Source organism: Apodemus sylvaticus, chromosome 10 (assembly GCF_947179515.1).
Source record: "Apodemus sylvaticus chromosome 10, mApoSyl1.1, whole genome shotgun sequence".
Taxonomy (NCBI): Eukaryota; Metazoa; Chordata; class Mammalia; order Rodentia; family Muridae; genus Apodemus; species Apodemus sylvaticus.
In genome coordinates this window covers 19,984,589-20,265,203 of record NC_067481.1, presented here as the reverse complement: position 1 = coordinate 20,265,203, position 280,615 = coordinate 19,984,589, and the positions used below count along the sequence as shown (strand labels likewise).

At 49.1% G+C, this 280,615-nt stretch overlaps 9 protein-coding genes, 1 non-coding gene and 1 pseudogene across 16 annotated transcripts; 6 read left to right on the top strand and 5 right to left on the bottom strand.

Annotated features, from left to right (window-relative positions):
- Positions 1-17,247: 17,247 nt before the first annotated feature.
- On the top strand, positions 17,248-20,323 carry LOC127693640 (WW domain-binding protein 2-like; annotated as a pseudogene).
- A 35,744-nt stretch (positions 20,324-56,067) lies between these two features.
- Positions 56,068-72,201, top strand: Adam11 (ADAM metallopeptidase domain 11). 2 transcript variants are annotated; one of them, XM_052196352.1, is made up of 26 exons: positions 56,068-56,131; positions 56,598-56,782; positions 64,100-64,176; positions 64,333-64,399; positions 65,471-65,556; positions 65,660-65,735; positions 66,131-66,197; positions 66,261-66,328; positions 66,691-66,765; positions 66,844-66,915; positions 67,083-67,249; positions 67,651-67,735; positions 67,832-67,922; positions 68,037-68,088; positions 68,516-68,615; positions 68,690-68,761; positions 68,882-68,974; positions 69,299-69,379; positions 69,844-69,894; positions 69,990-70,053; positions 70,216-70,315; positions 70,425-70,544; positions 70,641-70,809; positions 70,895-71,009; positions 71,094-71,184; positions 71,766-72,201. In XM_052196352.1, exons 1-26 carry the CDS (start codon positions 56,068-56,070, stop codon positions 71,812-71,814), a joined length of 2,337 nt encoding a protein of 778 aa, XP_052052312.1. In that variant the 3' UTR covers positions 71,815-72,201. The 2 variants fall into 2 exon arrangements, with proteins under 2 accessions (XP_052052312.1, XP_052052313.1); XM_052196353.1 differs by lacking the exons at positions 56,068-56,131; positions 56,598-56,782; positions 64,100-64,176; ... (1 more) ...; positions 65,471-65,556; positions 65,660-65,735 and having other exon boundaries at positions 66,184-66,197; positions 66,261-66,324.
- An 18,381-nt stretch (positions 72,202-90,582) lies between these two features.
- Gjc1 (gap junction protein gamma 1) lies at positions 90,583-114,369 on the bottom strand. Of its 4 annotated transcripts, none has more exons than XM_052196359.1 (3): positions 114,164-114,369; positions 95,762-95,837; positions 90,583-94,501 (listed from the first exon to the last, which is right to left on the bottom strand). In XM_052196359.1, the coding sequence occupies exon 3, from the start codon at positions 94,479-94,481 to the stop codon at positions 93,291-93,293; it is 1,191 nt and encodes a 396-aa protein (XP_052052319.1). In that variant the 5' UTR covers positions 94,482-94,501; positions 95,762-95,837; positions 114,164-114,369; the 3' UTR covers positions 90,583-93,290. The 4 variants fall into 4 exon arrangements, with proteins under 4 accessions (XP_052052319.1, XP_052052318.1, XP_052052321.1 ...); XM_052196358.1 differs by lacking the exon at positions 114,164-114,369 and adding an exon at positions 113,624-113,895; XM_052196361.1 differs by lacking the exon at positions 114,164-114,369 and adding an exon at positions 112,750-113,015.
- A 10,560-nt stretch (positions 114,370-124,929) lies between these two features.
- Positions 124,930-125,065, top strand: LOC127695686 (small nucleolar RNA SNORA2/SNORA34 family). The gene has a single exon (XR_007980056.1). It is a non-coding gene; the product is annotated as a small nucleolar RNA SNORA2/SNORA34 family (small nucleolar RNA).
- An 8,239-nt stretch (positions 125,066-133,304) lies between these two features.
- Higd1b (HIG1 hypoxia inducible domain family member 1B) lies at positions 133,305-134,859 on the top strand. Its single transcript, XM_052196368.1, has 3 exons — positions 133,305-133,654; positions 134,136-134,270; positions 134,774-134,859. Exons 1-3 carry the CDS (start codon positions 133,555-133,557, stop codon positions 134,833-134,835), a joined length of 297 nt encoding a protein of 98 aa, XP_052052328.1. The 5' UTR covers positions 133,305-133,554; the 3' UTR covers positions 134,836-134,859.
- A 480-nt stretch (positions 134,860-135,339) lies between these two features.
- Positions 135,340-174,365, bottom strand: Eftud2 (elongation factor Tu GTP binding domain containing 2). Its single transcript, XM_052196345.1, has 28 exons — positions 174,263-174,365; positions 172,157-172,265; positions 165,992-166,157; positions 165,148-165,226; positions 163,982-164,057; positions 163,474-163,539; positions 162,724-162,759; positions 160,429-160,519; positions 159,586-159,668; positions 157,999-158,165; positions 155,639-155,763; positions 152,078-152,141; positions 151,627-151,717; positions 148,392-148,527; positions 145,973-146,100; positions 144,529-144,722; positions 142,923-143,034; positions 142,435-142,575; positions 140,607-140,708; positions 139,843-139,925; positions 138,346-138,432; positions 138,065-138,191; positions 137,824-137,911; positions 137,185-137,303; positions 136,941-137,035; positions 136,247-136,400; positions 135,983-136,090; positions 135,340-135,744 (listed from the first exon to the last, which is right to left on the bottom strand). Exons 2-28 carry the CDS (start codon positions 172,259-172,261, stop codon positions 135,649-135,651), a joined length of 2,919 nt encoding a protein of 972 aa, XP_052052305.1. The 5' UTR covers positions 172,262-172,265; positions 174,263-174,365; the 3' UTR covers positions 135,340-135,648.
- Positions 174,366-174,580: 215 nt separating this feature from the next.
- On the top strand, positions 174,581-178,450 carry Ccdc103 (coiled-coil domain containing 103). Of its 2 annotated transcripts, XM_052196364.1 has the most exons (4): positions 174,581-174,639; positions 175,833-175,984; positions 176,360-176,492; positions 177,137-178,450. In XM_052196364.1, exons 2-4 carry the CDS (start codon positions 175,842-175,844, stop codon positions 177,572-177,574), a joined length of 714 nt encoding a protein of 237 aa, XP_052052324.1. In that variant the 5' UTR covers positions 174,581-174,639; positions 175,833-175,841; the 3' UTR covers positions 177,575-178,450. The 2 variants fall into 2 exon arrangements, with proteins under 2 accessions (XP_052052324.1, XP_052052325.1); XM_052196365.1 differs by lacking the exons at positions 174,581-174,639; positions 175,833-175,984 and having other exon boundaries at positions 176,417-176,492; positions 177,088-178,450.
- A 180-nt stretch (positions 178,451-178,630) lies between these two features.
- Positions 178,631-179,890, top strand: Fam187a (family with sequence similarity 187 member A). Its single transcript, XM_052196356.1, has one exon. It carries the CDS (start codon positions 178,631-178,633, stop codon positions 179,888-179,890), a length of 1,260 nt encoding a protein of 419 aa, XP_052052316.1.
- Positions 179,891-180,809: 919 nt separating this feature from the next.
- On the bottom strand, positions 180,810-189,515 carry Gfap (glial fibrillary acidic protein). The gene is made up of 9 exons (XM_052196367.1): positions 189,056-189,515; positions 187,559-187,619; positions 187,276-187,371; positions 185,923-186,084; positions 185,371-185,496; positions 184,941-185,161; positions 184,596-184,639; positions 182,802-182,887; positions 180,810-182,196 (listed from the first exon to the last, which is right to left on the bottom strand). Exons 1-9 carry the CDS (start codon positions 189,508-189,510, stop codon positions 182,155-182,157), a joined length of 1,293 nt encoding a protein of 430 aa, XP_052052327.1. The 5' UTR covers positions 189,511-189,515; the 3' UTR covers positions 180,810-182,154.
- An 8,555-nt stretch (positions 189,516-198,070) lies between these two features.
- Positions 198,071-218,233, bottom strand: Kif18b (kinesin family member 18B). Of its 2 annotated transcripts, none has more exons than XM_052196347.1 (16): positions 218,078-218,233; positions 209,261-209,587; positions 208,507-208,664; positions 208,092-208,196; positions 207,749-207,859; positions 207,473-207,670; positions 207,181-207,357; positions 206,396-206,470; positions 206,169-206,266; positions 205,610-205,769; positions 205,080-205,201; positions 201,408-201,613; positions 200,604-201,159; positions 199,501-199,581; positions 198,990-199,075; positions 198,071-198,768 (listed from the first exon to the last, which is right to left on the bottom strand). In XM_052196347.1, the coding sequence occupies exons 2-16, from the start codon at positions 209,577-209,579 to the stop codon at positions 198,692-198,694; spliced, it is 2,529 nt and encodes an 842-aa protein (XP_052052307.1). In that variant the 5' UTR covers positions 209,580-209,587; positions 218,078-218,233; the 3' UTR covers positions 198,071-198,691. The 2 variants fall into 2 exon arrangements, with proteins under 2 accessions (XP_052052307.1, XP_052052308.1); XM_052196348.1 differs by having other exon boundaries at positions 198,678-198,768; positions 198,954-199,075.
- An 11,568-nt stretch (positions 218,234-229,801) lies between these two features.
- On the bottom strand, positions 229,802-237,333 carry C1ql1 (complement C1q like 1). Its single transcript, XM_052196362.1, has 2 exons — positions 236,464-237,333; positions 229,802-230,427 (listed from the first exon to the last, which is right to left on the bottom strand). The coding sequence occupies exons 1-2, from the start codon at positions 237,058-237,060 to the stop codon at positions 230,248-230,250; spliced, it is 777 nt and encodes a 258-aa protein (XP_052052322.1). The 5' UTR covers positions 237,061-237,333; the 3' UTR covers positions 229,802-230,247.
- Between the last annotated feature and the right edge of the window lie 43,282 nt (positions 237,334-280,615).

Sequence of the window (280,615 nt, the reverse complement as noted above, 5' to 3'; positions counted from 1 at the left end):
AGTAGGTTCTCAGCGGTCAAACAAGCAGCTTCGGAGTCATTGCTTTTACTCATTGCTTCCATGTTTTCTCAAGTGTATACCTTTGAGGAGTGACCAAGAGTTTGTATTGAGATAAGACATCATGGCCGAAAGCAACTAGGGGAGAAAAGGTTTATTTCAGCTTCCACTCTCGGTCACACCCCCATCACTAAGGGGAAGTCACAGGAACTCAAGGTTGGAACCTGGAAGCAGGAGCCGTGGAAGATCGCTGCTTGGTGGCTTGCTTCTCCTGCCATGTTCAGGAGACATCTGCCCAGGGGTGGCACCACCCGCAATACGTTGGGCCCTCCCACATCGATCACTAATCAGAAAAACGTCCCACAAGCCAGTCATGTAGAGGGCCATTTTCTCAGTTCCCCTCTTCCCAAACGACTGTAGCATGTGTCATGTAGACATGTGACAGCCAGCCCGGGGAACACATTCTGTCCTCTGCCAGGGACTGTGTTAAGAGGTTTTCATGAAGTATCTGTTGCCATCTTCCCAACAACCCAGTGAGGAGATGCTTTTATGTTCAATTAAAAGATAAGGAAACTAGAAAGATGGCTCAGCTGGTAAGAGCACTGGCTGCTCTTCTAAGGACCCTGGGTTCAATTTCCTGCCCTCAGGTGGCAGCTCACAGCTGTGTGTCACTTCCAGGGGATCAAGCACCCTCACACAGACATACATGCAGGCAAAACACCAATGACCTTTTTTTTTTAAGGGTAAGGAAACTATACACCGTCAGAGAGAACCCAACGGGGACAGAACTCTACCAGCAGAATCAAATTGCCAACTGCTTTGGTTGCCTATAGAATGCCAGCTCTGGCCTGAGATGGGCTAGACCCAAACTACAGACGAGGAAGCTGTGTAGGAGCCTTTATTCCAACTGCTTCCTTTACTGGATACTTACTGAATTCACCATGACATTGTTACAAGGCTGACAATTCAAAGATGAGTGTCACAAAAAATCTATGTTCCCTAGGGGGCCAGTCAATCCAATGGGAATAGGTATTTATAGAAATAACAACACTTTAGTGACATAATTCTATGTGTATGAGTATTTTGCCTGCATGTATGTTTGTTTAGCATTATGCCTAATGCCCTTAGGGAGTCCAGAAGAGTAGGAAGATCCCTTAAAACACAGATGTTTGTGACCCACCATGTGAATGCTGGAAATCAAACAAGGGTCCTCTGGAAGAGTAGCCAGTGCTCTTAACATCTGAGCCAACTCTCCAGCCCAGAGGTAAATGGGTGATTCTTTGTGTGGAGGTAGTGGTATTAAGACAGGGTCTTGCGGGCTGGAGAGATGGCTCTTCTGAAGGTCCTGAGTTCAAATCCCAGCGACCACATGGTGGCTCACAACCATCCATAATGAGATCTGATGCCTTTTTCTGGGGTGTCTGAAGACAACTACAGTGTACTTACATATAATAAATAAATAAGTCTCAAAAAAGAATGTCTTTTAAAAAAATAGACAGGGTCTTGCTATGTAATCCAGATTTGCCTGGGACCCAGTCTATTTCTTTTCTTTGAACTTGTAAACCTCCTGTCTCTGCCTCCCAAGTATTGGGATTACAGGCTAGCACCACCATATCCAAATTGAGATAAAGTTTTGGTGAAGGTATGACTGGACCCCTAAGCCATTAATTTTTCCTGTTGAAGGGTGTTGGGGGCCAGGAATGGAGAGTTGAGGGATCCGGGGGGGTGGGGGGCTTTAACTTTCTTGGAAAATGAATAAGTTTGCCAGGCATGGCAGCATCTCTAGCCCCAGCATTTGAGAGACTGAGACAAGGCAGCCTGGCAGAAAAACTATGAAAAGGCTTGTTAGGGTAACCTCTAGAGATCCCTGCAGATGAAACAGGAGGCCTTAAATAGGAGATATTCAAGAGAGGTGGAGGAGAGGGGAAGGGGATGGTTAAGGGCCTCCTCAAAGAATTCTGTACTCTTATCAGTGTTGAGATAAAGCAAATGAATGGGCACTAAATGGAATATCACAAATACAAATGTAGAAATACAGAATTTTTAAGTTTTAGTCTCATGGCTTCTGAATGCTAAGTAAGAATATGGCGGTAAATTCTGTAGTGGTGCACAAATTTAATCCCAGCATTTGAAAGGCAGAGAGACAGGAAGATTTCTGTGAGTTTGAGGCCAGTGTAGTCTACATAGTGGGTTCCAGGACAGCTGGGGCTACATAGTGAAACTCTGTTTCAGAAAAAAAGAAAAAGAGAGAGGGAGGAAGGGAGAGAGAGAGAGGGAGGAAGGGAGAGAGGGAAGGAAGGAGAGAGGGAGGGAGAGAGAAAAAAGAGATAGGAAGGAAATAATATGGCATTTGTACTGTCTGGTTTTGTGTGTCAGCTTGACACAGGCTGGAGTTATCACAGAGAAAAGGAGCATCCATTGGGGAAGTGCCTCCATGAGATCCAGCTGTAAGGCATTTTCTCAATTAGTGATCAAGAGGGGAGGGCCCCTTGTAGGTGGTGCCATCTCTGGGCTGGTGTTCTTGGATTCTATAAGAGAGCAGGCTAAGCAAGCCAGGGGAAGCAAGCCAATAAGAAACATCCCTCCATGGCCTCTGCATCAGCTCCTGCTTCCTGACCTGCTTGAGTTCCAGTCCTGACTTCCTTTGGTGATGAACAACAATGTGGAAGTGTAAGCTGAATAAACCCTTTCCTCCCCAACTTGCTTCTTGGTCATGATGTTTGTGCAGGAATAGAAACCCTGACTAAAACAGCATTAGAAGAGTTGGTCCCCAAAGGCTCACCCCATACACCTTTTTCTTGTTCTTTGGGTGCTGAGGTTGAATCTAGGCCCTTACACATGGTAAGCCTTGCTTCTATACCACATACCCTCCTTCTAACTCACGAACTCTCTTATAAGTAGGTGAGTCTGTATCGGTAAATCATCTGAGAGACACCTCAGTTAAGCATTATAGTTTGAGGTCAATGCTGAGCCCTCAAGTCAGGGACGTACCACATACAGACATTTTATTTTCAAAAAACAGAAGCTGGGGATGATAACGATGCCTGCCTACAGTCCCAGCACTTGGCAGACGAAGGTGGAGGGTCGTCAGTTCAAGGCCAGCTTGAACTACCTAAGATTCATCCTTCAAAAAGAAAAGGAAAGAAACCTCACAGATGTAGTTTCAAAGAGCAGACTTTTAAGAAAGATTTTCTTTAGTGTGTGTCACTGTGTGAATATGGGTGTGGGTTCCTGAGGAATCTATCAACATTGGATCCTTGAAGCTGAAATTACCATTGGTTATGAGCCACTTAATGTAAGCGCTGGGAACTGAGCTTCATTGTCTGGAAGAGCAATATACACTCTTTGCTTCCGAGCTAGCTCTCCTGCCCCAAACGCAGAGTCTTGAATGCCTTTGTCCAGTCTACCTAACAGTATTCTCTCCCATAACCACAGTACAGCATCAAAATCAACAAACAAGCTGGATGAGAAGCCAGCTCTAGTCCTAGCCGCTGGGTTGTCTGAGGCAGGAAGTCCATCCCCGGAAATTAGAGGACAGCACAAACACCTTAAATATTAAGAATACCCTGATTGGCTGGCTCATTACAAAAGCATCAGTGGTGTGTGTCAGAAAATAGTCATATAAACAGATAACAAAAGCTTATAGGAGAAAACTTGAGGGCAAAGCTCAGTGGTAGAGTGCTTGCCGAGACCTAGCCTCTTGATGTGATAGATATGATCTCTGGTACTGTAAAAATAAAATAATAAAAGAAAAAATTGTGTGTATGTGTGTGAGTGTCTGTGGAGGCAGAGAGGGAGTTGGATCCCCTGAAGGTGTTACAGATCCTGTGAGCCAGCCAGGACGGACACTGGGAGCTGAGCGCTGAAACAGCAGCCAAGAGTATTTGTTCTGGACTTGCACAGACTGCCTGGGAAGACCCACAAGGAGCGAAAAGGTCACAGACAGATCTACTCTTGTGGAAAGTGTTCTATTTCTTTACTTTGTATCTTTATTAAAAGAAAAAAAAACAACTTCTACCTTCTGCATTGTTACACACACACACACACACACACATACACGTTTTGAAATGGTTCTTCCAATATTTCTGAGTTTGGTACTCATCATCATTCTTAGAGTTTCTGGTTTTTGGTTTTTTTAAGATTTATTTAGTTATTATATGTAAGTACACTGTAGCTGTCTTCAGGCACTCCAGGAGAGGGCACCAGATCTCATTACAGATGGTTGTGAGCCACCATATGGTTGCTGGGATTTGAACTCAGGACCTTTGGAAGAACAGTCAGTGCTCTTAACCGCTGAGCCATCTCTCCAGCCCCAAGTTTTGTTTTTCTTTTTTTTTTTTTAAGTTTGTTACTGTATGCAGAATGCCTGTCTACCTACATATCCATAAACACTGAATCACATTGTTTTACATGTTGTACTTTACCATCTTCAAAGGCATTTTCCATGTAAATTTATTTAAAATAACTATCTATTCATGTTGGTAACATGTCACTCTTCTCCGTTCAGTTACACCCCTATGTCAGTGCCCTCCTGCTTGGAGATATCCTAGTTGGTCCAGTCTGCTGATGGACATTATTTTCTAGTTTTCCAAATAGTACCTCAACTCATTTTTTGTGGGTTTGGGAGTGTGTGTTTGTGTGTGTGTGTACATGAAGGCCAGAAATGAGTCTCAGGTGTTGCTTTTTTTTTTTTTTTTTTTTTAATTTTTTTGAGACAGTCTCTCACTGGACCTGGAGTTCAGCGATTGGCCAGACTGGCAGGCCAGCAAGCCCTGGAATCCTCCTGCATCCACCTCCCTAGCCTCTGGGATTATAGAGGCTACCACACTGCTTTTTTGTTTTTTTTTTTTTATGTGCGTGCTGGGAGTCCAAATTCAGGTCCTCAGGATTGTACAACAAGCACTTTACTGACAGAGCCATCTCCCCAGACCCCCAATTCATTGTTGTGCGTATGTGTGTATGGAAGTAGCATAAATATGTGAATATATGTGGAGGCTGGAGGATAGCCCCAGAGAGCCTCAGGATGCCACCCAGCTCCTTTGAGACAGGGTCTGTCTTTGGTCTAGAGCTTCAGGGTGCTTTATTACAGATGTGTGCTGCACACAGACATGTGTCCCACACACAGGCATTAAAAGGAAGTGCAGGGCCAAGTGAGATGGCTCAGAAATTGTCTGTGACTTCAGTCTAGTGCTCTTCTGACCAACGTGGGCACCAAGCATGCATGTGGCACACAGAAATGTATGCAGGCAAAACACCCATACATAAAATAAGAATAATTAAAAACATTTTAAAATAAGTGTGGCTGGGGCATTGTGGTACACACATGTGACACTAATATTTGGAAGGAGAATTGTGATTTCAGGATGAGCATAGCCAGGGTACTCACAAAACATGAAATGTGTAGTTTGTTGCCGGGCAGGGGTGGCGCACGCCTGTAATCCCAGCACTCTGGGAGGCAGAGGCAGGTGGATTTCTGAGTTCGAGGCCAACCTGGTCTACAGAGTGAGCTCCAGGACAGCCAGGGCCATACAGAGAAACTCTGTCTCCAAAAAAAAAAAAAAAAAAGAAAGAAAAAAGAAAAGAAAAAGAAAGAAATGGGTAATTTATGATGATTGTGGTGGTTTGAATTTGCTTGGCCCAGGGAGTGGTGGGGGTGTGGCCTTGTTGGAAGAAGAGTGTCACTGTGAGGTGGGGGCTTTAAGACCCTCCTCCTAACCACTTGTAAGCCAGTCTTCTAGTTGCCTTCAGATGAAGAGATAGAACTCTCAGCTCCTCCTGCCCCATGCCTGCCTGGGTGCTGCCATGCTCCCCCCTTGATGATAATGGACTGAACCTCTGAACCTGTAAGCCAGCCCTAATTAAATGTCGTCCTTACAAGAGTTTCCTTGGTCATGGTGTCTCTTCACAGCAGTAAAACCCTAAGACAAAAGTTGGTACCAGAAGCAATACCACGATGTTGGCTAAGGCATTCTGTAAGTCCACGGATAGAATCTTTATCTACTTTTTTGTGTTACCAAAACTCAACAAAAAATTTAAAAATCATGGCCACCAAGATGGCAATAAAAATGGAAAAGATCTTGTCTCAGCCAAAGGAAAGCAAAAAGGGTTGGAAGGCCGAGCAAGTCGTGCTGAAAAGACCAGTGTCGATCCTCTGCTGGACGCTGGAGTCACACAGCTCTGGGCCCCCTGGGAATAAACAGGCATCGAGGCTCTGCCGTCATGCGGTTCCTCGGACAGCAGAGAGATGATGAGACAGAAGACATGCACCTGCATCTGTTGTGTTTGTCAAGGTCAATATTGGAGGTCCGACAGTCTGGGAGACTTCTCTGACACTGATGTGGTCAGGGTGAACATGCTGGTAATGTAGTTTCCACAGGCTGTGATTAGTATGGCCTTAAGCTACCGACAAGATTGGGTCATCAACTGAGTCCAGCTGTTCACCATAAAAAAACATTCAAAGGTGTTTATCACACATTCAAAGATGTTTATCACTTCTATTTCTTTTTGGAGGTGTGTTGACAAGTGTGCACATGAGTCTGTTTTTGTTTGTTTGTTTGTTTGTTTTGTGTGTGTGTGAGTGCATAGAGACCCTAAAACACCGATGCTAAGTGTTCTCCTCTCTGGGTTCCCACCTTACTGTGTTTCAGTTTGTTAGGTTTTATTTGGAATTGTACTATGTATCTGTGTGTGGTGTGTGCAAGTGACCACAAGGACATCGGATTCTCTGGCGTTGGAGCTACAGGAAGTGCAAGTCTCTCAGTCTGGGGGCTGAGCAGCAAGTGTGGGCCCTCTGTACATGCTGTTAACCACAGAGCCATTTCCTCAGCTGCCCAGCTTATTTTTGAGACAGGGTCCCTCCCTGAGCTCGGAGCACACCAATTGGCGAGGCTGGCTACCTGTCTGTCTGAGGGTCAGCCTGACTCCGCTGCCTCTCCCCACACTAATGGGCTTTTGTGTGGATGCTAGAGGACCACGTTCACTTTACCCCTTTACTTTATTGCTATTGTTTTTATGAGTATGGGTTTTATCTCCATGCATATGTCTGTGCATTATGTATGCCTGATACCTGTGGAGGCCAGAAGAGGATGCTGGATCCTTGGAACTAGAGTTAAAAATAGTTGGGAGACACTGTATGTGCTCTGGGAATCAGATGCTCGGGAAGATCAGCCAGTGCTCATAACCACTATGCCATCTCTCCAACCACGGCCTTTGTTTTTAGTTTTGATTGTAGTGATAACATTCACCAACCCAACCATCTTTAAGTGTTCAGTTTATTAATGCCAAAGATTCATTATTTTTCAAAAGTGACTTCACATTTTATGTAGCAGTCATTTAATTCTTGGTTTTAAATTCTTTTTCTTTCCTGTGTTTGGGGGACTGTCAGAAGGAATGGTCTTCAGTGGGTGATATGTGCATCGGCTGAATAATGGGCACACAGAGGTTTATTACAATATGTCAGCTTTTATGAGGATTTGTTATCTCCATTTTAAAAATCTATGGCTTTGCACTCAATAAAACTAGTCATTTTTCAGTTCTATATTTGAAGGCTTCTTATTGAAATTGGGTGAATAAGTTCCTATCTTTCCTGATGTTTATCAGGTGTTTCTGTAAAATAATCACAAAGTATTATATTTTATATTTTTGGCAGATTCTAAACACACTGAAAACTTTTTTGGAATATTTTTAATGGCTTTGAAAATTCTGTTTCATCCACTTTTTAAAATGAGATTTATTTATTATATTTTATGTGTGAGTGTCTTACCTGCATGTACATACATGCACTATATCCATGCTTCGTACTGGGGGAGTTCAGAAGAGCACATCAGATTCCTGGAACTGGAGTTACGGATGGTTGTAAACACCGTGGGGGTGCTGGAAATCAAACCCAGGTCACCTGCAAGCATAGCCAGTGGATTTTTAAGTGTGCAGGTAAGGATTTATTTTGTCCATTCTGTGGAGACAAGGCTGGCCCCATGGCTGCCTTGCCGGGTTGGTCTTGAGTTCGCTGTGTAGCTAAGGATAACTTCCAATCCCTGATCCTTCTGCTTCTGTCTCCTAAATGCTAGGATTACAGATGAATATCATCGCATCTGGCAGGAGATTTTGGTTTTAAAGATGTCACATGCACGGTCACTAGAAACAGAGTCACTTAAAGATCAGAACATTTCCAAGCGTCTGTCTTCAAAATGTGCACTTATGGCCATCTAATCCCAGAGTTCCAGAGGCTGATACGGGACACGGGGGTTTGAAGCCAGCCTGTTCTTCAGCCCTAAAGCAAATGAACAATGCTCGTGGGAGTAGCCTCTCCTGAAAAGGTGTCCTCATCCCTCCGCCAATTCCCTCTTCACACTGGGCCGTCAGAGTTTGCACAGAGGATGCCACGCCCCAGGATCATTTGTAATCGTCAGCTTCTTCTGTACAGGCTCTTAAGCCTCTCATCTATTTGGGGAGATTAGGAAAGTTAAATCCCGAGAGCATAACGTAAATCCATTTATTGGAGCAAATATGAAGTCTAGAACACAGAGAAGCAAGCATGCCACAGGTGTCCCAGTTAGTTCTCCATTGCAGTGACAAAAAAAAAAAAAAAAAAAAAAAAAAAAAAAAAAAACAAAACACAACAAGGAGAGGAAGGGGTCTATTCCTGTCAATCACAGAGGGAGTCAGGGCAGGCACCGAAGTAGGACACTGCTGGTCAACTGGGTTTCTTATACCTCCCAGAACCACCTGCCCAAAGGAGAATCTGTCCACAGTGGGCTGGACCCTCGAAAACTAATCAGCAATTCAATGAGCATCCAGTAGTCATGCCTTCTGGCCGATCTGATGGAGTCAGCCCTCTGCGAGGCTCCTTTCTTCCTAGGTTCCTGTCAAGTTGGCAGAAAGTAACCCACACAACAGGATTTTGAACAAGCACATATAATCCTCCCTGTAAGAAGCTCTCAGCCCCCCCCCCCCACCTAGATGTCATGGCGGCCTCCCCTGTTCCCAGGTGTGACCAAAAATTCCAAGGTGTAGACTAGTGTCACTCTACTTAGTAAATGTTATTAAACCTTAACTTGTTTTTCTGTTAGATTAAAAAAAAAAGTAAATTTAAATTATGGTTTTATGGGACTGGGAGATGGCTCAGAGGTTAAGAGCACTGAATGCTCTTCCAGAGGACCTGGGTTCAACTCCCAACACACACATTACAACAGTTTATTACTCCAAGATTTGACACCCTCAGACATACAGGCAGGCAAAACACCAATGCACATATAATAAAAATAAATTCTTTTTAAAAGTGCTATTTACAAATTATGTTTTCTCTTTCAGCATTCCTGGTCATGCCGTGCCTGCTCATGTACGCCTGTCTGTCCACACGCAAGAGCCCTCTGAAGCTATGAGCCAATGAATCTCCCCTCCTTCAAGTTACTTTTCTTAGGCATTTGGTCTCAGGGACATAAAAGCTCTTTATTCTAGAGCCCTCCGTGAACTTGCATGGATCTGGGGTGGTTATACTTTAGATTGTCCTCATCATTTTGGAAGTCCTTGTCACCCTGTTGAGTTAATTATTAAAAATGTAGAACCGGCACATTCCCGCAATTGTGCCTCTGCCCGGTGGCCTGGCTGGCCATACATTGGCAGGCAATGGTCGACCTGTTTTTATCTCGTGGAGATTCTAACTCTGAACTCCACAGTCTCTACGCCCAGCTCGCTAGGTTCCCAGTGGCGGGTCACCACCACACCAACCCCGTGCTTCAAATCCCCCACGGCCTTTGTGGTACACATCTGGCAAACCCACACGTGGCTGCTGTACCTTTCTCTCTTGAACCTGGATTAGCTGCTGCATTGTTTATTTTTATTTATTATTATTATGTGGGCGGGTGCACACATGCCATGACACATGTGGAGGTCAGAAGACAACTTGGAGGAATTGGTTCTCTCCTTCCATCTTTACAGGGGTTCCAGAGATTAAACTCAGGTCAGCAGGCCTGTACAGCAAGCCCTCGATTCACTGACCCATCTTGCCAGGCCCTCCACCTTAACTTTTTGAGACAAGGTCTCTCATTGGACCCAGAGCTTCCAATTTTGATTAAACTGGTTGGCCAACAAGCCCCAGGGATACACCTGTCTCTCCGTCCCCGGTACTGGGACTACAGGGGGAGCCACGCTCAGCTTTTATGCAAGGGTGGTAAGGATCAAACTCACGTCCTTAAGCTTGTGTAGCAAGCATTTTACTGCCTGAGTTATTGCTCCAGCCCAAGGAATGGTTGTGCTGGGGTTCGAACCCAGGCCCTTACAGGTGCTAAGCATGCATTCCACCACTGAGCCCATCCCTAGGCTCTTGGGGTTTTGTTGTTGTTGTTTTGTTTTGTTTTTGTTTTGTGCTGCTGGAGAAAGAACTCGGGGCCTCACACATCATAGGCAAGAATCCTACCACTGAGCTACATCATCAGCCTAGAAACCTTTTTGTAAAAAGATTTATGTGTGCATATGATGCTCTATTTGCATGCATGCATGCACGCCTGCATGCCAGAAAGGGCGTCAGGTCCCATTACAGATGGTGGTGTGTTACATGTGGTTGCCGGAAATTGAGCTCAAGGCCTCTGGAGGAGAAGCCAGTGTTCTTAATCGCTGAGCCATCCCTCCAGCCCCCAGAAACCTGTTTTACAGTTCTAGAGACAGGCATTTTCCCGTTTTTGGTTTATTCTTTTGGGATGTGTGTGCTGCACTGGACATCTAAGCATGTGCTGGAACACTGAGATACACCCACCCCAGCACTAGCTTTACAACACATTCCCTCCCCCACTTCTCTCCCTCCCTCCCTCCCTCCCTCCCCACCACTCTCCCTCCTCCCTCCCCACCACTCTCCCTCCTCCCTCCCCACCACTCTCCCTCCTCCCTCCCCACCACTCTCCCTCCTCCCTCACTCTTCCTTTTCACTGATGAGGATTGAACACTGGATACCACACAAGACAGATGCTCTCTGTCATTAAGCAACACTTTCAACCCTTTTAAAAAAATTTTATTATGAGACATCTTGCTGGGTTGCCTGGAGTAGTCGTGTACTGTAGCGAGGGACTAGTCTCCCTCATTTCCTTGGCAGCTGCAATTAGACGTGTGTGTGTGTGTGTGTGTGTGTGTGTGTGTGTGTGTGTGGCCACCCTTGCCAGTTTCTCCTCATTATTGTTTTTAATGTTTTTCTGCCAGGAGTAAGAGTACATGCCTGCAATCCCAGTACTTGGTAGTGGAGGCAGGGTGATAGAGATGTCTTGGGTTATCCTTGGCTACATAGTGAGGATAAAGCCAGTCTGGGTTGCATGAAACATTGTCTAAAAAAATAAAAGTCCAATTTGAGGACTTGGTAATCTAATACATTCATATTTTGAGGTACTGTCTTATTTGTACACAGCACTGTATGACAAAGTCGTTTAATCTGTTGCATGTTCACGTTTCAGTTGCATTTGGGACAATGTGGGTGTAGATACCTTTACTATGTAAATTCCGTCTTATGCAGCAGTGTTGTCTGCAGGGAACTCCTAAGGACTCGCAGTTGTGACTGTGTGTGCCAGTGCCAAATTGCCTTGGGGAGGAAACTGATACAACCCCTGTGAGTGGCAACTTGGCACTCGCTAGCAAAGTTGATCTTTGTCAGTCTGTTACGAGAAAAAAAATGCCATTTTGGTATAGATTTAATTTGCATTTATCTTTAAGTGAAGTTCAGTACATTTGAATGCTGTTTTTATTCATTTTCTATAAATATTGCCTCATTTATTTTGACTGAATCCTTGGTCTTTTCAGCATCTGTTGGAATAAAATTTGGTATTGGGAAAATCAGGCCTTGTGATGTGAGTTTTAAAAAAAAAACAACAAACCTTAACCCTTTCCCCTTAGGAATTAAGGAAAATGGTAGAGGAAAGTTGGCTTTTGTTGTTGTTGTTGTTGTTGTTGTTTGTTGTTGTTTGTTGTTATTGTCATTCAGCTACTTTATTAAGTTCTCATATCTACCAATCTTCCAACCCTTATTCCACCCTAATTCCTTCCTGTTGAGGCCTTCTCCTTTTAACATAGCTGTAGCCATTTTGTATTCAGTTACCATTTCGCTCATAAGGTAAAATTAAGGTTAGGTTCTCAGACTCCACTTTCCAGATGTAATTATCCATAGCTGACACTGAAGAACGCTACTAATAAGCCAAAAAATTATGTTGAATTACTTATGCTCTATTCTCTCAATGTTCTGAAATTCCCCTGCTCTCCACCCCTCTTAGTTCACTAGGACCAATCAGCTCAAAGGATATCTGATAATACTTAGTCTAATTAGCCAAAAACGTTGTACCACTTCTGTCTTTGAACTTTTGAACCTAATTTTTCCTATGGAAAGTCTGCTCTGAGGACAGACTGGTGCCACATTTAGGCTCCAGGTCCTTTTTGTGGTCCTGATTGATCAGTCTTGGAGTGTGCATTCAATAAATTACTCTTGCTTAATTGAGATCAATGTTTGTATGGTTTGTGTGGTGATTCCTGAAGCCCAACACTCCCAACCCCTCAACATAAGGCAGGATAGAAAGAAGGTTAAAGGCAAATCATAATCACCCGCTCTGAAGCAGACTCTTATCCCACACTGGGATTAAAACAAAAACATTCACATAACATAACTGGGTTTTTTAAAGAAACCAAAAATATGACTACAGGAGAAATTATTGATTGATGATTTGGTTAGTTAAGACAGGTCTTACTGTATAACCCTGGCTGGCCTGGAACTCACTATGATTTGAATTCAGGAATCAGTCTGCTTCTGCCCCCTAAGTGGTAAGATTAAAAAGCATTGTGCCACCATACCCAGAGGGAAAAAAATTTCATTTTCATGCAATATATTTTGATCATGTTTTCCCCTTCCCCTAGATCCCTAAAGAAAAATATTTTTAATTATCTCACAATTTTTTCTCTGCTAGGTAGTAAATGATACTTTTTTCTTTCTTTCTTTCTTTCTTTCTTTCCTTTGTCACTGATTACTCTTCAGTCTGGGGCTGGAGAGATGTCTCCATGGTTAAAAGCACTTATTGCTCTTGCAGGGGACACACAGTTCTCAGCACCTATGTAGTAGCTCCGTAGCGGAAATCCAGTCCCTTCTTCTGACCTCCAAGGGCACCAGGTGCACACGTGGTGCACATACATACACACAGGAAAAACATACATACTCAAACATACATATTCAAACATACAAGCCATTAATTATGAGTTTACAGTCTAAGGATTGGGAACTATAGACAATAAGCCAATAAAATAACATACTTTCTTTTTGACATTTACACACACACACACACACACACACACACAGCACTACCCATGCAGACCATGGCACTTGTGTAGAGGACCTAGCTCTTCCTCTGCTGTACTGGCACTGGGTGGGGGGTGTTAATTCAGGCTTGGTGTCAAACACCTTTCTTTCCTTTCCTTTTCTTTTCTTTCCTTTCCTTTCCTTTCCTTTCCTTTCCTTTCCTTTCCTTTTCTTTCCTTCCTTTCCTTCTTCTGGTTTTTAAGACAGGGTTTCAGCCGGGCAGTGGTGGCGCATGCCTGCAATCCCAGCACTCTGGGAGGCAGAGGCAGGTGGATTTCCGAGTTTGAGGCCAGCCTGCTCTACAGAGTGAGTTCCAGGACAGCCAGGGCTACACAGAGAAACCCTGTCTCGAAAAAACCAAATCCAAAAAACAAAACAACAACAACAAAAAGACAGGGTTTCTTCTGGAACTCACTCTGTATATCAGGCTGGCCTCCAACTCACGGAGATCTGCCTCCCAAGTACTGGGATTAAATATGTACACCACCACCACCTATTTCATCATATTTTTAAAGCTATTTTTTTTAAAAGATTTGTTTATTAATTGTATGTATGTGAGTACACTCTTGCTGTCTTCAGACAAACCAGAAGAGGGCATTGGATCCCATTACAGATGGTTGTGAGCCACCATGTGGTGCTGGGAATTGAACTCAAGACCTCTAGATCTCTCCAGCTCCAGCTATTTTGTTTTTTAAATTGTGTGTATGCATGCCTCTGTGTGTGTATATGTGTGTGTATGTGTGTATATGTATGGTGTATGTATGTGTATATGTATGTGTGTATATGTATGGGTGTATGTATGTGTATATGTATGTGTGTATGTATGTAGTGTGTAGTATGTGGTATATGTATGTGTGTATATATCTGTGTATGTGTATATGTGTGTGATTGTATGTCTGTATTATACATATCTCTCGCTGTTCTTTAACATTATTTTCCTGTTACTATGATGATAAACTACCTTTGAGGAAAGACACCTAAGGGATAAAGGGCTCATTCTGGCTCAGAGCTCAAGAGCATATCATTCCTGTATGGTGCAGAAGGCATGGTCAAAGTTCTGGAAGCATCTGTTTATACTGCAGCTGCAATCAGAAGGCAGAGAACAATGAAAGCTTGCCCAACTCACTTTCTCCGTTTACATCTGGGATCCCAGCCAGGGAAAGGTGTTGCCCACTGTGGGTGGGTCTTCCCATTTCAATTAATATAATCAATACCCACTCCCTTGCCAGAGGCCCATCTCACAGGTGGTTCTCAATTCTGTCGAGTTAATAATATTAGGGACCATAGCTCTGGAACAGATCAATTCCCCTCCACAGAGCCTACTGAAGACCCCTCTGTCACCTAGCATGTTCCTTCCAAACTCTGGGTCCCACCATCCCTGACCACTCACTAACCGTGACTCTGGGTCCCACCATCCCTGACCACTCACTAACCGTGACTCTGGGTCCCACCATCCCTGACGGCTTACTAACCAAGACTCCCATCACAGTTACCCTCAAAGATCCTGATGCTGTTCCCTGAAGGCCTCCATATCCTTTAAAACCTGAAGGAAAAGGTTTTCCTGGCTTCCATCCTGGCTACTAGGCTTCTGCACCATGTAACCCTCCAGGCAACATTGCTGTCTTGGCAATAAGGAGATCAGGAGCATCCTAGAGAACAGCCTAAGATTTGACAACACAGAGTGAGACTGTGACCTAATCCAGCGAGTCCCCAATCCTCACACCTTCTGGGGGTGATATCTTCCCGCACCGCCCGGTTCCTGATGTTAGATGTCAAGGCTTGCTTTCATTCATAATCCTGTCCACCCAGGGTTCCCATTCATAGTTCTGTCCACCCAGGCTGTGTAGGAGACCCTGTCCGCCCTGGCTGCTAACAGTGCACTCGAACTGCTTTACCTCTGGGCTCTCAGGAGTCCCGTCCTAGCCAGAGACCTGTCTCCCCTGGAAACTCCCCCTGGGCATAGCCTTTTTCAGTGTCTAAATTGTTTATTAATCTGCAGTCTAAATGGACACACTTCAGGTCAAAACACTAGCTCTAATCCTCAAAATTTGCCCTCAAATGGACTTAGGTTCTCACTTTCAAAAAGACCCGAATATCCCTATAAAAAAGTCCAGTTCCCAGGACTTACACTATGTAGATACAAGGAGCCTTTGGAGTCACAGCAAAAAAAAAATCTCTTTGACTGCAGAGATTCCACCACAGAAGGCAACAGATGACATTTCTGGCCACAGCAGGATTTTGTGTTCAGCCTGATAAGCTAAATCCCTCCGGGGGAAGGCCGTGAGCGAAAGGTAATAGTACTGCAGTGTCAACCTTTAGGTCCTCCCTGTACCCGGTTCTTTATCTTTTCCTTAGACATGAACTTGGGCTGCCCCCCTTGACTGGAGGCACTGCAACTTTGATGGGGATCCTCTAAACCACCCTGGTACATTGTATGGTGGTTCATACACCTCTCCAGGCCCTTGGACTTCCCAGCTTAAGGGTCTGCTCCTGGGTCTCAGGCAGCAAACACCATCCTCTCCTCTTATTCACTCCATAGCTTATAGTAAAGCTTGACAAAATTTAAATCCTGCTGTCTTACTACCTGATCCTACTGAGATGCCAAATCTTTTAAATTTAGACTCCATTTTAGAGAACCTGGCCAAGTTTGAACTCAGATAAACTAACAGGCTGGTACCTATCATTAGTTTCCAAGTTTTCCCCCAACAAATCCTGAGCCTAGCTCCAGTCTCTAGGCTAATCCCCAATAACACCAGTGTCTCCAGGTTATTCCCCCAACAAACTGCACCCCCAGGCTACAAGCCCACCCTCTGCCTAACAACCACCAATACAGAGGAGAGCAAAATTAAGTTTATGATATGACTCCCAGCACAAGCCTATTATGTTAAAGGCCACAGTAGCTTTCCAATTAGATGGCTGCACATGTACTCCCTGATTGCCGCTTACTATAAAGCCTTGCTCTGATAGACATTTGGGGCTCCCCCACCACCAAAACTGTCCTACATGATGGCAGTGAGTTGGGGGGTGGGGAGAGCAGAGCTAGCTTGAATAAAGACTCTACTATGTGTGAGTTGTGTCAGATTGGCTCCTGTCTGTTTTATTGGGGATCACTAACATTTTCCTGCTACAACACTACGTGAGGATATAGACCATTCCAGAATACAAAGGATTGTCCTTCCTGCAACAGGCTAGAACAGATCTACAAGATTTTTAAACCTACAGCTGGCTACCGACCTGGCTGATGGTTTCTGGCATGTACAACAGGAAGGCTCACAGATATCCTCAACTCTGCACTCTAGGATAATTTCATGTCCCCTCAAAAGGCGTAACTAATTGCCTCCGCTAGGGCTCTGCAGCCGGAAGCAGGCACGGAACCAACATTTGCACAGAGTCAGCCTATATTTTACCTGTGACCCGCGTCCCTACAGCCATCTGGAGACAGAGGGCCTAGTCATTGCCCATTGTATCCCAATTAAACACGTCCCTGAGATCCTGGCCTGCAGAAACTGTCTGGCCTTTACCCAGGCATCTCTCCCGGGAACAGCCAACAGCCAAGCAGATTAGCAGACTAAATGGCGCCTGAACGTCCACTCCCGGGCCTTCAGTTCCTGGATACACTCGCCCACATCCTGAGTACACCCTAGGAAACCTAAAGGGCTGAAATGGGGCTTTGCCTCTCCTGGGAAGTGGGGTACAGAACCCCGAAAACAAGCTGCTCTCCCTGGATCCTTTAACAGTTTTCATAAAGACACATTTGGGATCTGACTCCCACCAAATTCTAAATTCTCTTCACAGGCACACACGTTCCTTAAACTTTGTGATCCACAGAATGTGGGGTCAGACCTAGGAGGTGGAGCTCACACCCTTTCCCTTCCTACAGCCTGACCAAGGTAGTGAGCCTCTGCCAGGGGGCCGCTAGCAAACAGAGTTCACTCATGGCGCCTCCAAGTAAGAGACTCAACTATGTAGTTATTCCCGTAGACACCCTCACCAGGTGGATAGAGAAACTCCCTAGTAAAAGAACAAAGGCCTCATCAGTAACCACTACCCTCGTGGAATATATTATCCATTCTGGGTTTCTCCATCCCTTCAGTCTGGTAACGGCCCAGCATGCATTCTTTCTTTCTTTCTTTCTTTCTTTCTTTCTTTCTTTCTTTCTTTCTTTCTTTCTTTCTCTTTCTCTCTCTCTTTCTTTTCTTTCTTTCTTTCTTTCTTTCTTTCTTTCAGCAGGCCTGGGCATGATGATGACACATTAGACCATTTATTTATTTTATATATATATATATATATATATATATGTGTGTGTGTGTGTGTGTGTGTGTGTGTGTGTGTGTGAGTACACTGAAGTTGTCTTCAGACATACCAGAAAAGAGCATCAGATCACATTGCGGATGGTTGTGAGCCACCACATGGGTGCTGGGAATTGAACTCAGGACTGTTGGAAGAGCAGAGCTTAACCACTGAGCCACATTCATTTCCAATATCGCTCAGATTAAGTGAAGCTCTCAAAATATCTCCATGTTGCTTGGTACCCTAATCTGGAAAGGGTTTTATGGGTTCTTAAAGTTTTTGCTGCTGTGTTTTATTTTATTTTATTTTATTTTATTTTATTTTATTTTATTTTATTTTATTTTATTTTATTTTGAGATAGGGTTTTACTATATAGCCCTGACTATCCTGGAATTTACTCTGTAGACTAATCTGGCCTTGAACTCGCAGAAAGCCTCCTGCCTCTACCTCCTGAGTTCTGGGATTAATGGCTTGCACCACTTTGCCCTGCCTAACTTTGCTTCTTCTTCTTTTGAGACAGGGTCTTATTATGTAGTCTGAGACTGACTGTATAGACCAGGATGGCCTCTAACTCAGAGAGATCCACGTGCCTCTGCCTCCACAGTATTGGGAGTAAAGGCGTGGCCACCACACCCAGCTCGCCTTTTGGGTAATTGTTTGATGTAAAGAAACTATTCAGATGGCACCCTCCTGTGTGGTGAGGCGTTCGGCTGGGTGTGGGGACTGGAATAATTGAACTCAGATCTGCTCGCTATGCTCATTATAAGATATCGATGAAATTAGCTGTGAGACTAGCCCACACCTCAGTCTCTCTCAGGACCTATCAGAGCTGGGTTCATTTTATGTCTTAGTAGTACTACAGAACAGTCATGCTCTCAGCATGCTTACAGTGGCCCAAAGGAGCCTGTCTGTCCCTAGGAGACAAATTCTACGTCTATGTCAATCATTTAGAAGTAGTACAAGAAGCAGCTAAGAGATTAGACAGGCAGATATGTGTCTTATTTAATACGAGCGCCTTGAAGGGCTGGTTTCTATAAAAAGGCACGTAGGCCTTTCCTGGGCCCTGTCACTGGCATAATCCCCTTATGACCTTGTGTCTTTAACTTTTCTGAGATGATTGCTATCTTCCTGGTTACAGGCTGCTAAGCTCCAGATGCTCTTATCTTAGGGATGCAAACCATTATCATTAGTGCCTCCCATCACCCTTTCGACTTCCAAGTGATGCTACCCTGCATCCCTGCCTCCCTGCCTTCAACCTGCAGTTGTCTTCTCTCCGAAATTCCTTTCAAGCTGTCCGTGACTTATGAACCTGCGATGGATGAGGAAGCCCACTAGGTCCTGCCCCCAATCCCTCCCCCCAGCTCTGAAGACACTCCCAAAGACGCTCTTCCTCCCTTGTCCAGGATTTGAACTTGCTGATCTATCAGGAGGATCCGATGTAAACACCCAAAGGCCAGAAATAAGCAGAAATTCCTGCACTTTAATCATCAGACCTTACTTGGCAGCTGACCACAGTGATTTCTTATATCCTAATAAGTAACTTTTTGTTTGGTTTGGTTTGGTTTGGTTTGGTTTTTTTGAGACAGGGTTTCTCTGTGTAGCCCTGGTTATCCTGGAACTCACTCTTTAGACTAGCCTTGAACTCAAAAATCCTCCTGCCTCTGCCTCCCAAGTGCTGGAATTAAAGGTGTGCACCACCATTGCCCGGCTGGAGCCTAATTTCTTAATGAGCCTATCCATAGTGCCTTATCCCAAATGACCAATCTCAAGAAAAACAACTGGTGCTGGTAAAATATATTGCTCAAGAAGATAGTGAGATGCCTGCTTGCCTGTCCAGGTACAACCTCCCACAAATGGTAATTTAAATATAAATGTATGCGGTAGACTAGAGGCGGGCTAAAGACCAGCGCAAGCACAGAGCGTTGCAAGTCTCGGGACCCCAGCGGGAGAGACTATAGTGCTCAACAAGAATCGCTCAGAGGGCGGCGGAGTGATCATCAACAACACTGAGAGCATTTAAATGTCCTATGATCATGTGGAACTTACCTTCAACGACATGAAGAATGTGCCAGAGGCCTTCAAAGGGACCAAGAAAGGCCCGTCTTCCTTACTCCTTACTCTGTACCGGGTTCTGTCTAAGGGGAAGGACGCCATGCAGGCCTTCATGATGAAGGACTGTGAAATCAAGCAGCTGGTGTTTGGTGCGAACTTCATTAAGGGAACAGTGAAGGCTGAGGAGGGAGGTGGCGGGAAGGCTCTGCCTCCTACAAGTCGACCTTCACGGCAGGGGGCGCCATTGAGTTTGGGCAGCGCACGCTCCAGGTGGCATCTCAAGCCTCCATAGATGAAGTCCCCAATGGAGCCTATGAGTCCCCTTACATGCCCGGCGAGGCCTATGTCTTTCCCCGCGCCAGTCGCCAATGGAATGCACCCCTGCCCTCCTGGCTACCCCAACCATCGCCCCTGGAGCTCTATCCAGGACCTCCCATGATGGATGGGGTCATGGGATTAATACAGCCCCGGCCACCACCCTATCCTGGGCCCATTGAGCCTCCGGTCAGCGGCCCCTGTGCTCCCTCTACTCCTGCAGCCGAGGCTAAGGCTGCAGAAGCCGCTGCCAGCACCTATTACAACCCGCACAACCCACACAATGTCTACACGCCCACGAGCCAGCCTCCCACACCACCCTACTACCCGCCCCAAGACAAGAAGGCCCAGTAGGCCATGAGGTATTCTTTTGTGAGAATTTACCTGCTGTGTCTCTGTCTCACTTTGCAATTATTTTCTTTGTTGTTGTTCTTCTAATTTTATTATTATTGCTTGTGTATCTGTGGTGTGTGTGTGTGTGTGTGTGTGTGTGTGTGTGACACACTCATTAGAAGGTGCCCAAATTGAAATGTCTATAGGAATTGAAATGCATAGATCTGGAGGAGAGAGAAGTCAGAGCCTGAGAGAGTTCTGGAGGTGCTAGGATGGAGATGAGTGAAAGCCTCTCCGGAAGATAAGAAGGAGCAGAAGAAAAGCTTTGGTTGAAGGCAGCAGCTGGAGGTGAAGCAAGGTGGACAGAGTCAGGAGGCTGAGGAGCATGGCAGCCACAGGGATGGTAAGGCCGAGATGACGCCGAGAAGGCTAAGACATGGCGCCGGGGAGAGAGAAAGGATGCCTCACGGGGAGATCACATGTCCTGTGTTCTAAAATGCGTGTGGTGAGATAGTAACATGGAACCCAAGGGCGGACTGGGCAGGTACAGATGAACTAGGTGTGAGGCCCTAACTATAAATAGATGGGTCTAAGAAATATTGGATTGGTAATGGCGGCAAACATTCCCAAACTCTGTAGATTAATCTCCATAGAGAGTTCCAGTGATGCATAAATGAGAAACCTTGTCTCAAAACAACAGCAAAAAAGTTAAGGAATAACAGTGAAAGAAAATGAAAGCAGACTTCTTTCGAGAGTTTTCTTAGGGGATAGGTGAGGTAATGATGAAAGGGCAGGGAACAGATGGGATTCATTAGAACGTCTAGGGTTTTATTTATTTTGAGGCAGGGTCTCGGGATGTAGACGAGGCTGGCCTCGAACTCACAGTGATCTACCTGCTTCACTTGCCTCTGAGGTGCCACCACAAGATCTGGGATTCCAGATCATCTCGGATTTGAACGTCTGAACCCCCAGCCTCCACTTCTTCATTGTGGGCAAACATACATCGGAGCTGATGCAGGAAGCTGGGAATCTGAGTCAGCTTCACGCATGCTAGACAAGCACTCTAGCGCGGGCGCCGACTTTGTAAGCGTGTGAGGAGACCCTGACACGCATTGACTTCCAGCAAAGAGCAGCCAATGGACAAGGAATGAGAAGCCAGCTAAAGAAGCCAGAGCAGAATGGGATAAAAAAAGGTGGGCATGGATAAAGGCTTAATAATATTGTCCTTCCAGGGACACCATAGGGTGGAGCCACCGGGAACTTTAAATCAAAGTCTGAGATTAAAGAGTCTGAAAGAGCTCCCAGGACCTGCAAAACCCTCACAGAGGTTTTGAGGAGGGAGTACAGAGGTCAAGAAGGAGTCCACATTGGATGAGCAAGCCAGGAAAAGGTACGGATACCAGGAAGGGATAAAATAGTGAAAAAAGAACAGCAAAAAGGTGCCATGGGTCCTAGAGGCCGGGGAGGGAGGTTTGGGGCGGGGAACTGAGGGAAAGCTGGGGGCGGGCTAGTGTGGTGCCGGTTGGTGTTGAAGCTGCTGAGGTGGGAAGGGACTGAGGAAGAAGCAGTGAAGACTTATCAGTAGGGTCCGTGCAGGTAAAAGTGCTTGCAGCCAAGCCTGACAACCCGAGTTCGATCCCTGAGGACACACACACACACACACACACACACGGTGGAAGGCGAGGAACTGACTCCCCCAAGTTGTCCTCTGACCTCCATAAACACCCACACATACACATAAATTAAAAGAATTTAATAAAAAAAAAAGTCGCAGGAGTTGACGAAGCAGAGACAGAGAGAAGACCAAGGGACTGAGCAATGCAAGCCTGGAAGAAGGCGCGGACTCATGTCAGTGCTCCTCTGAGCCTTGTTTTGCCAGCTGTTTGGGGAGTGGTTTAGGTGGTTGAAGTGGTTGAGGTGGTTTAGGTGGTTGAGTTGGTTGAGGTAGTTGAGGTGGTTGAGTTGGTTGAGTTGGTTGAGGTGGTTGAGTTGGTTGAGTTGGTTGAGGTGGTTGAGTTGGTGGGCTGGCGAGGACGGAAAAGCTGATGAAAGCGCTTGAGCGGCTGGTTTGTACCTCCTTCCTAGGCAACAGTTGGCTGGAGCCGGAGGATGGCTGAGAAGAGGCCTGCTTTGGGCTCAGGTGAGTAGCAAGTCAGAACCAAGGGAGTGTTCGTTTTGTTGTTGGTGGTTAAATTTCTTGTTTGTTTGAGGCAGGGTCTCATGTAGCTCAGTCTAGCCTTGGACTGGATGGCGAGGATGACGATGGGCCTCTGATTCTCCTGCCTGCCCCTCCCCTAAGCACCAGTGCTCCATTCCTGGTTTTCACAAGGGGCTGTGAAGTCAGCTCTGCTCGGGGTCTCTTGGAAGCTGTGAAGAAAACGCCTTACTCGTGTATTCTAGTAGTGTAGGCACTTTGTGTGTACACATGCAGAGGGGTGTCGTAGGTAATTTTGTTATTTATGGTAAAGGTCAAACAAAGAAGATTAGTAAACAGAGTCAGGATACAGCAAAAAAATTAAACCTATATTCATGGTTATTTGATCAAAAAGTTCAAGCACCAATATGTGGGTGAGTGTTAGCACGACGGTTATTCTGTGTCTGCACTCCTCCCCCTTTTGGAGATGATCTCATTATGTAATTTCACATTGGCCTTTAACTCGCAGCATTCCTCCTGCCTCAGCCTTTAGGAGGATTATAGGCACGTGACACTCGACCTGGCTTGCCTTCCAATTTCATTTTGTATTGTGGTAAGATGTCATGCAGCCCTGGCTGGATTTGAACTTCTGCCTCTGCCTCCCTAGTAATGAGATTCCAGCCATGAGCCACAATGCCCAGCTCCACATTATTACCTCTTTTATTTAAATTTTGAGGGGCTGGAGAGATGGCTCCGTGGTTAAGAGCACTGACTGCTCTTCTAGAGATCCTGAGTTCAAATCCCAGCACCCAGATGGTGGCTCACAAACAACCATCTATAATGAATGATATTTGATGCCCTCTTCTGGTGTGTCTGAAGACAGTGATGGTGTACTCATACGTAATAAATAAATAAGTCTTTTAAAAAAGTAAAATGAAATAAAATTTGACTAAATTTGTTACTGTTGTCTATGCGCTTGTGGTGAGAGTGAAGCTACAGACACGCTAGCCAGAGCTCACGCAGGTCTCAGGGACTCTGCTTTGCAGAGTCGTTATCTCCTTCCGCCTCTGTGCCTTCCAGGGTCCCACTCAGGTCACCAGCCTTGCGCAGCTTCATAAGATAGTATTGATGTTCTACTCTGGAGTTTTCTGCTGCCCACTCCTCTGTACTATCCCAGGCTGGCTGTGTAGGACGGTGGTGTGGAGACAGGGTACTATATAGAACAGGCTGGGTTTGAACTCACAGCTATCCACCACATCAGATTGGAATGTCTGCTGGGAGGTTACTGTGCTATATGTGAGGCTTGGTGGTTTCACGTCTGGCCCTGTGGGTTGGGTTGGGTTGGTGCTGTTCTTGGGGAGTTTCCATTACTTAGGTTCCCATCTATGCTGGTTAGTTCTATGTTAACCTGACAGAAGCTATGCTCATCTGAGAGAACCAAGCTGTCCTTGAACTCATGGGGATACACCTACCTCTGCTTCCTGAGTGCTGGGATTAAAGGTTCGAACCAACATACCTGGTCCATACATACATATATACATGCATACATACATACATACATACATACATTCATACATACATACATAATTACATACATACATACATGCTGCCAGGGACAGCAGCTAGGCTAGCTCTGCTCCCACAAGCCTTTCACAATGTTTTAACTTAGCACAGGCCCACAAGTCACCCAGATAGCCAACCACCGGCTGCAGCCTAGGAAGTCATCGGTCCTCCTTTAACCAGTTGTCTCGGGTGTTGATCCCAGCGACAGAACTCTGGCTAACACAATAAGCAAGATGCTCAGAGCAGAAAGGCCCTGACATCAGAGGCACAGTAAGCTGCCGGGACACTGACAGCCAAGCTTATACTTAATACACAAAGAAAGGAATAGAAGATTGCTCTCTAGAGGAAGGAGTGGGCCAAGAAGACAAAAACATGCAAAGCAGTCACATCGGAGAAGCCTCCCTTATAGAACTGCCAGGACTCAGTCGGTTCACCACAATGAAAGCCACCAGCCAGCAACTCCCTGGAAGGTTCGATTAGCATTTCTTGCTTACGCTCCCCCTCACCCCCATGACAGGGTTTCTCTGTGTAGCCCTGGCTGTCCTGGAACTCACTCTGTAGACCAGGCTGGCCTCAAACTCAGAAATCCGCCTGCCTCTGCCTCCCAAGTGCTGGGATTAAAGGCATGTGCCACCACTGCCAGGCTATGGCTTACTCTTTTGTTAGTTTGGATTGTTGTTGCTGTGTGTGACATGTGTGTGCAGATGTTGGCGTGTGCATTTTTTTAATTAACTTACTTATCTTATGTATGAAAATGTCTTCTGGAAGTCTATCCATGCTGAGCTACATGCCTGGCCCCCTCCCCATTGCCTCTCTGTCTCTCTCTGTCTCTCCCCCCCCCTCTCTCTTCCTCCTCCCCCTCCCTCTCCTCTGTGTGTGTGTATGTGTGTATGTGTGTGTGTGTGTGTGTGTGTGTGTGTGTTACTAGGGTAAGCACTTGCACCCTCACTACGTCCCAGCTCCGTACCCATATTTAACAGCTGTCTCCCAGTGGCCTTTTTCCTGGGGTCACACACCAGCAGTCATGGCGTCATGGCTTCTTAGCAAGCAGGCTGTACCATTTGGCTGTCTTAAGGACTCAGTACTTTTAAAGTATCCTCCTGAAGGAATTTAGGGTGTGTGTTTTTTGTACACCAGAGTGATGTTGCCTTCTCATTACCCCATTAATGACAGGAAGCATCCATATGGTGACTCATGATTCTGGAACAAACATCCACTTCTGGCCTTCGAGGATGCCTGACACATACATGGTGCAATACATATATGTAGACAAAACATACATGCAGATAAAGTAAAAATAAATAAAGGTTAAAATACTTAAATCTTTCTTTCTTATCGTGACAACAAGATGACTCAGTGGGTAAAAGTCCCAGCATGGAAGGAGGGAACCGGGTCCTCAGGGTTATTCTCTCCGCAGATGCTCTCATATCATGTATAGACACATTATATATATATAATATATATAATATATATAATATATACATATTATATATACATACATTATACACTATATATGTATATATGTGTGTGTGTGTATATACACACACACACTGTCACTGTCTTCAGACACACCAGAAGAGGACATCGGATCCCATTACAGATGGTTGTGAGCCTCCGTGTGGTTGCTGGGAATTGATCTCAGGACCTTTGGAACAGCAGTCAGTGCTCTTAACCACTGAACCATCTCTCTCAAGCCCATAAACATATATTGATTAGGGCTGGAGAGATGACTCAGTGATTAAGAGCACTGGCTGATCTTCCTAGAGGACCTGGGTTCAATTCCCAACACCCACTTTGCAACTCACAAATGTCTGTAACTCTAGTTCCAGGGATCTGACACCCTCAATTAGAGACACATACAGGCCAAACACCATGCACATAAAATAAAAATAAGTGAAGCTGGGTGTGATGGCACATGCCTTTAATCCCAGCACTCGGGGAGGGGGGGGGAAGAGGCAGGCAGATCTCTGTGAGTTGGGGGCCAGCAGCTTGGTCTACAAAGAGAATCCCAGGCTGTTTCACAGAGGAACCCTGCTCTGGAAAACCATAAACTTGAACATACAAAAATAAATAAATAATAAATAAATAAATAAATTTAAAGCCATTAAAGAAAAATATTTATTTGGTTGGTTGGTTGGTTGGTTTTGAGACAGAGTCTCTCTGTGTAACAGTCCTGGCTGTTCTGGAACTTATTATGTAGACCAGGCTTGTAAAATACACGAATACTGATTCCTAATCTGTTCAGTTTACTGTCCTGCATCTTCTGGTTCACAGTAGACTGTCGTTATCAGAGAGTTCAGTGCACTTACGTATTTGATAATATGTGCATCGGCTGATTTATTGTTTCTTGTCCCATTGGTTCCTCTGCAGGCTGCGGTGTCATTCCTGTTCCTGGGGTCTTCCCATGACTGTCAAGTCGTTCCCAGCAGTCCCAGTGAGAACATCCTTTATAGCTGGGTTTTGGTCTGCGAAAAGTTTCTCTTTCAAGGCCCACGGCCCATGTTTAACCAGTTCATTTAAATTGCATTTCATAAATGTAAACATATGCTTGTCTAAGGAAGTGCGAGCTGGCTGAGATAGCTCCGGTGGACAGAGCTGCAGATGAGCCAGCACATGGACAGGTTTGGGAGATGTGAGGACTCAGATCATCTTGAGCAGCAGGAAGCTCCCCGCACCATATGTCTCCGGCCACACTCCCGTGTTGGTGTCTGGGTCTTGCTTCCAATTAGAGATACAAGCAAGGCATGATATAGGAAATGGTCCGTCAAGTGTAGATCTGAAATCCAAACACGTATCGGCGTGTAAGATTACATAACAGTCTAGTATCAACAGTAAGTCTCAGAGTTGAGACTCCAACACGGTTGTCAACACAGATTTTTTTTTCCCCCGCTGAGCTGCAAGCTCTGGCTGCCTTCCTTGGTGAAAATGACAGCATGGGGGTTTGAGTTCAGGTCAAGTGTGGTCTTGCTTAATGGTGTCTGCTGCAGATTCAGTTTGGTGAGTCACATGCACAGTGCGCCCCAAGATGCTCCTTAATACTGCTGTTCCCTGATGCTGCTGGCGGGCGCTAGGATGCCCCCTCTATCCAATTCCACCTGCCCTAGGAGAAGAAACTTTACAGTGCAAATGCGCCATATCATAGCCCCCCCTCGGCCTGTGAGCACTCCAGTTCCGCCACATTCAAGCTCTGTGGGGATCGAAGCTGGAGCTGCACAGTTGCCTCTGAAGCCCACCATGAAGCCGAAGCCTTCCAGAAGTTACCTTCCTCTCAGGAGCTCTCTCGCCACGGTCCTCTCTGCCCCTTACTTTGTTTTAGCAGCAGCTGCAACTTCCCAGTTGTTTGGGAAGACATCAGAAGAGTTCACCAAGTGGCGGGAGAGATGGAAAAGCCTTGTATTCGAACCTGCCTGCTTGCAAGAATCTGCGGTTTTTAACTCGGGCCATCCACCAACTAGGAGGGCATGTAGCCTGCTATACTCCTGTGATCACACCGGCCTTTGAAAATTGTCAAGCAGGAGCTGAGAGCATTAGACTGTGGTTTCCAAGTATTTCCAATGAGATATAAGGTTATTATTTCCTATTTAAAAAAATTAATTAGTTTATTCTAGGAACTTGAAGAATGCAGAGCTACTCCAAATGACCACTAGGATTTTTCAGGAGTTTTCCTTCCTCCTCCCATCCCCACCTTTCCTCTTGTGATGGCATTATTAAAATATAATTCGCATGCCATAAAATTCTTAAAATGCTGAACACAGTGTTGACATGTGAGCCAGCACGTTTGCTTGCGGGCATCTATTCAGGAGAAAGGAAAACAGATTCACACGAAAACATGCACACAGATGTTCAGAACGGCATTACTCACCGTGAGAAGAAACAATTTAAATAGGAGCGGATAAACAGGATTCGGTATGTACACACAGTAGAATACTGTTTGACAATACAAGAGATAAAGCACTGGTGCGTGCCTAGGCGTCATGCAAAAGACCACAGGTTCTAAGGATGCTAGGATGACATGTCCAGCAGAGACAAATATCTAGACATGGAGAGGCTGCTCAGGGGCAGGGAGCAGGATTGTGGAGTGGCTGCAATGGCGTGAGGCTCTTTTTAGGGTGACTGAAATCATCCAAACTTAGGTTCTAGCGTCAGTTCTACAACTGTCAGTGAACCACAAAGCCACCGACAGCGGCACCTTCACGGTATACTCTCCCGCATGTGTGCCCCTTTCACCTGCGATGCCCTGAGTCATCCTAACAGTGCTACACTTGTCACACATGGCTCTGTGACTTTGAACCAAAACATGAGCCAAAACTGATTTCTATTTTGTGGTTCTGAGGATCAAACCCAGGCCTGTTATAGCCAAGCAAGTGCTCTACCAACTAAGCTATCCCCCCAGAGGCCTTCAAAACTTGGAGAGGGAGAGGGAGGGGGAAGAGGAGAGGGAGAGGGAGAGTACTTAAATGTGGTCAGTAGACTTTGTTATCTTGTTTGGAATAAAAGTCAAAAGGGCTGATTCTGGGAGAGCCTTTAAGGAGAAGCTGATATTAGGAAAGGCTTCAGATTAATTATAATTAGCTAATTATAATTAGCAGCTTGCCTCCACCCCAGCACTCAAGAGACAGAGGCAACGAACCTCTTTGAATCCAAGGTCATCCGCGGTGAGACTCTTGTCAAAAAACAGAAACTTGGCCATTTGTGGTAGCACACGCCTTCAATCCCAGCAGAGGCAAAGACGGGTGGATCTCTTCTGAGTTCTAGGCCAGCCTGGTTTACAAAGTGAGTCTAGGACAGTCAGGTCTTGCTACACAGAAAAACATGTCTCAAAACAACTACAATAACAAAAAAGAATCAGAAAAGGAAAGGAAAAAAGAGAAGGAAAAAGAAACAAACTATATAACAAAGTTATAGTTGTACAACACTCAGGGCCAGCACTCAACAGCTACCCAAACTACTACCATAACAGATGCTTCTTTTTTTTTTAACTTCTTTTTATTATGTTTATGTTATTTGTGTGAGTATGTGTGTGTGTGAGTGTGTGTGTGAGTGTGTGTGTGAGTGTGTGTGTGTGCACATGCACACATCATGTGCTTATCATTATTCACTACATCAGAAGGAAAGAATTGCTGTGTCAGATACTGACCTGTGACTTGTCCTGGTTCCACAGGTAGGACAGAGTAGGTTTGTTTGTTTATTTTAGAGAGAGGGTCTTCACTGTGTATCACTGGCTGACCTAGAACTCGCTAGGTAGACCAGGCTGGCCTCGAACTCTCAGAGATCCACCTGCCTCTGCCTCCTGAGTCCTGGAATGAAAGGCATGCACCACCATTCCCGGCCAAGCTGACTTTCTAATGATATTCTATCTTTGTTCCCATGATTTACAGGGAGGCTGACAGGACCAGAAGGTAAGTAAGTGACTATTGATCAAGAGCCAGCTATGGGTAGGAGAGTAAGCTGTTTTGAATATTAATGGAAATGACTATACATCTGACACTATGTGATTTTCTACCCATTGTGAGAAACGTCTAACATATATGTTACATGTACGTATTGTGCCTACAGTAAGCCAGATCAGCTGATTATATAGTCAAAAGCATCCTTCCCACAAGGGAAGCTGTGAGGCCGAGGCTTTGGAGTAAACATGCATCGTACTTCACCTATGCTGTGCTGATGAGGCTAGGCTAGATTTAAGATTAGCAAATTGAGCCGGGAGGTGGTGGTGCACACCTGTAATCCCAGCACTCTGGGAGGCAGAGGCAGGCGGATTTCTGAGTTTGAGGCCAGCCTGGTCTACAGAGTGAGTTCCAGGACAGCCAGGGTTACACAGAGAAATCCTGTCTCAAAAAAACCAAAACCAAAAAACAAACAAACAAACAAATAAATAAAGATTAGTAAATTGTGGGTTCTGTCTGTTGATGAGGAGCCGCAGCAGGCATGTCACAAAAGGAGTGGGGACACAGATGGAAGGAATGTGTGGCCATCGTACAATCTGCCACATTCGTGTGAGATGATTGTCGCCCCAATCCCCTCCTCCAGCACGTATTTTTGAAGAAGGCAGCTGTGTCCTTTGAGCTATAATTCCAGGGGCTAGGGAGATGGCTCGGTGGTTAAGAGCATGTGCTGTCCTTACAGAAGACCCAGGTTCAATCCCAGCACCTGGTCTGTAGACCAGGCTGGCTCCAGTTCACAGAGATCTGCCAGCCTCTGACTCCTGAGTGCTGGGATTAAGGCCATGTGCTGCCACCGCCTGGCCAAGATTTCTTTTTAGTTGCGTGTTGGTATCTGTGTGTGGGCAGGAGCACAGATGAGAGCAGGTGTCAGACATTTCAGACCCCCTGGCACTGGGACCAACCCAGGTCCACCAGAGGGGCAATGCCTGCTCTTAACTACAGAGGGAGGCGTCTCTGCACCCTATACATCTGTCGGGCTTCTCTACTTTTTGGCTGATGTGCGCAATCCTATAGAGAAAAGCTCATGAAATCCTGTCTTGAGTGCCTGTTTTCTGTTCTCCGGTTTTAAAAAAAAAAAAAAATATGTAGGAGTGGAGCTGTTGGCCCTGTGATAACTCTGTTTGGCTTTTCAAGGAATCTAATAAGCCAAGTGGCGGCTTCCGCCCTGAGCCACACTTTTGGAGCATCCCCATCTTGTGTTTTCAGCGGTGAGCTAGGACTGACTGGGGCTGGCTTGTGAGAGCTGATAGTGTTTCTTTTCCTGATGTCAGTAGCTTCCGATCGGCACAGGGGGTCTCATTCCCCTAGAAAGGAAGGAACAACAACATGTAAAGAATTCCTCATGTTGTTCATCTTTTCTTCCAAGAAAAGTGAGTTAAGTGTCATTGTGTGTCAGATACTAAGCTAGGCAGAGAAGGAGGGGGAGGGGGAAGGGGGAGGGAAGGTCTAGAGCTTAGCTGGCAGCATGTAACTCATTATGTAGACAAGGGATCCAAGCTGGGAATCACAAGATGTGGTTCACCATATCTAGCTCATTGCACAACACAGGAAAACAAGGGCCTGACCAAACCTCTCTTAATGGTTTTTCTACATGGAGTCTTGGACGGCCAAAGGACTCAAGTATAAAGCCTTCTGCCGCTGGGTGGGGGACAGCAGTTCCTGGAGACAAACCTGAGTTGTGTATCTAAACCTTATCCCATTTCACAATGACGTCTTCTTGAAGGCTTTCAGTTCAGAACTGCTTTTAGTCTATTTAAAGACAGATTGATTCTGGAACTCCTGGCAGCCAAGATTTCCTTCCCCAGCTCCTGATATTGACATTTCTACATCTGCTTTTTGGTTTCCAGCCATCTCTGTGATCTGATTGCAGGTAATTGAGGGTTTTCTAAGCAAAAAAAAAAAAAAAAAAAAAGTAAGTTACATTGTGTCCAGCAACGGCAGGAGAGGGTTGGGACATGCTGCAGAGACTGCCCCAGCCCCAGAGAGGCCAGAACTGCCCTGGACAGTCCAAAAGAGGCAGGTCAGGACTTCCCAGAATCCCCAGAGGTGGTAAGATCTTTGTGGGATAAAAAAGCAGCTCAGTAAACAAAGGAAGGAGCACTCCCCGACAGCCTCTGGTTTATTTATCTCATTTGCATACAGTGATTAAGACTATTGTATCACAGTCCCAGAGAGCAGCTCAGCACCATATGGTCCTCCTCTGCTCTGTCCCCCAACCCCTCATTCCCACCTTTTTATCATCTTTTTTGTTGTTGTTGTTGTTGTTGTTTTGTTTGTTTGTTTGTTTTTATTTGGTTTTTTCGAGACAGGGTTTCTCTGTGTAGCCCTGGCTGTTCCTGGAACTCACTCTGTAGACCAGGCTGGCCTCGAACTCAGAAATCCGCCTGCCTCTGCCTCCCAGAGTGCTGGGATTACAGGTGTGCGCCACCACGCCCGGCTGTTTTTTTTTTTGTTGTTTTGTTTTTTTTTTTGTTTTTTGTTTTGTTTTGTTTTGTTTTTTACAAGACAAGGTCTCCATATATAAATCTGCTTAGCTTGGGATTCACTGTGTAGACCAGGAAAGTCTCCAACTCACAGAGATCCATCTCTGCCTATGTGCTGGGAATAAAGGTGTGTATCACCACACCTGGCCACTACGTCGCTTTTTATGGGGATTTTAGAGTTAGAAGTTCAGAAATAGAAAAATCCTTCGCAAAGCCAGTGAGTTTGCTGGATTTGTTCTGAGCCACAGGGCTTCCTTCTCCCTTGATTTTGAAACAGAGGCCAAGAGTTGACACAATACACACGCACCCTTCTTATCCCCTTTCTTTGTTTGTTTGTTTTTGTTTTGTTTTGTTTTTTGAGGCAAGGGTTCTATGTTTTGAACTTGCTATGTGACCAAAGATGACCTTTGAACTTTTATCTTCCTGTTCCCATCTCCCAGGCCTGAGATTACAGACATGTGCTACACCATCCCTGGTTTTATGCCAAATTGGGACTTAAACCCAGGGCATTGTGCCTGACAGGCCATGAATCTACTAACTGAGCTATGTCCCCCAGAAGGGCATCAGAAACAAGGGGATCTGGGCCGAGAGGGCAGAGTGGATGGCTCCAGGGAACGTGTGGTTACCCAGTACTGCAGTACAAACAAGTGGTCTGAATGAGCAAGATGGCACAGTGTACTTGTCCACAACCCATCCCAGAACTTGGCTGAGGCAGGAGCATCTCAAATTCCTGCCTGTCTGCCTTCTTCAATGCAGCAAAACAATCAAAGTCACCAGATGCTGATGGCAGGCTCTGTGGATGTCTTCGGCTCAGAGTGGGGTTTAGCCTTTCTTTCCTGTCCTTCTGAAGGACAAACAAAATTCTGTGTTTTGAGTCGTGTTCTTACTTCCCTCTTGAGGGAGTGGAGGCTCCAAGTTTAGCAGCTAGTCCAGGGCCATCTTGGGATTAGAGGTAAAGCCAACTCTACTGCAGAGCTTAGCAGAGGGGCTCAGAACTGGGTACAGCAGCCCACACCTGTGATCCCAGCACTCAAGAGAGTGGGGCAGGAGGATTGTCTCAGGTTCTAGGCCAGCCTGGGCTACAGAGTGCAACTATCTAAAAAATAATAATAATATATAGAAATCAAAACAAAGAAGAGAGAAGTTTGTAGGCTTGTGCAGGGCACACTACACACAGTCATCTGTAAACCCTCACAGGCAGCTGCTTTCCCCCTTTGTGAGAATCTGTACTGGCTGGTCTTGTGTGTCACCTGACACAGGCTGGAGTTATCACAGAGAAAGGAGCTTCAGTTGGGGAAGTGCCTCCATGAGATCCAGCTGTGAGGCATTTTCTCAAATAGTGATGAAGGTGGGAGGGCCCCTTGTGGGTGGTACCACCCCTGGGCTGGTAGTCCTGGGTTCTATAAGAGAGCAGGCTGAGCAAGGCAGGGGAAGCAAGCCAGTAAGAAACATCCCTCCATGGCTTCAGCATCAGCTCCTGCTTTCTGACCTGCTTGAGCTCCAGTCCTGACTTCCTTTGGTGATGAACAGCAATGTGGAAGTATAAGCTCAATAAACCCTTTCCTCCCCAACTTGCTTCTTGGTCATGATGTTTGTGCAGGAAAATAAACCCTAAGACAGAATCCAAGGCCTTTAAAGTCAAGTGGCAAGAGAAGAATCATTAAAGTACCGCCATGGTGCAGATAACGGGGTACAGTGGCCACAAGCCTGAAGTCCCAGCTACTTAGGAAACTGAGGCAAGAGAACCATTTCAGTCCAGAAGTTCAAGGCCAACCTGAGCATCACAGAGCAGCCCCATATTAAAAAATAATTGCCGGGCGGTGGTGGTGCACGCCTGTAATCCCAGCACTCTGGGAGGCAGAGGCAGGCGGATTTCTGAGTTCAAGGCCAGCCTGGTCTACAGAGTGAGTTCCAGGACAGCCAGGGCTACACAGAGAAACCCTGCCTTGAAAAAATAAATCCAAAAAAAAATAATTACATGTATATAACACTATATATATATATATACACACATGAACATATGTACCTACATGTATATATACACATACACACGTGAACATACATGCGTATACATGCATGTATGTGTGTTCATGTATATATAACATATATACATATATGTATATATATGCACATACAGACACACATACATACATACACATGATTAGGACCCTGTCTGGAATAAGGGAGATGGTGTCGCCAGCATAGCGTCCTGGTGTTCACTGAGTGAGCTTGTGGTGTGCGCACAGCCTTCCTTGCAGAGACCATCCTTAGGGCGCACTCACAGAGTAACCAGACCAAACAGGTGGTCCCATTAACAGGGCATCCGACACCCCATCTTGGCCTGGTTGACCAGTGTGGAGGCTGGGGTGTGCCTTCCTAGAGGTGGAGGTGGAGTCTCCTGGCTCTATGTGCCTCTCCCGGAGTCCTGTGCCTTCCCAGTAGGTGCCTCCTTAGATGACCAAGGGCTCCCCAAGCAATGAGCACCATTCCCCGTCATGCTCTGGCCTCAAGTCTCTGCTATGTCACTTCAAGGAAACAGTATTAGAGAAGGCCAAGGGAGCAGCCTCCAGACCAAAGCCTGCTCCTGGGGAGCGAGGGTCCCTGGATACTGTGGAGGCGACCTTGGTAGCCTTGAGTAGGAATGTCACCTTTTAGAGGAGCAGTGGTCCTGTCGGCTTCTGGTAACCTTAAGACGGAAATGTTCAATTACTCTATTACTCCATAGGATGGGAGGCTGTGGAAGGCATGGTAGCCAACAGCCCAAGTGTGGGCTGTGGGTGAAGCATTAGGCGAGGACTTGGAACACTTTAATTAATATAGAACATCTATTCCCCAGCTAATGTGATGGTTGGTATGGTCCCATCTTAAAAGTAAGGAAGTAATCATGAAACTGGTGGCCACTCTTCAGGGGGTTTGTTCTGTCCTCGGATCCACCTACTTAATCTTCACATAGCTCTGCCCTGCTGGGATGAGAAAGAAGGATGTAAACTTTCCACCGTCTCCAGAGAGACCATCGCAGCCCATATTCCAGCCCAGTTTGGCCTAGCTGTCAATTTTTTGTGTCTTCACATTCTAGAAGAGCTGCTTGCTGTTGGGATAAGTTAACCCTAGAATTCTTGCGTAGAATCAGCTGGCGGCGAGAGATCTTATACCCTGATCCTCTCTGCACTGAGTTTCCCCTGCTCTGGTTTAGGGGTTTGGTCCAGATGGGATGGCCCCTGGGTGTGTCAAGTTCTTCCAGGGATCCAAGAGATTCTAGAAGAATTCCCTGATCTGGCAAGAGGAGTCTTCATTTTACTGTACCTGCTCTCTCTGACTTGACCTGAGCGCCCGCTGGGTCTTCCCCCTGCAGCCACGGGCCCCTCCCACAGGCCCCTCCCACAGGTCCCACCTTGACCGTAGTTTATACTCCTTGGTGAGCCGTGAAGTACCCCGGTCTGAAATGGACTTGTTCTCATCGGTATTCACGAGCGTTAGACCAGCTTTCTGGGCATAGAGACCAAGGTCCTTACCTGTTGTCACTAAATGCAGAGGTGACACTCAGCCACAAGGTGGCAGACAAGGCTGGTATGATGTAGCCGGCCAGGCTAGGTACTGAAAGGTTCCGTCGTGGGTAGATGATGGAAGCCTTCCCGTAGCCCGCGTCTTCTCCGCATCCATGGCGATGCCGGTGTAGCAGCTGTGCTTCAGTTCTTTATGTAAAAAGACAGGAAAACAAAAGCCGCAGGTAGGTCATTCTGCTCCGGAGGGGAGCAGAGGCCAGTCAGTGCAGCCTGTCACAACGTTGGTCATTCTGTCACCCACCCATGCTGGTGTTTCCTGTCCATTCAGTTCTTCAGCTACGTGAATGCTTAGCGTTCATAGCTCAGCACAGCCCCATCTCCCCGCCGTGGCTCATTCACAGCGCTAAAGCATTCACTATGGCCTGGGCCAGGGGCTGCCTGTGGGCTGGCCTGGCCCAGATAGAACATGCAAATGCTCCTGAGTCGATGGCCAGGAACAGCTCTTGGCCTGGGAATGAATCTACAGATTGCAGGGGTGGAGGAGGGGACTGTAGCTTCTCATCGCAGGCATCTCCCAAACGCTTCCTTGACTTTTCCTTCTTTCGGGGGTAGAACCATGTGTACCCCCATAGACAGTCCGGGCTTTGGCAGGGTACGTGACTCAGTGGTAGGCTGCCTAGCAGACCCAAGGGTCCAGATTCAATATTCAGCAGCAGAGAAAAAAAATGAAATGGCTAATTAAATAAAGATAAAAAGAGAGCCCAGGCTCACTTAACGCCGCTATGTCTTTTTATCAAGCCAAACTGTAAGGAAGAACTCAACCTTCAGATCTCTGTGTGGTCCAATCTCAAACCACATCCAGACAGATGGCAGGGCTCACCTGATGCCTCCCTTTCCACAGCTCTGGCCTGGGAGTTTGAATGTGTGGTGGGGTGGGTGGGGGACCTGCTTCTGCTTAATAAACTCAGAATTTGGTATGATTTACAATAAGAGAGTTTCTGCCCCCAAATTCAGTTCCTTGGCTCCTGGGCTCTCCCTGATATAAGCAATATGAGCAAGTCGTCAGGTCTCCTGTGACTTTAAACACAATTTAAAAATAAATGCACGACAAGTCCCTCCTCCCCTTCCTCCCTTCCTCCCCTCCTCCCCTCCTCCCCTCCTCCCCTCCTCCCCTCCTCCCCTCCTCCCCTCCTCCCCTCCTCCCCTCCTCCCCTCCTCCCCTCCTCCCCTCCTCCCCTCCTCCCCTCCTTAGCTAAGGTTTTGGCTCAGAGTGCTTGCCTAACACATACCAACCCTGAGTTTGAACCCCAAAACAATTAAGAAGAAAAGAAACTTTAATGAAAATACATGGTTTTTTTCCTTTGCTTTAATACAATCCTTTTGGAATTTCTGGGGTGCGTTGTTTTGTTATCTGTATGCTGCTCCCCAGCTCTTCTGCTTTTTTCCCATTTATTTTTTTAAGATTTACTTTTCAGGTTTCTCATGTGTCTGTAGGTCTGTGCCCATGTGTCCGTCCAGGTGCTCTGGGAGGTCAGAGGTCACAGGCCCCGGGAGCTAGCGTGACAGGCAGATGTGAGATGTCCCGTCTGGGTTCTGGGAACTGACTCAGCAAGAGCAGTTACACGCTGAACAGCCGAGCCATCTTCACTTCAAGATTGGTTTTGCCTCACAAAATCGGCACTGGGAATCAAACGTTCGGGGTCTTCACCCTGGTCCTAGAAAGCAGTCTGGACTGGCAGCACCAACTGGACCGGAAAGGCTTTCATCGGGCGTGGTATGCATGCCTTTAAGCCCAGCACTCTGGAGACAGACAGGCACATGGATGTCTGTGAGTTCAAGGCCAGCCTGTCTACAAACTGAGTTCCAGAGACACCCTTTCCTGAAAAAAGCTGTCATGCGCACCCACTGGGGGCAGGGCGGGGTGGGGTCTTAACAGTTTTAGTTTCTTTTTTTTTTTTTTTTTTGATTTGTTTTTTTCAAGACAGGGTTTCTCTGTATAGCCCTGGCTGTCCTGGAACTCACTCTGTAGACCAGGCTAGCCTCGGACTCAGAAATCCGCCTGCCTCTGCCTCCCAAGTGCTGGGATTACAGGCGTGCGCCACCACCGCCCGGCTGGCTCAGTTTTAGTTTCTTTGGGCTCACTCTCCTCAGGTAGCACAGCTGGTCTGGGCCTGGGCCTGGGGACCCTCAAAGCGCTCCCTTTGCCCTGCTCTGCTCACCTTCTCCAGAGTGAGCCCCCCCACCATCCACAGAGGGCCCACTTTCATCACAGCCCAGCTCCTGGCCTGAGAGCCCGGCTTCCTGCAGCCCTCCCAGCAGCAGGGGTGAAGGGAGGAGGTCTTGAAGCACCTTGCCCAGTTCCTTGACCCCCCACAGTTTCCGCACATCCTTAACCTATTTTTCCCTTCCCTTTAGGGAACGAGTCCAGGAACAGAGTCAAGAACATGGAAAGGTCAGTGTGGTAGCTTTCCCTCTTCTAATTGCAATCCCTCCCTCTCTAAACACTTCCCCACGGCTCCCTCTGAGACAGCATCTGCTCCCTTCTCAGTGGCAGGAAGCGGGTCCAGCTTCTGTTGGCCCCTTCTAGTTCCAGGGCTCAGGCCTTGGATCTCTGGGGGCGGGGGGGGGGGGGGGGCAGAATTGCATCCGAGTGCAAGTGCGCGGCCTGCCGGGCCTGGGCTGCTTCTGAGCCAGGACCCCGTGTGTGCTGCGTGCGTGCGGCTGTGCCGGGAGCTTGGGTCCTGCATCCTCTGGCTGTTCCCCACTGCGGCTCAGCATCCTCCTTTCCCTTCTGATTCAGTAGCAGTTTGGGGTGGGCAGTTTGACAGCTGCCTACCGTTTTTCTCAGAAATGCCAAACTCTCTGAAAGTGACAAACAGGCAGATTGGTGGACTCTGTCTCCGGGTTCCTCTTGGACAGTGGGAACGGCTCTCCTGGATGTTTCTCCCAAAGCTGCTCTTTCGGTGGCATTTATCTGTGCACAAGCAGGAGCTAAGAAAAGTTGCCTGGCACTTCCTGATACTTGAAATTCAAGGAATTCTATGGGGGACTTGATTTTAATCACTGTCTTGGTTAATTAGAGAGACAAGAAATTATCCCCCAAAAGTAATTAATGGAGCCGTTAACGGAGGAGAAAGAGCTGCATTTTGCGTGGGTACCAGGAGAGCCTGGGTGGAGCTGGGACTGTGGGTCACCAGCAGCTTCGATGGGGATACGTGGCTGTTAGGTCTCCAGCCTGCCTGCTTCCTTCTCAGTGACACCACTGGTCACCGAGTGACAGAACAACGGGCTTACTGCCCTCGGGCTTTTGTAAACTGCCAACACCTAGCTGGTAGGAGTGAATCCCATGACTTATTGATCCCCACTTTGTCTCTTCGGTGCCCCTTCACCTTTGCCCCGCATTATCAGGAACCAGAGGTCACCCATGGTGGTTTCTATCACCCACCCTGCTACTAAGTCACAAGCACCATTTTCTTCTGGGTTTGTGTGTTTTATAGAATCTCGGCGGGTAGGCCTGACTGGCGTCAGGCATGGAGTGGTTCCCCTACCTTGCTACCTAAGTGTGGGGATTTCAGTGGTGACGTCATCGCTCTCTCTCCTCAGCCCTGTCTTCTCCATTCTTTCTTCACTTTAAAAAGCAAAACAAAAACAAAACTTTTTTCATGGAGACTTCTACCTGGACTCTGAGGTGCCAGGATCGAAGGTCTAGGAAGAAAGGACCTGGTACCTTATATGATTTCTACCTGTTTTCATCAGAAATGGCCAGGGTTGGGGGCTGGAGAGGTGGCTCAGTGGTTAAAAGCACTGACTGCTCTTCTGAAAGTCCTGAGTTCAAATCCCAGCAACCACATGGTGGCTTACAACCATCCATAATGAGATCTGACGCATCTACAGTGTACTCACATATAATAAAAACATTAAAAAAAAAGAAAGAAATGACCACGTCCGGGGTCACCCCCACCAGCCAGCTTTCTAATGGAGGTGGCATCCTCTGGGATTGGCAGCCTGGGATCCCTACACAATCTTGTGTCCTCCTGAGGGAGGGGATGTCTAGGACTGCAGGGCAACCCTGTGGCCTGTCCCTCAATAATGTCTGTCTGTCTGTCTGTCTGTCTGTCTCTCTCTCTCTCTCTCTCTCTCTCTGGGCTAAAGGCAGAGAAGATGAGGCAGTGATACCTCTGCCAAATGGAATGGCACGGGCTCTTAAGCTTTGGCAGAGACTTGCCTCTCAGAGCACTTCCTGTGTGGATGGCGCAGCCTGCTCCAGGACAGACGGAGAGCTAATGTGAGCATCCAGGCTGAAGGCACCATTCCTCAAGTCAAAGACGTGAGCCGGTGACTGAGACCTCTCTGCTGTCTGCCCAATCCCAAAGGATCAGGCGAAGAGTGCTCATGGGATCCCAGCTGACACAGAGCCTGCACCTGCACCCGCACCTGCACCCACACCTGCACCCGCACCTGCACCCGCACCTGCACCTGCACCCGCACCCGCACCCGCACCTGCACCTCTGCGTTCCCTGGACAGCACTTTCTCCCACTGTCAGGAGACTCCCGCAGACCAGGGAGGCTCCGAGGATGGCATCTGATACTCCTCCTTGAGATGAGTCGGAGGTTAATGATCCTGTGTGAATTACCTTCACTTAATACTCTGGGTTTTTTGGTCTGTTTGTTTTTTGTTTTTGAGCCTCTGCTACCGGAGTTGGCTTGTTATTGCTGCTGTACTCTGCCAGAGTATTCGCTGACACTTAATGTTGAATTATTACTAGTGTGATCATAACACATAGCGCACTATACCCTCCTGGCTGAAGGTGTGGAAGTGGCACTGGAGGATTCACCTTCTATTCAATGAAGTCGTGAGAGCCCATCCTTATCTAATCCTAGTAGGGAAAACTGGAGTCAGAAGAGCAAGGGACGTGTGTTCTAACTCTCTCCTAGGCAATTGTAATGCAAGGATGGAAGTCGGTCCCACCCCCGCCCAGCCCAGTCCAGCCTGGGTGCCCATCTGCCTTCTCTGCCCTCCATCACGACCCCTTCTTACAGAGAACACAATGGCTGCCCGATTGGTAGATACATCCACCTGATGTGCTCTTAGTAACCATATTTCCTACTGAGTCTTCAGAAAGCACTAGATCAGAAGCCCATGCAAAGCTATATATTTTTTAAATCTACCGAAGGAACGAAGTCCATGTTTATCTGGGACAAGAATTTTTCTGTGCCCTTCAGGCTCAGGGAGGGCAGCTGGGGACACAGCCCCCAGAGCCTGCTTGCATGCTGTCATCCCCACAAAGGGCCTAGGTCCCTTTCTCAGAGACTGAAGACCATATAGAGTGACTTCATTGGCGCAGAGTCTATGTAAAAAGAACACAGGGAGGGTATCCGGACACCCCCTTTCCAATGAGATGGAGCCCACATCCTTCACAAGCAAGCTGGGCACGGAGGACTGGAACTCAGGGCACAGCTGGAAGTGCCATTGCTGAGCTGTCTGCCCCGAGGCTGGCACTGCGGACAGGCAAGGCAAGGCTCGGATGCCCCGGATCATAGGCCAGAGAAGAGACCGGGTGGAGCTAAGTTCTCTTATCTTTTCATGTGTCATTCTGAAACGTGCTTGTCAAACTCCTTAGCGTGACCAATTTCAAGTCTGTAGCCTCCAAAGCAGAGACAAAATGTCACTTAGAAGACAGGGAGGGGTGGAGGGGGTGCCAGAGCTGTGGGTACTCTTTTCCTTAAAGGTCCAAGAAGACTCATTTCTTAATTCCCTCCTGAGGCCACAGACTCTCAGCTTAGCCACAGGAGCCCATGGGACTGCACCCTGCCCCTCCCGAGCACAAGCTGCTATAACCTAATGATGTGCCTGGCAGTGACCTCAGTCCGCAGGGTTTGCCAAACACAAATCACTTCTGACCCTAGAAGTCTCTTGAATGCTTGCAACTTGAGGCAAACTGCCAGAACCTCTCCGTGCAGGCCGAGCTATCCAGAACCTCTCCGTGCAGGCCTAGCTATCCAGAACCTCTCCGTGCAGGCCGAGCTATCCAGAACCTCTCCATGCAGGCCGAGCTATCCAGAACCTCTCCGTGCAGGCCTAGCTATCCAGAACCTCTCCGTGCAGGCCTAGCTATCCAGAACCTCTCCGTGCAGGCCTAGCTATCCAGAACCTCTCCGTGCAGGCCGAGCTATCCAGAACCTCTCCATGCAGGCCGAGCTATCCAGAACCTCTCCGTGCAGGCCTAGCTATCCAGAACCTCTCCGTGCAGGCCTAGCTATCCAGAACCTTCGCCGTGCAGGCCGAGCTATCCAGAACCTCTCCATGCAGGCCTAGCTATCCAGAACCTCTCCGTGCAGGCCTAGCTATCCAGAACCTCTCCGTGCAGGCCTAGCTATCCAGAACCTTCGCCGTGCAGGCCTAACTATCCAGAACCTTCGCCGTGCAGGCCTAGCTATCCAGAACCTCTCCGTGCAGGCCTAGCTATCCAGAACCTTCGCCGTGCAGGCCTAGCTATCCAGAACCTTCGCCGTGCAGGCCTAGCTATCCAGAACCTTCGCCGTGCAGGCCTAGCTATCCAGAACCTCTCCATGCAGGCCGAGCTATCCAGAACCTTCGCCGTGCAGGCTTAGCTATCCAGAACCTTCACCGTGCAGGCCTAGCTATCCAGAACCTCTCCATGCAGGCCTAGCTATCCAGAACCTCTCCGTGCAGGCCGAGCTATCCAGAACCTTCGCCGTGCAGGCCTAGCTATCCAGAACCTTCGCCGTGCTGCTCTGTTCTCCTTTCTACTCAGAGCACCAGCCCTACCTGGGTGTGGTAGCATATATTTATAATCCCTATCCCTGGGAGGTGGAGGCAGGAGGATTAAATATTTCAGACACAGTGAATTCAAAGCCAACCTGGGCTACATAATGAGACCCTGTCTCAAAAAAACAACCAAACACATTTTTTTTTAGAAGCCACTTACTCTTGCTGGGCAGTGGTGGCACACGCCTTTAATCCGTGCACGCAGGAGGCAGAGGCAGGCAGATCTCTGAATTGGAGGCTAGCCTGGTCTACAGAGTGAGTTACAGGACAGCCAGGGCTACGCAGAAAAACCCTGTGTCAAAGGAGGAGGAGGAGGAAGAAGCAGAGAAGAAGAAGACCACCTACTCTTTTTTGTTTGTTTGGTTTTGGGTTTTGGTTTTTTTCTAGACAGGGTTTCTCTATATATCCCTGGCTGTCCTGGAACTCATTCTGTAGACCAGGCTGGCCTTGAACTCAGAAATCCTCCTGCCTCTGCCTCCCAGAGTGCTGGGATTACAGGCATGCGCCACCACCGCCCGGCGACCACCTACTCTTACTTGATACCAAGGACAGGTAGTTTAAATAAATAACTAAAGGGCTTCCCTTCACAGGACAGGAAACCCACTGCTCTGTTAGGTTCTGCCAGACTAGAATCTCCAGAGATCAGTTTAGGGTCAAAGGACAAAGCGGGAAGACTCAAGAGTCTGTAGTCATGGTGATGGGTCCAGCCTTGTTTCCTTCCAAACGGTAAGCTCTTCACCAAGCCCAGAGCCTTCTGGTTCCTTTTAAAGTAGGATGCTCAATAGGATACCCCGCATACATTACCCACACATTTGGATGTGGCCGCATGGAGATGTCGGAAGTCTGGCCGGGAGGATGGAGTTCCTTGCACACGTTTAACGTGAAGAAACAGACACAGGCTGTGGCGCAGCCTTATGAGGACTGGGACTGGTGTTGGCTTCCTTCCTCAGACTTTTCCCCTCCCCACTGCAGTCAAAATGGAAGGTTTCTGTCTCAGGAAGTTTCTTCCTTGCTGCCATCTGTCTAAATCCTTTCCTGAAGTTTCTTTTCTGAAGCCCAGAGGCTTAAGTCCCTTTGAGGCTCCAGCACCGTTAGGCAGCTCACACTGTACCAGGTAAGTCCTTCTGATTCCTGAGGACCGTGGCTGGTTACAGGCCAAAGTCCACCCTCAGGGGCCTGCTGGTCAGAGTTGGCACTGGTCACCAGCTCCCTCCATGGGCAAAGTCTCTTCTGGGAACGCAGCCCAGAGAAGAGATCACTGGAGCCCTATTTACTTAGTGGTCTTTAACTGAAGATTTTGACTTAATGTTCAGAGAGCAAAAGGCTATTCTTCTGTAACTCAGATTGTGTATGTGTATATATATATATATATATATATATATATATATATATATATATATATATATATATATATACAGAGCGTCATGATCCCCTGCAAATTGCAAATGCAGGTCCCAGGGACAGAGGACTTGGATCAGTGGGTAAGAAGAGTTTCTGGGCAAGTGTGAAGTTTTGAGTTTGAATCCCTAGCACCCATAAGAAGAGCCTGGCCTGACTGTGCGTGTAACCCCAGCTCTGTGGGGGCTGAAACGGGGCATTCTGACTATCAGCTTAGCTCCGGGTTCAGTAATAGACCCTGTCTCATGGGAATACGGTGGAGAGTCAAAGAGGCCTCGCAGTCTTTCCCTGGCCTCTCTGTGCTTAAGTGCATACTCCCCCACACACATGCGCACATACACCCATTACATAGGCACAAAGCAAGTCCCCATTCTTTAAAAATAAATGCAGTCCTCTGGACTCCTACCCATGCATGCAGAATCAGGATCCATAATGACAGGAGTCGAGCGAGGTGGTGCACACCTGCAATCTCAGCAAAGACTGAAGAGTCATAAGTTCAAGGCCAACCTGAGCTACACAGTAGGACTTTGTCTCAAAAATTCAAGGGCTGAGGAATGGGCTGTAGCTTTCCTCACTTTCCTGCCCTGTAAAAAAAAAAAGCCTTTTGTTTGATCCCAACCTTGGAACATCATAGTTACTCAGATATATGCAAAGAATCTCTGGTTAGATGCAGTCTTAAAAGCTCACAGGCGATTTGAGTTCCCACCACTTGATGGGTTAAGAAAAGAGGGCTGTCTAAGGGTCTCAGGGGTGGGTCACTTGCTGGATTGGATGGCCATGTGATATACAGGTTTGTCAGGGTTATGGCTCTGCAGATCCTGAGAATTTGAACTTTCACTGACCAAAGTAGGGAAGGAATTCAGCTCAGGTGATGGATTCGATGGCCTTGGACCCTTTCTTTTGTTTTTACTGTCTGTCTCTCTGTGTTTCTGTCTCCCTGCCTGCATCCCTCAATCCCTCCTTCCCCCCCTCCACAGATTCTCTTTGTGTAGCCCATGCTGGCCCTGACCTCACTGCCCTAGTGTCGGGATTACAGGACATGCCTGGCATGTTGTCAGATCCTTCCTAACTTCTGAGTCATGGGGTTTGGTCATGGAGTCAACAGTGGAACGAGGGAGACTCAGCCCAAGAGCCCGCAGAGCCATGAAGAGCCTCTGTCCATCAGCAGATGACACTGCGGACAGGAAACAGCGGGGTGAGAGCATGGAGACAGCCGCCTCCGTGCCCCAGGAGGGCTGCAGGTGGGGAAAGACTCCATGCAGTAGATGAGGGTGCATCTGGGAGTCAAAGCTGAAGTCGCGAATGTCTTCATCCCTCTCCTAGGAGGTACAAGACACACCAGACAGCAGATGCCTTAGGTGTGGTCTAGAATGGTCTTGGGTTTACAGTGCAGTTGAGAATGCAGTAAGGGGTGGGTGGGTAATGAAGCAATGAATTTTGGTGTGGGCTGTGAGGAGCCTAGTAGGGGATTGACCTAAATCAGGGTTCTCTGTGTGTATAAATCCCCCCACAATCCTGTGTATAAGAATTATTGAAAGAAACGGATACTTTCAGATTTTTAAAATAATTAAGCCAGTCGTGGCGCACACTTACAATCCTCGCTCTTCTGAAGTAGGAAGATTAAGGGCTAGTTAGCGGGACTCTCACTCCCCTTCTATAGATAGATATCCATGTATACATATATATGGCACTATAATTATAGCATGCATATATATATAGCATGCATATGCACTCAAAATTCAAGAACTACGAAAGGCTTAAAATGAAAGTGGGTTCCACACCCATCCTCCGGTTTGTGTGCGTGCACACAGCACCTCCGACCGTCTTAACTGCCATCCTGGGGCAAATGCTGTCACCTGTGTGGCTTCTTGCTTCCCCCATTATACCTTAAATAATTTGTAACTGCTACTAAAAAGCATCTTTAAAATGCTCCCCCCCCTTCTTTGGCTACAGAATATGTCATTGCCTGAATCTGCAGTACTTTGTTTAACTTGTTTCTTGCTGATAGACACAGTAACTGTAGTGAATAAGTATTTATAATAAATGTGTAGTGGGTAATAAAGTCCTGAGATAGCGATGCTGGCTCAGAGGACACCTACATTTATAACTTTCTTCAGTGTGGCCAAATGGCGTTTTCCTCACACATAACACACACACTCATATACACACACTCACAAATGTACTCATATATACTCTCTCACACACACATACACACACTCACACACACACTCACACATACACACACACATTCACTCATACACACACACATTCACTCACACCCACCCACACACTCACACATACACACTCACACACATATGCATACACACATACACATATACACACACTGACACACACATACATACCCACACATATACACATACTCACACACACACATACACACAATCACACACACTCACTCTGTTTCTACGGCCCCTTGTTATTCCAGCAATCTGATAAATTGAAGCCTGTATTATATAGTTCTAGTCTTCAGTGTCTCTTACAACGAATGGCATCAGACAGTTCTGCCTGGTCATTTGGGTTTTCCTGGGTTATTGATCACTTCCTTGGTGCTGCGTAAGGTGCTGCTGCCTCCATGCATTAGGGCCTTTTTAAATTAACTTGTAAGTAGTTTTGTGATCAGTGGCTTCTCTCTTAACTGTGCTAATGACCTCTACCCTGTATACATCTGTATACAATCAAATTTATCGGCTTTTCCATGTTTCCTACAGTTTGTGTTATGCTTTTAAAGTCCTTAAACAGGATTGGACTTGCTGAATCTGCTAAGACAGCCAAAGCAACACCCCTTTGGCTCTTTGCAATACAGGGCTGAAATTCCAGAGAGATGTTTGTAGACTATGTCTGTCTGTCTCTCTGTCTTACTTCATTTGAGGGAAGAAGGGTTCTGTGAAAGGCACCAAAAAGCCTTAGCAGAGTTCATGTGGTGACCCCCTTCCCTACCAGGCCACCACTCCCCATGCTGTTCTGAGGAAACCCAGTTTGTCAAGGATGTCCCTTGCCGGCCCAGTCCCCTCTTTGCCCTGTCCAGTGCCCGAAGCACTGGGATCTCGGCTTACTCTTCCTTAGCAGTATCTAATGTCCTGTCCCTCCTCCTGGCAGCATCTTCAGGGTGCCCAGCACGAGGGCTTTGCCCGAGAAAACCATCCACATACCAGAAGTAGATCAGATCGTCACCCAGCTCAGCCACAACTGTAGGGACATGCCCTCCCAGGCCAAGCTCCCCACGCGAGCACAAGCCGGGCCTTTTCTGGGTGGGAAGGAACTCGGAGGTTAACAGCATCAGCATCTTCTTTCTCTACCCTTCTCTACCCTCCCCTTTCCTTCACTCTCTTCTGTCCAGGTTGTATTAGGGGTGGCCATGGGCATGGTGGAGAGGGAGTAGCTCTGGAACTACAGAGCTCCTGGGTCCCTCCAAGATGGGTGACAAGTAAGGTCCTTCTCATTCCCTTGAAGTTTCCTGCCCCAGGAAAGATTGCATAATGAGAATCTCAGGGCCTTTTGCACCCAGCTTTTCCCCCCTGCCCCCCAAGTGCAGACACTCCCAGCTGGAGCTGAGGCTTACCACCGTCACCTCCGGATTCAGCTTAAACAGCGGGCTCTGCAGCTACCAAAGTGCACAGCTACCCAGTGGAACAGCCTCTGCTCCATGGCCAGCTCTAACCATAGATCTTAGAGACAAAAGATGCACACACGGGCTGGAGAGATGGCTCAGTGGTTAAGAGCACTGACTGCTCTTCTGAAGGTCCTGAGTTCAAATCCCAGCAACCACATGGCGACTCACAACCATCCATAACAAGATCTGACACCCTCTTCTGGGGTGTCTGAAGACAGCTACAGTGTACTTATATATAATCAATAAATACATCTTAAAAAAGAAAAACAAAAACAAAATTATTAAAAAAAAATAAAAGACGCACACATAGCCCTGACTGCCCCTATAGTGGCAAACTCACACAAAGCCCTCCACCTTCCACATGCCAAACCCTAGCAGGAGAAACCGGTTCAGCCCAGCTCAGCCGACTCCCTTGTTAGGATCTCTAGAGGTGGGACTTTCGCCTATGGTCTATGTTTCTGTCTCCACAGGCTGTAGTGCTCCCTAGCTTCTGTGACCTACTCTATCTTGAGACTCCACCCTCTAGCCAGCCGGCTCACCTCAGAGCAGCATCTCCTGGGATGGAGGGAAGAGGAAGCCAGACTCCCAGGTACCCCAGGGCAGAATGGGACAGTAGGTAGCAGAACAGCACCAGCTGAACCCCCAGGGGCTGGCGAGGTGCCGAGACCAGGAGCAAACTGTCAGGATCTGGGGGACACCAGTTGATGTGTTTGTGGCCCCCCTCAAAGTGACTTTGGACCAGCTCTGCCCTTAGGGGCCTCTCTGCTCTGACCCAGACAAGGGCGAGATATACTTCCCCAGTGTCAATGCTGAGAAGCAGCCTGGGGCTTTCTGGCCACACACCTCATTTTTGTCCTATGAGCTTCTAGTCTCTGCAGTGCTAAGACAAACGGTGGCAGACATGTCTTCTTTCCTCTTCCGGGCCCTGAGTCAAGAACCCCTAGCCTCTTGCCTGCCCTTGACCCACCCACAGACCTGCCTCTCCCTTCCAGACACCCTTCTCTGGCAGCACTCAGACTGCAGCAGAGTTTTAGGCCATCCAGTCTCCTGGGCCTATGGGAAGATGGCCCTAGAACCTGAGGACTCTGTGTAGCCTCTGACTCTATTCCCCACAGGCTGACCAGCTCCCTAGCTGAGTGTCAGTCTCTGACCAGCTGTCTGCCTACTGCAGGTGGGCCTGCAGACAATACCCCTGCCCCCACTTTCTCTCTTGCTTCCTCCCTCTGCTAGCTGGTCACTATAGGACCCCATTGCTCCCACTGCTTTGGGAACCCCCAAGTTCTCCTTGCCCTGTCTTCCAGGCCCACCTCCTGCTCAGAACGCTGCCCCTAGGCATTCCAGAGTCAGATACGGCCAGATGCAGGCTTAGTTGATGCTGCCCACTGACCAGGGCTGACTGGGACAGCAGGGGGACCAGAGCCTAAGAGCACCCCCAAAGAGCCAGAAGTTCCAGGCCTCTGGGGGTACAGGCAAGCAACTGTAATGCTCAACTCTGGAGTAGCAACACACTTCCAGGTCTTGACTGAAGGATTCTGGACTGGGAGTACCCTCCACCTATGTCCACACACGAGACCAGACAGAACTCTGCAGCAGGCTTGCCCAGCCACAACCAGCTACCCACAGAGATAAGGTTGGCATGGAGGGGTGCATGCACAAAGAAGCTGGAGCAGAAGCCCAGCTTCCTGCCGTGACGACCACCCCACCCCCAACAAGCACTCGCCTCTCTTCAGAGCCAAGGGTTAGTTGGTGCTGCCCACCCCCACGCAGCCTCCTCTCCCAAGCATGTGGTCTCTCCTCCTTTCTGAAATGGCTGTTTATGTCCCCTCCCCCACACACCCCCACGCTCACACAGATCCTCGGGAACATATGAAGCAGAGGAGGGGCTTACGCAGTGGGACTCCCAGCACGCCCTCCCCCATGCACTTAGCTGGAACCCAGCCTCGACCTTTCCCCTGAGTCCAGGATGAGCCTGGGGGCCTCTGGGGAACCCTCTCATCTCTTCCCTGAACCCCAGTCAGTCAGTCGGAGCTTCCCACCCAGAGCTCTGCTGTCCCAGGGTCAGTGTCTCACCTGCCAACTGCCTCCCCCTCTCCCTGCCCTCCCCCAGGACCTCCTCCCATTTCTTACAGCCGCGCCATTAATCCGGAGACAGAAATGGGTTTGCTATCGATTCCTTGGCCACTGTTTCTTATTTCAATTTGTACTGTGGTCCTTCTCACCCTCTCTGCCTGTGTGTTTCTCTCTAAATGCTGAAGCTGCCAGAAGTCTGGTGCTATTCTGTCTCCTTTCAGAGGAAGAAAGGGGGGGCTACCGTGGGTGAGGGCCTACGTTGTCAGTTTGGAAACAGAGCAACTGTGGGCCAAGCTCCTCAGAGGCCCTGTTTGGCTTTTTTTTAATCCCATTTTCTTTAAGTTTTACAGTCTTGATTCAGGACATGTCAAGAGAATTGTTACTGACTTTGACTGGGGAGGGCCAGGCTGGAGCTCACCGTGCTGGTGTGCAGGCCGCCCTTCAGTAACCCTAGACACAGGCCAGGGTCCAGCCAACTGCCGTCCACAGTCACTGCAGAACAGCCCAGGCCCCTGCAAAAGGAGGCTGTGGGAGCACAGTCATCCTGCAGCCTAGCCTGGGACCAGGAGCAGTCACCTGTCCTGCCTTGTCCCCTCGACCCTGTCCTGTCTGGCACTTTAAGCTCTGCTGTTTAGTGAGCAGTCACCTGCAGAAAGAAGCTTGTCACCTGCTGTCGAAAAACTCCCATCCAGTAGGCATTATTGCCCAAGACCTTCTCTCCTTCCCTAGCGCCCAGGCAGTGACTTACTTCTGGGTCCTGCTGGGGACATGCCTTTCTCTTTATAGTCTATGGGAATACCTGTTCCCTGCCACCTTCCTCAGGATGCCACCTTCGGGGGGGGGGGGGGCGGGGGGGAAGATGTCCTTGTGCCTTCCTCAGACCCTGTTCTATACCTACTTCCCGCTTCACAGTAAGAGCCTGTGGCACCAGGTTCTGATACCCTCACCTCTTGTGCCGCCAAGACCCACACCCACCTCACACCTGGTCCATCCCAAGTGTCACCTTGAACACCTGTCAGGCCAAAATCTCAGTTGCTTGTCTGTTCCCATTTCCAGTTGTAGGTTTAGGTCAGTGGCAAGTCCTGAACACCAAGACCTAACGGGGACAGTTAGCGGCTGCCTAACGCATTGAGGCCCCTTCGTGACTCCTTGACCAGAGAGTCAAAGCCACTTTCCATAGACCCTTCCTCACAGCAGATGAACTAGACTTGGAACCAGATGGCCACCATCCACCTTCACCATGTGGCACTTTGAGTCTCCCTTTGAAGAGCAGTGGCCTTCTCCAAGTCCTGCCAGCGCTGTGCCCTCTGGCCTAATACCTCTGTCTGCGCTGTGCCCTCTTGCCTACCTAACACCTCTGTCTGTCCCCTGCTCAAACCTACCACCGTTCCTATGCTGCCACAGTTGAGGCTCTTCCCTCCTGGAAGTGGGTTCAACAGCTTGAACGAGGCAACAGCCCCTGGCCTTTGGTGACTTGGGTCCTCTTACCGTCCCTGTCCTTCTGAGCATCGGTGGCTCTGCCGGCAGCTTTAAACTGCAACTGTCTAGTCCAAGGTCGTCTGAGCTGGATAATGACCTAAGTCAGGTCCCCTTTCTCCTTCAAACCCTGGTCCCAGAAACCCCACCCTCTCCCTGACCGTCGTCCACTGGCTTGTCCAGTCCGTCCAGGCCTTAGGTTCCTCTCCGTCAGCTCCCAGGCCCACTGTTTGACCCTTTTTTCATTGTTGGAAGACTTTAACCAGAGCACTAGGGGCACAGAGACAGGCAGATCTTCAAGTTCAAGGCCAGTCTGGTGTACGCAGTGAATTCTAGGCCAGCCAGGGCTACTTAGTGAGACCCTGTCTCAAAAAAATTAAGAAAGGGGCTGGAGAGATGGCCCAGTGGATAAGAGCACTGACTGCTCTTCCAGAGGTCATGAGTTCAAATCCCAGCAACCACATGGTGGCTCACAACCATCTGTAACGGGATCTGATGCCCTCTTCTGGGGTGTCTGAAGACAGCTACGGTGTGTTTATACACAATAAATAAATAAACTGGCTGGAGCGAGTGGGGGCTAGAGCAAGCACGGGGGCGGGGGTTGCAGAAAGCATTGGAAACAATATAATTATAAAAAAAAATAAGAAAGGAAGGAAGAGAAGGAAAGAAAGAATGACTGGAAGGAAGGAAGGAAGGAAGGAAGGAAAGAAGGATTTGGGTGAGATGGCTTCTGAGTCTCTCCTAGCTAGTGATAATGTACCTTGACCTGATGAAATCTCACGATTGGCCCCGTCCTCCCCCAAATCCATCCTGAATACAAGACCTGGCTCCCTCGGCCTTCTCTTCTTGAGTTGCTCTGTCCTCTCACCTGCAGCCAGGCCCACACCTACCTCGTCAATCTCTGCCGAGCCTACTCCAGCCCCTCTCTGGCCCAGTGAGGTCCTAGTCTCTGCCTCAGAGTCTGTCCAGCCTCTGTGGCTGTCCTTTATTGTCCCCCCTGGAATTGATTCCTTAGGGACTCTTGCACATGCTGGGTGGTTGCTGTACCACTGAGTCGTGTCCCCAGATATGTCTGTGAGCCCTTAATATGAACTTGCAGCCCCCTGGACCTAGGTTCAAGTCCAAGCCTTACTTCCTAACTCCATAAGCTTTAGAAGTGAAGGTCATGGTAGTTCCCATCCCATCGGGAAGTTACAAGCATCAAACTGTGTGTGTGTGTGTGTGTGTGTGTGTGTGTGTGTGACTTGGGTCCTCTTACCGTCCCTGTCCTTCTGAGCATCAGGTGGCTCTGCCTGTGTGAAGTGCTTGGCACATTGTCTCAACAGGCTGGTGTGAACTCCCTGCAGTGTGCTCTCTCTCCCTCCACACACTTAAGACTGGCATTTTCCCTCCATCTTTCTTGTCTCGCAACTTATGCCCTTGTCTATAGTACAGATTGCAGATGAAGAAGCTGAGGACAGTTAAGCACACTGAGGTCCTTATGAGTGTTTGCCTAGCAGGCACAGAGCCATAGGTTCAAGCCCCAGCACTACATAAACCAGGAGTGGTGATTACACCAGTAATCCCAGCCTTCAGAAGTTACATTCTGGGTCGTCCACAGCAACATAGCAAGTTTGAGCTATGATATTTGAGATGAGATTGTCTCAAGATGAAATGTAAGTAAGCCTATAGTTGCAGCTGCTAAGGGGCACTATGATTTGTCCCCAGGCCCTCCTGAGGCTAACTCTCAAGTCTCCGGGAAGATCTTGACATGGAAAAGGAGCAGCATTTGGGCCCTTGAGACCGACTTCTATATCCCACAAGTCCCTCAAAGGCTGCAGTGCTTGGGACCCTGGGACCCAGGCATAGCTGTCTTCTCCCTGGGCAAGGCCAGAGAGCTGCAGGGACTCCTGCAGGGCCACTGGATGAGTGTGCAGGACTGGGAGGCTGGGGAGGCGGTTCCTATAGGAGGAGCAGTCTGCACTGGTCTGCACTGAGCTGAAGCAGGATCACGTCCTACACACGTGCCATAGCACATCCTCGTTCCAACCAACCCCTGAGAATCGCGCCTGCCTAGCCACACGCTGGTACAGAGAGGCCCTGGGGCTTGCAGGCTGACGGGCCTCAGCAAGGTCCAAGGAGCTGCCTCCTCCTCACACCTATAAGGCTGCCTCAGTTGATGGATGTTCTCTGAGCATCAGGCTCTAGAAATGCATGACGTCCAGCCACTGCTCCCCGCTCCCTGCAGCCTGTGAGCCAGGCTCAGAAAAGGGCCAAATACGCAAGAAGTGAAGGAGCCAGGGTCAGGACCCCAATCTAGAGCTCAAGACCTTTCTTTCTTTGTGTTTGGTTTGTTTGTAGAAAGGGTCTATGTAGCATTGGCTCTCCCGGAGCTTGCCAGAGATCCAACTGTCTAAAGTCATTTACCACCACACCCAACTCCGATATGTCTGTTTGTTCGGTGGTTGGTTGGTCTCTTTGTGTGTTTGTTTGAGACAGGTCTCCCTGTGTAGTCCTGACCGAGCTTGAACTCACAGTATTTAAATAAATGTAACTAAACTTCAAGGCCTATTCTTACCCACTGCACTGCTCTGTCACCTGAACATGCCCAGCCTGTGGTATTAGACTGGGAACCAGGACTGAGTGACTCCACCAACAGCAGTCTTGACTGTCACATAACCAAGACAACCCTCACCTTACCTGGAGTTTCCAAAGCAAGATCTGGACCCTTCTGCTTGGTCCCTTAGCAGAAAAACTTGAGAGAATTGGCCAAAGGGCAGAAAGCACTACTGGAAGAAGGGACCTCAGGCCTCCTGGTGGTGGGCTCCTGAGGGAGGGAAGAACTGTCCCTCTAATAAGGGCAAAGGGGAACCCTAAGCATGGCATGAAAACAGAAAGGTACTGGCCAGGGGACACCTTGGCTGGGCAGAGGCCAAAGGGGCAGGCCAAAGACAACTCTCTTAGAGGTCATGGGCAAGCCCCAACTCAAGAAAACAGCAGCTTCTGTCTGGACCCTGTCTAAGGAGGGGACAGTCTCTGTTCCTATGAAGAGCCCAGCAGAAGGGCCACCAACTTGAAGACAGAACTGCTGACCCACCCACAGGAGGGGGAGGTGGGGCAGTGGGGCTGGAAGGACTCAGGGTGGGTGTGGATTCTTCCCCTGGGAAGAGAGATGTGGGCGGGCATAGGACAGCCAGGAAGTCCAGCTGGATCTGCACAGAGCCAGAAACCCAAAAAGATGAGCAAGTGCTATGGGGACATGGAGTCACATAACTAAACCCAAGCTGGCCTGAGGACTCCAGGAAAAACAGTCACTCAGGACAAGGAAAAGTATCCCCAGGAGAAGCAAAGGTCTCAGACACAGAGACTGTAGGAGCTTAGGTTCTGGACCTTGGATTCAGACTAGATATATGGAGAGACCCAGGTTCTAGCCCCAGGGCCGGCACTGTGAAGAGGCCGCACCTAGGCTGTCTGAAGGCATACCTGGTCAGGGCTTGCCAGTGGGTCATGGCACCTAATGCAGAACGGTGGGATGGACAGTCGCCCTGAGATCTGGAATACCAAGCGGTTTAGAAGTTTAGGAATCAGATGTAGCAGTCACCTCTGGCCCTACAAAGAAAGAGGCAGAGGTGGGGACAGGTCTGACCATTGAGCAATGGGGCCTCTCATTTAGCAGCTGGGGGACTTCTGTAAAATGGGGAGCGCAATCTTGCTTTCCTAAGAACCTGAGTCTCAAGAGAATGCCACACAGGGGCCCCTCATACCGGAAGCCCCTTCACACAAGCATCCGGGAGGTTTTTCAAGATGGTTCCAGAGGGAAGAAGAAGTCACTCGGTTTGGCTGAGCATCTGGGGCTGGCTGGAGTGGCAGGTGGTTGGGGATGGGGGAAGTCACCTCATTCCCAACATTGATGTCAGCGCCTACTGGGAAATCGCCTTCTCACCTCTCCGGGGCCTAAAATAGAGCTGGGGGTTGGGGTGCTGTCACAAGCTAGAGGCAGCTCCCCAGTCCCCTGCAGAGGCCCTGAGGGAGCAGAGGACCCAGGAAGGGGTTCCCTGCATCCAATCAGTGACCTGTGGTTCCAAAGTATTGGTATAAAAAACCACTGTGGTCTTGGGAGGGCAGGATGGGGCCTAGCTGTTGTCACAGGATCATACATACTCAGTCCCCAGAGCAGGCATCACTCACCAGGGACAGGGACCTGTGTCATGCCCCACATGCTCAGGGAATCTCAGTTAGGTATTGGGGTCTTAGGACCTCTCAGAGAGGTCAAAAATCCCAGCCCCTCACACTGGGTCTACCATGCCCAAGAAGGCCAGGAACTGGGTTGAAGGGTCAACTGGGGCAACTAGGCTTGGGGCACACGTATTTCTGACCATGGATATATATTGTGGGCTCCATGGAACTTCTGTCCCTTAAGACTGGAACATGGGAGAGAAATGGAGCAAGCTGGCCTTACATAAACGACCCAGGTAGTTTGTGTTTGGTCAGGAAGAAGGGCTGAGATGCCCCATGAGGAACTCAGGGGCCCTGAAAAGGAGGCAGGGACCTCTTTGTCAAGAGAAAGCAGCCTAGGAAACAGGCTTTAGATTCCCTGTGCAGGAGGGATCTAAGGATCCTGGAGGCACTGAGGAAGTGTGTGTGTGTGTGTGATGGTGTTCAACAGGACCTCTGCCCTCCTCCAGCACTGTGCCCTACCTTTGCAAGTGCCCAACCTTCCCCCAGGCCAACAGAGGCCTGGGGTTGGGGTACTCCATTCAAGAGTACTAAGTCCTGGAGGCTAGAGTCATCAGCCACGCCCCGCACCCAATTCCCTAGACAGGACATCTCTGAGTCAGACCTCAGGGACCCTCTTCACCCTGTCACCCTCGACCTGCCAGTCTCAGGGTTGCAGCTCCTTATGCAAAGGGGTAGCTGCGGAGAGGTCGCAGGATGGGTGCACCTGCCAAGCAAGTGTCCAGAAGAGGGGGGTCTTCAGGCGGTGCCCCTTTTGTCCTACCGCAGCGGAGGCCCGAGCCCCGGCTAGGGGGCGGGGGGCGGGCCTAAAGCTCACGTGCTTGCTGCTCGCCTCTTAACCCAGCCCCGCCGCCCCGCCGGGATGGCCGCGGCCAGAGCGCACTGAGCCCCGCGCCGCCCGCTCGCTCACTCGCTCGCGACCCCCGCCCGCCCCGCGCGCCCGCCCCGCTCGCCGCCGGCGTCGCCCGCCCCCGCCCTCCTCCCTCCCTTTTTCCCTCCCTCCCCGCGCCGCTCGCTCGCAGCCGCAGCCCCCGGACCGGGAGGATTATGAGCGAACCATGAGGCGGCTGCGGCGCTGGGCAATCGCGGCTCTGCTGCTGTTGCCGCTGCTCCCCCCGCCCGGTGAGTGACCCAGGCCGCCTGGCCCCTGCCCCCGGCGCCCCTGGCCGGTCCGCGCCCCGGGCTTTTGCAGCGGTTTCTGCTGCAGCTACATTTTCCTGCAGTGCTCCGGGTGACAGCTGGTCCCCAGCTCGGGAGGGTAGGGGAGTGGGACAGCAGGGAAGGTGCTTCCACCCACCTGTCCGGATCCGGCTGGCCCCACCGCGGCCATCCCCTGCAGCTGGCCGGCGGACTCTGCAGGTCTCTGCAGGCTTGGGGGGGGGGGGCAGTCGTGACTGTTGGGCAGAAGGAAGCTCTCGGCCCCCTCCCCGTGGGGTTCTTCCCTCAGCAAGGAAGCCAGATCCTCCCACCCATTTGCCCACTGGGCTCCAAGGGCCGCGATCGAGTGGGGGCTGGAGCATGCCCCCCCATCCCAAGTCTCCTGCCCCATGGAGGGCATCTGCCTACAGCTATGGCCTTGTCTTCTCAGGTCTTGGGGCCCTGGGTCCCAGTGGAGCTCTGCACTGGAGGAGCTCAGCCCATGTGGGGAACCCAGAGAGTCCAGAGGGCCCTGAGGTCACAGAGCCCAGCCGGCTGGTAAGGGAGAGCTCCGGAGGAGAGGTCCGAAAGCCACAGTTGGACACCAGGGTCCGCCAGGATCCACCCAGGGGGACGGTGAGTGGGGCTGGGTGGTGAGACCAGGGGGCTGGAGCAGGCCTCATAGCCCACAACAGTCCACCAAGTGGCCAGGGTTCAGTGCCACCCGCTGAGGCTGCAGCTACTGCAGTTTCTCTTTCCGTGCAATGGGCCATCAGGTGGGGCCCCGGAGCCCACAGTGGGGACACCGGGACTCTCCAGCTCCGGGCTTCACCTCTCACTGTGAACCCCCTGCCCTGCACATCAGTAGACACTGGTATACTCAGGTTTCAGTTTGTTTGCGGTCATCCTTCAACCAGCCCCCCCTGACCACCAGAAACAGTGGTTCTGCCTAAAACAGGTCTTGGGGGCAGGGCAGCATCATGCAGTCAGGGAATTCATGCGCTGATGTCCCACCAAAGGCACCCTCGGTGGACTTTCTTGGAATCACGTGAGGTTGACTCCTGCCTCAGTTTCCCCGCTGTGCACACACAGGCGTATTCTTCTTGTCCTAGCTGAAGCTGGACCCTTGCAGAGTGATCTGAGAGGCCCAGGGGTCATCTGCAAATTGCTGGCTCTACCTGTCTGTGCCCTGTCCCTTTCAAGCAGCTGGGCCCCTGCCTCCCAGAGGAAGGTTAGGGATGAAGGAGATTAAGTGTAATTAATAATTAATTAATATCATCTGAATAATAACCATCCATCCAGATGGAATAGTCATTCTGCATGCCTCCAGTTCTCCAGGGGCTTGGAGCCCAAAGTTAGCCAGGCCAACAGGGGTGGCCGAGGGCTGGACAGCGGAAGCCTGGCAGAAATGGGAGGTGTAGAGAGATTCAAAGGAGGGGCAAGGCCAAGTCTGAGAAGTTTGGGGCAGCTGGGAGTGGTGGGAGGTAGATTGGGAGGGGTAGAGGGAGGAGGGAAAGGGAGGAGACTGGCGTCTGGCCCTGCCTAATGTACTTGGTTAAAAGCCCTTAAGGGGGAGGGGGAGGAGAGGTAGCTGGGTGGTGCAGGGTTGGAGTGGAGCAGGAAGAAGCGTGCATAATGGATGGACCATCACTCAGGGCTGGGGGGAGGGGAGGAGAGGGGAGGGGAGGGGACTAATGGTCCTGAGTTGGCAGCTGCTGCAGGGGTAGGGGTGGGGGTAGAGGCCAACCCCAGCGCCCACTCGCCCACTCGCCCACTCTGGCACCCAGGGAGGCAGCCGAATGAGCCTTGAGGATGTCCCAGGCCCAGGGGTGGAGTATCTGGGTTGCGCTACGGTTCCTAGCCTAGCTTTCTATGAACTGAGATTCCGCAGCGCACTTGACCCTGCCTGACCACTGGGACTCTGGCTCTAGCTTCACAGGATGTACCTACTACAGGGTCAAGGTATAGTGGAGAAACCGAGGGATGAGAAGGGGGCCTCCAGCTGGGTGGGCTGTGACTTCCGCTAGCTCGTCCTGCAGGACAGCAGGCCTGGGCTGTGGGCAGAGAAGGTGAAACACAGAAGGCATGAGCTGGGCTCTTTTCATGTGGTCCTTCTGGGCGAATGTGTTGGCACATGTGTGAAGCCGGGTATAAGCAAGTGACTGAATCCAGCGTGTAAGAAGTGGCCAGGGCATGGCATGGAGTTGTGTGGATCTGGGGTAGTTGTTGTTTCCGGTTGTTTCTCTGGGCCTGAGACGGCCTTAGGGACCTCATGCGTCTTCCCCAGGAGAATCACTTGGCACCCTGGTATGTCCATCCCTCAAGTGCCAAAGGCAGGAGACCTGTTCAGGTGGTAAAGGGGAAGGCTGCGAAGGCCACAGGGCTGCTTTGGCCCAGGCACACTGGGTAGCTTTTTCATCCCTTTATTTCCACAAGGCCGTAGGCAGATACTTCCGTCTGCCCCTTTGCACATCGGCCAGCTCAGACCCAGAGAGCCTAAGCCACTTGCCCAAAGCTAATAGACCCTAAGCGGTGATAGGAATAGTGTCCCCCCAAGCCTGGGACACTTTCCACTGGACTCTCCTGCCTCTAGAGATTTTGAAATTTAGGCCCAGGGACAATATCTCCGACTCTCCCCAAGTCAGAAGGATGGGAGAAGGAGAGGACCAATGCACGTCCCAGAATTCCCCTGACTGAACCCGGCCCTGACACCCCACCACCCCACCCCTGCCCCCAGCACACACACTGTTTCCCAGGGTCAGAAGTTGAGGACTGGTGGAGCCAGTGCAGGTGGAAACAGGACTCAACAGGAAGTGTTCAGCAGGGGCCCAGAGCCTGTCCCAGGGGTCACTGCACTGCAGGCTTGGGCCTCAGTGACTAGCATCCCTGGTGACACAGAAGGATAAGGCCTGTGCTAGCCACAGGGAACCTGCCCTGCCTGGAGGCTGGTCATGTCCCCATCTGAGCCTCATTTGAGGCTGATTCTTAAACTAGAGGGATGGTAACTTAAGTCTCAGCCCTCTCTAGGTGACAGCGGTAGGAAACGCCTTCATGTGCTGGGGTCCCTTTGGGGACGGCAGGGCTGAGACAGGAACTAGACCCCAGATGTCACCGATCCCCCCTTGCTGGAGTAGACCTCCTCAGCTGTTGAATGTCTGCGCTGACTAGTGTTCACCGGCACTCCAGAGGCCGAAGCTTCTGCGTCCATGTCTCTCAGATGTGGCTCTCTCTACCAGGGCTCTCGTTTCTCTTCTTTGGAAGAAGATCAGGCCTGTGGCCTGGAGATGCAGGAGAGCCCAGAAAGCCAAGGTCTCAGAGAGCCTGCAACTGAGGAAGACACGATGCCGTGGTGGTGCACAGTTAGGGTGCCACCCGCTGCAGAAGCACGGCCAGGCAGAGTCAGCCAGCTGACTGAGGCCCTGGGTGCACGAAGGTCGTGTGGACCTTGCCTGGTCCGTAGAGACCCAGATGCTTTGGAGAATCAGAGGGAAATGAGGCTGTGGACAGCCTGCAAAGTCTGGACGCAGGGTCCAAGACCTCCCCACAGCTCACCTGAGCCAGGCTATCCCTGGGAGAGCCCATTCCAAAGCTGCCAGAGTGACAACCGCAGTGCTTCTGCACAGGGGGTAGGGGGCAAATGAGTAAAGTCCCAACCCACTTGAGAGGAACAGCAAGGTCAGGGACCCTGCCCCTCCACCCCCCCACCCCGCCCAGAGACAAGGCCATGTTGTGATTTGCTGCTAAGGCGGAACAGCAACACAGCTCTGTGTGGGTCTTGGGGAGGAGGGGCTCTATGGAGGGGATTAGCGGCTGGGGGCCAAGGACAGGGCATTTGGGGGTTGCCTGCCCAGCTCCAGGTGGGAATTTAAGAGGAGCATCATGACATCTGCAGTCCTCCCACAAGACTCTGGCCTGTGGGCCTGCCCTTACCCAGCACCCTCCTGGCTGCCTCGGGGAGCCCAGCTGTCCAGAGTCTGTCCCCAGAGGGACTGATGACCCTGTAAGGAGGTGACTCTGTCCTCAAAAATTTAGGTCAAATCCAATCATCGGAAGTCATGCACCTGTTCTCCTTGTCTGTAGCCGTTGCCCTGTGGGTGAATGGAACCCGTTCACCTTGCTGGTGTCTGCTGGGGGGGGGGGTTGCTACTGGATGAGGGGGCTCCAGGGCAAGACCCCCGCCTCTTTGGCTTCTTCCCATTTGCTGTCACCCCAAGAGTGTCTGCAAGCACAGGGAGTGGGGGGAGACCCTCACGGGTAAATAAGTCACTCCTCCCAGATCTGGCACACCAGACCCCCATTCATGTCCCCATCCACAGGAGTGAAAGCGAGGAAGTATTTCACCCTCACAGCCCTGTTCATCTTCAGCCTGCGGTGTCCCTCATGTTGTGATCACTGACGTCACACCATTCTCATGACACCCATTTTAAAGGTAGAAAAACTGAGGGCAGGGTGAACAGCTCCTCGGGTCTTATATTGCCCATCCATCCCAAAGACTGTTGAGTACTTGGATGGAGAGCAAGGCGGCGCTAGCCCTTGCTCCAAATGATTAAAGGTCATTGAAAGGTGAATTAGTGATTGCATGTGTGTGGGTGTATATATGCATGTCTGTATGTAGTGTGTGTTTATGTGTGTCTGAGCATGTTTGCATGTGTATGTCTGTGTATATGTTTGAGTGTATGTGTGCATATATCTATATGGGGTCTGACTGTGTGTGTACATGTCTGTATGTGCATGTCTATGTGTGTGTGTGTGTGTGTGTGTGTGTGTATGTGTGCATATATCTATGTGGGGGTCTGTGATTATGTGTGTGAGCATGTTTGTATGTGTATGTTTGTAAGTGTGTGTGTATGTGTGTGTGTGTGTGTGTGAAAACTGGACACTTAGAGGCTGAGAGTGGCTGAACCTTCTGGGGACTGGCAGGTGTTGACTAGACCGGGTGGGGTTCAGAGTCCTTGTGGGGCAGTGCCTGGAGGTTGTGGGGAGCAGGAATCTGCAGCTCCAGTTTTCTGGGGCAACCTGGAACTCTGGTGATCTTTAGCAGCCTTTCTTACCTCTGGGGTTCCAGTTGGGGGCTCCCATTTTTCTTTAGGGCCTATGATCTCTGGTTGGGCCCAACCCAGGGCACAGAGAAAGTGAGAGAGAAAATAAGGTGTGGGCTGCCAGAAGCAGGTGCCTGGGAGGCAGGGACGACTGCCACAGGAGAGAGTCGGGTGGAGGGAGGGGCAGTCACCTGCCAGGCACCACAGCTGACATGCAGAAGCATCCTCCAGCCCAGGAGAGGTACTTGGCCTGGCACCTCCCCAGCATGACCCTGGGCCTGTCACCACCCGGTGTCGCTCCCTAAGGACCTGCCAGCCTGGGGCAGGTTGAGATCAAATGAACAGGGCATCTAAGAGCCAAGGTGGCCAAGAAGGAAGAGGCAAGCGCAGGCTGTGGGGTCATGACAAGCAGTCCTGAGGCGTGCTGAGTGGGGCATTAGCTGAGGTGGCCTGTCACTGTGACCTCGTGTCTGGAGAGCCCTAGGGACTGAGGGTAACGGGAGGAGACAGGGCTGGGGCTGGGGCAGGGTCAGTGAGCCAGGCCTGGCAAGGAGAGCTATGGACTCTGGTAGAACACGAGGCAAAAGCTTGACAGGGACCTGCGGGTCATAGAGCCAGCAGCCCGTGCCTGGGACAGAGCTGGGTGGCCTTGCTTGATCTGGTGCTCCCCTCAGAGTGTGGACAGTAGGGCCGGGCCAACGTGCCTAAGTGCCCGAATCCTCAACTGTCTCTTGCTACCTGTACAGAGTCCCATAAGTCTGCCCCGCCCCACCCCGTCCCCTCCCCCCCAGCTCCACCCCCTCAGGCCTGGCCAGTCTTCTCAGGCCCTATGTTCCTTGAAGGGTGGCGAGTCCCACAGCTGAGCGTCTCTGGCTGCAGGGAACTGGAGAAAGAGAGCCCTACCATGTCTCTCACTGCCGTCCATCTGTCCCTGCTGTCCCAACTTACATTCGTCAGAAGGAAAATCCGGGGCTCTCAGAGGTTTCTGGGTCACCCCTAAGGTGGCACAACTTAGATGTATATCAAAGGAAAGGGGCTAGAAAGCTACTTCCCCAAGCAGCAGCCAGAATAGGGACAGACGAACAAGCGGTGGGCAGTCCTGAGGTGGGACAGGCAGAGGTGAAGGAGAGAGGATCAGAGCCAGGCATGAGGGGGGACAGCAGACTTGGCCAGGCTGAGGGCGGGGTGTGGGAGGCAGGGACTCGATGCCCTTGGTGTTCTATTCTGAGCCCAGTCGATGCTCTGGGGGCTTAGGGTGGAGCTTGGAACCTCAGACAGCCTGGGACGGCTTCAGTCTGTCCTTGGGGTTCACAGGTCTGCCTTCACAGGCCCTGGCCTTCCGGTCCACATTGTCTGCACTCCCTGAGGCTCCCGTGGCCCTGGGCTGACTTCCATTCTTGTCAACTTTCCAGAAGAAAAGGCTTGGAAGTATATCCCCTGGGATTGAATATCAGCCTCTCTCTATTTTTTCTTTTTCTCTTTTCTGTTTGGGGTACAAGGTCTCGGCAGCCAAGACAGTATAGAACTCTGGAGCCAAGGCTAGCCTCGAACTCATGATCTTCCTGTCTCGTCCTCCTGGGATTGCAGATTGCACAAGGCATTAACCTCTTACCTGTGTGGCCTTGTGCATACTAGTTTGTGTCTCTGTGCTTTGCTTGTGTCTGTCAGGAAGGGCAGGAACAGCTGGCCCACTGGGTGACTGGAGAGATCAAACAGGGCAGTGCTCTGAAAGAGTTCAGACTACCACGGGGGCCCTAAGCAGTGCTCAGAAAGATTTAGCTATGGTAAGGTAGGAAAGGACTCAACTAGGCATGGACTCTGAGATCTGTTGACCTGAGTGTCGGGGAAGGTCTCTCCCTGCAAGGTGCCCTCTAACACCAGAGAGTCAGCCAGCTAGTCCTAACAGGATGGCAAGATCTTCCTCCAGAGGCATCTGGAGATCCGTCCTCCTAAATAGATGGGATAGGAACAGGACTCCAACCCCTGAATTAAGCCCCAGACATTTCCTGTGCTTGCAAATGATTTGGAAGACCAAAGACTCAATTGCCAGCATTTGAATGGGGGTCGGGCTCCAGGTGTAAAGTGGTTGTAACTCAGGCTAGTCCCCCTTCCCCTTAGCCCAAGCTCTGCTGTCCTTCTCTGGGGGGGGCGGGTGATACTTTCCCTTCAGCCTTTGATGTCTCCCTTCCCCCAGCCCCACCTGCCAGGCAGCTGGGCATCCAGGCAGAGAGGGCAGCCATCTTGCTCAGGCCTAGTCCATTGCCATAGCAACTTGGAGCCTCCCAGCCCCACTGCATATGCCCCTTTGAAAAATTTATCAGGAAAACTTCCGTGTTTAAAAATTAACCGTTGGATTGAAATATTAAAGATGAGCTGCTTTGGCAGAGGGCAAGGGATGGGGGGGTAGGAACCCTACCCTCCTGTTGAGGTAGCACCGGCCCTCACTCAGCATGAGGGCCCCAGTGGTCCATCCCCATGTGTCTGGAAGCCCAAGTCCTCCTGTGTAGATTGGGGTTGGGGTAGCAAGGGGCCTGCTCTCCTTCCCCTGTCCAGTCATGAGCTGAGACCTTCTACTTTTCCATGGTATGTCTGGGGGCTTCTGTTTGTTCCACTGAAGCTGGGCCGCCCTGTCAACAGTTCTGGGAGCTTGATGTGAGGCCATGGGCAAGGCTAAGCCAACCCCTCGTGCCCCTGATTCTCAAGGAGACTAACCCAGAAAGCAGCCTGGGGACCTAGGACCTGGGTGAGGGGGAGTTGTCTGTGGCCAAGGTTGACCAGCTGTCCCCGGGAAAGGAGTCTCAGAGGACAAGGACCCAAGAAAGGGGTCTCCTCAGCCTCTGGGGCTTGGCTACCCCTCCCCAGAGTTCCCAACTCTCACTTCAGGCTGACTCCTCTCTGCTCTTCCCCGTGCCAGCCTGTGCACCTGGCCCAGGTGAGTTTCGTCATCCCGGCCTTCGACTCAAACTTCACTCTCGACCTGGAGCTGAACCAGTGAGTGTGGCCTGGAGCCAGAGGGCGGGCACCCGGCAGTGGGGTGTGGCTGGCTGGCTGGTCCTGGGGGTCGTGGATCCTTAGCTGGGGTGGGACCTAAGCAGGACTTGGCTTCACCGAGTGACACCCCCCCTTCCTGCTACTTCACGGTTTCAGTCACCTCCTGTCCTCGCAGTATGTGGAGCGCCACTTCAGCCGGGAGGGGACAAGACAACACAACACTGTGAGTGTCTTTGGAAGGATCGGGAGGGAAAAGAGGGGCTGTTCAGTGGTCACAGAGGCAAGGGTGGGATTGTAGGTGTGATGCAGCGGTAGAGAGGCCAGGAGTGTGTGAGAAGAACATCGAGGACAGAGACACGGATGAGAGGGGTGTCAAAGGACAAACTCAGCATGGCCATGTGTCTGGAACCCCCTCCCCCAACCTCCCCCCCCTGGATCTGCAGTTAGGAAGGATAGACGGAGTGACGTGGGGCTGAGCCCCAACCCCCCAGCTTCAGACTGAGGTCTGAACCCCCCCTTACATGACGGTATAACAGGGTCTTTATTATGTCACCTTAGCTTTAGAAGGGATAGCAACCTCTTGGGGAGAGCTGGGGACCACACTTGGGGTTCATATATCTTAGGCGAGAGCTCCACCCCTGGACACCACCTCCAGACCAAAATGCTTCCTCTTGCTCTGGGAGTCCCAGATGCCTGCCACACTAGGGTCCCAGTCCTGGAGGCCTGAACAAAGATGAATGAGTGTCTATAAATAGCTTGCTCCCCACCCCACCCCACCCCCAAGTCTGTTCTGTAACTGGAGCACAAGTAATTCTGCAGGAAGCAAAGTTGGGAGAGGCGGGGGACGCTGGTCCCCTCTGACCCAGGAGCAGGTCAGGAGACGCCATGCTGTCCGTCACAGCTGCTGACGGCATGTGCCTGTGAGCTTGTGCGTGAGGGCTGAGGGCTGAGGGGTGCACCTGCAGTAGGTTCTTGTTCAATGACTCACTGTATGTGAGGCTCAGCACAGGGCCTGGGGTATGGCGGTAAGAGCCAGCTCTTGGTCTCAAAGGAGTCTGGGATCTTTCACCAACGAAACAGCCTGGAGCTGCTGCTGTGGCCTAGTGTCCTCATTTTATGGGGTAGATGAAACTGGCCCAGAAAGTGTGAGGCGCTTGCTCAGGGGTGACACAGGGCATTAGAAGTGTCACCAGCTTAGAACCTCAGGCGTTCCTGAGACCGCAGTCCCCTCTGTACTGTCCCCCTGCCTCATGCTGGAGCAGGGTGTCCTAGTCACAGCTTTTCTGCTCCACAGGGGGCTGGAGACCACTGCTACTACCACGGGAAACTCCGGGGCAACCCACGCTCCTTTGCTGCACTCTCTACCTGCCAGGGGCTGCAGTGAGTGGAGGGGCGGGGGGTGGGCAGCGAGTGGGGGGCACTCGGCAGCGGTGGGGGCCTGTGCCTGGCCCAGGATGGTGGCGAACCGCACCTCTCTCTGCAGTGGAGTCTTCTCCGATGGCAACCTGACTTACATCGTAGAGCCTAAGGAGATGGCTGGGCCTTGGGGACCCCCACAGGTAAAGGGCCTGCAGGGCCTGCCCTACTTCTGATGGCCATGCTGTGACTGCCCCCGACAGCTGTGGTGCCTTCTCCTCCCCTCCAGTCACCTCAGCCCCACTGCCCTGGATGACCCCAGCTCTGGTGCCTACCTTCTGTGTCCCCATCTCCAATGTCCCCTCTGTCCCCCAAGTGACCTCTCACTGGGCTCCAGTGTCCTTTGCCCCTGTCTCTCAGGGCGCCCCCAGGTCTTGACCCTGGAATCTGAGCATCTGGGAGATCAGATCCGACATGGGAGCTCTGGCCAGTTCTGGGTCACCCTGGGGTGGGGTGGGGGAAGGGCGGGAGCTGCCCCCAGTCTGGGCTCAAAGCAGATCTGGTTGGCTCCCCCAAGAACTAAATCCCCTCGTTGCAGGGACCCCTTCCCCACCTCATTTACCGGACCCCTCTCCTCCCAGCCCCCCTTGGATGCAGGGAACCAGGTAAGAGAGGGGAAGGGGGTGGGGCTGGACAGCTAGGCCCCTCTTACCGGTTGCTCCCCACAGGCTGCCTGTTTGCTGTCCCTGCCCAGTCTGCTCTTCCCAACTGGCCCAAGCTAAGAAGGAAAAGGCAGGTACGGGGCCCGCACAGCCTCGGGCTGCAAGACCTTAGAGAATGGTCCTCGGTAGGCCATCCCCGCCTATGGCTGGGCAAAGGAGAGCTCACAGCGGTGGCCAGGGAACTGTCTCCAGACAGGGTCCCCTCAAGTCCTCCCTGCTGCTGGTGTCTACACAGGTCCCCATCTCGGGGCCCTCAGACACTGCGTGTCCTCTGCTCTCCTTTCCAGGCTGGGAGGGATGGCTTTCTCTGCCAGCTGGGAGCTGGCACCATCCCTGACCGGAGACCAGAATGCCCCCTCCCCACAAGTCTGCCCATGGTTTGCCCATGAGTCCAGACATGGAGGGGACTGATCCCAAGTGCCCACCCGCCCTCCAGGTCCGCAGGGGCCACCCCACAGTGCACAGCGAGACCAAATATGTGGAATTGATTGTGATCAACGACCACCAGCTGGTAAGGTCTCGGGCTAAGGGGGGGCCTGGGAGGAGGGCCCAGGGGAGCCTTGCCTTCTTACCCCACCTCTCTCGGCAGTTTGAGCAGATGCGGCAGTCGGTGGTCCTCACCAGCAACTTTGCTAAATCTGTTGTGAACCTGGCAGATGTGGTAAGAAGCAGTGTCCCTGCTCCCCCCCCCCGCTCCAGGTCTCCCCACATCCCAGGCATCCAGGGGTCATTGTCAGTCACTGACCCCCCCCCACACACACACACTTCTTGAAAGTATAGATGGCAGCCTCCTTCCAGCCCCCTCCCCCATCTTCTCTCTGGGCCCAGATATACAAGGAACAGCTCAACACAAGAATTGTGCTGGTTGCCATGGAAACATGGGCCGACGGGGACAAGATCCAGGTGCAGGATGACCTACTGGAGACCCTGGCCCGACTTATGGTCTACCGGCGGGAGGGTCTGCCTGAGCCCAGTGATGCCACCCACCTCTTCTCGTGAGTCCCCGCACTGTACCCTGCCAGCTTCTGCTGGCTGCTAGTTCTTCCCGCCTCTGCCAGGCACTCTTCTCGGGGCCTGCAGGTGGCGCTCACCCTGCACCTGCCTCCGCTTCCAGCCACATGCACCAGCTGGGCACCCTCTGCACCTTGGCCTGTGCAGGGGATGTGCTTTTTGCCTTTCTTTGCCAGACTGCCCATCACCCATCCTCCGTGGTGAAGTATGCTAGCGATGGACAAACCCAATTAAAGCCCCCCCCTCCCAAAGCCTCCGTTTGGCTTATGGGTGAATGAACCCACGTAGGGGAGGGGCTGGCCTGAGGCCACCAGCCTGAGAATCCTTGGAAGGATTGGAATCCAAGACTCCTTCGACATCATCCTGACCACTCCCTCCCTTCTAGGGGTAGAACCTTCCAGAGCACCAGCAGCGGGGCGGCCTATGTAGGTGGCATCTGTTCCCTGTCCAGGGGTGGAGGTGTGAATGAGGTGAGCACACGGTCCCAGCCAAGACGGAGGCTTGCTAAGACACAGTGGCTATTGGGAGCATGTAGACACCCTGTGCTCCATCTTCCCCATCCCTAGTATGGCAACATGGGTGCCATGGCGGTGACCCTGGCCCAGACGCTAGGGCAGAACTTGGGCATGATGTGGAATAAACACCGGAGCTCAGCAGGTACTGACCCTGAAACCCACGACCCTCCCAGACCCACACAGCACCTCAAGAAATGAAGGCGGGTCCAGTGGGGGTGCTTCTCCACCCTACCTCATGTGTTCTTAAATCTCTTAGGGGACTGCAAGTGTCCAGACATCTGGCTGGGCTGCATCATGGAGGACACGGGGTGAGTTCTGGAGACAGACTTTGGGAAGGGTTTGGGGTAAGAAGAGCCTTTCTGGGAGCACTGGCAGTCTAGATGGGTGGCTTCGAGAGGTCCAGCTCACGATAATCGAGAATATAGGTTATCTGTAAATAGCTCAGGGAAGCAAGGATACTAAAAACTGCCAGACTGCAGCGCGCACTCTGGCCATTGAGAGGCGCTCGAGCCTCGTGCGAGGCGCCGTCCCTCTCCTGCGTTCCAACACTGGGCTCTTTGTCCCGAGGTTCAGGAGAGTGAATACAAGCGACGTCCTCCACCCAATCCTAGATGGGAGTGTGGGATTGATTTATCGTGCAACCACAGGGCAGTCCTTTGGTCTCCTTGTAGTAGTAACCAAGTCTCCCAAGGGAGAGCTGCCCCCAGCAACACAATTTCCCTCACGCCTATCCAGGTTCTATTTGCCCCGCAAGTTCTCCCGCTGCAGCATCGACGAATACAACCAGTTTCTGCAGGAGGGAGGCGGGAGCTGCTTGTTCAACAAGCCCCTCAAGGTACCAGCGTGGAGAACCGGGAAATGGGGGTGGGCAAGTCCCAGCCAGGCTCCCGACATCCCCTCTCCCTCCAGCTCCTGGACCCTCCCGAGTGCGGGAACGGCTTCGTGGAGGCTGGGGAGGAGTGTGACTGCGGGTCGGTGCAGGTGAGCGGTCCGAGTGGACTCCTGTGGGGGCCCGGGACATGCGCGCGGGCTCCGGGATGGGAGAGTACAGAGTGGGAAGGGGCTAGCCTACGCCTCTCCACTTCTCCCCGCGACCTTCAGGAGTGCAGCCGAGCAGGGGGCAACTGCTGCAAGAAGTGCACCCTGACGCACGACGCCATGTGCAGCGATGGGCTCTGTTGTCGCCGTTGCAAGGTGAGAACCAAGCGAGCCCGTGGGGAGGGGGAGAAATGGGGGGAAGAAGCAAAGAAACGATTGGATGCTCTCAATAAGAGGCGGGAATGAGGAGGAGCTGAGTCTGTGTGGGCGGGCCTTGTCCCAAAGAAAGCGCCAATGGGGGGATGAGTTAGGAGCTGGGGGGCGGAGGTATTGGGGGGGGGAAATCATCCTTACTGCTGAGGATGGAGAGAGACAGGAAATGAGAAACAGGCCTTGGGACCCACGTTCCAGGACAGTAACCCTGGAAGGGCAGTGGGGAGATGTTTATCCTTCCCAGAAACACATGCATGCTTTTCCTAGTATGAGCCACGAGGTGTCTCCTGCCGAGAAGCGGTGAATGAGTGTGACATCGCAGAGACTTGCACCGGCGACTCAAGCCAGGTTTGCCAAACTAGCTGTCCTGTGGAAGCTTAAAGCAAGACAGTCCCCTCCCTTATAAGAGTTCTGTCTTATATGGCCCGCCGCTAACCAGCCTGAGATTTTTCTCTGAGAAAGGGGTCCTGCGAGCCACCTACCTCTGTTCCTTCAAACCATAAATAAGCATTTGTAGTGAGGCTCGTACTCCCACCGCCTGGCACCTGTGTCTAGTGTATTCTAGGGATCAGGTGGGTCGTGGCATCGGTTAACTAGATCTTAGGCTTATAGGGTAATGGATGCAAGAAACTGGGGGCGCCTGGAACAGCCTAGGAGACTTACCAGTCAGATCCACAGAGCCAAACCAGCCTGTCTTTCATGTGAAAGAGCCATGGACCATGAGGCCTCTTTGAGCAGCTTTTGGTACCCTGTATTCTTCCCCGGTACCTCAGCTCTGGGCTAACCTGCTCAGCCAGCCTCTCTCTCCACAGTGCCCCCCTAACCTTCACAAGCTGGACGGGTACTACTGTGATCATGAACAGGTATGAGGGGTGGGGATGGATCCCAAATACAGTGCAGCGTTGTCTCCACGCTGAGCCCTCAGCGTCTTCATGCTTCCTCTCCTGTGGGGTCATAGGGTCGATGCTATGGAGGCCGCTGTAAAACCCGGGACCGGCAGTGCCAAGCCCTGTGGGGTCACGGTGAGTCCGCTGGGTATAGGGAACGAACATGTGGCTCCTGAAGATCGTGGGCGTCAGGCCCAAGGGTTAGGCCCAAGTTTTAGAGGTGCAGGTCTGAGTTCCTAGAGGGGTCCAGGGGTCTGTGGGATGATGCCTCCTCCCTCCCTCCCCCTCTCTCTCTAGTGGCTGCGGATCGGTTCTGCTATGAGAAGCTGAATGTAGAGGGGACAGAGCGTGGAAACTGTGGGCGCAAGGGATCTGGTTGGATCCAGTGCAATAAACAGTGAGTCGCCCCCACCTCCAGGGCCGGGAATCTCCCGAGGGGAAGGAAAGGGCACAGTACTTGGGTCACCAGTGAAATCTGGCTTCACCGACCCTATATGTCCCAACAGGGATGTGCTCTGTGGCTTTCTTCTGTGCGTCAACATCTCTGGAGCACCTCGGCTTGGGGACCTGGGAGGTGATATCAGCAGTGTCACCTTTTACCACCAGGGCAAAGAGTTGGACTGCAGGTGTTGTCTGGGACGGTGGCTGGGGAGAATGAAGGGACAACTGTAATGGGGACCGGAGGACAGGGATTGAGGCTGGCTGTACCGTCGTCTCTCCAGGGGCGGCCACGTGCAGCTAGCTGATGGCTCAGACCTGAGCTATGTGGAGGATGGCACGGCCTGTGGTCCCAACATGCTGTGCCTTGATCACCGCTGCCTGCCAGCCTCTGCCTTCAACTTCAGCACCTGCCCTGGCAGCGGAGAGCGACGGATCTGCTCCCATCATGGGGTGGGTGTCTGGGGGAGGCCAGGGGGGAGCAGGCTGGAGGAGGCTCGCGGCCTCGCTTACACGTGCTGGCCTCGCCTGCCTGTAGGTTTGCAGCAACGAGGGGAAGTGTATCTGCCAGCCAGACTGGACAGGCAAAGACTGCAGCATTCACAACCCACTCCCCACATCCCCTCCCACCGGGGAGACTGAGAGATACAAAGGTAAAACCCAAGCGGCCCAGCACCGTCTGTGTTGCCCGTTTTCCATGCTCGTCCCTGCCAACCAAGCCCTGCCCTCCTCCCCAGGTCCCAGCGGTACCAACATCATCATTGGCTCCATCGCCGGGGCTGTCCTGGTCGCAGCCATCGTTCTGGGCGGCACGGGCTGGGGATTTAAGTAAGAGACACATGTTCCCTAGATCCCCCTCCAGGTGCTTGGGGGCTCCGCACCCCAGGCTGTTGGAGCCTAATGGCTTCCCTGACAGGTTAACGCACCCTGAACTCACACGTCACTCGTTCAAGCCAGCCCACAGGTCTTGTTTGAAAGTTTTAAGAAACTACCTGCTCATATCTAAACACCAGAACAACCTTGACTCAGCCTCCTGAGGACTGCTCAGCACACTGCAGCACGGCCAGGGGAGAGGGGGCTAGGGCTTGTCTGAGATGTCCACCCTACCCCCTACCCCACGCCCCCCCCCCCACTCCGTCCCTATCCACATTCAGCCCAGGAACTCCAGGACATTACAGTTAGGGTCTGGTCTAGGCCCCACACTGGGCACTTGAAGAGCACTGAGGCCCAAGGTCACAAGGTGACTTAGTGGCTAGGATTTGAACCCTCTACCAAGCTGGGGTAGATCCACCACAGCCCATTTATGGGGCAGGTCTTCCTGGGATGAAAGGCCTTTCCTTTGGAGAACAGGAGGTTCACACAATTTCTTTTCCTATCTCTCTTACCTGTCCTCTCCTTGGCTTCTGAAGAAACATCCGTCGAGGAAGGTATGACCCGACCCAGCAGGGGGCAGTGTGATGCCGGCCACGTCATCCCTCCCGCTGTCCCTGTCTCCATTTCATCCGTCCCTTTGCATTCTTGTTGACCGTTGACCGGGAGCTGGGAGCGCTCCGATTCCCTCCCGAAGCCCTGCAGGCAGCCTGGGAAGCGAGTCCTGTCTGCTCAGGCCCTTCCTCCTGCCCACCCGCCTGCTGGGCCCTGGTCCACCTTCATCTGTCCTTTCTGCCGCCGGGTCCCATGGCTGGGTGGGCGCTGGAACTGTGCCCTGCAAACCCTACCCCTAGGAGGGGGCCTCCCCCTGCGTCCTGCCCATCTGTTTTGTCTACCATGCCACCACTGTCTGACCTCTGCCAGAACCCCCACCTGGCCAGCCTGTGACTTGATGCCTCCAGGACCTCTGGGGGTGGGGGGGGAGTGGGGCAGCTGGAGGGCTCACCCTCAGAGCCCAGCCTCATGGCCTCTCCTGATGCCCTCTCTCCATTTCAGGTCCGGAGGGGCCTAAGTGCCACCCTGCTCCCTCCGAGCCTGGCACCCACCGTCTTGGCCCTGAACCACGAGGCTGCCTCCACCCTGCTACAGAGGGAGGCGCCATGCAAATGTCTTCCAGGTCCAAACCCATCAACTCCTGGCTACACAGGGGTTGGGGGTTGGGACTATGGCCTGCCTTTCAGACCACCTGGGTAGAGGGGCCTGGAGGAGGGCACTTCCTGCCCAGCTCCCCCATCCCGCCTCCTGCGGCTTTGGCCTTGCACACGTCTCCCCCTGTGAATGTAGCCTCCTTCATCACAGACTGCCACAGCTCACATTGGGACCTGGACTGGGGCCTGGTGGGGGCAGCTGGGTGGCCCCCAGGGTGTAGCTCCCCTGGACCTCCTGGGAAGGGGCTGATCTACATTTTACCTTTTTTTTTTTTTTTAACTTAACTGATGAATGTAACCTTTGGGTTGCTGGGGCCAGGAGGCAGTTGTAGGGGTGTTTTACACTTACACAAGGGCCTCCAGGGCCTGAGGCCTTGAGACCTCCCACATCCCTCCCTGGGAGGCCCAAACTGGAATCCTGTCAGGGAACCCAGCTGGGGTAGGGCAGCCCAGCTTGCCCCGCTCCGCCCAGCTTAGCAGAAGTCAGAGTGCTGATTCAAACCAAAGCTGCCTGTCCCGTGCCCACTGCCTAGCTCATGGGACTCTGTCCCAGACTGTCTTTGATTCCAAACTGACCATCCTGCCCCTGCCAGGGTGCATGCATTTGGGGGTATAGAAAAATATAGTCCCTAAAATAAAACGGCACCTTTCCCCCTTTCAAGAAGGGTGATTCTGGGGCTGTCTCAGGGTTCAGGTGCCCCCTGATGTGTCCTGACTGCTCCGGAGCGGGCTGTCTTAGCAGGGAGGTCTCTCAGTAGGGAGAACCAGGGATGGCCCTGTGCCCCAGGGTTAGTGCCTGCGGTGTGTATGAGGAGATCAGGAAAGGGCAGGCCTCATGGATGGTTATAGGCTACTAGGAAAATCCTCAACCCACCACCCCGGCAAAAGTTTTATTCATCACCTGTAGTCTAGGGCTGAGTAGTTAAGTTTACAGATGATCCTGTCTGCCCTCCTCTGGTCCTTGCTGCCGCCCAGCCTGAGAGCTGGACCGAGGCTGGCAGAGCCGCTCAGCCCTCCCACAGTCCAGCAGGGCCTGCCTTCACAACCCTGTGACAGACGAGCTCTGGCTCCGAGCCGGAAGAGCCAGCTGGCGGGGCAAGATGGAGCAGGCTCCCTTATGGATGAAAGCCACAATGAAAGGAAGCCCCTTCTTGGGGACACCCCACTCAGGCCCCAGGGCCAGAGAGTTGCCCGTTTATGTTCTTCCTATTTCTGAGGACTCTTCAAGGAAGGCTAATGGAGAAAATGGTTTCATTTATCTAAACCAACCCAGCGGTCAGCACCTTGGAGCCTACCACCCATTGGCAGCTTTGGGGATGGCCAGATGGTGTTGGCCACAGTGGGGTCCTCAGCACTGAGCCCTAGCTGCTACTGTCCTAGTGACAACAGGACAGACTCAGGCCACCAGTCCCAGTAGCTGAGCACGGGAGAGAGGCTGGATTTTGCATTGTTGCTGGGATACCTTGAGACCTCCATCAGGTGGCACGTGCGCACACAGGTGGCAGTGCCCCTGGGCGCAGACATGTGAATCCACACCTCTGCACCACTGTGAAGGCCTCTGCATACAAGGGCATGACCATACGTGTCCTCGTGTCCTTGGTGAAGAACACAAGACTTCCTGTGACCAGTCCACTGGCGCCCCCAACTTCCTGCATCCCCCTGCCCCACCCTAGCAGTGCCTGGCCTGGGAGCACCTAGGAAAGGACGAGAGGAGGGGGGCTGCATTCACCTGGCCTGGACTTGGGTCCCTCTGCATCCTGTAAATACGTCATCTGGGCTGGGGTGGGGAGGCAGAGACCGGGGCCCACATTAAAGATTAAAGATCACATTCTGGGCTTCACAGAGCTCACACCAACCCGTGTCTCTCCTCTGAGTGATCGTTCTTAGTCAGTCCTCTCTGCTCAGATTCCGGAGTTGTGACAACTTGGCGGCAAAGGACATGACAAGAGCACCTAGGACAGTTGGGGAAGCAGACGGAAGGGGTGTGGTTTCCCTTGGTAAGTGAGGAAACAGGCAGTGGGTGGAGGCGAGGTCCTCCCTTCCTCACAGTTCACAATGACACTGCCTGGTTTCCAACCAGCAACATTAGAGATGGGGGGAGCAGGCAGGAGGGGGCTAGGCACTTGGGGGAAGCCTTGGGACTTGTCTGACACTTACCTTCATTCCATTGAGCCTGGCAGGGTGACAGTGGGCTGACACAGAACCACCACTCGTCAAAAGGCCCAAGTATGAACCTGGAACCTCCTGCTGTATTCCTACTTGGGAAGCAGTTAGTTTGGGGAGATGGAGAGGCACGGGAGGTGCTAATCTGCTGAGGGGACTGGGGTGGAGGGGAAAGGAAAGGGGAAGACAGGAGAGACCACACCAGGCATGGGGGTGCAGGTACTGGCAACTAGTAGCTACCTGGGTTCATAAGCAGAAATAGGGCGCAGGGTCATATCCAACCCCATCTGCCCGTCCTCTGCTCTCTGGCCATCTCAGACCCCCAGGATAAAGGATGTCTCAGTGATACATCTCTGGAGGCCCACGGCAATTCTTCCCATTCAGTGCACAGAAGAAAGGCACAAGTCATCCTCAAACCCGTCAGTCACCCCCAGCAGCCGAGGTTCACCCTGATTCCTTGCTCTGGGCTGGTTCATCCTATTTTTAACTTTCTCCATGGTTCCTATCTTTCAGATCATCCATCTCCCTGCTTAACCCCTTCTCGGTTCCCAGCTTTTGTTTGGTGTCACCATCACTGGCTCCAAAGGTAGTGAGGAGCATGGCAGCCAGCAGACAGGTGGCCAGGGCAGGCAGAGGGCACGGGCACTCTGATTCTGGAAGGCAGGCAGGGTCACCACCTGCTTTATACAGTAAGTTCCAGGTCAGTCAGGGCTATGTAGTAAAATCCTATCTCCAAGAACTGAAAGAAAATACAGATTAAAAAGTCCTGTTTGGATCACCTCCCATACTGTGTCTCCATCTCCCTCCCCCCTTCAACTATCTGGTACTCCCCAGGCAGGATGGCTGGGTGTGGCGTCCAGCTACACCTCCCAGTTACATCTCTGGCTCACAGTGTCCCCACCGTCCTCTTACCTGTTGCAGATGGCCAGGAAGGATCCAGCCTGGGGTCAGGTAGCCCCTCTATACCTCACAGACACTGAATCCACTGTGGAGCTGAAGGAACTACGTTCATTATAGCTTGTTCCAGTGTCTATATCAAGACCGCCTGTCCCATCCAGATGGATACGATTTGGGCCACACAGACATGCTACATACATATTTTAAAACTTCTTAACAGCCTATTTTAAAAGAAGCAGGAAAAGAATGACTATTTCATTCAATGCAGTCTACCCAAATTATTCTCATTTCAATACAGAATCATCTCAACATTAAACAATCCAGGGTGTGTAGGCAGGTGTTCTCCCAAAGCCACATCCAAGAGCCAAGATATCACATTCCTTTTCTTGAGCCTCTTTTCTTTCTTTCTTTTCTTTCTTTGTTTTGAGACAGGGTTTCTCTGTGTAGCCCTGGCTGTCCTGGAACTCACTCTGTAGACCAGGCTGGCCTCGAACTCAGAAATCCGCCTACCTCTGCCTCCCAGAGTGCTGGGATTACAGGCGTGTGCCACCACTGCCCAGCCCTAGTTAGGACTTCTAATGCTATGGTTTGGGGGGGAAAAAGACCAAAAAGCAAGGTGGGGGAGAAAAGGGTTTATTTCAAGCAGGGCAGGAACCTGGAGGGAGCTGATGCAGAGGCTGTGGAGGGTGCTGCTTAATGGCTGGCTACTCATGCCTTGCTCAACCTACTGTCTTATAGAACCCAGGATCACCAGCCCAGGGATGGCCCCACCCACAGTGGACCCACAATGGGCTGGGCACTCCTCCATCAATCACAAATTAAGAAAATGACCTACAGGCTCGCCTACAGCTCAGTCTTATGGAGACTTTCTCCCCCACCCCTTCTCTGGCTTCTCACGGCATGACTTCTCTGTGTGGCCCCAGCTGTGAAGTCCTGGCTAATTGGGAACTTGCTCCGTAGACCAGACTAACCTGGAACTTAAGATATCTATCTGCCTCTGCCTCCTGAGTGCTGAGATTAAAGGCATCGCCTTCTTCATCCTCTCAGATAACTTTAGTTTGTGTCAAATTGAGCACAGACAGCCTTTAAATCAGAGAATCTTCTAATGTGAAGGAGGTCTAAGTCTGGACTAACCACATGTGTCAAATGCCCAGCGGTCTTTGTGTGGCTGTAACTGACCACCATAAAGGAGTAATATAGAAACCCAGAAATTGGGCGGTGGTGGCGCACACCTTTAGTCCCTTTAATTGGGAGGCAGAGGCAGGCAGATTTCTGAGTTCGAGGCCAGGCTGGTCTACAGAGTGAGTTCCAGGACAGCCAGGGCTACACAGAGAAACCATGTCTCCAAAAAAAAGGAAAAGAAACCCAGAAATCTTGGAATCATATGACAGACCTGGGTCAGCCAGAGGTCAAAGGGGCCTCTGTGTGCCACCGTTGCTAGAAGGCAAGAGAAGAACTAAGGCTGGAGACTAAGGCGGGAAGATAGCAAATTCAAGGACAGACTGGGACACATCATGAAACCTTCTTGAAAGAGCAGACCCAGGAGCTCACAGGCAGGGTAAAACCTAGATCTACCCTGTCCCGGAAGTGCAGTTAAGATTGGCTGACCTTTCTGATCAGCGGAAGACAGCAGCCTAGCTGAGGCCTGGTGCAGAGGGGACTCCTGATGCCCTCTAGCCAAACCCAGGAAGTTCTAACAGGCCTGAGCTCCTTAGGCATTCCAGTGTTCAAAGAGAATTATGAGGGAAATAAACACTTGACGGTGCTGGGTTCTGAGCTACGGCTGTCTTGTCCTTACCCAAAGGCCATCTCCAGTGACATGGCCTGAATTGGGCCCTTGTGATCCTTGCCATCAGGAGGTGCATTTGTCTGTTCCCCTCAAACCCCACCTTCAGTGAGGTGGTGTCTTCCGTGCTGAACCCAGGGCTCACACGCCGCAGTCCCAGCCAGTGCTCAGGGTGAACTGCCACCCGGTTACCTGGAATGCTGGCTGAACACTTTCGAGAGGAGCTTTAGCTTCAAGGGGCCTCTGACAGATCCTGGCTGTCCTCCACTCCTGCACCAAATTATGTGCACGTTCTATCTGGCTGCAGACAAAGTGGTACCCCTTGGGGAGGGAACCCAGACAGTCCTCATAGCCTGGGTCTGTGTTATCTTGGGAGGCCTCTGGCTTTCAGGTCCCAGCTCTTTGGACATCACTGGGCCAGCCAGCATGTGAGCTGGGCTCCAGGGCGTCGCTCTGCCTCTCACAGCACATCTGATCCCTCTAGCAGGGCCCTGTCTACTGGGCAGCCTCCAGACTTCCGGACAAGTGTCTGAGAGGCTGCCAATCTCAATTCTCCCCAAGAGTTGACTGCCTGTTTGCAGCTCCAGTGCCCACTTGGGTTTAAAATAAACTCACTATCTCTCTTTCCTTCAGCTGATCCCGGCTGCTCTCCCGCCCAGCCTGATCCGAGTGGGTCCTGAAAATGAAGATGTGCCCAGCATTTCAGACATGGCTCTACCAGTGTCTGCTGAGCACATTTTATGAAGTTGATGGAGTCACACCTTGGGGGAAGAGGGGAACAAGATATAGGAGATAGGTGCTGGGAGGGAGGCAGGGCTGCTTCGTAGGAGGAACTGCACCCTCAGTCAGGGGTCAGGATGGACTAGTGTCACCACAGAAGCAGCTCCCTTCTCTGCTGGGCACAGCACGGAGTGGCTCTCCTCGCTCTGTGCCTTTGTTATTTTCAGTATTCTGTGTTACTTCCTCTTATCCAGAAAACATCCCTCCTCCGCTTCTTGGCCTGAAAAACTCCTCCCCGCCTTTATTATTCACTGTTGCGATACTGAGGATTCGCTGGGCAGGTACTCTGCTCCGGCCCAAGCTTCATACCCCTCTGGCTCAGACACTGACCACTCGCAAGGCTACCCTCCCTCTTTGAGCCCCAGTCCCTTTTCCCATCTTAGGGCACCCCAAATTGCTTCTAATTCTTGCCATGACCTTTTTGTCCTTTATAAAAACCCACCATGCTGGGCAGAGTGGTACCTCCCTGTAGTTCCAGCACTTGGGAGGTGAAGCAATGGGTTCAGGAGTTCAAGTGAACGTGGACATGGTGAAGTTATGTCTAAATAATAAATACATACATACATACCAGTTGGGTGGTGGTGGCAGGCAGTGGCTGCACATGCCTTTTGTCCCAGCACTCAGGTGGCAGAAGCAGGCAGATCTCCGAGTTTGAGGCCAGCCTGATCTTCACAGCAAGTTCTAGAACAGCTAGGGCCACACAGAGAAACCCTTGTCTTGAAAAACCAAAAAAAGTAAAAATAAATAAATAAAAGGCCCAAATCCTCCACCAAATCTATCCCAGACCAGTGTCCTCAAAGCCTAGCCTGCACGGGATCCAGGTTCCCACAGGAAGTGCCGTGGCACTGACGGCAAGCCCACCTCCCCGCTGGCTCGTGGCTCCAGCCAGCTCTGCTTTCCCAGCCAGGCCGCTCCAACACCTCTTGCACCGGGGCTCTGTCATGCCCCCTTTTCCTCCCTCCTCCAGCTCATCCTGCCTCATCTTTCCTTGCAGGCTGTGAGCTTAGGCAGTTCAGCTCTGAAGGTTCTCATTCGTGCACTCTCCTTACATTCACAGCCTGACCTTCATTTTGCCTGACTCCTACCTATTGGGCTGACCTGACTGCTTGCAGGGTCTGGGCTCTGTATTCCTGTAGCTCTTCCTCTTTATTAGCTGCCAGCAACAGCCCTCCAGATCTTGGTTCCCAACAACGGTTAAAGTAGGCTGGACAGTCATGGGAGGCAGGGCTGGAATCAAGGGGAGACATACAATGGGAGGTGGACTCAGAGTGGCTCACAGATCCTCTAAGTAGGCTTTAATCAGTGATTTCTGGGGTGTAACAGCAAGTTACGAGCCCTGTGGGGACATTTCTCATTTCCCAGGTGCAGGGACTGCTGTAAGGAAGGTGAGAGTCCACTCCCTGCCCCACCCTCCCTGCTAGCCAGCTCTCCTCCCTACCCTTCTGGGTTCATCAACTGAACCTCAGTGTTTCCAGAGTCACAAGTGTCCTACCCAGGAGGCCAGGGAACCCCTGCACCAAGTCACTCTGGGCACAGCATCTCAGGGGACGCTGTCTACCACCACTCCATAAATAATAAAACCGCTGCTGGAAACACCCAAAGGGCACTTTTATATAATGCTCTGGTCTGTGCAACACTACGGTGTCACCAAGTCGGTCTGGGAGGACAGCTCAAGCTCTGCCTCTCAGAATCACCTGATGGGACAAACACAGGCGTGTGGGGACACTGCCATGGCCAGAGTAGAACAGCAGTAAGGTGGTCAGGGCCCGCTGCCCTAACACTGAAGCTGCCTACTCCCTCGCAGGGATTTTATGGGTTGGCTCCCCTCCTGTTTAATAAATGTCAACGTTTCATGGTGTCTACTTACCAAACAAAACACCTGCCCAGCACCTCCAGACGCACAGGGAAAAGGAATGTCTCTGGCTGGCGAGAAGGCTCACTAGGGAAAGCACTTGCCTCGGGAGCATGATGATCAGAGTTTGAGAAGCGTGGAGAACTTACCTCTGACACACGTGACACACCAGCCTACACATGCGCCAGAGGCACGTGGCGCACCTACATCATACACACACATTATGAATTTCTTTTTAAGAAGCTGAAGAGTTCTAGAGATGAGCTGTTGAAAGGAAATGGGGACTGCAGTCCTGTCGGCCTGAACCGTGGAGTCTGCTGGAGAGGAAGACGGAGTAGCCCACCCAGCCCCTCCCTCCATCTTTTTGTATCACTGGCCTTGGTGTGACCAAATCCTGCCAGCCCATAACCTTTCCCCACGAGCACCCCTCGCCGGGACAGTTTTCTGAGCATGTGAACAAGGGGATTTCTCCCGTGTCATAACCCAGTACTTAGGAGGCAGAAGCAGGAGGAAACGTCTAGTTCTAGGCTAGCCTGATCTCTATAGCTTCAGGCCAGTTAAGACTACAGAGCAAGCCATCCAAACAACAAAATGAAATAAAATTTAAAAAATAAGTTTTACCAAAAAAACCCTTTATTATGGTTATGAAAAATATAGCAAAAAAAAAACCTTACTTAAAAAAAATTACAGTGTGTGTGCACGTGCATGCATATCCCACAGTACACATGTGGCAGAGGAAAGCTTGATAGAGTCGGTCATCAGGCTTGGGGGCAGACAACTTTACTTGCTGGGCCATCTCACCAGCCCAAAACTTTACCCTCTTTTTAGTTTTGTTATTTTGGCACCGAGGTCAAGCCTAGGGCTTCATAGACAGTAAACACACAGACACACACACTATATATAACTGAACTCAATTTTCATGCAAAACTGAAATTCTCTATCCATCAAATCCATTTCTGCTCCTAGCCTCTTGGCAACCACCATTCTATCTTGTTTCCATGGTATTGACTATTTTAAATGTCTAAGTGCATTTTCATCCAGCACTTGTCTTTCTGTGAGTAGCTTATTTCACTTAGCAGAAGGGCCTCTTATCTCACCCATGTGCAGTTCCCGGGGAGTTCCTCTTTTAGAGCCACATAAAATCCCACTGTATACACGCACCGTTTATGTCTGGGGGGAGGCATAGGTGTTCATGAGGTACACATGTGTAGAGGCCAGAGCTCGACCTCAGATGGGGGGTCCTGGAACCACCCAGTTCGGTTTGTGTTTTGAGACAGAGTCTCTCAGTGGCCTAGACCTCGTGAAATACACAGGTAAGGCTGGCCAACGGGCCAGTGTCTCTGTCCCGGGGCTGGGGTTCCAAGTGAGCTATCGGGCCATCTTTTCTTACATGGGGACTCGGGATGGAAAGCTGAGTCTACATGCTTGTAAGGCAAGCATGTTCCCAAACCTATATCAATCTCCTCAGTTCCTTAGTCCCTGCTTTTTTTTTTTTTACTTTAAATGATTTATGTGTGCGAGTGTGAATATGTTTGTGTACAAGCATGTGTCAGATGCTCTAGAGATGGAGTTACAGATGGTTGTGAGCAGCCCAGCAAGGGCGCTGGGAACCCAGCTGCAGCCTGTGGAAGATCAGAAGAATATTCTTAACAGCTGAGCCATCTCTCTAGCCCTCCACCCCCATTTATTCTGAATCCAGTCATTCCTCTATCATATTTGGGCTGTTTGTAGATCTTAGTTTCTGGGAGGAATGCTACATATGGGTGTGCAAACAGCTTGTGGAGACCCTGCTTCAAATACTGCAGATACATGATACATGCCCCGGAAGTGGGGTTGCTGAATTAAAGGTCTGTCTGTCTGTGTCTATCTCTCTATCTCTATCTATCTATCTATCTATCTATCTATCTATCTATCTATCTATCTATCTATCTATCTATAGTGGCTATTCCTGGTTGTCAACTTGACTCTATCTGGAATGAATTACAATCCAGAACTGGAAGGCTCACCTGTAATCCTAATCTAGAGGCTGGGAGATAAAAATTTCTGACCTAGATCTCGGCATGGGGATCTTGAGGAATAGTGGCTATGAACCCCAGATTAAGACAGGAAGATCTCTGAGTTCAAGGTCATCTGGGACAAAGCAAGTCCCAGATCCAGGCATGGTGGCACACATCTTTAATCTAGGTCACACCTTCTGCTGGAGACCTACATTGGAAGAAGGAAGATTTGCTCTGTTCTTCACCTACTTGCCTTGTGGGACTGAACAACTGCTAGATCCTTGGACTTCCATCCACAGCTGCTGCTGACCATTGTTGGGAGTTGGACTACAGACTGTAAGCCATCAACAAATTCCCTTACTATACAGAGACTATCCATAAATTCTGTGACTCTAGAGAACTGTGATTAATACATTATCTATCTATCTATCTATCTATCTATCTATCCATCTATCTATCTATCTAGTTGTTTTTTGAGACAGGGTCTATGTAGCCTTGGCTGTCCTGAAACTTACTCTGTAGACAAGGCTGAACTCAAACTCAGAGATCAGCTTCCCTCTACCTTCTGAGTGCTGAAGTTAAAGGTAGACACCACCATGCCCAGTTTTTGGTTTATTTTTAATTTTTAAATGGGTTGCTAGTTTGAGTTTGAACTGGCACAGTATTAAATTGTTACTGATAAAACTACAGAATTAAAAATGCTTTCTACTGCAAAGGAGAATTGCTGGGACAGGAAAGAGCCACATGCTTCCCTATCAACAGCGTAAAGCAACTCAACTCAGCAGATAGCTTACACTTTGAGCCAGTCTACAATCATTAAAATCAATCCTTTCCTGCCTTCTGGGTCACCACTTTCAGGACTCGTGTCAGTCAAGCTGAAATGTGTAGACTTAGTGGTACATGCCTGTAATCCCAGCATTGAGAAGGACTCAGGTTGCAGTGGGATTACTGCAACCTGAAGGACAGCTTGATCTACATAGGGAGTTCAGGACAACCAGGGTTACACACACACACACACACACACACACACACACACACACGGACCACCACCATCACCACCACCACCTGCAGCTGGGGAAATGGCTCAGCAGTTAAGAGCACACACTGCTCTTCCTACAGTCCACATCTGGTGGCTCAACATTTGCTCGCATCTTTAGGTCAAGGGGATAAAACAATCTCATTCAGAAGTATAAACTTCCATATAGTCATGAATGCACACACTTTTTTTTTTTTTTTTTTTTTTTTGGTTTTTTTGAGACAGGGTTTCTCTGTATAGCCCTGGCTATCCTGGAACTCACTCTGTAGACCAGGCTGGCCTCGAACTCAGAAATCCTCCTGCCTCTGCCTCCCAGAGTGCTGGGATTACAGGTGTGCGCCACCACTGCCCGGCACACACACACACATTTTTTAAAAATCAGCAAATATCAGCAACATCAATATGCAGACTTTATTTACTTCTGATCTTCTGAGACAGGGTTTCTCTGTGCAGCCCTGGTTATCCTGGGAATACTCATTCTGTAGACCAGGCTGGCCTCAAAATCAGAGATCTGCCTGTCTCTGCCTCCATAATGTTGGGATTAAAAGTGTATACCACCATTCCTGGCTACCTGGGAGAATTTTTAGTATTATAAAATAATTGCAAATCATTTAGCAAATGAAAATGCAGGCCACAGTTACATTTTAATTTCAGTAATAATTTTTGAGGGGAAATGCTGGGGAATTTATTTTTTAAATTATTCATTGGTGAGCTGAAATTCAAATGTAACCAGGTATCTTGTATCTTATTTGGCTATTCTAAACAAGGGGCGTCTGTACATACCCACACATAGATTCTAGGCCAGTTCTCTTATAGTCCCTGATTCCCTATGGTATGAACACTGGCAGACCTGCCCCCAATACCTTTAGTTTATCAGTGCTAAGTAGTCCACACTGCTGTCTGGCTATTTCCCAGGACTACTGACTATTCAGAAGATCCAGTTTCAACTGGTCACTTGCTGCTTAAAGGCAATAAATCAAAGTCTACACCCAGCACCGTGCCTGTCCTAGTTACAAAAGTCCCCAGTGTGGGCATAAAAGGAACATCAGTTATCCCAGCACATGGGAAGTTGAGGCAGATGCTCAAGGTAAGCCTGGACTACAGAGCAATATTCAGACTCAGCAAAATAGAGGATAAAGAGATGGTTCAGCAGTTAACAGCACTTGTTGCTCTTGAAGAGGAACTGGGTTCCACTTCCAGCATCTACATGGGGTTTATATTACTGATTAACTCTAGTCCAGGGGATCCTATAACATCTTCAGACTTCCATGGGCACCAGGCATGCAAGAGGTGCATGCCTATACAGACATACAAGTGGTGCATGCATATACAGACATGTGGACAAAACACTCATACACATAAGTCTTTTAAAAAACTAAATAAAAGCTGGGCAGTGGTGGCACATACCTTTAATCCCAGCACTCGGGAGACAGAGGCAGGTGGATTACTGAGTTGAAGGCCAGCCTGGTCTACAGAGTGAGTTCCAGGACAGCCAAGGCTACACAGAGAAACCCTGTCTTGAAAAACAAAAACAAAAACAAAACAAAACAAAAAGAAAAGAAAAAAGAGGGAAAAATAAAACTGCCATTAATTTTTTTTTAATTAAAAAAAAAAAAAAAAAAGGTCAGGCAGTGATGATGCACGCTTTTAATCCTAGGCATAAGATTAAAACTAGGCAAACTCAAGAGGCAGAAGAGGGTAGCTCTCTGAGTTTGAGGCCAGCCTTGGTCTACAGAGCAAGTTCCAGGACAGCCAGGGATACAGAGAGAAACACTGTTTTGAAACAAACATACAAATTAGGTTAAAAACACAGGGCCAGAGGGATGGCTCAACAGGTAAAGGCACTTGCTGCCGTTCCCCTACCCCACATCCCCCTACCCCACATCCCCTTACCCCACAATGATGAACTGTGTTGTTCCCTGGTCCTTAAAAATGTAAGGAAGAACCAAGCCTGACCTTCACATGTGACTGTTATACGCAGTCCCATAGACATGCACAGTACCCACCCACTCCTTAAGGAAAAACAAATTCAATTAAGATAAACAGAAAAGGCAGGCTGGACAGATGCTTCAATGGACAAAGTACTTGCCATGGAGGTTTGAGGACCAGAGTTAGGATCCCTGGCACTCAGGGAAATATTAAGAGGCCACCCATTGGGCCCCAACTACAATCCCAGCGCTCTAGAGCTGGTTAGCTTGAACTGGTGAGCCTACCTCAATATACACGAAGGTAAGCGATTGAGAAAGACACTGGGCATCCATCCCCTTCTGACCTTTGTGTGTATATGTGAACACATGCATACACAGATGTGTATACATGCTTGTAAACATGCATACACACGCACACTATACACATATACAAATTAAAAACATACACATCCAACACAATGCCCCACCCTTACGCAGATCACTGGAACCAAAGGTCCTGCCTGGTCCCGCCACCGCGACTCCAGGTCTATTTCTGGAGGCGTGCTTACTTTCACTTCCTAACAGGAATGTGCAGACAGTCTGGACAGCCTGCACTCAACCTGCCCAGGCCACCTCAGTCCTGATGCTGACCTCTCTGTAGAGGCTAAGACTAGAAACAGCAACTGGGTATAGGACCTTAGGTGGCCACTGCCTGCTGGGCAGATGCCACAGCAGCAACATGCCTTCAGAAAGACGGGCCAGGCCTGATCTCCTCCCTGTCAGTGGTTTTATTGTCCCTGGCACAAAGATAACATCTCACTTTCACAAGACTACACATACTAAAAATAAAATATTTTAAAAGCTATCCAGTTCTGTATGGTTTTCCCCCCATGGTCAGGTCGCATTCAGGTCACTGGCCATGCGCTGAGTCGTTATGAACAGTTGCTTGGCTCTGCCTTGCCTCAGGTTCAGGGCTGCCAGCCTCCCTGGGCCCCCAGGGACAGCAGAGCAGATAAAGACACTTGTTTGCCCGCGGTTCAGTGAGGGAATCCAGTCCGTTTTTCCTCCAGACATGAGCTTCCTAAGGTTTTCTTTCACAGCTCCTTAATCTAGTTTAAAGTTGGCATAGCGTGTCAAGGGCAGGGCAAGGAAATGCTGTCCCATTTCCTCAGGACTGAGGCAGCAGAGGCAATCAACTGGTAATGAGTGCTGCCCGGAATCTTTCCTCCTTGCTTTCCAACTAAGTTGCTTCCTACGTCTTACTTACACTGCTTTTCTCAGTGTTCAGTCCAGGTTGGAGAAATTCCTAGAATGACACTGACCCAAGGAACATTCAAGGGATGATTTTTCCCATGGATCTAATTGTGGTCACAATCCATGAAGTGACACTTCATGCTCTGAAAATTTAGGCCTAAGTAACTAAGTTGAGAAGGCGCATTCTTCCTCCCATGTACCCTCTGCCTGGCTTGCGAAGCCACTCTGGGTTATGTGCTTTAATCCAGCCATGTCAGAGCCCTGGACAAAGTCTGCCTGTTCAGGTACACTCACTGTGGCAGGTCTAAACCTCTGCAACGAAGATTTTAAACAATCCCTCCCTCTTACACTACTGCCCACATTTCAAAATATTTTCTCTTTAAGACTTCCAGCTCTCAAGCCATAATGTAACAATTTGCTAGAGACATATATTTATTGCATGTAAAGTAGACCATGATTAAAGAGTTTTGAACTGGGCACAGTGGCACACACCATCGTCCCAGCTATGCAGAAGGCTGAAGCAGGAGGCCCTGGGTTTAATCTTTTTTGGGAACACATACAAAGTGTGTGTGTGGGGGGGGGTGTCTGTGGGCAAACCTGGGGAAAAATGCACTCCTGACTGAGTCCAACCTTCTGTTCCACCCTTAGCACTAAAACCACTTCTTAAAGTCAACCAGGCTGGGTGTGATAGCACATGTTCTTAATCCCATCCTTCAGAGGCAGAGGCAGTCAATCTGAGTTTGAAGTCAGCCTGGTCTACAAAGTGAGTCCAGGACAGGCTCGTTACAAAAAGAAACCCTGTCTCAAACAACAACAACAACAACAACAACCAGTTAACCACCCAGAGAACAAATCATTCTGATTGTATGGGACTGAAATAGGCCTCAGAAATGTGTGTTTAGCTACATTTTTGTTGGGGGTGGGGACAGGTATGGGAAACAAAGTATCAGACATCAGTCTGGGAAATCTGTCCCTGAGCCCTTAAGAAAACCCCACCTTACCTTTAATCCAAGTACTCAGGAGCAGAAGCAAGCAAATCTGTTAATAGTTCATGGTCTGCCTGGTCTACAGATCAAGTTCCAAAATAGTCAGGGATACATAGAGAAACCCTGTTTTAAAAAACCAAAATGAGAGAAAGGGAGAGGGGGAGAGATGGGGAAGAGAGGGAGAGCACGACCCCGGACTCAGGCTGCCTCTCACCCTAACTTAGAAGGAAGCGAACACTGGATGAGCCCCCTGGGCAGCTATCCCACAGTCCTGGATTCTGTGCTCAGCTTGCCTCAGTTCCTCCTCCTTCCTGCAGCGCTCTAACTGCTTCCACCTCAGTCAGCCAACAGTAGAAAGCATGGAAAGTATTGTACTGGGACAAGAGAGGCAGCTCAAGCTTCTCAGTGAAGAAGAGCTTGCTGGGTGAGCAAAAGGACTTGTGTGTAGATCCCTAACACACTTGCAAAAGGATAGGCGTGGCCGTATATCTAACCTCTGTGCAGAGGGACAGACAGGCAGTACTGGGGACTCACTGGCCTCCTGCCTAGTCAGACCACATCCACAAAAAGTAACTGATGAAGACACTTGACAGTGACCCAAAGCTTCTACAGGTAGGCTAACATATATGCATGTGAACATAACATATGTATACATAGTGTGTGACATCATACGTAAACTGTTTAAATCCTTAAAACAGCCTTAAAAAAAACCCAGGTTCACTGACGCCACTCACTACCTTCTCTAGGTATCAGTCTCTCGCCTGAGAGCCAATCTACCGAAGATTCACTTCCAAAGAGTCAAGGCTTAACCGCTCCAGCGGCTTTAAATGGCTCACAAGTTTATTACCAAATATGGTTGGCTGACTAGTTTACAGTCTGTGCTGCTGAGGTCGGGCCCTGTGTGTGACCAGTCAATTCTCCTGTGTCTGCTCTCTGGGAACCAAGAGTATTGGAGATGAATGCTCCCCTCTCTGACTCCTCCCTCATAAGGGAGGATTAGCCCTCTGCCTCCTCTTATAAAAGTGTCTATGAATCAAAGGGACTGGAAGATGGGGGCTATTCCCAGCTCCTGAGCTCAGGGCATGGCTTCACCCTGCTTTCATAATGCAACCCCTCTTCCTCCCAGTTTGTGACACTTCAGAGTTTCAGAGGACCTCTGGCTCTGCCATGAAAAAGAGCCTCACTGGAGTCCAACTGTGTAGTAAGAAATTTCTTCAGCCTTGTATTCTCACACTTGGAGAGTGAAGGAACAGTTTTATTTTTACATCGGTTTCTGAGTTAGCCATTAAGCTCTTTGGGTGAGGCTTTCTACAAAGTGTGGAAGAAAGGGCCCAGTGGTATCTCCTGACATCCTAGCTGTCAATAGGTTTGCATTCTGAGAAAGGAAGAGCAGATCAGAGGAATCTCCTGTACTATATTTGGAAGGGTACAGTGTTGGTCTCAAACATGGGAAGTTGACATACTAAATAAAACAAATTGGTAACTCTTTGACACTAACACAGGTAATTCCTTAGCTGTTCATGCAACATCCTAGCTTCACTCCACATGACCATGACCATATGACATTAGATTGCTGGCTAGCAGGGCAGTGGTGGGCATGCCTTTAATCCCAGCACTTGGGAGGCAGAGGCAGGTGGATTTCTGAGTTTAAGGCCAGCCTGATCTACAGAGTGAGTTCCAGGACAGTCAGGGCTGTCAGAGAATCCCTGGGGAAAAAAAGAAAAAGAAATAGATTGCTGGCTAACAGCTGACTTTTACATTCAAATTATTATTATTTTTTGTTTTTCCGAGACAGGTTTTTTGTGTAAGCCCTTGCTGTCCTGGAACTTGTTCTGTAGACCATAGGCTAGCTTTGAACTCAAGAGAACCACCTACCCCTGCCTCCCAAGTGCTGGGCTCAGTGTGTAGCCATTACTGCCTGGCTACATTTTAATTATCTTGAAAAGGTAAAGTCCTAGCTATATTTTCTGGAACCAATATGCTACACCTGCAACAACACTTAGTGCCTGGGATAGAGATTTTACTGAAGAAAACATCAAGAAAACAATTTTTAAAAATTGTTTCAATTTTGGAAGAATGTACTATTAGCCAATAGTCAATAAGCCAACCCTAAGAAGCAGAATTTAACCTAGAAATCCATGTAAAAACCTGGATTTACAGAGGTGGGTGCCCACTAACAATGCAGGTGCATGGATCAAACCCACTAAACGTTGTCATTATGACATCAGCACACAAGTCCCCTTGAGATGTGGCTGGAAAGAGTACACATGGAACTCAGCCCAGGGGTTCTTACATTAGATGGTGTCTGTGAATGATCTCCATCTGTCACAAGTAAACCAAGTGGGAATTCTTTCCAATCTACATTGTACAGGTACAGACGTTTTATTTTGAGGTGGTAAGACTTCAAGAGATTACATGATTGTGTACAGAGATGAAATATTATCCTAATATTGGAAACTTTCAATCAAAATGACCAGCCAGGAGGGGAGAATTAATACCCATAATTGTAGCACTCTGAATGAGGAGTTCAAGGTCATCCTTGGCTACAACATACTGAGTCCGAAGCTAGCTTTGGCTAAATGAGAGCTTGCCTCATAAATCCAAACCAAAACAACCAGCAGTTGTGTGTTGAAAAAGATTATCTTTCATAACTGGGAAAGACCTTTGATTTATAAAACATTAAAGGAGATAACATACTTGCCTTTTACTGAAAGCTGGCTGGTCGAAAATATACCAGCATTCATACATGGTATTTTTAGAAGTAGACCATCTCTCAAAAGGCAAAAGCATAAAGCGTGCACGCATAGAAACTGGACATGTAAATCAGATGTCTGCCTAACTGAAACACATCCTTGGTATGAATGACCATGTCCAAACCCTTGCAGACACCCATGATAAGAACATAAGCACCTCAACACCACAGTTAGTTTGACCATGCTTTTGAAGCTCCAAAATCAGACATACCCAATTGATAATAGTTATTTTGGTTTGGGGTTCTGCTCTCCAAACTTGGGGACTGAATCCAGGGCCTCATACATGCCAGGCAAAAAAATATTTCACCTCTGAGCTGGAACTCAAATCTCAACAGTTGGTTTTTTGTTTCTTTTTTTAAGACAGGGTTTCTTTGTGCAGTCCTGGCTGTCCTGGAATTCACTCAGTAGACCAGGCTGGCCTCAACCTCAAGGGATCTGCCTGCCTCTTGACTCCTGAGTGCTGGGATTAAAGGTGTGCACACCACTGCCCAGAAAAGCCTGCTTTTTTGTATATTTCTTCTGGCTACAGGGTTTGGCAGACTCAAGTGTGAGCACACATCTCACTCCCTACTGCAGGAGACAGGAAAAACAAGCTCACAAGGACATCTACTTTGATGCTGGTTCTAGAAGAACTGAGCACTCAATTGCAATTTTATAATAAGACTTATTTACAGATTCTATGTAGGATCTGAACAGGTTAAACCAGACATTGACAAATCATTTTATTTTGAGCATGACTTCTTTTTTAAATAATTTATTTGTAAAGGTTTATAATTTTTTTAATATGTACAGGTATTTTGCCTACATGCACACCTGTGCACCATGTATATGCAGTGTCTGCAGAGGCCAAAAGACTCCCCTTGAACTGAAGTTAGAGCCAGTTGTCAGCTGCCATGTGGTACTGGGATTTGAACCCCAGTGCCAGTGCTCTTAACTGCTGACCCTTCTTTCCAGTCCCAGGATCATTTTTTTGTAGGTCCACAGAATGCCATAAGGGGTAAATGTTGTATTTTGCAAAAGTCTATGTTCAAAATCTGGAAGAAATATGCTAAGGAAGCATGAGGAATTGGGGACTCCTTGTCATGATTAAATCTATAGCAAGAGGATAAAAATAAACTTTACTATGTATGAACAGAAGGAGGAGACCGAGAATAACTTTCTATAGACTTTGAGAAGCTAAAGAATTCGCTAGACCAAAAAAATAACATTCTCATCATTCTGGGTCAAGAAGCAGCACGGGAGGGTGGGGGGGGGGGCAGCATTATTAGAAACCAATGGATGCTCCTGGCATCCAATGCCTCTGCCTGGTTCTTTCTGGCATTTCTGCTTCAGTCCTTCTCTTCACCCCAGCTCCTAACCACTCTGCCGGCAGGCCACTCTGCTCTCCCCTAGGCTCTGGTAGATGGCTCAGAGTGTGTGTGCATTTCCCGTCTTTCAATTAAGAAGTCTGCAGAATGAGCTAGCAATGCAAGAACTGGGGGTTATCTCAGGTAGACTTACGTGGTTACAATCGTGCCTATCTTAGAATTATATGCATTTTCCCATTAGTGAATTGGTTTGGAAGGATTGTCTATCAATTACTCATGATATATAAATATATACTTTTTTGAAAAGTTCCCTTTAGCTCCACCTGCTAGAAAGGTTAGGGATGATGAGGATCTTCTCTAGGCTGAAGTTTAGAGATCTTTTAAAAAGTAAATGTAAATAAATAAATGCCTAGATGGTAAGGTGGGCTGGGGAAGAGGCGGCAGCAGCAAAGGCAAGCGGATGCACACTGGGTCCGTTCAAGGCTGTGAGTAACAGAGAACAGGCTTTTCAGATTGTTGGTTTTCAAGGAAGGGTTTCTCTGTGTAACCCTGGCTGTCCTGGAACTTTGTAGACCAGCCTGATCTCAAACGCAGAGATATGCCTGCCTCTGCCTCCTGAGTGCTGGGATTAAAGGTGCGCACCACTATGGCCTGGTAGTACTTCTGATTTAAGAAACAAAAAATAATACTTCCAGAATTTCAAAGTGAGAGATGTCTTGCAAAAAACTTTCGATTAGAAAGAGCAAGATGCCCATATGAAATGCTTGCTGCTAGACCTAAAGCTCTGCTCACGGTACCAAGTCGTGTACAGAGAGACCCACCGCTTCTAGACAAACATGAGTCTGACGGGAAGGTAAAGCATCCAGTGTGATGTCAGACTAAAGGTGGAAAGAAAACACTGCAAATTATTAGTTTTATGACCATCAATCCTTACCATTAACAAATACGCAGCTAACAGGGAATAAATACTGAACTCATCTCAAAGCCTGGCCCTTCAGACAGAGACCCACACTGGCACACACGGGCAACTCACGCCCATTTTACAGCATACTGTTAAAACAAAGCATCCAGATTTAGGCCTTTTGCCATTTTCAGTAAAAGTAGCTTTGAGTATTCTAATCTGAGAAATTTTGTTTCTATTTCTAAGGTTAACAAATACAGAAAATATTCATGGCCAGTTTTTTAGAAACCAGACTCGGTTTCTGGACAGAGATTTTAGGGCAAGTGGAACAACTTCACAACTTAACTTCCTGTGGTTCATTCTCCAGGTGTCGGGGCATGCCTTTGCTTACTAGGAGAAGCAGCTGAGACCTCAGCACTGTCAGGCCCATCCGTGCAACACACTGCTATCTGACCACGGACTTTCTTGTGTATCAGTCTTTTCAGTCAGAGACACACCATCAAAGTACACAGCAGCCATGCTGGGTGATTAAAGGAAATCTGCAGTAAATCACTGATTTCCTTTGGAAACATTTCCCAAGAACAGCCACAACTCTGGTCCCAGGAAGGAGATTCCAAGATCTCTCAGGTAGCAGACAGCTCTCAGCCTCTTTCTAACAGGGATCTTCTTCCAAACTCTTGAAGATTAGTGTTTCTCCCTCAATTTCCCTATAGCTAGATCTTAAATCTTTCCTGAAACACGAGGGGCATTTTTATTAAGTGTACCATCTACTAAAACTTCAATCACAAGATAATATTTGCTAAACAAAGTAATAACATTACCCTTTAACAGACATTATTTACAAGGATTTTTTTCCTTTAATATAAAAAAGTGTAACTACAGCAGTCCAATGTACAAATACAAAAAAAGTTATCATACTAAAAAAAATGTACCATAATACTGTACATACAAAAACTGTTCAACAAGAATGATTTAAATATATCTGTTCTTCTCTGGATCTGGAAGACACAAACTTAAAGTTCTGCAACTGCATTATTGCTGAGAGCATGTGCCTGGGAACACTGTGTTTCCCTCTCCCGACTCATCCCAGCTCCACCTTCAGAGTCCCCTGAGTTTGGATCATGAGCCAACAGCATCCCTGAAGATAACCAGAGCCAAATGTTTACTCAATGGAAGTCATTATTCAGCAAGTTGCTGCTTACCATAAACTATGAAAACCAAAGCTTTAAGCCCAAGATTAGATCCAGACAGAGGTCTTCCCATCCCCTGATTTGCTACTAATACTGCTTTTGTTGGACCCAGATTTGGACCCCACTTTGGCCTTCTTTTCCCGAGGACCATGGGGGTTGTTTTGGTGATGGTAGGCCTGGATTGCTAGATCCAAGCGTTCCTGAGCCATTTTGATCTCCCGCTGCAGAGTCTCCAGATCAGCCGGGAGATGCTCCTCGTGGCTGCCGTACTGCTGTTCCTGGGCGATATTGGCTTTGTTTTGCTTGTAGGCAATCTTAGCATTGGACAACTCAGTGTACTGGATTTGATCTGGTTTGACAGCGATGTTATAGCCAGGGGGAGCAGATGGTGTATTCCAAGTGAAAGGATAATTATAAGCACCGGGATCATCAAGTTCCCTCCTTTTACTATTTAGTGAGTCTCGAATGGTCCCAAACCCTAAATGAAGCATCTCCCAAATGTTAAGCAATAGGCAGAGGCCTGTGACACCATACATTATCAGAAGGAAGATGGTCTTTTCAGTGGGCCTAGAAATAAAGCAGTCTATCTTATGAGGGCAAGGAAGTCTGCTGCACACATAAAATGGGTGGACTTGGAAGCCATACAGGAAATACTGCCCGATTAGAAAGCCTACCTCAAACACGGTCCTGGCCAGCAGCTGCAACACATAGATTTTCATGAGCCCATCCTCTCGAATTCGGCGGCGGCCGTCATGCTTAGGTTTTGGTTGGCTCTGCTCTTTATTTTCTTTTTCACTTTCTAACTCCATCTCTGGATACATCATAGGGTCCTCTTCATGGTCCTCTTCCGTTTCTTCCAGAGCCCGGTGCTGTTTCCAACGCATGGCATAGGGTTTGCTCCGAGCTGCCTTCTTGTCTGCCTCGCCATGCTCCATTTTGGCAATCTTATGAATAGCATATCCTAGGTACATCACAGAGGGAGTTGCGACCAGGATGATCTGGAATACCCAGAAGCGCACGTGGGAGAGCGGGGCAAAGGCATCATAGCAGACATTCTCACAGCCCGGCTGCTCTGTGTTACAAACAAATTTGCTTTGCTCATCATAGTAGATGGACTCTCCTCCTACAGCAGTTAGGACAATTCGAAAGACAATCAGCACAGTGAGCCAGATCTTCCCTACAAATGTCGAATGGTTGTGGATCTCCTCCAGCAGGCGAGTCAGGAAGCTCCAACTCATGGTGGTGGAACTGGTTTGCCCTGGAAGGTGGAAAGTACTAAGCAGGGGAAATCAACAAATGCTAAAAATAGTTTTCTATTTTTGGTGCCCAGTACCAACATATAATCCAACCCTAACAATGTAAATTCATAGTATCTCTAGGGACACTGAGATGTCCCACTCCAAGACTCACAGTAGAACAGATATTAGAATCTCACTTCACTTTACAGCTTTGGGTAAGACAGCACCCTACTCTGTGTCTGCACATACAAGGTCTATGTTTGCTCTCCTACTTCAGTGATATTATTTTTCAGATGCAGCACACTGTGTTTTTACATACATTAGTGTATAGGACATGCAGACACTGGGGGTGGCTTTCTGGTCCAGCCATAGAGCTTACCATCATGAAAGAGACCCTTGGGCTGGACTCCATTATGAAGAGTTTACCAGAAAGCTTAAGTTTTAAAGCAGGTAACAAAGTATTAAAGGAATTAAGGAAGCCACAAGTGGTGGCCTGTGCTTTTAATCCCAACCCTTGGGAAACAGAGACAAGAGCATCTCTGAGTTCAGTATCAGCCTGGTTGACAGTCAGAAATACACAGTGAGCCCCTCTCCCAAGTTTTTTCCAAAAGTAATTAGTGAACAGTGCGGCTGCAAACAAGCCTCGATGAGTCCTGAAGAGAAAGGAGCCACGGGGTTCCCTGCTGGCCACGCAGCAGATTAGGCCCTAGTTTTGCTTAAGTCCACAATAGATTTTCTTACAACAAATACTACTCAGGGAAACCCTGTATCAACATTTGCTAAACTGATCTATGAAAGCAACAAATCCAACCAGTAGTCAAACTCACTAAAAAACAGGTTTTTGTTCGTTTGTTTTTGGAAAGAAGGTCTCACTATGTACTTGTGTCTGCCCTGGAACTTGCTATGTAGAACAGGATAGCCTGGAACTCAGAGCTCTGTCTCCAGAATGCTGAGATTAAAGGTGTGCACAATGCCTTGCTCCTATTTTATATTTCAGACAGTAGACCAATTGTTTAGGCTCACCTTTGAACTCAAGATCTTCCTACCTTAGCCTTGAAATGCTGAAATCATAGGTGTTTGCTACCATACCCACCTTCAAAAACAGCATTTTAAAGGATAATCTTATTCCAACATTCTTAGACATATGTCTAGAATCCAGGTCACAGGTTAATCCCTACAGAAACATCTGACACAAAGCACACATTAATTTCCAACTTCTCTCTCTCCCTGCACAGCAGACTATGGTAAATCACCACCACCAGGTAAGTCCCACCACTCACCTGCTAACCAGAACTCCTGTTATCCCAAACCTTCTTTCAGATTCTGTACTTTGTTTGTTATGTTCCCAAATTTTCTCTGGAAGAGAAAAAGAAAAGATCTGGTCATAAACTTCCTCCCACAGAAAACAATGAGTCACTAACATGTCACTTTCAGGAAGAAACAAAGTTTTCTGTGTGCTACAGGAGTCATTCAGAATGAGATGGAAACAGGCTTGACTGTGAATACCCCTCTTCTTTCCTCCCAAAACAAGTGACAAGAGAAATTAACAGTGACCTCAACATTTTTAAATCATCAGGCTCTACAAAAATCTGATAGGGGCTGGACAGACATCTAAGCAGTAAAGGGTACTGTCTGCTCCTTTGGAGGAGACAGCATCCACTCAGAGGCTCACACCTCTCTGTTAACTCTAGTTCCAGGGGATCTGATACGCACTTTGGGCCTCTACAGGCAACAGAAACGCACGTAGTACATGCACATACATCCAGGAAAAATAAAAGAAAACCTAATGGGGAAACAAGTCATTAGTGAAAATTCAGAACTGCTGGGCAGGGTGGAGAATAGCTTTAAACACCAGCATTTGGAAGAGCAAGGCAGAGGCAGGCAGATGCCTTAGAGCCAGGGTTAAAAGTGAGGCTCTGACTCAAAACAAACCAACAAGGCCACCAATGATCTTTGAAGACTCCAGCAGAAAACAAAAGCAGCAGCACTGCAAGGTTAAAGCAGGCTACAGAGAGCCCTGCCTCCATCACAGCCAATACTTCTCACCAGGATCTGAGCAGCCTAGTAGGAGCAAGCTGTTCAGCTGAAACACCCAACAGCTGGCTCAGTCACTGGGACACCACCTCCACAGGAGGTGATTTACAGATCTAATGCCTCACAAAGTCAGAGAAAGAAAACACCTGGACTGTGACTCAAAACATAAAAAGTGAATTTGAGGCTAGATTGGTCTCCAGAGAGTTCCAGGCTGGCCAGTTACATATTGAGACTCTTGTCTCAAGAAAACGAAACAAACCAATGAAGGAGAAATCAGTGTCCATTATTAAATTCTGAAGAGCTAAGGCCAAATGTCATCCATAAGACACCAATTTTGTTCACTACTATCATTTTATTTAACAAGTAAACTTAAAACAATTCCTGTGACAGGACCTGGTGTACATAATCTCTAATCCCAGCACTCAGGAGGCAGAGGCAGGCAGATCTCCCTCAGTTTGAGGCCAGCTATTTTATGTAATATAATACAGATCCTATCTCAAAAAAACAAAAACAAAAACTCCTGGATATTCATGGTGATTTAACAGTTCTTAGGATTTTGATGTTGTTTTATGATGGGGGTGGGGGAAATAGTTTCCAAAACACTTATGAAACAGTAAGAATCAAAGGCATAGCATATGTCGAAATTTACATGTGAAAAGCTGACACATGATGCTAAACTAGTGGGTAACAAGGCAGGGTGATCAGGAGGTCAGGACCAGGGGCTGGAGAGCTGGTGCAGTAGTTTAGAGCAGGTCCTGTTGCTTTTATGAGGACTTGGGTTTAATTTGCAGCATCCACATATCAGCTCACAACCATCTGTAACTCCAGTTCCAGGGGAATCAACATCCTCTTCTGGCCTCCCCTTGTCGCCAGGCACATAGACTGTATGGAGACACATAAGCAGGGAAAACACTCATACACATTTAAAAGAAAAAAAAGGAGTTCAGAACTAGGACTAGACATGCCTTTAAACCCAGCACTCTGGAGGCAGAAGCAGGCAGGTCTCTGAGTTCAAGGACATCCAAGTCAACATGGTGAGTTCCAAGCCAACCAAGGCTACATGAAGAGACCATGCCAGAAGAAGAAAGGGGGTGGAGGAGGACCAGCCTGGACTATACAGGAAAACCTTCAAAGAACAAGTCAGGCAGGTGGCATTATAGTTATGAGCCAGCCTGCTGCCTGCCTTCTTGCAGCTCACTCAATAAACAGTTTCGGGTTGTTTTTTTAAAAGGAAATTTCATCAAAATCAGATATTACCATAGGACTATGAGTTAACTGGGCCCATCACTTCTTCTGTCATTGAATACATAAATTATAATCCACATGTGTGAGTACTTATGAAAGCCAAAATCAGTTGGATCTCCTTAAGAGTAGTGTGGCAGGAGTGTGGGAACCTAACTCGGGTCCCCTGTAAGACTAGCACACACTGTTAACTGCTGACCAATTCTCCAGTCCACAATGTTCAGCTTTTTACATGGGTACTTGTATCTTCACACTTCTGCAGCAAGGGCTTTGACCCACACGCGCCACCTCTGCAGCCTAACAAATGAGCAACCTTGAGGATTTATGAAAATATTTCCCATCAGCTTTGCATTTCAGACAATAACCCAACTTTTTTTGGTGGAAGAAACTGTAAGGTATGAAACAGCCATTTTAACACACCCAGAATTGAGTCTTGTGCACTACTTAAAACTGAAACCTTAGAAATGCTGGGCCAGGGCCAGGGCCATGGCGGAGGTTGCAGCTCGGTTGGTAGAGTGCTGGCCCAGCATGCAGAGTCCTGATCTGATCCCACAGCACACAAATGGGGCATGTTAGCACATCACACGTTAACTCATTTGGAGTATGGAGGCAGGAGAATCAGGGGTGTAACTTCAAGGACAGCCTGGGATACATGAGACCCCAGAAAGGACGTCGAGAGAAAAGGAGAGTGCTGAAACATTTGAGCCTTACTTTCTTTCCATGGGCTTTCTATAGGCTCACAGCATCATGTATCTACATCCTCAAGTTTATGCTCTTGACCACAAAATGTCCGAGAGAAGAGAATCTTGATATTTGGTCCTATATAATTAATGCACACAAATTATTTCATCTTTTTTCTTAATTCTGTAGAGGTGAGATATACCAACAACGTAAGAGAAACTACCGCCTGAGATAGTTTCTCAGAGATGGCTCTGCAGAGATGGCTGAAAGGCTAAGAACATCTCCACAAGACAACGGCTCCGACATAGGATGCGGCCTCTGTAAAGCTGCAGTTTCCAGGCAATCTGATGTCCTCTTCCGGCCTACATGGTCACACACATAGCACAGAGTACACACATGGAACACATGCATGCATAGACATACATACATAGCATCCATACAAACTTTAAACCAACACATATGCACACACCGACACACAACCAAACCCTTCAAAGGCATTGGCTTTCCATTATTTCCTCCAGCTTTCATCATGTGACCCCAGTGTAAGATGGCATTAACTGGGCTGGAGAAATGACTCAGTGCGTAGGAACAATTGCTGCTCTTGTAAAAGACCCAGGGTACAGCTCCCAGAACCTGGTGGGTCCAATGTCTTCTTCTGACCTTCTCAGGCACCAGGTATGTACATGGTTCACATATATACAGCTGAACACTCTTATAAAGAAAATTAATAAATCTAGGGGCTGGAGCGATAGTTCCTACTGGCTGCTCACACATAGGACCCAGGTTTGGTTTCCAGCACCCACATGGTGGCTCACAACTAGCTCCAATTCCAGGGGATCCAAGGCCTTCTTTTGACCTCTGGGGACACCAGGCATATATATAATACACATGTACACATACAGGCAAAAATTTTTTAAAACTTTAATACCTTTCTACCATAAAAAATGACATTATCAGGGCTGGAGTGATGGCTCAGGATGACTCATTAGTTAAGAGGTTAACTAGCTAATATTTCCAGAGGTTCTGAGTTCAATTCCCAGCAACCACATGGTGGCTCACAACCATCTATAACGGAATCTGATGCCCTCTTCTGGCACGTAGGTATACACACAGAGCACTCATACATAAAATAAATAAAAAGTTTTTAATAGTATTATCTTACAAAGAACCTTAAGAATAAATGTATGTGTTTGAATATATATGGTTTGAATGCATCTCCTCCTAAACTTCACCTGTTGGAGTCTTAGAATGGCCAAGTGGAAGTTCTATAGGCCATTGAGGTGCTGGCCTCAGAAGGGAATGCTGGTCTCTTGTACTCCATTCTGGGGAGAGGAAGTTTTAACAGTCTGATCCTGAGCCCTGAATCTCTCCTGCTTCCTGTCTGGTGGGATGACCTGCTGTCACAATCTCCTGCTGCTGCCCTACCTACCCTCAGGTGCTCACCAGAACCAACCAGAAAGGAGCACCAGGTCCTTGAAGCCCAAAACTCTGTGCTAAATGAGACAATTTTCTTTGTTTTTGGAAACAAGGTTTCTCTATTGTAGCCTGGGCTTTCCTCTAATTCAGAGATCTGCCTGCCTCTGTCTCCTGAGTGCCTATCTTATAAATCTGTTCTGGGTTTTTTGTAGTTTTTTTTTTTTTTAGGGGGGGGATTGGGTTTGGGTTTTTCAAAAACAGGTTTCTCTGTGTAGCCCTCGCTGTCCTGGAACTAGTTCTTGCAGCCCAGGCTAGCCTCAAAATCAGAGATCCATTTGCCTCTGCTTCATGAGTGCTGGGATTAAAGGCATGTGCCACCATTGGCCTGCTATATAAACCTGATTTTAAAAAGCAGCCTGTTTCAGCATTTTACTGTCTCTTGCTATAGAAATGATGTGCTTATTAACTAACATCTCATAAAATGGGTGATGGGCAACCTTTTTAAAGAACTTCCACAGGCTTTCAAAGGGCTAGCAGAACCACCACTAATTTTTTTAAAAAGGAATATTACTAAAGTTCATGGTGGCCCATAAATCAAAACAATTCACACACCCACATACACACTGGAAAAAGAATCATGTTTGCTTATATAACAATTATTGGACCAGAAACCAAATATACTATTTTTAGTCTGTTTTCCAAGTAACTTAAGATATAAATCTACCTTGTCTTATACTACTAGTAGTCTACCAGTGAGTTATATTAGACCCAAAATTCTTAACATTTTTCTGTTATATACTATTAGAATTAAGCAAAATCTTGGTGCATTTTTCTGTTAAACAGAGTTCACAAGATTTTTCAAAATTAAGTATAAAGCTCATGTTTGGACAATCTCAGGTGGTCTATTCCTGGGTCTCCATAAACTTGAGAGAAGAGTTGAACAACGTGTGTGAGTTGTCTGAGATCATCTAATGACTGAGTGCTGTAAAGCCAGAATGTGAAGCCAGCCAGTCTTACTCTACAGTTTGGCATTTTATAGTGATGACCTGTGCTATTACAGCTGAAGTGTAGCTCAGCAGTAGTGTTCACTTAGCACACTAAAGGGCCTGGTTGGATTCCCAGCATCCCTCACATACACAGCACAGAAGGGACCACGTGCAGGTTTCATGTCCTTGGAGTCTGATTTATAAAAGAAACTCTCAGGCTGGAAAAGGCCCAGAGGTTAAGAACAATTGCTGTTCTTGCAGAGGGACCAGGTTCAGTCCCCGCTACCAACATGGTAGTTCACAACCATCTGTAACTACAATTCCAGGGTGATATACAAATGTACATGGCAGGCATAACACTAATACACATACAATAAGACATCAGCCTCCCTTAAAAGAAAAAAAAAAACTGCTTGCTAAGAACAGGAAATTTCAGAGTTTAAGATCTTAAATGTAGAATTAATCAACCTAAAGCTTAAAAACAAAATAAAAATTCTAAGGTCCTTGCAACCAGTAGGGACAGAATTGCTAAGTAGGGTAATGTCTGGACATTGGTAAATTAGTGCATTCACAGTTTGGGAACAGCAAAGGCTGAGACAACTGTTGAAGGGGAGATATACAGACTGCCCATACAAGTCTTGAAAGCTGTGTCTAGACTCAAGGCAAACCAAGTATGTTATCATGATTATTATGAATGCCTCAACTTTTTATCTTGACAACTCAATTTGACTGGGTACCCCTAAAAGACAAATGCCAAACCCTTACCTCAGCATCTCAGACCAGAGAAAAATACATTTTAAGTCTAACCATACTAATCAGCAAATAGATGTATTTCTCTAGTACCTGCTTCATTCATACCCTTTGTTACAATCTTTTATGCTTTTCTTCTCAATTCCCATTTAATCAGTTTGTCTCAAACAGCCTGGCAGTGGTGGTGTAGCACATGCCTTTAATCCAGCATTCAGAAGGCTGAAGCAGGCAATCTCTGTGAGTTCAAGGCCTTTGTGATCTAAAGAGCCAGTTCCAGGACAGCCAGGGCTACAATGGGGAACCCTACCTCGCTATCTTCAAATAAATAAATAAACAAACAAACAAAGCAAAACAAAAAAGGAGGGGAGGACAACACACTGTGACGAGGCAGTGGCTTTGTGGCTTAAGCAGAAAACTGTTGTGTGGACTCATCAGGCTACAAAGTAAGCATTTCACTTTTTTGTTTTTGTTTTTTTTTTTTTCAAGACAGGGTTTCTCTGGGTAGCCCTGGCTGTCCTGGAACTCACTCTGTAGACCAGGCTGGCCTCGAACTGAGAAATCCTCCTGCCTCTGCCTCCCAAGTGCTGGGATTAAAGGCGTACGCCACCACTGCCCGCCCAGCTAGCATTTCACTGTCAAGTTTCAGTTTCTCATCTTTGTTCAACGGTAACACCCAAGACGTTTCATTTTGGCTATGGCTCTTTCAAACCTGTACCTTAAGTCATTTGGCTTGCAAATTCTTTTGAAAAAAGTCAACAATAGAAATGTGATTAGTAGAGCCGAGCGGTGGTGGCGCACGCCTGTAATCCCAGCACTCTGGGAGGCAGAGGCAGGCAGATTTCTGAGTTCGAGGACAGCCTGGTCTACAGAGTGAGTTCCAGGATAGCCAGGGCTATACAGAGAAACCCTGTCTCGAAAAAAAAACAAAACAAACAAACAAACAAAAAAAAAACAAAAAAAGAAATGTGATTAGCCACCTCTATTTATTTAGTTTTTTTTGGATTTTCAGCATCTGTGTTAGCCTTGGTTAGCCTAGAACTTGCCTAGCTTCCTCTTTTGACCCCCATAATAAAAAGAATAGTTTACCAAAAACAGCTCAAGGGAGCCATGGGATGAGCAGTAACTATTGTACCACATTTTTTTTTTTTTAACTCCTGCACTAGCTGCTCTTCCAGAGAACCAGAGTTCAATTCCAAACAGCCACACGGTGGCTCATAACCACCTGTTACTCTGGTCCTAGGAGATCCAATGCCTTCTTCTGGCCTCTGCAGGCATAAGACACGTAGGTGGTACACAGACATACATGTAGGCAAAACATCTATACACACATATTAAGTTTAAAATTAATTTTAAAATAAAGTAAAAGCCAGATGAACCCAAGATAGCTCAACAGTTAACAGCATATTCTGCTCATATAGCAGGTCCAGAATCCAATTCCCAGTACCCACATCAGATAACCCCTGCTCCAGATCTAGCACTCACATATACAACCCACCCAGAGAAACACATGTATACACAGAATTATAGATAGAATGAATCTTTTTTAAAAGCCAGACAGATTAGCTATGGTAACAAAGTTTATAATCACAACACTCAGGCTGCTGAAGCAGGACATCATTAGTTCGAGGCAAGCCTGGGATATTAACAGGATCCTATGAATGTCTGTATATCTTAATTAACACTAGGGGGGGGGGGGAAATCTGTAAAACAGTAGTTATTTACTCCTCAAATAATAGACAATACATGACAGAGACGCCTGAGAGGAGGGAAACAATACAAGACCTCTAATTATCTAAGCTAACTAAAGGTTTCTAGAGCAAGAAGGAAGAAATACACAAAGCACAGCAGACTCACTGAGTGGAGGAGACAGCCCAGACAGGCGGACGCAGGAGGAACTCATACGGTAGAACACTAGATACTGAAAAGCAGGCTGAAGGTGGGTACCACACAATCCCATAAGCACCCTTCCTGGGATGGATGTGGTGCACAGCTTTAACTCCAGCACTGAGGAAACAAAAACAGGTAGCTCTCTGAGCTCAAAGTCAACAAAGTGAGACTGTTTCAAAAAATAAAATAAAAATACTTGTAAAAAACCTCAAACTCTTATTAATTTCCTTTGTTCTATCGAGTTCATTTTTTTTCTTCTCCCTGACCATATCTGTCTTTGATTCTTTCTCACTTTTTAGACAGGGTCAAATGTATTCCAGGCTAGACCTGAGACTCATTGTATAGCTAAGGTATTTCCCCATTTCTACCTCTCAAGTACTGGAATTAATGATAACTTGTCAGCCAAGAGTTTTATGTGTCATTCGGTACAGAACCCAAGGGCTTGGTGGATGCTATGTGGAAGCGGAACCAATTAGGTGCCACACCCCTATCCTGGCAGTCAATACCTTAAAATTCTAATTTATTTTCTTTTTTTTAAAGATGTATTTATTTATTATATGTAAGTACACTGTAGCTGTCTTCAGACACTCCAGAAGAGGGTGTCAGATCTCGTTATGGATGGTTGTGAGCCACCATGTGGTTGCTGGGAATTGAACTCAGGACCTTCGGAAGAGCAGTCAGTGCTCTTAACCACTGAGTCATCTCTCCAGCCCCTCTAATTTCTTTTCTAAATAAAAACAAAATCTAGAGGAGTCTTAAATGCCCCCTGGAGCACACTACATATGGCTGGGAACTGAACTAAGGCACTCTGCAAGAGCAGAGCATGCTCTTCACCACCGAGCCATCTCTCCAGCCCCTCTTTCCATATTTACAATTATGACATAAACGGAGAATATCAAAATAATTGATTCCTAAGGTTCCCATTTCTTAATATTAACTTTGGCACAATAAAAGTCATAAAACCAAAAAATTACATAAAATTCAGCACTCCGGAGTCAGGAAGGAAGCGATATAACAGTGGTGACATTAACAATAACAAGATGTAAATTTTTCAAAGTGATCTTTCCCAAACAGTCATTCTAGAAAAGACTACATTTTAAAAAATTCAAGACAGACTTGCCATGATCCCATGGTATGGGCCAACGATCTGGACATCCCATAACAAGAGCTGAGTAACCCACGAAGAATGGAGCCAGTGACTCACATCCCTGAAGGACTATGCTTTATTGTGTAGACAAGGAATCAATTAAAGGGTTTACAATGAAGTTTTGTTTAACTGGAACGTTTTAAGTGGAAGTTAATTGCACATCAGTGATAATAGATGCCTAATAACTAGCTGGTGACAATTTCTAAAAAAAAAAAAAAAAAAAAGAATTATGGCAGCTAACTAGCAAACAGTAATCTATGTGGTGTAAACATGAAAACAACTTGTTTTCAAAAGTGTTCCTGGCTATGAACAACATTTGAGAAACACAAAATATAATTTATTATGAATCAAATTATAAAACCTTCTGAAAAGAGAGGCATCTGAAATGTTGGCTCTATAAACCAACAAGGAAATAAAACACACCATTGTGGGTTGAAGTGCCAATTTACACTGGCAAAGAGCCATTCTGCTTGAATTCAAGAACATTCAGGAACCAGCTGGAAAAGTATGGGATAGCACATTCGTCCACAATGCCTCTGAAGTGGAGCTGTCTGCATTCAAATAGGACAGTACTGGTATCCACATCTAAAACAGCCTAGGCTTAGATCAATCAAGAATTCTAAACTGCGTTCAGTCTTGGAAAATAAACATTTCCAATATTAACTAGGCTTGTGGAAGTTCTCACATCGTACAGCAATGGTACCTGCCATTGGTATACCTCTTGAAGATATCAGAGCAATCTTTACCAAGAATTGAAATACCACCGGGCACAGTGGCACACTTGAGGCAGAGGCAGAATAGTCACTGTTGAGTCAAGGACACTTTGTCTACGCAGTCTCTCAAAAAGCTACTCTTTCCCAAGAAAAAACTCTAAAATACCATCTTTTGATCAGTAATACATTTGTAATTATTCCTAAATAAATAGAGAATATTTGCTACAAGAATATTTTATAGAACTTGTTATAAACGTCTATAATGAAATAATATACAATGACTTTGAGAGGGTAGATTGAGATAGGGTCTCACTATGTCACTGTGTAGACCTGGCTAGCCTTGACTCTCCTGCCTCTACTTCCCAAATGCTAGGATTACAACTGTGCGTCAACCTACATCTTCAACTTTTTAAATATATATATAATTATTCTTTGAGGGGCTACAGAGATGGCTCAGCAGTTAAATGTTTGCAGCTCTTGCAGAGGATGATGGCTCAGTTCCCAGCACCTACATCACAGCTCACAACCACCTGTAACTCAAGTTCCAAGGGATCTGATGCTGTCTTGTGACCTCTAAGGACTCCTGAACACATGCGGTACACATAACACACTCAGGCACAAGCACACATAAAATCAAGTGAAAAAAATTTTTTAAAGATTTATTAGCCAAGCGGTAGTGGTGCACACCTGTAATCCCAGCACTCTAGGAAGCAGAGGCAGGCGGATTTCTGAGTTCAAGACCAGCCTGGTCTACAGAGTGAGTTCCAGGACAGCCAGGGCTATACAGAGAAACCCTGTCTCGAAAAAGAAAAACAAAACAAAACAAATCCAAAAAAAAAAAAAATTTATTATTATATCTAAGTACACTGTAGCTGTCTTCAGACACACCAGAAGAGGGTGTTAAGAGTTCACTACAGATGGTTGTGATCCACCATGTGGTGGCTGGGATTTGAACCCAGGACCTTTGGAAGAGCAGTCAATGCTCTTACCTGCTGAGCCATCTCACCAGCCCCCAAGTAAAAATCATTTAAATACATTATTTGTAAGCCAGTAAGCAGTGCTCCTTCGTGGCTTCTACTTCAGTTCCTGCCTCTATGTTCCTTTCCTTACTTCTTGCCATGACTTTCCTCAATGATGGTCGATTACTAGGAAGTGTAAAATGAACACCAGCCACCCCAGAAATATTATTTGAGATATAGCCCTGCTAGGCATGCCATAGCCTGGAAGTTACAATCCTACCACAGCTGTCCAAGTTCTGGGATAATAAAAGTGCTATCATGCCTGTCTTATTTTTTTCAGAACAGAATACAATATTCAAGTATCTACAATTATCTAGATAAAATTCAAAATTATCTAGACAAATTCAAACATCTATAATTAGACTGAAAGTAGATTAGTGGTTGTCTAAGTCTGTGAGGTGGGCGATGATTAGGATAGCAACATTCTTCTTAGAGGATCAAAAAGTATTCTTAAATTAGCCATAGTGATGGCTATGTATCCTTGCATATAGACTAGAAATATTCCTTGGTAGTTTTAGTTTCTTTTTAAAATGTAGGAGTGTTTTGCCTGCATTTTTGTCTGTATACCACATGTGTGCCTGGTGCCTGCAGAGGTCAGAAAAAGGCATCAGATCCCCTGGAACTGAAGTTACAATTGTAAGCCAGCATGTGGATGCTGGGATCGAACTCATGTCCTCTGAAAGAGCAGCCTGTGTTCCTAACAGAAGCCATCACACCAGCTCCAGATCTTGTGAGCTTTAAATTAGTGGGCTGGAGCTTTAGCTCAGGGTACATATAAATAAAAATAAATAATAAAAGAAAACAAGTGATCTGTAAGATTTTAACTATTTCACAAGAAAGCTCTTTTTAACATTTTAACTCTTTAGACACCAATTAGATAATACAAGTAACTAAACAGGTGAGGCCTGCAACAAATAGAGAACAGAGGTGTACCACCTAGAGAGGACTAGGGTTTCTTCCCTCCAGCTAAGCCAGCCTATTAGGCTGGCAAATTTTTCAAAAGAACTCTTCAGCCTGATTTTTCATATGCAATTCTTCATTTTTTTGGTAAACTTACTGAATAAAATATGGTAAGATGAAGAAATGGGGCTGAGATATAGCTCAGCAGTAGAGCACTTGCCAAACATGCACAAAGCCTTATATTGAATTCCAGCAACAGGGGAGGAAACGATGCACAAATACAAGCACACTCCTTCACGATTTTCACAAATTAAACAGACTCCTGTGACTGACATGGAGAGGAAGCATAAACCACTACTAGGAAACCAGCTCAATGAGTGGCACAAGCCTGACAACCTAACTTCAGCCCCAAGGAAACCCATGGTGGCATACACCCGTAATTCCAGCATGCCTATATGGAGATGGGAGGTGGAAAGAGAAGAGTCCAGAAGCTCAGAGGCAGTGAACCCAGGTATGCTGCACAGCAGAATACCAACAAGGACCCTGCCTCAATAGGGTTAAGAGAGAACTAACTCCCAAAAGTTGTCCTATGATCTTCATCTGTACATCATGCCATGAACCTGTCTGAACACACACACACACACACACACACACAATTTATTTTTCTAATTTAAAAAAGGGAAATGATCACAACTAATACTTGTTTTTGTTTTTAATTGCTGGGTTTTGGTAGACAGCATTTCACGTAGTCCAGGTTGGCCTCAAACTTCCTATGCAGTCAAGAATGGCTGAACTCCTCATCTGGCGTCTGTCTCTTGTGCTGACATTACATACAGGTCTGTGCTACCACATTCAGCCCAAGAGTCCCTGAAAATCCACAGTGGCTGCCATTATTCTTTGCTGATTTTCATCCAGTATTGAGTATTTGGGAGGAATTTACTTTTATTTGAAAAACTGATTAAAACAGCCACCAGAGGTTAAGGATTTAGATCAGAGAGTAGAGCACTTGCTTAGCACACAGGAGGTTCAGGGCTTAATCCCTCTACACATATACAGTTGTTGTTGGTTTTTTTTTTTAATCAGTTTCAAATATGAGTTCCATTAAATGTTTATTTGCAACATGAATGTTATACAATTTTCATCTTCTAATCACTATTCTTCATATTAAGGATTCCTTTGTTGGAATATCAACATGCCATGAGATTCAGTTTAAGCTCAATGGACCTATTCCATATTATTAATATACTGTCCTAGACACGCTTTTAAAAAACCCAAATGTTACTTTACAGCTTTAAGATTAGCTATTAGAATTTAAGAACACTACTCTATGTACAGATCTCCTTTTTCTTTTTCCTATCTTAAGAAATTATGCTCATATATATACAATTTCAAGCCTCCAGAGTGTGTGTGTGAAGGGGTAAGTTTCCCCATGAAAAACATATAAAAAGCAATTAGAAACAAAGCTTCTATTTGTTGAGAGTTCTGTTGTGGTTCAAATACTAAAAGTATTTATTCTAACAGGATGTGGCGCACACCTGGAGCTCTAGCAACTGGGGGGGGGGGGGTGGAGGCAGGAGATCAGGAACTCAGGGCTATGCTCAGCTACATGCTAAGTTTCATGTCAGTCTAGACTACATAAAACCTGCCTCTAAATACCCCAAATGAAGAGAAAAGGCTTTGAAACCAGTGTGTATAATAAGCTTTCAATAACAAAGATAAACCAAAAAAAGAAGGGTGGATGGGTTTGCTTATGGTATCAACTTCAGTCCCACATCATGTGGCACCATTACTCTGGACATCCAGGGAGAGTGTGTGTGGAAGGACAGGACTGCTCACATAGCACCCAGAAAGCACATAGAAGGGACCAGGGTCAAAGTACACCTCCAAAGGCATACTGTCACCTCCTAAAGCGTCCATAACTTCCCAACAACACCATCAACTACAGGCCAAAGCCTTCAACTCATGCTTAGAGGAACATCTAAGATACAAACCATAAATCATACATATATTATTTTTCATAGACATATTTCCTACTTTTATATTCTAGGTTTAAGTACATGCAAAGGCTTCAGATACATAAAACTCATCTTTTCCTAAACTAAGATATCTCTGCCATTCCCGTCTTAGTGTTCTATTGTTGTAAAGAGACACCATGACTACAGCAGCTCCCTCTCCCTCTCTTTTTTCAGACAGCCCCTCTATTTGTATACCAGTCTGACTTCAAACTCACGGGGATCTACCTGCCTCTGTCTTCTGAATGCTGGGATTAAAGGCATGACCCACCACCAACCATAGCCATGGCAACTCCTTTTTTTTTTAAAGATTTTATTTATTTGATGTCTATGAGTACACTGTCACTGTCTTCAGACACACCAGAAGAAGACATCGGATCCCATTACAGATGGTTGTAAGCCACCATGTGGTTGCTGGGAATTGAGCTCAGGAACTCTGGAAGAGCAGTCAGTGCTCTTAACCACTGAGCCACCTCTCCAGCCTCCTCTATGGCAACTCTTATAAAAGAAAGCATTTAACTGGGGCTTGCTCACACTTTAAGAGGTTTAGTCCATTATCAGCCAATGTTCTCAACCCCTGAGCCATTTCTTTAATCTTGTTTTGTTTCGCTGAGATAGGGTCTCACTATGTCGTCCCTGGGTGTCTTTGAACTCACAGAGATCCACTTGCCTCTGCCTTCCAAAGTGCCAGAATTAAAGGCAAGGGCCACATGTCCAATTAAAAAGATATATTTAAACTGACAAACCACAACAAAACAGCACTATATTCATATATAAGACTACTAAGGTACAAAAAACAGTATGTAAACAAGGTGTATACTCCTATAATCTTCAGCACACGAGGTTAAGGCATGCAGACCAGTTCTGAGGTCAACTTAGGCTGTATAGGGGAGACCCTATCTTAGAAAAAACAAACAAAACAAGAAAAATATGCAACATGTAATAATAGCAAGGCTTCTGGGTAGATGCACTAAAGCTTTATCAGAAGTATTTTACTACACCAAATGACTACTAAGAAAAAAAAAATCAGTGGGCATTGACTTACTGAATACAGAAATGAAGTAATCATAAGCTAGGTGCCAAGTGTACTGAGATAGCAAAACATGATATTACTTTAAATATTACAGAACATATTACAATCTAATAATGGCATAAATACTATACAAATAAGCAATATTTCCTAGAAGAGGGTTGTATTTTTAGTCCTAGGCTAAACTAGAAGAAGAAACTAGGTTTCTATTTAATTTTATTTTATAAGTATTTTACTCATTTGTATATGTGCACACGACTTGTGTGCTTGGTGCTTGCAAGGTCAGAAGATAGCATTAAGATCCCCTTGAGCTGCAGTTATGGATGGCTATAAACTGCGGTGTCAACGCTGAGAATTGAACCCATGTCCTTGGCAAGAACAAGTGTTCTTAACCACTGAACCATCTCTGTCCAGCCCTGAAAGGTTTCTTGACAGGAGTAAAGGACAAAGAGTTGCTTCTGCAGTAAAGGAAACAGATGTAGTGGATGCAAAGACTCTGACTGAGCTTTAAACTTTTAAACAGGAAAAAGACAAGTATGTCAGAGATACACGGACTAAGAGAAAACGTGTAAGCAGGGCTGGGGTGTAGCTGTTGTCCGTCATGCCCTGGGTTCAGTCTCTAGTACAGAACAGAGGGAAAAGACGACAACTATAAAGACAAGCTAGAGGTGCAGCTTAGTCAGTAGAGTGCTCCTCTAGCATGCAAGATGTTACAGGCTGGGTCTCTGGCACTGTATACACCAACGGGGGCACCATGGCCTACACCAGCAATTCTAATTCTATGAGACGGGTGAAGAAAGGCAGACTGCCATGAGTCTGCAGCCAATCCGGGCTAGAATTAAGACCTTGTCTCAAAAACAACAACAAAAACTCAGAATATACCTGGTAACAAAGACAGAGAAGAGCTGGGTATAGACTGAGAAGAGAGTTAGACCAAAATCCTCAGGTTCAGCATCAGAGAGGAGCTAGAGCAGAATCGGAACTCTAGAGGAGGGTGGAATCCAAGTCCACATACCTACCGACTCTGGATGGACAATTAGGAATCCCAGGTCCAAGAATGAGTCCAAAGGAATTCCCTAAAAATAGAGTCTAACTCCACTTAACTCCAGACATCCTCAAAAGGTATGTTACAAGTCATCGTGCGGTTACAATTAATTCAGTCACAACCAGTTAGATCCCACAAAGACACAGATAAAGCAAGACAGAGAAGGATGAGAGTTAAACACTGTTTAGAGGTTAGAGGATAAGAATACTGTGTGAAATGTATTTTATTTCCACTGGGGAAAAAAAAGTTATTATGAAAGTTTGTGCGTGTTTTTTTCAAGGATTTTAGGTAATTTCCAGATTGCTAAACTTTCTTTTGCACATTAAAAACACTGAGGGGGAAAAAAGGCTGGTCCTCATCTTTTGTCTCTTCAACACCATACATGTACTTAATGGGGAAAAAAGTTGCTGGGGTACAGCTTAGTGACAGCACATACTTAGCCCTTGGTACAGTCTCCTGGAACACAAAAATGTTTGTTGGATGAACTATCTGTAACCCATCATTCTGGAAAGTCAAGCAGTAAGGAGTTCAAAGCCACCCTTGGTTGCATACCAAGTTCCAAATCAACTCATGCCACACAATGAAAGAATAAAATTCTGCTTCAAAGAATAAAGTTAAAAAGTAAAATGTAATCTTTAGTGAAATCATGTCATTGTTGTAGGAAACCCTTTGGGTAAACACATTCCATGGGTCTGTAAGCTAACCCTTGGCCAAGGTGTGCTGACAGCCAACTCTAGACTTTGTAAAACAAGAATTTACTGCTGTTTGGAAGCCAGTATTCAATACCTCTTCATCCATTCTTTAGAAGTATGGATTCTCCAAAGGAACAGAACTAATAGGATGAAACCAATGTTCGAGACCATAACAAATCAGAACACATTTGCAGAACTTATGCCAGTTTTCTCTCCAAAATGCCCTTTGCTACTGTACTCTGCACCCAAAGATCTGTTGTAAGAAAGCTAAACCTTCACCCAGAAGAATCCGTTCTAATTCCTTTCACTCTGTCATTACACAGCCCTTAAGAAACTCAAATAAATCCTGTTGGTCCCAAACAAAACCTACAACTTTAACAAAAACTCATAATTAATTTAGTTACGGGCTAAGCAATCAAATTTGTGAGGCCTTTTTGTTTCTCTTTGTTTTGTATTTTTGCTCTGATAAATACCTGCAAAGTGTTTACAGGGGAAAGGATTTGATCCCAAAATTACATTATTAAATCTCTTCTTACATATACTCATGTACTACAGACAAACTGATTTCTGCGCGACAGAGAATTAAAATCTTTCGTTTACAAGGCTTTGTGCAGCGCTTCACATGTAAGGATGCACTTGTAAGAGTGCACAACAAAAACAATAACGTTTAGACTTCAGACACATACAAGATAACTTATCTAGAATTTGGTCTACCTTGAGTTTCTCGATTGCACCTAGTGTGGACGAGAACAAAATAAAGCCCGCGCACAATGAAATCTGCAGCGCTGCCAGTTCCCGAGGGCCAAAAATGTCTTCAAATGACAAAAACCAAACTCATCCACTTCGCAAAAGAAAAGCAACCGCAAATAATCCGCAAAGCGGGGGCCGGCGGGGGTCAGGACCCCAAATTCTAAACACAAGTCACGTAAATCTTTTCAACTCGAAACTCCAAACGCAGCAGCCAGCCCAATCACAGCATTAGCGCGCCTCCTCTCTAATTTCAATCTGGAGAGTCAACGAAGAACAATTAAAAAAAAAAAAAAAATCCACAGCAGAACTCCAAAGTTTTACGAAGTGAGGATAAAGTCATCTCAAGTAAAGAAAAGGCGTCCAGCAAGAGGCGACAGGCCGGGTCCTCCCGCCGGCCCCTCTCCCGCTCCGCAGCGCTCGGACCAAACCTCCAGTTAAAAAACAAAACAAAACAACTCCGAGGGGGGACGGAGGACCCGCCGGACCCCGCAGCACGCCGCCGAGGAGCTGCCGCGGCCGTCAGACAAAGGCCAGCCCGCCCAGCGCCAGCCCAGCCCGGCCCGGCCCCCCAACCGCCCGAGGTGTTGCGGGAGCGCCGCCGCCCGCTCCCGGCCCGCCCGAGCCGTTTCCCTCCCAATTTGGGAACCGCGCGCCCGGGGACAAAGAGGGCGGGCGCGCCGGCGGCGGCGGGACGCGGGTGGCGACGCCCCTCGGGGCTCGGCGGGCGCTCCTTCCCGCCCTGCGGCCCCCGGGAGCCCGGCCCGCCGCCGCCGCTTTCGAGGCGCCTCAGAGTTCGCCCGGCCGCGCCCGGCCCGGGGCCCCTCAAGCCGCCGCTCACCCGGCGGTGGGCGCCCCCGAAGCCGCCTCCTCCGCCGGGCCTCGGCCCGTCCCGCTGGCCGCCGCCTCATGGGCCCCGCGTCGCCATCACCTTCGCCGCCTCGCCGCCACCGCAGCCGCCACCGCCTTCTTCGCCTCAGCCCTCAAGCCCAGGCTGAAGCCGCTCCGGCCGCGCCCGCCGCCTCCCACTCTCCCGCTCCCGCTCCCGCCGCCGGGACCCGCGGGGAGGCGCCTGCGCAATGCGTGCCGCGGTGGGGGTGGGGGCGTCCCGTCTCGGCCTGGGAGCGGGGGCGCGGCTGCACGTGCGCCTCGAGTGGGAGGGGGCGCCCGGAGCGCGCGGCCCCGCGCCGGCGCCAACTTTCCGTGGCCAGCCGCGCGCGTTCCCGGGCGGTCCCGTACGCGGCGGGGCGCGCGGTGGCGGGAGGACCCCTGCGCGGGGAAGCCCGGGTGGGCAGCTGACTTCGAGCGCGGCGGGATCATTTCCTGTGGCGTGATTCCCGGTGGAGCCGGCCACCGACGGCGTGATGGAGACACGCCTCACCTGAGTTTCCAAGGTCGGACGGAAGAGCTCCACCGTTATCTGGTGCGCTAGGTCAGGGCCTCGGTCCTGCGGATCTCGGGATGCTCATGGCCGTTCTAGGCTCTGCTCTGCAGTTACTCGAAGAACCTCCGGGGCTTCTCGGCCAACCATCCCCGCCTGGTGGAATCAGGGTTTTTACAGGCGTTCTGCATAGTTTTGAGGTCCTGGATTTCTCGGATTAGTAAGACCCTAATAGGCCATTTCCTCTTAACTCCTTGTATCCCAGCAGGATTCCAATTACAAGACTTTTGAAATGCACATGGACAGGAATTCCCCTGGTCCAAACTGCCGTTTAAGAAAAGGAAAACTAGCTGGGGAGATTTTGGCTCAGCGGTTACGCAGTTTGTAGTGCTGTTGCAGAGTATCTTCAACACCCACGTTTGGTGGTTCACAACCACCTGTAACTCCAGCCTCTGGAGGATCCAACTCTCTCGGGGCACCAATATCGATGTTCGCACACAGACCCAAAGACACATAATTAAAAATCATAAAAAATAAATCTTTTTTAAAAAGAAACGGGAAATTCCCCTAAGTACTTTAAATAGATTGAGCCTGGGTGATGAGAGGCAGCTTACCGAAGAGATGGGAGGGGAGGGCCATTCCTGTTCTCTAGAATTACAAATGGATATAGGCTTTTTAAAAGCTTTGCTCCTGGCCAGGGAAGAAATTAAGCACTTGAGACTTGTGGATCAAATTTCTCCTGAAGCTAGGTGCTAAGGGCTCGTTCTTGGGTTGGGAACGAAAAGGGCTGGGCAATTGCCTGCCCGCACCCCGCCCTCCGAAATTTTATTTAGCTGCTATGATGTGTTTCCAAAAAAAAAAAAAAAAAAAATGGAAATTGCCCAAATTTTTTAGATCCTGTTTTGTCTTCTCTCTAAAAATCAAAAGAGTGTGCTCACTTTGAGCCTCAATTTTCATTTTTATTATTTTATTGGTTTTGTGTATGAACTGAGGTCCCATATAGCACATGCTGGTCTCAATCTCAACATATGGCTGACAGCTAGCTTTGAACTCCTGATGCTCCTGTCTTTGTTTCTTGGAAGGTAGGATCTAAGACAGACATCACCACATCTGTGCGGTACTTTGAACCTTTATTTTTGCTTCTCTGTTTTTTGAGATGGAGTTGCGGTCCCCTCGACTGTCCTGGAGCTTGCTATGTGGACCAGGCTGGTCTAGAACTCAGAGAATCCCCCAGCTTCTACCTCCTAAGTGCTAGGATTAAAGGTAAGGGACACCGTGGGCAACTGTGAGCCTCTGATTTTATGTGATAGCCATTTCTGATCCACATTTGGTTTCTTAGCGGGAACAGTCCCGCTAAGCTGCTTGAGTCTTTTTTGTTCCTTAAATGGCTTGGCCTCTGAGTATCAAAAGTTCTCTCCAGCCAGCCTTTCCCGACATTAATTCTCTAGAGATAGATTTCAAGTGGCAAAAGTGGAGAACTTTTAAATACATGTGAATGTGAATGAAAAATAAAAAACCAAAACAACACAAAACATGTTGGGGCTGGGGCATAGCTCAATGCTAGAGCTCTTACCTAGGATGAATATGGCTTTAGGTTTAATTCTGGCTCCCCTCCACTAGGGAAAAAAAAGACATCATTTTACATGTTGACTAATATGTTAAAGCCATAGCCTACACACACATGTAAATTGGTATGAATCACTTTGGAGAGCACATATCCACTAAGGTGTCAACATACGAATACACTAGAACTATGGCAATTCCACGGAACTTCTACAGAAACGCTTACAGGTGCTCACCAAAATATTTGTGGAAGAGTGTAACAACAACAACAACAAAAAACCTTACTATAATCATACATTGGTACAGTGTGCATCAATAAGAATAAACTGAACTGAATCATATAACCGCGTAGAAAGTTTCTGTTTATATATCATTTGAAAACTGGCAAAAGCAGTCTATGCTGCTAAGTGAAGAAGTTACCTGCTATGCAGGAGAGTGCCCAGTAAGGGGCATGATGGGACTTTTGGGGAAGGGACTAGTTCTGCGCTTGATCTAGACTCAGAATACACATGTGCATCTACTTGATATGTTGAGGTTTTATTTTTCTTTCTTTTTGGAGAATCAAATTCAGGGCCCATTGCATGCTAAGCAACTTTCTACCACTCAGCTATGCCTCAGACCCTGAACTATATACTTGTGTGTGTGTGTGTGTGTGTGTGTGTGTGTGTGGTATTTGCACATGAGTTAGAAGCCAGAGGTCAATATCCTATATCTTAACTGCTCTCTACTTTATATTTTGAGATTGAATCTCTCAAAATTAACCTGGAGCTTGTTGATTGAACTAGACAGGCCAGCCACCAAGTTAAGGCCACTAAGTGCCTTAGTTACGATTTTACTGCATGACCAAGGCAACTCTTATAGGGACAATATTTAATTGGGTCTGGTTTACAAGTTTAGAGATTCAGTCTATTATCATCAAGGTGGGAGCATGGCAGCATCCAGGCAGGCATGGTGTAGGAGGAACTGAGAGTTCTACATCTTGTTCTGAAGGCAAGCTGGAGAAGACTGGCTTCAAGGTAGCTAGGCAGAGGGTCTTAATGCCCATACCCACAAAGACACACATCCTCCAATAAGGCCATTCCTTTTGATAGTGCCACCCCTGGGCCAAGCACATTGAAACCATCACAGCCAGAGATCTTCTTTCTACCCCCAGGGTACTGAGATTACAAACACACACAGCTGGATATGGTGACACACGGCTTTCATCCCAGCACCCAGGAAGCAGAGACAGGTGGATCTCTATGAGTTTGAGGCCAGCCTGGTCTACAGAGGGAGCTTCAGTACATTGAAGACTACATAAAGAGATCTTGTCTCAAAGTACACATACACACACACACACACACACAGAAACATTGAAGACTACATAAAGAGATCTTGTCTCAAAGTACACACACACACACACACACACACAGAGAGAGAGAGAGACCTCCATGTCCCACTTTTTATGAAGGTGCTGGAGAACTCAGAAACTCAGGTTTTCCTGCTTTTCCTGACAAGCACTTTCCTGGCAATCTTCTTCCCGGCTCTGTATAATTTTGTTAGTATGCTACTTTACTGTGGACTGGAGAGATGGTTCAGTGGTTACAATCACTGGATGCTGTTCCAGAGAACTTGGGTTTGATTCTCAGCACCTACATGGCTAATAACAACTGTCTGCAACTCTTGTTCCAGAAGATCTGATGAGCACACAAAACACTTTAGAAATTCCACGGGAATTCTACAGAAATGTCTACAGATGTTCACCAAAACACTGTGTCAAAGTGCTCAAGGAAACACATAAATAAAAATAAAATTGAGAAAAATGCATATGTGGTAGAACATTTGCTTCATGTGCAAGGTTTGAGTTGCAGGTGACAAGGTTTGAGTTGCAGGTGACAACATGGGTATGTGTGATGTGCTGCCACCGAGCCTGGTGATCAGCCACAAGAGAACTGGCTCCTTCAGGTTGTCCCCTGACCCATATGTGCTAGATGCCATGCACTCGGGTGCAGATGGGAAGAAAAAATAGAAGTGGCTCTTCAACAAAGTTTTTGTGGTTTGGGGACAGAGATTTACACTGTATCCCAGGCTAGCCTTGAGCTTTCCATGTTCCTATGTCTACCTCCCTGAGTGCCAGGATTCTAGGCACAGATCATCCTGGCCAGCTTGGCTTCAACAAGTTCAACCTTTTCTTTTCTTTTTTCTCTTCTCTTCTCTTCTTTTCTTTTTTGTCTTTGAGACAATCTCCCTTTATGTAGCTCAGTCTGTGAGGCTGTCCTGTATAACTCCATATGTAGACTAGGCTAGCCTTGAAACTCAGAGACTGCTGCTTCCCTCTGCCTCCTGAGTGTTGGGATTAAAGGTAGGTTAAAACTCCACTACATGCAGTTACAAATGAATGTAAAGATACGGCAGCTTACTGGCTGCTTTTCCTGGATGGATGTCCTGTCAGACACATCCCAGCTATGGCCCCTTGGACGAGTGGTAGATGCTGTACCTCACAGATCTTCCGCTGTGCGGTCCTCGTCATGGGAACTAATAAATCTTACAGCCTATTCTAACAGGTTGATTGCATTTAATTATACATTTTACATAATTAAAGATGTATAATTATATACATGTTGAATCAAATACTCACTAGGATCATTCTCCTGTAAACTGATGAATAAACCTGCCAGAAAAGCCGTCCTTTATCTCTGTCTGTTTCTTATGAAGACTGGGAACAATTCCTTCTAAACTCTTACCTTATTATCAAATATTATCTCTCTTTAGATACGTGCTGGCTAATTTCTTTTTGACTCACTTGGAGAGAGGGAACCTTAACTGAGAAAATGACTCCATCAATGAGATTGATCTGTAGGGAGCCGGGTGGTGATGGCAAGTGGATCTTGGAGTTCCGGGATAGCCTGGTCTACTTCCCTTCATTATGAACTATAAGCTGTAAAATAGAATAAACCCTGTTTTTTTCCAAGTTGCTTTTGGTCATGGTGTTTATCACAGCAATAGAAAGCACACTAAAACAAGATACAGTGTGTATCCCAGGCTAGCCTTGAGCTAGCCTGTATGTGTATGTGTCTGTGCATGTCTATGTGTGCCTGTGTGTGTGTCTATGTGTGTATGCTCACATGTGTCTGTATGTGGTCTATGTGTGCCTGTGTATGTGTCTGTGTGTATGCTCATATGTGTCTGTATGTGGTCTATGTGTGCCTGTGTGTGTGTCTATGTGTGTATGCTCACATGTGTCTATATGTGGTATGTCTGTGTGTGTATGTATCTGTGTGTGTCTGTGTGTATCTATGTGTGTGTGTCTGTGTCAGTGTGCCTGTGTGTGTGTGTATGTGTGTGTGTGTCTGTATGTCTGTATCTGTGTGTATGTATATGTCTATGTATGTGCGAATGTGTCTGTATCTGTGTGTATATCTATCTGGGTATATGTGTGTACATATGTGTGTGTGTGTGTGTGTGTGTGTGTGTGTGTGTGTGTGTGTGTGTGTTGCTCAGGACTGAACCTAGATACCTACACACAGGCAGCACCCCAGGTCTGTGGCACTTGGTTTTAGTGCTGTTCTTTATTCTTTCTGAATTACTACATTTATTTAGCTACTTAATTTATTGTTTATCACAGTACGCATAAATGTGAGAGTCAGAGGACAATGTCTGGGGATTGACTGTCTCCTTCCTCCAAGAGAATCAAGCCCAGGCTACCAGGCCACATGACCAGTGCCTTTTCCGGCTGAACCATCTTCCCAGGGCGCCCCCCTTACATTTTGTCTTGTTGCTTTGTTTTGTTCGAATTGGGTTTCGAATTGTGCAGATTAGCCTTGAGCTCGCTGTGTAGCCACAGATGATAGCCTTGAATTCTGCTCCTCCTGCCTCCAGCGCCACAGTTCTGAGATGGCAGGTTTATGGCTGAGCATTAAACCCACGACTTTATGCGTTCTAGACACACACTCTACTAACTGAACTACACCCCAGCCCATCCCTGGGTTTTGAGAGAGCCTCACTGTGAAGCTCAGGGTAACCTCGAAATTGTAATCCTCCTGCTTCAGCCTCTTACATACTAGAATTTTAAGAGTACCATGCCCGGCTCAGAGCAACTTTTAAGAGACAGAAAAAATGAGGGGCAAGGAAGGTGGATGGTTTTACTGTACTTAGTTTTATAAAGCAGACATATGACCTGCAGTTCCTGTCTTCTAGTTAAGATTTTTTTTAACTCCACACCCATCTTGCTGGTAGCTAGCGTGTTTAGTCCCATTACAGACAGGGAAACTAGGCTGGAAGCTCTTGTGCCAGGCATTCCCCAAAGTCTGGAGAAGTAGCTAAGCAGCTCAGAGCACTCCACTGCCCTTACAGAGGATCTGGGCTCCGAACCTAACACCCACAACTGTGTGTAACTCCAGTGCTAGGGCTTCCAATGCCCTCTCTGGTCCCCTTGGCATCAGGCATGCATGAGGTGCACATTCATACATACAGGCAAAACACTCATACACATAAGTCAATTTTAAAAACAAATCTTGGAGCGGCTAGAAGGATGACTCAGCGGTTAAGAGCACTGGCTCCTCTGGAAGAGGTTCGGTTCCTACAAACATGACGATTCATAACTCTCTGTAAGCTTAGTTTCAGAGGATCTCCACCCTTGAGCAGACATGCAGGCAGAACACCAATACACATAAAAATAAATAAATTTACAAAATCCTGCACACTTAGTGGCTTTAAAAATATTAAACTACTTGTTAAAAAGAAAAGGGCTAAAGCCAGGCATGGTGGCACAGACTTTTAATCCCAGTACTTGGGAGGCAGAGGCAGGTGGATCTCTGTGAGCTCAAGGCCAGCCTGGTCTACAAGGTGAGTTCTAGGACAGACAGAACCTGGTAGAGAGACCTTGTCTCAAAATGAACCAAACAAATAAACAAACAAAACAATGTAAATTAAAAAAAGAAAGGGCCAACCAGACATTGTGTGGCATACTTTTTCATATCACCACTTCTGAGGCAGAGGTAGGTGGATCTCTCAGTTGGAGACTGGCCTGATCTACCTAGTGAGTTCCAGGATAGCCTGGGCTACATAAAGGGACCCGCCTCAAAAAAGAAAAGAAAGAAAGAAAGAAAAAAAAGAAAGAAAGAAAGAAAGAAAGAAAGAAAGAAAGAAAGAAAGAAAGAAAGAAGGAAAGACGGAAGGAAGGAAGGAAGGAAAGAAAGAAAGAAAGAAAGAAAGAAAGAAAGAAAGAAAGAAAGAAAGAAAGAAAGAAAGAAAGAAAGAAAGAAAGAAAGAAAGAAAGAAAATGAACACCGAGGAGGAGTCGGGAACACTGAGTCCTAGCGTTTGGAGAGTCCCAGGTCAGTACATAGCCACAGCAGGTGCCTGAGAAGCAGGTGCTGTGTGCCGGATAAATGCTTACAATTCTCAGACAAAAAGGTCAGCCCGCAGAAGAGAAAACTAGCAAGCAAGCAAAACAAAGCAACAACAACAGCCAAACACCACGTCTCAAACCGGGAGATGGGTCTGGTTTCCAGGCTCTGGCTGGGACTGCCTGGGACCCTGTGATGTGAGAACCACGTTGTGTTTTATTCACATGGGGCTCAGGCAGGAAAAGATCAAAACCCAGTTTGAGAACTTGAGAGTCACCCTGGGGCTCTGCGGTTTGGGAACAGTAGGGTCAATTTAAAGGCTGCCTTGTGTCACTATTTCCATTACATACTTTCCAGGGTCCCCACTTGGCCGGTAAACTCCTGTCTCCAGGGGAAAGGGAGGGGGTGGCGTGGCACAGAGGCCCCGGAGAGAGAGAGTGCACGGGGAGAGAATTCCCACCCTGCTTGGCCCAGCCTGGGTGGGAAGGTGGGCTGCTCAGGATCCTGCCTTTCCCTGGGAGGTGGGTATTAATAGTACAGACCTCCCTCCCTCTCTGCTAATCTGGGCAGTTTCAGTCAGTCTACAGGATATATTGTAGCATTCCTTCCTGCCTTTGCCTACAAGGATGTTAGCTGAGTCCAATCTCTGTTGTGGGAAACTTTTTGAGTAGGTAACACAAGTCTCATATAGTATAACAGGAAGGGTAAACTGACTCCCGCCAGCTGTGTCCCAAGGCCCCTGTTTGTAGTTTTTCGTTTATTGATGCTGGATTTTCAATGAAGATCAGTTTCCTTGGGAGAGTGAGAGCTATCTGCAATATATCCAGACTCTACACTTGCTTGGTAGGACTTAAATCACCTGTCCTGGTGTCACAGGACAGACAGACCTAGAACAACCCAAGGCTCTGGCCCAGGCCTGCCCTGACTTTGGGTAAAGTAACTAGTTCCTGAATGCCTGGAAGGCCTGGGTCCACTAATCCACCCTGCAGAGCTGTTTAAACTCTCATTTCCAGCCCCCACCCCCCGGCTTTTTTTTTTTTTTTTTTTTGGTTTTGTTTTTTTCTTTTTTGGAGACAGGGTTTCTCTGTGTAGCCCTGGCTGTCCTGGAACTCACTCTGTAGACCAGGCTGGCCTCGAACTCAGAAATCTGCCTGCCTCTGCCTCCCGAGTGCTGGGACTAAAGGCGTGCGCCACCACCGCCCGGCCTTGGCTTTGGATAATAGGTTCCCAGAGATGGAGAGATGGCTCCGCAGTTAAGAGCTCTGGTTACTCTTCAGTTTATTCCTGATTGAGTCCCAGTACCTGCTTGGTAGCAGTCCGTAACTCCAGTCCGAGGGGCTCTAATGCTTTCTTATGGTCCATGCAGATACTCAGTGCACAGACATAATGCAGACAGAATACCATACACATAATAAGATAATTCAAAAACTTGCTCTTAACTGTCAAGCCACCTCTCTAGCACCTAATAATATTTTTGTAAATATTTTTTCATAAAAAAGTAAGTTTTGGGGCTGAAGAGATGACTCAGCAGTTGAGAACACTGGCTGCTCTTCCAGAGGTCCTGAGTTCAATTCCTAGCACCCACACAGTGACTTACAGCCATCTGTAATGGGATATGATGCCCTCTTCTGGTGTGTCTGAAGACAGCAACACTATACTCATATACATTAAATAAATAAACCTTTAAAAAAATAAGTTCTTATGTAGCCTGCTCTCGTATGCAAGGGTTTGATTTTTGGATTTCTTGAATTTCTGATTCTCCACCTCTTGAGCTGTAGGATTACCAGTATCTGCCATCTCATGAGCCTGTCTTTTCCCCTGTCTTCTGGGGAATCTATGCATTAGGCATTAAGCACAACCCTCTGCCCCTGAGCTACATCTGCAGCTGTCTTATGTTCCTCTGTGTGTGCATGTGTGCATGCGTATGCTTGTGCGTGTCTGTGTGGCCTCAGGTGTCTGCTCGCACTTTCTGTCTTGTTTGGTGTTTGGTGTAGGGTCTCTGTTTCCTGCTGTGCTATGTATACCAGGCAACCTGGCTCCGAGAGTCCAGGGTTGTTCTGTCTGTGTCTCCTGGCTCCACACACATGCTGAGATTACAGACTTGTGCTGTGGGGTCCTAGGGATCCTGACTCAGTTCATGGGGCTTGCATAGCAAGGAATTTTAGCTGCTGAGCCATCTCCCTACCTCCGTTCCTGGTTTTCATTTTGTTTTGTTTTAACTTTTTTGTTTGTTTGTTTGTTTTTGTTTTTTGTTTTTTGGATTTGGTTGTTTCAAGACAGGGTTTCTCTGTATAGCCCTGGCTGTCCTGGAACTCACTCTATAGACCAGGCTGGCCTCAAACTCAGAGATCCGCCTGCCTCTGCCTCCCAGAGTTCTGGGATTACAGGCATGCGCCACCACCACCTGGCTTGTTTTAACTCTTAATAGTAAAAAGATTCAGGGGCTGGTGAGATGGCTCAGAGCACTGACTGCTCTTCCGGAAGGACCTGAGTTCAATTCCCAGCAACCACATGGTGGCTCACAACCATCCGTAATGAGATCTGATGCCCTCTTCTGGTGAGTCTGAAGACAGCTACAGTGTACTTATATATAATAAAATAAATAAATCTTTAAAAAAAATAGTAAAAAGATCCATTTATATTTTATATGAATGTTTTGCTTGGATGTGTGTCTTGAACCACATACATCTATGCCTGAGGAGATCAGAAGTAGACGGCATCGAATCCCTGGAACTGGAGTTGCAATATTTGTGAGCCATCAAGTGGATGCTAGTAACTGAAGCCAGGTCTTCAGGAAGAGCAGCCGGTGCTCTAAAGTGGACACTTAAGGGTTCTTTGGAAAGTCAGTTGCTGGGGCAAACACGTGAAGGAACATTTAGCTGAAGCAGACACAGGTGAAAGGATGAATGTTCTGCTAAAGCAAGCACGTGAAAAGACATGTGATAAAGGTTTCTTTGCTAATAACATGAATGTATTGGTCCGCCTTCCATTGCATAGTTGAGCTCCATTTGTCCGGACTCTATCGAGAGAAGACTCGGGCTGATTGGCAGAGTGATGTCGACGGAGACAGACTCACAAGCTGAGGCAAGACCCATGGCAGACACAAAATATTTGGAGGGAGAATAAAAGTACTGGATGGACAGTGATGGAGGCTGAGCTAGGCTTGCTCACAGAGTGAGCTGTGCGGCGCTTGCTTCTGGGTCTCGCATCTTGGCTGATTTTTGTTTCCCTGAGGAGAGGCACAGCCAAGAGCTTCTGGTGTTCCTCCTGGTTCCTCCTGCTGACTTGAATCCAGGTTGAGGCCTGGCTGTCTATGCTAGGTAGTGCCACCGCTGCTGATTTGAGTTTGCTATCACAACTCTATTGAACTGGACTGCTGGTATATCCATTTGGTGAGATGTTTGCAAGTGGATCTAGCTGCTGCTGCCAATTTCCAGACAACACAGATGGCAGAGTTGCTCTGAAGAACTTGTCTAAACAGGCCCACTTCCCAGTATCCTTTCTTCTCCACTACCTCTGGTGAGTAATGGGCTACAAGGGCGGTTAAAGCGTTTAAGAACCAATATTAAAAATAAGGATTGAGGGCTGGAGGTTAAGAGAGGGTCCTGAGATCAAATCCCAGCAGCCCATGGTGGCTCACAACCATCCGTAAACGCCCTCTTCTGGGGTGTCTGAGACAGCTACAGTATATTTACATATAATAAACACATAAATCTTTAAAAAAACAAATAAGGGTTGAAAAACTTAAAGTGACAGTGCTTTTAATCACTAAGCCACCTCTCCAGCCCATTTATTGTTTTTTTTTTAACCAGTTGTGATTCATACCTGCAACAGGAATATAAAGGATTTAATAAAATATGTAAGGTGACTGCATTTTTGGCCCTGAATCAAGGCCAGCTGTTTGCTGAAGTTGTTGGTTTCAAGCAGGAACCTGAAGAAATATCTTTTATGGTCTGTTGGCCATTTCAGAAATTTGTAAATCTAATGGTCAATTCATTAGAAAGAAACATCTAGGGGAAAAGGGGGAGAGGTGCCTACATTTTCAAGGTTTTTGAAGATTTTAGGTATCATGCATATAGAGTCTTTTAGAGGGAACTGGGTGATATGGGAATTCAAAAGCACTCAACACGCTGGGCAGTGGTTGTACATGCCTTTCATCCCAGCACTCAAGAGGCAGAGATCTGTGAGCTTGAGGCCAGCCTGGTCTACAGATTGAATTCTAGGACAGTCAAGGCTACACAGAAAAATCCTTTCTCAAAAAGACAACACAATACAAAAAGGCACAGAACAGAAGGATTTTAATTTCTGGCACACCCATTTCCTGTCTGAGACAGGAGTCTCTGGGTGTGTCCTACAGAGCAGTAGTGTCCATTCACAAACAGGATTCTGTACCAGTAGCATTACGTCAGCCTGATTCAACCTCCCAGCCATGTTATCCACACCTGCATCTCACCATGTTGCCCAAGTTCCCTTGGAACTCATGGGCTCAAATGACACTCTGTCTCAATTCTTGAGTTGGAACTCCAGGCGTATACGTGGCGGCCAGCTCTACCCATCATGTCCCCTTAAAATCTGTTTGAAATATGTGAACATTCTCCCCTGGAACATGTCAAAGGTATTTTCCTGGCTCCATGCCTGTGGCTCTTGGGGATGTCCTTGGACAGACACTGCAAGGTCCTTAGAGCCTCAACCTTTTTCTAATGGGAAACAGGGTATTACAGCTTCCCAGGTCCAGGGAAAATCCCATGACAGATGGTTGTGAGCCACCATGTGGTTGTGAGCCACCATGTGGTTGTGAGCCACCATGTGGTAGCTGGGACTTGAACTCTGGAAGAGCAGTCAGTGCTCTTAACCACTGAGCCATCTCTCCAGCTTCCCTTTCTTCTTTCCTCCCTCCCCCTCCCTCCCTCCCTTCCTCCCTTCCTTCCTTTCTCTTTTTTGTCCATTCTTCAAACAGGGTCTCACTCTGTCACCCTGGGCTGACCTAGAACTTGCTCTGTAGACCAGGTTGGCCCTGAACTCACGGAGATCTTCCTGCCTCTCCCTCCCAAGTGTTGGTATGCCGACGCTGAGTCTTTTCTCTGCCTTTGGCCTCTCAAATCCCAGGTACTTCTTTATGACCTAATGGTTTTCTTTCCTCCCAGGACGCCCCCTCAGCCCTTGTACTCTGTTCTTTCCTCTTCCATCTCACTCCTCGTCTGCTTTACTCCCATCTTCCTCTCACGCGAAGCTCTCCGTAGCTCCAGGAAGAAGCTGCCTGTCACTCCCTTGTCCAGGGTGGCTGTTCCGCTCTCTTGGGCTGTATGTAGCATAGCTGTGCTGTAGATTATGCGCCGCGCGCTTTGAGACCTGGTCCCCTTCCCCCAACCTGTTCCACTTCAACAGAGCAATGGGGACAATATCCACGAAGCTTCCAACTAGGGAGAGATAGCCCAACAATCTGGGTGGGACAGGAGGAGGAAGAGTGTGCAGACCTGGGGTCTCACAAAGCCTTCCTATCTGTTCCCTGGGACTTTTTAGTCTGAGACCCATTTCCTGCTACTTGTTTACTGAGGAGGAAGAGGAGCAGACAGTGCCCGGGGGAGTGTAACTTCTGGATGGAGGATGTTTCCACAGGAGGAGAGCAGAGGCTCAGAGATCAAGCGGTCTAACAAAATATTTAGAGTGATCGATGCGGTGTATGGGCAGATGGAGACTGCATCCAGCACTGGCCGGTACCACTGTTTATCTATCTGTATATTTAATTTAGGCCCCTCGAAGCCAGAGCGCATTAATGTGACCCAATTTGGAAGAAAGAGAAGGTTCCGTAAGCAAAGTACTAACATAGAAGTGCTTACATGGAAACAGTCAGTAAACGCTTGGCATATTAACAGAAATGATGCTGTCATAATTTTTATCTTATCTGTTTACTAAAACAGGACGCCATGGAAACTCGTTGCTTCCAGTTTTGCTGTATGTCCTCGGGGTTTCTCTACCCAGCTCCCCGTTTTCAGTGCCGGGGAATAAACTCAATGCCTTGAAGTCTAGACAAACACTGTTCCCAAACAGCCGTTCCCAAAGCCCTCCTCACATGTTTTCAAAGAGAAAAAGCAACTTTATTTGTTCTATCTCAGAACTCCCCCTGCAGTATATTCTTCTGAGTTAGTCCTGAGCAGCTACAATTTGATTTGTGGCAGGGTGAGAAGTTTGCTTGGTTTTCTCTATTGTGCACCTATAGCTTTGCAAAAAGTCATCTCATGCAGCCTCGGATTTTCTTTTTTCCTTCTTTCTTTTGTTTTTGCTTTTTTTTTTTTTTTTAAGACAGGGTTTCTCTGTGTAGCCCTGGCTGTCCTGAAACTTACTCTGTATATTAGGTTGGCCTTGAACTCAAAGCCTCAGTTTCTCATCTGTGACATGGGAATAATAATAACCTCTGTCCCAGAGTATTTAAGGTGACAGTCTGGAGTCCTGAAGGCCTAGCAAGCTAGGCTAGCCACTTGTTCTGACAGCTGCACTGGTTGGGTTTGTGTGTCAACTTGACACAGGCTGGAGTTATCACAGAGAAAGGAGCTTCAGTTGGGGAAGTGCCTCCATGAGATCCAGCTATGGAGCATTTTCTCAATTAGTGATCAAGTGAGGAGGGCCCCTTGTGTGTGGTTCCACCTTTGGGCTGGTGCTCTTGGGTTCTATAAGAGAGCAGGCTGAGCAAGCCAGGGGAAGCAAGCTAGTAAGTAACATCCCTCCATGGCCTCTGCATCAGCTCCTGCTTCCTGACCTGCTTGAGTTCCAGTCCTGACTTCCTTTGGTGATGAACAGCAACATGGAAGTGTAAGCTCAACAAACCCTTTCCTCCCCAACTGCTTCTTGGTCATGATATTTGTGCAGGAATAGAAACTCTAAGGCACATGCCTACTGAACAGAAGAATGATCGGGCATGGTGGCACATGCCTTTAATCCCAGCACTGGGGAGACCGGAGCAAGCTGATCCATGAATTTTGAGCTAGCCTGGTCTAACAATAAGTTCTGGGCTCGTGAGACACCTTCTTTAAAAAAGAAAAAAAAAAAAAAAAACAAGAGAGGAATAATAGAGAAGAGAAGAGGAGAGAAGGGGGGAGAGGGGAGAGAAGAAAAAAAGCACCTTGCCTGGGCAGCCCAGTAGAGCTGGCCCTGGTGGTAAGGGCATGGGCAAGCCCGCCTGAGGGCATGAGGAGGGGTGAGGAGCTGTCCATCCCCCTTGCAGACTTCGACACTAGGGTGAGCTAGCCAGGGCAGTGCAGGAGAATGGTCTTGGTGGCGTGGGTACAGGAAAGCTGGTGGACTGACCCAGACCCAGGGATTTGAGTTGATTCATCCCAACATCTACTCCAGGCTCATCACAACATCTACTCCAGGCTCATCCCAACATCTACTCCACGCTCATCCCAACATCTACTCCAGGCTCGTCCCAACATCTACTCCAGGCTCGTCCCAACATCTACTCCAGGCTCGTCCCAACATCTACTCCAGGCTCGTCCCAACATCTACTCCAGGCTCGTCCCAACATCTACTCCAGGCTCGTCCCAACATCTACTCCAGGCTCGTCCCAACATCTACTCCAGGCTCGTCCCAACATCTACTCCAGGCTCGTCCCAACATCTACTCCAGGCTCGTCCCAACATCTACTCCAGGCTCGTCCCAACATCTACTCCAGGCTCGTCCCAACATCTACTCCAGGCTCGTCCCAACATCTACTCCAGGCTCGTCCCAACATCTACTCCAGGCTCGTCCCAACATCTACTCCAGGCTCGTCCCAACATCTACTCCAGGCTCGTCCCAACATCTACTCCAGGCTCGTCCCAACATCTACTCCAGGCTCGTCCCAACATCTACTCCAGGCTCGTCCCAACATCTACTCCAGGCTCGTCCCAACATCTACTCCAGGCTCGTCCCAACATCTACTCCAGGCTCGTCCCAACATCTACTCCAGGCTCGTCCCAACATCTACTCCAGGCTCGTCCCAACATCTACTCCAGGCTCGTCCCAACATCTACTCCAGGCTCGTCCCAACATCTACTCCAGGCTCGTCCCAACATCTACACCAGGCTCGTCCCAACATCTACTCCAGGCTCGTCCCAACATCTACTCCAGGCTCGTCCCAACATCTACACCAGGCTCGTCCCAACATCTACTCCAGGCTCGTCCCAACATCTACTCCAGGCTCGTCCCAACATCTACTCCAGGCTCGTCCCAACATCTACTCCAGGCTCGTCCCAACATCTACACCAGGCTCGTCCCAACATCTACTCCAGGCTCGTCCCAACATCTACTCCAGGCTCGTCCCAACATCTACTCCAGGCTCGTCCCAACATCTACTCCAGGCTCGTCCCAACATCTACTCCAGGCTCGTCCCAACATCTACTCCAGGCTCATCCCAACATCTACTCCATGTGTGAACTGCTCCAATGTAAAGGGGTCAGAGCTGCAGACCCAGAGCTGCAGGCTCCATCTCCATGGCACAGGGCAAAGATACGACATCCAAGAAGAGACCTGGTGAGGACCCAGCATTTACAGTGTAGCAGAAGCTGGAGCCTCCAAACAGACATTGACTCACTGCAATGAGTATTTGCAAGTAAAGATGTCTGGACAAAAGGGTAGACTGTGGGACATACTGGGGCACGCTGGGACACACTGCAGTTTCCACGGCTAAATATTTGTTTCTATTTATTTTTTGTTTTCTTTGTGGGGGAAGGTTGCAAAGGCAGGGGGCAGATATGAAGGAAGATGAGTGGGATCGGGTGCATGATGTGAAATTCAGAAAGAATCCAAAAAAGTTAAGGAAAAAATGAGAAAGGAAATTTAGTTAATGTGGTCACCATTAGAGAAGGGAGTATAAAGGGGGTTCAGTGACCCCTACAGCCACCTTGGTGCACTGAAATGAGGGTAAGACTCCTGCATCAGTTTTAAGCAGCACTGGTCAAGTCCTGGAATGGCATTCATGGGTTCTTGTTTCAACACTGCCTGCAAGATGGTGGGTCATACGGTGTTGGAACTGGATAATTTTTTTCCTAGCAGACAGATGAGTTCCTCCTCTGGCTGGGACCTGAGCTAGGTCTTCCCCTTCCTCAACCAAGGGACTCCTGAGAAATCTCATTTCTTTGGAGTCTTTTGTTTCAACAGTTCCATACTCAAAGGGAGCAGCACTTGTGAGTGTGCATGTGTAAGAACGTGTGTGGAGGCACGCATGCAGCTGTACACGTGCATACATGTGCTTGTATGTACATAGCCAGGGCTATGTAGGAAGACCCATCTCGAAAACCAAACAATCCTTTCAAGACAGGGCTCAGAGCCGCTCAAAGCGGCTTGCCACCAAGCCTGAGTGTTTGATCCCAGAACTCACATAAGAGTTGGAAAGAACCAACTTTCTGACCATTACAACATGCGCCACAGCATTTACATATCTGCACACATACATCATATATTTACACAATAGTTTTTAAGCTTAAGTTTTAAGTTTCGGTAGGATGTGGTGTAGTCTACATAGCAAGTTCCAGGCCAGCAGGGTACCATCGTGAGACTATCTCAAAAATATATTTTAGTTTTGTGTGTGTGTACACATGCATACAAGTGAGCATGTGCCAGGGGCACTGGATCTTCCAGAGTCGGGGTTTCAGGCAGTCTTAAGCTGCTAGACATGGGTGCTGGGAACCAAACTCAAGTCTTCTGGAAGAGCGGTACACAATCTTGGCCACTCTCCAGCCGAATAACTTATTTTTAAGTATGTATATGTGAGGGGCTATTGTGTATGTGACCCACATATGTGCCTTGTATCTGTGGAGTCCAGAAAGCAGCACAGAGTCTTCTGGAACTGGAGTTACAGGGAGTTATGGGCCACTATGTGGGAGCTGGGACTCCAACCCGGATTTTCTGCAAGAGCAAGATCTTTGAACTACTGAGCCATGGTTCCAGCCCCTTGTCCCTGCTTTATTTTATCTTATGATTTGAATTTGATCATGATCCCTGTCTTACCTCACCCAGGCATTCCCATGCCCCTTCCTGTAGCCTACATGAGGGGACGCATACACCCTGCATCTCTCAAGAACTCAGGCCAGGCTGGGGGTCTGAAGAGGCAGCACAGGGGTATGTGTGTGAACGTCTGAGAGGAGAGTTCTCATGGACACTGGGGATATGCGCAGGCCCTGGGGATTTGGTGTGACCTTGAGCCTGTTCAGAGAGCAGTGAGCGTCAGGGAGAGAAAAGAGGGACATCAGCTGCTGGACATATTTCCAGTGCCAAAAAGGCCCCTCTGGGAAACACACGCGTATATGCATGCGCAGAGAGGCTAAGTGGTGTACAGAAGGGACTAAGGTCTGGGAGGGAGGGAAACCCTCCACAGCGCATCCTGATCTGTCTCCACCCACGGGCCTAGCAACTGCTGCTGCTTCTAGTCAGGGAGGCCAGGATGGACCTATGCTCTCTGCCTCAATAAAGGGTTTTGATCAGCCAGTCCCCTGGAGACAGCCAGACATGGGACAGATCATGACAGCACTACTTACTATTAGCTACTTACTATTACTACTTGTCTTTGGATTAGTAATTTACTCCCTCGGAAGCACAGTCCCTTCTTCTGTGACAGGCCTGAAACAATAAATACATAAATACCTGATCAAGGCAGATTCACACTGTCTGTCAGGTCCTTGTCAGGAATCCAGAGCAAGCAGCATTCCAGTTGTTTCAACCCCCTCAGAAAAGTCCCTGATCCTGGCTGGGTGTGGTGGCACAGCATTTGGGAGGCAGGGACAAGTGGATCACTGTGAGGCCAACCTGGTCTATGTGAGTTCCAAGCCAGTCAAGACTATACACTGAGACCCTGTCTTAGACAACAACAAAAAGATCATTTGATTCTCTGAACCCCTTCCAACTGGGGCTGAACCTAGGGCTGCCCACTTGTAAGTTACCACTGAGCTATACCCGAAGCCCTCTTCAACTCTTTTGAACTTTTTTCCCCTTTAAGACAGAGTTTCTCTGTGTAGTCTTCACTGTCCTGGAATTCTCTCTGTAGATCGGGCTGGCCTTGAACATAGAGATCCACCTGCCTCTAAGTGCTGGGATTAAAAGCATGTACTACCACCATCTGGGCTTATTATTATTTCTGAGACAGAGTCTATGTTGCCCTGGCTGGCCCAGAACTCACACTGTCTACTTCCTGAGAGCTGGCATTAAGGTGTCTACCAACACACCTATTTCTTTTTTGAGACAGTCTCCTCTAAGTTGTCCAGGCTAGACTTGAACTCACCCTAGCTCAGGCTACCTTTAAATTTGCAACCCTCTCAACCTCAGCCTCCTAACTAGCTGAGGTTCCAGGCATGGTTCCCAAGGGGACCAAGGCTAAGGCCCGAAAGCCCTACCACTGAAGCGCCTTACATTACTCATAAGAGTATTTGAAACAGGTCCACCCGGGGGAGGACCCAGGAGCCCCGTCCACGTTTGCTTCTCTAGTCCTCCTCTCTAGTCCTCCACAGCAGTATTCACATATGCACCACTGGCTTACAGCAGTTAAAGTCTCTCCTCTATCAGGTCTAACCTTACTTTGCTACCTCTGGAGCTCAGTGGATATGTGTGTGTATGTATGTGTGTGTTTGTGCACGCACACATGCGTTTAAGACTGATGCTGTTCTTTCTCCTTCCTGCTGTCATAACTTCAAAGACACTGCTTCCCTGACCTCATAGTGACAACTCTGGCACTGGCTTTTTACTGACTCAAAGCAGCAGATGCTGAGCCTTGGTCTGGCTGTTCATTCTCCACTTTCTAGCCATCTATCAGGTACGGTAAGCACGGGCATGCCTAAGACTCAGGGACTACCAGGAGGAGCTGGCTCAGGCAGTCTTTGCCTTGGGATTGGACTTATTGGACCCCTCTCCTAAGGACTGGGACTCTAGCTATGATCAGAGCATGTTTAGGGGTTCACAGGGAGATCGAGAAGGAGGTAGTAGGTTGGCAAGCAGTTTCAGGACCAGAATTTGTTTCTTTAGTCTTAGGTGCAAGATATAACAGTGCCCTGCCATTTACATCTGATCTAGTGGCCTGGTTAACCAGTGTTGCATCTGTCTGGAACAGCTCTGGATCCCTAGAGCGAGATCTTGCTCTGTAGCTCCCTTAGGAGCAACTATCAACAGATCTGTGACCAAGAGGGCCCCAAGATTCAAAGACTGTTCCAGTCTACTCTGGGTTTTTCCAGCTGTTTTTCTTGGCCAGAGGATAACACCCATTGGGATGCAATTACAGAGCAGGAAACAACCAGAACAGTAAAGTCCGAGGAAGCAGAGAAGAGGCAGATGTTAAGGACACGGGGGAAGCAGCCTCGAGGGGGAGAACACCCAAGGGGCATCTTTTCAAGTGCAGGTTGTGCTGGGCATGGTCAGGAGCTGGCAGGGCATCATCTTTCCCTGTGAAGACTAAGAATCAGAGTCCTTATTGTGGGCTACCTTCTTCTAGAGCTGGGCAAAAGCCTAGCCACACAGCTGTTAACATCTGGATCCAGGATCATGTCTGCTAACAAGGGCTGGTGGGCGCCACCCGAGGGTGAGGACAACTTGTCCAAGAAGTTCCTAAGGAAGACCAGGGAGTCTCCACTGGTGCCTATCGGTGAGTAGGGGAAGAACGGGGTTGGGGCAGATGCCTCCTCTCTGAGACTTCATGTCTCTTGGTCCTTTTGAAGAATGAGGCAATTATGGTCAGAGAACTCAAGTGGCCCACCCACTACAGGGAACAGCCACACAATGCTATGACAGAGTCTGGATGGGTGGTGGTGGGTCAGGCCACAGGGTGCGAACAGTCTTTAATGCGATCTGGGATTGCCTTGGTGTCCTTCCAGGTTCTAGAATATGAAAATATATATAAAGAAGTGGAAGCCTGGAGTGGGCAGAGCTTAGGTGCCAGTGTAGTCATGACAATGAACCACCAGCACCATGAGGGTCACAGGCATTTTAAAAACGCCACTGAGAGGAAACTCAATACCCCAATACCAGCTGGATGAAAGAATCTAGCCGGTGCCCGACCTGCATTGCCCGGAGCCAAGGGACCTAGGGCTGGACGCAGGCCCAGGGGTCTCATTGTCTGCCCACAGGGGTAGCAGGCTGCCTGGTGATAGCAGCATACAGGCTTTACCGGCTGAAGGCTCGGGGCTCCACCAAGCTGTCCATCCATCTGATTCACACCAGAGTGGCAGCACAGGCATGTGCTGTGGGGGCCATCATGCTTGGTAAGTGGCATGGTGGGGCAGGGGAGAGGAGGGGCAAAGTAGAGTCCTTAGTTAACTGGTCCACGTCTCAAGTCCCTGCTTCACACACTAGGAAGTAGTCACATCGCTTCTTTAATGAGTCTTTTTAGGGTGAGGCCTTTTTCAGGGTTCCCCATTGGTCACTGCTGCTGGACCATGGGGCAGTGGTGAAGAAAATGCTTCATGAATTTCCCCCAGAGACGAGAACCCGGAAGCAGCAACAGTTACTTGCGAGCTGTGACTGTGAACTAATCCCTCTCACTAGGCCTCAGTTTCCCCATGCATAACCACCTCTGACTGTTCACTCAGTAGGTCACTTTGTGTGCAGAGTAAACACCAAAGGGCTCACAAACCATTCGAGTGACTCCCCCAGTGGGCTGTGGGGCAGAAAGAGCAGGGAAGCTGGGCCTCAGGAGAAAGGCAGGAGAGCCCTGGGGCCCCTTGAAGGATCAGATGCCAAGGGGCGCTTCTCCTTCTTCACGCAGGTGCCATGTATACAATGTACAGAGACTACATCAAGAGGGTGTCAGAGGATCCTGACAAGTAGGACTCCCGAGGCGGCAGGATGGCCCAGTCCCCCGGCTGTCTGTATGTGTCTAATAAAGCTATGCTGAGGAAAGTGAAGACCTCACTCCTGAGCACAACAGGGAACTGGTGGTTGGAGGGAGGGCTCAGTACACTAGGGTGGGAACCAAAGGGCTCAGGCCCCGACTCAAGGGAGAGAGGCTCTGGGTGCAACTGTCTATCTCCTAGGAGAACAGACCTCAGTTCCCAGGTTCCCAAAACTCCTATACCACTTCAGCCAGAAGCAGCCTGGAATGGGAATGGGAAGGCAGGGGCAGGGAAGGCAGGGCCTTGAGACTCATGGGAACACTGCATCAGACACAGGCATTCCTTCCACGACAGGCTGCTCCCCTAGGGACCCAGTTAGGAAGGCAGCTGCAGCTGGGAGCAGAGGCAGTAATGCCTCATGGGAAATCACATCCCCAGAATATAAGTGCTCGGATTAGGGGGGGAGGGGAAGGGGGAACGAAAGCAGCAAACCAAGGCAGAGGTCAGAATGTTCTGTTCATTTACAAACTGTGGCTAAAGTTGAACTTGTAAAAAATAAAATTCCGTGTAAATCCCGAAGACAGGCCCCTTCAGGTTAAACATTTTCATCTTGTTCTCCTTCTTCTCCTCTGGGCCCTTGCTCCTCTCTGTTCCTTGGGAATGGGGCCAGGCAGAGGCCACAAAAGGAACCAGGAGGCCAGATGACCCTTCCTCATGGGATGGAGGTGCCTGGGTTGTTCGGGCGGCCCCGTAGCAGTTCCCAGATGCTTGGGTCTCAGCCTGAGTCTGGAGCCACAAGCCCCTGCGCTCACATGGGGTAATTGAGCACAACATCCTGTTTGGCGAGCTCCAGCAGCATGGGGTCATCGAAGAACTTGCTGATGCTCACATCTTCACTCAGGCCCTGCGGAGCAGAGCAGACAGTAGGGAAGCCCCAGGGCCATCCAGAACCTGTGCTCAGGGGAGGAAGGCTATAAAGGCAGCTTGAGGCCCTGTGCCTTTAGGGTACTGCTACAGCTCCTCTGTTCCCAGGTCTGCTGATCTGAGGTATGCAGAGACTGATCTTTCCTCCAAGAGGATGAAGACACACAACTCCCGTGGAACTCTGGGGGCTGAGATGGCAATGGTTAAGGAACACATACCTTCCTACGACGGGTTTTGATCATGAACTCCCGAGCCAGGTGAGGAGCTGGCTGTGGCTCCAACGGGCGGATAACAATGCTCTTGTCCAGAGGATCCCCAGGGACAATCTGGAAGGCAAAGAGGTTTCAGGGGGATGAGGCAGCTTCCTGGAGGCTTCAGAGCTAGAAGCAAGAACTTTCTCCAGGATTACAGGACATCCTGGACAGAAGGGGAACTGGCTGAAAGGAAGGCGGTCTACCAAAGTAGAGGCCAGGGTTCCTCACCTGCCAATGGTGGAAGACAGACAGGGAAAAGGCCTGTCCCTGGGTATGAGTGCGGAGATCAGTCTCAAAGCCGAATGAGTCAATGGCTGGGATGAACGCTTTGATGGTATAGAGAGGGGAGCCTGGTATGGGTGCGTCCTGAGTCACATGGCCCCTGAGAAAGACAGAAGGCAAGGCTCAGGTTGTACACAGACCCTAAGGCAAGTCTTCTGCCCTTCTGTGTCCGTCCTCGCCTAGCCACCATCAAGTCAGACTTAATGGAATATGCTCCACAGAGGGAGTGCGCTTGGGGCTCTTAGCAGAAGCCACAGGAGCATCCAGCTGTGGGAGGAAGCAAGAGTGGGGCCATGGAAGAGACAGGACCCAAGGACAACCCCAACACTGCCTCACTTCTGCACTTCTCCCAGGGGACTTTATTTAAGATAAGGAAGGGGTAGAGGGCGGGAAGGAAGAAGAGAAAGAGGGAAGAGAAAAAAGGAAGAGGAAGAAATGGTGACGTAATTACAGGTAAAGGTAGGCTATGGAATTCTGGGTAAACCGCAGCTGTTGCCTTGGCAACAGGCCTATACATTGCCAGCTTTGCAGGGCTCGGGTACCTACAATGAGGTCAGCAGGCTTCTGAAGTAGGAAGATGGGGAGAGCAATGGCTGGGGCTCCGTCCTCCCAGTACCCTCCCCAACAACAGGCTGCTCACCTGCGCCTGGCCAGGACTGTGTACACAGCAGACACACAATCTGCAGGGGCCTGGACCTCTACAAAGTAGTAAGGCTCCATGAGCCGGGGAGTGGCCTGCAACAGAGCAGAGAGGGCTCAGCGGGGACGGCTGAAGAGCGAGACATGGAGGTTCTCCGGACCTTCAGGTCCTTCTGGGCCTCTGCCCCCTTCTCCATATAATTTTCTGCTCAGGGAAGCAGGACTGTCCCTACAACTCCACTTACCATGAGGAAGGCAGAGTACACGACCCTCCTGGCTGTGGGGATGATCTGACCTCCGCCCCGGTGGAGGGGTTCCTGGGCAACCACAGCATCCAGGATCTTAAACTTGACATTCCGAATCACTGAAAAGGAGATGGAGCAGCTGGGGCTAGTCACACGGGGATGGTAGAGCAGCAGGGTAATTTGCTAAACCAAGGCCATATTATAGCCACCCGAAGATACTATACAAATATCTCACATCCAGATTAGCAAGGCCTGCAGCAAACAGGCCAGCAGTTAAACATTACTTAGCATCTGATTCAGGCCACACTGAGTAACTATTTTCTGGACATAGTATGTGCTTCAGAAATTGTATTTGGTCTCACAGAGACTATTCAACATCAATAAACCACCCCAACCTGATCACCCTCATGTTATCTGTCTTCAACATGCCCAAAGATGGGCTCTACCCAGGAATTATGAGCCAGGTCAATCTAGCAATGCCCTCATTCCGGAGATGGGGAAGGAGCAGTGGGGAGGGTTGGGGTGGGATGTGCTGGCCCAAGACTTGGGATAGCCTTTCCTGCTGGGTCTGTAAGCTGGGAAGGCCACTGCATATCATCACCTCACGTGAAGTGGAGCTGGGGTTGAAGGTGGACTCACATTCATCGCAGAGGGGTCCCTCTCTGGTCCCCCACTGGAACCCTTGAACAATGCTGTCCTTCACTGAGCCGAGAAGGGCCTTGTCTACCTGTACAGAAACATAAGGTCTCCTTAGCAGGCTACAGCAGCAGCAGCAGGCAGTGACCTACAGCTGGGAGAAGCCATATTTCCACAGGGAAGAGAGTACTGCAGGTTCTTCATCTAGGGATAACACTTTGCCACAGGCATCCTATTGGTTTACCTCTGAGGGCAGCGTATCATCTACTAAGATGTTGGGGCCTGTAGCATCGGGACCGAAGGCCCAGATGGAACGGGCAGCCAGCAGATCCCAGTCATACTTTGTCTGGAAGAACTCGCCCAGCTTCTTTCTGGAAGAAAGAGAAGGAGGCTTCTGGGGCGACAGATGCTGCCTTTCTGTAAGATAGTAACGGGCTCCACCCACACCATAGCCAGGACAACAGTGAGGGAGGGACGGTGTCAGGAGACCAGGCAAAGGAGCCAGAGCGGGGACCCCGTCCCAACCTGTTCCAGGTGATCTGGACCACCTCATTCTCTATGTCCTCAGCGAGGCCCTTCTCGAGAGGCTCAGCAATCATGGTGATCTTGTTCCTGGTCAGAAAGGTCAGAAGTGAGAAGGTCACAGGATGAGCAGTGGACACAGGATGTGCAGGGCCAACAGTACAGACTGCTGGGAAGGCAAGAGAAATGGAATCTTGGGGCCAGGGCAGCAAAGGGTGCCTTGTCTTCTTTCTTTCTTTTTTTTTTTTAATATGTGTATGGCGTGCCCAAGGAAGGCAGACAAGAGTATCAGATATTATGGACTGGAAGTGCAAGCTACCACGTGGCTGGAAAAATTTTGGTCTGTCTACGAGAGCAGGGAGTGCCTTCAAGCATCAAGCCATCTCTCCAGTCTGTCTGCTTTTTCTTCAAGTGTGGCTGGGGGCTGGAGAGGGTATCCTGCCAGAAGAGCATGTGTAGTCAAGTATGAGGAGCTGGGTTTCCATTTTCAGCACCCATTAAAAAACAAAAAACTGAACTAGTGTTGAAGCTGGCATAGTGGTTTCTGCTTGGAATCTCAGTGTTTAGCAGGCAGAAAGATCTGACACTTCTATGTAGTGAGCTCTGGATCATCTTGGTCTATAGAGACAGAAAGCCAAAAATAACACATAGCCCCCAGCCCATCTCAAGCAATCTCTCCTGCTGCAGAGCTGCGGCTGGGGCAGGCTTGGAGTGAGTGTGGGAGAGGAGGAGGCTGTCAGTTCCAGGGGCCAGTTCCCAGCCTCTATTATTTCTTTCTTTTCCCCCTGCAGGACAGGGTCATGTGTGTAGGCTCAGATGGCTTAGAGCTTGCCATGTGGATGGAACTGGCCCCGAACTTGCAGCATTCCTCCTGGCTCACCTCCCGAGTGCTGGGATTACAGGCTTGCCACCGCACCCGATTTCTGCTGTTGTTTTTTAAGACAGGAGTTCACTGTGCAGCCCCGACCCTGGAACTCTCAACATAGCAATCTACCTGAATGCTGCTTCAGTGACGGGACTGAGGGTGTGTGCACCACCACGTCTGACTTTCTTTTTTTAAGTAAACAATATCATAGGCACTTAAATGTGTTATGTGGTTGAAGCTGGCCTAGAACTCCTGATCCTGCTGACTCTGCCTCCCAGTAATAGTATTGGTTACAGGTGTGTGTCACCATACCCAGCTTCTTCCTTTGAGTGTGTGAATATGTTCGTATGTATGTGTGTGTGTGTGTGTGTGTGTGTGCATGCGAGCGTGTGCATGACTTTCATGTCATGTGTGTGCAGGCTGATATTGTTTATCTTTCTTTCCACACACATGCACCCCTCTCCCCCTTTTCTGAGACAGACATAATGAGTTCCAGGGCAGACTGAGCTGTAGTGCAAGACTGTTTCCAAAAACAACAACAAGCATACAAAGCAATGGGATTCTTTGTGGCATTTCCCCAACACACATCACTGCACTTGTTCCCTGCTGCTCTCTGTAGCCCACCTCCTGCTTACTTCTTATTGGGTGTTTCAGCAAAGCATTTGAGGGAGGATGTTTCTACCACTGTCTCACAAAACGTCACAACTGGGTCAGCCACCTAGGCAATGAATGAAAAAAAAAAAAGAGGTAAAAATCAGTTTTGTTGGAAGGACAAAGTTCTGCTGAGGGAATTCTGAAGCATCCCTGTCCTCTCTCTGTAAGAGCTTCCCATACAGCTCTGCGGCAGCAGGCCACACTGTCCACACCAGCACGAGGAGCAGAGGAGTAAGTGGGGGCCCAGACTAGGCTCTAAAGCAGGGCTTTAATTATGGCCTTCCAAGAAAGCTCCACCACACCACCTGGCACTCACTGACGCCGCTCAGACAGGACAGGACAGTGCTGGAGAATCTGCTCCGCCCTCAAGCCACAGTCCCAGAAGTCTAAGTCTAAAAGGGCAGCTGCCCTGTAGCGCAGGGCGGTAGAGACAGTGTCACACCACGCATGGTGCTAGGTCAAGACTTGGTGATAAGCCTGAGAGCCAGCTCCCACTCTCCGTGATACCACCCACTCTGAGCCAATCACCAGAGCCAGAAGAATTAACTGTGGCTTGAGAGCCTTGACTTTAAATATTACACTGAAAATGACTCAATGAGTCGGGCAAACCCGTCTCTAGAACCTTCCTTGCTGAAGAGCAAGCAAAAGCACTCTCCTCAGAAGGGTCTCTAGCGGGCGTCCAGGGGGTGAAGGTTACCCACTCAGGACATCCTCTGGAGCTGGCAGCCAGGCCAGGGGAAGGTACCTTGATGTCGATCTCTGAGTACATCTTCCGAAGGTCGTGCATCACGCAGTCCAGGTAGAGCTCTCCAGTGCCCAGGATCACATGCTCGCCAGACTCTTCCACCTGGGACACAGCAGCCAGCAGTCAGTGCTCACTGCTGTGCCCTGCTCAAGGCATCCGAGATGACGGCACCACAGCGCAGTCAGAAGCATGACTATCTCACCAGTGGAGGGTAAGGCTGGTTCAGAGCTCAAGCATCTCCTCTGCATGACTGAGACCTTAGGCTCAACCCTCTGCACACTCTAGCTCCCACATCACCCCTCACATCCCCCCAAAAAAGCTTAGTGTGGTGGTATGACTCTACTGGTTGGTTTTGTGTGCCAGCGTGACACCTGCCCACTGTGGGTGGTGGTCTGGGTTCTGTAAGGAAGGCTGAGTTTGCAGAGCAAGTCAGTAAGCAGCACCCTCCATGGCCTCTGCATCAGCTCCTGCCTCTAAGTTCCTGCCCTGTGTGAGATCCTGTCCTGACTTCCTTCAGCGATGAACAGCAATGTGAAAGTGTAAGCTAAATAAACCCTTTCCTCCCCAACTTGCGTTTTGATCATGGTATTTTGTTACAGCAAAAGAAAGCCTACCTAAGACAGCTTGTAATTCAGCATTCAGGAGGCAGAAGCACGAGATTCACCCTGAGCTTGAGGTCAACTTTATTTACAGAGCTAATTCTAGGCCAACCAATACTGCACAGTAATAGTCTGTCCCCAATATAAGAACTTAGAGGACAATACTACCTAACCGGTAGGTCCCCAAGACAACAGGACCATTTAGCACAGCATCACTGACTGGATTTCTACCTCGGCCAACCCTACCCTTACATCCACACGCATAAGCTAGCCCTCTAACTCTCCCTTCCAGTGCCTCAGATATAGTTTGGTGGCAAGCCCAAGCGTATATAATGCTCAGCCACTTTTGCTTCTTTTCTTTTTTTCACACTAATCTAAAGAGTAGTGGAGGCCAAACTCTAGGCCCAAGTCTCTCTAACCAGAACTCTTAGGTATTCCTTTTTCAAATTCTAATATTTCTTTTTTCTTTTTTAAGACTTATTTATTTTATTTATATGAGTGTACTGTTGCTCTCTTCAGATACATCAGAAGAGGGCATCAGATCCCATTACAGATGGTTGTGAGTCACCATGTGGTTGCTGGGAATTGAACTCAGGACCTCAGTTAGTGTTCTTAACAGCTGAGACATCTCTCTAGCCCCATCTGTCTTTTCTATTATTTTATGTGTATGGGTGTTTTGCCTGCATTTATGTCTGTGTACCACATGCATGCCTGGCACCTGTAGGGGCAGGAAGAGAGCAGTTCAGATGCCCTGGAACTGGAGTTATAGATGGTGATGAGCAGCCCCCTGGGTGCTGGGAATTGAACCAGGGTCCTGTGGAAGAACGGCCAATGCTCTTAACTGCTGAGTCATCTCTCCAACCCCATCTGTAACCCACAATGGCCTCTGATTTCCTCCGTAGCTGAGGTTGATCCTGAGCTTTGGATCCTCCTGACTCAACCTCCCCAAATGCTGGGATCACATGTGTCTACCACCACGCCTGTTTCTCATTTCTCTGGAAACCATTTTAAACTGTACCTACTGAAGACCATGGCTGTGTAAAGTCACCCAAGGGAACACAAGTACACACTTGGCTGTCTGCCCTCAAATGGTAACAGGTGGGGACTGTTCACAAACCAGGCGGTGGGAAACAACAGATCAGGAACAGCTGCTGAATGCCACAGGATGACAGCACAGAGCAGTTAGCTGGGGTCTGGGGCTTGGCAGCTACTGCAGGCCTTCAGCATACCTTGGTAGTGAGAGACGGATAGCTCTTGTTGACCTTGCGCAGGCCATCAAGCATTTTGGGCAGCTCGGAGGGGTTAACTGGCTCCACTGCAATCTTGATAACAGATGTGGTATTGAATTTCAAGGGCCGGAAAATCTGAGCCTGAGATCCAAAGAACAGAGGAGTGAGGGAGGGTGTAGGGGGTAGGCAAGAAGGCACAGGCCTAAGGAGAAAACTGAAATCTTGACTCCCCAACCAAGACCAAGGTACAGAGGAGCCCAATTTAAAGGACCATTTGCTTCAAGCACTTTGGCAGAGCACTGGGCAAGAACAAGAGGCACTCGTCCTAACTCCAAGCATGTGAGGAGACCTCACCAGGGTGAGGGTGCACACTGGCCCGAGCCGCAGCAGCGCCTCTGATCAGCACCTTTGAACTTCCAAGATTGTCTGCGCATGGCCCTGTAGTTCCGTGTGCCTCTCTAGCTCAGTCTGTCCCTTTAATCACCTACCTCTTCATTGCCTCGGGGCTCAGTTATGGTGGCTGTCTTCACGATTGGCTGATCAACACCTTCAATGAGAACCCAGTTGCCAGCAGGAACACGATTCACCTCGATGTGGTACCTAGAGTAATGCCCAATAAATAACCAAGAACTGAGTCAGAGATTCGCTCGAGAACAGCATACCAAGCATCTGCTACATGCTGGGCACAGAGCCAGGAGCAGAGGTGAGTTACACAGAGCACCCGAGCAGGAGAGAGGTGTGACCAACAATCACAATCACACACACAGGGCGAGTTCAATGGAAGTATGCAGCGTAGGAAGAAGCAACAGAAGGCCCAACTGGGCGGTGGTGGCGCACACCTTTAATCCCAGCACTTGTGAGGCAGAGGCAGGCAGATTTCTGAGTTCGAAGCCAGCCTGGTCTACAGAGTGAGTTCCAGGACAGCCAGGGCTACACAGAGAAACCCTGTCTCCAAAAAACCAAAAAAAAAAAAAAAAAGGAAGGCCCAACTCCACGTGGAAACTTCTGGTAAAAAGCCTGTGAACCCCCATGATATAGGGGCCAACCTGGTCTACAGAGTGAGTTCCAGGACAGCCAGGGCTAGGAGGGCTATAGAGAGACCCCGTATTACAAAACAAAAAATTAAAAATAAAAAGTATCTGTTGTCTAAGATTTCTCTACTGTAAGGGACACTAAAACAGATACTTGAATTTCAGAGCTCTTCACCTTCTCCAGCCTTCTAGAGCAAAGGGTGGCTTTGGAGGAGGAAAGGGCGTCACTGAGGTCTAGCAGCCACTCTGCTGACAGGATGGCTCTGGTTCTGCTCACTACCAGAGATGAAAAACAGCCCAGAGGCCCAAGTCTGATTCAGCAGACTGGGATGTGCCAGGGGCTCAGCACTGCCTTAGTCAAGGACCAGGCAGCAGAGGTCTGGAAACAGCCGCTTTAGGGAAGAAACCTGAAACAACAAGTGAAGGGGCAGAGAGCTGAAAAACACGCAAGAGGAGAGACGACGGCCCAGAAGTTAAGGGCTCTGGCCGCTCTTGCAGAAGACCTGAGTTTGATTCCCGGCACCTACAGGGAGATTCACAACTGTCTGTAATTCCTGTTCCAGGGGACCAAAAGCTCTCTTGTCGCCTTGGGCACCAAGCATGCATGTGGTACACAGACACACATACATGCAAAATACTCAAGCACATTAAAAAGAAGAAAAGGAGCAAAAGTAAAATCTTTTTTTTTTTTTTTTTGGTTTTTTTTCGAGACAGGGTTTCTCTGCATAGCCCTGGCTGTCCTGGAACTCACTCTGTAGACCAGGCTGGCCTCGAACTCAGAGATCCGCCTGCCTCTGCCTCCCAAGTGCTGGGATTACAGGCATGCGCCACCACCGCCCGGCAGTAAAATCTTCTTAAAAGGTACCCAAGGCTCAAAAGTGACATTGCAACTGTCCTTTCAGCCCTGACTGAAAGATGTCTACAGATCTGCTGGGAGGGTCACCTGATTCTGTACTGTACCATCCAGGGAGCTGTGTTTCCTAGGAGCCCTCCCAACCCCTTGGGACACTCCCAGGAGAGAAGGCTACATGTGACCTGGCAGGCTCTGGTCAGCATATAGTACCTGGCGACAGAGATCCAAAGGCGGCCCACAGTGCAGATCTGGGAATCCTCCTCGTCTTCCAGAGTGTAGTTTTCCCCCAGCACTTTCACAGGCTGCCCGGCGTGGATGGTGCCACTCAGCACCCGGCCGAAGGCATGGAACTGAACTCCGTCGTCTGTGCTGTACATCTTAGTAGTGTGGCACATCAGGGGACCCTGGCAGAGGGGACAGGAAACAGTTTTAACCAAGACACTGTGAACACCACCTCGCTCAACAGCAATGACATGAGCTGAGGACAAAGGCCACTTAAGGAAGCTGTGACTCAGCTGGGGAGTGGTGGCGCACGCCTGTAATCCCAGCACTCTGGGAGGCAGAGGCAGGCGGATTTCTGAGTTTGAGGCCAGCCTGGTCTACAGAGTAAGTTCCAGGACAGCCAGGGTTACACAGAGAAACCCTGTCTCAAAAAAAACAAATTCAAAAAACAAACAAACAAAAAAACCAAACCAAAAAAAAAAAAAAAGATGTGACTCCTAGAAAACTTCCAAACCATGCGTGACCTTCCCTCCCTCTATGAAGGGACAACAGGTGCACCGCCCTCCCTTTACAAGGGACAGCAGGAGATTCAGAAACAACAAAAATAAAAATGAGACAACGAAGGCAGACTTCGTTGGTGGAGCTGGCTAGCTTAAGGGGGTCCACAGCAGGAGGCCGCCTGAGCACAGAACGCCAGCTAAGGCAGAGTGGAGACCTATGTCAGAAAACACAGAAAGGGTCCAGGCCTCAGCAGGTCAAGGTGTGCAGCCAAGCCTGACAATCTGAGGTTGATCCCTGGGACTCATATTGCAGAAGGAAAGAAACAACAAGGTTGTCTTTGGCTTCCACATATACACCATGGCACCTGTACAGACAGACAGCTGCACAAATAACTACACGTAATACACAAACACACAGACAACCAACCAAAACCTCTCTTTTTTCAAGGGGAGAGAAGGTTTAAGATCACGAACTAGCATTGACAAGACTCCTTGCTCTAAATTCCCCATGAACATGGAACTCTGTGCTCAAGAAGAAGAGTTAGACTGCCTAAGCAACAGTTGGGATGTCTGTGTATCTTTTCTTTCTGGTGCCTGGAAACTGAATCCTGAGCTCAAGCATGCTAAGGAGAAATCCTACCAGTGATATATATATATACTACCCACTAGACCTTACGCCCAGACTTCACGAGGGCGAAGAGACAGCCGCCATGTCTCTTTGCTCTCTTGCAGGCACCACATCCTCCTCCTTCCTTAACTCCCTCATTAGCATCCTCAGGTCACAGACCAGGACAGCAAGGGCCAAGCTCTGACTGTAGGACTGACTCTGCTTCAGGGAGGGACAAGCAAGGACCGCAAGAAAGCAACATGTTTGCAGCACAGCCTCAGCATGTCCGTGCGGCTGCAGCAGCACCGGGGGCATGTTCCCTTACATCTGGGTCACAGTCACTCATGGCCTCGCCAAGGTCAGAGTCCACGCCGCCAGTGTAGGTATGCTCGATCTTGGGTTTGGCGCCCACCTTTGGAGATGGAATGTGCTGGACACACATGTCCACAAAGCCTGTGGGAGAGGAAGAGGAAGCCATTACTGTGGCACTGGTACATGTTCTTCGCAGGCAAGTGGGTAGAAGGACCACATGGAATCAACCCGGAAGCTAACACTTCTAAGGAAATCTATTTCCTATGAGGAGAAAACACACACTTTTGGAATTAGACTGATGTCAGGAACGTTTAAGAAGCAGCTCTTAGTGGGACACAATTCCTACAAATCTAGCCCACAAAAAATTTAACGACTCTGTGGTAGTTTGTATATACTTGGCCCAGAGAGTGGCACTGTTGGGCGATGTGGCCTTGTGGGTGTGGCTTTAAGACCCTCATCCTAGCTGCCTGGAAGTTTTCTGCTGGCAGCCTTCAGATGAAGATGAAGAACTCTCAGCTCCTCCTGCACCAAGCCACCTGGACACTGCCATGCTCCTGCCTTGATGATACTGGACTGAACCTCTGACCTGTAAGCCAGCCCCAATTACATGTTGTCTTTATAAGACTTGCCATGGACATGGTGCCTGTTCTCAGCAGTAAAGCCCTAACTAAGACTCTACAACATTCTATGGCTAAAGAGATCCACGCTGCTACTGAACACAGGTGACTTCTACACTGTGCCAGATAACTTTCCCATGTACAGTCCTTAGATGTATTCAGGACAGTCCTGACTGACCAGCCTGCTCTGAGAAACACTGCACGTCTCTATTCAGTAAGCTAGTCTGCTTCCCTAACCCATTAACATGCCTTGAAAGAGAGTGCTCATTAGGACCCTGGGATTGGTAAGCCTTTTTCTTCTTCAGTCTGGAGATCACACTCAAAGGAGTACAAACAAGCCACAGTCCTAGTACCGAGCACACCTGCTTGACTAGTGTCCAGAACTTTCAGACAGATGGACAGTCCTGAGTTATTATGAGCTTTAAAGGCTCAGACACTAAATTTCCACCAGACTTAGAATCCATGATTGCTGATAGGAACCTTTCCTTGTCCCATCACTACTCCCTTTTTGAGATAGGTTCTTACTATATAACCCTGGCTATCCTGGAACTCGATTTGTAGATCAGATCAGGCTGGCCTTGAACTCACAGAGATCCACTTGCCATCCGAGTGCTAGAACCGAAGGTGAGTGCCACCACTGTCAGCTTCACAGCTATTTTTAAGACAGCACCTTGCTCTATAATTCCGGAAAGTGCTACATAGCCCATGCTGGTCTTGAACTCATGACAAACCCACATCAGTTATCAGGTGCTGAGATCAAAGTCCTCAAGTCAGCCACCATTTCTGGCCACTTGTTCTTATTTACAAATGAGAATCAGTTACAGAAGAAATAGGAGGCTGGCCTGGTTACCCCTGAAAACTGCAGGCCAGAATAAAAACTGAGGTCTTGCCAGGTGGGTGGTGCATACCTTTGTTCTTAGTACTCATGAGGCAGAGGTAGCCACCAGATCTTTGAGTTCTAGGATAGCCTGGTTTATATAGTGAGTTCTAGGTCAGTCAAGGCTGGATAGTGAGACCATGTCTTCAAATCAAGAAAAATAAGTTCAGGTCTTATTGGCGTCTACATAACAGGAATGGGGCTCAGCAGGATGGGAAAGGGGGTTGACCAAATATGACATGTGCCCACAGGCTCATCAACACTTGCTCAGTCTGAGGTACAGTTTGAGGAAGCAGTGGAACCTTTAGGAAGTGGGACTAGCAGGAGGAAGTAGGTGGCTGGGAAATAGGTTTTGTGTTATAGCCTGGCTCTATTTCTAGCTCAGGCTGTTTCCTGACTTGTGAAGGTGTCAGGAGCCAGTTGCCCACGGTCACCATCATGAATCCCACCATGTCTTCTTCTCTACAATGAACTGTATCCTCTCAAAGCACAAGCTGAAATAAACTTTCTGTCAGGTGTTGTCACAGTGATGAGGAAAGCCAAACACCTCTCGAGTCCTCACCTGCACCTTCCCAACTAGTACACATCCCTACCACCTTCCTGCCTGACCCCAGGAAACGCCGGAGCCTGGGGCCTGCCACCATCTGCTTCACCTGCAGGGGAAGTCTAATTCCTTTTTCCAACACAAGAAACAACTAAAGAAAACAGTTGGGAAAACCCTGTTGCTGGTTTATATACTATCATGATTCTGCTGCCCCTACAGGGAAGGGAGCTTCCAAGACACCCGTGGGAGGACACACACCAGACCATGTTTGTTTTTCAAGATGAGGTATCTCATCTTGAAATCCTGGTCTACCTGCCAAGTTGCAGGACTGCAGCCGTGAACCAGTCTGCCAGCCAAGGAGAATAATGCCAAGGGCCTTGAACCATTTTATTACCTGTGAACTCGCCAAAGAACTTTTTGCAGACCAGTCTGAGCAGGGGGCGGATGTTCAGCTTTAGCTCTTCCTTGGTGAGGTGGATGCCAAGTTCGTCCAGGGTCCTTGGCAGGCTGGTGTCCACGTCGCCCACCACCTGTGCACACAGAAGGCACCAGGTCAGCTCTGCAGTGACAGCCCTGGAGAAGTATTTCACATGGAGCGAGAGGACAAAGACGAGTCTTACAAGGATCTTCTACAGGGAGGGCTCTGGGCAACAGCAGTCTGACGTGGAGGAGTGAGTCTACTCTACCAAGCCTTCAAGCCAAACATGAGTGGCTTTGCCCTGGTCACATACTGTCAGTGCTGCCCCCTGGTGTCTGAGCCATCCTACCTAAAGACTGCCCAGATTTAGAGGCTCATTCATTATACTGGAAGGAACCAAAAAAGGCCACCTGTCAGTACAGGGCTAAGCTAAATCATCCTCTGCAGACTTAAGGTCTCTCTACAGTGGCAGATTCTATAAATTTCTTTTATTAATCCATTCCAGTCTGACATGAGATACTACGTGTTTTCTATCACTGATAAATTCTAGTCATTATTTTGTTCTACTGCTATGTTCTCTTTTGTGGGATGGAGCGGCCACACACGGCGTGTGCGTGTGACCATCTATATGTGTGTATCCACTGGACAGCACTGACTGAACAGCCTGCATATTCTATTCCTGTCTTGGAAGACAGATCTGCAGGAAAACTCCTGCAGGACACTCCACCTTCACAGCCTGGCACTTGAGCACAGCTTCATTTACACACAGTGGTACACTCTACCTGGAGCATCACAAAAGCTTAGCACAGCCTTGCTAATCCCCCCCTTCTCTTCCTCCCTCCCACCCTCTTTCTTGCGTGGCACTGACAAGACTGACCCTAGGGATTCTCACATGTGAGGCAATGTGTCAAAGAGTTGCACCATGGTTCACTCAACAAGACTTTCAATGATATTAACATTTAATTTATTTCCAGCCCTGTTTTTACTTTGTTTTGAGACAGGGTTGAACAACTAAGTTGCCTAGGTTATCTTTGAACTAAGGCCCAGGCTGGCCTCTCTCTCCAGCATCCTGACACCAGAGACCACAGGCTTCATGATCAGGCAACTACATTCTTTCTACCCTTTCAGCCTCAACAAACGTCACACGTGCAAACCTGAAATGGTCATTAGGAAGCTGTTACAACTGTTCTGACAGACACACCAAAGCCAACTGTTGTTTGAGATGGGGTCTTCTCACTGTTGTCTAAACTGGTGACCTTCCTTCAGCTGCACCCTCCCTAGTGGTTTAGGGCTGACGACAGGTGTGCAGCACAGCACCCAGCAATAGGCATTCTTTTAGTGACTGCAAAATACTTCATCTTATGAGATACATCACGATTAACTTAATCAGGGTTTCAGTGATCTAAACATTTAACTTATTTCTAAACTTTTCTTTCTATGCAGTCATAGATAATAGTATGATAAACATCTTTCTTAGCTGGGTGTAATGACACACACCCTTAATTCTAGCACTCCGGAAGCAGACAGGTGATTCTTGTGAGTTTTTTTTTTTTAAGATTTATTTTTATTTTTATGTATCTGAATACACTGTTGCTGTCGCTGTCTTCAAAGATGCCAGAAGAAGGCATGGGATCTCTTTACAGATGGTTGTGAGCCACCATGTGGGTGATGGGAATTGAATTCAGAACCTCTGGAAGCACAGTCAGTGCTCTTAACCACTGATCCATCTCTCCAGCCCCTTCTGTGAGTTTCAAGCCAGCCATAGCTATATAATGAGACCCCGTCTGCAAAACAAACTAACAAACAAACTACCTAAGTAACTTACTTCATTGTTTTTGGAGACAGTTTTGTGCGGCCTAGGCTGGCCTTGAACTCGTCATCTTTCTGTCACCATTTTTTCCTAAGTGTTGGAATTACTGGAACACGCTGCCACAGGTGGCTTAAACATTACAGGGGCCTAGTTTTATTTCTGTGCATTTGTGTGTGATGTTGAGAATTTATATGCACACCACACACATGCATGTGCCTCTAGAGGCCAAGAGAGCATCAGAGCCTCTGGAACTAAAGTATGAACAGCTGAGATCCTCCTGATGTGGGTGTGTAACTGAGCTCAGGTCCTCTGTAAGAGCAGTAAGTATTCTTAACTGCCTAACCAACCCTTCAGCTCCTTTGTTTGTTGAGGCAAGGTCTCAAGTAGTCAAGGTTAGCCTCTAACTCACTGTAGTTAAGGATATCCATGAAAGTCTGAACCTCAGGTCTTAATTCCTAAGTACTGGGATTACAGGCTTATGCTCCCATGTCTAGTTTTACACAGGGTTAAGAACTGACCCCTGGGCTTTGTGTCTGACAGACAAGTACTCTGCCACACTAAGCTAATATGTCCAGCCTCCAAAAACTTTTAAAATTTTCATTTAATTTTATGTGTACAAATGCATTGAGTGTGGTGGGTATGTGTACCATATGAATGCAGATGCCCAAGGAGACCAGAAGAGGGCACCATACACCCAGGAACTAGAATTACAGTTGCTTGTGAGCTAGCTGCCCAACAGGTGCTCACAGAATTTTGAACTATATTGTTCCAGGCAGATAATTGTATGGCTGTAGCCACACATACTTGTGAGGTGCTGTGAAGTGAACTCAGATTCTCTACAAGATCAACAAGTAAACTTAACCACTAAATTGTCTCTTCAGCCCACCAAAAGGTTTTACAATTTTTGAGACAAGGTTTCTCTGTGAAGTCCTGGCTTTCCTAGAACTTCCTATGTGGATTGGGCTGGCCTTGAACTCAGATCTGCCTGCTTCTGCCTCCCCAGTACTGGGATTAAAGGTGTGTGACACCTGGGTCAAAAGGCTTTTAATAAGCAATTGTTGATGGGGGTGGGGAGATGGCTTAGGGCATGCTGTGAGGCATGAGGCCCTGAGCAGGGATCAATGCTTACATAAGGAGCTGGGCATGCTTGTAGACATGTCCTATCCCAGCACTGAGAGATGGGATGGCCATAGAGACTCACTGGCCAAGCAATCTAGTCAATGGTAAGCTCCAGACTTAGTGAATGACTCTGACTCAAAAAAATTAGGTCGAGTGCTAAAGAGGAAGACACCAGACATCAACCTCTGGCCTACACATGTGTGTGCATAAGCACACATGCACATGCCTCACACAAACAGCAGCGCTGACTGAGCAGGTGTGAAGCAGGTGGCCCGCACTCACCTGGGCCAGGATCTTATAGAGGGGCTCCAAGATGAACTCCACGAAGCTCCTCTGGGAGCTGCTGCTTGGAGCCTTTTTGGTGAACTTTCTCCTAAAAAGACAAAGAAGTGTTATAGTGACCAAGGAGGGAGAATGTGGCTTATCCCAAGGGTACACTGCTTAAATTCTGAGTCTAAGCAGAAGCCAAGAAGAGGCCTCTGTGTGATCATAGTTTCCAAACGGATTCCCAAGAGCACTTTTGGGTGGCTGTCCAGCATGCCTGGCCTGACCTGGAAGACCTAGGGGAACAGCCTCTCCCTATGGCCCGAGATGCCGAGATGCTGAGATGCCGAGCACTCAGAGGCGCGGGGCTTCGTGCATAAGACAAAAGTAGGTTTTAGCCTCAGAAACTCAAGCATTGTTCCTGGGAAAACATCATCAGTCCACAAGAGTAACCCCATGTGATACTTACGTCTTAGGATTGAAGTAGATGTCACCCCAGAGTCTTTTAGCAAATTCCTGGTAATTAATGTCGCCTATATTAAAAAAACCCATACAATTACAATCTGCCTGGGAAAGTGTAGTTCAAAATTCTATTTTAGTTGCTACAAATGATTTCAAGCTAAAGAGCTCTAGTGCCTTCCTTCCCAAGGTCTAGACATTCCCTTCTGATTAGGCACAAAGGACAGGACTGACCTAAAGCAGACAAGGTCACAGCAGAAGCAGGAGAACCCAGGCATCTCCCCAAGTACAAGGGTCCTGGGGCCTAGGCCTGGAGCTCTGAACAGGAGCATGGCCTGAGCTGCCGATGGAGCAGGCCACCTGTTCATCTGTGTGTGTGCACCACCATGTCCAGTGTTTCTGAGGATCGAATCCAGGCCTCCTGTCTGCTATAGACTCTTTCTTCCAATTGAGTGCCATGCCTGCCCCTTCTTTCCTACTCTACCGGTTTCTGAAACTTCCCTTCTGCTGAGAGCTGTTACACAGGGCCACGCCCTTACAGCTGGAGGACAATTGACACTGGACTGAACTTAGAGTGCAGAAGACTGTATTACAGACATAATCCATGTCTGTAATTCTACTTAAGAGACTAAGGCAGGAGGATTCCAAGTTCAAGGTCCACCTAGGAGACCTTGTAAGATCCTGTCTCCCAGAGAAACAAACCCTCAGCATCTGCAACAAAGACCTGTGATTCATGGCTTAATTACTGTCAACCAAAGAATGAGCAAATGCCCTCCCCATCCCCCTCCTTTCCAATACCAGACAACAACAGTCTATATTCACAATGCTACTTCTGAATATTGACAAAATCCCCAAATAGGCTGCAAACACCATCACCACCTTTAATAGATCCCAAATGCCAATGAAAACAAGTACCTGGAACCCCAAATCCTCTTCCAATGGGCCCCAATATTATCTGTTTTGTTATGCTACCAATGACATAAACACTCGACTTCTGTGGCTTAAGTGACTCTGAACCCTCAAGTCCTTTGCCTTCCTTGGTTGCTGAGACTGCAAGTGTGCACCACTACACCTGAGAATGGTCTGCCAGCCGTTTCCGGTGGAACTTTTCTACTGTCATGTACACAGGCTGAGAACAATGGTGCTGCCTTCACCTGCCCTCTTCCAATCCTGTAGCCTTGAAGGGCTTGACTCTATTGTCTACCCAAAAAGTCCTGTCATTTTCCTATCCAGCCCTACTGGAGGAGGGTCACCGGAAGTGGCCCCTCCCTCCCTTCTGTCACTGATACTTGACAAGGACAGATACTCAGCATCCAGCATCCACTGCAACCTTACAATGCTGCTCACCAGTGTGGGATTCTGCCTCCTCCCTGGAGGAGGTTCTTGTTCACAGAGCCTTCTTATTCAGCATGCCTGTGCTACCCCACTGCCCGAAAGAGGGCATATTGATCTGACAACACGGCATACACAGGTTCCAGCGTGCCAACTCTTAGCAGAAAGTTCTGTGACCACATGTAAGCAATTACGGGAAATAAGACATCGTTTGCACCACAGATGAAGAGTGAAGGCCCAGGAGCCCAGATCTTGAACGCTGCCTCCAGTGCAGCCCTTTCCTCATGTGCTACATGGCTTCTTATGACAATCTTAGGACACTAGAGCCGTAGCTGCTTCTCCAGTCACCAACAGCAGGTCCAAAGGACGAGCAACCATGTGTCCCAAGGTTCAAGACCTTCTGCAAATATGGAATTGTACCATTTCATCAAGCTATGGTGAGGTAGAAATTTGAGGCTAGACTAAAAATCAGGTCAACCTGGATAAAGTGAAACTCTCAAAATGGAAACAAAACGAAAACGTATAGAACCTGAAGTATTTCTAACCTACACTCCAGGAAACCTTGATTTTGCTTTTCATAGGAATACAAAGGACAGAGAAACCCAGATTTTTCTCAGAACTCTGCTCATTTCACCTTTCCTCACTGTCCATCTGTCCGTTTAGCCATCCATTTATTTATTTAGGTGCCAAGGCTAAAGCCAGCACCTCCTACACGTTTAGCACACGGTACCCTCCGGTTCCACTTAGTCCCATTGACCCACAGTTTACAATTGAAAAATGCACTATATCCTCTGGAACTGGAGTTATAGTTGTCATGTGGGTGCCAGGAACCAGAAACAGGTTCCAGCCTAACCCTCTGTTCAGCCTTATATATAAAATTCCTCATTCATGTACAATAGCAAATAGGAAAGCAGCGCCCATAAGAAAACCATAGCAGTGATTATGGCAAAAATCTCAGAGGCCTGTTTTCCTACTTTTTTACAATGAGTTTGTCTCTTTGTCTACCTATCATCCATCCATCCATCCATCCATCCATCCATCCATCCATCCATCTGGTTTATCTTCAGGATATAGTAGAATGTTTGCTTCGCTTTTGAATTTAATTCTAGGCACGGGCGGGGAGCGGGGGCAGGAATAACAAACAGCAAACCAAACAACCAAAAACAGAACAAGATAAAAAAGCACCAAGACCAACCAGCACCCACAAGAGGCAGGTGACAGGGCTGAGGTGGCTTGCTACTGTCTACTGGGGCCTGCTTCCTCAGCTTTAAAATCAGGGTAACAGCTCTCCTCTATGCATCTCGCACTGCCACACAGGAGGCTCAGTGCACAGCTCCTATGGGAATGAGTTAATCAGTGAGACAGAGCTGGAAGCCAGAGAGCCTGCTGAATGGGAAACTGCTCCCAGGGATACAGTCAAGGCTCTAGGAATCCACGAATTTATTCACCAGCGCCTGCCAGCAAGGCTTGTAGAGGCTGACTGCAATCCAACAAGTCCTCAATGAGGCCTATCAAAGTTGTAAGTGCCTAGAGACCTTTAGGAAGACAGCAAGAAGCTGAAATCTTGTCAAAGCTCCATCCATCTTGGAAAGGAACTGAAAAGGCTTTGTGGGCATGTGTAACTCTTTGTCTAGAGATGGTTTCCCTAGGAGGTGTGTTATGTCTACAGTGAGCTCTTTTTCAGAAAGGTATCCCTATGTAACCCTGGCTGGCCTCAAACTCACAGACATCTGCCTCCCTCTCCTTCTGAGTGCTGGAATTAAAAGCTTGCACCTTAATAGTAGGCTTCTTCCTAATCACTCAAACTTTCGGGTGTTATTAAGAGGGATAGAGAGATGGCTCTGCTGCACAGAAATCACTGCTCTTGTAGAGAGGACCTGTATTGAGCTGCCAGCACCTGCACAAGATGACTCGCACCCACTAGTATCGCAATTCCAAGGGGTGTCCTGTTCTGGCCAATGACGACATCTACATATGCCAGTGAGCACACCAAACATAAAACATTTTATCTTAAACAAACAAACAAACAAACAAACAAACAAAACTGTCTAGAAACAACTCAGCCTGAATAAAGATTCTGAGGCCTTTCAAAAGAAGCCTTAAATTCGATAATAAGAGGTGATGGAGTGTCCCACCCCCCAAACAAGGAATGTGACAGGAAGCCAATTTCTGAGCCATTCAGCAGGACAGGGGACATGTGACGAGGGAAGCATGCGAGACAGAAGCAGGCAGAGCTTACCAAAGGTGTCAGCGTAGATCTTGGCAAAGGAGCCCAGTGTGAAGCAGATGCTGTACTGGGAACTGGAGAAGCAGACGTTGCCCAGGAGTGGAGAAAGGATCAGGTTCTCATCGGTGGAGTACATGCTGAAACAGAGAGTGTGGTAAACCAGTGCCAGGCTGCACAGCAGCCCCATGTCAGGCTGTGCTGCACCACTGACATGCTGCCCAGAGGAAGGCAACTCCAGGTCCAGCCTTCTCTGTCCAGCCTCAGGAGGTGCTGGCATAAGAGTCTTAGATTTGCCAAGAGCCTGGTCAAGAAAGTGACATGATAGAGCCTTTCCCTCACTCCCAATAGCAATCTCATTTCCCAGAGTGGATGTTCTGCAGTTCTGAAAAAGCTAACCGTACATCTGGACAGTCAAGGGGAAACCTGGAGGAAAGAGGAAATACCTGGGAGCACAAATTAATCCAATGTAATCAGAGGGATACACTTGGGAGATGTGCCGATTCCAACACAGAGGGACGTCTGAGGAGATGGACACTGCTTGCCTAGCCTGTGCCAGGCCTTCGGTCTGCTCCCCAGCATATATACTGCATGTGACAGCTTAGCTGCCATCCCAGCACTCAGAAAGGGAGGCAGGAAGATTGGTTCAAGGTCATCCTTGGCTATGTAGGAAGCTCCAGGATAGCTATACAAGGCCCCGTCTAGGGCTGAGAGTGTAGGAAGAACAGGACATAAAAGCAACACTGAAGAGACAGGAACAGAGCAGTGCTGCTCTCTCCCCCGCCACTCTCTGGATTCTCTGTGGCCTTTTCACAAGTTGGTGCTGAAACTCCCCCTCCCTCCCCCTTTTTTTTCTTTTTGAGACAGGGTTCTCTGTGTAGTCCCAGCTATCCTGGAACTCAGTCTGTACACCAGGATAGCTTTGAAGAGATCCACCTGCAGGGCGGTGTTGGCGCACACCTGTAATCCCAGCACTCTGGGAGGTAGAGGCAGGTGGATTTCTGAGTTTGAGGCCAGCCTGGTCTACAGAGTGAGTTTCAGGACAGCCAGGGCTATATAGAGAAACCCTGTCTCGAAAAAAACAAAACTCAAAAAATAAATAAATAAATAAATAAATAAAACCCAAAGGAAAAAAAAAAAAAAAAAAGAAGAGAGATCTGGCCTGTGTCACCACCTGACCTCATGAAATGAAGTGAACCTTCATGTCACTATTTCGAAGACCATAAAACCAGGCCTGCACAGAGTAAGCAAGGGCTGCATGACAAAGCTACCCCAGGCCTAAACTTTAAAGCCATTTGGAAAGCCAGGCGTGGAGCTGCAGCCTGGCACTCGCAGCGTCTGGGAGGCTGGGGCAGGGGCTGCAGGGCTCTCCAGGTGCCCTCGAGTACCAGTATTCCACAGTAAGACTGCTAACATGGGTCCACACTTGTCAACATGAGCCTCAATGTGTGCATGGTGTATGCACACGTGCCAACATGAGAGCAGTCAGAAGACAGCTCTGTGCAGCTCCTTCCTTCCCTCCATCTTTACCTGGGCTCTGAGGACTGAATATAGACAGGCTCGTGAAGTCCCTTATCTGCTCAGCCAGCCTGCCAGACTCTGTGTTTTCTGACAGTGTCTCATTCTGCAGCCCATGTTAACCTCAAACTCTGCCGCAACCTTCTGAGTGCCAGGACTACAGGTGTGGACCATTATGACCACCTTATGCATTTAACTTAAACTACCGTTGTGTGTGTATTCTGTGTATGTGGGCGCACACGTCCACGGAGACCAGGCTGACACTTATGCCATCCTCTATTATTCTCCACTTTAATTTCTGAGGTTTTGCCGGCATCAGGCATTTACATGGTGCACAGGCAAAACTCCCAGACACAGAAAATGAACAACGAATGAGCTTTGGGGTGAAGAGATGGCTCAGAATGTCCCACACAGGGCCCAGCACTTACACGGACACTCTCAACTCCGCACCTTAGAGACTCTAACACCTTATGACTTCTGTAAGCATCAGGCATGTACATGGTACATACACATATACTCCATTCAGACACATAACATCAACAAACAAATAATCAAAGCCTTAAATACCCTGCCCAACTTAACATGGCTGGTAGGTGGTAACGGTGAGACTCGTTTAGATCCTATTGACAACAAAACCTGAGATGTGTTAAACTGCACGACTGGTTAAGACAATGAGCTGATAAGGCTAGGCTTGGAGTCAATCCTGTAGAGACCTGACCTGTGCTGTCTGACAAACTCATCGACATACACCAAAAAGTTACTCTCAGAAGTCTTCAAGGGTAAATTTAAGATTTATAAAAGCCAGACTCTCCTAAAGACAGGAAATCCTCAGGGTCTCTGCAGGGTCTTACATATACCTTATTAATCCATTGACCTCATCCACAATGTGTCGCAGCTTGTAATAAGCATCTGTTGGAGGCAGCTTCAGCTCCAAGATGAGCCGGTCGATCTTGTTGATGCACACGGTGACTGCCAACCTTTCCTGCACCGCGTGCTTGATCAGCCGCTCTGTGTTGAGCATCACCTGAGAAACACAAGGGAGGAGACCGCTCAGCACACTCAGTACAAGGGGAGAGGGCCTGGGGATGAAGGGTCAGCTGGAAGATCATCCCCAAGGCAGATCAGACCTGTTAGGAGGGCACCTACCTGGCAGGACAGAGAAGTAAGTAATTACAACACAGACTGGGGACCCAGGCTTCTCAGTGCCAGAGAAGGGACTTAGAAGGCTAGGAAGAACTTATTGGATTTAGAAGTATTAGGATGAATGATGTACAATCTTTTTTCCTCTTTGCTGTGATCCGAAGGATTAAAGCTGGAGCCTTGTCTGAGCTTATATCCCCAGGCTTTCTAGTCTATTCTGACACAGGGTGTTACTAAGTTGTGCAAGCGGCCTCAAATCTGTCTTCCTGCCTTGGCCTCTAGAGCAGTTATAATGACAGGAGGAACAAGCCATTTATTGCTTGTCTTATTTATGAGACAAGGCTTTGGCTTGTAGCCATAGCTTGCCTCAGATTTGTAATCTTACTTCCCAAGTGCTGTGATCACAGGCACACAAAGCTACATTCACTTTGAATGCCTGATGCTTTCAACACCTGTGTGCAGAAAAGTGACAGGTGTGTGGTTGTGTACCAACTAGCTGGGCTCAGTGAATGGCCCTGGCAGTAAAGGATCACAGCAGCAGCGAGCACCCCCAGTTCTTTGTTTCTAAAAAGTGGTCTCCCCTATATAGGAAGTCAGAACCCATTGAAGAAATGGCTGGTGTTAGGACCAGAGCAGGGAAAGTGAAAAAAAATTAGCAAATACTAAAACCTGGGGTAGAGCCGGGCGGTGGTGGTGCACGCCTGTAATCCCAGCACTCTGGGAGGCAGAGGCAGGCGGATTTCTGAGTTCGAGGCCAGCCTGGTCTACAGAGTGAGTTCCAGGACAGCCAGGGCTACACAGAGAAACCCTGTCTCGAAAAACCCAAAAAAACCAAACCAAAACAAAACCAAAAAAAAACTAATCTACTTTGACAACCCCAGAGTAAGATCTCATCTCATTAAAAAACAAAAAACAAAGAAAGAAGGCAATTTGTAAATACTTCTCTACATCTCACAGGATCAGACACAAGAGAGCATGTTTCCAGTGCAGAGATAAATCATAAACAGACAAGAACGAGTTCCTGTACAACGGCTGACCAAGTCTGAACTTTTTTTTTAATAAGGTGCCTCTGGCTCCCTCTGCTGGTGTATCATGAGAAATAGTATGAATGAGGTAATTGACATATCCCATCTTTCAGTTTAGAAATATAAAGACTTTCAAGTACAATGTCTAACTCTGATGTCGCTTAGTTCCCTAAATTTAGAGCAAACCTGAGCCTACGAACTTGCATGGTCCCTGGCTCTCAGAGAATTAGCAGGGGCATGTTAATAGGGGACTAGCTTCTGAGAGCCAGACTAACTCACCCCCTCAGCAGCATCAATGAAAAGGACCACTCCATCTGAGATGCGCAAGCCAGCTGTGACCTCATCAGAAAAATTCACATGACCTGAAAAGCAAATACGCAGCTATCACGCGGCGGAATGAGACAGCTAGCTTCCAGGGTGACAAAGGAAGCAGTGCTCTGAATCCCAGATATCCCTCTTCCTGCACACAGCACCTCACAGTATATAAACTTCTCCCATTTGAGTCCCATCCTGGAGTTAAGGTTTTAAACAGGTCTCCATAGTTGACACACCAATTTAGTGTGACAGGTAACCCACAGTACAGGAGTGACAGCAGTCTGGAGGCAGGGGACTGGCAAAGGAGCATGGCAAGCTGCTTCAAGATAGCAGGTGCCCCGCCTGGGTGGGGTGGTCGGGGGGCTTCAGAGTATCAGGCCTGGGGCATCTGATGGTATACTCAAGATAAGACCACCAGATCCCCAACTGCCCAGACATTAAATAAAACAATTATGCATGAGTCAGCCCCTTCCACAAGAGAAACAGCTGGCGGCAGAGCCGTGGCCCCCAGGCAAGCTCTGTCCATTTCTCCTGGGGTCAGGTCTGACTCTCCTTTATTTCATCATTGATGGGGCCTGACATAAACTCAAATTAGTAAACACACAAAGTTCCTAACCTAAAATTTAAAATTTAAAATTCCACGGGGAAGTAAAGATGGAAATGAAATCAAAGGCCAGGAGACTGCTTCTGTTGTCAAAGCTACGGAATCCTTGAGCAAGAACACCAAGAACACTCTGGACTGCTCTGGGAAATGGAGCACCAACAGAACCTGGACGAGGCTGGGACAGTAAAGGTCAGGGGGCCCACCTGGCGTGTCCATGATGTTGAAGAGGTAAGACTTCCCTTTGGTGTCCGGCAGCACCACCGTCACAGGAGTGCTCTTGATGCCGACGCCTCTCTGAAATCCACAGACAGATAGATGCTCAAGACTTACCCTCACCTTCAGTGAGCCCTCTAGAGGAGTCAGTCAGATCTTGGGGCTCATCAGCTGCTGACTGATTATACCAATGATTCTCCTGGTAGTGGGTGTAATTCTTTTTATCTAGACCTCTGACATGATTTTGTAAGTAAAAAACATTGAAACACATTTTTGTTTGGTTTATTTTTTGTTTTAAAGACAGGGTTTCTCTGTGTAGTCCTGGCTGTCCTGGAACCGTCTTTTAGACTAGGCTGCTCTCACACTGCCTGCCTCTGAGTGCTGGGATTAGAGGCCTGTGCACACATTCTATTCTACAGTGCTAGAGAATAAACTCAGAGCCTGCACATATTAAGTACGTATTCTACCAGAGAATTACATCTCTGGCCCCCAAACTAATTTTTTGGGGGGTAGGGCAATGAATATTAGGGACTGAATATCCTAGGTGATCAATGGATCCTAGGCGATCATATGCTAAGTGATCAATACCCTCAACTCTAAGGTTTTGAGACAAAGTCTAAGTTGTTCAGGCTGACCTCATCCTCATTCTGTAACCCTGGTAGGATTTGAACAACTTCCTTTCTGGCTGGCCTCAAACTCAAGAGATCCTCCCAGTCCTGGAATTTGGGGTATGAGCCACTACACAAAGCTGGCTTTGAACCTCTGATGGGACCGGCTATCTAAGTAGCTGGGATTACAGGTCTGTTCTTCCCTGTACATCAGCAAGATGATGCGCCTTAATCAGTATTGAAGAGCAATTAATTAGAAAAATGAGAAGAGCAGAGCAAAGACGAAAGCTCAGAGGCCCCAGGCTCTCACCTCCTTCATTGGAAACAAAGCCAGTGAATGGCATAAAATAAAAAGAAACAGTCTGGGTCCAGGGCTTTTGGTTTTGTTTTGGTTTTTTTCTGTCTTTTTGTTTTTATTTTTTATGCATATGAGTACACTGCAGCTGTCTTCAGACACACCAAAAAAGGGCATTGGATCCCATTACAGATGGTTGTGAGCCACCATGTGGTTGCTAGGAATTGAAGTCAGGATCTCTGGAAGAGCAGTTAGTGCTCTCAACCAGTGACCCACCTCTCCACCCCTCAGTTTTGATTTTAAAGGAAAGAAACATTTAAAAGTTCTAATAGAGCCGGGCGGTGGTGGCACACACCTGTAATCCCAGCACTCTGGGAGGCAGAGGCAGGCGGATTTCTGAGTTCGAGGCCAGCCTGGTCTACAGAGTGAGTTCCAGGACAGCCAGAGCTATACAGAGAAACCCTGTCTGGAAAAAACCAAATCAAAAAAAAAAAAAAAAGTTCTAATAGGAAATAAGTATTTTAAAAGGGGAAAATCTGGGCACTCATATTGCATACCTTTAATCCCAACACGCAGGAGGCAGAGGCAGGAGGATCTCGGTGAGTTCAAGGTCAGCCTGGTTTACATAGCAAATTCCAAGGCAGGACTACATAGAGAGACCCTATCTCACCCACAACCACCTAAAAAAATAAAAATAAAAATAAAAAATAAAAAATAAAAAAAAGGAAAAGAACCCTCCAAACCCCACAATAAGAACTCTAACAGCAACACTGGTGAGGCTGCGGCAAATATTGAGTCTGAGGCCAGCACAGAATGACTGAAAAAAATCAAAACCCAAACAAAGTCCTGCCACACTCAAACAGTAACTGTTAAAAACACTAACAACGAATGCTGTTAGGATGGCATATCCTGTGGAACACTGCCCTGAATTCCTTTAGTTAACCCTGTGCACGCATGAGAGCCTTCTACATAGTTCTTTAGGGAAAAAAGGGACAGATGATAAAGGTGGGGACAGGTCCAGGCTGAATGAGACAAGAGGCACACTGGACCACAGACCTTCACAGAGAAGGCCCTCCTGGAAGCAAATGGTCCCACAGGAGACATCTTAGGGCTTGTGGGATACTGTCTAGATCATGTGGAATTTTACAAATATGAACATCACTTCTCAGTATTTGTTAAATGTACTCAAGGACTGGGAGGCTCCACACCGTTACTCAGCTCTCCTGCCCCGTTCTCATTATGGGATGAGGAGAGCAGCAGGCGAGAAGTGTAGGCGAGAAGTGTAGACTTGAGTGCTCCAGTAAAGGCATCCCTAGTCTCTACAAAACTATGGCTGGTGGGTCTGCATAGGCAGTCTGATTTCCCAAGGCACACTCACTTACCTCTTGTTCTGTGAAGAGGATGTCAGTATAGCATAGCTGAAAAACAGTTAGTGATGTTAGCCCTGAATTCAGACTTTTCTCCCACACGCAGGCCACCAATCACCCAGCTCACCTCCTCCCAACTCCAGGCGCTCCCCTCAGAAGGAAACTAGATTGAAGACAGTAGAGTGTCCCCACAGCAATGCCAGTCAATGAACCAGTGCCCTCCACATGGAAAAGGTTCCTGCACCCGCACAGGGGCAGGGTAAGGGGACACTACAATCACGCGTGGCTGAGGAGCCAGGCTGTACACACTGCACTGGATCTTAGGAGTGATAAAAGTAGACAAGCGCCAGCCTCCAAGTCTCACACGTCAAAACAGTCAATCTGGCAGAGTCTGAACATTTATTGCACTGAGAGTTGCTGCCACAGTTGGCCTTATTCACAGGCATTTAAATTTACCATGAAAATAACAAGGCCCAACTGACTGTAGGATATTTATAGAGCAGGCTATTAATAAAATGATAGAAAAGAGGAGACTATAAAAGTCAGGATACATCCTGAAAAGGGATCCCACATGCAGAACAGATCACCTAAAAACACTGCAGGTTAACATTCTCCATGCTCTTGAGAAAGAGGAAATGGTTGGCTCATGCCTATTAATGGATTCCGATCACACAGCGGCAGTCTGAAGACACCTCTGTTGATGAGTGCAGGTGAGGGACCGGAAGGGCAGAGCATTCCCAACAGCTCAGCCCAAGTTCTACTTACATCTTGGTCATAGCGCTTTCTGATTTCTGGATGCGTCTGTTCTATTAAACAATCTACGAAACACGTCTGAAAAAGAAGAGATAGATAAGACCTATAATTGTGGAGGAAAGTCTGTGCCTTTTCCCCCAGCTCCCAATGCACTATATAATTCAGGCATGAAGGAAGGTAAAGAAAAACAAAGAGAATTATGGGACAGCAAAGGATTAGCACAGAAACCACAAGATTAGTTTCCAATGAAAGATGAAATCTTTCTTGGAAAGTCCTCCCTCAGGAAATAAAAGGTTATAAAAACTCGAGTAAGGTTCAATTTCCCTTTTTCTGTCTAGATGTAAGCACACAGCTCAGGCATGTAAGTGGCTGGAATGTCACAACGGTCCCATAAGAGCACAGAGAGAGAGAGTAGTCTTCATGTCCCCCAGCCACTTGCCCAGCCTTAGCACTTCAAAAGAGCTCAGAAGTCAAGTAGGTACAAAGAGAAATCCATTCCATGAAGCAGAACAGCTCTCACCTTGCCATGGTGGAGATGGCCACACAAGGTCACATTTCGGATGAGCTCAGAGTTGTCCATCAGATCTGCTAAGAAACTGGAAGGAAAAAGACAAAGAGAAAAGAAACTATGTCAGAAGCTCCCCTGAGAGGTGGCACAGGGGCGAGTCAGCTACTCCAGCCAGGAAGAGCTTTCAGATCAACTGCTCAGGGTGCCCACGAGACAACACAGCCTGCAAACCAAGATCATGAGACCAACGCCCTCTGGATGAGCATACAGGCATGCACCAGAGTACATGGGGAGGTTGGAAGACAACTTTTGGGAGTTGGTTCTCTATCATCAGTGTTTCAGGAATCCAACTTAGTTTGTCAGACTTGTCTTTCTCACTGGGCCTCATGTCCACCATCATATGGATTTCGAGAGTAAAATGATTGAAAAAGAAAGGTTCAATTCAGACAGGGCTGGCATGATGGGTCACATAGTAATCCTAATACTTATGTGGTGGAGACAGCAGGATCGAAACCAGCCTGGAACACTTGAGACCTGGGACAGGGATGGATAGGAGGATGCAATGAACGCCCATGCTGGGAATGGTAGTTTAGGTTTACAATCTCAGTACCTCGTAGGTGGAGGCAGGGGAAGCAGGAATTTAACACATGTCATTCATGGCTATCTAATACATCTTTGTCTTAAAAAACAAACAAAACCAAGCTGTGTGGTGGCAGCACACACATTTAATCCCAGCACTCAGGAGGCAGAGGGAGGTGGATCTCCATGAGTTCAAGGCCAGCCTGGTCTAGAGCGTGAGTTCTAGGACAGCTAGGGCTACACAGAGAGACCCTGCCTCTAAAAACGAAACTGTCAGCAGACACTTCCTGGAGCCATTTCTCAGCTGCTGACCACAGCTCTGAAGATTCCTCTTCAGAACACAGAACTTCATGCTGGTGATCGTAAGACCCCATGCTGTCTCGGAGACTGGCTTCAGGGACTTCTGTGTTAGAGGCAGTGCTGGGATGAAGGGAGGGAGACAACTGACATCCAGATGAGAGCTGGGAGAGAAAACTGAACCTACCATCCCAGCAGCCCTCGCTGACAGAGCATAAAGACCTGCTGTCCTAATTCTCCTGCTCTTTCAACCACAAACCTCTTTTTCCTGCCTCTAAGAACGGAGGGGTCTTAAAACTTACTCCATCTCATACACCGTGACAGGTAATGTCTGCTCCATCAGAGTGAATTTCTTGGTTTTCACTGGCTTTATAATGGGCTCTGGGAGGAAAGAAGAAAAGCAATGACATGTAAGTAGCTATGAAACAGTGATACAGAGCTCAGCTCCACTGGGTCGGGCTTTAGATACAGGATCTATAACAGCAATTTATTTTATTCTCAAGGATCTGTCACTCAAGTTGAGAGAGTCCGGAATGCTATTTCGGCCTGAGACAGTGAAGGGGCTTCAGCTTATTTGGGGGGATGTAGGGAAATAACAGAAGCAAAAAGCCCAACTCTCTCTACATCTTACAACGGAATCGCTTTCCTAAATCACTACTAAGGGGTGGACGGTGAGCTCCACAGGACTACTCAGACAGGCTGGGATTTACAGGGGAAACCGTCCGACCAGAGTGCGGCAGTCTTTGAGCATCAATAAGTGGATAAAGCACTAACTCCTTTTAAAATATATGCACATATTTAGTTATTTTATGCATGCCTGGAGCCCTCAGAGGTCACAAGAGGGCACTGGGTCCCCTGGAGCTGGAGTTACAGGTGGCTGTGAGCCGTGTAAGGTGCCATGTGGGTGCTCAGAATTGAGCCTGGGTCTTCTGTGAGTACAGCCAGTGTTCTTAGCTGCTGAACAATCGCTATAGCCCCAAAATACTAACTCTTCTGCTCACTAACAAGCTAAGAGTTTTGCTGAATATCGAGACAAAGATAACTGACTCTTAATCCAGAAATAATACCGAAAGTTAAAGAAAAGATCGCACAATTCACTCACTAAACTTTGAAGACTCGCTGACAGCAGTCTTCCTCTGGCCATACCTGTGAGGGGCTGGGTGTCCTCCTCCTGGACTATGGTCTCCACCTCGGGGCCGTACACCTCCTCGGCCGTGGGGTAGTACTTCTTGTCCTCGTGCAGCACCACCTCCATCCCGGGGTGCTCATCATCATGCTCCCCCACGTCATCCTCATCCTCATCCTCGTCCATCTAAAGACAAGAGAGGACAGGACAGAGGGGGACCTTTTCCTGCCCCCTCTGTGCGAGCTGCATCTTCAAGTCCTATGCTGCTGGGGGCCCCATCCCTGGAAGACTCTCCTCTCGAGGGACTCTGGGAGCCTTGGCCACGACCAGCACTGCTGCATCAAACTTGCCCCACTCTTAATTCCCAGGAAGACTGGCCACAGTGGAATGAGATGAAAGAAAGCAAGTAGCTCATCACAGCTCCGCCATTAAGAAACAAAAAAACAAAAAACCCACTTTCTCCAAGGACAAAAATCAGAAGCCAGAGTAGAAATTACGAACAAACCCCTATCTTTAAATTTTCACTTAGGTTGACAAATCGGTTTTGACAAATGATGTCGATGACGGGCAATAACAGGTGTTGCTGAGAATGTGAAGCCTGCACGCGCTGAGTGGGGAAATGGTGGCTGCTCTGGAAAGATCTGCACTTCTTCAGCATGTTCAGTGTAACACTAAATACAACCAAGCAACTCTATCCTAGTTAGGCTTTTTATTGTGGTGATAAAGCAGCATGTTTAGGAGTGGAGGGAACACTGGGATAAGAGTAAACTCAAAGCATGTAGAAGGTAAGGGTAGAGAACCTTCTAGATTATTTAAGTAATCTGATGAACCGCCCCTATCCCTGCCCTTGTTTTTTAACGTTTATGTGTGTGTGAAGGCCAGCAAGGCACTGGCCTCAGGAATACCATATATCTCCTTGGAGATGTCTCTCACTGTGACCTGGGTTTGTAGATTAGCTAAAACTGCCTGGCTCTCCAGCCCAGCCGCAGGATCCACCTATTTCTACAAGAGCACACTACCACACTACCACACCTGGCCTTTCTAGGGTTCAGGGGATTGAACACAGGTCCTCATGCTTGAACGGCAACTGAGCTGTTGTCACTGGTCTGGACTTTATTTTTTTCCTAGAAGAGTGGTTTTCAACCAGGGTAATCTGCAGCAGCAATTACAGCTCAGAGTCTTGGTCTGTGTGTTTGGGGGGGGGGGGGAGGACTCAACCCCATCCTTTCCACCTTGAGAAGATACCAAAAGATGGAGAGTTGGTTAGGCACCTACTGCAGTAACTTGGGAAAGAGATGGTGACTGCACCATGCATGTGAAGGTGGTGTGGGGAGGTTGTCCTAGAAATATTTTGTAGAATCAAGTGTTTTTTAATAAATCAAAGTATGGAGCTGAGCAGTAGTGGCGCACACCTTTAATCCCAGCACTTGGGAGGCAGAGGCAGGCGGATTTCTGAGTTTGAGGCCAGTCTGGTCTACAGAGTGAATTCCAGGACAGCCAAGGCTACACAGAGAAGCCCTGTTTTGAAAAAAAAAAAAAATCAAAGTATGCCTAAGAAGAGAAAGGAGGCCTCTGACCTGAGCAACTAAAGCAAGGCACTGTATTACAGGGACGAGGAAGAATGTGAGAGAATATGGCAGGGGACTTAGAATCTGGCAGATTCACTGCATTTGAGACCTTCCATTAGGTATCAAGGAGAGATGCCACGCCAAATGTAAGACACATGGAGCTGAGGCTTAAGAGAAAGGTCTTTGAAGACAGAAACCCAAGAGTCTTCTGAACAAAGAAGTCACCAGACAGACTGGATACGATGACCAGTGCAGTATGCAGGGGTGGAGGAGAGGTGTAAAATGGAACTCTAGGTCTGCTGGCGTCTGAAGGCCTGGGAGAAGAAGCTGGCAGGAAAGATCAAGAAGGAAGGATCACGAGGGTGAAAGCCAGGGGCCTCCCTGGAAAACAAGGAAAGGAAGACACGAGGGAATGATCAGCTCACCAGATGCAGCAGGCAGGTCAAGTAAGACTGAGATTGACAGGCCAGGGCCATAGTGACTTTGGTAAGAGCAGTGTCCAAGGAGTAGGGTAGAGTGGGCTGGAGAGCAAATGGGAGATTTGGAAACTGCTTCAATAATTCTTCTGAAGCATGCATTTAAAGTAAGAAACTAGGGAGGTAAAAAGGGGGAATGGGGTCAGAAGAGGGCTAGGGAGGCACCATTACCTACTAGACAAATGCTATTTCATTTTATCGGGACCAGGTCTCACTAAGTTGCCCAGGCTAGCACTGAACTTCCTACCTAGCTAGAATTATGGGCAAAGGGTTTTTTGGGTTTGTTTTTTTGAGACAGGGTTTCTCTATGTAGGCCCCACTGTCCTGGAACTCACTCTGTAGACCAGGCTAGATATGTACTCACAGAGATCCGCCTGCCTCTGCCTTTGCCACCATGCCCAGAGCGAGGCAGAGGCAGGCGGATTTCTGAGTTCGAGGCCTGCCTGGTCTACAGAGTGAGTTCCAGGACAGCCAGGACTATACAGAGAAACCCTGTCTTGAAAAACCAAAAAAATAAAAAATAAAAAATAAAAAAAAAGAGAGAGAGAGAGAGAGAGAACAGAGCAGACAGATCGTGTGCAATGAGCTGGGGAGATATGGTGGTGGGCGTTTGTTTTCTTTCACACAAATTCCAAAATGCCAACCTGTTTTTTAGAAAAGAATGCAAATACCTGTGGTGGTGGTGGGCTGCCTGGCCACCTCCTGCCATCTGTACGTTCTGTTTCTATTAAAGTGGCCTGAGATGACATCAGCGCTTTCAGCAGCCAAGCATATCCTACTGGTAATGGCTCCAAAATAGCTACCAAGCCAGTCCTCTGTTCCATACAGCTGAATGCATTAGGAACGTAACCGTGGGCTTTATGTAATCACTCCTGCCTCTTCTAACCATCTCCACTTGAGCACCACGCAGTAGCTCAAACAAGCCTGCACTAAAGCGAGCAAGCAGCCTTCGGTGTTCCCGTGTCTGTTGACAGCATTGCTCTAGCTCCTCGGCGTCCTCATTCCCTTCTCCCCTCATAGTCAAGCAGTAGCCAAGCCCCCATCTCCACATGGATGCAGGCAGCACTGCGAAGAAGCCCTGGCTAGCTGTCCAACCCTCTTTCACTGAAGGAAGAACACCAGCATTTTGCTTTGCCTGTGTAGCCCTGGCTGTCCTGGACCTCACTGTGTGGACTGGGCTGGCCGTGAACCAGCCTTGGTCTCTGCTATGCATCACCTCCTCTGCTCCTAGTCAAGGTCTTCACTCTGAGCCCTCCTCCTCTGCTTCACACCTCCGCTGTCCTCTAAGTACTAATCTAAGTACTAGACTTTGGTGATTTGGGGAAGAGAGGGTTTACCAGTTAGTTACCTGTGGGCCCTTCTCCTTGTCCCTCTTCCCTCCAAAATACAAAATGAACACCCTTCTTACAAACTCCTATGCATTACAGTTCTAAATAGCTTTTGTTTGTTTGTTTGTTTTTTGCTTCAAGACAGGGTTTTCTCTGTTTAGAAAAACATCAATGCATATAAAAAAATAATATAACTTTAAGACAGTTTTCTGTGTAGCCCTGGCTGTCCTGGAACTCCCTCTGTAGAACAGGCTGACCTTGAACTTAGAGATCTGCGGGTCTCTGCCTCCAAATGCTGAGATTAAAGATTCTTGAGCTACAGTCTGGTGGTGGTGGCACATTCCTTTAATCCCAGCACTTGGGAGGCAGAGGCAGGAGGATTTCTGAGTTCGAGGCCAGCCTGGTCTACAGAGAGAGTTCCAGGACAGCCAAAGCTATACAGAGAAACCCTGTCTTGAAAAAACCAAAAACACCAAAGGAAAAAAAAAAAAGGATTCGAGCTACCACAGCCTGGCTCAAATTCAATTTTAAGAAAAATTACTTAATCCTTTTTTTTTTTAAAGAATATACACTGTAGCTGTCTTCAGACACACCAAAAATGGGTATAAGATCCTATTACAGATGGTTGTGAGCCACCATGTGATTGCTGGGAATTGAACTCAGGACTTCTGGAGGAGCTCTTAACCACTGAGCCATCTCTCCAGCCTGACTTAATTCTTTTTTTATTTGTTTGTCCCATGGCCTCTCCTCTCAAGCCTCCATCTTGGCAGTGCTAAGGACTAAACCTAGGGTACCTGTGCACACTGGCGAAATAACCTGCCACTTAAGTATATCACCACAGTGGCTGTCAGCTCACCTCGAGATTTTCCTACCACCCCACCAGGGTGCAGTTAGTCTGGACCTGTAGACATGAACATACTGAAGACTCAAGCTAACCTCCTTTCACCAAGCCTACCAGCAGCTTCAGCTTTCTTTTTCCTTACTTTTTCTAGCCTGAGCAACCTTTTCCTTTATGGAGACGGATGGCAACCAGAACTCTGTTCCCACGCATGTTGTCCCTGAATTTAAACCCCTTGCAAATCCAGACCAATCCATTAAGAAAAGGATGAGTCATGCCGGATGGTGGTGGTGCACGCCTGTAATCCCAGCACTCTGGGAGGCAGAGGCAGGGGGATTTCTGAGTACGAGGCCAGCCTGGTCTACAGAGTGAGTTCCAGGACAGCCAGGGCTATACAGAGAAACCCTGTGTCGAAGAAAAAAAAAAAAGGATGAGTCTGCTTTTCACTGTTTGACAGTTTTATACATTTATATAATGAAGTATCTATTACCACCCCATGCCCTTCTCATGCTCACTAAAATCATCCTGTGAGACCCTACTTCCATTAAATCTACGTTTTTACTCATTGAGTTCTGAATAATGCTAGAAGGTAAGCCACTTTGGGTGCCTGCTGCTGTCTGAAGGCAAACTGTGTCTCACTTGCTCACGTTTGAACCTCTGGCCCCAGTTGGTAGTAGTGTTCCGGGCTGTTGTGGAACACTGGAAGATGGAGTCTTGAGGCTTACAGTCTGGCTCAGGTTTCTGTCTTCTCTGCACTTCCTGATACCCTGAAATATGACCAAGCAGGTGCCACAGAGCCAACTGCTATTATGTCTTCTCCACTATGAGCAACAGCTATCCTTTACATCGAGAGCCATAAATCCTTCCTCCTGTACCTGGTTCTTGTCAGGTATTTGCAATGACAAAAACCACAATAGCACCCCTCCTTTGTAAAAAATTATATATTTCTTAAGATGTATGTATGTATGTATGTATGTATGTATGTATGTATGAGTACACTGTAGCTGTCTTCAAACACACCAGAAGAAGGCATCAGATACCATTACAGATGGTTGTGAGCCACCATGTGGGTGCTAGGAATTGAACTCAGAACCTCTAGAAGAGCTGTCAGTGCTCTTAATCACTGAGCCATCTCCCCAGCCCACCCAAAACAATATTTTTACTTATTCTTTGGTGCTACTTTTTGAGACAGTATCTCATGTAGCTCAGGCTCTCCTGAAATTCACTATGGGACCCAGGCTGACTTTGAACCCCTTATTTCTGGCCTCTGTTTCGAAGTGCTGGGATTACACACACTCCTGGCTTTATAGTGGAGTGCCTTTTAAAAGCTGTTTCAAATCATTCTGGACATTATCTCCCACTCCTAAGCTGGAGAAGCAGGAACCCTGCCCTCCCCCATTCATATGCCTCTTTTAAAATCAGGGCCTAGGAAGCAGTTCTGAGTGCAGACGCACTAACACAGTTGTCTCCCCGTGATGAACTGAGGTCATTCCCTTTTGTCAAAAGATACAGTAGGAAACTCAGAGCTGCTACAGAACCGTTAGTAGAGCTCAGATTAAACCCAACTCATGAACAAAATCCCCTTACTCCTGCTTTGAAACTTTAGGAGTCAATATAAAATGCCAATCCAAGTCACATAACAATCCAACAGCAGCCGGGCTGTTAGCCCCAGTCTAGTCTCTGTGAGTCCCAGGCAGTCAGGACACACAGTCTGTGTGGCTGTTAGTCCCAGGCTGGACTCTGTGAGTCCCAGGATAGCCAGGACAATCTGTGTTGGTCTCTGTGAGTTCCAGGACAGCCAGGACACACAGTCTGTGTTGGTCTCTGTGAGTTCCAGGACAGCCAGGACACACAGTCTGTGTGCCTGTCTTGAAATCCACCCCCACCACCCATGGAACATCAGAGATGCATGCAGGTCATTGTGAAAATGTTGTCTGTAAAAAGAGAGGGCTAAAGAAAACAGTGTTTGTTTTACCTCATCAAGATCTTTTGTCTCTCTTCCCAGTTCATCATCATCTTCATCAGAATCAAGCTCTGGTCCAATGTAATTCCCAAATTCATCATATAAGTCAGTATCCATGATGCTAAAATTTAAGGAGAGAAGAGTTAGGACCTTTTCCACCACACGGGCAGGTGCTGACTGGGGACTGAGTGACTGACCAGTCTACGGAAGAGTATCCCCAGAGTGCAACCTTTCTCCACTTCTCTGCCTTGGTTCTTTCTATCTTGTTACAGCCCACACTCTTTATTTAGGGACGGAGTCTTTGTTGCCCAAGCTGGCCTCAAACTCATCCCTAAGGATGACATAATTCACAGAAGTTAGTTTACCTCCCTAGAGTGAATTATCATGGCCTAAAACCTTATAAAGTACCTAGCTGGGAAGCCTGATGACCTGAGTTCAATCCTGGAAACCCACAAAAAGCCACATATGGTAGTGAGTGTCTGTGATCCCAGGCGGCCTACAGGAAATGGAAGGCAGAGATTCTCTGACATTAGAGCCAGCCAGCATGGTATTGGCAGTAACGAGGAGACCCTATCTCAAAACAGGGCAAGAGAAGGACCAAACCCTGAAGGCTCTCCTCTGACCTCCACCTGCAAGCCACAGCACACCTGACCCTCACTCACTATACAGAAACATGCAAACATATACGCAGAGAAACATACAAAGTATGATTATCCAAGAATGGGAACTTATACCTATGATCCTACATATACCCTGATAAGAGAGATCCTGTCTCAAAAACAAAAAGAAAAAACAAATGTTGGTCAACCTAAAACTTGACCTTCTTGAGGAGACTCCCCCTGCTCCTTTGTGTTCACATGCCAATAACCCAGATGTCACCTAGCATAAATAGACACTTAGTAATGTTAAGTGAGTGGAATGTTTCCTTTTGAAATTCTGGTATTTCTTGTAGTAGACTAAATATCTCTGTGACATCTGCTGAGGACTGACTGTAAATAAAACACGGGATTAGAGTGCCAATCACTGGGAATTAAACATAAATCATTACACAGACTCTGATACACCTACTGCTTTTATTTCTAAGAGGCTACCACAATTATGTTCATTGTATTCTCCCAAGACTCCCATCAGGTGTTGGTACAAACTTTTAAAGAAAGTTGTTTACTTAACAAGCCAAGCCCATGTCTGCCTCAGGACTATTGTCATTCCCATTGTCCTCTGGATATTTATACCTTCTTAATTCATTTAACTCACCCCTCTCCTTTAATGCCACCTATTTGTCACTCTAAAAATCTCTCCACATATCTTGCCATACCACCCTTACACTAATCTCTTAGTGTGTGGTAGGGAGCTTAAGATCAAATCCTGGGCCTCACACTCTACCAAAAACTTCCCACCGACCTACACCCCCGGCCTAAGTAAATCAAGGTTTTGCCTGGGTAGTATTTAGGGAACACGTGTGTGTACCTGCTACTGATGTTAATAATAAAATCGGAGCAACACGACAACAGTGCCAGGGACAAAAATAAGCCCTCAATACGGTTTGCTAGTTTTGTTTTTTGGGGGGTGGAGTCGGGTAGAGGGTGAATTAATGACATGCTTGCTTAGTTAAGTAAAGCTAGTCTCTAAATAACCAAAACGTCATCTTCCCGCTACAACGCAGATGCCCAAAGGAATGCTGAAATCTTTTCTGTTTTGGCTTTTTGAACCAGACCCACTGCTTTGCCTTGAACCTGCACCAATATTCCTGCCGGTATCTCCAGAGCGGAAAAATAAGGCACTAGCCATCACAACCAGCTTGGATGCTAGTTTGAAGATGGAGACAGACTGGCGGTGAAGCAGGCACCGATGGAAGGGGGTGTGGCAGGGGCCTGGGTCTTCACAGCGCCCCCTCTGCTAAGGGACAGGGTCTTAACCACGCTGGGGACCGCGGAAACGCCGGAATCGACGGTGTGTGCGCGTGTTGGGGGTTGGTGTCTTTCATTCCCTTTCCCACGCCAGAATTCAATTTACGCGTTCGTTAAGCGGAAGGGATAAATACTATATAAATCGCCTCGTCCCAAGCTCACGGTTCTCTCGTCCCCTAACCCCCGAGAGTACCCTTCCCCGCCAGCTCACCCGCCGACTGCTCAGCCGAGCGCCCCTAGTCCACCGCCTGAGCCCGCGCTTCCGCCGCACGCCGGGACAACGTCGGCGCCCGGCGCTAGGAAGGACCCCGAGCGCGTCGCCCGACCGCTTCGCCTCGGAGGACAGCCCTCTGCCTAAGGAACCGCTTCCAGGAATTCTGGCCTCGGAGACATAAACGGGAAAAGTCAACTTGTTGGTCCTCAAAACGAAGAGTGAACTGCCCCAGAAAAAAGCAAGGCCGGAGGATCCAGATTATGATCAGGCGCCTTGGGACAGCCCAAAAGGAGGACCCTGCGGGCCGGTCACGTGGGCAGGCTAGTGGCGCCGTTGCTAGGCAACAACCGCTGTTGGTGGAGCTGTGCTCTAAGGTTTTCTAACAGATCCGGGGCGGGGTGGGGGCCTTTCTCGAAAGAAAGCAAGGGGTCCAAGACTGGGGCTGCTGGGTGAGGGTTTAGGGACAGTAAAGGGGATTGCTCTAGTCATTCTATAGTTGAGGAAGGCTTAGAACTCGACGGGGAAGTGGGGCGGGTGGCGAGAGTCTGTAGTCTCTTTTGCTCCCAAGGCTAAGCCTAGAGGAAAGATCAAGATGAGCTCAGAAGTTTTGGAGAGAACAAACTGGGCTACATAGCGAGATCTCCCCACCCCAAAATATCGCATAGGATCTGAGACACTTGAGTACAATTGTTGGCTGACCAACACAGCCCACTTCTTGGCGTTCCATTTCCCATCGTTGGGGTCGGGTATGGCTGTGGATTTGCTTGGGAACCAGCTCATTTCCTGCCCTAGGGCTGATCATAAGTGAACTAGGGAATCTAGCTCCGGTTCACCAGGATTCTGAGGTGCAAAGAGGTATCATAAGTAAACGTCAGAACCTAGACGGGAACTCATAGATAGATTCCTGTGAAAACAACCCCACCGGACACACACTAAGAGGCGGCAGAACTTCAGTGGTAGGACTGGAGATAATGCCTACACACCACACACTGGCCTGCAGCCCTGCACTGCTCAGGGATTTGGGGATGGAGGCCACTGAGCTTTTCCCTTTCTGACATTTCCCAACTCCCTGCTTTGTCATTGCTTTTGGTTAGGTGATGTTTTGCTTTTTTTTTTTTTCTCCATTAAAAACATTTAGTGATGTGTGAAATTTTGCCCTTGAGCTGGAGTAGATAATAAAAGAAGCCTCTCTGTCTCTGTCTCCTCTGTGTGTGTGTGTGTGTTGTGGTTTTGTGTTTTGCTGGGAATCAAACCCAAGGCATTCCCATTTGCAAGGCGAAGTCCTACCGCCGAGACAGCCCTTTGTGTCTAAAATATTGTTAGAAGCAGAGAACAAAGTCAAGACTTCAAACTGGAAACCTTTCTGTTCTGTTTTCAGTGAGAAGCCTTGAACATATTTTCATCACGAAATTCCATTTTACCTGTAAAGGAGGAAACTAGACTTTTGTAACACTCCAGAATAAGTATCAGAATTGCTTTGCATTTCACATTCTGGCAAAGAATCCCAGGGCGTCATCTTTACCTGATTACTAAACCTCTGCTGACACGCATTCCTCTTCCTCCACAGGCCTTAGCCATGGAGAGGAGCGATGTGATCAACTTCAAGGCTCTGGAGAAAGAGCTGCAGGCTGCCCTCGCTGCTGACGAGAAGTACAAACGGGAGAACGCAGCCAAGTTACGGGCCGTTGAGCAAAGGGTACCCACCTATGAGGAGTTCAGGTGGGCTTGCAGCTAGTTTTCTCAGGCCCTCCTGTCATGGTGGGCTACAGAAATGAAAAGCAAGCAGTCTAGCTTCAGATCATTTTGGGCTTCTGTCATGCCCCCACCCTCTGCTACCTGATGATCTTACCCAAGCTCCTTAACTTGTTTGAGACTCGATTCTGTCAGTAAGAGAGAGGAATGATTGTTATTACATGAGTTATTGCAGGTAAGGGGACGAGCACGGCATCTAGCCCATTTGAAGTGCATGAAGCCTTTCAGCTATCTGTGCTGCTGTTGTAGTAGTTGCCCTATTTCCTGTCAAGTCCAGCCAAAAAGCTGCCCCACACATAAGCAATCATTACGCTCATTCCCCAATCTCTATCTTTGACCCAGAGGTATTGTTCTCGCTTCACACCTGAAACCTCTGGAACAAAAGGACAAGATGGGAGGAAAGAGATCTGTGCCCTGGAACTGTCACACTACCCGGGAAAGGACTTCTCAGGATGTGGTCACTGAAATGCCCCAGGTAGGTGTGGGCCAGCCTCTCTAGCCCAGCAGGATTTCTCTGTGTTAAAGCTATGACCCTATCTTCTTACACAGCCCATACCTCTTCCTTCAGTCTCATGAAAGCCGACAGACAGACAGACAGACAGACACACACACACACACACACACACACCAATCCCAGAACAGCAATCAGATGGTGGTACTGAGTTGAAACATGCTCAACAGTCCTCTAATGTTCCTTGCCAGGTCAGGTGGTAGACGGTATAATGACCCTGGGGCAGTACTGGAGAGGAACCCAGCCTGTCAGACCCTTGACACTTTAAATTTCTTTTTCTCTCCCAGAGATTTATTGTACACTACTTTACTTTTCTCAGAGCAAGCTCTGACTCACTCTAAAAGGCCAAGAGCTATGTTTCCTTTCTCAGGAGGAAACCCCAGTACAAAGGAAACCTTCAGATCCTAGCCTGGATTCCTTTGGCCCACCCCTCCCTCTTTTCTCCTCCCTCCCCAGCTCCCTCATCTGAAAATGAGGCCGCAGAGTCCAGCCCTCCCTGAGCTCAGAGAACAGTTGCAGTGCTAACATGAAAACTCATAACCTGCCTCCCCCTTCGCAGTTGCAGAGAGGCAAGAAGAGCTCTGAACCTGTTTCCCTTTGAAATGCAGGAGAAATCACCCTTCCAGCCCTCCACTTCTGCAGAATTTTACCGGGATTGGCGGAGGCACTTAAGAAGTGGGCCAGAGCGCTACCAAGCCCTGCTTCAGCTTGGGGGGCCCAAGCTGGGTCACCTCTTCCAGATGGATGTGGGCTTTGGCCTTCTCGGGGAGCTGCTGGTGGCGCTGGCTGAGCATGTGAGGCTGAGCGACCGGGTGGCAGTACTAGGGATCCTGTACAGCCTGGCTAACACGGGGCGGTTCACCTTGAACCTGAGCCTGCTGAGCCATGCAGAGCGAGACAGCTGCCAGCGCTTGTTTCAGAAGCTGCAGGCCATGGGCACCCCCAGACCCACGCAGGAGGGCCTCTGCGCGGAGGAGCCATCTGCTGGGCTACAGGAAGAAGAAGGGCTCCTGCGGGAGCTGCTAGAACTGTATGGGGTTCAGTGATAGGACTGGCTGTCTTCAACATTCCCCAGTGGTCTCAGAAGGCATTTTAAAAAGACATTTTATGTATATGAGTGTTTTTCCTACATGTATGTATGTGTGCCATGTGGGTACCCAGTGCCTGTGGAGACCAGAACTGGGTGATGGAGTCTCTGGAAGTGTAATTGCAATGGTTGTGAGCAGCCATTCAGGCGCTGAAATCAATCCCAGGTCCCCTGGAAGAGGAGCCAGTGCTCTTAGCCGCTAAGCCATCTCTCCAACCCCCTTGGAAGGAATTCTGTGGTGTTTACCTTGTGTTTTCTGCAGAACTGTTGAAAGAATGGTTGTAAGAAACCCACAGCACTTCCCTTTTCAAGTAGTGGGCTTTCCCACTTTCCCGACCCATTATTTGATCTGTGTGGATCTGCAGGATAGCCAATGGTTGAACTGGCTGAGAGAGTTTTGCCACCTACCCCTCAAGCCTGCCACACCCCTAATGACAGACAACACTGATCAAAACTGCTAACCAGAACATTTATAACCCCGAGCCAGTGAATGAAAGCTAATCAAGAAGGGGCAAATGCTCCTCCATCTGAGATGCAGAATTTCCCCTCAGGGACTCAATTCTTCACAGGTGGAGCCTGGGAAATCCCCAAGCCTTTGACTCAGGTCTGGCTAGCATCCCAGATGACCAGCTGTGCAAGAGAGGATCTTCGTTATCTATCAGGTTGATGAAAGGATGTTCTCTTAGGCAGGCAGAGCAGAGGGTGCTTTCAGGTCATTCTAGATTCCCCTGGCCCATTTTTGGGTAAGTGCCAGTGTTCTAGGAAGGTGAGTGCTAAGTTCTAGAATGATTTTCCCTCAAGATCAGTCCTGGCACGTTAGAACAACATTTTGTACTTCAGCTGGGAATAAATTACCTCACCCTCAGCTCTCTCCTCTGCAGTTTATTGCTTCTTTTCCTGGCTGTTTGAACCTTTCTTTATCTAGTGGCCTCTCAGCAATGATTTCTAAAACGCCATAGGTCTTTGGCACCTCGATTTTTGCCCTGTCTCCCTCACAACCCTCCTTCCTACAAGCATGATGTTGGCCCACACCACCATGCTCCTGTGGGCCTGGGGCAGTCTCCAGGCCTTTGAAATTGTGGAGAAGGAAAATATTTTTCAAAGGACACCTTGCCCTGCTTTTCTGATGTTTGAGAATGCTGCCTACCTGACTGACATGAGCTTTGAGCTTCCCTGTCACTGCAAACCTGAGGATGTTTCTGCTGTGGTCTGGTATTACCAAAAGCACCTGGGGAGCAGCCACACCACAGTGCTCACAGACTTCGATGGACGGCTGCTTACAGAGGCTGCGTTTGTTCGAGTGGGCAGCAGTATGCTGGCCCGCTTCAGCATCCGCATGTTCAGCCTGTTGGTGTTCCGGGCCCAGACGGAGGACACGGGTTTATATTTTTGTGGCACCCGCGAGGGGGACTATTTTTATGCCTATGATGTGGACATCCAGAGCAATCAGGGAATGGTAGCCAGTTTTAAGGACATGGGCCAGGAGCCGTTGCCAGATGAGTACTATGGGAGCCTTCGTGTCTTTACTACCTTCTGGGAGTGGACCCCCTGTGACCGCTGTGGGGTGCGTGGGGAACAGTGGCGCTTTGGACTCTGCTACTTACAGAACCCTGGCCTCTCACCTCGATACATTAAGACTCTGCCCGATGTAGTGTCCTGTGGCTCTCGGGCCGTGCCATGGAAACTGTACCTCAAGACCAAGTATCACTCACCTGAACTCTTTATTCAGAGCTGCCTAGTGTCCTGTAAGAAGACGGAGAAGGTCGAGGAGGGTATGCTGGCGGTCTATAACTACGTGTCCAAACTGGGCAGCCGGCCCTGGGTGCCTCCGGTTCCCATTCAATACCATCAGCAGAGACTAGGTCACGGCCTCATCATCTCCTGTCCTGGGGCCCGACCAGAGCATGCTGTGGCCTGGGATAAGGACAGTCAGCCCCTCTACCGCACCCAGTACCTAAAAGGTGTGAACAGAACCATGAGAGTGTTCATTGACCACGGCAACCATCTCCACATCCGCTTCACCCAGCTGAGTGACCGGGGCATCTATTACTGCTGGCGGCAAGGGTTGAGAATCGCTGGCTTCCGGTTGGGCGTAACATCTCGAGGACGCTACCCAGCCACACTCTCGGACCCGGAGACTCGCACCGCCTTGGAGCTCACCCTGATGGGCTATCTGCTCATCACCGTCATCTTCATCACCATTCACCTCTGTCGTTGCTGTTGCCAATCTCATTATTGTCCCAATTTCTCCACCCAACCCCTTCTCCAGATGTGACAACCAATCGTGTTACAATACGTTTTTGTTAAATGATACCAGACGCTTCTGGTGGGCACCTTGGGCTGGGACACATGACAGGGTGATGAATGAGGCTATTAGTTACGCCTGCCTCCCAGTTTCCTGGGAGAAGCCTGGGTCTAATCTGGGATTGGAAGGAGCCAGAGGCAGGTCAGAGATTAGAGTCAGGAGGGAGGTGACCAGGTACATGTGTCTTCTCAGTTCGCACTCCGGCCACGAGCGAGCGGAAGTGGACTGTTCTGTCAGATCGCCTGTAAGTGCTGTTGACACTGGGGGTGCTTTGACTTTGAAAATTACCATGGGATCCTGGTTGAAGTGGATGGGGTAGGATGGAGAAGAAAGAAAAGTGGAGTGAGCCGGGCGGTGCAGGTGCAAGTCTCTAATCCCAGCACTTGGGAGGCAGAGGCAGGTGGGTTTCTGAGTTCGAGGCCAGCCTGGTCTACAGAGTGAGTTCCAGGAGAGCCAGGGCTACACAGAGAAACCCTGTCTTGAAAAACTAAAAAAAGGAAAAAAAGAAGAAAGAAAGAAAGGAAAAGAAAAAAGTGGAGGGAGCTGGCCCTTGCCATCCTCTGCTTCCCACTGCTGTGGGACCAGCAGAGCAGCAGGTATGAGGATGGAGGTCAGGGGCCACAATGGGTGAAGGAAGCGGAGAGTGAGCACAGGAATTTCTTGAATGATGGTGCCCAGGCGTGGGGGTTGGGGCTGAGAAGAGGGGTTGAACGAAGACCCAGGGCACCTGATCTCTGAGTAAGGCGGGTTTGACAGGCAGCTGCTGCTAGGCTCTCAAGACGTTCTGTGATAATGAGCAGGCCGAGTCTTCTCTGTCTTCGTCCCTTTGGAACAAATCAGACCCACTCCATGGAAGCCTATGGCACATGTCTTTATTTCTTGCCCAGTGAGCAAAGGCGACAACAGTGCTCTGACGGTTAGCAGAGGTGGCAAGGAGTGGGGTGGGCGTACGAGGTCCTGGGAAGAGGGAGGGACCTTGGAGGGGAAAGAAGGACAACTGAGCGGACACTTTCAGCTTGGTTTCTTCCCTACCTGCCCACCAATCAGCTCCAGAGAAGGTGCTCTAATATGAAGGCACTTGCCTCCAGGCTGCTCGAAGACAACATGCCTCAGTTTCCCAAACTGTCAAGTAGGATGATACCTAAATAGGTGGTATCATGTATATGCATAAGAAAGGGAATTGTCCCTTGGCTTGGAGAACAGCAGCTAGTCATCGTGGGGATGGAGAACCTTGGAAGGATGGTTGTGGTTCTTCTGAACTGAGAAGCAGCAGTCACATGGTGAGATGACCAAGTGGATGGGGACTGAGCAGCCAGGAATAGACCTTCACAACTGAGAGCAACGCAGCTGTGCCCTGCCCAGTGGAGGAAGTCCCCCCGACCCCATTTCAGTGTCTATGTGAGCACCGGTCATTCCCTGATTCCTAGGGTTCAGAGCCAAGTGTAACTGGTTACCTACAATTTCCAACTCCAATGTCCAAATGTGCACGCCTACAGCCTGAGCAGGGGAGCCTTCCCGGGCTCCCCCTCTCTGCATCCGCACTTACGGGTCAGGGAGCCTCCTCTACACCATCCAGTACACCTTCCCTCCCCACTTATGCCGTACATAGATCCTGCCAAGTGCTGAGAACCAAGTTTCCACATGCTCGTGGGCTGTCAACCTGCAGAGCTGCTCAGTGGGGCTGACCCACTGAGTCATCACTCCTGAGGGCCCTCCAGGACTGCCTTAGTGGCCAGTCCAGGTAGCAGGTCTGCCCCACCCACTCCTAGATTGTCAGGATTATTCTGGATACATAGGTCTCTGGCTAGAGATACTTTGCCTTGGGGAGTTTTCCTTTCGGTCTGAATTTTTGTCTTGCTCCGGCAGCCTGCGGAAACTCAAAGTCCGGTTCCCAGAGACCTCCAGCTCTGGCAACAGTTTCCATAACAACAAGGATGAAGGAAGTGATTTGTTAAGTCTCCTTGCCCTGCACATCTTTCCTTCCAGTTCTAACCTAGCTGGGGGCCTCTCCCCTCCTGACTGCCCCTTTTGGGGTGAGTATCCTGTTAGTTGGAGGTGCAGGGTATGTGCCATCCGTGAGGCTCAGCACTGACTGAGCCTTGGTCAGCACACAGGGCATAAAAACAAAGGAAAGGAAGCGCTGGTGTGGATGGGAACTGGGCCTTGCAAACAGGACTATCTGAGGACCGGTGGGCCCTCCCACTGTACAGCAAGGGCCAACAGGTGGGGCCACCTCACATCACGTCCTTGTGCTCCTGCTTCGACTCCTTAATGACCTGCAGGAACAGGGAAGGTGCACAGAGCAGGGTTAGGAGCTCAAATAATCCCAGACCCAGTTTGCTAGGCTGTGCATGCTCAGGCAAGCCCCCGACTGCCCTGGATCTGTCTTCCCTGGACTATTGCTGTGATTGCATCACACTGTGGTCGAATTGGGGTATGAAATGCCACTTGTGGGGCTGGAGAGATGGCTCAGTGGTTAAGAGCATTGACTGCTCTTCCAGAGGTCCTGAGTTCAATTCCCAGCAACGGCATGGTGGCTCACAACCATCTATGAGGGGATCTGACGCCCTCTTCTGGCCTGCAGATGTATGCGCAGCAGAGTACTCAGGCCTGGCATAAGAGCAACCATTGCTGCTAACACCCTAACAAATGGAGAAGGCCATTCTATGTCTATGCAAAGCTCTTTTGAGTAAAGTTTGAAAGCCTTTACCTCCTCAACTGTCTCAGAGTTGGTGGCCTCGGTACACGGGTTGCCCTTAGCACACTACCCGTGAAAGAGCTGGGAAAAGAGTGTTCCTGGTAGGACGTTCAGTGCCCTAGTACCAAGCTTTCTTCATTATAGCCTCAAGAACTCCCAGGGGCAACCAGAACCTTTCCTCACCTCACCATCTCGCATCTCCACCGTCTTTACCACGATGTTCCTCTTGAGGTGGCCTTCTGACACGGATTTGGTGTCCAGGCTGGTTTCTGCAGGTACGAGGAGAGGAGGCCTCCATGGGCTCTTGGGATACTAGATATCCTGCCCTGCACCCGACTCCCCCATCGCACGCCCAGGATCATGAATATGGGGCTAGCTAGCTAGTCAGGGGAAAACATAGCTTCTCCGAAGTGTCTGGAGGCTCCCATCTGCCCCCCAGGGTTGGGCACATCTGGCTGCTGTCCTGTTGCCCACTCCACCTTCTGTTCTGGTACTTGGCTGACTGACAACCAAAGGCTGCACCATGGAAGGAGCCTCAGTTTCCTCTCTTGCAAAATGGGATCACAGTACTTACTTCCCTGGGTCATGGTGAGGTGGCACCTAACTAATGTGTGGTGTACCGCGTGGTGCAGTCTAGTGATTAACACACCTGCGACCCTTCCACATCCCTATTTCCCTCCGTCACGTCTCTAGTGAACCTTGACTGCCTAGCACTTGGCACTATTGCCTTTTCCTGGTCAGCATGATTAACTTCCTAATGCTCAATTACACCCTGCACTATGCACGGCCAGTATTCCTAAATGGAATTTCCCCCGTATCCAAGAATCATTTAAGGGCCACATACAAGTAAAACGTAATTTGGTCCACCTCCCGCTTAGAGAGAAAAATACAACATGTCACACTCACTGATATTTAAAACGAAGAGTGGGGAACCAGAAAGCTTTATTCACTACATGAGCAGCCGTCCAGAGGGAACTAACCCCCTGGGCTGAATCAGCACTGAGTGAGGCAGTAGAACACTGGGGACACTGGGGACACGTGAAGCAAACACAGAGCCTGCAAATCCCAAGGGGACTACCTAGTGGCAGAAAGTGGCGAGGCAGAGGCATTGGCTCAGAGGGTTCAGAGCCTCTCCTTTGAGCTCCCAGGGACATGCTGCCCTTAACACTGGCTAGCTCTGTTAGTACAACCTAAGCTTTAGCATAGGCTAGCTCTGTTAGTACAACCTAACCTTTAGTGTAGGCTAGCTCTGTTAATACAACCTAACCTTTATCATAGGCTAGCTCTGTTAGTACAATCTAACCTTTAGCATAGGCTAGCTCTGTTAGTACAATCTAACCTTTAGCATAGGCTAGCTCTGTCAGTATAACCTAACTACACAGAGCGAACCAGGACCTAGGGTGGGAACAGAAGCTTCTGCACAGAGGACATGGCCCAGTCCCTTAGAGGGACTGGGAGGAGGGAGGCAAGCTGGGAAAGTGTGTGATTGAAATGCACGCTTCTGTCTAAGGGAGAGCTGGCAGGGCTCCCGCTACAATCGGGTGAGCCTGTATTGGTACAACTTGTATTGTGAGCCTTTTGAGATGTCTTGTGACTTTGTGGCCTTCCCCTTCTTTGGTGCTTTTGCCCCCTGTAGTGACAAGCAGTTAAGAGAGAGAGAGAGAGAGAGAGAGAGAGAGAGAGAAACAAGAACACAAAACACTCAGAAGGGCAAGAGCTTGTTTATGGACTGGCAATAGAACTCAGTTGAGAGCTTGTCAGGTTCTGCAGGGGCACAGCTAGGGGACGGGGACGCAGGCAGAGCGAGACAGGGACGGGCTGCAAGCCCTGGGATGCTGTGCTCTGTCTAGGGTCTCGGTGGAGGGTCATGAAGGTTCTCAAGGAGAGCCTCTTTGCCACCCCCCAGTCCCCAAGAGCAGTCCACAGGTACGGGGATCGGATTCAATACCCTTTCCCACAAGGCCCCACTATACTGACCTCGGATCTGGAGGTTGGAGAAAGTCTGCACAGGAATGGTGATGCTGAAAGGGGAGGGACAGATGATAGGGATGACGAGGCCGCCCTAGGACATCCCCAGGCTAGGGCTGGGCCAGGGCCAGCATGAAAAATCTCAAGATTCTTTCGAGGCCAGACAGACTCACTCTCTCTCTCTCTCTCTCTCTCTCTCTCTCTCTCTCTCTCTCTCCTCTCTCTCTACTGTTTAGACATTTCTTGAATACCTATTGTGCATAGGTTGAACACTCCGGTATACAAGGCTAACTTCTGAACAAGTTCTGAGTACTGAACTGAACAAGAGGAATTCTGGGACTGAGGTGAGCTCACCGGTTTTCTTCGCCCTCCAGTAATTTCCTGTAGGTGGCGATCTCGATGTCCAGGGCTAGCTTAACGTTAAGTAGATCCTGGTACTCTTGCAGGTGGCGGGCCATCTCCTCCTTGAGGCTTTGGCCCTCCTCCTCCAGCCGAGCCAGTGCCTCCTGGTAACTCGCCGACTCCCGCGCATGGCGCTCTTCCTGTTCCCGCATTTGCCTCTCCAGGGACTCGTTCTGCGGAATGGAACTGACTGATCGCTTGGCCGGGAGATTCCGAGAAGCTTCCAGGCCCGGACCCCTGATCCCGGATCCTGCCGCCAACTTTTCAGATCCTGTCCTTCTTCGCCTACGCCATCCTGCTCCCCCCATCCCTGTGCCCTTCCAGCAACTTCTTGGGTGGTGGCCGCTGCCCCATTGAACCAGTGGTCCCTGTCTGTGCTCACCGTGCCTCGCAGGGACTCCAGGTCGCAGGTCAAGGCCTGCAGTTGGCGGCGATAGTCATTAGCTTCGTGCTTGGCCTGGCGGAGCAGCTCCGCGTTGCGGGAAGCAGCATCTGTGAGATCTGCAAACTAAACCGAGAGGACCTGAAGTTGAGGGAAGGTGGACTGGAGCCTTCCAGTGGGCCAGGGCACAGACCAGGGAGTCGCCTGGGCTGGGAGATAGACATGATCTCTGGAAAACCAGGAAAGTGGGGTCGACCTCAGGGCTTCCACCCCATCTTCTCTGCCTTCTACAGTCTGTATAGATGGCATTGTTTTGACCAAAGTACCAGGCACACAGTAGGCACAGTAACGCAGGATATAGACTGACAGAGGCATCAAAAAGGCGGACTCTCTAGTGAGATGGGTTAGAATAGGAAACATTATGCCTTTGTCACTTAGGAGCTGTGTGACACTGGGCAAGCTAGTGAACCTTTTAGCTATTATTAACTTTTATTGCTATTACAGGAAATAGCAGGAAGACTTCCTGGAAGAGGCAGGCTGGCCTACAGGTACCTTGGACCGATACCACTCCTCTGTCTCTTGCATGTTACTGGTGGCCATGGCCTCGTATTGGGTGCGAATCTCTCTCAGGGCTGCTGTAAGGTCTGGCTTGGCTACATCCATCTCCACATGCACTTGCTGTTGGGCCAGCTGCTCCCGGAGTTCTCGAACTTCCTAATAAGGTAAAAGAAGGAGGACTGAGGCTCAAGTCCCAGGCCCAGGCTACAGCTTGGGCTCTCCCAGACTCACACTTCTGTCTGTCAGATACGGCAATAGCTCAGGGAAATGGGGCAGCAGTTACTGGGGGAAGTGCGTAGCCTAGGCTCATGGACAAATGCCAGACGGTGGCAGACACCTTTAATCCCAACGAGGAGTGGGAGCCTAGATCAGGCAAATCTCTATGGTTTTGAGGCCAGCCTGATCTATATAGCATGTTCCAGGCCAGCCAAGGCTACCCAGTGAAACCTTGTCAAAAAGTAAAAATAAAACCCTCAGTGGGTATGGAATGAGAATTTGAGGGTATCTTCCTCCCAGGACTGGATAGTCAGGAACTAGGCATGAATGAATATGTCTTACAGCTAGGCTCTGAGGTCAGAAAACAGAGGTATGTGTGTGTGTGTGTGTGTGTGTGTGTTTGAGACACACGCACAAGTCTTCATGAGGCTCTCCTGTAGACCAGGCTGGTCTCAGTTTTTCTGTGTAGCTGAAATTGGCCCTGACCAGTATGAACGCGCCTCTTCTACCTCCCACAGGCTGAGATGCATGACACTGTGACAGGTCCTCAGAGGGGTTTCCAGCTGGGTGAATTTGGGGTGTTTCAACTTCTCTGGGCTTCAATGTCCCCACCATTGTGAAAGGAGGTAGTGATAAGGTTCACAGAGCTGATGTGAAGGAGAAACTAAAGACTTGGTCCTGGCCTGGCAGTGGTGGCGCACGCCTGTAATCCCAGCACTCTGGGAGGCAGAGGCAGGCAAATTTCTGGGTTCAAGGCCAGCCTGGTCTACAGAGTGAGTTCCAGGACAGCCAGGGCTACACAGAGAAACCCTGTCTCAACAAAACAAAACAAAAACCACAAGACTCGGTCCTGTGCTTCTCATGATCATGGCGGTGGGGGTCTGCATATATTTTCCAGGGGTAGTAACTACTGCACACACACCCTTAGTCTCTGTGTCTTCACTCTTTCTCTCATTTTTTTTTCTTCCTGACAGTTGGTGTCTCCGTGTCGCTCTCTGAGCATCTCTGCCTCTGTCTGTCACTTGCAGCGTCTTGTAAGATGCCCCTCCCCTGGCCTCACCTCCACGATGCCTCTGTCTGTCACTGACAGCGTCTTGTAAGACGCCCCTCCCTGTCCGTCCCTGGCCTCACCTCCTCATGGATCTTCCTCAGGAATTGGATCTCCTCCTTCAGCGATTCAACCTTCCTCTCCAGATCCACACGAGCCAGGGTGGCGTCATCTGCCTCCTGGAGTGAGGAGAGAGTCTCTTTGACCTCAGAGTGTCCTCCTTCCTACAGTTTCCAGCCTTGTCTTCCCCCTCCCTATGGGGATCTTGGGAGCAGCCAATGGCTGTGTGTTGGGGGGGATAAGTTCGGGGGCTGTGTTTGGTGGGCTGCCACCGGCCTCCCTCCCGCATCCGCTCATCTCTCTGACCTGTCTATACGCAGCCAGGTTGCCCTCTGCCTCCAGCCTCAGGTTGGTTTCCTCTTGGAGCCTGGGACAGGGGACACAGTATGGATTGTAGGTTTTCCTGAGGACTCTTGGATACCTGTCCTAACCTCCAGAAGGAGGGGACTGTCACAAACCGATCCCGCAGGTAGAGTGTCAGGAGGAGTAAGTAACGGAGGTTCCTACACAGAGGCCTTGGCTGAGAGGGAGAGCAGATAAAACCTTCCGCCTTAACTCATTACCGAGGCGCCTTATCGGGCTTGGTGCAGCTGCTCTTGCTCCCACCAGCGTGTCCACCGGCGTGTGCTCACTGTCACTGACACCAGTGCCCCTCCTGCACCAGAGGGACACCAAGCAAAGCACCAAGCCCCAGAGTCTGGTTACAGTCTTTTAGGACAGATGGAATCATGACCGCTACAGCTACACCAATCAAAATGGCTTAAGCAGGGTCAAAACTATGTGGTAGGGGCCGTCTGGGCCCCTCAGGCCTGCCTGCTCTTTCTTTTCTTTTCTTTTCCTTTTTTTTTTTTTTTTTTGGATTTGTTTTTTTTCAAGACAGGGTTTTTCTGTATAGCCCTGGCTGTCCTGGAACTCACTCCGTAGACCAGGCTGACCTCGAAATCAGAAATCCGCCTGTCTCTGCCTTCCCAAGTGCTGGGATTACAGGTGTGCACCACCACCGCCCGGCTGTTTTTCTTTTTTAAAGATATATTTATTATATATAAGTACGCTGTAGCTGTCTTCAGACATCCCAGAAGAGGGCATCAGATCTCATTACGGATGGTTGTGAGCCACCATCTGGCTTATGGGATTTGAACTCAGGACCTTCGGAAGAGCAGTCAGTGCTCTTGACTGCCGAGCTATCTCTCCAGCCCCTTCCTGCTCTTTCTTGTGATTCCTATATTTCAGAGACCAGAGCTGCCTTGTGGACACAAACCTCTATTGTCATTCATAGTGCCAAGTGAATGAAGAAATAAAAAAAAAGCACCTGCTGCCGGGCGGTGGTGGCGCACGCCTGTAATCCCAGCACTCTGGGAGGCAGAGGCAGGCGGATTTCTGAGATCGAGGCCAGCCTGGTCTACTGAGTTCCAGGACAGCCAGGGCTATACAGAGAAACCCTGTCTCGAAAAAAAACCAAATCCAAAAAACCAAAACCAAAACCAAAACCAAAAAACCAAAAAGACCAAACCATACAACAACAACAAAAAAGTACCTACTGGCTCACACCCCTGGCTACCCAACCCAACAACCTCCCACAGCATGGAGGTGCCCAGAGAGCCCAGCTCCCTTTGGGAATCAGATCCCTGAAGTGTTTAGTCTCTTCCTGGCTATTCCAGTCATATTAGGGAACAAAGATAGCTCTCCCTTTCCCAGACATGGGGAAACGCAGCAGCTGGGAGGCCCCCCTCGGGGGAGCAGCACCCTCCTTTCCAGATGCCCCTCTCAGTTCAGTGTCTCTGCCCGCTAGCTTCCCCTTCTCACTTCTGCCGCAGGGTGCCGAGGTCCTGTGCGAGATTGTCCCTCTCCACCTCCAACCGGGCACTGTTGGCTGTAAGCTGGTCCAGCCTCAGCCTCAGCTCCCGAAGCTCCGCCTGGTAGACGTCGGCCAGTTTGGTGGGCTCCTTGGCTCGAAGCTGGTTCAGCTCAGCTGCCAGCGCCTTGTTTTGCTGTTCCAGGAAGCGGACCTTCTCGATGTAGCTAGCAAAGCGGTCATTGAGTTCCATCATCTCTGCGCGCTCGCTGGCCCGAGTCTCCTTGAAGCCAGCATTGAGCGCCCCGGCCAGGGAGAAGTCCACCCTGGCAGGGAGTGGAGGAGTCATTCTAGACAGGGAGACCCGCGGCATGGTACCCAGGTGTCGACTAGGACCGAGGCCCCTGACCACGGTCTCAGAGGAGGCATAAGAGCGGCGTGCAGAGGTAACCCGTCTCCGCTCCATCCTGCCCTGCCTCTGCTGGCTCCTGGGATGTCAGGGCCTTTATGAAGGAAGGGCTGGGCTGGATCTGCCCCTGACTTCCTGGCAGCAACCCATTGAATAGCCTGAGGGGGTGGAGCTGGGACCCGGCCCAGCAATGGGGAGAACTCCTCTCACCCCACCGAGGTCACTGTACCCAGAGTCAAGACTTTCCTGGGAACACCAGCCTGGCTTCACCACTGATCAAAGAACCTTTCTGGTAAATAGGTCAAGAGAGGGCTGAGGCAACAGCTTAGTCCATAAATTGCTTGCCTGTCAAGCATGAAGGCCCGAGTTCTAGCCACAGATGAATACAAAAGGCCTGGGTTGACAGTGCATACTTGTAACTGGGTGACAAAACTCAGTAGGTTTCCTAGGTCTCAGTAATTGGTGAGTTCCAGGCCCCAGGGGGAAATGCTCTCTCAGAAAACCAAGGCAACAGTGCCCAAAGTTGACCTCTGGCCTCAACACATGCATGTGCACACTCATGAACATTTGTGTGATAAACACACGTGTGTGTACACAAGTGTGCAAGCACACACACAGAGACAGAGAGATACAGAGAGACAGAGACAGAGAGTGCACAGCTGGGTCAGGGATGCTGCTTCCTGTTCTCAGAGCCTGTAAGCCAGGACGGCCCCAACTCTGTACTTCTCTATGGGCCTGTGAGATGCTAGGAATTTGAAGAAGCTATTCCCTTCTTCCAGGGTCAGCCTGTATTACAGTTCCCCTTGACTCCCCATTCTCAACAGACATGCAGAGTCCTCTCCTCTGAAGCCCTCCAACACTATCCCTGAAGATCAGGAGTGGAAGACTGTGGCGGGAGCCCTCTCTGTGACTCTAGGGTCAACTTGAGCCTCTGGCTGTATGTTTAGCAGGCACGACAGAAGGTATGTGCGCAGATCCTAATGGGATAAGACAGCAGGCTTCATTCCAGAGCCCCTCTATGGCCTCTTATGCAGCCCAGTGGGCCATTTCTCCCGGTCCAGCTTCCTTTTGCTCCTTCCAGAGCCTGGCCCCCGACAGCGACAGCCCCTGACAGAGTAGTTATGAACGAGTTGGCTGTGCTTGCTGGAGTCTTTCTTTCTGTAACAGCCTGTCTTCCCGGCCACCTCTCATTCTCTCAGATTTACCTCCTTTAAATTCTCATACACCAGGCCTCTGAGGGACATGTAGGTCTGGGAAACCAAACTCCACCCTCATCAATGGTGGGGAGAAGGCTGTTGCTGCTTGAGACTTCAGGCCCATCTCTCCCCTCCACGCAGGTCCCTCCCAGGCGCCTTAGCCATCTGTGCCCTTGGGCTTCTGGAAAACAGACAGCTCTGCTCCCCCCGCCCCCGCCTTGCTCTGCCCATGCTTGGGCCCCTGATGTCTGCTCCAGGGCACTTGCTGAATGGAGCCTTTCTCTCTGCCGCCAGTGAGGCATGCGACAAGGGCAGCCCCATGGGCCGCTTTTGTCCCAGGATGCCAAGATGTCAGCCCTGGGTGCAGTACAAGCTCCTAGCTCAATGGACTTCTCGGAAAGCATCGAAGGGGGCCTGGAGTACAGCGGGAAGCAGGCTGTGTGCCCGCCCCTGACCATTATGTCTATGCCAAGGTGAGTCATTCAGCGGGCACAAGGAGGAGGTCCTGGGGGGTGGCCAGCCAGCACTGCCAGGTCTCCAGCTTACAGACAAGGCCTGGCTGCTTGCCCCCTCCCAGTGCTCAAGCCAGTTAAGACCCCTGAGTTCCTGTCATAGCAACATCCTATATTCCATATCAGGGACATGGCATTTGAGCATACAATGGGGCTGCTTGCCGAGGTTCCCCTAGTGAGTCCCACCAGAGGGAAGGGAAGAGTGTCTTGGGTTCCAGTCACATCTTTCCCAATCCCTAACAAAGGCATAGTGAGGAAGATCTTGAGAGAGGTTCCCAGTGACCTTGAGACTGGTCCTCATCATGTCCCCCTGGAACTCGATATGGATCAAGCAGTTAGGGAATTCACAGAAACCCCAACTGCCGCTTCGGGATTAAAGGCTTGTGTGGCCACTTTCTGCCCCCGGTGACTTTTGATAATCCTAAAAGTTGGGAAGGTAAAGAGTGGGAGGGGGGTCTTTAAAGGAAGAGCCTTACTAGAGATTAGCCTTAAACTCAGGACACATCTCACAGAATAGGGGTGGCCTATCTTTGCAGGTCTAAACAAAATGGGTCTGAAGGGAAACAATCCAACGTGGGCGGGACAGGTTTGTCCGCAAAGTTGGAGAAGAATCCCTCCTGTATTAGTCAGGGTTCTTTTGTTTTGTTTTGTTTTTGTTTTTGTTTTTGTTTTTGTCGAGACAGGGTTTCTCTGTATAGCCTTGGCTGTCCTGGAACTCACTCTGTAGACCAGGCTGGCCTCGAACTCAGAAATCTGCCTGCCTCTGCCTCCCAAGTGCTGGGATTAAAGGTGTGCGCCACCACCGCCTGGCTAGCCAAGGTTCTCTAGAGTCACAGAACTTATGGAATGTCTCTGTATAGTAAGGGACTTTATTGTGATGACTTACAGTCTGCAGTCCAACTAACCCAACAATGGTCAGCTGTGAATGAGAAATCCAAGAATCTAGTAGTCGCTCAGTCCCACGAGGCTAGTTGTGTCAGCTGATCTTCTGTAGAAGTAGGTTCCAACAGGTGTGCTGGCTGGTAAGTGCAAGCAGGCAAAGAAGAGTGAGTTCCTTCTTCCAAGGTCCTCATGTAGGTCTCCAGCAGAAGGTATGGCCCAGATTAAGGTGTGTACCACCATGCCTGGATCTAGGACTTGCTTTGTCCCAGGCTGACCTTGAACTTAGGGATCTCCTTGCCTCAGTCTCCTGGGATTGAAGACAAGTATTCCCTTACCTGCACCTAAGCTTTTCACGGCCCAGACCTCAAGATCTCCATGTCAAGGTCCAGGTCAGAAACTGTGTCTTCCAGACTCAAGATCTGGATCACAGGTGGGACCTCCAATTCTGGACTGTAGTTCATTCCAGATACAACCAGAAGTAGCCACCACACCTCCTGTGTATGTGAGTTTGTTTCAGAACCAGCCAAGGAGCAGCTCTCCAGCCCCTGGTTCTACAGCCCCCTCCCTCGGGTCCTGATGCAGGCCCAAGTCCCGCTCTGATCCCACTGATCTTTCATATCCTCGCTATGTTCTCAAAGGGTCTTCGTGCATAGAGACAAAAGAAAGACATTCTTGGTTGCAGTTGATGTACTAACTTTCATTATTAGTATTTTTATTACACATTCACTATAGAGAAATCAGAAAACACATATAAGCAATATAAATATTTAATTAGCCATAGTTTTGCCACATGGTGATAAACACAGCCAGATTTTTCTACACACATAAATACATTTTTTTCAAAACAAGCCTGTACTGCACCAGTTATTTTGTAATTTGCTTTTCTTTCAACAATATGTTGCAAACATCTTTCTAAATCAATAAACATTTACCTCTATCATCGTTTTAACAGCTGCATCGCTTTCCACTCCCTGCTTTCATTTAACGAAGCTTATTGTTGCACAAACAACAATTGTAAGCCTTCAGCCGACTTCCCAGCCCACAGCTCACCATACCCATGCGTGTCTGCCCCAGACAGGCACTTGGTGGGAAAACATGCAGTCCCCCTGCCCTCCCAGTCACCACTGGCATACCTATTCTCCTAGCCTGGCTCATGCCTCATCCTCTGGTTGACTACTTTTCAACTTTCCCAAGCAGAACTCTCCAACACCAAAGCCTCAGGCCAAACTCCAGCAGACTTTTAGACTCCACAGCAGGGTGCTGTCAACCATGAAGACAGATGCTTGGATGCCTCACTCCAGAGCCTGCAGCCAAGCCAAGCTCTGCTTCAAGCCAGAGTGGGGATAAGATGGCCTCCTTGTGTCCCTCTCCCTGTATTAAAGTTTGACAGATGATCTTTCGCCTACCGGATAAATCGTCAACGCCTCCTGCGACAATTCGACTCCCAGTCTCAGCTCATAGACACAGTTCCTGGTGGCTCCCAGTCTCAGAAGTGGCCATGTAATTTGAGTGTCACCTGCTGACTCTGCTTGCAAACTTGCCCTGCCCAGTGCAAGACTGGCTGAGCCCATCCCATGCTGGTGCCTGAAGGAGGGGAATTGAGGCCCACGGCCACTAGATGGCAGTGCTCAGCTGCCCAGGCCTGGCCACGAAAGCTTGGTGTCAGGAACAAGTTTTCCTAGCTGTTGTTGGCTTTTCTAAGGTCCGCCTTTGTGTCCCTCCGTTGGCCATTCTGTTTTGTTTTTGTTTTCCCTCTAGATCCGCCTCAGCTGTGGCAGTGTCCTCTTGAGGAGAAAGCACGACTTTGGTTCCTGGGGGGCTGTGACGTTTCAGATGATACAGTCTGAGTCTTCATTTCCCTATCTGTGAAATGAGGACACATCTTCCAAGAGCCTTGTGAGGATCATGAGAGACGCTCACAGCAGACACCACTGACAAACCATTTCGTCCATTTCAATAATGCCTCCTACTTACGGACTGTCAGTGTTTCTGTGATGGCCAGGAGGGGCAGGAACTTGAGTAAGGCCTGCCAAGTTCTACTGCCTCCCTTGGGTGTATGTGAGACCCTTCCAAAGAAGACCACATGGGAGTCTGGATAGGACCAACGTCCAAAGCTGGGTAAAGAGAGTGGGATTCAACGCCATTTTCTCGAAGGCCTCTAGCTGCTGGTGGCTTCAAGTTCTACAGAGACATAGCCGAGTTCTTATTTCTTTCTCGTTACTGTTGTTTTGTGAGCCAAGAGTCTCATATAGCTCAGGCTGGCCTTAGACTTGCTGTGTATGTAGTTAAGAATGACCTTGAACGTCTGACCCTCCCACCTCCACCTCTTGAGTGCTGGGATTCCTTGTGTGCACCTTGCCTGGTTTATTCGATCCTGGGGCTCAAACCTAAGGCGTCACGCATGTTAGAAAGCACTGTCTATAACCACAGCCCAGCCCCACGCTATTTTCAAACTGTGTGGAGACTGAAGTAGATGTTGCCCACCCAACCCACTTTCTTGCCTCCCCATCCTGGTGGGCTCTGTTCTCCCTTGCCTTCCCGAGACTTGTGGCTCTTAACTTCATCTGACTCCAGAAACTCTTGGTGTGCTGGGGACTTTCATGCCTGGGTGCCCTGCGCAGCTCGGCCTGATGAGCTGATGAGCAATCTTCCCCTACGGGTGGGGATTTCCTGATGCTAGAATCTGGTGTCCCCACCCAGATCAAGACACCACAGGACAGGGCGAGCTCCTTACCCATTGAAGCTTCTGTAGGTAAGGGCTGTCTCTGTCTTCACTTGGAGAGGACTTGCCTCAGACCAGGGACCATGCATTCTCCCACTTAGAGCCTGTGCCCCAGATAGGTTCTGCTGACTAGAAATCAGCTTCCGTGGCTGCAGAATGATCCTAGACTGGACCCCAGAATCCCTTCATCTTCCTCCTTGGGCCCCGCCTCTGTCTCTTGTTACTGTCATCAGCTCATTTACTGCCACAGGTCCTGGGGCAGGCGGCTGTGGCAGGGTTAATAAGCTCAGGCCCTTTCTGCCTCGCCGTTCCCAGCCCCACTACAGTTTGTCCTTTACCTCTGAGTCTCTTACCCTGAGATCGGCTTTTTAATTGCCTTCCCAGTCTGCTTTGCGCCCTCTCCCCATATCCCCTCCCCCAACTTGGGTACCTTAGGGAGGGTGACGGGCAGGGACCAGATGCGGCCCTGATGGGAGAAAAGGGCTGATAACCACCATTTCCAGCCTAGCAGCCTCCATCCCCCCACCACCTCACCCCCCACCACCCGCAAGTAGATAGGATGGACCAATGGATGGGGCTGTGCTGAGCAGAGGAGAGCTGTGAGGCTTGGTTGAAACATACTGCTCTACCAGAGGAGCCGAGTTCAATTCCCAGCACCCTCATGGCAGCTCACAACTGTCTGTAATTCCTGTTCCAGGGGATCTGACATCCTCACACCAATGTACATGAAATAAAAACAAATAATCAGAAAACAGTTCTCAGAGGTCTCGAGGTGAATCTGGTCCCCTCCTCCCTCAGCAACATTCATCCCCAGCTGTCCTGGATCCCTCATCACAGAGCAGAGACGAGCCAGCATGGTGGCACATGCCTTTGGCCAGGGCATCACTTTGAGTTCCAGGCCAGCCTGGTCTACACGATGAGTTCCAAGACAGACAGCACTCCATAGAGAGACCCTGTCTCAAGCAAGCAAGCAAGCAAAATACAAAAGAACTACGCAAGACCAGACCACATGACTTCCATTCCATCTGGAACCAGGAACCCTCGAGGAGCAGAGGCCAGAGCCAAGAGGCCATTGCAGGGAGACTCTGGAGACAGGAGTATGACTCCAGGACAGAATGCATGAACTGGCTGCCAAGGAGTCCCCGGGTTGGGAATCTGGGAAGGGAGCATGTTGAAGGCTGCATGCCGTGGAAACCCAGGGGGTAGATCTTGCTGTTTTATGTCATCACAGGGACAGTGCCAGGCCTTCTTCCACCACAAAGGTTTCCGGCTCTCGGCCCCAAGCCTGACTTTATGAACTGGGATAAATGTATATGCCCATGGAAGGTCCAGATCTGAGCCTCAGTGTGAGCAAGGGGGTGGTGACTCTAGGGGGTGTGGGGGTGACAGAATTTTTAAGTTCACTGGAGCAGGCCGCGATGATGCAGGGAGAGGCGGGCCTATGGTGGCCGGGGAGGCATTGATTGCCATGTCTCGTGGATGACTCTATGAAAGAACAATCCAATTTCGGAGTCTCATTGCTCATTCGAGTCAGACGGAAGCTGGGTGTCAGCTTGCTGCCCTCCCGCAGTCCCAACTGCCTATGGCAAGCAGGACACCACCCGGCGAGCTCTCGGCCTGACCTCCTGTGATTGAGGGCAGGAGCTGCACGTGCTTGGTCCCATCAGCCCAAAGTCTTTGTCCATTTTATGGGTCACCCGAGAGCACACTTTGTACCGCAGAGCACAGATGTTTGCCAAGTGAATGCTAGCTGCCGGACAGCCTTGTCAAGAGTGACCTCTCTCCCACTGTCAGGCTGCCCCCAGCCCTGGCAAACTCTACCTCACGCAAGGAACTTACTGAGCATTAGCATGCCCTCCTGGCCCTGGTTACTGGTTGCCTTGCCCCATGCCGACTGCCTCTGCACCCAAAGGGCGGTAGTGATGATCGGAAGCGGTAAAGTATGTGAAGACCCCAGGAAATGGGGAAGTTATTCCATCAGAATCTAGCGTCACTCAGCATGGCCTCCTGAAGGGGAAGCACCGAGCCAAGCTGTCAGGGGATGCAGATGCGCATCTGTGATGGCTTCGAGGGAGCCGTGGTACACAGGGGAACAAACTCATTAAGACTAATTGGAGAGGCGGGAACCCCATGCCTGAGAAAGAGAATTGATGTCTGTTTGCTTCAAAAAGGAAGTAGTCCGGTGTTATGTAAAAAACCAGATAGTGTGCTGGATCCCAGACATTGCAGTCCCACTGCAGACAGGATGGGCGGAGGCGCTCCATTTGGTTTCTCTTCTCCACTTGACTGGGTGAGCATCAGCTCTGGGACACAGGTTGGCAGCACAGGGATGCTTGTCCACCCTCTTTTCCTTGCTGTCCCAACAAAGGACAGAACTGAGCAGGAGGCGCCCAGGCATGCAGGGGTGACTGCTCCCCAAAACAGGGAGAACTCCTTTGAGGCCGGCAGCATTGTTTACACACTATTCACAATGTGCTAAATACCCTTAAATGTTTGTTTTCAGAAGCAAGTTCAACACAAGCTCCTCTAATTTTGTTTACACTATTAATTCACTCAGCCAACCATGTCTTCATGGAGAGAAGAGAGATAACCATGTTGAATTGCTACGCGACCCAGTGAATGGAAAGGAAGGTGGAGGGGTGGGGGGAGGAGCAGGCTGCACTGGACTCCAGCTGGGACGCACTTGGAGATCTCCCTGGGACTTGGGTATCACCAAAGGCCATTCCGGACAGCGGAATGGGCCACCTAAGGTTCTAGCATGTACTGGACAGCCAGGTGAGGTTCCTTCTAAACCCACGGGGGGGGGGGGGGGGCAAAGACCCTGAAATGAGGAAAATATTTTGTGTGTAGGCAACATGTATGCCATGGTGTGTGTGTGTGTGTGTGTGGTCAGAGGACAACTGTGGAGTGGGCTCTGGGATTGAACTCAGCTTGTCAGGCCTGCAAAACCAGAGCCTTTACCTGCCGAGCCATCTCCAGGCCCAGGAAGAGGACTGCTACTAGAGTGAGAAGCCCAACACAGGCCCAGAACAAAAGGCTGTGGGAGGCCAGGCAGGTATCTTTTTTTTCTGGATTCTAAGTTTCTTGAACCCGGGCTGCAAGTATGTTAAGCAAGCCCCCTACCCGAGCTGCAGGCCTAGACATGCCCTGTTGATTTCTTTTGCCTTCTGTAGCAAAAGTTGTCTTCTAACCCATGATCCTCCTGCTTTGGCTTCCCACATGCGGGGATCACAGGCGTGTGTCACCAAACCCAGCTTGAGGTCTTAAGGGTAAGAAAGAAAAATCAGCAGTAACTTTTCAGAGTGTAGAAGAAGACACCAGAGATGGAGATGTTTATTAATTATAAAAAAAAAAAATCTACAGGCATACACCCATGTGAATACATATAAATTCATGTGAATATGGAGAAGACAAGATGAGAAGGATACCTAAATAACTGACCCAAGCAGCCAGCATTTAGACTGAAGGCGCTATCCTCGCATCCCCGCCTCCTTACATTCTGGATGTATGCAGTGGTCAGCACCAGGACAGCTAACATGACACTTGTCAGCAGCCCCTCCTGTCCTCGCCCACCCTCACTGTGCAGACCCCGGTGTGAGACATGAAGCCCCCGAGTTCCCTGCTTGCATGGAAGGCTTTGGGAAATGAGAGACCCTGATGGGATTCTTAATACAGCCACACGTTTAGCACTCACAGAGGAATATGCATATACCAAGAAGCTGGGTGTGAAAGAGACTACTAAAGAAGGCAAACAGATGAGGGGCAGGAGGGCGATAGCAGAGCTAAGGCATGTGGTGTTAATTGCTCCAAGGTGAGGAAGGCAGGCCAGGGACTCTTGGCATTGGCAGCTCCAAGGACAAGAGGAGGCTGTTGGTAGATCAGAACCATCATGGACGTCAGGAGTCCCTCATGGTCGGGACTCTCAGTTAACAGCACTCTGTCACCCCAATCAGTTCCTTAGGAGTCCTCTGGTCATCAAGGCAGTGGGGACTCAAGGGTGGCTCTGCAGGCCAGTTAGACAGACAGACAGACAGACAGACAGACAGACAGACAGACAGACAGACAAAGTGAGGGTCTGCCCTATAGCTCTCGCCTCTCATCCTGTCCCCCTCCTCCCTCTTGAGGGTCCCTGAAATGCCCTCCTTCCACCCGGGTCCCCACGCACCCTGCCCCATTTTTATTGGCTACCTCTGCCCAGCTATGCTTGTCCCCAGTTCCAGTTACCCGGGACTGTGAAGGGTCTGTCTGGCTTCTTCAGGGTGCTACTGTGGAGCCGGGCAATGCAGCTGCGGCCTCGGGAGACCGAGGGCCTGAAGGAGGGCAGGCAGGGAGACAAGGTGAGGAGGTGGCAGGAAGGTTCTGGACCAGGTGTGTGTTTGCTAGGCACTAAACCTGAGGGCAGAAGCTAAACAGCAGTTTTCCAAACCACGTGAGAATGGAAAGCACAAAGAGGGCGAGGCTTGTGGAATGAGGAACACTCAAGGAAACGGAGGCGAAGGGCAATTCCAATCCGCAGGGTAACCAATGGACAAGGACTCTTGTGGCTAGGGGCTGAGGCCCACATCATCTCTGGGGAAATCCTGTGATAGATATGGACAGACCAGAGAAATCCCAGCCAGAGAACTAAGCTGCTCACAATTTCTTGGCTGCTTTCTCCAAGGTGAAACCAGTGGGACCTATGCTCAGGTGATGTCCACTGCTCTAGTTAGAGCTTTCTCCCCACCGCCAGCCTCACCTCACAGTGCGCCTCTTCTTGTGCACAGTGACTGTAGGAAGAGAAGGCTTGCGGCCCTTCGTGAATAGGAGGACAGGTGCGCTGTGGGGGTGAGAGAGACAGGTCAGGAGGGAACCAGAAACGCTGCTGACCTGTCTCCTCTCCAGCTGCCTCAAGCTTGCAGGCAGGAAGGCCAGACCAAATGACCTGAGGCTTCTTTCTGTAAGAGGTGGTCTCTATCCCTGCCTCTCTCAGCTCGGGCCGACAGCTGAGTGACAGCCCTGCTCTGGGAGAACATCCAGATGTCAGTTTCTCGTCTATCCCGGGAGCTGGAGTTCAAGCAATTTCACCCTTCCACCTGCCCAGCTCTGAGCCTGTTACTGAGAGCCAGCTCAGAGGGCACGAAAGGTGTGGGGCTGTGGGTGGACAGTCTGTTGGCCTCAGCCTTACATGTCCAGGTCACTCTGCCACTTGTTCAGTCCTGAGCAGGTAGCTGTTCCCTTCCCCCATGGTGTAGTTAGAGGGCAAAGGTAGCAGTTCTGTCTTTGCACTAGAAAACACTAAATTAAATTTTCCTTCCATAGTGTCCTGCCTAACCCTGTTGGTTTCTTCTTGAGACAGGGTCTCACTGTGTAGCCCTGGCTGTCCTGGAACTCATTATATAGCCCAGGCTGGCCTTGAACTCACAGAGGCCCTGCCTCTGCCTTCTGAGTACTGGAATTAACAGTATGTGCCACCATGCTGTCTTTGTTTCCTATTCTCGACACTGAGAGAGAGAGAAAAATCTGGTGTTCAAGTAGATGAAATAGGTATTTGTCTGTGGGATACAAACTCAGAACAGGTCATGGAACCAAACAGAGCATAAGGATACAGATAGGGCTGGCCTGTTAACTCCTGGTTCTCCGGGACCCTTCCTAAGCATAGGTCCCATCAGCTGCTCATGAGCAGGCCACAAGCCAGCAGAGTTGGGGTAAGGACAGCCTTCCAGCTGCATACTCTGCTTTCCTAGGCCTGGGCATGAGGCTGACGAGTGACCAAGAGGAGACAGGTGGCAAATGTCTCTGCTCCAAGAGCCAGGCTACCTTCCGTCTTCTGGCCGATGCGGGAGATGCCTGGAGTCTCACCTGGGGAGGAGAGGCTGGTCTGTGCTGTTGAGCTCCGGGGAAACTTTCTCCCAGTCAATGAGTTCGTGGAAGCTGGGTTTAGAGGGGGACTCCACAGAGACATTGAAGGTGGTATTGAGGTCACGAGTGGGGAGGGCCAGAGGAGTGGAACAGTTCTGTAAGGCAGAAGAGCCCAGGGGTACCCGGCTTTTAATGACTGTGGCTGGGCAGACTCGGGAGGAGGAGGAGGGGGAAGGGGAAGAGGGCCTTTCTCCTTTGGGAGTTCTAGGCTCAGAGGATGGCTGGGCCTTAGGCTCGGAGGATGGCTGGGCCTTAGGTAGGGAGCCCCTCCTTAGGCAGGGGAGGAAGGACTGGCGCTGGCGCTTCATCTCCAGATTTGGGGCTGGTAGGCTGCCTGGTTCTTCGGGGCTCAGCTTCCTTTTCTTCTCCTTGGTAGGTTTTTGGAACATCTTCTCTGAGGGGCAGTCAGGTGCCAGTGGGATCCCCAGAGTGTGTGTGAGACCATTCAGTTGCTTTGCCATGGTCCGGGTTACTGGACCACAGTACCCTGAAGACTCTGGACAGAGAGAAGGAAAATGCTGAGACGAGACTGGGGCTGGCCAGAGAGAAAGAGGGTAGAATATGGGACACAGCAGACACAAAGAGCCTTAACCCCTCGGTTCTCTTTGGCTTGTTTGTGAATAGAGAACCATGACCTCTGTTAGGTTCCAGCCTCCCACCCCAGCATAAGCCAGCATGTGAGGTCCCAGGTCACACCTTGGCTACAGGAGGGCCTTAGAGGGTGTACTAACAGGTGACACTCACTAGACTCTGAACACAGCTCCTGAGTTAGCGGGTCCCCCCTGGCCAGACCAGGAGACCTGGGGTTCTCAGGCCCGTGCTCGATGCTTTCCTCAAGCACTAGCTGCTGCAGGGTCTCAAATTCTGAGATCATGTCGGGAGTCAGGAGGTTGGCTGCCTGCAGCAGGGAGTACTGTCGCTGGGCCAGGCATAGCACCCGGAGGGCCAACCTGAAACAGAGGATAGAGAATTTGCATATAACTTACTTAGACCGAGGCAGACCAGGCAGGCAGGCGTCTGTGTTGTACGCTGTCCCATCACTCTGGATGTGACTGAGGGCCCTTGGGCTCTCCTGCGAGGTCCCCCCTGCCTTGCCCAGGCTAGGTTACCTGCTTCACCCTCCTCCTGGCCCTGGGTCCTACTCTGACATACCCTTACTGGTGGCCAATACCTCTACAGGCAGTGGTGGGAGGTGTCACCTATCATACATGCTCCACAACAAAGCCAGTGGCTTGGGAAACAGGGAAAGGATGCCAAGAGGCCTTAGACTTGGGAGTTCTCCATTTCTCCTTAGCTCTGCCCCTTAATAGTGCTGTGGCGTTTTGGTCTCAGGTGGTCCAGACTGGTCTTGAACATGCTATATAGCTCAAGATGTGACTGAACTCCAGATCTGCCCTCTGGTCTCTACCTCCCTAATGCTAGTGTTACAGACATGCACACTCCTAGCTTAGCGCTGTGCCTGAAGCTCGGTTACCCTGAGGGGAAGGTAACGGTTAAGAACCCAGATCCAGTCAGTCCTGCTCAGATCCCAGCTCAATACACCCCAGTGGCAGGATCCTGACTCACTGGCTGTCCTGGAACTAGGCCTATAGATCAGGCTGGCCTCAGACTCAAGAGATCTGCCTGCCTCTGCCTCCCAAGTGCTGGGATTAAAGGTGTGTGCCATCACATCTGGCTATATTGTTGGTTGAGACAGGTTTACCACATCATTCTGGCTGATCTGGAACTCTGAGATACTGTCTAGCCTTCTGAGTTCTAGGACTAACGGCGTGTGCCATCAGACCCTAAGTGACTTACGTTACTTGTAGGATATTCACAGAATGCCTGGCACACTAACTATTATTTCTATAAAATGGTATCTACTTTGTTGGAATATAGGGAGATTAAGCTAGGCTATGTCGACTGTGGCTTTGAGTAGACCCTGAAAACTGCATTTGGAGATGTGTTTTCTAGCAAATGGCAAGGCTCCTGAAAAAGTGTGTGAAAACCAATACAAATTTCACATGCACCAGGGACTATTTAAAGGAAATTCTGAGGGTAATGTGATTATTGGTATTGTAAATTTAGATTCTCATAAAGAAAATTCCCTTCCTTTAAGGCACAACTGTGATGAAAGAGTAAACACAATTACCTTGGCAGGGATTATTCACAGTAACTGATTCGTCCTCAGGTAACCACCTGTCTAGACTCTCTGGACCCCCTCACTGCCCTCAGTCAGTGTGTGCTCAGAAAACACAAACTCATTTGGAAAAGTGGCCTCAAGGTCTTCGTGAAAGCAGGCAGGACATTAATTAAGGAGGACACTGCAAAAACTCTATCTTTTTGAGCCACTTTTTATGAGGAAGACTTGAACTCTTTAGAAAGAGTGGGCATTGGGAGAAATACACCACCCCGGATATCGGACGACCCTGACTGTGTTTGCTGTGCTGTGGACGAAGGGCATAGCTCCCTTTGTGGACATGGGCTTTCAAATTAGGTTTCCAGCACATGTGAGATAGAACAACTCTGTTTTGTCTGTCCTGTGTATTACACCTCATCATTCTGGCTGATCTGGAACTCTGAGATCCTGTCTAGCCTTCTGAGTTCTAGGACTAACGGTGTGTGCCATCAGACCCTAAGTGACTTACGTTACATGTAGGATATTCACAGAATGCCCGGCACACTAACTATTATTTCTATAAAATGGTATCTACTTTGTTGGAATATAGGGAGATTAAATAAGATAGACTATGACCTCAACATAAGATTTCATGTGACACCTTTAATCCAAGCAAGTGAGTTCCAGGACAGCCAGGGTTATGTAGAGATACTCCTGTCTCAAAACAAGAACCAACCAAACAAACAAAGATTTAAAAAAATTAAAGTCTTGAAAAACTACTGAACTAGAAAAAAAAAACTCAAATCTATTCAGTGCCCTGGTGGTCCAAGTTCTAGTCAAGTCAAAGATTAATTACTTTATCTGGTTGTCAGAGCTTTTCCAAATGCAAAGAACACTAAGACAGCCTGCAGCATTGAATCCTTGGGACCCTGTGTCATATTTATTAGTATTCCATCTCAAAGAACTTAGAGGACATAAGAATTGTGATTTTCAAATCACAGCCTAGATCGAAGTAACTTGTCAGAGGCCACAAAGCCATAGGCGGAGCCAAAATGGTGGCCAAGTGGCCTCTCGCTGTACAATGGGGACACTGAATGTCCATAGGAGCCAGTCTGGGAGGCCAGTGGGCCATCCCACCCGTGTATCCCGGGCTCCTCAGGGCCCAGGGAGATGGCAGCATGAGACAGATAATGAGCCTTTATGATTCAGGCCGCAGCATTTTTGCTGAGTCAGGGACAGATACTCCTCGACAAGAAGTTAAATTAAGCAGGCCCTCTGTCCAGAAGCTTTAAATACACTGCCTAGTGTGAGCCATGCTGGGGGGGAGAGTGGGGCTGGCAGCAGCAATGCTAAGTGGACGGGGATTTGTGTACTGGGAGCCATGGGAAAACTAGAGAAAATCCCCTCTGTGACCCAGAAGAAATGGTCCGAATCTTTTCTTCTTTGGCTTGGTGTGGAGGCTCTTATTTACTTCTGGGGAAAATGAGCCACAATCTGTTGTTAAAGGTGCATAGGAAAACCTGACTCTCGGTTACCCCTCTTCCACGTGGGGCCTGGCTCCTCCTGACTGTGGACAGCAGTTCTGCACATAGACTGGAAAGCCACCTGCCAGCCCCAGCAGCCTGTCCTACTAGCATGGTGCTGTCTGTCTGTCTGGGACTTGGTAAGGTTTGGGGATACTGTTTGCTTTCCTTGCTTGTGTGATTGCTTGAAAAGCATGGGGTAAAGTTGATGCAAGGGGAGTTAAAGCAGGTAGTGGTGCACTCCTCTAACCCCAGAGAGGCAGAGGCAGAGGCGCAGAGGCGCAGAGGGGCAGAGGCGCAGAGGAGCGGAGGCAGAGGGGCAGAAGCAGAGGGGCAGAGGTGCAGAGGTGCAGAGGTGCAGAGGTGCAGAGGGGCAGAGGTGCAGAGGGGCAGAGGCGCAGAGGCACAGAGGGGCAGAGGCAGAGGGGCAGAGGCAGAGGGGCAGAGGTGCAGAGGGGCAGAGGCGCAGAGGCACAGAGGGGCAGAGGCAGAGGGGCAGAGGCAGAGGCAGAGGGGCAGAAGGGCAGAGGGGCAGAGGCGCAGAGGTGCAGAGGTGCAGAGGGGCAGAGGCAGAGGCAGGAGGATCTGAGTTTGACGGCAGCCTGATCTCCAGAGCAAGTTCCAGGACAGCCAGGGCTACAGAGAAACCCTATCTCCAAAAACCAAAAGAAAAGAAAAGAGACGTGCCTATCAGCTCAGCACTAGAACTTTCATGGCACTCTAAGCATCAGCTGTCAGCCCAGGAGACTGACCTGCCACTCCCCACCTCGGACTTATTGAAGACAAGACACCTACTGTTTGGAGTGGTCTGCAACCGCATCCAGTTCCTGTGGTGGGTGCTGGCTCATGTCTGGCTTCACCCGCACTGTTGGACTAGGGGACCCTGGCTGGGTCAGCTCTGGCTTCTGGGTTAGAAACTAAAGAAGGAGGGGGCATTAATGGAGCAGCCAGGATGATCTCCTAAAATCCTTCCCCTGGGATGCTAACATGACTCAACAGACCAAGGACCTGGGTTCAATCCCTGGGACCCACATGGCAGGGAACAAGGAGAGAACCAACTCTCACAAATTATCCTGAGTTATACGTATGCCTTATGGCATGTGCACGCGCGCACACACACACACACACACACACACACACACACACACACACACACAAACAATGCTCAAAAATCAATCAACCAATCAATCAAGTCCTCCCCTCCTTTCTCCCAGTCACTTTCAAACAAGTAAGAACCGGACAGATTCAAAATGTGCATCCCACCAGTCCATGTCTTTTTATGGCCCAGGTTTGACACATACGGCCCCACCCACCTCCAGTCCTACCTGTTTGCCCTGGGGGCACTGCTCCTGCTTGGAAGCATCTTCTTCCACAGTCTCCCGCCCCTGGGCATCTGATTCCAGGCTCTCCTCTTGAGGGGCTTCACACTCTGCATGGAACTCTGAGGCAGAGGACTGGCTGGAGTGCCCAGGCTGTAGTGAGGAACTAGGAAGGTTAAGGAAGAAATGAATTTTGAGAGGTTTAAGAGGGGGAGTAAACAAGGGGAGGCAGAAATCTTTGGTGTCTGGGTGGCAGAGCCCCGTTTGCAACGAGTGACAATGGGTAGTCCCTGGGGCCAGGGACCCAGAGAGACTGGGTTAAGACAATGAGACCCAGCCCTGAGGCCTACTTCTCGGGTGAGGAAACACTTGTCTGTTTATTTGGGCTGGGATGTTAGTGTCCATCTAGGTACCTTTGAGTTGCTGGGTCCTAGTGAGGAACCCTGTTTTGGGTGTTGGAACACAGGCGAATATTCCCAGCTCTCCAAGTGGCAGAAACAGAATGGGGCTCGTTTCTTCTCCAGCTGACTAGAAGGGTGGGGCAGGAAGGGGCGGCAGAGCTCACCTTTGTGGTATGCTCAACCTGGGGGGCTGTGGGGAGCGCTGCTGCAGGGCCTGGGCTCCAGCCTCATACATCTGGAGCTTCTCCCTCAGGGTAGCCACCTGAAACAACAGTAGCCCAGTCTGCAGAGCCCCAGGTGACCACAAAGGCAGGGTGCAGGACCCCAGCAGGACCCCAAACTTTTGTGCCTTGCTCCCTGCCCCAAGTCTGGTTCCCAGAGGACGCCTCACCTCAGCCTGGAGCTGCTGGCAGATGGTGGCATATTGGCTAATGTGATGGTCCACGCTGACCACGTTGCTCTTCAGCTGAGATAGGACACATAAGAGATTTGTTTATTCAAACAAATAACAGCTATTCCCATGATAGGGATAGGGAGCCCACACATGTGACTGAGACCCTCTCTCCAAGTCAGTGTGTGCCTGGGGCACACCAAGGGGCGAGGATTGTGTGCGGCCTGAACCTGACTCTTATTACAACAGTAGCAAGGCAGAGGGCTGCTCTGTAGCTGCTCCAGGTAAGTAGAACTCCCTGCAGAGACAGGCAGGTAGACCAGAAGTCCTCTGCTTTTGGAGGAGTCAGTGCAGAGGGGTACCTATCCCACTTTTTTGTTTGTTTGTTTGTTTTTTGGATTTTTGGTTTTTTCGAGACAGGGTTTCTCTGTATAGCCCTAACTGTCCTGGAACTCACTCTGTAGACCAGGCTGGCCTCGAACTCAGAAATCTGCCTGCCTCTGCCTCCCAGAGTGCTGGGATTACAGGCGTGCGCCACCACCGCCTGGCACCTATGCCACTTTTTGATCCTGGATAGGCTCTGCTGCCTGTAGCAAGTCTAGACTAGACTATCCTCCCTCAGTCTAGCTGAAGTCTTCCTCAAGACGGAACAATACTGACAAAGACATTCATGAGTACAAGGCACTTTCTGAGCCTGGGAACAGTGACCAGGAATCTAAGGAGGCTGTCTAGGGCTTGTCCCCATGTCCTCTCAGGTTGGGGGCTCCCTCCCTCCCGGCACACACTGTGAGTCTAATCTCCTTGGCACGGTCAGCATATTTGAGGGTGTTGTAAGTGTCCTCGTAGGTCAGGCTGGATGGGCTGATGGCAGCGATCATCACGGTGCGGCAGTTGCCTCCGATGGAGTCCTTGAGCAGGCGGGTCAGTTTGCTGTCTCGGTAGGGTATGTGAGACTTGCGGCCCTGGGGGCAGTAAGCGCAGAGCTGGGTTAGGTTGCCCTGTGCTGGAGGGAAGGACCACTGGGTCCAGGTGCCCATCTTCAGTTCTTGGGGTGCTTGCTGGGCAACTCGGCAGTACCTTTGCATCGGCCAGGGCATTGAGGACATTGATGAGTGCTAACAGAGAGCGGTTGATGTTGGCACCCTCCCGCAACCGCTCTCCTTTGGCATGGGTGCTAGATGCCCGCTCTGAGCCAGCCAAGTCAATCAAGCTCATCTTGGCTACGTGAAGGGCCTGGGTCAGCCCTGGAACGCGGTCCTGCTGCTTTACAAAGATCTGGGGAGCAGAAGGTAGGAGTGAGGGGTGCAGACATCAGAACCCTCAGCTTTAGGCTGAGCACAGGATGCTGCTCACCTGGAAAATGGCATGAGAGCGGGAAGATGTGGCATTGGCATCCGTGGGGTGCTGCGTGCGGCTGCAGTTGCCTCTGGTCAGCATCTCAAGGAGCTGCTCAGCTGAGGCTGGCTATAGAAAAGATACCCAGGGACGGGTCGTGTCTTATCACCAGGGCTCTTCTCCTGCCAGGAAGGCTGATCTTCAGAGACTGCCACACTCTACCACAATTATTGCCACTACCACTGCCACCACCCCCTTACCCCCAATCACCTCCACAGTATCCAGGAGATTCCCAAACTACATTTGAGGGAACCCCAGAGGACCAATGAAGTGGTGGCCACACCCAAGGTCCAGTGAATACCTGGTGGAAAGAAAGTCCCGGTACCACGACCCCCTTATCAGGGTCCTCGCGGATGGTGAGGGGGCCTTTGGGCTCCAGGAGGTCATGGATCTGCTCATTATACACCTTAGGAAAAGGACAAGAGGAAGAGACCGGAGGAAGATCACTCTCCCTGGGACAGCAACACAGAGAGCATTCACTGGGGTGGGAGGGCCAGACTCAGTAGAACTGCCATTGAGCCATCAACCCTGCAGTGGCACTTTACGACGAGGTCAAATGACAAGAGGAGGACAGGTTTTCTTTTCACAGGGTCTCTCACTGGGCTAAGTCTGTTCCCTGGAGCCTCTTCCCCACCCACCCCGCCCCGCCCCACCCCACCCCCTTCAGGGTTTCTGAGAATGAAGTATGACGTGGGCCAGAGCAGTAGCAGCCCTACCTCCAGATAGCTGATGAGCACCTCGACTTGCTTTTCTTGCCGGCAGGCTTCAAGCCGCCTGTACAGTTCCATGGTGGTCAGGTACATGATGCCAGGCTCTCCCTCCCTTCCCAGCATAGTGTGCGTCTTCCCAGCCCCAGTGGCTCCATAGGCAAACACTATTCAGGACAGAATGCCACAGGGTGACAGTGGGGCCAAATCTTCCTCTCCCAGACCTGTCCCAGCTCACTTCCACCAAGTTCCACCTTCCCACATCCCTTTCCCCTGCTGCCTATGACCACAGCCCAAGGCTTCGGCCATTGGTGCCCCTCAGTCCTCAGGTTTAGCCTGTGGATTTCTGGTCAGTAGGATCTGCACTGGAGTTGAGAACTATCCCTTCCTTCTTTATGCTACAGCTGCCTTCTGATGGAGGTCCACAGTTCTTGCACGCATGCGCGCACGCACACACACACTCATGCCCATACACACATACACACACTCACACGCCCCCCCACACACACATACACACTCACATACCCATACACACACCCATACACACACTTGATCTTATGGTATTTCTTCTCTCTAGAGTGTTGTAGGCATCAAGCATTCAAACTCAGTGTCTAACTAATTGGCTACTGCAGACTAGAACCCAGTGGAATTCAAGTAAATGAACCCCACGACCAAAGCACAGAAATCAGAAGAGAAATGGAACCCTTTTCTCAGAAAAATATATGAGAGGCAAGCCAGAAATTACCCAGCAGGCAGTTCTCACCTGAGCAGTTGTAGCCCTGGAGAAAGCTGTCGAGGATATTGTGTGTAGTGTGCTGGAACACATCCTGTTGAGTGGCCATCTCACCAAAGACACGGTCAAAGACAAATGTCAGGTCTTTGCCCTTCTTCTTGGGGCCATTGTGGGAGCCACTCCATTTTAGGCCAGGAAATGCCCCATCACACTCATCGGGGTCAAACACCAGCATCCGCTCATCTACCACCTGAATCACAGGCCGCCGCTGACTCTCTAGCTCCTTAGGGGTGGGGGGCCTCACCCGCACAACCACCCGAACCACGCTGTCTTCCACAGCCATCACCATGGCAACACCTGTGCAGAGAGATGAGGACCACACCAACTCAGGAGTATTCATCAGTATTGAAGGGCCTCTCACCTGCCTTACTAGTGGCCAACCTCCACTCTAGTTTGTCCTCTAGAGAGCAAGGAGATATCAGTAGCAGAATCAATTAGTCATATATATCTTTCTCACTTGAAATAGCATTTCTATCATATTCAAATGGCTTTTTTCCCCAAAGGTCGTTTACTGGACTTCCTATATTTTCCATTAAGCCATTTGGTTATAGGGCCAGTGAAATGGTAAAGGTGCTTGCTTGCTGACAAGCCTAATAACGTAAGTTCAGTCCCCAGGATTCCTCTGAGTTTTGTCTGACCCAACACATGCTGTGTGGCATGGCCCCCTCATGAGAAATGAAATGTGATAAACAATTTGCCCATACTTACACTCCTATCCAACTTGATTTCCCTATTGTTAAAACACACTTTAAATCTAGTAGTAAGACTCCCTCACTGGACTTTCTTGTAGTTATTACCAGGTATTTGCTATGCTACTTAACTTTTTAAGAAATTTATTGGAAATAGCCTGATTTTGAAAAAATATAATCCCAGTTACAGAAACAGATGGAGCAGGAAGACCACAAGTTCAGGGCCCACCTGGGGCAGGGTTGGGTCCTGTCCCAGGAAAATAAGAATGTTGGAGGCACGTTTGTGTGACACTCTGGCTTCCATGGTAGGACCGAGAGGGAAAGAAAAGAGAAATAACTTGGAAGTTGGAGTATAGCTTAATGGAACACTTATACTAGCATAATGGAGGCCTTGGGTTTGACCCCAGAACCGCAAAATATGTAAGAAAAATTGTCCAGTCTGTAGAGATGGCTCAGCAGGTAAGAGCACTGGCTGCTCTTCCAGAGGTCCTGAGTTCAATTCCCAGCAACCACATGGTCGCTCACAACCATCTGTAATGGGATCTGATGCCCTCTTCTGGAGTGTCTGAAGACAGCAACAACGTACTCACATATATAAAATAAATAAACCGTTAAAAAAAAATTGTCCTTTTCCCTCAAAAATAACCCTGATATTATTACAGCTGAAATTACACCAAATTTACATACTTATTAAATATTTTAGGCTGGATGTGATGGTGACAGCTTTAATCCTAGCACTTGGAAGGCAGAGAAAGGAAGATTCTATAAATTTGAGTACAGCTAAGGCTACCTAGCTAGACCTAGTCTCACAAACCAAAACCTCCTAAATAAACAAAACATTTTAGGCAAAAGTATGGCTATTGATTATTTAGGTACATTTTATATTCCTCAAGATGTTTTCACTCTTTAAGTAAAAATTTTCCAGATATGTAGTTACCCTCTCAAACATTTCATTATGTGTATGTATGTGTGTGGATACTTTATGTGAGGCCAGACAGGGCATCAGATGGTACTGCAAGTCCCCCTGGGTTGGTGTTGGGTATCAAATTCTGGTCCCCTGAAAAAACAGTAAATGTTTTAAATTGCTGATCCACCCCTCCAGCCCCAAGGTTACTGTTACTATATTACTAAGCCTTTTAGTACTAAGCTACCTCTCCAGCCCATTCTATTATTTTAAATTCAGTTGTTAGAAAGATACAGAGCTTTTAGCACCTTTGATAATGTTTGCTGTCTTCTCTCCCTGGGATACATTACTGGCTATTACTGGTATTAAAGTAACCATGGGGAAAACCTGCCTTAAACTGTAGTAAAACTTGAAACATTTTTGTTTGTTTGAGGCAGGGTCTCATGTAGCTCAGGCTAGCTACAAACTTGCTATGTAGCAGAGGATGACCCTGAACTACTACCCCCTCCTCTCACCTCCACCTCCCAAGTGCTAGGAAGAGTTGCCGCCACTGACCCAGTAAGGACAGACTGTAGTTAGCAATTTTCAGGTGGCTTTTTTCCCCCCTTTATGTAGTGATTTTTATTTTATGATACATTTTTTTGAGATAGGGTCCCAAGTAGCTCAGGCTGGTGTCTTTTTGTTTGTTTGTTTGTTTGTTTGTTTTTTTCAGGCTGGTGTTTTTAACTACATAGCTGAAGCTAGCCTAGAAGTCTTGATCTTCCTGCCTCTACTTCCCAAGTGCTGGGATTGATTACAGGAATGACCTACTACTCTGGCTTACAGTTAAATGGTCAAATATGTATATATTCTTTCCTCATATGGCTTTTTTCTTTTTTGGAAGGAATGTCTCTTGTCATGAATGCTGACCCCGAACTCAGTATGTTCAGGGTGATCCTGAACCCTGACCTTTGGCCTCTATTTCCCATATGCTGGAATTACAGGTGTGTACCACCATGACCAGGTATTTTTTATGACTTCTATGTCCTGTTTAAGATGACTTTTTTTTTTCTGGGCTGGGGAGACAGAGGCAGGTTAGTCAATCTATGTGAGTTGGAGGCCAGCCTGGTCTACATAGTAAGTTCCAGGACATCCAGGCTATATGGTGAGAGATCCCGCTAGAAAGAAAGAAGCTGGGCGGTGGTGGTGCACGCCTGTAATCCCAGCACTCTGGGAGGCAGAAGCAGGCGGATTTCTGAGTTCGAGGCCAGCCTGGTCTACAGAGTGAGTTCCAGGACAGCCAGCCGGGGCCACACAGAGAAACCCTGTCTCAAAAAAAAAAAAAAAAAAAAGTAGAAAGAAAGAAAGAAAAAAAGAAAGACTTTCTTCTTCTTCAAAGCAACACATTTTTCTTACATCCCTGTCTAATACCTTCCTTTCTTACATTTTGTTCTCTGTGAAGATAAAACTGTTGTGAATAGTGAAGGTTTAAAAATATCCTTCTTTCCAATTGGCAAGCAATTATCTCAAGATCAGTTATTGAAGACAATGTCTTTCCCACCAAGTTCAAATGCAAAACATTTTTTAGAGGCCTGATCTTATTTGTGGGCCTGTGTGTTCGCAGCTGCTGCCTCTCTGGCCCACCACTGCCGTCGCTCCTCTGCCATGTGTCTCCGTGTGCTCTGTCTCTCGGACAGCTTGCCTTGCATATGAGTTTAGAATTCTCTGGTAAACATCCATGAAGAAAACCCTACTAAGATTTTAATTTGGATTATTTTTAATTTATAGGCTAATACGAGAAGACTGCCTGTCTTTATGATATGGAAGCTTCCCACCTAGGACCTGCTGTCTCTTTCCATTCAGTAAAATTTCATAATTTTCCTCTCATGAGTATCGTACATTCTTGATTAGGATTATTACTAGTTATTTCACAGTCTTTGTTATATTGTGAATAGACGCCTTTTAAAATTGCATTTTCAAAGCCATATCTTGCCAGAATATAGACAGGAAAGCTTTGAATATCTGGATGCATAACCTGCACCCACCCAGAACGCCAAATGTTCTTATTAGTTCTAATAGACTGCCATTGATTCTCTTAGGCCTTTCAATTAAATGATAATATAGTTTGCAAATAATGACAGTTGCTTTCTCTTTTCAGCTCTTCTTTCTGTGGTTGCCTAGCCTGCACTGCCCAGTAGGGATGGAGGAATGGGTACTTGGTGAAATGACTATGCTGTGTCTCTCCCTCAATCTGTTGATGCACAGGGTAATACAACAGATTTCCCAGTGTTAATCTGGTAATAATTCCAGAGGCTTCCAGCCTGTAGTCATTTGGTACTCCTTCATATCTCTGTGCCTGTCTATTTCTCCTTTGAGCAAGCTACCAAAGGTAGGGGTGGATTTTTTAGAATGTGTGTAGGAGTCAGTTAGGCCAGCTCTAGGGACATATTAACATGGGGAAGGAATAGGAGCTGCTCCTGAGGGATATAAACAGATGAATGCTTTCCCGATAAAGGTTATATCCGCTGATCAGTCATAATGAAGGTCATTCAGCAAAGGAAAGTGGACCTTCTGCTGACTATTCTGGCCGCGGCTTGGGGTTCCTTGGGAACGAGGCAGGGGTGAGCCATTTGAAACTCCCATTCCTTCATGGACTCCTTAACTTCTTCCAGCACCCAACCAGGGAAATATACCAACCAACAACAATCCTTTTATGTGTGTATAATCCAGTTTTCATCCCGGCAATCAGACTGTCATAATAAACATATTAGCAAAGTATGCATTCTATCAAGGTCTGTTCAAAGCAGCTCACACACATCGTCTCCTTTATCTCCACTGCAACCCCACAAGACTGATAACATTATTATACTCATTTTTCAGTGAGAAAATTGAGACAGAGAGGGTTAAGCAACTTGCCCAAGGTTCCAGTATTAGTGAGTGATGGAGCGCCAGTTCCAACCCAGGCAGTCTGACCGCAGCTCTGCCGTCCTGTCTGATGGTATTATATATTATGCTCTGATGGTCACATGACTTTAATAGTCCCTATGTTTATTAATGACTATGGTCCCTTTTGAGACTAGATTACATGTTTTGAAAGCACTTGCAGATATGGACTCTATCTATCTCATTTTCAACACTCAAAGATTCCTTTTCTCGTTTTACACTCACACTCCCAGGAGACCTGCTTCTCTGGGGACAGAAAGGCAGAGCATGCTTAGGTCCACTGGCTGCCTCCCCGGCAGTCCCTGAGGCTGGGGAGAGCTCTGGCTGAGGAGGAGCCACAGAGCAGCCTAACATTCTAAGCAGGAAATTAAAAAGGGCACTGGCAAGGAGCAAGCATAACCTTTACAGCTCTCTTCTCCCGCCTGCCGAGGGCCAGCAAGGCCAGTCTGTTTGCCTAATGAGATGTTCTTTCTTCCCAAGACAGTGCTGGGGGCACCAGGTGCAGAATGTAAGGTAACGCTTGGCATGGGTGCCCCAAGGACACCTGGGTCCTGGTCTGTGTTCTGCATCCGCCTAGCAGGGAGGTCTCTCCCTGAGCCACACATCAGTGTCATATCAGCTTCCTGCTTTGAGAGCCAGTGAGAGCAGCTACCAATCTGCTCCCACCCCAGGGGGATGGGGAGATTAATGAGAGAACGTTTGTCAAGTTTGCTTTGATCCTCCTTTGGAAAGAGCATTTCAGCCCAAAGTACAAGGGAGATGATTCTTTAATAAGATCTTCAGGGTTCACAGGCAGCCACACTCAAGCCCTATTTCTAACCCTGGGCAGCTCATTAAAACCCAGAGGCTAGTATGCTGCTAAGCTGGGGCTGGGAAGCCAAGATCCTGATGTTTTAGGGGTGGTTTCTCTTGCCCACCTTTGTAGGGATGAGATCAATCTCTGAAGGCCCTGGAGGAGAATCTCTGAGGACTTGTGGGGATCCCCCTGCAGACAATGAGAGCCAAGACAGAGGGGAAGGAAGGAGTTCAGCTCTCCCACGGCTGCTACAGCGGCAGCTAAAGCCCCTTCACTGATTCTTAGCATTTCTCATACACTTGTGCCTTGTCTCATACGCTCACCCCAAGTATTTGGGGGCCTTTCCCAGCATGCAGCAGATGCTGACTGGAACTTCTCCCGTGAATGAATAGGGGCTAGAGAAGAACAGAAGCTTAACCCAAAAGCCTAAAATTAAATATCATAGCTAACATTTACAGAGTGCTTCACTAAGTGTATCTGAATGGTAAGCACTCTATGCTAAATGCTTTACAAATGGCTTCTTTTAGCTTTCCCAACAATCCCATTCTGTGAGAATTGTTGCACGAGTCATGGAACAAAGATAACCCATCAAACAGATGGTAGGCAAGGCTAGAATCTCAGCTCACACTGAGAGCTTAGCTACTACTCCATCCTTACACTAGTTGGACCCGCAGGTCAACAGTAGGTTTTTTCTGCCCAGCTTCTGGGCTTTGTACTTCCCTCACCTTGGCATCCATAGAACAATGTGTTACAATAACCAGTCCCTCCTGCACACAGCTTGTAGAATATCATACATAGGCTATGCTTTTTCTATCCAGGGCTGGGCATTGCACACATCCTAATGCTGAGCTATAATAGTTGATTTCCTCCTTTTGTCTTTCATTTTCATTGATCTTGGCCTTGAAATCCTGGCGCCTCTGCTTCCCAAGTACTGGGACTACACTCACATGCTGCCCTGTCTGCTTTGCTTATTCCCTATCTTATAAATTGTGATTTATTTTTCTTGTCTTACTGGCTAGGAATTCCATAAAGTATTGACTGGAAGCAGCGATAGTGAGCTTTCTTGCATCTTTACTCATTTACAGGGAATGCTTTTTGTCATTGCATACTTCGTTAGTTTAGCGGTACTTGTCTCCATTCCCAGGCTACCCCACATACACTGGCAGGCACTGAACATTGGCAGTGTAGAGGATTGAACTCAGGACCTTGAACATGCTACTTTCTGGTTCCTGGGGTTTTATTTGAAGTTTTTACAGGTACACCTATAAAAAGGGCAGACTTGTAACTTGAATTGTGTTCAAAATAAAATCTAGACTTTTAAGATGGAGTGAAAAGGTTTGCTACTGACTATAAATATCTTGGAATTGAGTGGGGTTTTTTGTTTGTTTGTAGGTCGTTTGGCTTGTGTTCATTTGTGTGAAGATAAATTTCAAGCTAATTTAATCACCTCATTGGCCTTATATCAACTAAAAATTCCTATACCTTCTGTTTAGGGAGGACTGTAGGGAAGCATTTGCTACTAGCTCACACCCCTAACCCCATGAACCCCATGCCAGCTCTCTTTTAATTACAATATTATCTATTTAACTGACTTCAGGGTATTTTTTTTAATTCCCAAATGTGAATTTAATTTTTCATTTGTATTTGCATGTGTGTGTGTTGGGGGCCTTAAATTCAGAGACCCTTCTCCTCTGCCTCTCTGGTGCTGGGATTATAGAAGTGTCTTACTATGCCCAGCTTGTATTTATAATGTAACTGCTTGTGGAGAGAGAATGTATATACATACTGTTTATACAATAGTATGATAATTTTAGTTGATGTGTCACTAGATAAGAGAAAAGCTTTGCAAACCTCTAATATGATACATCTATACTTTTTAAAAAATCCTGACTGGCTGGGAGTGTGGTTCCATAATAAAATAGGCAGAGAAGAAATAGGACAGAGACATCGAGGGAAGCACTGTTAACAAGGAAAAGCTTATCCACAAAAGTAAAAAAAAATTTTTTTCACTGAAAGTCAAAGGAAGCCGGGGGATGGTGGTAGCACACACCTTTAATCCCAGCACTTGGGAGGCAGAGACAGATGGATTTCTGAGTTCGAGGCCAGAGTGTGTTCCAGGACAGCCAGGACTACACAGAGAAACCCTGTCTCGAAAAACCAAAAAAAAAAAAAAAAAAAAAAAAAAGCAAACTCTTTTTAATTTTTGATCATTGGTAAAAACTTTACCCTCAAACAGGATGTATTTTAAAATCTTGACACATGAATGAAATACGAAATTAAGACTGATTCTGGTGGCCCACTTTAAAAAAAAGAAAGGAAAGAAAGACCGACGGTTATCAAGACAAAAGAACCACTGGCTCTGAATCTCTTTGAGAATAACAAATATACTAAGTTCCAGGAACACCATTCCCTCCACACCCAAGGAAATAACCTGATACTGAGTTAACAATCCAGAATTCATGTTCGCCTCTCAACTGCCTCACTAGTACAAATTTAGAGTCATGATTCTTTTTGACATTTATAGTTTAGACATATAAACTCATGTTAAATGACAACTGCTCTGTCAAAAGTACAGGAAAAGAAAAAAACAATTGTTTAATTAAAACCGTTCTAGTTTTTTTTTTTTTGCTTTAGATTATTGTTCAAGTGGCTGTTCTTTAGCAAAAAGCAGTTTCCATAGCGTCCACCTCAAATAGTAAAATTATATACGCTCTCCTAAGTCAAGCTTGTGCCTCGGTTTCTCAATATGCGAATTGTAATATTTTTATTATCTGTCTCATCAGGCTTGTGTTAAGCTTGAACGGCACTGGGTTTTTAAGTGCCCAACAAATATTAGACACCGCTGGTAAAGTGATATGATACAGCATTTCCCTGTGATGCACAGGACCAACAAAACCAACACAAACCAGTATTTTAAATTCTTTGGCACAAAACAGGCTCTACCTTGTGCATGTCACGTCAGTAGCTCAAATGTTCGAAGCTAAAAGAATCGATCATCCTAGTACTAACAGAGGCCTGGTTTTCTTTCATGCACGCCAGTGTTTACGAGTGCCCCAGTAACCAAGTTGCCTCCCTCCGTACACACACAACTGAGTAATCATCTCCAAAAGGAACAAGAGGAGTGGAGAGGAGTGGAGTGGAGAGGAGTGGTTATCTCATTCTCTCCTGCCCGGCGTCCCAGCTCTCCGGTTCTCCCAATCCCACCTCCCACGCGAAGAGGGGTAGCTGCTACGGAGCCGGAAGCACCTTCCAAAGGACCCGGTATCCATGAGAGGGTCCAATCTGGGCCCCGGACTGTGGGACGGACGCAGGGACGGCGATCGGCTGCATGCTCGGTGTAAAGGAAGTGCCCTCCTACTTGTCCCGGACCTGCCCAAACCAGGGCCTATTCAGGTTCCAGCCGACCGCAGCGGGCCCGCGCGTACCACAACTCCGCACCCAGCTCGCGGTGCCGCCCACCGTGGACCAAAGCTTACCTTTCGTCGGTTTCCGCCGCTGGTGTCGGGGGTCGCTTGCGCGACGCTCCGCCTTTGACAGGAGTCCTTAGACTCCCGAGAAAGCTCCCAGACACCCGATTCCACCGAACCAACCTTTTTCCGGCGCGGCGCGTTCAAACTAGCCGGTTCGCTCATCCGCGCTTCCCATTGGTCACCGCCGAGCTCGCTGATTGGCTGTTTCCTAAGTAACAAAGACAGCCCCGACGTGCGCTTGCGCACTAGCTCTCTTGCGCGATAGTGGTTTCTTTGGCGGACTCAAACTAGACTGAGAGGTATTGCCGCCAGAAACCAGTAGCTCGCGGAGTAACGAGGGACCCCGCCCCGTCTCTGTGGTCTGTGGGCTGAGTTCAGCTTCGGTTACAGCGACCACACATTCGACAGGATCTTAAACCTGCTTTTGTGGTCCAAGTAGGCACCCTCCAATGCAGAGTGGCTCGTGCCTTTAATGCCATCACTCAGAAGGCAAAGATTGGCGGATTTATGCAAGTTCGAAGCCAGCCAGCTTCCACATAGTGAGTTCCAGGCTAGCAAGACCTTTACTTGATCTCTGTTTTCAGTAAACTGTCCTCACAGTGGCATTGTGAGCAGGTCTGGGGCATGTAAGGGTGGTAAAATTTCCTCCACCACAACTGTGAACAGGCTAGTAGAGTCATTTAATATTGGATAACTTGACTCTAATTCTTTATTAACCACACTTAGTTTAGTGAGGACAAAACAAAATTCCATGAAGTTTGGGTTAGTACAAAACAACAAGAACACTGAATACTCTTGCCTTTTGGAGATGGAATACTCATCTCCAAAAGGAACAGTTGATTAATGATAGCTTCCCGGTTAAGGGTGCCCTCCTCTCTTACTGTGATTTGTATTTCAACAGAGGTTCCAGGTAGAATGGAGGGTTTAGGCTTAGGGTCTTCAAGTACAGAATCTGGTTCTTTTTTTTTTTTTTGCTCCCTCCCCCCAACCCCCAAGCTGAGGACTGAGCCCAAGACCTTTTCTTTACCACTGAGCTAAATCCCCATAAGTAAAAATTTCAAAAGGACGTAATGTGAATAACACATCTTGTAGAAGCTCAATGAAACAACACGATGTGTTCTCAGAGTCATTCAAGGATTGTTAGGACAGGTTCAGATGTTACAGGGATACATGATACCCAGAGCTCACAGTCTATAGGAAAAAAATTAGATATTTATCACAGGTGGAGATTGTGATACATCCTAAGGCAGAAGGAGAGGGGAAAGGTTACAAGTCCAAAGCCAGCCTCATGTACATAGTAAGTACTAGGCCAGTCTGAACTATAGGAAATCCCTGGAAAAGGGTAGAGGTGGTAGAGAAGAAAAAGAATAACTAAAAATAGCATAAGATGATACAGGCTATATGCTGGATGTAGTGGTTTGAATATATTTGGAGGTGTGGCCTTGGAGTAGGTGTGTCACTGTGGGCCTGGCTTTAAGATCCTAGTCTTACCTGCCTGGAAGTTAATATTCTCCTAGCTGCCTTCAGATGAAGATGTAGAACTTTCAACTCTGCCTGCACCATGCCTGCCTAGATGCTGCCATGTTCCCACCTTGAGGATAATAGACTGAACTTCTGAACCTGTAAGCCAGCCCCAATTAAATATTGTCCTTCTAAGAGTTGCCTTGGTCATAGTGTCTGTTCACAGCAGTAAAACCCTAATAAAGACAGAAGAAGCTGGTACCAGAGACTGCGGTATTGCTGTGAGAGGCCTGACTATACTTTTGTTTGTAAGGATGTGGACTCTTGGACTTTGGATTTAGACATCACTGGAATGCTTAAACCCGGGCTTAATTTGTTATCCTAGTAGGACTATGCAAGATTTTGTTGCTGAGAGTGATTTGAACTGTAAAGACCTGGCCCAAGAGGTTTCAGTGGAGAAGAATTTCAATATGTGGCCTAGAGACTGTTTTTATGGTATTTTGGTGGCGAATGTGGCTGCTTTTTTCCCTTGTCTGAAGAGGCAAATGTAAAGAGATTTATATTAATTGCATTGACAAAGGAAGTCTCAAAAAGCCCAGTAGAGACTTTGTTCTTTGTTTAAGTCTCATGAAGAGCATTTTGAAGAAGTGTAAGAAGCTTAGAAAGGAAAAATATAAAATATATGGTATTAAAGGGCACCAGGAAGTGAAGTGGAGCTGAATCCTGTGTTCAAGGATTATTAAATTGGATTAAGGGAGTAGTGAACTTGGGGCAAAATCCCACCCAGCTAAATTCAGTTCCAGGCTTGGCAATTCAAGCCCAGGAGGGGCAACAGCAAGCAGATTTCTGAGTTCAAGGCCACCCAGGTACAGAGTAAGTTCTCTGTTTCTTTAAATAGACAAAAACGTAAATCCCGGCATGGTGGACCAAACCTTTAATTCCAGTGCTTAGGAGACAGGCATGCAGATCTCTGAGTTCAAAGTTAGTCTACATAGCAAGTTCCAGGATAACCCAGCTTAAACAGAGAATAAATTCATTGAAGATAGAAAGCTGGTAATAATATAATAGAACAAGGGGGCCAGGTTCCAGCCCCAGCAAGCAGCAAAACTTAGCAGCTTCAGCCATTTGGCTCTGACTTTATAGTCAAGAGGAAAAGGAGATTACTGGGACAATTGATGGCTGGTTAGCTGGAGCTAAGAAATAAGCACTGATTGAGACCAGCAGTACTGAGGTGAATTCTTGGAAGTGTTTTCTGAGAACATAAAAAAGCTGTGTTCTAGCCTGGCAGTGGTGGCACACGCCTTTAATCCCAGCACTTGGGAGGCAGAGGCAGGCAGATTTCTGAGTTCAAGGCCAGCCTGGTCTACAGAGTGAGTTCCAGGACAGCCAGGGCTACACCGAGAAACCCTGTCTTGAAAAAACAAAAAACAAACAAACAAAAAGCTGTGTTCAGAGATAGCCAAGAGTGTACCTCATGCTGCAGCTGGAGTTGGTAATGTGTAAGAATCACCCAGGTGGTACTGGTTTTGAAGGCATGATGGGGTCATGTAGAGCAGCTGAGGTTTGGCACTGTGAGAGGCCATGGAAGGCCATTGGTGAAGGTACAGCCTCAGTTGCAGTTGAAGGCCAAGGCCTGAAAAAGTTGTGCAAAGAAGTTGAGGATTGGCACCATGAAGAGAGCCTATGGGAGGCTAATGGTGAAACCTGATTGCAGTGGAAGAGCCCAGTGTATTGGAGATGTCAGTACCATGGGGTGACCACCAAGAACAGCAGCAGCAGTGGAGTGGAGTCAGCCAGAGCCTCAAGGGCTACAGAGGGCAGAGCTGGAGAAGTGACGCCAGCCCTTTGGAGGAGCCCAGAAGATCATGAGTGGATCCCAGACATTTGAAGAAGAAGCTGTAAGGTTAAGTTGCTTTGAAGACCCCAAGATGTTAAAGATACCAGAGCCGTGGGATGTCTGCCGAGGAAATCTGCTAACAGGGAGTGGAACCAGTGCAGGAGAAAAAGCTTTGTTGCAGTCAACAAAGATGAAGGAGTGGAGATCTGAAGACCACTTTGCCATCAGACATGAGAAGCAGAGTTTGGAGTTTGCCCAGCTGGCTTCCTGTCTTGCTTTGGGGATTATAGTTAAGTGACTGGATGAATCTCAGAAGAGATTTAGAACTTTGGGCTTCTAACATTATTGAGACGGTTATAGATATGGGGACTTTTCAAGTTGGACTAAATGTTTTAGCATGGTTCTATGGCTAGTTATAGCCCCCATGTGTTTGAACAAATCTATGAGGGCCACAGAGTGGAAAGTAGTGGTTTGAATATGTTTGGGCCCAGGGAGTGGCACTATTTGGAGGTGTGGCCTTGGAGTAGGTGTGTCACTGTGGGCATGAGCTTTAAGATTTTCATCCTAGCTGCCTGGAAATCAGTATTCTAGCAGCCTTCAGATGAAGATGTGAAAATCTCAGCTTCTCCTACACCATGTCTACCTGGATACTGTCCTGCTTCCACACTGATGATAGTGGACTGAACCTCTGAACCTGTAAGCCAGCTCCAATTGAATGTTCTCCTTATAAGAGGACAACATGCCTTGGTCGTAGTGTGTGTATGTGTGTATCTACAAGTTCAAGGCAGGGCTTGTATGGCAGCTCACTGGTAAATGCTGCTAAGCTGACAATTGGAGTTTTAACCCCTAGAATTCACAAGGTAGAAGAGAGAATTAACTTCCACATGTTGCCCTATGTCTTCAATATGTCTATTGTGAAGTGGAAATTTAAGTTCTCCATCACTCCATGGGTCCTATTTATACCCTCCAAACGTCACATGTTCTCCATGTGACTTGCCTCATGTGCATCCAATCAGCTTGAGTTTGCAGAAGTGACTAGCTAGAAACCGCAGCAAACTACCAGAGGTTTTTGGTGCATCTCTCTCTATGATGTCCTGATTGTCTATGACAAACGCAGCTCAATTATGCCTTGTGAGGCAGACAAATACATACGTGTTGTTAGCAAAGAACCCTTCATCACACATCCTTTCACCTGTGTCTGCTTCAGCTAAATCTTCCTTCACAGGGTTGCCTTAGTCTTTCATCTGTGTCCACTTTAGCTAAACGTTCCTTCACATGGTTGTTCCAGCAAAACACTATCCAACCAACTTTCCAAAGAACCCTTGAGTTTCCACTTCCAAGCAGGAGGAAGACTAAAGAGTGCATTTGCTTTGTCACTCAAGTTCTTAAGTGGCCTTAACTTGGCCAGCTTTGGGAAAATAGCACCCCTAGATCAGGATGGGAGAGGGGAAAGTGGTAGTCATTCTTCACTTGATCTTAGCCAAAAGGCCGAGAAGCGATGGTAGCCATTCTTTAAGGACATTTGAGTCTCAAGGGGAACAGAGAGACATGGAAGTAACGACAAGAGGGCGGGGCGTCAAAGGAGGCCTCTTATGTATAAGAAACACTTAAATGTTGCTGGGAAGGAGCTAATGAAGAAGGAGCCTAGGGCGTCACGATGAGACGCTGTCTCAAAAAAAAAAAGTATTTAAAAAAAAAGATCAGAGGCAAGTGTTACAGGCTGGGTACTCCAGAAAACAGATCAGTGTGTCCGACGTTCTGATTGGTTGATTGATTGATGATTGAGTTCAGAAATATTGCTTTTGGAATTAACACCTGTAGAAGAGAATAGTGCAGGATGGGGTCACAGGAGAAAGTATTCTGAGATCTCTGAAGCTAGGAGGATACTTCAGTGAGGTCCTTTATAGGGACAGGAAGCCTGGGCGGGGAGCCAAGTCCTTAAACTCCGCGGTGACGCTGAGGTGAGATAGCAAGGCGCTCACATTGGCAGAGGTAACTCCCCCAGGAGAGGGATTTTCAGACAACTGAATGCAGTCTGTTGGCAGCACTCCCAGCAGTCAAGGGAACAGGTCCTTCAGCCCTGAAGGACACCTGGGTTGTGCCTCACAGAGCCCATCTGACAGTCTCAGGGTGGGTGGGCAAGGCAAGGGTTTAAGGGGCGCGAGAGTGGTTTAAAAATAGCTACCATTATGGCAGAATGGTTTTGGCTTTGTTGGTTTGGTTTGGTTTTGGTCTTTCAAGACTGGGTTCACTGTGTAGCCCTGATTGTCTGTAAACCAAGCTGACCTTGAACTCACAGAGATCTGCCTGCTCCTTCCTCTGCTGGGATGAAAGGCATGGCTTACCACCATCCGGTGGCACAAGGGTTCTTATGTGTCAGGTATAGTGTCCTGTTCTAAAGGAGACATTGTCCTCTTGGGAAGATCCCAAGGCTGACCCTCGGGACAGGTGGCTACTGGTGGGCTTCACGAAGAGCAGGCAGCTGCAGTGGCAAAGGGCCCTAGAAGACCCACCTCTAGATCTGGTCAGTCATGAGGAGGTCTTTAGATCTCATGTCCTTGGCAAGTCTCCTGTCAAGGTTGGAACGTCTTGCTTAGGGACCTAAGGGACTTCTACCTTGGGGACCTGGAAAGCTGCCTTCGGATTTGCCCTTCACCAGCTGGAAGGAGGCATTGTAGAGGGCATGCTAAATAACTTAGGGGAAGGATTGTGTCAGCCTGGGAGGGAAGAAGCTTTCACACCAAAACTTCAACTACAGCATCAACTCTGGGCACGGGGGCTTGGATTTTAGAGACTAATATACTTGTGAAATAAAAAAAACAAAAACAAAGCAAGCCCCATGTAAGAGTAACCCTGGGCTGGAGAGATGGTTCAGTGGTTAAGACCACCGACTGCTCTTCCGAAGGTCCTGAGTTCAAATCCCAGCAACCACATGATGGTTCACAAACCATCCATAACAAGATCTGATGCACTCTTCTGAAATGCCTGAAAACAGCTGCAATGTACTTACATATAATAAATAAATGAATCTTAAAAAAAAAAAAAAAAGAATTAGCCAGGCGGTGGTGGCGCACGCCTGTAGTCCCAGCACTATGGGAGGCAGAGGCAGGCGGATTTCTGAGTTTGAGGCCAGCCTGGTCTACAGAGTGAGTTCCAGGACAGCCAGGGCTATATAGAGAAACCCTAACTCCAAAAAACCAAATCCAAAAAACAAACAAAAAAAAAAAAGGAAAGAAAGAAGAGCCGGGCGGTGGTGGCGCACGCCTGTAATCCCAGCACTCTGGGAGGCAGAGGCAGGCGGATTTCTGAGTTCGAGGCCAGCCTGGTCTACAGAGTGAGTTCCAGGACAGCCAGGGCTACACAGAGAAACCCTGTCTCGAAAAAACCAAATTCAAAAAATTGGAAAAAAAAAAAAAGAAAGAAAGAAAGAAAAAAGAATTGTAATGTAAATAGATGTGTTTCTCAATGGTCTTGGGGTGGCATCTCACAGGTTGAGAACCCTGTTCTAGTGTGTTCTTGGCACTGAGCTTTGCGTGTAGGTAGGTGTTTGGTGCTATTCACCGAAGTCAACAGAGGAAATCCAGACAGGAACAGATGGAGGCCTCTGGGTATCCCTGTACTCACCCCAAGTTGGAAGCCACAGAGCAGAAGGGTGGGAGAGTCCAGAATGGAGACTAGAGACCGCATTCTGAACACTTAGCTCTACCTGGGTCCTCTACCAGATCCTCCCCTCAGAGTTCCACGCCCACTTTGTCATTACCAGGCCAGAAAGCAAACCAGGTATCATCTTATAGGAGCTATCATATCAATCCCAGACACTGGCAAACAGCTAATCACCTAGCTCAGGAGACTTGGATTACATTTTTTCATAATTCGCAAAACAGGTCTCATTTACATCTTCAGGACAGCCCTTCACGTAGATTTTGTTTTATCCAGCCCCATCTTGTAGATGAAGTAGCAAAGGGTCCACGAAATGAACTGTCCTTTTCCTAGAACATCTAACACAGTCAGGACTTGAACCTGGGTCTTTTGTCTCCACTTGCCCTTTATCCACTAGGTCCTGTGACCTCTGGTTCTAGCTCTGCCCTGGGCGATCTTCATCTGGGCTTTTGTATTTCCAGCTGTGGGATGGAAGCCACCCACTGTGTGGTTCTGATTCTCTGTTTCAGCAGGTAAGACATCTGGGTGGCCTGTGGAAGCCGCCTGGGGCGGGAGAGTCCTCTGATCTCTCTCCTCTTTCAGGCACTACGTGATATTTCTCAGGAACCCTTCCGGTCCCTTCCAGTCCCACACATGCGTAGACTTCTCGCTTCCACTTTATTATCACCTCATTTGTAGAATTTTAAGGTTTGTTACCTGGGAGCTAGGAACTCACACCTCCAATTCTGTTTTTCATATATACCATCGTCACGTGTGAAAAAAGCCTTATTAACAGCATCTAACCTGTCACAGCTTCATCTGGGGGTGTGGTAGGGCATCTAGATCAGGAAGTGCAGAGGGCACCAGGGCAGGGGAAACAGCCTGGCAGGCTTCACTGGGGAGCCTCTGGACCCCTGGAATTCACTCTCAGCCTTTGAGGGTCCTGAGGCTGTTGTCATGGTGGGCAGAACTCCAGCCAGGGTCAGAGTTGCTTTGAGTAGTTGGCCATCGGAGACCAGGAGAAGGTCTGTAGCTCCTGCCTCCTCCCCAAACTCCTCCCATGCCTGCCCAGCTCCCCACCTCCTGGATGCTTGTCCAGGATTGATTGTCTGGGCAGCTCCCCCTCCGAGCAGTAAATGAAATATTGGTTACCAGGAGTGAGGCAGGAGCCAATTAACCCCTAGACCTTGCCATGGCAGATGTGTTTGTAGGAAGCTGAAGAGGAGAGCTGAGTGCACCTGCCTGGCCTTCCTGCAAAGTCATCCAATTAGGGCAGCCCCCAGCAGTGGGCCCCACTGCCCCCTCTGGACCCCATAACCTCGGAAACCACAGTGACACCAGCATCTCTGGCTGGCCACTGCCATTCCTGTGTGAGTGGACTCCAGGGATACTCCCCACCACCGCTCCTGTCCTGACAGGGTCTTCTTCCTTAAGTAATCACGCATCTTTCTAAAGGGGCAGCAAGCTGGGGAGACGTCTTGCTTCCATTACCTAGAGCAGACTCACATTCTGCCTGCCCAGCCTTCTTCCACCCACTCAGCCCCACCCCTGGGACCACACCCTCCAACTGAGGAGGCTGAGGGGCAGATACACCCTCTGCTCTTAGGGAGTTCCCCAGCTGCAAAGGAGACAATCTTGTCAATGACACCCCAGCTCACCAGCAGAAACTGTCTCCTCATCTCAGAAAGGCCTCTACCAACAGAAAAGTAGACTTGTGCCTACCCACTGAACTACCACACTGAGGAATCAAATTACACACACAGCTCTCCATCACGGAGTTAGATGACAGTTTGAAAAGCAAATACAGATTTTGAGGTCCCCTTAGTCTGATGCAGGAGACATAAGCCTTGCCGACAAAAAACGTCCCAGGCTGAATGGTAGCGATATAGCTTTTGCCCCCATCAGCTGTCTCTTGTTTGGGGGGGGGGAGCAGATTTTTGTCCTTAGAGAGTCACTGTTTGCTGGAAAGACACCTTAGTGGATTCCCTTGTCGCTGGGATGTTGCCTAAGTGTCAAGCAGCTAGCACCGCAGGGCATCCCTGGAGCTTTCGAAGGTAGAAAAGCCCTGGCTTCGGTCCAGTCCTGGCTGTACCACAAGCGCCCTGCCTTTAGGACCACAGGCAGCTCATGAGCTTCCTTCCGTGAGTCCGCAACAACTGTAAGAATGGTGATTTCAGTCCCATCTCTCAAAATGACATGAGGATTATCAAGTCACCAGAAAGGAAAGCTAACCAGGCACTCAGTGCAGACATGATTAGCATCCTTTTGATTATAACAGAGGTCCCAGGCCAGTCTCTATGGCCTCTCAGGTAGGGTAGACCCCCCCCCCCCCGCAACTCTGGCTCCTGGGTACTCTGAGTCAACGTGCTTATTACAGAATCAGAGGCAGCTGTGGACATCACTGGGGGGACATGAGGAGTGCCTTCTAATCTAATCACACGTCCCCAGGGACTCTAGTTCCATCCAGACCTGCCAGGGGTTTTATTGGGTTTGTGGGGACCCGCAGATTTCAATCTCCAGATCCCACAGGGAAGGAGCAAGCATTAAACTAATTTTATTAAATGGCCACAGCTGGCAGTGGGGGGAAAATAGAGGAGAGAAGGAAAGAGAGAAAGAGCCATTCAAATCTGCCAGCACTGACAAGGGTCCATACATGGGGCCTGGCCAGGAGGGCGGCTCCCCCTCCTTCCTGTCTCCCCAGCAGAGCCAGACCGGGAAGCCAGATGGGACCTTCCCTCAAAGTAGAGCCTCTGCATTCTCCAGAAGCCCCGCCCCATGGCTGCAGCCCATGGCAGATGCTTAGTAACGCATCAGGCCTGTGTAGGGCTGGGGTGGGAAGAGAGGGGTGGGCGGGGCTGCCCTGGTGCCAGCCTCAGCTCTGCTTTAATGGTGCCAGTTCCTTAGGACCGTGGAGCGCTGGGTAAGAGCGCTGTCCTTGGCCCAGATATTGGCATTTGTCTGTGTCTAGCCCTGTGGTCGTTGCCTCTCTGGGATTCAGGTTTTTATCTAAACGTGGATAAAATAGCCAGGTATAGTGCAGTGCACCGGTAATCCCAACTGAGAAGCTGAAATAAGATCACTTGAGCTCAGGAGTTCAAGACCCATCTGGGCAAGATGGTGAGCAAAGTCTTCATCTCAAAATCAGCATATCATTAAAATGGACAAAATAGCATCTTTGAGCATGGGAACACTTTCCATTTTGCACCTCACACGTATCTGTGAGGATATTTTTATAAGGTACCTACACAGTGTCTGACACACAGTGGATGTTTTCTAAATATCAGCTGTAATTATTTGCTATTTGCGTGATACAGCTTCCCAGTTTGGAGAGGTTGGTAGAGGCTGTGGCTGGCCAGGGACTGAGTATGACTTGGATTCAAATGCAATCAATCATACGGGCGGTGGTGGCACATGCCTTTAATCCCAGCACTTGGAGGCAGAGGCAGGTGGATTTCTGAGTTTGAGGTCAGCCTGGTCTACAGAGTGAGTTCCAGGACAGCCAGGGCTACACAGAGAAACCCTGTCTCGAAAACCAAAAAAAAAAAAAAAAAAAAGCGGGACGGTAGTGGCACCTGTAATCCCAACACTCTGGGAGGCAGAGGCAGGCGGATTTCTGAGTTTGAGGTCAGCCTGGTCTACAGAGTGAGTTCCAGGACAGCCAGGGCTACACAGAGAAACCCTGTCTCGAAAACCAAAAAAAAAAAAAAAAAAAAAAAAAAAGCGGGACGGTAGTGGCACCTGTAATCCCAACACTCTGGGAGGTAGAGGCAGGCAGATTTCTGAGTTCAAGGCTAGCCTGGGACCCCTAACCCACTCCTCCCCAAGGCAGGGTCACCCTGCAGGAAGCAACTGCACCAACTCCCTGCCCCCTAGACTGGGGCTGCCTGGCAGGAGGGGGGTGGGCAGTAAACAGTCCTATTGTACACATATACAGTGCAGGCTGGGACCAGGAAGGCAACCTGCCTCCCGGGCCGGTCTATAGAGTGAGTTCCAGGACAACCAGGGCTATACAGAGAAACCCTGTCTCATAAAAACCAAATCCAAAAAACAAAACAAAACAAAAAAAAATGCAGTCATACAACTAAGCCACCCTGTAACTTTAACTCCACCACTTTAACTTCGGCAGAAGAACGCCTACCCTTTCACCTAATTCCAGCTTGGACGAGAGAGTGCCTACAAGCATCCTGCAGACTTTAAAGTGATGCATGTGGTGGCACACACCTTTAATCCCGGCAGAGACAGGCGGATTTCTGAGTTCGAGGCCAGCCTGGTCTGCAGAGTGCATAAACGGGAAGATAAATGTACTTTGAGCATGTGCATTATACCTCCTTAATCTTCAATCCGGTGAAGTGGGTCTGCTTCTGCACATCTTACTGATGAAGAAGGAGACAGGGAAGGAGTGGCTGGACCAAGGTCAAGCAGCTTTTAGTGCAAAGCTTGGTCCTTTCTGTAGCTTTCATCAGCACACGAGCGACTTGCTTAGCACTTGGTATCTCAGGAACATGGACTTCCAGTTAATGTTGCCTATGCCTCATTCCCAATGTTGGCAATTCAAAAATGGCACTTGACCACCATGGAAGATGCAGCTGGATTGCTTCCCGCTGCAGCCGCCCACTTGGGGTGGTGGTGAGCGTTAGACCTTTCCCTTCCTGGAGCAGTTAAAAGACTTTTGCATCTGGATGCTTCCAGAAACTTTTACCTACTCCTTGCCAGCCTAGAGGACAAGCTCCAGGGCGCCTCCTACAGACTTCCCCAGGGCACAGACTGAAATCCCCAGGGGGTGGAAATGTTTTTATTATAGCTTTGGTCAGACCGGGTGCAGCTGTTCCAGGGTTTTGTGGGTGCTGGGAAGCTATCCAACCCCTAACCCACTCCTCCCCAAGGCAGGGTCACCCTGCAGGAAGCAACTGCGCCAACTCCCCGCCCCCCAGACTGGGGCTGGCTGGCAGGAGGGGGTGGGCGGTAAACAGTCCTATTGTACACATATACAGTGCAGGCTGGGACCAGGAAGGCAACCTGCCACCCGGGCCGGAACTGCGTGCGTGCGGGAAGAGGGGGAGCTTTGTGTTCTGCAGAGGAAAGACCGGGTGGTTGGACGCGGGCTAGGGGCGATTCAGCCTGGGAGGGTCGGCAGCCTGGGCCAGGCAATTTGAAAATGAGTAGGGAATGGGTTCTTGTTTGCCTCTCCCCGAGGGGAGCCCAGGGACGAAGAGCCACGGATGGAAAGGGATGCGGGGGCTCAATCCGAGTAGATGATGAAGCCAGAGAAAGTGCTGTATTTGTTGCTGTTGCCCCCGTGCGCTTTGCCTCCATCCAGCTTGATGAAGACCTCATCACCTGCGTCCAGATGCAGGATCACGCTGTTGCTGGCATAGTCGTAGTTCTGGTCTGCATCCTGGGCAATGGCACTGGCCCGCACCTAAGGGGGTAGGGTCCGGGGTGGGGTGGGGGTGGGGATAGGGATGGGAAGTGGGGCAGTGTGAGAGGGGAAGGAGGTGAGGCAGCCACATGGTGAGGATCTGGAGGCCCTAACACCCAGCTTTCCAGTCATTCAGGACCTCGGCTTGCTTTTCCCTGTTGTCCCGCCCTACCCCATTCTAATCATGAATAACGCTGTCAGGAGCTGAAAGATATTCAGGTGCCCTGGATTCTAGGGCAGGGCACATCTGGGCCAGAATCAAGTCCAGTTGGAATGTTTCTCTCTAACTCCTACAGGTCTTACTATCTGCGCACCGCGGACCTCAGTGCCTTCATGGTGGTCCAGCTTGGAAGTCCTTCCTTGCATAGACAGCTACATTGTATTACCAGAGATGCAAGATCTTCCTTCTCTCCTTAGCATACTTTTATCTTCCCTCTCTCCTTAGCATCCCTTCCCTCTTGCTTCAACAGAGACAAGTGTTTTCATGTCTGTCACACCCACCTGCTTTCATGTCACCGGATGGACAAAGAATACAGTTTGGCCACATAGATGAAATAGCTGAAATGTTTCCAGACTGCTAGGAGGAAGCTCTCCCAGTGTCTTCGGTCTTATCAAAGCTCATTCCAGAGTCTCTCTCACTGGAGCACTGAGACTTAAGGCCTGGTGATGCTTTCCCCTCCTGGACTTAGAGTGACCGCATTGCCCAAGGCCTCTGGGAGTTATAGCTACATCCCTGTGACCATTCCCCGGGCCAATGGACTTCCAACCCTTTATGTCTCACTTATCACGGGACAGCAGAGAGGAACAAGATGGGAGGAAAGGAGGTGAGTCTTCTGTTTTCCATGGCCCTTATCTTAAAGGGGAGCCGAGGACAGGAGAAAACGGGTCAAGGGAAGTACTAACACTGGGATTTGAAGGTTTCGTTGGCTTTTGGAGGCTCTGACTAGTTTTAAGACATCGGGAGAGGTGTTGGTAGTTGAATTATCTGTGGCTATTTCTGAGGCAACAAAGGAACCTGCAGGACCTGGGGTCTCCCTGAGTCAAAGGATAAGGAACAGGAGAAGAGGGACTGGAGCGTTGGCTCAGTGGTTAAGACCACTGGCTATTCTTCTAGAGGGCCCAGGTTCAATGCCCAGCATCTACACAACAGTTCACAACTGCCTGAAACTCCAGCTCCAGGGAATCCTATGTCTCCTCCTGGCCTCCGTAAGGCACTAAGCACACATGTGATGCAGACACGGGTGCAGGCAGAACACCCACACACATTCAATACATCTTGATTGTGGCTTGCAGTGGGAAAGGCTAGGGCTCTCAGGCGGGCTTTGCAGAGTTCCTTCCTATCCCACTGTCTCTCTGAAGGCAGCGCCTGTCGCCCTCAAACAGAAGACTAATGTCTAGGCTGAACCCAAGTCACAGCTGGCGAGGAGGGGAGGGGGGAGAGAAGGGAAACAGAACCCGGATCGGCCCTGCAAATAAGCTGACTCAGCAGTCACAGCTCCACCAAAGAGGCCCCAACACATTTGAATGCAGCCTTCCCAATAGCCAATGTCCTTCCAGCCCCGTCCCTCTCCTTAACCTCTTCCCACCGTGGGCTGCAACCATGTGGATTATAACGAGGAAAACATCTAAAACACGACGGGAGAAAGGGTTGGTGAGATAAAGGTGCATACTTGCCAAGCCTGGTGACCTGAGTTCAGTCCCCAGGAACCCACAGAGTAGGACAGAACTGACTCCTGCGAGCTGCCTTTGAATCTCCACACCAAGAGATGTTATGCCTCCTCACGATAATTATATTTCCTAACATTTTAAAGGTGGGCCTATGGGCTGGAGAGATGGCTCAGTGGTTAAGAGCACCGACTGCTCTTCCAAAGGTCCTGAGTTCAAATCCCAGCAACCACATGGTGGCTCACAACCATCCGTAATGAGATCTGACTCCCTCTTCTGGATGGAGTGTCTGAAGACAGCTACAGTGTACTCACATATAATAAATAAATAAATAAATTAAAAAAAACAAAAAGCACGATTGATAATTTAAAAAAAAAAATAAAGGTGGGCCTAGCAGTAGAGGCACACCCCCTTAATCCCTGCCCTCTGGAGGCAGAGGCAGGTGGATTGCTGTCAGTTCTAGGCTAGACTGGTCTACAGAGTGAGTATAGTCATATGTCAGCCAAAGCTACACAGAAAAACCCCCATCTCAGAAAAAAGTAAATAAACAAGGTGGGAGGAAATAAGGAAGAGAGACTATGCTTAACTAAACCCTCGGTTTGTCTAGAAAAACGGATCAGAAGTCCTATCTAACCACTGCCACCTTTTCAAAAGCCTTAAGATGATAAAGAAAAAAAATTAAGTCTTGCTAGGGCTTTAAACTAGCAGAGAGGAGCTGAGAGCAAGCAGCCAATGCCTGTATTGTTCCCTGGGCCCCAATCCTGGTAGTATTTATTATTACACGTGCACTTCATTATCTTTGCTAATAAATTAGCACTAATAACAATTATTTTTATTACCCAGATTAATTTAGCCTTAACATTAAAACAGTATGCACGTTAATAGCCAATTCCATTAGGACACAATCATCCGTCAACAGGGATCTCCTGGTGATGTGACAGGCATCAGAACTATTATGTTTATGTTTATTATTTATTCATCACCATGATTGTTGCTGTAATTATCCTAATTACCCATGGAAGCAGCAAGGATTTATGCCCTTCCATCCTTAGACAGTAGGGGACCCTGAAATGGAACCCGGGGGTCCCGATTCCCTACCCAAGATTTGAAGCAGTTGCATCCAGTTCCTCTCAGGAGCCCTAGGGAGGATGGGGAAATCGAGGTTGCCATGGAAGCCAGAAAGCAGGCTGTGCCTTGTGTCAGGAGGGACTGCCAAGAGGGGAAACTGAGGCAGTGGTTTAACCAGGAGAACTGAGCTGCCAGTGTATGGTTGGGAAAAGTGTTCCCTTCCCCAGTCCACGCTAGGGTCTTGGGTATGCAGGTATGGCTCCCAGAAGCTGCCAGCCTGGTTCATAGAGGATTGTCCGCTGGTTTATAGAGGATTTATTCGGACTCTTCTATGCCAAGCACTAGGCTCTGTGCTGAGAACAATCCCAGCATTTAGAGAGAATCAGTACCCTCCAAATGAAAAGCTGATCCTCGGTGGGTTTCTCTGTGTAACAGTCCTGGCTATCCTGGAACCCATTTTGTAGACCAGACTGGCCTTGAACTCATAGAGATCCTCCAGCCTCTACCTGCGGAGTGCTGGAATTAAAGGCGTGTACCACCACACCTGTCTCTCAATGGGTCTTTTTTTTTTTAACAGCACAGTCCTCAGTTTATGTATCTGTCAGCCTTCCTCTTCCAAGCCCTATCTGTAGTACTCATCTGCCCATACCCCCTCCCTGGAGAAAAAGCACACTGACCACTAGCACGTCCTCACACAGCCTCTGCCTGTAGCCATGTTTATCAATTTGTGTCCACCCTGACCTGCCTCAACCATAGACATTGAGGTACTTGCAGGCAACTCAGCAGCCTAGAATGCTTTCCCCAGGCTCCTCCCCCTAAGCATTAGTACCAGAAGCCATGAGATTATGAGTGTGGGCTCAAAGCTATCCCTGTGGATGTGCGGTGGGCTTTGCACAAGGGTCCTTAGGCACTCGGCATGTGGCCGACAATCCCTTTCTCTACTCATTCTGCCCAGGGAAGGACCAAAGCACAGACTGGAAACTTCTTTGCAAGCATGAAAGTAGGAACTCAAAACCCTGTGGCCTGTGATCCTGAAGGCATGGAAAATGGAAGGGTTTCCCCTCTGCCCGCATGCACTCTGCAGCCCGGCCAGTCTTTCCTCTCCTTAGTTAAATGTTCTCATACCTCTGAGCCAGTCTTCCCCTACACTTGACCTTGCCTTCCTCCTTAGTGGTGTCTCCTAGTCTGGTGAACAGAGTCAACATCCCTTCTTTTACTGTGTTAAGTGGTTCTGAGCTAGGGTAGGACTGACCCACCGAATCACTCTCCCAGATGACACATTTGGAGACAGGAATTGTGGGGCCATGAAGTCCCACGAGGAATTACCAGGTGCATCCCCAGCCTACCTTTAATGCAGTGTGGATTGAGTGTGTTAGTGTGTCCACTACTACTGGGCCCACTATATAAGCCGCAAAGTCCTAGAGTGGAAATGGACTAACCCCCTTGGTGCCAAAGAAGCTTCAGACCTTGTTTCCTGTGGACCTCTTGGACAATCTGGAAGAAGCCACAAAAGGCTGCAGACTCCATTGTTATTCTTGGTTAGTTTTGTTGTTGTTGTTTGGGGGAGGGGGATGTTAATGTGCTAAGTCTTTGAAACCCTAAAATACCCATCCAGTGAGCCTCCAGTAGCCTGTGGTCCTCCCAGCTTGTAAGCCCTCCTCCATCAGGCTGTGACAGCACCCTAGCACTGCCAGCAGGGAGAGAAGAGGCTGGGGAATGTTTCTCACCTCAGAGGGAAGGACTAGGGCAAGCAGCCCCACTACAAGCACCTGCTATCTTGGGAGCCTCCTCATGCCCTGCAGCCCTCCTCGCTGGGGCCCTGCTGTGACCCCCTGTGGTGGGGCAGAGTCTAAGGGCCTAGTGACCACTCTCAATCCCAGCAAGCCCCTAGTCCTTGAAGCCTCCACTTTGGGCTAGCTCAAACTTTCTTTGCAGAAGGAAGACAGTCCCTCAATGAAGGTGACATTGCTGCATGCCTTATTGGTGATTAATAAGGGGACTTGTGGGGCTGTCTGCATGAGCCTTTGCTAGATGCTGGAGCCTTCCCATTTGGTCAGGAACCAAGGACAAAGAGGAGAGACACCAGAAGCCTGAGAGACACAAATGGGGGGGGGGGGGGGCTGGACCCAGAGAAGGGAGACAGAGATGAATGGCAGATTCTGGTAAGAAATGGTCAAAAGACAAAAAGAAGAGGTAAACACTAGAATGGGGACTGGAAGGAGTAGGCAGAAGTAAAAAAAAAAAAAGAGGACAGAAGGACAGACTCTCCACCCCGATAGGCTTTCTGCCCTTTCTCCTATCCCCAAACTTTGCAGATACCAAAGCAGGGTAGTGCTGCAGTGGGAGGGGTTCCGAGAAGATCTGGAGTCTCAACTGTGCAGGGTCCCTTCCAGCTTCCACTGGCCTGCCCGGTTTTGACCCTGGCCTCGGCTAAAAGAAGGTTCTGTCTGACCACGCCCCCGGGGTGGGGCCCAAGTAACCCAGAGGTGAGAAGGCCAGGAGCTGGGGACCCAGGGTAGGTGGTTCCAAGGACAACGCTGTGCATCCGTGTCTCAAACACGTGCATCCCTATCTTCTAGGATACTGGAGGAGCTGGAGACTTTAAGGAGGGGAGTTTCCATCACTCCGCACCGCCTCCGGAGGAAACTTTTCCCCGGAGGCGCAGGATAGCTCGGATACTCTGGGAAAAGGTGGCGCATTCCAGGGGTTTTGCAAAGGGTGTTAGCTCAGCTCAATGGTCCCTTCTCTAGGGTCAGGGATGTACTGCAGCTAAGGCTATTGGGCGCCGAACTCCTGCTGCCTTTGTGCGCAAAACATTTCCTGCAGCCCTCCTCCTCCCAGGCGCACAACTACTCGTCTTAGCGCCCTCCGGCGCGGGGACTGCTTCTCCAGATCTGTGCCCTAGAGCATCCTTGCTGCTCCCTTAAAGCCGGTAGGCGTCAGCTTGAATCTTAGCGCTCTCAAGAGAAATCAGCCTGAATCAGCTTCCCAAGGGCCAAACCCCTAAGGACCAGTCCGTGAGCCCTAGAGCCCTGTGATCTGACTAGTTGGATTTACCTTTACGCATTTCCACTCCGCGGGTGCCCTGTAGCCTTTCCCTTAGAGCTCAACCCCAAGGGCTGACAACTCAGGGGTGCCTGCTAATTACAGCCATTCTTCACGTGATAGTTAAGGGGGGGGGCGCTTTAGGGTCTCCACCTACGCCTGCCTGGTGTGCCTGTCGACTCTGATCCAATACGCATTCTCCTGGGGCTCCCTGGGTGCCCTGCCCCCAGGTCAGCCCCATGCCCCCTCATGGCCCACCTGGCCGTTCTTGCAGAGGTCTGCCCACATACTGGTGCCGTCGCCGCCGCGCATGAGGACGTGGTAGGTGAAAAAGTAGGTGCCAGGAATGTTGCATGTAAACTTGCCGCTGGCTGCATCGTAGTTGTTGCCTAGGTTGGTGACCACGTCGTCAAACTTGAGCACCTCGTAACCCTCATGAGGGTTCTTGAGGCCGGCGTAGAAGGCCACGCGGGGCACCGTGGTATAGGTGGCCGTGCTGATGGCGCCGCTGCCTCCCGAACCCGGCAGGCCAGGAGGGCCAGGCTTGCCTGGTTCACCCTTCTCCCCGGGCGGCCCCACAGGACCTGGAGGGCCCCGGTCTCCTGGAGGCCCAGGGGGACCCGGCTTGCCCGTGCGGCCCGGCTTCCCCTGGGGGCCCTGCACCAGCGTGGAGGGCGGGGGCGCACCGCTCTGCTCGCTCAGAGCGTCGCCGCCGTCGGACCGCGCGCCGGCGCCGGGGCCCCGCGCGGGATAGGGGTCGCACACCATGCGGCAGGTGCCCAGCATCTCATAGTGGCCGTCCGGGCCGCCTGAGCTCACCAGCACCGGGATGAGCACCACCAGCACGAGCAGCATCACCACGCCCGCGGCAGCTGCCAGCAGCGTCTTCCGGCCGGCGCGGAGCCTGGGGAGAGCCGGGCCACCCGGCCGCGCCGTCGGGGCAATGATGCCGGCGGGTAAGGGGCGCGGGCGTGACGCCCGCGCTCAAGGGCGGTCCGGCGGGGCTGCGGGCATGGGGCCGGGGCCCGGGCGCCGCGCTGCTTGCGCTGCGGAGCCCAGCAGCCGGCTCCGGCCTCGTGCTTCCCTCCCGCTGCGCTGCCCGACTGAACGCCGCGGCCGCCGCCGCCTCCCGCCTCGCGCCTAGCTCCTCCCGCCTTCCCGGGCTGGGGCCACCGCCTCCTCCGTTGGGCCCCGCCCACCCGCTCAACGGGGCTCGGAGAGGGCGAGGGGTGGGGCTGCGGGCGGGACAGGCGCCTAATTGGGCCGCGGAAGCCTCGGGGCGGGAGGGGCAGAGGGGGCGGGGCCTATGAGAGTGGTGGGCACCACCGAGGGAGCTGGAGACTGAGGCTGGGAAATGGGGAAGGGGCTAGAGTCAGGAATGAGTAGGACCAAAGAGCGATCGGAAGGAAGAGCCACAGGGAGAGGCAGAGACCTCAGCGTGACATCGAGATAGCTGTTCCGAGGGTCAGTCCCGAGGAAAACCGTGACAGGAGCAAAGGACCACCACCTGCAGGAGGTCGAAGGATGCAGCATTGCCCCTATCTGCAGGGGACAAAGAGATGTTGCAGGGGGTACAGAGTGAGGAGCAAGCGAGTAGAACAAGAAAGAGGGACAGGGTGAGGGCTAAAGCCAGGGAAGGAGACTAAGGAGGGGCGTTCCATAGGCACCCTGGCCTAGCATCCGGATGACTCGTCTGGATCCTTTGCTGTTAGGGTGCGGGGGGTGGGGGGTATCTGAATTCTAATAGCAGCCTGACTTTTTATCTGATTCTAACTATATCAGGGGCATTTTCTCCCAGGTGGCAGCGTCTTCAGCCCCTTCTTTTCCACTGCCTCGGGGGATATCGTCTAAGCTGCCTCTACCTGCGGCCTCTTCCCCCGAGGCTTTCTCTGATCTCAGCTACTAGCTAGCCGAGGGAGAAATAAGGGCCCTAAGAAAATGAGGTGCCCCTCCCGTGTCATCTCTTAATGTTAATCAGTCCTGGGTAGCGCTGCGTTTTCTAGCTGCCCAAAGAGAAGGGTTGATCTCTCCTAGCCCCTTAGGGGACCCCCTAACTCTTACCCCATCATGTTGTATGAGGCTGTCTTCTTCCTCTAGTGCAGGAAAGTGTTTAGGTTGCATAAACTGAAATGTGTCTGCTTCCATCAAAATATTTGTCATATTCTGTGAGTCCCAGCTCAAGCTGTGTTCCTCCTTCGCCCTCCCTTAGCAGAAGAGGAGGCAGTGTCTTTCCGAGGCCTCTGGCCACGATAAACAACGACATTCCAGTCTCTTTTTTGCCTTCAAGGCTCCTCCCACCAGTTCACACTCCCACCGCCGGTCCCCCACTGTCTACTTGATTCTCTGACTTATCCCTACCTAAGAGGAAGGGACACCTGAATAACCAATGGTAGAAGTGCCGGTGGGCGGGACGCTGCCAGAGAGGACCTTCCAAATACTAACCCGGGTCAGCGTGACGTCCATCACCAAGGAGGAGGGAGCTAAAACTGCGTTGGGTGCTTTGTATGTATGGTCACATTTGATCTTCACATCAATCTAGATATAAAGCCCACCATTATCCTCGTTTCACAGTTGGAGAACAGAGGCTCTGCGAACTTAAGACATTTGCCCCAAGTCACGAAAGTAAGATATGGCGGAGATGGGATTCAAGCCTACAGCCTTGCTCCTTGCTGTTTCAATCTCAACGCAACAGGGTCTCTGCGGCCTATTTATTGTCGAAAGTGCAAAGTGATGCGAGCATGCCTTAGGGCTGCTACACTTCTCCAGGCCGACTCGGGCGGGGTAGCCCTCAGCTCTCAGCTGTCAGCAGCCTCCTGGTCCCTCGGGACAGTTTCTTAAGCGTGATTCACTTTAGAAGGACCCGGCTAGCGAGTGACCCGAGGGGCACTTGCACGGATATGGGTATGATCTGTCCAGACCCCTAGCCTCCAAGACGCGCCCTCGAGCCCCTCGTCCCCTAGGCTGCTGGCGTTCCTTGGCTGCCCGAAGCCGTGGCTTGGCAGGCGGGGGAACAATCCACCAGTCTGCTGCGGCAGAGGAGGGAACCGAAGGCGGCCATCCCCCGTGCTCGCCCAGGCGTCCGAGAGGCGCGCTCCTCGCCGCACCACGATCCGCCCCCCGCTCCGAAAGCGCGCCCGCTCCCCTGGCGCGGTGTGGCGTTTCTGTCAGCCCAGCCGGATTCTCCCCGCTTCGCTGGAGTGGAAAATAACGGCTTCAAACTTTGCAGAAAGGAGCTGGTGCCAGCACTTTAATTAACAGCCATCTTGGCCTGTGAGCCTGAGCCACCGCCTTCTACCCTGGGCTCCTCCCCTGGGCTCTCCCGGCCCCGCCCAAATCCCCGTAGGTGACTATCTCTACCCCTGGCCTTTGGCATCCCTTTACCAAAGAGATCAGGTATGACCGATTGAGAATGTGCTACACTGACGGCTTCTCTCCATTTTAATTCGGAAAAAACAAACAAACAAACAAACAAACAAACAAATGGCTCCAAGCTTTCTTCGTTCTCAAAAGCTGGATCCAAGATTCTGGAATTAAAGAACTAGGTGCCCATCCCACCTGGTGATTTTTAGATCAATGGCCTCGCCTCCAGTGCTCTCCTCTGGAAAAAGGTTGTGGGGTATTAAATGAGATGTAATGTATGTACAATGTCAGGCCTTAGTTGCTCATACAATTGTATCACCTGAAGCCAAAGGAAGTCCTCTCACTATCCACCCTTGGCCTCGAGTGTGCCGTGACCTTTCCCCCTGAAGACTGTTGTATTTGGACCAGGAGAGGAGGACAGAGGGGGTGTGCTTCTAGGTTTAGAGAGAGAATCATCTGAGAAAGTAATGACGTCTGAGTTCTGGATCTGCAGCACAGCTATGTGTACCTGTCAGTTCCCCCTTTCTAAAGTTTATGATAGGTATGTCATAGGCGCTTTTGTGCTCACATGTGTGTTCATGATGTGTTCATGTGGGTATCCATGCAATGGATCACATGTGGATGTCAGAGAATGATTTTGTGGGGTTAGATTTTTTTTTCTACCTCTATGTGGTTTCCCTGGGCTCAACTCAGATTGTAAGGCTTCCTCTATCTATCTATCTATCTATCTATCTATCTATCTATCTATCTATCTATCTATCCAGCCATCCTTTTTTTCTTTTCTCTTCTTTTATCTTCTCTTCTCTTCTTTTCTTTTCTTTCTTGAGACTGTCTCTTGCTATGCAACCCAGGATGGCCTTAAACTCAGTCCTCCTGCCTAGAACCTTTGATTATATAGGATCACCCATGGCTCTAGGGTTTTTTTTTTTTTTGTTTGTTTGTTTTTGTTTTTGTTTTTTTTTTTTTTAGGCAGGGTTTCTCTGTATTCCTGGCTATCCTGGAACTTGCTCTGTAGACCAGGCTGGCCTCCAACACAGAGATCTGCCTGCCTCTGCCTCCCAAGTGCTGGAATTAAATTGTGTCACCACTAACACTGGGTGCTTCAGTGTTCGAGAAGGCCCTGAAGGAAGGCCTCTGCCAGTAGGACAGGCAGCAGTGTAGCTCACATTCTGCCGTAGTTGAGAGGAAAAGAAATCTGGCTTTGATTTCCTTCTTCATCGTGGTTCTTGGTGCTGAGGTGGATTGCTTGAGGAGAGCCCAGGGGAAGAGGTACAAGTTTCCTAACTTAGGTCTGGCTGCATGTAGGAAACCACAGAGCTGTTCCCTGGTGTTTGGAGGTGCTCTGAATGAACGTGAGTGGGTGTGAATGTGTAAAAGGCTGTGCTAGCGGTGTCTGGGATGTGAGTGAGAGAGCTGAGCCTTGACTCAGCAGCCGGCAGACCTGCATTCAGCTTTTTTGCTTTGACTGGAGACACCTAGCTGGGTACTTCAAGATGGTAGTGGTGATCTGCTCATGGAAACAGCCCAGGGGAGCACTGTTGGGGAGGAGACACAGACAGTGAGAATATCAGAAATTACAGCCAGTGTGGGGTTTTATCCACTTACTGAATGACAGAACTCACTCCTAGCCGTTCATATGGAGTCCCTTGTTTAATATTAGCAATTGATTATCATGGATGTAAGGTTATATGTCTTCTTTAACGTGTCGTGATGTAAGGTTATATGTCTTCTTTAACGTGTCGTGTGTGTAAGTTTTGCCTGCATGTATGTCTGTGCACCACATGTGTTCCTGTTGCTAGTGGAGGCCAGGAGAGGTCCTCAGTTCTCTTGGGACTGGAGTCACAGATGTATGTGACCAGCTGCTGTGAGGTTGCTGGAAATTGAACCCAGGTCCTGGAGGAACAGCCAGTGCTCACAAATGCTCAGCCATCTCTCTAGCCCTTAATGTTATCAAATGTCTTTCTTTATTTTTGAGATAAGTTCTTTCTGTGTAGCACCAGCTGTCCTGAAGTTTGATCTGTAGACCAGGCTGGTCTTGAACTCATAGAGATCTCCCAGCTTCTGCCTCCTAAGTGCTGGAATTAAAGGCATGCACCATGGCTGGCTATTATATGTCTCTATAATAGAAATCTCTAGGCAGATACTGTTGTTTGCCCCCATTTTATGACTGAAGAGTCCAGATTCCGATAGGAGTCTGTCTACACTAGCACAGAGATGCACAGATGAAGACTGGCCAGCCCACGGGGCTCTAGGGAAGCATTACAGAGGAGGCATCTTTTATTTTATTTTATCTCTCTGCACCTGTCTGTCTATTCATTCATCTTCCATTCTGTAGAACAATCTTAACTGACTAGGGGTCCAATTTATTACCACGGGACATAATGAAGAGCAAGAAAAGGCTTCCGACCTCATGTAGTTTACAGCGTATCACTGGCCTGTGGACTGTTAAACAGGCAGCGGCTAGTAAGCCTGACAAGCTGCCTGGGAAACGGTGAGAACGCCAGTCATCCACACAGGATTCTTCTGGAGTCGGAAAAGAAGGAAAATTTCCCGACCCAGGTGTTATTTAAATTAAGCCCTAAAAAGAGGAGTCTGCGAGGTGTCAGAGGTGCTGGGAAGAGAGGTAGAAAAGTTGTACAGCCGGAAAGAACAGCATGTGTTAAGGATTAAGTGCGTGGGGCCCTATGGGCTGTCCCAGAGTTTACAGTTTATCCCAAGGGAATTAAAAACTAGTACTGAAGGATATGGAGTAAGAAATATGATCAGAATGAGAATGATTACTCCAGTTACCGTGGGGAGGGATGATTATAATGGAAGTGGTTGTGGTTCAGGTGAGACCAGATAGTGACCTAACCTGGGTAGGCAAAAGGTAAAATCGATTAAGCTAGCAACTGACTGAAGAGAGTTCCAAGATGGACCAGTGCTTCGGTGTGCGGTCTCTTTATTGAGTCCTTACTAGAAGTCTAAGGAATAGGTGTTGCCATCTCCACACAGAGGAGGAGGACAGAGAGGGTTAGAGGGGTTAAGCAACTTCTAAGAACCATGCAGCCAGTGAAAGAGAGAGTCAGGACTGGGACAGGTCTTCTGGAGCCCAGATAGGGCTTTTCATCTGTCCATCCCTCCAGGGCACATGCCTGAGAGGGAAAACAAGAGGGCTTTAGCATCAAGGCCCAGGTATACAGAAGGCACATTTTCTGGCCCTGAAGCTCAGAGCTGGGCACCAGAGGCAGAGAACGGCTTAGAGGCCCAGCTTGGCTGCTGTGTTTGGGGAGGGTTTTGTTGTTGTTGTTTTGGTTTTTTTGCTTTTTTTTGTTTTCTTGTTTTTTGTTTGTTTGTTTGTTTGTTTGTTTAGACAAGGTCTTTCTGTGTAGCTCTGACTGTCCTGGAATTTGCTCTGTAGACCAGGCTGGCTTCAGATTCAGAGATCTGCCTGCCCGCCTCTACCCCGCAAGGGCATATACGGCCTCGCCCAGCTAGGACTTCCATTTATTTCTCTGGGCTGAGTAATTGTCCAGGAAAGCTCTGGAAGGCTGTGTTGTTCACAGTAAGGATATCTCCCCAGTGGGATCTATTAAAATATTTCCAGTCCCACCATGACATTTTAATTTAGACATTTCCAGAGCTTTCATGAAAGGCTCTTCATAATTTAAGACTCCTCCCCCTTGGAGAAGAATGACATTGGGCCAGAAAGCATAGGAAAATCAAATCTGAGTTGTGACTTGGGAGGGGAGGGGGAGCATACCTCAGTACGCTGATCCAGGCTGGCTCTCAGAACCCTGTCCTGACCCATCTCAGAGGTTGGAAAGCAAACTTCCTCCAGGTCCCAGTCTCCAGCTACAGTTCCCAAGGAGGACAGAGAGATCCAGGAATAAAAAAGCAAAGTTCCCAGGTTACTCACTGGCAGGTTTCTCTACCCCTCTGTCATGAGAGGACCCTGGACCTCAGGCCTGGGCTGGGGTGGGGGTGGGGGAATTCCTTAGAGACCTGTCCAGCCCTGTGTATCCTGCGCACTCATGCTGATCCGTAGCTGTCTAGCCCCATCCCAGATTCAACTCCAGGGAGGCAGCTCTCTAAAGAGGCCGGGGCTGAGGGTGGAGGAGAACTGAGGGGAGGGGCCATCTCTCTCAGCCCCAGTCTGCATCTCCCAGCTGCATGTATAAGTGATGAGCCTCTGCAGGCAAACAGGAACCAATATAATAGCGGGTGCGTGGGGTCAGCTGGAGAGACAGATATCGGGACGCAGGAGTGACAGGCAGTGCAATTATGCTAAGCCTCCTGCAAAGGCGACAGCAAAGACCCGTCTGGCCAGTATGATCTGCAGACTCCCCTTAGGGGAAGTTCCCCCTCCACGGGCCTCTATTCTTCGTGCCTCACCAGAAAAAAGAGAGAAAGCAGGATAGGGAGGACTGGGAATCCTGAGCAGCTCAAGAAGGACCTCAGAGGTTTCTGGGTCTAAGGAGGAAAGATCGGGCTTTCTTGTTCCCAAGAAGGATGGCCTGGGAGACTTTCTCTTTGGAAGCGTCAGATTCTGCTTTTGGAAGGGAGAATCTGGGGGTTGAGCCTAGGGTTCCTCGCCTGCTAGACAAGCCCTCTACTTCTGAGCTCTACTCCTGGTGTTGTACCCTCAGCCCACTTTTCAATTCTTATCTTGGGACAGGATCTTGCTAAATCACCCAGGCTACCCTTGAACTTACCCTTCTCCTCAGCGGTTGGGAGCATAACCCTGTGATATCAAGCCCAACTTAAAAGCACCTCTCTTTTAAGGAAAACCCTCTCTGCTCACTAAGAGGTACAAACCTTAGGATCTAAAGGTCTTAGAGACCTTTCCATTCATAGACAAGGCAACTGAATCCCAGGGAGGGAGGGTTGGTTTGCCCAAGGTTGCAAGGTGAATCTGAGGAAGAACAATGGTACGTCCCTGACATGTTATTGGAGATCTCACAGGTAAGAGGCTCAAGAAGGAAGAGGCAGATAACACGCCTGTGGGTGGTCCACACAGACCCTCTAAGGGTGGGAGCAGAGGATGGGTTGCAGGGTGGCAGCTGGGTGGGAAACCTGGACCTATGGCTATAGTAGTATCTTTGGAGAGCCCAGGTCAGACAAGGTTGGAGATAGCATGGTCCTCTCCTTGCTGTGTTCAGAATGAGTATCATCTCTCTGTGAAGAGGGGAATATGAGGACCATGAAAATGAATAGTCTCAGGTGGTAAAGTCAGTAGACAAGTGGATCTGAGCAATGGGTACATAATACATGTTCATTAAATGGAGCCCTACACAGGGATGCCTTCATGGACACGAAGTCTGTGCCGTGGTGTGAGCCCTGCATTCAGAAAAAACTTGGCTTGAATTTCCTTTGATGCTCTGTTCTTGCCACCCTGAAATCCCTACCAGCTTTTGAACCAATGCGATGTTTTCATTTCCCACTAGGCTCTACAAAGAGTCTGGCTGGTCCTTCCCCTAAAGTAGAAATATAGTTTCATCTTGGGGAGACTCCACTGTTCCCTCCCTGCCCCAACACTGCCCCGATATGCCAAAGTGGAAGGGGGAGGGACACAGATCTAAGAAAACCCGGTGTTTAGTGAGCTTCCTGGGATCTCCACCTTACCACGGCCGACCATATGTATATCGGGAGAACTTGACACGATGCCCTGTCAGCTTCGAGATCATTGCATTCATTGCGACTGTCTGTGTCCCACTCCTAGCCCAAGGCCAGGGGCATACATGAAATGGGAGCACTGGACACCAGACTCCTGGCCCCAGCTAGAATTTTCTGTCCTTTGGGGAAATGAGATACAACCCTTCTGCTTTCTCCTCCCTTGGCCTCCTGCTGGGATAGAAGGGGTTGGTGTGTGTGTACGGTGGGGTGCTGGGAGATTAATTAGCAGCCATGCCGGGCAGCAGGCGGTGGGGTGCAGAGTAGACTGGCTTTCCCTGCTATGGATCCATGCTCTCTGGGAGAGGCACTAGCCGGCTGCTTTGGGCTCTGGCTCAGCTATTTTAGGAATATTCTTAACTCTTCCAGAACCACTGCCATCGCCAGAACACAGGCCAGCTCCAGATTGTCCCCCCTTTCTGTTCCCCACCTTCCAGCCTCTGCTCTTCCTCCCTACAGGTTGAGAAGGGTCAGGGTTGACTTTACCTATCTGAGGTTCTGTACTACAGAGAGTGATTTCTTTGGGAGTTTTCTTAGCTCTTCTCATCTTATTAACTGGGAACCAAATTCTGATCCTGTTAGAGCAGGAAATGATCTTAACCACTGAGCCCCCTTCTCATTTTAAAAATGCTTAGACCTGGATGCCAGACAGTAAGATGGAAAGCGCCTGGGCCCTCTGGCAGAGCACAGTCCCTGTCTGCTTGTAGAGTTCCAGTTGGGTGACTCATACAAGCAGCCTGGAACCCTCGGAGTCACTGTGTAACCCTCCTCCCCGCCCCTATGAAGAAAGTACCTACTTCTAAATTTTTTCCCTTTCACTACAGGGCCTTGAAAACACACATATACAGTATAGGCATCATCTGGGCAAGGTCAAAGGAGACCCATCAGGGGTCAGAGGACTGAAACTCCAGTCAGGAGTATGAAACTGTAGATAGTCTGTATTGGAGCCATACTGGATTTGTTTGAACCAGATGACCCGGAACCTTTGAGGCTTGGGTTATCAGATCTCGAGCACACTAAGAGCTGGAGTCTGCCATTAATGCTTCTGGGAACATAGGGGGTGCAAGCTGGGTATGGTGACCGTGCCTCTGTTCCCAGTACTTAGGAGGCAGAGACAGGCAGGTTTCTGGGAGTTGGAGGCTAGACCAGTCTACATAGCAAATTCTAGGTCAGGCAGAAGAAAAGAATGGGGTGTCAGGCATGGTAGCACATCTATAATGGATGCTCTCGGGAGGCAGAGGCCAGAGGATCACAAGTCAGAGACCAACCTCAGCTTCGTAGCATATTCAAAGCAGCAGGACAGCTCCTATGATGCCCCAGGGCCTGGGATGTGTCTGGCTAGGCATAAAGAGAATTAGTTTTCAGTCTCTGTCTGGGAAAAAGTACTCCCCTCCTTCAGTTCTCCATGATGTCTGAGCACCCGCGGGCTTAGGTGAGTAGGTCCTCCTCCTTCAGGAATCCGCTCACTTCCAGACCAGCAAGAGAAGTGATAGAGCTGGTTGGGGCAGAAGGGAAGTCCAGCTGAAATAGCCTACAGAGAGGAACTCTGAACTGCATGTCCACTGGCCTCCTCCAATCCAGAACACTCCTGAACAGGATCCTCCAAGGACTTCCGGAGGTGGGGGCATGCTGTGTTATCTAAGATGTCAGAAGACCCTTCCTATATTCCAATTGGGGCACATGGGTAGGTGCAGGAGGCTGGCTATAAAGGGGAAGACCCTCTATTAGATAGGAATGCAGTGCGGCAGGCTTCCCGATTCAAAGCTGTGGCTGATATTTCTGGATCTACAGGGCCACTGGGGCTAAGCTTTGTAAAGTTAGAAGCTGAACTCAGGAGTCCTGAACACCTGTCTCTCCACAGCAGCCTTACCCTCCCTCCAGCACGCACAGCCTCTCTTGCCAGATCCCACCCACCAGCCTCCAGCCTGGGAGCCCCAGCTGGCGCAGGATGTCTTGCTCCTCAGCAGCTGGGATTTGTAAATATTTATAGGAACACGAACAGATCAGTGGCTGACAGGCCCAGGGAGCAGGCAGGGGCTCTGCCTGCAGCTCGGCAGCTTCCTTACTCTCTGGCCTGATTTGAGAGTCCAGGATGACAAGCCAGTGGTCAAAAAGGGTGTGTGGCTGGCTGCTTCTACATCCAGAGATGCCAGCCGGAAGGGTGCATTTTCCCATCTGTTCCAAGCTAGGTTTCCACACTCAGAGTCATCCCCATCCTCTCTCCTTACCCAGCCCACTGGAGGGCTCATGAGCCCAAGGCCACATTCATGCCCAACTCATATATAAGGACGTTCACTTGTACACACTTGTATGTGCTCACACACGGTAACTCCCACGTCTGCATGGATGCTCTCAGGCTTGTGTCTTTGCACACACACACACACACACACACACACACACACCAGCTCACAATCACCGATGGGGTGGGAGGGACTCAAGTCCCAGTTACTTCCTATGGTCTTAAGAGGTTCCAGGAGGCGTGTGTGTGTGTGTGTGTGTGTGTGTGTGTGACATGCAAGTGTATGGCGTGTAGTTAATGAGTAAGGAGAAAAGGACACGGACGGAGGCCTGGACCGAGGGCCATTTTGAGTTGAGGTCAGTCTGGGATGGAAGTAAGAAACAGAAAGCAAGGCAAAGAAATGGAGACTGCCAAAGGCTGAGGCAGAGGGGGCAGGAACCGGGACAGAGCGTCCCCCCTCCCCACATGAGAATCTGTCACATTGCTGCTCCAGTGGCCTGAAAGACCAGCCCAGCCCCAGCTGGAGCCTCTCCCCTCTGGATCTTGTCAGTGTGGCTTTGCTTTGCTGCTTGGGCAGCCAGGAGTGGTGACAAGCAGGGAGACAGAGCCCAGGGCATCTGGCTGTGCCACTCCAGCCTGACTGCCAGCTCACCCATCAGAGCCCATCTCATCACCGAAAGGGACCCAGATGAGACCAGAGATCAGCGCCGTCCTTACCTTGAAGGGACAGTGTCAGGAAGAAAGCAAGAGGTCCCACTCCCCAAAAGATGGACGGTGTTAATCAGGCCTCGCCCAGGGACCTGGACTCCCATGTGGGGCTTGGGGAACATGGAGCATCTATCTGTAACCAAGACCCCAGGACCCATGAGACACGCAGAGGAAAGGAGCACACCAGGGCCTGCCGTGGGGGTGGGAAGGAAGCCATAGTGAGGAGGAGGAGGAGGAGGAGGATGAGGAGCCTGATATGTTTTTGGCATAAACTTTTCATTTCATCTGCTTTCTACTGCACAAGAATGATGTTCCCATACCCCATGCCCCTGGGTGCTGTGTTAAATAATCGTCCTCTCGCCTCGGGTCTGTCTGAGGGTATTAGTTCTGGGGCATCAATCAGTCAGTTTGTGCTCTGCAATTTGAGGAGAACCATTTCTATAAAATCAGAAAGGAGAAGAAAAAAAAAGTGGGGGAGAAGAAGACTCGGGGAAAATGGCAGCCACTGCGTTTTCCTGGCTCTCTGGTCATCAGTGAGGCTCTCTCCAGGCCCTGAGGTCCTGAGTGATTCATGTTTTCACAGGTTCATTCATGGATTTAGGAAACCACCGTTACTCATCATAGTGCTGGGCCCTGTGCTGTGTCCCTGCAGCCCATGACAAAGCCCAGCAAGGTTCCTGCTTGCTTGGGGTTAACAATTAAAGATAAGCAAACCACACAGCAGAGTGACTCCCCTCGGGTTTAGGGGTAATGTCAGAAGGTATAGCTTGGAGACCTGGACATCTTGTTCTTCTAGCTGAAGGCTTGAAAATGACCCAAAAGCCAAATGAAGTGTTGCCTGTCTGTAATATAGACACTGGAAAGGAAGAGGCAGAAAAATAAAGAGTTCAAGGCCAGCCTGGCCTACATAACAAGACCCTGGGTTTTGGTTTGGTCTGGTTTTTGTTGCTGTTGCTGTTGCCTGTTTGCTTAGCTTTTGTTTGTTTTTAACATAGACTTATTTATTATTCAGATGAGTACACTGACCCACCAGAAGAGGGAATCAGATCCCATTACAGATGGGGTGAGTCACCATGTGGTTTCTGGGAATTGAACTCAGGACCTCTGGAAGCGCAGTCAGTGCTCTTAACCGCTGAGCCATCTCTCCAACCCCTTTTGTTTGTCTTTTTCTCTCTCTCTTTCTATCTTTCTTTCTTTCTTTCTTTCTTTCTTTTTTTTTTTTTTTTTTGATTTGTTTTTTTCGAGACAGGGTTTCTCTGTGTAACCCTGGCTGTCCTGGAACTCACTCTGTAGACCAGGCTGGCCTCGAACTCAGAAATCCGCCTGCCTCTGCCTCCCAGAGTGCTGGGATTACAGGTGTGCGCCACCACCGCCCGGCTTGTTTGTCTTTTTCAAGGATTGGAACTAGTGAGATGGCTCAGTGGGTAAAGGTGCCTGCTGCTGGTGACCTGAGTTTGATCTTGGGATCCTCATGTTGGGAGGAGAGAACCAAGCCCCAACTCCCACAAGTTGTCCTCTGACTTTCACATGTGTTGTGACATGCATGAGTGACACACACACACACACACACACACACACACATGATGAATGTAAAGGAAGTTTTAATGTTAAGAAGAGCAGAAGGAGGAGAAGGAGCTGGGTATGCTGATACAGTGATTGTGTCTGGACTCACGGCATTTGGGAGATGGAAGTGGTAGAATTTGGTGTTCAAGGTCATCCTTACCTATATTCCATGCTTAATTGTGTCTGGTTTATAAGACCATCAGGGGGACTCAAAACACACCTGCAAAATAAATACATAAACCACAAAATAAAGTGGTCCAGAGCCTCCATCATCTCAAGACCAGCATCTTCCCACCACACCTCTGCAGTTGGATGCTCTGAGCAAGACACCCAGGCAAGGGGATGAGAGTGTGCTGTGAGGGCCAGAGAGTTAGCTCAGCGACCCAGAGCACTGGCTGCTCTTCTAGAGGACCCAGGTTTGATTCCCAGCATCCACATGGCAGTTCACAACCATCTGTAACTCCAATTCCAGGGGATCTGATGCCCTCTCCTGGTTTCTCTGGGCAGCAGCCATGCAAGTGGTGCAGAGACATATATACTCACAGGCAAGATACCCACACACATAAAATAAGGTAGTGATGATGATGATGATGATGATGATGATGATAATAGGTATGAATCTCACCTTGGATCCTTATTGGTCAGGTGACCATAGGCAAATCTTCCTTGTCTCTGAGTTGCTGCTTCTTTCTCTTTGGAATTTAGAAACTAGTATCCATTATATGATACTAGAAAGCTCAGTATTAAGGCCTCCCTTAATACTTGCATCTTTGCCAGTTGTATCTGCTGCACCTTCGATAGCTGACAATTATGTGCCAAAGCTTGGGAAGCCAGGGCTGCAGAAAGACCCAGAATTCCATTGCACCAGGGACCTGAGTTTCATGCTGTTCTGAGTCTGAGTGGTTTTTTGGGGGGAGGGGGGCTCTCATTGTTTGGCAGGGGGAACTGGGAGGTCTAACTTTGCTTCTGCACCCTCCAGACACTGCACATATCACTGCATACACCGACTCGGGTACAAAAGTGGATTGTGTGTGTGACCTGTATGGGGAGGTGGTGATGTTGGCAATGCTGGTGGCACTGGTGGTGGCCATGATGGTGTTGGGAGGGTAGTCTTGGAGTATCGCTGTTGCTGGAGGAGATGGTGGAGGAGGTAACAGTAGTGACGATTCATTTCAGAACACTATACTCAGATAGATTTGAGAGCTGGAAGAAAGCTCAGTTTCAGTTAAGCCCCGAGGGCCTACTGTGTGCCGGGCCCTGTGGTGTTTGCTTCATTTTCAGTGTTGCCCTGGGAGTACAGTCTTCTTCTGCAGAAGACAGCCGAGTGCTGCAATCCTAACAGTTAGAGGGGAGGATCATGAGCTCCTTCTGGGCAAGCCTGGGCCACACGGTGAGACTCTGAATAAACAGAATGCTGGGCCTGAGCTATCTACCTGATAGAGACAAGGGAAGGTGTGGCAATCCTTTGACTTGTAACGTGTTCTTGATTTTTGTTTTTTGTTTTGTTTGTTTGTAATTGACCATGCTGGGCACTCTACTACTAAAGCCACATCTCTAGCTCCCTCTTCCCTTCTGGTGCCTACAGGACAGGAAATGGCCGTCAGCTTGCTTTCATTTTGCCTGCTCTTCCCCCTCTCTTCAGCCTTCCCAGTAGCAGAAGTTGGGGTCCGACCAAGAAGCATGGAAGGCCGGCCGGCCCATGGACCCTCACAGCCCTGCCAGCTCAGACTTCCTCGGCTCCCACGCAGGCTCTGTGTCTGTTGTTCTCCTGACCCTGTACACTGTCAAACCCAATCTCCCCTCTAGCCCCAGAGTGAGACTGACAGACAGCCCAGTTGCTGCCTGACCCACTAAATTGATAGCTCCCTTCCCAGAGCTGACTGCGGGCTTCCCTTGGTCTAAACTGCAGGCTACAGTGGCTCTGAGAAGCACAGAGTTAGGAAGACAAGGGCTGGCACCCAGCTTCCCTTGTCTCTGGGGATCAAGTGCTCTTGTTCTGCTGGTTCTTTTCTGGTCTTGGACTTTAGCTTCCTATTAACAAACAGACAGACAGACAGACAGGTAGCTCTACTTCAACCTACCTACAAGAGAATTGTGCTACATATAGTTCCCACCACCACCAGGAAACCTTCAGGATTCGCCCATCATCCCAGCCATCTGGTCTACCTGCACCATTCCTTCCATGTTGGGGATTTGTGAGGATGAGTCACAGTGATGTTAGTGGTGATAGTGACACTGGTAACTGTGATATTGACAGTGATGCAGTGTGTAAGGGTGGTGTAGTAGCTCTCAGATAGTCTGCCTAGAGTAAGGAGAGAAATTAGAGGTTGGCTGGTCATTATAGTCCCCCTATATCTTCAACCTGAGCTGTCAGTCATAGAACTCTCTCCATAGCCAAGAATGGATCTTGAATTTACAAGTTCCCTACTTGTGCATCCTGAGCGCTGGGTTACAGGTATGGCCCATCACACTTGCCTTTATATGTTTCTGGGATTACCCTGGACTTGATGTGGCCTAGGCAAGCACCATTCCAGCTGAGCACATGACCCGCCCCCATCCAGTTCTTTAATAGTAGCTGAGATTTTTTTGAGTGTTACCCAAGAAGCAAGTAACATGCCCAATACTTTGTACATAATAATTTATTTAGTCTTCTCAACAACCCTATGAAGGAAATATTAATATTTTACAGATATGTTACTGAGACATGGAGAGGTTAAGTATCTTACTCAAGGTCATACAACTAGCCCCAGCTCACATGCCAGTCTCTAGTTCTGCCTTCCACTTCAGTTTTCCCTGCAGAGTATCTGTACTAGAAGAGCAAACAGGTAAGCCCGCAGAGCAGCCTGGCTTGAGAAGCCTCCACTGTCTTGGGATTTCCAGGCCAGAGCAATGTTATTCTTTCTCCCTAGGCTCCAAGCCTCTAACTCTGAGCTCTGACAGGGAGGTGGGATTGTGGATCTGGGGAGAAGGGCTGGGCTCCACAGTAGAGGCAAGGCTGGCCTTTGGGAGCCAGCTCACCTCAGAGCTCCAGCCCAGGGCTCCTGCCCTTGGGAGCTCCATCGTGCTGCCTCCCTCCCTCCCAGGATCTCATTATATCCCTAAGAGAAACTGACAGCCCCAATATCTTACTTTGCAAATATAGTTTATTCCTTCAATAAAGCCGCCTGCGCAGGGGAATGTTTAAGCCCGGGTCTCCCCGGAGAGCCTCATTTGAATTTCTAAAGTCTTTAGTCGGCTCCTCCAATGGGGCAGCTGGGTAATGAAAACGCAGCAGCCGCTTAGAGGGGATTCATTTCCTGTCTGGGCCTCTGCTGCTGAAAGAGTTGGACAGACCGGGGAGAGAACTGTAGTCTACTTGGAGGTCGTGGCCGGGCCTGAGCACCCAGTCCACCGCGTGGAGGCCCTGGATCATACCCACGCGGATGGGTCTGTGTATTCTGGGGAGAGGGGGGAGGGGAGGTGCAGTCTCCAACTCTCCTAGCCCAGGTCTTTCCTGGAAGGCTCAGCTCAGGGACCCTCAGCCCTTCAGTCCCTCCACTGGGTCTCCCTGTTGGAGGGTCCCTCCGTGGAGACTTCCCCGTGACCTCCTCCACAGGGTCCCTATCCAGGGACCCCTTAGAGCATTTCTCAGACCAGGATGCTTCCCCAGAGGCCAAGCCCACCAAATTCCTGGAGATGAGGTGTCCTCTCTGGCAGGACCCCCCCTCACTCTAGGGCAGTCCCTATCCCAGGCCCCCTGGGAGTCTCTAATTAAAGGGCCGGCACGCCCCTCTGGGACTCATTAGGCCCGCTGTGCAGAGAACATTTAATCATTGCTCAGAGCATCGATTGGAAAATCAATTTCTTTGTCTCTTCGCACGAGGCGCGCTGGAGAAGTGGGGGGAGTGCTGACCTCCTTCTGCTGCCGCCGTGTAAAGCGCTGCACATTTAATCAGGGAACAGAAATCAATTAGCCACTTACGAGGTTGGCTTTAGTTACCGAGTCGGCAAGGCCCGCGCCACAGCTCAGCCGCTGACAGTAGCGGATCTCCTCTCCTGCCCTGCTGCTTGGCTCTGTCTCCCTGTATCTCTCTGGGTTCCTTCTTTCCCAGAGTGCTCTGGGTTCTCATCTTCTAAGCAGACCCTCGCAGAACTCCAAGCAAGCCCGGAGAAGCCTTCCCAACGCCCAGTCTCCTCTGACACCTTCTCGTGCTCAGCTCTGCCCGTTTCAAGAAGTCACATGGAGAGTCACATCTTAGTTTTAATCGCCCGGATTCCATAATGTCAGGGAAGTAATTGTCAGACTGCGTGTGTCAGATACCTCAGGCCCGCTTTACCCAGACAGTGAGAATGACTGCCTGCCTTTCTAGAGCACTCTGGAAATCCAATGAGGTCATCTTTGGGAAGTGCCTGCTAAGTCTAAGTCGTTTGAGCCCCATTCAAGAACTTTGAACTCACAACAGGGGGCCAGTGTTCATCCCACAAATAAAGAGGGGTATGAGCTGCGATTTTCTAACTACAGCTCTTATTCCTTCCAAGACAAGGATAGGTGGGCGCAGGGCCCCTCCCCTTTCATTCTCTCCCTTTCTCCGCTCTCTTCTGGGGGTCACCTCGGAACCAATTCTGCTTCTGGCCGCCCCCTCACCTGCGAGTATGCCCCCAACCCCCAGCTCCAGAGGTACAAGCATTCCGGAGATAACTCACGTACTCGAGTTACACACACCCAATTACACAGTTGTACACAGACCGCACGCCCCATTACACATAGTTTCACAGAGTTGTTCCTACGTTAAAATCCCAGGCATCCGAGGCCCACAAGGAGCTGTCCTTATCACCCCACCCCTCCCCCACAGTGGCCTGATGCTCATACCCAGGCTCACCTTTCTCTCACCACCACACAGTGTGGCTCACTAGTGGCGCAAGCACCCTCCCACGCGCCTCGCATATCCACGCGGGCTGGCGCACACCCGTTCCATAATAATATTAGACATGCCATTTCTTTTGCGTGACAGTTCCAGTGGAAGCGCTCTGAGCTGTCACTCGGATGAAAAATAATGCATAATCCTCGTCTTCCTTCCTTCCCTTTCCTTTCTTTCTTCCCTGTTTAATGAGCTCCTAAAATATCCCTTGCTGTCTCGCCGAGGATGTGGGCTAAAGTGTGAGTCAGGTCTCTCTTCCCTCTCCCCATCCCCTCCTGCCGGCCCCTCAGCACCCTGAGTGGTTTGGAGGATGGAGGCTCACAGTAAGCGGCCATGCCTGGCCAAGCCCTGGATCGGATCGGTCAGGTGTTAGGGCAACCACCCAGGCCTTCCAAAGATCTCAGATTTGGTACCTGCCCTCCTCTGACTGGCCCACCTGAAGAGGAGATCGATCAGAGACCTGGGTGGGAACAAACAGCGATAGTCCCTCCCCTCCCCCACCTCTGACACCAATTAGCTTCCGGCCTGTTCTCCAGACCAGCCCCATCCTTCATCCCTCTACCTCAGAAGGATGGGGCCTCCATAGAGGCCCCATCCCTTCTCCACATCCTACCTGTCCCCTCCTCCCAGAGCTCAGGGGACAGAGGAGAAGAGGGCAGTCAGGGCCTCTCTGAGCACCCTGTGTTTTCCAGCACCTTCCCTTGGCCTTACTGGAAAAGTCTCAGCCACATTCTCCTCCATTCCACCCTTTAAAGCCCAGATCGACATCAGCTCCTCCCTGAAAGCCCTCCTGATTCACACAGATTTTTGGTCCCCTAGACATGTTGGTCTAGTCAATGATGAGTTTGCTGAGGAGACATAATTGTGTGTGATGACCAGTGGACACCTTTTCTCTCTGAGGGACTTGCTACCCTGTTTGGTTCCTTTGTCATTCTCACCAGACACCAGATGAAAGTTCTTGCAACTGCAGGCTGGGACCCTGCCTTGGCCACCCAGCTCTGGTTGAATGAAAGCTTGTGTCTCTTAGAGTGACAGGACAGTAAGTAAGTACAGAGAGAGAGGGAGGGAGGGAGGGAGGGAGGGATGGGGGAGGAGCTTAGGTACCTGAGTCAGGAGCCTAATTGTTCTCACAGGTTGTACCCAAAAGCACTCTGATTTAGAGAATTTGAGGTCCTCTCTTGACCTCGGTTTCTCCATTTATAAAACGGGAGAGTGCCAGGCAGTGCTGGCCCATGTCTTAAATCCCAGCACTCGGGAGGCGAAGGCAATTGGATCTCTGAGAGTTCGACACCATCCTGGTCTACAGAGTGAGTTCTAGGACAGCTGAGGCTACACAGAGAACCCCTGTCTCAAGAAACCATAAAAAATAAAGTCAAATAGAACAGGGGGACAGGTTCAGGTTGTCTGAGATCTCACACAACTGTGACAATCCTTACTCAGTAATTCAGCATAGTGGTCAGAGTAGAAGTGTCTGCCTTTCTCGCATGCTGTCCTACTGTGTGCAAGAAGCCTATGTGCTATGTGCTGTGCGCTGGATTTTTGATTGGTTCTGTGAGCCTTCCCCAACCTTCTGTTTGCTACCCACATCTTCTATACTACCATCCAGTGTCCTTCCACTCCTGGGCTTTCTGCTCATCTGTCCCCTTACTGCTTTCTCTGGGGCTCCATCCTGCCCATTGGTCCCCTGGAGCCTGTTCCTTCCACCTGCTTTGCCTGCCCCCCTCCCCAGCCCACCTGTTCTGGAGCCCCCCTCCCTGTGCACCTCCCCGGCTCTCCCAGCAGCTCCAGTCCCGAAAGGTTAAGCTAATAGCAACTCCTTTCTCATCAGCTGCTCTTGTTTGCTCTACATAATTGCTGTAGAGGGGGGTTGAGTTGGGGGGGGAGCCCTCTGAGTGGCGGTAAAGTATATAGGGAGGGGCTTGTGTAGACTCAGCGGGCAGGGGGATGTGGGAAGAGGACACTTGCAGAAAAGGGATGGAGGGCCACGTGGGAGCTGAGCATAATGAATTAGACAGCTGTGGTGCAGTAGTCACCTGAAGAGGGAGGAATAGCCCCAAGAAGGAGGGTCCAAGACGCGCCACTCCTGGGAAAGAACATACCACCAGCAATTTGTCAGTAGTATTTTTAAGTGGGGCCTATGAGCCGAATGCTTGCCTGGCTTTATCAGTCTCGGGAGGGGGATTCAGTCGTTGTTCCCACAACTCCTTCTTGTGCCCATTTTACAGAAGACAAAGGCTCCAGGAGGTAGAATTATTACTGAAGCCACTTATTGCTAAATGGCAGATCATTGGGGATTATTAGAATGTGTCATTACACCCATCTCAGACAATGGTGTGATGCTGCCTCATCTTCCTCCTCCTCTTCTTCCTCTTCCTCTTCCTCCTCCTCTTCCTCCTCCTCTTCTTCTTCCTCGTCTTCCTCCTCTTCCAATTCCTCCTCCTCTTTCTTCTTTATGAAACAGAGTCTTACTATGTAGCCCTAACCACCAGGTGCTTCGTATGTATGCAGTTGTATACACCTGCATAGATCTGTGCCACCACGCCCACCCACCCTCTTTTAAACACAGGTTCTTCTGAAGCACAGGCTGGTCTCAAACTGACCAGACAAGAATGACCTTGAGCTCTAGATCCTCCTGCTTCTGCTTCTACTGGGGTTACGATGCACACCACTAACTGATGTCAGTTGGACATCAGTTAGTCGGAGAGCAGGACTCTCAAAAACCTGGGAGGCAATTAAGTTGAACCCATGTCCAGAATGGCAGAAGAGAATGGGCTTGTCCAAAGTCACGTAGGAAATTATTGTCATGGGTATGCTTAGAAATGATACCAAATCAACAGCTCATCTTCTCTGTCTTGGTCACCTTAGGGACACCTATGGTTGGGGCTGTCAGAGTACGGGGTGGTGGGACAGACAAGGTATACTGCCCAGGAAGTAGAGTGTGGGGCTGGAGGGGTCTGATGTGCGTGGTTGAGGAAACACACATCTGAAGAGGCCCACTTTCTCTGCCAGGACCAGCAGCCACGGCCTCCTTCTGTCTTGAGCGCTTTTAATAATTCATCAGGGACAGAGCAGGGGACAGAGCCACACACACAGGTGCAACAATGGGGGATGAACTAGGCCAGCCCTGGAAAGTTAGAGGTAAGAAGGCAGCACGTGACCTTCTCAGTCCATCTCAGGGATGCCTTTGAGGCTACCCTACCCTGGCCTCCACGTTCTGTCTGGTCTCCCATCTCAGGCCTGGTCTCCTTATCCATCGCCCATCAGGACACCTTGCCTCTCACACTCATAGGCATTGGCTCCCCCAGGCAATGTCTATGCCTCCTTTTCACAGTGGGGGCTCCTAGGAAAGGAATAGACCTCTCCATCAGAATGGACATTCATCTAAGGCACGAATGGTGCCTCCTCTGTCGGACTAGCCTCTGCTTCTGTGCTTTGGTGGTCAAGGCGGCGTTGGCACTGACTCCATCCTGAACTATCATCCCGATCCCAGCTCTGCCCCACCTCACAGCATTGAACTGACCTGTCTCATCCTGCCTCTTGCCTGTGGGAACCTTAAGATATTCCTCAACTGGAGCCAGCTCTGCCCAGGTAGACTCCCCTCCCTCGGCCTGCCTACATCCTTATCACACTCCATCCCATCAGCTATTCTTTTCGTGGTCAGCATCTTTACACCCCTAGGAGGATCTGGCCCTTTCACACGGTGAATAAGATCTCTATGACAATATATGGTGGGAGGGGTGACTACTCAGAAGTCACCTTTCTCAAGAGGGGACTGTTCAGCTTTGCTGGGACAATTCCAGTTCAGGGCACTCGCTGTCAGTTGAACAGGGAAATGGTCTCTTTTTGGAGGATGACCAACTCTCTGCAGAAACTGTCCCCATGGGAAGCCAGGCTGCCCTGTGATATCCGTGCACACCTGTAACTTGCCCAGGGGCCGTATTGCTGTATTCAAGAACATGGCTCATTGCTTACCACAGCGCCCCCCCAACCCCCAAGTCCTCACAGCTGTAGCTCACAGCAGACTCACTCCTGTACATGTCTCCACCTCCCACGTGCCCCACGGGATGTGAAAGACCAAGTGTGCAGGCATCTCATTGGTATTCTGCGTGGCCCAGCCATGCCATGCCTCTCTCTGGGAGACCTTCATCCTCTCCGTCAGCTCCACCTTTCAAAAGTTGTCCAAGGAACATCAATAGTGGGAATCAATTCATCAATGAGCGTCTTGGCCTGTCACAGCCCCCATCCTCACGGAGTTTCACTGCATCAATAAACACTCCATCCCCCACGCTCCACCCTTCTTTCTGCTTTTGCTGTTGTTTGTTTGTTTGTTTTCGAGGCAGGGTCTTAGTATCTCAGCCTGCCTTCAAATTTCCTGTGTGGCCAAGGATGACTTCCACTTCTGATCTTTCTGCCTGTGCCTCCACGAGTGCTGGGATTGCAGGTGTGTGCCAACCACTCCTGGCTTTTATACAGCACTGGGGACTGAACACCCGCTCAAGCACTCTACCAACAGAGCCACATCCCAAGCCCTCCACCCATCACTTGTAGGGCCTGGCCTTGCCCACCCACGTACCAGACCCCAGGAGGCCAAGTCCCTTCCACTCATAAAACCATTGCTTGAGCAAAACAAGTTGCCCAGCTTGGGGCTGATTATGGAGTAGTGCTGGCAACCTTGGGCATCGTGGCCTGAGCCTTATTAGAAGACACACAATATTGAGAGGAGGTGCAGTGCCTTAGGATGTAGGGGGACCAAACACCTTCTTTCTAACATCTAGATCCTGACACTCAGCGTCTGCTTCTTACCACTGACTGTGCAAGAGTAATCATCTGTCAAGGCCTGGTCACCTCTTGAGTTCCTTGACCTCTAACAATAATGACCCATGCTCAACCAGCAAGTCAATGTCCACCCAACCCCATTGCTCATCAACTAGGTGGCCCAACACCAGTGTGTGAAGACAATAGCTCAATAGTGGCCTCTTATCACCAAAGGTCCATCATGACCAGTCACCCCAACAATTAGTAACGGCCTTCATTAAGAACCCCCCTAGCAGCCGGGCATGGTGGTACATGCCTGTAATCCCAGCATGTGGGAGGCAGAGGCAGGCGGATTTCTGAGTTCGAGGCCAGCCTGGTCTGCAGAGTGAGTTCCAGGACAGCCAGGACTATACAGAGAAACCCTGTCTCGAAAAACCAAAAAAAAAAAAAAAAAAAAAAAGAACCCCCTAAACTCACACCTCAAATCAACCATGGCTAATAATCTTCTTCCAGCCATAGATCTAACAAGGTCCCTAAGCTTCATTTGTTACTGTCTGCTGGTAACGGCTGGGTTTACTTGGCTTTGACTAGAACTAACCTGAACTTCCGCCAAGTTCATGGACTTGACCAGTTGGCCAAGAGTGGATCTGTTGGTCTCTGACCCAGTCCCTCTCCATCTGACCTGACCCCGACTTCCACACCAGCCAGCTATGAGCAGGAGATAAAGTTGACATGGAGAGACTTTCCTCATTTTTCTGAGTTATGCTCCAAGGAATCCAGCTGTTGTCCACTGGACGACTCCAGCATTCCCTTACCCCAGGCAGGATGCTAACTGCCGAAAGTGATAGTTCATAGAGTGTTGTGGCTAACCCTGGGCTTGTATTTTAATGCTAATTCCACTCCTCAGAGGGGCTGCAGATGAGGAGTTGCCTTGTGAACCTTTTCCCCACCTTAACTTTTCAAATAAAGGCTTGAGCCAATGATTGGGCAGGAGGAAGGGGGAGGAGCCTCGAGGGATCAACAGGAGAGGGAGGAGCAACGGCAATGAGGCTGCAGAGAGAGACGAGAGACCGTGGCCTGGAGAAACTGCTAGTTATATGGGATAATATAGATGGAAATAGAGTAATGTAGTGGGAGATCTGCCCAATCTAGGTTTATAGCTTGTTTTGTTACTGATTGAGTTGAGGTTTCTTTTACCAGGGAACTGGGTTGGAAACAAAGTAGCAACAACAGAGTGTTCTGTTTCTGGGGTGAGCTGATCTCCTGGGGAAAGCTCCAGGTCTCCACACTTAGTGGCCACTTACAGCTGAGGGAAGGTAGGTTCAGGGAAGGAAGGAGGATGGAGGAAACTCACAAGACGTGAAAGACCAGCAGCCGAGACGAAGGGGAGAGGGAAGGATGAAGCGAGGGCAAGCGAGGGCATGAGAGCTGGGAAGGGGGGCAGTTCTCGGTGTGGCAGCCCCGTGAGCTGTCCCCATCTCTCCCAACCCCTCCTGGAACTCTGGCTCAATGGAAAGCCCCGTGGAGACCCTCGGAGCAATAGCTCATGATCTCCCTTCATCAAGAACTCGGACACGGTGCCATTAATTAAATGAGGGAGCAGCTGCTCTGGGCCCAGGGACCAAGCGACAGGAAATCAGTCTGTCCCTGGAAGTGCTGGTCTGGCCCTGACTGCAGGCTTAGGAGATTGACTATCTTCTCCTCCAAGAGGCCTGCCCAGGGGGCTACATATGCCAACTGTGATGTCCTGTTCACTGCCAACCATGGGCCAAGCCCAGGAGGATCCCTAATGGTGAGAAGGCACTGGTCTCAGCCTCCCTGTGAGGAGGCTCAGATTCTTGTGCTGGACAATCTCCGGGCTCCTCCTTCCTCTCTCAGGTACTACTTCCACAGTCCCCTGTAACTTGTCCAGAACTACACAAGACTGGGCTGGATGGCAGCAACTTCTCCTGGGTTCTTTATTTTTCTCTTCAAGGCAGGGTTTTTCCGTACAGTCCTGGCTGTCCTGAAACTTGTCTTGTGGACCAGGTTGGTCTCGAATTCAGAGATCCTCCACTTCCTCGTTCTCCTCTTCTTCTTCTTCTTCTTCTTTATTTTATTTTATTTTATTTTATTTTATTTTTTTGAGACAGGGTTTCTCGGTGTAGCCCTGGCTGTCTTGAAACTCACTCTGTAGACCAGACTGGCCTCAAACTCAGAAATCCGCCTGCCTCTGCCTCCCAGAGTGCTGGGATTACAGGCGTGAGCCACCACCGCCCAGCTAACAGATTCTTTTTTTAAAAAAAAGATTTATTTATTATATATAAGCACGCTGTAACTGTCTTCACACACACCAGAAGAGGGTGTCAGATCTCATTACGGATGGTTGTGAGCCACCATGTGGTTGCTGGGATTTGAACTCAGGACCTTCAGAAGAGCAGTCAGTACTCTTAACCACTGAGCCATCTCTCCTAGTTGTCTAGAGACCTTTCATTCCACTATTTCCAGGTAATGGAGCAGAAACTAAAGTGAGGGGAAATGTCCTTCTGGATTGCAGGGGTAGAAACAAGATGTCCCTGTGGATCCTTCCAGTTGCAGGTGTCCCCAAGGCTGCAGCCACACACGGTATTGTCGGCTGCAGGGTAAGGATGTGGGCAGAGTTGGTTAGGATGTGGTTTCTGACAGCCAGATGCTTACTGTCCAGTGGAGGAGATGGGACTGTTGCCCAGGAAACCACAGGAGGATGACATTCTCTGAGCCTCCACATGGAGACATTTACACACACGCTGCAAGCAGAAGGCAGGAGTGTGACTGTTCCAGACCAAACCCCAGGAGTTAAAGGGAGAAAGAACCCGGGAGGCCGCAGACAGCTGGGAAGGCTTTAGCAGGAAGCAGGGCTCCAGATTTTGGATTTTGTCTAGGTCTTCAGGATTGCACAGTACAGGACCCAGAGAAAGCACCGTCATTAGAGGGACTGTGTGCAAAGGCACAGAGGGCATAGGGAATAGGTGGGGGGAACATGTAACCAGCCTCAGGAACCCAGAGTACCCACAGGATGTGGGAGCTGGGAAGGCAGGCACTGGGAGCGCTGTGCCTGGTCAAGGCACAGGTTAGGTTCTGATTCCCAAACCTCAGCATGTGGCAGAGTCATTTGTGTGTGTCTATGAACCTAATGGCACAAGATATTTAAAATGTGGGTCTTCTTGGAGAAGCAGGCGTTTGGGGATGGAGAATTTTTCTCCTGCATCTTCACCCCTCTCTCTGTTTGCATGCTATACTATCTAGAACCTGCCCACCTTCCAGAAATCTCTAGAGTAGGTGTAGGAGACAGCCCCAAAAGGCATGGGCATCCTAGTGTCTGCTTCCTGACTTTGCTTGCCAGCCCCAGGCTGAGCCTCCCTCTTCACTGTTCTCCGTTCAAACCCAGTCTTGCTCCTGCTGGTCCCAGGGTTCTTCCCAACAGGATAGAAATCAATGAACAATTTGCTGCTATTTGTAGATTCTCATTTCCCTGCCATTCCCCAACCCCAGCCAGTTCTGACCAAGTTCAGTCCTGCCCACCTGCCTCAGGCAGAGGGACTGGCTCTGTGCCAGCAACAGGGAGCCCAGTGAGCCCTAGTGGGATGGTGGGGCAAGATTTATCTTCTACCTAGGTGAACTCCTAAAAACCAAGAGGACAGAAACACACAACAGAAACCTAGTAATCAGCAGGGCCAGTGGTACCAGTCTTTAATCCCAGCACTCGGGAAGCAGAGGCAGGCAGATCTGTGTGAGTTCAAGACCAGCCCAGTCTATAGGGTGAGTTCCAGGACAGCCAGGGATACACAGAGAAACTCTGTTTCTAAAAACCAAATCAAACCAAACAACCACACAAAAAACCAAACCAAACCACAGTAACCTAGGGGTTGAGGATGTACCTCAGTTGTGAGAGCACTTGCCTAGCCTCTACAAAATCCCCAGCACCATAAAAACCAGGAACAGTGGTGTGTCCCTGTAACCCTGTAACTTAGGAGGAAGAGGCAGTTCAAAGTCATCCTTTGGTACCTACCGATTTCATGGTTAGCTTGGGATAAATGAGACCTTGTTTGAAAAAAGAAACAGCCGAGCAGTGGTGGCACATGCCTTTAATCCCAGCGCTTGGGAGGCAGAGGCAGGCGGATTTCTGAGTTCGAGGCCAGCCTGGTCTACAGAGTAAGTTCCAGGACAGCCAGGGCTATACAGAGAAACCCTGTCTCGAAAAAAACCAAAACAAAAAGAAAGAAAGAAAAAAGAAAAATATGAATGTGCTTCTATTTATTTATTTTAATTTTTAGAATTTATTTATCTGCTTAGGTAGGGAGTGTATGTGTGGATATTGGAAGATAATTCATTGTGGGAGTCCTTGCCTTCTAGGATCTGAAAAATCTAAGTCAGGTCATTAGGCTTTTACCTGCTGAGCCATATGGCTGGCTTTGTTTGTAGCCTGTAGTTTTAAAAACCCATCCCAAATGGCCCAGAATTATGACTTGTGCCTTGTGAAGTCCCAGCATTTCAGAGCCAGAGGCGTGGAGAGATTTCTATAACTTTGAGGCTAGCCTGGTCTACATAGAGAGCTCCAAGCCAGCTAGGGCTACATAGTAAAACCCTTTCACAAAGCAAAAACAAAACCAGAAATGGAAAGCCCCTCCTTGGGATTCAGACGGAGCCAGTATGAGGATTGCTGGGAAATTACTACTTCAGGTGGATATCAGCCTTTCTCCCATTGCTAGTCACATGATCTTGCATTCCTTTCACGTGCCTCCACATCCTCACCTGTGAAATGGGGACAGTGGTAGCTCCTGGTCTCATTGAGGCCTCTGTCTGGAGGATTATCAGACAGTACAGACATAGCACTTAATTCAAAGCCCAGCATACAGCAGGTATTAGGTAAGCAATTGGTAACTGCCCCCAGTTAGACCAAGTCCTGAGAAAGCACACACTGGCCAGGTCCTCCTGAACCCCCTACAGGGTGGATGAACCCAGTTTCTCCCCTTCTACTTTTCTGGAAGTTTCCCATCATGCCTCTCCAGGAATACACTGGGATGCTAGGATGGCCTTAACTTTAGGGAATGGAAAGAAACTAAACTTTGGTCCTTTGGGGGGGGGGGAGGGGTTCCTGACCTGCCAAACAGGATGCTGGTTGACAAAGTTGTGAGGTACCACTCATGGAGGGGTGTCATGGGGGTACCCTAGTAAGTGACGCAATAGTGCCAGGGATGGTCAGTTCCTGGGGTTATGCGGACATCTGTAGGGAGTCTGGGATGGCCTGAGCAGTCAGGCAGAGGGATGCTTTCCCTGTCAGGCACAGGTGATCAAGTCTAAAGACTCTTAGGATAGGAACAACTACCCTGGGCATACTCCCACCTGTTCAAACCCACTCCCACCAACTCCCACACCAGTAAATCAGTACCCAAGCCAGGCACAGTGGTGCACCATTGTAATCCCAGCCCTCAGGAAGCTGAGGACTAGAAGCTCAAAGCCACCATGATAACCCTGTCCCACGTGGGAGTGGGCTAAGGATGCAGCTCAGCGGTAGAATGCTTGCCTGTCATCTCATAGAAGCCACAGGTCCCTGGCTTCAGTCCCCGGCACCACACATAAAAGAGTGACAATCTTTGCTTGGCATGGTAGCACAAGCCTGTAATCCTAGCAGAAGGATCAGGAGTTCAAGGCCATCCTCCGCTATGTAGCTAGTCTGAGGCCAGTCTGGGTTTAACGACACTTTAATTAACTGATTAACTCAAAAGCAAACCCAGAGCTGGAGTGATTGCTCAGAGGACCCAGGTTCAGTTCCCAGAGCCCACGCGGCAGTTCACTGCTCCCCCAGCCCTAGCAGCTCACACGCTTCTTCCCACCTCTGTGGTATCAGGCCACACCCAGTTCACATGCGTATATGCAGGCCCTCACTCATGAACATAAAATAAAAGTAAATAAATCGTTAAAAACAGAACAAACAAGCAACCAACCAAAACAGAACCACGCACGCTTTCTTAAAGGGATCGCTGGTGCCTAGTGCTCGGACATACACACAACAGTTTCAAGTGTGGATTCCCTCTCAGCTTGCCTGGGTTTCTTTTTTTAACTTTATTGAAATACAATTTTCACACAGTAAAAATGTATACATTTTAGGTGTTCAGTTTGAAGAATTTGGGAAAATTTACATACATATATAACCACCAGTAATCAAGCTAGAGAACACTTCCATCATCCCCAAAAGCTCCCTGGTGCCCCTTCCCAGTCGATCGCCACCCTGCCCCCAGCCCCAGGCAACCACCCATCTGCCTCCTGTTGCTGTAGATTAGATCTGTCTTTCTTAGCCTATCATATAAATGGAATTATGGAGTATGTACTCTTGGTGTCTGGCAGCTTTCCCTGAGAATGTTTATGAGATGTGTACTTTTAAAAAAAGATTTATTTTCTTTTTAAACTTGTATATATGTGGGGGTGGAGGAGGGGTGGGGGAGAGATGTCCATACGTGAGTGCAGGTACCCTCGGTGACCAGAAGAGGGCGCCGCATCACCTGCAACTGGAGTTACAGGAGGCTATGAGCCACCAACACAGGCCGGAAACAGAACCCAGGTCTTCCTCTGCAAGCGCACTGAACAGTGAACACCCTTTTGTGGGGAGGGGGTTTCTCTGTGTAGCCTTGGCAGTCCGGGAACTCATTCTGTAGACCAAGCTGCCCTCAAACTCACAGAGATCTGCCTGCCTCTGACTCCTGAGTCCTGGGATTAAAAGTGTGCACCACTGCTGCCCAAGTAGCACTCTTTTTTTTTTTTTTTTAAGATTTATTTATTATATCTAAGTACAGTGTAGCTGTCTTCAGAGACCAGACATCTCTTTATGGATGGTTGTGAGCCACCATGTGGGTGCTGGGACTTGAACTCAGGACCTTCGGAAGAACAGTCGGTGCTCTTACCAGCTGAGCCATCTCTCCAGCCCAGCACTCTTTTTAAAAAGATTTATTTACTATTTTTACTTACATATGCTTGTGTAGGTGTAGGTGCACGTGCATGCAATAGTATGAGGTCAGAAAAGGATATCGTATCCTCTGGAGCTGGAGTCCTCTGGATTATGGGGCTAGGCAGATGACTTAGTGGGTAAGGGCACTTGCAGGACAAGCATGAGGAGCTGAGTTTGAATCTCCGCCATGCATGCAAAATCCAAGCACAGCAGCATGTGCCTCTAAACCTGGGGTTGAAGGGCTGAGGACACATATACACTTATATACATATATACATTTATACACTTTTATACATATATATACTTATATACATATATACACTCATACACTTTATATGCATATATACACTCATACACTTATATACATATATACACTCATATACGTATATACATATACACATATATAAATATATACATATACCCTTATACACACATACATATATACACTTATACACATATATACATATATCTACATACACGCAGACCGTCTTTTTGCGGAGCTGTATGCGTTTCCTGGGTGCAGAGCTTCTGTGGGCTGCAGGTCACTTCCGGGGTCTCTCAACCTTACTCCTTCCTCGGCCCTTCAGCTCTTCCGACTCCTGGTCCCATGTGTGCATCTCCAACAAGGTATTCCTCCTTTTCTTTGTTTCCTTACTTAGGCTTTCTGACTTTTGTTTCCTCTTCAGTAAAGTCGGGAGTTTTGCCCCTGCTGGATGCATGTGCTGTGACAACCACAACCGTGTTGATGTGCTCGAGTGCCTGGCGGCAAGCCTGGGAAAGGTCTGATGGAGCAATGGCTTTTTGTTTGGTTTTCTTTGACCCAGGGTCTCAGGGCAGTTCTGGAACTCACTCTGTAGACCAGGCTGGCTTCAAACTCAGAGATCTGCTCACCTCTAGCTCCAGAGTGCTGGGATTAAAGGTGTGCACCATACCACTGATTGTGTTGATGGCTTTTGAGGGTTGCTTGGGCAGACAGCTAAGAGGCAAGACATAGGATACAGTCATTTTGCCCCATCTACTCTAGCAGAGTATTGGGGGCCACAGGTTGCTGTGTCCAGGAGCCCTTCATCCTGTTACATCAGTGGGATGGGGAACCATCCTTGGGAGCTTACAACCCCTGACTATGAAGCCGTAATCATTCATTCATTCATTCATTCATTCATAGGTACAACCCCTCAGTCACCAAAGCTACAGTGGTCGCCGACCACCCTCCTCCTGCAGTCTGTGCAAGCTCAGACACATGAAAGTGGAACTCCCCCTCCCCTCCCCACCGCACTTGCTAGCAGTGCGGAGCTCACTGGCCAGTCTGTGCATAATTCAGAGGTTTGGTCCAAAATAGTTCCTTGCAGATCTGGGGGGAGGAGGAGGGACAGAGACCTTCCCCAGATGAAAGTCCACCTGGGCGCCTGGCCAGGGAAGTGTCCTGAGCAGCCTGGCACACTGCCTTCCTAATACCTCATCACATCCCCTCCCCCCTTGCCCCTTCCCCTCACTACTGTTCCCGTCTGGTCATGCACACCTGCTGAGACCCAGGGCCACTACTTGTACATCTCCAGCTTCCCCAGGACACGGGCTGAAAGACAGACTTCTCAGCTTTAGCCTGGCTCTCCTGTCTTCACACCAATCAATCTGTTGCTAAGTCCACAGATGTTTACAGAGCACTTGACAGGGCAAGGCTGGGCCAGGCCCTAGGACATTGAAGGGTGTGTGGCCAGACTGAGAGACTCACACTTACCAAGGAGAGAGATAGTACAGAAAAGACAACAGACCATGGAAGAACAAGCCATAGGAGACAGTGTGTGTGTGTGTCTGTGTGTCTGTGTGTGTGTGTGTGTGTGTGAGAGAGAGAGAGAGAGAGAGAGAAACAGAGACAGAGACAGAGACAGAGAAAGACAGAGAGAGACAGAGACAGAGACAGAGAATCAGAGAGAGAGAAAGAGGAGACTTCCAGCTGAAGGCCTGACCTGTACTGGGACTGTCTGGGCAAAGGGTCATTCGGGGAGAAGAAGAGGCAGTCTGTTAGCTGGATGAGCATCTGGAAGGTGCAGGCCATCTGGATTTTGCTAAGATTGGCTGATAGAGCTGTGGTCAGGTGAGGAAGTCATGGGGCGAGCCTTGAGTTCTCTTTAACCTTTGCTAATTCAATAAGGACATCCGCTGTTTCTCAGTACACAGTCCCCAACATTATATGATAGGGAGTCAGACAAATCCTAGCACTCCCATGACCTTGAGCAAGTGACTTAACCCTGGACCTGTCTCCTTATCTGGTATCCTGGAACATGCGTGATTCAGCACTCTGGAAACTGAGACAGGGGGATTATGAATTTGAGCCCAACCTGGGCGGTATAGTGAGACCCTGTCTCAAAAATCAAGAACTGTGGAGAAGGCTCCGTGGTAGAACACATTACTAGCATGTTACAAGGCCCCGGGTTTGAGCCATAGAACCACAAAATAAATAATAGGGAAATGAAATAAACGGGTCAAGTGTGGTGTTGCATACCTGCAACCTGGTACGACAAACTGGTGGCGTTCCAGGTTGACTTGAGTTACATACATGAGCTCCTATTTCAGCGTCTGCTTGTCCGCTAATAGTTGAGGTAACAGGAGAGGTAGATGCAGAAAATGCAAGAGGGCTTCCTGGCTTTTGAGTTGTGACACGAGATGCTAAGCGCTACCTCCTCCCCCAAACATCCATCCGTGGGAAGGTGCTCCCCCATTGCTGATGGGAGGACTCAGTCACAGGACAGCCTGGTGAACCCCTGCGGTTTGCTTTACTGTTTTCCTGCAAACATTGGGGTTGGCTGCTCTGGCTCTGGGTTCGAAGGGCTCCTTCCCCCTCTCCAGCTCATGACACCTTTAGGCCTCTGGTTCAGACTCTTCTCCTGTCTTCAGCCATCACCTCTTCCATGGGTTTCTTCCAGGCTCTGGGCCCATCTCCCCACCTCAGAGAAATCTCTACGTTTTTTCCCTTCTGTTTCCTGCTGTTTGGCTTCCATATATCTCCAGGGACCTTCCTAACACTCTCTATTTATTTCGGAAGTCCAGGCAGTTGGGGGGTGGGGTATCCAGAGGGTCCCTGCCTGGAGGGGCCCAGGGCCCGGGTCCAGCCCTATCGATCAGAGTCTGGGAGACATCAAGGGGTATGCTCCCAGCCTCACCAGTTGCAGCTAATATTAGCTCAGGAAGGCAGCTCACTGATGGATTAGGAGAAATTAAGAATTCAAATTCTGTAATTTGAATTGGAGGGCCGCTGCTCGCTGACAGCTAATACTTCTCCAGAAACTAATGAGTGAAGGAGGGACGGCTGGGTTTTGTCTTTGACAATAGAATCCCCACCCCCACAATCCGGGCAATCTGAAGCCCCCCCATCTCCAGACAGGCTCTCTCCCGGGAGGGTTGGGGTCCTGTTCATCTTCCATCTTATTCTCATGCCCTCTGGGGTCCCAGAGAACTGTCCTAGCTCCCAGTCTGGCTCTCTTCCGCCTGCTGGTGGACTCAACTCCAGGGGTCACAGAGACTGAGGAGAAGTCAGGAAAGGGCAGGGCTCACACGCAGGTGTGCCCTGATGAATTCGGTCCCTCACAGCCACATCAGTGTCTGACCCGCCTTTGTCTCAGGACTGTTGGTCTATGCAGTACCTTCCCCAAGGCTTCTCAAAAAAAACGGTGGTGGCCTCCTCTCTTCCCTTCCCTTCCTCGCCGCTGTGGAAATGTCCTCTACTCAAGCACCCAGACTCTTCCAGGAAGCCTTCCCAGACTTCATCCCATGTGTCAGGCTCGTGACTGGCTTCATCTCTTTCCTAATAATAAATTACTATCAGTGGGGAGAGGGGCATTGCATGTTATGCCTGTGGAGGTCAGAGAACAGCCTTGTGAAGTCACTTCTCTCCTGGTTCCTTTATTTAGGTCTCAGAGACCCCGCTCAGGTCACCAGGCTGGCATGGTGACAGCCTCTACCCACTGAGCAGCCTCACTGGCTGTTTTTGGTTTTGTTTGTTTTAGGGTTTTTTTTTTGTTTGTTTGTTTTGTTTTTGGTTTTTTTTTCTTTTTTTTTTTCTTTTCTTTCTTTTTTTCTCTGTCTTCTCTGCTATGCCTCAGGGTTCTGGGCAGATTGTTAGTTTTTGTGACATGACACTGGCCCCGCACCTGCCATTCACTAAATGCTCAGCAGCCGGCAACTCCTGTGTTCTTCGTGTCGGCCTTGGTGTCTCTTCGCCCTCATTTTCTGAATGTCCAGGATGTGCTTGCTGACGGCTGGCAGACACCGAGGCCTGCAATCCCAGCGGGGCATGGGAGACACATCTGCTTTCTCTGTGAGGAGCACCCTACTGTCCCTTCTCCAACACGGCAGTGTCTAAGTCAGCAGTTCTTAACCTGTGGGTTGTGACCTGCTTTCCCCCCCACCCCCGCACGCCCCTCCCCCATGGGGGTCAAATACCAGATTTCCTGCGTATCAGATGTTTACATGATGATATTCCTCACAGTAGCAAAATTACCGTTATGGAGTAGCAGCAAAATAACTTTATGGTGGGGGGGGGGTCACCACAGCATGAGGAACTGCATTAAAGGGTTGCAGCGGTAGGAAGGCTGAAAAACCGCCTCTCTAAGCAGCTTTTACAGTATTGACGTGGTGTTTGTCATGGGAGGGGAAGGGAATCGGAAGAAGTCCCTAAGAAAGCCATGTGCTGGGGTTGGAGAGATGGCTCAGCAGTTAAGAGCACTGGCTGCTCTTCCAGAGGTCATGAGTTCAATTCCCAGTAACCACTGGATCCAATGCCCTCTTCACATGAAATAAATAAATAAATCTTAAGAAAGGAAGGAAGGAAGGAAGGAAGGAAGAAGGAAAGGAAGCCGTGTGCCAGTGACTAAGATGGAGTCCACAGTGGGCTGTTGAATCTTGCCATCTCACCTGTCCACCTCTGGGGCACTGCCCTCCCACTCCAGGCCCAGGCCCACTTTCTTTCTGGCACCTCTAGGGACATTGTTGGCTACCAGGGAAGATTGTTTCTTTTCTTTTTATTTTTAAAGATTTATTTATTTTTTATATAAGTGAGTACACTGTCGCTGTCTTCAGACACACCAGAAGAGGGCGTCAGATTCCATTACAGATGGTTGTGAGCCACCATGTGGTTGCTGGGAATTGAACTCAGAACCTCTGAAAGAGCAGTCAGTGCTCTTAACCACTGAGCCATCTCTCCAGACCCAGGGCAGATTGTTTCCATAGCTCAGAGCCCACAGCTCACAGTGGAAGTGACAGAAGTTGACACTGGAGTACTCCGGCTTAGTGGGAAACCAGGACACCTAGTAAGTCTGGGAAAATGGCTTCATTGTTGGGAGGGGCTTAGGGATGACCCAGACCCCCGTTCTGCCTTTGGTAGATGAGGAAACAGGCTCCAGTGACTGGCCAGCAGGGTGGCCCCTGGAGCAGTTAGTCTCCAATCCCTTCCAAAGGTGCTACTGTATTCTGGAAAATCAGGTGCTTCCAGTTCTGTCTCCTCGGGATGGAGTTTGAGCAAAACCTTTACTTTGGGTTGGTTGGGGGGCGGGGTGAAGGAATGGGGCAGGGGCTGGGGCAAACAGGCAGACTGGCAGAAAATGATGCTTTCTAGGGTGGAGATGTGGTTCCCAGGAAACCACATTTGTAGGAAACCCTACAATGTCCTCTTTCTCGCTGAGGTTCCCCCTGGGGCCCAAGGACAGGAGGTGCTTCTGAGGGGATTGAGTTCTGGAGGTGTCCCACACAGGCCCTTGGAGGCTAAGGCAAGCGGTTCCTGCCCATTGTCCCAGGCCACGCCCCTCTCGAGTGGCCCCGCTAATGTAGAAATTGCCTTTTCCCAGATCCAATTAAAACGGTGTTTGGAGCAAGGTTGAAATAATCACATAATCATTTTCTCCAGAAAAGTTACTGGCTGAAGCCAGATTTGAAAGCTGAGCTGGTAATTGAATCCAAGGGTCAGGGACAGCAGAGGGGCTGGGGTTGGGGACCGGTGGCTTCTGGCAGTGATTACTCTGACCACCAAGGGCTCTGTGAGTGAGTGTGTGTGTGTGTGTGTGTGTGTGTGTCCAGTCCCATCTCACACGCTCATGTCACAGATGTCCCCTGGAGCTGCATGGGAGGCTGACAGGGCCGCTGAAGCGCCACAGGCCCGGAGCCTCTGCCATCAGACTCGGACCACAGGCTCACAGTCCCTCAAGAGTCAAACACAGCTAGAACCCCAGCCCACTCTTGACAGCCCAGCCTGCTCTCTGCATTTCCTGAAGGAAGAAAGCTGGAGCATCCAGAGCCACACCCTCCTTACCCTCCCTTGCCCCTCCTCATCTCCCCCACCATCTCCCACATCATTTGAGAGGAGAGGAAGAGAGGAACAGGGGGTAGGGATGGGAGGGGAGGGGGAATTCCCCGCTCACCCTCTGTCCCAGTGATCCACGCAAGTAGTGACTGCATGAACAGCTAAGACACCTGGAGTTAGTGGCCTTGCCTGGGCCCATCTCTCAGTGCCCCTCCTCCCAGTGCTGGACTGGGGCTCAGCCTGTCTGTCACCGACCAGTGCAGTCCTTTCTTCCCACCTTCTCTGGTTTCCCCTTTCTTTATTTAGGAAATATTTGTCATGTCTTTGCTTAGTATGGATGCTGGGATGGGTGGGTGGGGCCAGACAGAATGGCTGTTGCCCACAGAAAGGAGTTAAAGAACTAGAGCACACTGTGTGGTGTGTGTGCGCGTGTGCGCGCGCGTGCGCGTACACACACACACACACACACACACACACACACACGCGCGCGCACGCGCACGCATGTTAGAGTGCGTTCCCAAGACAAACACTAAGGTCAAAGAGCCAGGAAGAAGCAGATGTTTTCCCGGGCAAGCTGTGGCGCCGGTGTCCTCTTCTCTGCCGTGGACACAGCGCTTCTCCCTTGAAGGGGGATTCATTTGTGAGGTGGAAGGGATCACTCATTTGCTCGCTTAGTATTGTTTGTGAGGGGCACTGATGCCCAATTCTGGATGAGGGGACAGACTTTGATGAAGGGTGTTGTGTGGTAAGGGTTGTCTGGGAAACCTGGGCCTGTGGTTCGTCGGGATGCAGAGTGGCAGCTGAGTGAGGGCCGCAGGAAGCCTCGTGGCTGTGATGGATGAGACCAGGAAGATGGCGTTCTGGTCCCCACGGCCAGGATCCAGGAAGGAAGGAAGTATTCCCGGGGCCTTGGGCTCTCTGGGTCCCAGGAGTCAAGTTGGTCTTTTTGCATCTCTCAACCAACTCACCTCTCTTCTGTGTCCCCTGCCTCCTGAAGGGCTGGTGTCAAATGTACTGACTGGCTGTTTAAGGAAGTGATGTTATCCTAGGCGACAAAGCCCTCTCCCCTTCCAGAGATCTGGAGGAGACCTAGCCATGGGCAAGCTGTGTGCCACCTTTACCAGCTAGTAGCACCAGCTGAGTGTTCTGTCTCTGTGCCCTCCTGAGGCCATATTCATGGAGCAGTGCCCTTCCTGGCATGCTGGCCTCCTGGTCAGCAGCTGCAGGGGTGAGTCACAGCTCTCATTAGAGCTTAATTAATCAATTGAGTTAATCAGACAGCTTGGATGTGCTGTGGTTGCAGATGGAAGAGAGAGAGAGAGAGAGAGAGAGAGAAAGAGAGAGAGAGAGCTGGAACTTGAGAGTCTGGGCTAGGCAAGTTGGGGCTGGCAGGGCCAGGCTTGGAGCACAGCCTCATGGGTTGTCAGGGGAGGAAAGGAGGAAGGCACTGGGAAAGCGGATGGACAGGCTGAGCACAGGCTCACAGTGGTGGCTCTGAATGGCGACCTTTGCTGGGTGAAAGGGACAGAGCCTTTGGGTGTCAGAAGCAGGACCTCCCCGCTCTGACTTCCTCCCTCACTAATTTTTGTCTTGTCACATGTGTCTGTCTGAAGTCTTTGTTTGAATGGACTGAAAAGAAAAAAGACAAACCCACCCCCAAAGAAAATAGGGAGAGTTTTTAACATCCCATCCCCCATGATCCCAGGCGGATGAGAGAGACCCCAGGTCTGTAACAGGACAGGCAGGGCCCTAGGTCCACTCTGGCCCTCTGGCCCTGGCGGATGGGAGGGCCCAGGAGGATGTCTGGGGACAGGGGACTGCCTGAGCCTTGTCAATGTTCCTATGATCATTAAGTTTTCCTTACATCTGACCTTGGTGTTGCCTTGTAGGGGGAGGTAGTGCAAACTGTCCTGACTAAAACAAAACAAAACAACAAATAACACACACATCCCAAAACAAAACAAAACAAAACAAAACAAAAACAACTTAAACAACTTAAAACCCAAAACCAAACCAACCAACCAAACAAACAAAATGACCCAGATGTAGGATCTCAAAATAGGGCAGGAGGAAGCAGAGTGTGTGTGTGTGTGTGTGTGCTTACATGCTATGTATATGTAAATGGGTCTGCATGTGTGTGCACATGTATGTATTCGGCTTCTGTTGCCTTCTGTTTCTTGAGTCAGAGTCTTCCTGGCAGGCTGGGATTCTCTGAGTGGTCTAGGCTGGGCTTGAACTTGTGGAGACCCTGCCTTTGCCCCCTGATGACTGTGATTACACATGCACCAGCACACCCAGACTGTATGTGTCTTTGAGAATGTACAGAGGGTTAGGAATGTGTTCTACAGGCACCGTCCCTGGCCTTGTATGGTCCCTTATTCTTCCTAGCTGTGACAAACCTTTAGAAACCCCACATTTGGCCTTTGAGGGTGGGAGGGACCCCTTGGATACACAGGGTCTCCTAAGCCCCATTTGCTGGGCTCCCTATGGCTTCTAACATCGCAAGCTTTCCTGACTAGTGTGCAAAACACATAGACCAGGCCAGTGTGTGGTGGGGTCCTGGGGAAAGCCTGGTGCCTCTCCTCTCTCCTTCCTTCCTTCCTTCTTCCTTCCTTCCTTCCTTCCTTCCTTCCATCCTTTTCTTTCTTTCTTTTCTTTTTTGATACAGGGTTTCTCTGTGTGCCCCTGACTGTCTTGGAACTTGCTCTACAGACCAGGCTGGCCTCAAACTCACAGAGATCTACCTGATTTTTGCCTCCTGAGTGCTGGGATTAAAGGTGTGTCCCACTGACTGTCACCTGGTTCCTACCTCTTTCTTTCTTTCTTTCTTTCTTTCTTTCTTTCTTTCTTTCTTTCTTTCTTTCTTTCTTTCTTCTTTCTCTCTCTCTCTCTCTCTCTCTCTCTCTCTCTTCTCTCTCTCTCTCTCTCTCTCTCTTTCTTCTTTCTTCCTTTCTTTAAGGTTTATTTATTTATTTATTTATTATATGTAAGTACACTGTAGCTGTTTTCAGGCACACCAGAAGGGGGCATCCAATCTCAATCTCATTACGGATGGTTGTGAGCCACTGTGTGGCTGCTGGGATTTGAACTCAGGACCTTCAGAAGAGCAGTCAGTGCTCTTAACTGCTGAGCCATCTCTCTAACCCTCCTACCTCCTTTCTTAGCAGGACAAGTCTAAAACCAGGACACAGAAGACTCATGGACAAGCAACCCCATGTCCTCCCTGTGTCTATCCCATGTCTACCTCATGTCCATCCCATGTCTGCCTAGGACCTCTGTGACCTGAGATGGGCCAGCTGAAACAGGACCACTGCCACCAGGCTGTTCCCCTAGAAAGCCTCTATTGGGCAATTATAGTCCCTTGCCACAAAAGACCCCAACAGCACGAAAGGGGCATTCACCTTGGGTCTCAAGAGCACACCTTGGTCCTCTGCCTCCATAGGCCCCTTCCACTGCCTTGGGACAGGAGCTCCTGCCCTCTGGCTCCTTTTTCTAGAGCTGTGATGGCCCAGCTTAGAAGCCACTCGGCCTGTGTGGCTCCTGAGCCCTTGGGATGTGCCAAGCGGCATTAGCTGGAATGATGTTTTAGGGTTTCATTTTCGTTTTTCTGAGACAGGGTCTTGCTAGATAGGCCTGAAATTAAAAATCCTCCATGCCTGGCTCTTCCTGCTCTTTCAGGGCACTTCTGACACCGTCTTCAAATGCTGGTGTGAATATCATCTATGATTTTGTTTCTTACAATGACAACATCAATACACCATCCTATCCCGCAGACAGAGCTAGTCATGCATAGTCCCTGCACCCTGTAGAATGCTTTGTGTAATCTCACTGAAAAACTTTGAGGTGGGGAGAGCGGGTTGCCTACTTCTGCTTTACACATAAGGAGGCTGAGTCTCTGAGGTAATTGCCTTGGCCAAAGTCATATAGCTAGGTCAGGGTAGAGGACTACAGAGTTCAGAGTCAGAGGGTTCCTGACTCCAGAGCTGAGACAGAACAGGAGGTACCACTCCCTCCACACTAACATCAACCCACCGTGGTCCCTCCTTTTCTGTCGCCCCTCAGAAGGCACCTTTCTATCTCTGTGCTCAGGAAATCTTCCTTCCATGAGAAACAGCCTGTGGGGACCACTGCCTTTCTATCCTCTAAGGGAGCCAGGGTCTGATGTCACTTAGACCAGTGGTTCTCAACCTTTCTAAGGCTGTGACCCTTTAATATATATAGTTCCTCATGTTGTGGTGACTCACAACCACATCATCATATATATTATATTATGTTATCTCTTAAATATAATTATATGAAATTATATCAATTAATTGATATTAATACATTATTGTTATTATTTTGATTTTTTCAAGAAAAAGGGTTTTTTTTTTGTTTGGTTGGTTTGGTTTGGTTTTTCGAGACAGGGTTTCTCTGTGTAGCCCTGGCTGTCCTGGAACTCACTTTGTAGACCAGGCTGGCCTCGAACTCAGAAATCCACCTGCCTCTGCCTCTCAGAGTGCTGGGATTACAGGCGTGCGCCACCACTCCCTGGCTTCTTCTATAGCTCTTAAGCAACACGTGTGAAAATGTCATTTGACACCCTCTGCAAAGGGGTCACACAACCCATAGGTTGAGAACCGCTGCTTTAGCCCTTTTGGGCCTGTGATTTCCTTCATCAAAGCCCCGTGCCTTCTCCCCCTCCGCCCGCCATGAAAAGCTGACTCCTTTGTTACCTGCCCATGATGGCTGCAAGACTTAGCAGGCTTGGCTGAGGCTCCCTGGTACAGACGCACCCGCGCTCTCGCCCTGCCCTGCCCTTGCCGCCTTTAGTTGTGTTTGGCCCTGTAGACGAGCCATTGATATCACAGGACTGTGTCTTTAATTTCTCCCCCTGTCCGTCCCTGGAACGTGATAAAAATACCAGCATTGATCTTTTTTTCCCTTTCCCTTCTGCCAGGATAATGTTTACCCAGGTGTCAATCAGGAGAAGAATTTGGCTTCCTAATTTCTCTTCTCCTCCCCCGAGGCTGAGCATCTCCCGCCTCACACGGACACTGAGAAGGAATCAAGGTTACTAATAATCCCCCAGCACACACAGCCACCAAGAGCACATATATTAAAGTCACATATTGATTTATATTTTCGGGCCCCTCTGCCTTTCTGCCCAGCCTCAGCCTTTCCCTCTGCCAGGGGGAAAAAGAATTACATAGCTATATTTATCGCTAAGATGTTCAGCGTAAAAAGCATTGTGTCCGACAGTGATTCCCAACCCCCTCTGGTCCTCTTTGGGGGCATTTTTTTTTTAAAATAGTGTGGTATTATCTATCCATAAACATTTATCTTCTAGCTGTTGGTTCTTTACATTTTCTCTGAAGGCGGCAGTGAGAGACTTAAGGTAGACTGTCAGAAGGACTTTCTGATTTGATGAATGGTGGGCTACCTTCCTGGAAGAAAGGCTTTTGTCAGTGGAGGTGAACCTATTGAAGACAGGTTAGGAGTATGTGTAGAAAGGAGAGCAAATAGAGTCAATAACTTTGAGAAATCACTCAGCAGGCCAAGGGTGGTGGCCCACGCCTTTAACCCTAGTACAGAGACAGAAGCACGTGGATCTCTGTGAATTCCAGGCCAGTTAGTGCTATATTGTGGTGAGACCTTGTCTCAAAACAAAGACATCAATCGCTTAATAATAAACCAGCGGTCCAAGTAACGCATTATAATTAGAAGCTTGTAATGGGAGCTTGTGCTCCCATTTCACAGTTGGGAAAAATGAGGCTTAGAGGTGAATTTGCCTCTCACTGGGGGATCTGAATGCCACATCAACCTTGCTAACTTCAACTCCAGTTTCTCTTCCAAGGGTGTCTGAATCCTGCCCCTGAGAGGCAGGATTCAAGGCAGAGCAAAGATCCTGGCCAGGGGCGGAGGCGGCCGTGGGTATCGCAGGCATGGTATGGAGGGCCAGCTGTAGGCTAGGGCTACAGACTTCCCCCACACCGCTCATCCCACCCAGAGCCCCTGTCACTCTGTCTACTGTGGTGGCCTTTAGAAATGTCAAACTCTTGGACTGCAGTTTTCCCAAAGGACCCTGGGAATGGAAGCAGTTGAGTGTCAGAAGGAAGGGACTTTGGCTTCAAGGAGGCCCCTTCCTCGAACCTGCGAGGGCTCCCTTCACACCCAGCCCCGCCCTTTCTCCTCACAGAGGCCCTGGGAGGTGGCCCTATTTTACACAGGGAGAAACTGAGGCCAAGTAACTTGCCCAAGGGACAAGGCAGAGCCTTGTGTTTTTTGTCCCTGTCCTGATTCTGGCAGGCCCTCTGGTCCCCATAGTAACCTGAGTGAGGAGCTACTGGCCACCGTTTCTAGACTCCTGCTGATCCCGTATGCGGCTTTGGGTAGCTGGAAAAACAGTTCCTAAATGATCCTGAGGCACTTGGGCTAGGACAGAGCCCTGGAATCGTCCTGACCAGCTCTGATCATCCTCCAGCCCTGCCAGGGACCCTGGAAACTGGAGTCAACACATACACACACACACATACACACACAGCTGACTTTATTATTTTTTTTTAAAGACAGGTTGGCCTCAAATTTACTATTACTGAGGATGACCTTGAACTTCTGATCCTCCTGTGTGCACCACAAAAATGTAGCGATAACAGGCCAGAACCACTAGTTTTATGCAGTGCTGGGGATTGAACCTAGGACTTAACGTATAATGGGAAGCACTCTACCCACTGAGCTGCATGCAGCCCAGCAGAGGACTGTTATGTAAGGAACCTATAGTCCCCAAGCAGGACACAGCACTTCAGTGATGCTGATCTTGCCTGCTGAAGGTTAAGCCCTCTAATCACAGATGGAGAAACCCAGGCTCAGAGAAAATACGCTCCCCAAGATCATTCATCCGGTAAGTGAACTTGCTAGGACTGGGGCTAGGCGCGTGTCTGAAACTCCGACCCCAGGATATCCCCATTGTACAAGCTCAGAGGTGGCACCAGGGTCCAGACAGCGCAAGGCGCAGTGGGAATCCGCAATAAGAACTCTCTCGGGGAACTTTTCACATTGAAAATCTGTTCCCTGGCGGCCACGGGTGATGTATGGCTGGAGCTGATGAGAAACGTGCGGCGGAATGGAGACCGGCGGCGCGGGCGGCCCACGCGGGGGCAGCGCGGCATTGAGATTCCGCGGGGCGCGGGGGGCGGCACAGGCCCTGACATGGGCCAGGTAATTGATCTGGAGGTGCCAATTTGCAGCAACTAAATATTTGGTTTCTGCTTCTGCCTGCTCCGCGCTCTGCTCAAACAAACTTCAATTAAAAGCGAAAAGCAAGCGTGGGGAGGCAGTGCGCCCGGGTCCCCGCGGCAGGATCGATGGCACCGAGCCTGCGGGCTGCCGAGCGCCTAAGGCGGGCGGTAGGCACTTCCTTTCGAGGGCAGGATCGGCGGCGCCCTCTTTCGGATCGCCGAGCACTGGGCGCACGGCCCAGGAGAGACAGCGCCAGAGGGGGCACCTCAGAGAGCCCAGGAGCACCAAACCATGGTCACAAACAGAACCAGCCCAGACACCACCACCCCGATGTCTGAGCTTGCACACTACAACTGAGGCTTTGGTAAGAAGGGCTCCCTGGGCGCTGACCCTGCTGTTCCCTCTGCATCTTCTTCCAGAATCCTAGGTTTATCTTCCCTGCCCACGGCTGCCCATCTGTCTACCATCGAGTGGGCCAAAGAGCTGCAGGTGAAGCCTTTAATCCCAGCACTCAGGATGCAGAGGTAGGCGGCTCCCTCTGAGTTCGAGGCCAGCCTGGTCTACAGAGTGAGTTCCAGGACAGCCAGGGCCACACAGTGAAATCCTGTCTAGGAAAAAGAAAGTTGTAAGTGAAATCCACTCCAGGCCCACCTCCAGAGGAGAGCAAAGGTGAGGTTTTGGAGTTGAGAGGGGAAGCATCTGGAGGTGGAGGGTAGCTATAACTTGGAGAAAGGGATGGGCCACTTGTCCTGGTACTCTTGGGGTTC

What these genes read in the sequence shown, in the direction of transcription:
- Adam11 (XM_052196352.1), top strand. Translation starts at nt 56,068, where the DNA reads ATGAGGCGGCTGCGGCGCTGGGCAATCGCGGCTCTGCTGCTGTTGCCG. An exon ending in TAAACACCGGAGCTCAGCAG is followed by an intron (nt 67,923 to 68,036) that starts GTACTGACCCTG and finishes TAAATCTCTTAG; the next exon opens with GGGACTGCAAGTGTCCAGAC. An exon ending in GGCAAAGAGTTGGACTGCAG is followed by an intron (nt 70,545 to 70,640) that starts GTGTTGTCTGGG and finishes TCGTCTCTCCAG; the next exon opens with GGGCGGCCACGTGCAGCTAG.
- C1ql1 (XM_052196362.1), bottom strand. Translation starts at nt 237,060, where the DNA reads ATGCTGCTCGTGCTGGTGGTGCTCATCCCGGTGCTGGTGAGCTCAGGC. An exon ending in ACCTCTGCAAGAACGGCCAG is followed by an intron (nt 230,428 to 236,463) that starts GTGGGCCATGAG and finishes CTACCCCCTTAG; the next exon opens with GTGCGGGCCAGTGCCATTGC.
- Fam187a (XM_052196356.1), top strand. Translation starts at nt 178,631, where the DNA reads ATGATGTTGGCCCACACCACCATGCTCCTGTGGGCCTGGGGCAGTCTC.
- Kif18b (XM_052196347.1), bottom strand. Translation starts at nt 209,579, where the DNA reads ATGGTGATGGCTGTGGAAGACAGCGTGGTTCGGGTGGTTGTGCGGGTG. An exon ending in CCAAGGAGATTAGACTCACA is followed by an intron (nt 206,471 to 207,180) that starts GTGTGTGCCGGG and finishes GTCCTATCTCAG; the next exon opens with CTGAAGAGCAACGTGGTCAG. An exon ending in CAGACCCTTCACAGTCCCGG is followed by an intron (nt 198,769 to 198,989) that starts GTAACTGGAACT and finishes ACTGGCCTGCAG; the next exon opens with AGCCACCCTTGAGTCCCCAC.
- Gjc1 (XM_052196359.1), bottom strand. Translation starts at nt 94,481, where the DNA reads ATGAGTTGGAGCTTCCTGACTCGCCTGCTGGAGGAGATCCACAACCAT.
- Higd1b (XM_052196368.1), top strand. Translation starts at nt 133,555, where the DNA reads ATGTCTGCTAACAAGGGCTGGTGGGCGCCACCCGAGGGTGAGGACAAC. An exon ending in GTCTCCACTGGTGCCTATCG is followed by an intron (nt 133,655 to 134,135) that starts GTGAGTAGGGGA and finishes GTCTGCCCACAG; the next exon opens with GGGTAGCAGGCTGCCTGGTG. An exon ending in TGTGGGGGCCATCATGCTTG is followed by an intron (nt 134,271 to 134,773) that starts GTAAGTGGCATG and finishes TTCTTCACGCAG; the next exon opens with GTGCCATGTATACAATGTAC.
- Ccdc103 (XM_052196364.1), top strand. Translation starts at nt 175,842, where the DNA reads ATGGAGAGGAGCGATGTGATCAACTTCAAGGCTCTGGAGAAAGAGCTG. An exon ending in CCCACCTATGAGGAGTTCAG is followed by an intron (nt 175,985 to 176,359) that starts GTGGGCTTGCAG and finishes TCTTTGACCCAG; the next exon opens with AGGTATTGTTCTCGCTTCAC. An exon ending in TGGTCACTGAAATGCCCCAG is followed by an intron (nt 176,493 to 177,136) that starts GTAGGTGTGGGC and finishes TTTGAAATGCAG; the next exon opens with GAGAAATCACCCTTCCAGCC.
- Gfap (XM_052196367.1), bottom strand. Translation starts at nt 189,510, where the DNA reads ATGGAGCGGAGACGGGTTACCTCTGCACGCCGCTCTTATGCCTCCTCT. An exon ending in ACCTGGCTGCGTATAGACAG is followed by an intron (nt 187,372 to 187,558) that starts GTCAGAGAGATG and finishes TCCTCACTCCAG; the next exon opens with GAGGCAGATGACGCCACCCT. An exon ending in CTGGAGGGCGAAGAAAACCG is followed by an intron (nt 184,640 to 184,940) that starts GTGAGCTCACCT and finishes CTCCCCTTTCAG; the next exon opens with CATCACCATTCCTGTGCAGA.
- Eftud2 (XM_052196345.1), bottom strand. Translation starts at nt 172,261, where the DNA reads ATGGATACTGACTTATATGATGAATTTGGGAATTACATTGGACCAGAG. An exon ending in ATGATACGCTGCCCTCAGAG is followed by an intron (nt 137,912 to 138,064) that starts GTAAACCAATAG and finishes GTTTCTGTACAG; the next exon opens with GTAGACAAGGCCCTTCTCGG. An exon ending in GGGACCCCTCTGCGATGAAT is followed by an intron (nt 137,304 to 137,823) that starts GTGAGTCCACCT and finishes TCTCCTTTTCAG; the next exon opens with TGATTCGGAATGTCAAGTTT.